Source organism: Elgaria multicarinata, chromosome 5, assembly GCF_023053635.1.
Source record: "Elgaria multicarinata webbii isolate HBS135686 ecotype San Diego chromosome 5, rElgMul1.1.pri, whole genome shotgun sequence".
NCBI classification, from domain to species: Eukaryota; Metazoa; Chordata; class Lepidosauria; order Squamata; family Anguidae; genus Elgaria; species Elgaria multicarinata.
The window spans coordinates 81084565-81372922 of NC_086175.1; the positions used below are offsets into that span (position 1 = coordinate 81084565).

Sequence of the window (288358 nt, forward strand, 5' to 3'; positions counted from 1 at the left end):
GAAATACTCCTGGGGAACTGCGGCCAGGATATGCAAGCAATGCAGTGCTAAATGGACCATTGGTTTGACTTGTTATAAGGCATGTTCTTACGTTGACAATGATTGAAACAAATGAGTTTCAATTGGGAGGGAGTTCTGTAAGTTTAAGGCCACCACTTACTATTATTAGGTGAGGAAACTGAAGCAGGTACAGAAAATAAGAAGATGGAGCTATCAATCATATGATTTAGGCATTATATAGTATAAAAATAGAAACATCGCAAATTTGACACAGCAGATAATTAGAGTGCATGGACTCAAATGGACTCAAATTTCAGACTGCCTGTTCAGTGCCTGAAAGCTGCCATTTATGCAACATCTGGAAAATCCAAAATGGCAGCTTGCTACGGGGATGGGCAGTTACCGGGTGCTCACAGATCATGCGCTGCTCGAAGAAAGGGATCCAGTAAGTGGCAGAGGCTCAGCAAAACAGGTCTGGGAGGCTGAGCAGGGGAAGGGAGTCAACCAGACTCCACCCCTCTCTCAGACTCCCACGACATCCCTAATCTCAGCCACCTCATTACAGTAAAGTAAGCACTGAAGGCTTGCACCCTGAGAAATGTCTAAGAATAAAAAAAATGTAGCATGGTGTGTATTTTCCTCTTGTGTTTTTTTTTAAGTTAATTATGTTGTGCTAAATGTAGGTGTGACTGTATGTAACATATCGTTTGGCCATCATTCTGCAATTCTATTGTTGAGCCATTTTTTAAATGATCTGAGGTATGAAACACAGGTGTTTAGTAGATATATGTGCAGTGCTTGCACAAATATCTTGATCAAGTATCACTGGCCTGACCTTGAAGTCCTAATTATGAAATTGTTTTATATTATTCCTTGCTCAGATGACACTGATTCATCAATCTCATTAAATCTCTAGTTCCCAAGGTATTTTTCAGCAAATGAATAGCAATTTTGTCTGCCTACAATTTCCACTGGTGTACATGGCTGGTTATATGGATTATAGACTGTCTGTGTTCAAAGCATTAAAATTCATCATTCAGATGTAGCAAATGGCTATCAGCATGTGGTCATTTATTTTGCTGTAAGTGGTTCTATTAGTCACTGCAGTTAGGCTTCACTAGAAAGAATAAAATCCCTGTGTGCTCTATGCTTCTCTGCAAAATGAGGTACTGAAACATTACTACCACCACTTCTCTGTGAAGAATTGAAAATAAATAATGCTAATTTTCTGTTGGGGTCTAAACTGGGAATGTTAAAGGTACTTCTTCTTTAAGATAGCAATTCAACAGGGATGGCATAGTCAACCAAGATTTGTTGTGCTACTGTACACCTTGGGGTTCTCCCAAACCTGTCAATACTTCCAACTTGTAATTTCATAAGAGAGAGCACTTACAGCCCAAACATCAGAAATAGAGGGATGATATTTCATTGTTTTGCAAAAACTATAAGAAAGCCATTCCACATACTCCAATTACCCCTCTACACCAGGGACAATCTTTGTTATTGGGCACCATTCCTGCTAAATCACTGTCTACATTTTGCTCCTGCTTTTTCAGGTATTAAAATTACTGTATTGAAATTAGTGTGAGTTGACAAAGTCATCACTCTTCACGGTTCAGGTACTTCCCCATAGCCTCTAGAACACGTCTGGGGGTAAAATCCAGCACTCACAGGCCTAATCTACACCAAGCAGGATATTGCATTATAAAAGGCAGGAGCCACAGTACTGCTTTATAGCGGTATTGAAGTGCACTGACAACTTTTGGGGCCCATTGACACATACCATATACTGCTTTCATAGTGCTTGGTGTAGCTCCTGCCTTTTATATACCACTTTCATAGTGCAATATCCTGCTTGGTGTAGATTAGGCCATAGATCCCAATCTAGCCCTCTGGGGTTATCATGATGTCACACACTCTTCTCTTGGCCACTTTCCTCAACTGCTGATAGTTTGGTGGTTTCCTGGGGTTTGGGCAGTTTCCCCCCCTCCCAACATACACACACATTCTAAAAGGTTAAAATGCCTCTCTGAAAGCTTAGTTACTAGCAATGACAGTTGCAATCTAAAATATGTGGGTGATTTTGCTTTTGGGACCCATCCACTTTTGACTTTGGCATCACCCCTTTTGAATTTGCCCCACCTCCTTTGGCATTGGTCCCACCTCCTTTAGATTTTGACCACACCCCTTTTGACTTTGGGTCCACCCACCACTGGACTGTCACTTTCCCCTCCCCCCCCCTCCACACGTGCTTCTCCTATGGTGAATTTTGCCTTCAGACTGAAAGACACTCCTTCACTAGAAATCGAAACTCAAGAGCAGATACACCATCAGATATTGTGTGTGAAGGATAGCTGCCACCTTAGCAAGCTGGTTGAATTTGTTTTCAGCATTTGCATTTAATAATATTGCCTCTGATGAAGGAGTCTAAGGCAAGATCTACACTACTGCTTTTTAGTGGTATTGAAGTGCACTGATAACTGTTGGGGCACAATCCACATTCCATATACTGCATTCATAGTGTTACATCCTGCTTTTTATTCCACATTTGTAATGAATTGACTCAAGGTGCAGATCTTGCTTCAGTCTCTGAAATGTGTTGGGCTTAAATAAACAAGTTTCACTTTGGCACCTCTAACAACTTGTTCTCTTTTGGCTTTCCGTTCATTGACAATAAGAAACAGTGCAGTGCCATTTCACCTGCTAAAGCTGTTTTGAACTGTTGAAAATCTGTTCTAGGACAAGTATGTTTTTTCTAGCACATTGCTAATCAAAGAAACAAATTCTCTCCTGTTTTTTAAGCCAAGAAGTTGCAGAGCACATTTAGACAGCAGGCAGAAGAAGGAGATCCTGACTTTATGTTCTCTCCAGTGTTTTCTGCACTGACTTCTCTTTGCTCTCTCTATTTGTGACAGGATCAAATAATTTCTCTGTCAATGTTATTTCTTGCTTGCTTTCGTTTTCCATTTTGCTAGATTGCTGATATAGTTTATTGAAAAACTAAAATGAAAAACCTTGACCTTCTTCAAGAAAGCAAAGATCAAAGTCTGATGGATTTATTCTAATTCAGGTTGCTTCTCTGAATATTTCTCATATGGTACCACTTTTCATCTTTCAAGCTCTTCACTTTCATGAAAATGCATCAATGAATATATCTCAGAGTCCAAAAATTGGAATGTAAGTTTCACATTCTGGCTCTCTGAGTCATTGTTCCTCATGGTGCACACACCACAAGGACTGGCATCATCTTACAGAAGACTGACAGATGCAGAACATCTTCTGTGCACATTTTATGTGCAAATAGGTGGACAGCCTATTTGAATGGATGACCATTTGAAAAGACACTTATTCTGTAGGTAAGAATGGAAAAGGGCACCCTGTAGATCAATAATATTGGATCACTGCCAAGAAAAGAATCCCGTGGAACTGTCCCAGGAGAACTGCTATGCGACCAGTGTGTGGTTTTTATCTGAATCTGACTCTCTGTCAGATATTAGATCTGTCACTTCCCTGATGCACTAAGGTGGTGAAGTCCTAGTCTCTTGTTCCATTCCTGTACATTGTGATCTAGTTATTAATGCTTCCCCACTGCTGCTTCTCTTGTAGATTTAAGCTTTCATCTATCAGATGAGCATTTGTTTCTGTTATACTTCCCCATGTTTACGTGACCAGGTTTAAAATTATACTTTAAAAAAAATCTTATCTGAGATTGATAACAAAACAAAACAAAAAGAAAAGAAAAATAGTTACAACCATTTTATGTTCTCCCACATGTACATATTGTGACCAAATCTGAATTTACTTTTAAAGATGCACCAAACAAACAGACTTTAAAATTTGCCAGTTCTTTCATGACAATCCAGTAGTGCCACCAACAGGGCACATTGCAGATTTTAAAGAATTTGTTAGCTGCTTTCAAACCTGTGCAAGAACGTCTTCTTTAAGAAATAAGGGAAGAAATGCAATTATAGGATTTGATTTTGAATTAACTGAATCAAGTGTGTGTGTGTGTGTTTGTGTGTGTACCACCTTCCTCATCTGTTGTCTGAATTTCTACTGCTAGTGACTAATGGATAAACAAGTTTGAAATGGATGTTTTGGAACTCCAAGCAACAGTTAATGAGTTTTTAAATATATCAAATTGTTTCTGAGCAGCTCAACTGCTGTGAAATCAAATCAGCAGTTTACACTGGATATTATTCTTCAGTATTATATAGTAATATTCATATTTTCATTCATTGGTAATTTTACTCTACAAAACAAGTGCAGCTGTTAGCCATTCCATTGCTAAATTTACCAGTCTATTAGTTTATGCATTTAAAAAAAATTAAATTGCAGCTGTGCTGTTAATCACAGCTAGGGACAGTTCTGATGTAAAGTTTTGTACCCATAGGCAGCTCCTTAATTAGAGATAATCCAATTAAAAGATACCCACTTTGTTTCTTTGTTAAGAAAAGCAACAGACATTGCAGGTAACTATCAGCCTAGCCATCTAACTTCTATTACATCATTTTGTAAAAGTCCCAGCCATTGGAAACCCCACTGCCCCAATTTAGAATAAATAATAAATGATAATTTTGATTCCTCTTCTAGAAGTCACCTTCTCTTTACTCTTGAACCAAGATATAAAACAATAAAGACAACTGAGGTAGATCATTTAAAATTTGCATACAATGGGATCCTATTGCAGGCAAGTGGAGGGAGGAAATAACAAGATGAGACGCAGGTATGGATTTAAATTTGGGCCACATTTGTTGAAAGATCTGCAATGGGGAAAGTAACCTAGGAGGGCATCCTGTCTGGGCTGGCATCCAGCTGTGCCATAAATTGGGTGAGATGGTCAATGCCAATTGAGTGGTGCTTGTGAACTTGTCACACACACACCCAAGCTTCCCCCATTTGGGGAAGGGAGACCTTCCCTTGTCTGCAATACTCTGAGTGGGTGAGGTGAGTTGGCCTCAAAGGTAACCCTTTTCTCCCAGCTGGGGCCACAAAACACTTAGATGGAAGCCTCAGGCATTACCAGTCACCACAATGTGCCTCTGAATGCTCACCAACCCTTTTCTCCCAAAAGATGCCCGCACATACCTAGAACAAGATCAACCAAATCCACCTAGTATATAATCCCTACTCCACTTACAATGTTAAGTAGGCAAAAAAGCACATAGCCCAGGCCAATCAGACTATTAGCCTAAAATTCCTACATGGCCCCCAAAAGGATGACCAGCAAAGCCCACAGTGCATAGAGAGGGAGGGAGGGAGCTGCATATCGAAGAGGAGAGAGGTGCTTGCAGTTAAGATCACTGCATAGGCACCACCCTCCACCAGTGGCACCATGCCAAGGCAGCCAACAGCGAGCCTCCCCATCATGTCCACCTCCCCCACCTGCAACGGCTTCCCCACTCCCAAGCAAGCCAGGCATGGAGAAAGGCACATCTTGAAATACATGCAAAGAGTAAAGTCATCAAGGCTGCAATCCCACAGGCCCTCAGTAGGCATCCAAGGGACCATAGGCTATATTGGTTATCCTTCTCCAAGGGCTGCAGAGGGAAATCTGAGCTCTAACCCTGCTCCCAGCCCCCATGGAGACTTCCATGGCCCTTTCCTCCCTGAAGTTGGAGTGTGGAATGCTGTCGCATCACCACCCTCTGTGATGCCAACCTCTGTTACTGCCACCACACCCTTCCTTTTTAAGAAGGAACTTTAAAGTGCTCTCTCTCTCGCTCTCTCTTCCCTTGTGTGTGTGTGTATCACAAACTTTTGGCAACAAATAAAACAGAGAAAGGGGCATGGTTTTAAAATACAAAACAATATTGAAAACTTTATTAACAAGAATGAGGATGCTTTACTACAACTTAAGTTTCAGGATGTTAAAATAAATATTCCTCTTTCCACCTCCCAGGGAAAACTAACCACCCGACAAATCTATAGCCCAGATTCCCTAATTCTATGCATTCTCTCTCACTCTCAACTGAAAATGAAACAGCCAATCAGACGACACCATTCAAATAGCTCAGCATTTTCTAACTTGTCTCTCCCTCTACTTACCATTGCCTGTAAAAGAAAAGATTTGTTAAAGTAAATTAAACCCAAACCCAAGCATTAAAATATATCTATATCTATTGATCTATCGATCTCTAAATAAAATACCATTTCATCACAGAGATGTAAAGGTGTGTGTGTGGATTGGGGTTATGGCATTTAGGGAGGCTATAGATCTGAAGTATCCAAAGCTCTCCCAGGGCTTTGCTAGACCTGCCGGCTTATCCTGGCAGGGAGGTGGGGCGGCAGCGCGCTGACGTTAGCGTGCACCGCCGCAGCTTCCAGACGCCGGACGTGCAGGAACGTCGGATCCCTGCAGCATCCGCCATTTTTTGGTTTTTGTTTAAAGGGGCCGCGTGCGGCCCGAAGACTCTGAAGAAGATAAGGTTTTTTTAAAAAACGGGGGGAAGGATGGCAAGGGGGGATGGCAAGGGGGGAGGGCGGGTGAGAGAGCACCGCCCACCGCCGCCCGAGCAAGCAGGTGAGCGGAGCTTGCCCAGGCAGGCCTGGCATGGGGCGGCATTGCCCGGGCAAGCGCCGCCCGCCTGCTTGCTCGGGCGGCGGTGCTTGCCCGGGCAATGCCGCCCCATGCCAGGCCTTGGCGGCGCGTGGCGCTCACTCACCCGCCCTCCCCCCTTGCCATCCCCCCTTGCCATCCTTCCCCCTGCCCCTCTCTCCCCCCCCAGGCCAATGGGCACAGCACTCGTATGCGCGCTGTGCCAGGTCCACGGCTTTTTGCGGCTACTTGCGAGTAGCCGCAAAAAGCCGCGGACCTTTCTAGACGTTTCGCAGCTCCGGCCTGAGGCCAGGGCTGCGAAAAAGACGCGCCATAAGCGACTTTGCTTATGGCGCGTTGGAGGAGGCCTCAGTGCAGCCTGGGCCCGGATTCCCCTGTGCGTCATGTGGACGCACAGCAGGGAAACCGGGTCTCAAGGCGTGCTAAGACCTTGTCTAGCAAGGCCCCCAGTCTCCAACTATGCTCCCAAACATGGAAGAAAATTTATGCTAGCCCTGGAGGGATATAGCCAAAACACTACACACACTGAACTGGAAGGAAGAGAAGAAAACTCTGCTCTTCCCTTTCTTCCACCCTGCTGACAAGAGACCAGCAGGGCTTTGGATATGTTGGAGCAGTCTGACATTGGAGTACTCCAACTCTTTAGGTAAACCTGTCCGATGGTTAAACTTCAGCCAAAAAAGTGGTTTAAGACTTCTACGGTGTTCATTCTGTGCTAGGTATTTCCTACAATATATCTGGAGCCTGGTTCTCCACAGGTGAAATCTGGAGCAATTCAATCTGTTACCAAGTCCTACTGGGAATTAGGCAAGATTTATGTGTTGCATGACATATGGAAATTGAACTGGTGCAGCTTTTCCCAGCTTAGAGATGTGGAAAGTGTAAACTGCTTAATTCCACCCTCCCATGGCACAGGAGACTTACCAGGGAAAAGGTGGCAATTCCCACCCACCCCTTGGCATGTTAAACAAGTTAAAAACTGTGAAACAGAAGTGATTTCAGTGGTTTTGAATACAGCCTTTCTGAATAGTATGCATGCAGCTATTAGGAAGTGGGGATCAGTTGGTATAGCTCAGTCTTGTATGCATGCAGGGATGAGGCCTGCTGTTAGTCCGGGGTGTGTATTTGTGTTTTTAGATTGTTGGTTGTTTTATTATGTTCTTCATGGTTTTATTTTTTGTGAACCACCCAGAGAGCTTCGGCTATTGGGCGGTATAAAAATGTAATAAATAAATAAATAAAACTTGTTTGAGCCTGTTGCACCATTATAGCTCACAGCCAAGCAGGGGGCCAAGCTGGTTAATGAGATCTTGCAAAATGGCCACAGAGGCCTTAGTTAGACCTAAGGTTTATCCCGGGATTGTCCCAGGATCATCCCTGTTCCTGTAAATGACACACAGGATATCCCAGGAGCAGGCAGGGATGATCCCAGGATAAACCCTAGGTCTAGCTAAGGCCTCAGACTCTGCTTCATCACTTGTATCATTTTTTGTGCATAGTTGATCAGTTCCTGGACAGCTCCAAATGATTTCCCCACACAGTTGGCCAATCCAGCTTTGTATAGGCATGCTGGATAGAGTATTGTGTGCACAAACAGTGTTGTGTGTACAATTCTCTTTTTGATACAACTGCACAGGCTGCTCAAATTTAGTCCTTTAAAAAAATGAAATCCCACTGACAGGCTATTTGAGAGGGGAAGAAGAAGCCTTGATTCAGGCTCTCACACATCCTCTTTCTCATCAAAGAGCTGATCGTCGAAATATAAACTTCTTAAATGCTTATGCAGTTCCATTTGCTCCATGTACACTCTGTTTGATCAGACCTAGTACATTTAAGGGTGATCCTGTGAGCTAGATCTAACATGGAAACCAACCATTCGATTTGTATGAATCCAGAAGAATCATTCTTAGCATCATTCTACAGCCAGTGTATTGAACTTCTCCATCTGAAGGCTAAATTCCATCTTGGGGAAGGTCTTGGGGACAACATTCCAGTGATGGGCAGGACTGAAAGCAAAATGGTGAGGCCAAAATAACAGCATATTTTAGGCTAAAGCTCTTACTGCCAAAACCTAAGCTTTAGGAGAGGCACGTCAACCTTTTTAGAATGGAGAAAAACTGCACAAAACTGGGAAGTCACCAGAGATTGCTGGTTGGGGAAAGGGGCTGGGACTAGGGTAAGGAGGCACAACCAAATGGCCTCATCCTGGGTTTCTGTATCCCTCTTCTATAGGGCTAAATTGTGCATTGGAACTTGTCATTAGACTATTAACGTAAGAGTTGCCTAGAGTTTGACATCAGGAATGAAATTGGACTTACATTGCTTTAATATGAACTCTTTGATTGCTTATTTCATCTAGGCAGTCTTCTTGCAATGCTATGTTGTCCCTGTTTGAATGCCAAAGCTCTTCTGAAAAATCAAGAGATGAAAGCTTGGTTTAATGAGACAGGAAATAGAAGAGAGAATTTCTAGAATGAATGTAGACCCCATGTCTGAAAGACTGATTTTTCTCAAAGAAAAGAACCACCTAGACACTATAAATCATTTCATAAATGTCACAAATGTCTTTCTTTGAGCTACTGTCTCCCTTTCTTTTGATGTACTGAGAATCAATCAGATTCTCCAAATGATGCCCTGTAGGTACAGTTCTATTTGATTGGCTTCTTTCAATGAATAGTAACTCCTGAGGGGATGCCACAACTTTCCCCTATCCTTTAATTCTTTCCCCCTGTTCTTTGATATGGTAAGAGGGGAGGGGTATGTAGATTATCTTTTTCTGGGGTAGGTGGAATTGGCTTATTTACTAAGTAAGAATTTTGGTAAACTACTTTGGTTGGTTCTGGAAAGGCAAGAAGGAACACTCCATGCAGTCTTAGATGTTTCAGTGGAAGGAGTCAGCATATAATTTTATGTGTAATGTTACTGAACCATAGAAGAGATCCTTATTACTTCTGAATTTCTACAGTAGCACAGCCTTTCCCCAACCTGGTGCCCTCCAGATGTGTTGGACTGCATCACACATCATTCCCAGATAGCATCATCAAGAGACATGGTCTAGCAGATATGAGCTGAGCTGAGAAGTTACCTGCCCTTAGACCCATTGTGCCTTTAGTAGGAGTATCTCTCTCTGTGTGTGTGTGTGTGTGTGTGTGTGTGTGTGACCATGGCTAGACCAGGCTTATATCCCAGGATTGTCCCGGGATCATCCCTGTGCATTCAAATGACACACAGGGGATCCTGGGAGCAGGCAAGGAAGATTCCTCCATTTGCCTGGGATAATCCTTAGGTCTAGCTAAGGCCTGTGGGTGTGGGGTGTGTGGGTGTGAGGTACAGTTTCTTCCATCACACTGCTCTTAAAAAGATGTGCACCCAAATGCGCAGTTCTCCTGTTCTAACAATAACAAAAACAAAAGTTCTCATTTGGGAATGGGAGCAAGGTGAACCAAATTTCCAGGTGGAAACAAGCTCAAGTCTGGCTGTTCCTCCCATCCCTAGACCATTTCTATCGGACCATGTGCCTACATCTAGCCATTTAAATGTACACTTGCCACATTGGAATTGACTTATGGTTGCTGTGGACACATTATTTGCCTCTGTTCCCACTGGACCATGAGAGGTACCTTATAGAAAGGGTGAATACACCAGGCGGATCCAATAAGAACTTAAGATCATGCTCTTTGGCTCGGCTCCAGAGAAGTTACATTGATGGCCAATTCGTATGTAATGTTTCATTGAATATTCTTTCTGAGGATCGCTCCATCAAAGGACTTTTAAAAACAATCCAAATATGTGTGGGAATTACTGAAAGTTTTTTGTTATATTTTCAGCATTAGTAAAAATGTTACTCTTATATAAGCTCCAACAATTGCCTTTTCCAGATTTCTAAGTCTTTTTCTTCCCCTCAGTACATGATAGATGAGCAGAAGTACATAATAATAGATATGTACCAGTTACATCTGCCCAAGGAGGAATCCACGATCAAAAATAGCTCCTGAAATACAGTCAGTCACCTTTGGCAGACTTTGACTTTTAATCGTTGTGATGTTATTTTGTGTCATTACTTTAATCTCTTAAAGCATCTCAGTCAATTCAGAGATGCTTTTATCTTAATCACCCCACTCTTGTCATAAGTAAGACAGTCCCAGAATAAGTGTAGATGTTAAATTTTCTACTAAAATGCTTAGCAAAAATGGAATATAGTCAACTAGAACTTGATATGAGAGAGGGAGAGGGAGGGAGAGAGAGAGAGACAGAGAAATGATTGCCATATTATCATGAATTTAAAAATTTATATTATTGCGCCTAGGAGGATTTGTTTTCCCATATTTTTCTAAAAGGTATTTTACCAACAAATTGATAAAACAAACTGTCCCTCGTGGTACAATTATATGTCCCTTATGACATAGAAAGGCCTTAGCTAGACCTAAGGATTATCCCAGGCAAATGGAGGAGTCGTCCCTGCCTTCACCCAGGATCCCCTGTGTGTCATTTGGATGCACAGGGATGATCCCGGTCTAGCCATGGCCAAAGTCTTCTGTTAAAGTTATGGCTTCATTTCATGGATTTCATTCCATGAAATTCAGCAAAGGGTCCTAGTGCTGTGCAAGGACCACAGTACCTTTGTTCCATCAGGAAGTATCCTGCAAGCCTTTTTGTCCCATAAGAGCTATAACTAGGGATGGTGTGAATTTCATTTCAGTATGTTTTTGATAAAAATTTACCAGCATTCACAGATTTATCACATTTGAGTTGTTTGTTGTTGTTGTTTGTTTAATCCAATTTTGGAGAACGTGACTGAATCGCTGTATGTTCAGCCATGTTAGTGTTGAATTTTGGTTACACCTTCTTCTTTTTTGACAGGATCCTCACCTTTAAAACAGTTGGCATAAGGCAGACAGATACTCTACAATATAAGGTTCTTGCCATGTTACCTGCTTGGCTGGTGCAGATATGTGAAAATTTCATTTTCCTTGGTTTTTCATAAGAATCCACAGCTCTCTCCATATTCTAGAGTCAAATTTAAAAAATGGAATCCAGGAACGAGCAGAAACTGACAGATTCACCGATACCAATCTATGACACAAAGTTGTGTTTATAGAGCTGGTTTCATGTAAAACCTCTCACAGATACTCAGCTACACCACATTTCCAGAACTGGGCCTGGGTGATATAAGAAAAGAAAAGCTGTGGAAATTGCAAAACTGTTCCTGGGCTCTATAGATACGATTGGAGGTGTCCCTGAAACATACTCATTTTATATAGCACAGTATCTGTTTATTCAACATGTCAACAATGGTAGTCTCTCAAATTTTCCAACCATATATTCATCAATCCTATGGGAATGAATTATTGGGCTGGTCCTCATGCCAACTGTATCCCATATTCCAGTCATCCTACATTCTGTGCTTCTATTTCTGTTTAAATAGATGATAGTTCAACTGTATTTTAATTGTGACTTTTTTGTTTATATTAATATGTTTTTAAACAATAATAATGACTATTTCTACTAAGGCAGTAATCCTACCTGGGCATAAATACCACTGGACTCAGTGGGGCTTCCATCTTAATAGACTGCATTGTAGATGTCAGAAGACTTTAGCCAATCCTTCTTCCTGACATTCCAGTTTTCCAGGGGTAAAAAATCAATTTTGCAAAATAGAGATCCATAAAGCAAATTGCAGGTATCCCCCCCCACACACACTGATCTCAATTGGAACTATGAGGAGGGAGTATTAAAAACCCATACCAACACCCTGTGCCTACTCTAGAGTAAACACTATAACTTTAAAATAATGTCTGTTTTGACCCCTAGTCTTTATTTTGCAGTTTTGAGCTGATGCATTAACTTTCTAATGGCTATGTGCCTCTCTGTTTGATACCAAAGTTCAACAGTGAGTACCAAAGTTCAACAGTCTTTACAACTTTGGGCTATTTCCAGCGCTGCCACTAACAAAAATATAGCAAGCTCTTTATGAAGACTATCCATATACTAGCCATCATATAATAATAGTAGAGCAAATTTTGGTTCAGGAGGCAAAGGTCTGTTTCTCCTTTTTGATATGTGAAGAAAAGTCTATTACAATTTTACATCCCTGCTAGATATGGAAATATGAATCCTTTTCTTGACATCTCCTCCGGCACTCCAATCTTATAAAGCAATTAATACAATTCAGCCTCGGGGGCAAGAGGTAACAAGGGTGCAAGATTTTAAACATGTTTTTCCTGATCTGCTTTCATACAGATTTTAGTGGCTTTTTCTGCCACAAGAAACACCATGTGGAAGGTTCTTGAAAAAGAGTGAGCATATTTTTTTTCACACAGCGATGAGAAGAAAGGAGGGCTGTGTGTGTGTGTGTGTGTATGTATGTATATATGCATTCAAGCATGCATGCATGATGGATACAAGGGGGTGGTTGTAAATAGGTGAAGGATAGATGGCTATAACAGTTTTGACAACTGTGTGGGCCCAGGACACATTCCATATACTATTTTCAAACCGTTTTCAAAGTGTCATATCCTGCTTGGTGTAGATTTGGCCCAGGCCTTCCACACTTAGGCCTTAGCTAGACCTACCTGATAGTCCACAACGGAGGAGGGAAGATCTCGCATTGTGATTAATGAAAGATCCCTCCTCCATATACACGTGAGCTGTGACAACCTCGGGAAGAGAGGCGTCGCACCCACCATTTTTTATTTTTAAAGGAAGAGGGGCGCATGAATGCTTGTGCGCTAAAGGGAGGTACTTTTTAATATATATCCCCACTCCCCCCAACCTACTTCTGAGGAGTGCTGCACCCCATGCACGGCTCCCGGCTCTGCGTGAGGAATTGTGCGGAGCTGGGTCAAGCTGCAACAACGGGTCACACGTTCCGCGGTCTCGGGCTCAGCCTGGGACCGCGGAAAAATCAGGCCCAAAGTGGAGGGCGAGATCCCAGGGCAAGGGAGGAATGATCCCTCCCTGATTCCAGGATCCCCTGTGCATCATGTCGATGCACAGGGATGATCCCGAGGTTCGCCTTGGGATTTCGCCCGGTCTACCTAAGGCCTCAAAGTGTGTTGTATAAGAATGGCTTTTGCAATGTCTCTGTATTCCTAAGCGTCATGGACAGAATGGGAAGCCTTGAAGGGAGGGCTTAATAAACAGGAAAAAAGCTGTAGAGGCCTAGGTTTGTCCTGGGCTCCATACACATAGACAATAGTACAGTTCTGACAGGTTGTTGGTTTTTTTTAAACATTCAGTCAAGTGAACGCTATCTGCAGTCTCCAGGAAAGGTTTTACCTCCTCCTCCTCCATGGTTTGTATAGGCCAAGCCTCACACTCCAGCTGTAGTGGCACAAATTCATTATTAAGACGATCCATCAGATTTAGGTGACAGTTTTGCTTTAGGCAACAATGGCATTAAAGCATTCTTGTAACTATATATTTCCATTTGCCTTTGTAATGTGCTGCTTCTTGTGTGTGTCCCCCTTCTTCTTTTTATTCTCATTGATATCTGCTGAACATAATGATAGCAATGCTTCAAAAATCAGGTCCTGGTAGAATAGAACACCCTTTCATAGTTGCATGAAGTGACAGTACCATGTTTTAAATAACATACAAGTGATTTTGCTGTGTTTAGGGTTCAGTCTGTCTTATTATTATTATTATTATTATTATTATTATTATTATTATTATTATTACGTTTATGCATAATTCGTGTTATATTATATATTGTATTATATTGAATGTACATATAAATGTATTATATGTACATTTATTATTACATTATTATGTGTTATCATAAATGGGATTTTGACCATGCCTTTCAATGGGATTTGTCAATCAGATGACAGATTTACAGATGAAACCTGGCCACGTTGATAGTCAGAAAATGTTAATTACTTATTTTCTATTATTATTATTATTATTATTATTATTATTATTTATTTATTTATAAAGCGCCATCAATTTTCATGGAATTCCTATAGTCATAATGGTAAATTGGGAAGGTTTGTAAGATACATCAGGCTCAAACTGATTTAGGTGTGCATGAACATTCTGTAATGTTATATCAATTGTAGGCTTACCACTTGGTGACTAGCAGCTAAATGTGTGAACTGCCTCAATTGGAAAGCATTGTGCTTGAGATGATTGATTTATTACATTTATATCACACCTTTCTTTCAATGTGGAACTCAAGATGGCTACGTGAGGTTCCCAAGTGGTCTCCCCTCCAAACACAGATCAGACCCAGACCAGCTTAGCTTCAGCAAGGCCTATGTGCCTTCATGCCATGACTTGGGAAGTCCAATGATCTAACAGTTCTGTCTGTGATGCTTGAGCTGTAATGGCTGCTTTATACAAGCCATCATAACATTGCCATCACTGAACAGTGTACAGGGCAGGATCTACACTATTGCTTTAAAGCACTTTAAAGCGCTTTATAACAGTTTTGACAACTGTTGGGGTCAGGACACACTCCATATATCATTTTTAAAAATGTTATAAAGCGCTTTAGGTGAACTGGCTCAAATTTTTGAATGAATCCAGTTATGTGGTATTTATAATGTTGTGACATTATCCTCAGCAGTATCTGCAATTAATACCTTTTTAAGATGTGTTCGTTCCTAGTATACCTCCCCCACCCTTGCCCCACATCAGAGGTCTGAAGAATTCGCTGTTCAAGAAGGCTGAAGTGCCCTTTTCTCTCAGAAGCCCTGTTTGGAAACAGGCTAGATATCTAGGGGAATCATCAGATGAGCGTTTTATAGCACACTCATTACTGGACCCTCAAGGATTTTCACGGGTCCTATTCACAACACCATCTGCCTCCCATTCATCTCCCGCTTTTTCTGGTCTTCTTCGCATGACAAAAAAGACCCCGGTAAGTCTGATTTATTTTTAGAAATGGAACTTGCTGCAATCTCCTGCTATGTACAGAAGAAGCAGCGTGATAAAAATGCCCACTTAATGGGCCATGTGGTCATTGTTTACTTCCTCTTTCTTCCCAGTTGAGAAAGAGGAAGTGTTGTTTGACAGAAGCAGGGGTGATGGTAGAGAACCATGATTTCCCCCGTCTGATGAAGCCCTAGGATTACTGAGAATTACAGGTGTTGTGAGGATGTAAATTAGATGTAAATATTCATAGTATACATTAAAAGACACACACATCATGTGTGTGTGTGTGTGAGAGAGAGAGAGACTATACAGGCTTATCATCCTGAACCACCAGAATGTGGCACAATAATTACTGTCAATTTAACAGAGAGAACATCACCATGGAGAATTCTGTCAGCCTTGAGCTTCTGAGCAAGTCATGTTTATTGCCTGATTAAATATTAATATGATGAGAGGTCATGCTCTTTTGTGAAATCCCATTAGTAGACTCTGCACACCAGTAGGAAAAACACACACATGTCTACATTCGGAGCTCTTTGTAATATACTCTGTTTAGAACTGCATGAATAACAGTCAGCAAATAAAATAGCCTGAGTTCTCTGTCATCTAAAAGGTACTGTCTAGAGCCTGCCTCACACAAATTGTTTTAGGTCCTAGCTAGGTGGATTTAGGAAAGCCTAGTATAAGACACAGTTGCTAACTAGCCTTTTTTTACTGGTCCAACTAATAAAAATATATTCTAGGCTAATAAACAAGTATCAGAGTTTGAAAATTTCATAGCTAGTCTAATAATTATTCCTTTCCTCTTGCCCCTTGCCACTTCCACAGCTGTCCCTGGGTTGAGTACAGACCTGAATTTATATCCCCTTGCCATGCTTCCATATTATATTTCATACTGAAGGCTGCTGAACTCCTGACTTAGCATCCAGTTTGGCATAAAGACAGAAGTTTCTAGCTGAAAAGCATAACAGGATACTGGAAGCTAGAATACCATCAGATGAGATGTTATTGTCTCTTTAATAAAAGTTTGCTGAAGAGAGGTTATTCTAGCTGTTTCAAAGGCTATGGTCCCTCCCGTTTCAGGCTGTGAAACTAGGTCATTTCCTGGAAAAACCACTGAAGTTGCCATTTGTAGAATTAAGCAACAACTGGGATGACCAAAGGTCCAGAGCCTCATATGATCATCATAATATCGCTGAAGGCTAAAGCATGACTGTCTCACCTCCTTCATCACTCCAACACCCTTTCTGAAATATCCAGAACATACACTGTTGTTGATTGTCTACCACACTCACACCACTTCTTGCCATATCCCCATTCCAATTGCAGCCAGGGATCCCCTATAACCCCAGGGATGTGCTCTCTCTCGCTCTCAAGTAGGGATGGATGAAAATTGTGTTCCATTGGTTTTTGAGTAAGAAGAACTTACAGAAATTTACAAATCTCTTCCTAAATAGGATGGAAAGAACTCAAGATTTAAAAAAGTCAGAAAGTGGGAGAAACCAAATCTGACAGATTCATCCACCCAAGGCTTTGAGTCCTTCACTCCTAAAAGTCTGAGTTTGAATCCCTGTGTATTCAACCATGTTTGTGTTGCTGGTTTAAAGTTATCAAATCTCTCTTTCCTTTTTAACTGACTCCTCAACATTAATAACTACATGGCAGGTAAGTGGTCTTCTCCATGTTGGGAATGGGCCTGGTCAGAAGGGTGAGAATTTCATTAGGTTTGCTTTTGATAATTAAACAAAATTCTCATTTTTTTATAAATGGGACAGAAAGATTTTGATTTTGATATGTGTGTGTAGAATTCACAGGTTTGTCCATTCCTAATGTTGAGGCTCTACATATTCTACTCCTCCCAAGGACTTGATCTTTGCCTGTTTTTGAAGCTGGCAGAGGACAGGATACCCAAGAATCTCTTCTTTCTTGAATTGCCCATTTAAACTATCCATCAACCCCAGATAGGCAGTTTCCATAGACTGAACTGTATCCGGTATTTCTATGTGTCAATTTTTAAGGTTAGCTCGTAAATCAACATGCCTCTAAGCAATGTAGTCCCCTGAAGGATGATTGGAGCACAGCCCTTATTAATCCTTAGAAGCTATCCTAAGGGAACCAAGGAGTTCTGACTGAGGAGATTGAGGAAGAAGTCCCAGAGATTCTGAGAAGAGTTTGTTGAAAGATGGAGAGGTGAAGATTTTAAGAGAGGAAAGCAAGACTAAGGAGATGATACTGATTGTCAAGAAAAGGAACCATACTGGGAAGACAGTGACCGGGAGAGCAGCCTTCTGCCCTCACACATCATTTGATTAGGAGAAATTCCATACCGGAGAGGACAGAAACAGAGGCCTACAGCTGCATCCCAGTCCAGCACTGTGTAGCCAGAAAGAGACCTGAGATACTTTCATCACTGTGATGAAAGATCAGTATTTTATTGGACACCATCTCCTCATATAAGGTATACCTCATTTAAGGTATACAAACCTACCTTAAACTGCATATTGTCTTAGTTGCCCTTTTTGTTCCCTTCTGCCAACAACCATAGTTGTCATTGTTTTTGTTGTTTCTTATGCTATTTAGTTGTCCACAATTTCCCTCCTACATCCTTGCAAGAAATGTAGGCATTACAGTGCCTGAGGTACGACAGGCTATTCTGGGATCACTCATCACTTTACAGTTTATACCAGGTACCATAGTTTCTTCCACAGAAAGGAGCTGGTAGTTACTAGGAGTGTGCATCAGATTCGGATGAAGTCTGCAATTCAAGCAGAATTATAACCCTTCAAACCATTTCTGGTGCTTCCTGAGGCAAAGCGAGCTGCCCTCTGAGATCACCAAAATCAAAGCCAGGTCAGAAGGAGGCATTGTTACTGATTCATGCTCAAAGATGCAAATATTTTATATCTCCCACAAATAATGTCTTTTGGTTTCATTTCTCTAAAATGCTTATGAACAGAGGGAGGGAGGGAGGGAGGGAGTGTAGTTGAATGACTAGCAGGTCTAACTTGTAATCCTAGGGCCCATTTTACCATTGGCTCCAATCACTTTGCTTGGAGAGAGGGCAAGGATGGGACCATGAAATTGTCATTGTTCCAATGCCACCATGCTTAATTATGAAAAAAGAGGCTTACACTGGCTTTTACTCTTCATAACTCCCTAGCCTCTGCACCTATTCTTCTGAAACTGCAGGTTTCTTGCCTGGGGACACCTCTGTGATAGGTATGTGAAATTTCATACAAATTACTCCAAAAGCCAAGGGGAAGGAGAAAATGGGAAGGAAATCACTTCCTTCTCTCCCCCACCCCCCAAAAAAAACAAAAACCCTAGAGACATCCCTTCCACATGAACTGCTGCACCTCTCCTTCCCAAACTTGGTTAGGGACACCTCCAGTCTATCAGTCATTTTTAGAACAATGGTCCACAAGTAACATTGCGAGGACAATGACATGTCCTCTCTGGGATACCTTCAGAATGTCACTATTCATCTGGGACCTGGCAGGCTTGATTTCCCTCCCCACAGAAATGACATTAAATTCTTCCCCAAAATATGAACAATTATCAGCTTTTAAAAAAGAAGTAAAACATAAAGCCACATAGCACAAAAGCCCCCACACCTCCCCACCTGACATTTGGCAGGTGTAATCCCTTTCCTAATGGGCTACTGCCATTTATTTAAATTTCTCATGACAGTTAGTGGAAGGAACAAAATCTTGGATTTCTGAATCTCAATTTGGTTTTGGTATCCTTGTCAAAGTGGACAGCCTCTGAATCTGTCCAAGCAGAATCAGGTCATTTCCCAAAGCAATGAACCATGGTCTTCACTGAATGTGTGGTGCACACATCTACATGTTACAGATAGGTCTCTGTTGCTGTCATATATTTTCAGTATTAATACTTATGCTGAAGAGCTGCTGCACAGTGTGTTATAAATGACTGTGCATTTGTGGATTTAGAGATCACAGTACCAAGGGGTTAATGCTTTGACTCTTGAATGCTTTGGGGTGAAAGTAGATGTGGATTTTCATTCTTCTTATTAAAACTAATTTATTTCCATGGAGAACATTTTTCAGTGCAGAAAAGCTGAAGCCTAAGTAATTTTTAAGCTCATTTCTTTGTTCCATATGTCTTACTATGGTGTATTTTAGAATTGCAGGATGTACTCAAGTAGAAATGTACAGAATATTGAAAATGTGACTGCCTATGTGATATAGGAAGTGGATTAATCCACCCTGATCAGCAACTGTAACAGGAGAATATGCAGTCTATGTATCAGTTTCCCCACTCTTTTTGTTTTTTTAACTGAGAAGTATAGAAACTTTTTTAATGGCACTTGACTGAAGATATGAGGGTAAAACTTTCTTGATCAAGATTTGCTGCTGAATGTGTTTACCAAATTTCCTGATACCTTAGCATCAGGGTATGCCATGTGGTTCTCACAGGCCCCAGTGCACTTCAAGACACCTTTCTTGGCACCCATGGAGGTACACAATCCCTTCTACTTTTTTAACTGATACTTTTTCTTTCTGACAGCTGAGATCACTTCAGAGCAAAGTGAGGGTCTCCAGCCACTGCGTCTTCATTTCCCATGAATGCCTCTGAGGGGCTCAGAGACATCCTTAGGAAATGAAGGCTGTGGGCTGCTGCAGGCCGATGCTGTCCCCTGTGGCACATTCATCCACTGAGAAAAAGAAGAGGGAGGGAAAGAAAAGGAGCCTTTCTGGGGGCTAGAGAGAACAGCATGGTGATTGGGGAAGCTAGCGCGAAGCCACCTTTTGGAGGAGGGAGGGAAGAGACCAGCTTCAAAACATAAGGTGTGTCATGCCGCCTCTGGAGGAATCCTGCTCAGAGGAAGAGCCAGAGCTCTCAGAAACTCACTAGAGCAGTCACTGTCGCTAGAGTAGGAGGAGCCTAGGCCTTTGGTCTGCCCCTGTCAGGGGGAAGGGACTCTGCCTCTGAGGCAGAGGCTGAGCAACCCCCCTGCCCCCAGGAACACTGGCACCTCAGGTGATATGCTACTAGGGCTCCGGTGAGAAGGAGTGCTCACTTGCAAGGAAGGACTCTTAGGAAGAAAGCAATTTCTAAGGTACTGCTACTGAGCCCTGTGTGGGGTAACAGGCTTTGGTGTTAAAAGCCTTCAGTGTCTGCCTAGCCAGTGTTGGAAACAACACCATTCTTCTAGCTCCTGTGCCTTCTACCTTGCCTCCTGGACCTTGCTCTGCGATTGATGCTCTGAGCTACTGATGCTTGGATTCCTTCTTGAGTCTGCTTCTGCACTGTGTAAAGTATCTGACTGCTTAATTGTGTATTGATCTCTGCCTGCTATCCCAACCTCTCGTGCCTCATCCCGACCCCACTCATCTGACTGTTTGCCTGTGCTTTGGCCTTTGCCTGCTGTCTTGACCACTCACACCTCACCCGCACCCACTTTGTACTGAAACCGGTGTGCTTGAACATTTGCTAGCGTTGTTGCCTGCACTTAGAGTCTGCTGCAGTCAATGCAGGACAAGGTGCACTGGGAGCTATGTTCTTCAAAAGATGGTTTGAGGTGCAATCCTAAGCATGTTTAGACAGAAAGAAGTCTTACAACTCCCAGCATTCCCAGCTAGCATGGCTGGTTGGGGAGCTGTAAGGCCATGATTCATAGGATCATAGCCTTAGATTTGTTTGAGAACTTGATTTGAAACAGACCAGGGCTAACTGAAATTTAGCTAATAAAATCTACTATTTTAGGAAGCGGTGGTTTTAATAATAAAGCTCTTAATCCTCAGCAATTCTGAAGCTCAGGCACAATTTGTCTTAACCTGGACACTCAGAAATAATGAGCTCATCTGAAAACTGAACAGTCCAGTCCCTTTTTACATTTCTTGCTACCAATATTTCTCCAAATACAATACAGCCGATGCTACTTGTTAACTGTAAGTGCTGGTCTAAGCTTTTCTAAATTGTGAATTGTCTGAAAAATAATATTTCTAGCACTGTATATTATCTTCCGTCATAAACAAAAAACAAAAAGCAGAAACCTCAAATCCAGACTCTCAGAACTGTGTCTTGGTCATAAGACAGCTGTGAAAAGAAACCTATTGGCAAAGAGCAGCAGTGCCCCCCAGTGGTGAGAGGTCTTCTTTATGGTAGTGATTTTAAATCTTCCTTCCTTCCTTCCTTCCTTCCTTCCTTCCTTCCTTCCTTCCTTCCTTCCTTGGCTATTGTTTTGATCTGTTTGTTTTTAATACATATAATCTAACCATTCAGCATACAAGACAATCATCTGTGATGTTTCTTGTACAAATGAACAATATTTTTCCATATCAATGGCACAATAATCATAACCTAACAATCACTTTATCAAACTGGACAGTTAGCTGCTGATTATTGCAAAATGCCTACAGAAATTTATTTTATGAGGAATTCAATGCATTAATAATGCTACTCAAAGAGCCTTCTTGTCATACATTGTCTTGACAACTGTTCTGCAAAGATACCCCAGTTCTTTTTGGGTTTTGTTTGTTTTCCCCAACAGCTTTCTCTGAGTTGGAGGCTGCACCCAAAGTTCCCTCAAGTTTCATAGGATCAAAGGGTGAGAAGAGAATTGCGCTTCAATTGCGCTTCACTTACCCAGGAGTAAGCCCCATTGAACCTGATGGGACTTACTTCTGAGTAGACATTATAGGATTGCACTATTACAGTATGTTCCTATGTGAACTTACTCAGTAGTAGTTCCCATAACATTCAGTAGGACATATCCTTAGAGAAATAGAGTGGCTGTAGTCTCAGTGACCTATTTCAACCTTCTGCTCATAACTCTGATATTCCTGATTGGGATTGGGGACCCTCCAGATATTGAGGATCATCAGATGGAGGAAAATCGTGGTTCCCTACCATTGCTTCCCCCCCTCCCTGCTTCTGTCACACAATACTTCCTGTTTCTTCATGGAGAAGAAAGAGGAAGTAAACAATGACCACATGTCCCATTCACTGGGTGTTTTTTTATGGTGCTGCTTTTCCTGAACACAGCAGGAGGTTGTGGCAAGTTTCACTTCTAAAAATAAATCAGACTTACTGGGGTCTTATTTTGTGACAGAAAGGTCATAGGCAGACGACGTCACCAAAAGGACCTGCGAAAAACCCATAAGCGGGCAGTAACGAACGTGCGATAAAATGCTCATCTGATGACATTCATTGTTTCCCTCCAGATATCATTGGATTCCATCAATGCAGTGAAATACTCCAATGCTGATTTCAGTGCAAACACAAATGTATGACATTCATTTACTTACATGGTTTGGGATGAGCATGGAGATGCTGGCAGCATGACGTTACTTTGGATACCCTGGTCCCAAACCATGTAAGGTAATGGCTATCATACATTGTGTAGGGAAAATACATATGATGTACTTGGAAAACAATGAGGTAGGGTGCTGCTCACCCATGATACTAATTAGCCCAACCACTGCAAATATGGGGGAAATAATCACCTTTCCCTTCACCAGAAGGCCACTCTAAGGCCAAAATGTTTCGGACGCAACCCTTGTCCTAAACCAGCAACCAAATTTTGGAGGGGAGAAAAAAGAAGAAACTCTGACTCCAAAGCCATGATCCACAACTTTGTCGCAAACTTGAATTAAAAGGTATTTTGGTCTATCACCGTGACATGCAGCCCCAGTTCCAGAATTTTCCACCAGTGTCTTTCATTAAAAATATACAGAGCCTCAAAGTTCACAGAACCTGCAGGCTCAAAAATGTACTGTGGCTTTATTTTTATGATGTTCCAGGGAACCAGTCATGAAGTCTCGGGTGTAGAGACAGATTCTGGACTTACTCAGTATACTCAACTTTGGCCCTCCCAATATTTTAGGATTGCATGGCATGTCTTTGAAGTGTATAATCTCTCTATCCCATTTCTGCTGCAGACCTTTTTAATTTTATTTTTGAGTCACATGGATTCTGTGGACTTGTGGACGTGTTTTTTTTTTTAAAAAAAAAACTTTTGTGGGGAATAATACAAGTATGCTTTAGCACTAACACATATGTTGGCCACTGTGTGAACAGAGTGCTGGACTAGATGGACCCTTGGTCTGATCCAGCAGGGCTCTTCTTATGTCCTTATGTTTGTGCAAATGGAACAAAAATCCCATACATTTCTAAAAAATCTGATTCCATCAATAAGTGGATGACAGAATACAAAGACGTTTGATAATCTCGAAACACAGACAGAATGGATTTACCAAATTCCGTATATCCCTAATCCACTTAATATATCTTACGGCATCTTATTCACTGCTGTCAAACTTTCCAAACTGGGGCACAACCATATGTGGAAATAAGCCTCATTCATTGCAACAGGGCTCCTACATAATGTGCTTAGGATTTTGGCGTTAGTGCCAGTGTCCAAAATAGAGAAATGATGAAGCTCTAACCAGTTCCAGTAAAAGCATTTAAGTTTAGTTCCTCTCCAGAACTACAGGAGGCTCTGTACAGTCTGTGAAAGATTTCTAAATGGATCAGACTCACTGTGTTTTCCCCTTGTAGCCTGATTTCAAAGCAAAACATTTTCAGTCTCCATAAGTATCTGCTCTCATTGCTCCCAGGCTTATTTTACTTCAGGGACAGGATCAGCACTTATCTGCTTTTAAGGCTCATTTCCTGAGGAAGGTAGTAGCTTTTAAATCCTTTCCCATTCACTAGCATTTAAAGGATATGAGGGGCTGAGTAAAATAAAAACCTCATGGTTTTTTTTCTCTTTTGGAATGAGGATGTAGAATGTAAAATTTGTCCAATTAGCCCGGATAAGAGCTATTATTAGGACCTGGCAAATAATAAAAAAATCCATACTTTCTCATCTGTTCTGTAGAGGTTCTGCTGTTCCTCTATAGGTAGAAAATTGGGATTCATCTCAATAGAGGGGGGGGAGGGAATAATCCCAGAAACAAATATGAATTCGCCATCATAATTATTTCTATACTATGCTAGAGTGAAGTCTGTTGCAACTAGAGCTGAGCCAATTTTTCTCGGAATCTATTTTTCTTAGAACATTCCTGAGATTTTCCTTTTCTCCGCCCCTGCAAATCTTGTTTTGAATGGTCCCTTTTGGAGTGGGAGAAGCTACTTTTTCTCCACACCAAGTCTATTATCATCTATCACCAGCAACTCTGATCACTTATCCTACTTACTATCTGGATCCTCATGCAATGATTGTGATACTTAACCAGCTTCCAGAAACTTGCTTTCTGGTTTCTTTACCAGTTATACACTGGTCTGTTTTAAAGTATCATCCCAAGCTTTATAAACAAGCTTCAAATGATCATCCAAATATAGAAAAAAATATTTTCTGTGTTCCCGGAGCCCACAAGGAGAATTCATGTAAAGATTCATATATCTGAAATTGAAGCAGCCACTACTCTCCTGTTCGCATATACCAAATGAGCCAGCCAATGGGCATCATCAGAGAACTTCCTTAGGGTGAGAGGTTCTGTACATTTTGCCCAATTTGCCAATGGAAGAAGCATTGGGTTTTAGGAAGATGCTCTAACAGCACCCAGTAACACTGGCGCAGAACTTCTTTCAACCTGAGGGTTGAATTCCATTTTTTAGACACCCTTGGGAGCACATTTCATTTCATTTTTCAATTTCTATACTGCCCAATAGACAAAGCTCTCTGGGCGGTTCACAAAAATTGCAACTTAAAAATACAACATTTTAAAAACATAATATAAAAAACAGCATAGAAAATTTAAAAGCAATTTAAAACAGATAAAAAAACATTTACAATAAAATACTGGGACCTGATAAAAACAACTGACATTTTTATTAAAAAAAAAAAGCTATCAAAGGCCTGGGAGTAGACGAAAGTCTTAACCAGGCACCAAAAAGTTGGCAATGTTGGCAGCAAGCTGGCCTCACTGCGGAGAGAGTTCCGCAAACAGGGACCACCATGGAGAAGGCCTCCTTTGTTGCCACCCTCTAAGCCTCACTCAGAGGAGGGCCTCAGATGTTGACTGTATTACATGTGGTGGGTGGGACTGAAGGAAAAGGAGGCAGAGCCATGGCAAAAAAGGTGGAACAACCCCCCCCCCCAAAAAAGATCAGCATATTGTTTAGTTTAAAGCTTTTGCTGACGGTACCTACCGTATTTCTTCGATTCTAAGACGCCATCGATTCTAAGACGCAGCCCATTTTTAGAGATGTTACGAAGAAATACGGTAAGCCTTAGGAAAAGCATTTTAACCTTTTAGAATGGGGGGGGGACTACACAAAACTTGAGATACCACCAAAGAGTCAGTTGTTGTAGGAAAGAGCATGGGACCAAAGGAAGTGGAAGGGAGGCTGCCCATCTTGGAATCCCAGGGGCAGAATGGGCCCCCCAAAAGGGATGGATTTACACACACACACGCACGACTATGGCCCTTTCTACACCATTGTTTCCCCCCAGGGTCACCCAGAGTTGTCCCTGTGCATCCAAATGATACACAGGGGATCCCAGGGTCAAACAGTGATGACCCCAGGGAAACCACGGGAAAACGGAAACCAAGGATTTCCCATGGGAGAAGTGTGGGCACCTGCCCCTGCTTCGTCCCACCTCCTCGCGAGTAAATGCAAGGAGGCAGGAAATGGGCCTGGGGCATGGAGCAGTTTGGGTGCTCCATACCCATTGGGGGTGGGGGGTAGTGGGGGTGGGCTTTTTTTTAAAAAAAACCAACGTACATTATTGCTGGGAGTGCAATTGCACTCATCTCTCCTATTATTAACATTTTTTAAATGGCAGGCGCGACATGCCTCTTTCCTCCTGAGATCCCCCTGAGATCCAGGGGGAGGATCTCACAAGCAGAATGTTGCGAGATCTTCCCCCCTTCCTCCCCAAAGGCCAGGAAGTGTAGAAAGGGCCTACATTTTCCCTTCCTGCAGCATTAACCTGTATATTGATGTTCAGAACTCATCAGGTTTCAGAAGCCAGGCTTCCTCTGCTTTCCCACCTACCAATCCAAAATCATTCTGGGCACTGTGATAAATGGCTTGTGCTTGCGTTTCTTATTGCATGTCAGTATAATTAAAAATTACAATGTAGTGACATAGATAAAAGCCATATCTTTATGTAGGAGGAAATCAATTCTGCACAAAGTCCACAAATCTTGTTCTTAAGAGTCAAACAGTAAGTAGTAGTAGGTATAATTGCTTTTATCCAGGTTTATGATATGTGAGTTTAGCTGTGGATTATTGTTAATTGAAAGTATACTAAAAATGAATGAGACTGCCATTAAACTTGTAATTCAAAATAGAAATGATTATGTACATATAATATAGAGAGAAATAAAAAGAACTACCTAACAGTCACATACACAAGCAATACCTCATTTGGGACTACGGCCTTAGCTAGACCTAAGGTTTATCCCGGGATCGTCCCAGGGTCATCCATGTTCATGTAAATGATACACAGGATATCCTGGGAGCAGGCAGGGACGACCCCGGGATGATCCCAGGATAAACCTTAGGTCTAGCGAAGGCCTACATGTATGGCTTTCATATAATGTGTGATTAAAGGGCTGTGTTAAAAATAATTGTAATCAGTGGATAAATATTTAATTTATTATTTTATTTTTTCTTTCATACCACTTACATAGTGGAATATCCTGCTTGGTGTAGATGAGTCCAGAGACTAGGAAGCCAGAGAGATAAGGCTGGCTTGGAGAAGCAGTTTTAGCTAGGCCACATCAGTTAGGAGCAGTGAGCCCTGGAGTAATAGAGCCATATTGAGGCTCTGGGGAAGGAAATGATCCCTTTTCCTTGTTCTTTATGGGACAAGGAAATGCCACAGTGGCACCACGGAATAGACCTGGGCAGGATCTACACTAATGCTTATAATGGTTTATAATGGTTATGACAACTGTTCAGGCCCAGGACACATTACAAATACCGTTTTCATAACGTTTTTAAAGTGTTATATCCTGTTTGGTAGCGAGTAAAGTCCCAATTTGAAAAGTCCCTGAGATAGTTCTCAGGTAGAACAATTGGATTGGCCGGTTCAGAATGATGTTGCAGGGGAGGTACTAATCCTCTTACCTTTAGCAGCAAAAGTAGAGAGGATTTTGATTGTTTTAGACACAACGGCCTGACTTCACATTATTTAGAAATAAAAATAGGTGCCCTGTTAAACTCAAGTTCAGAGTGCCTCAATAACTTCCCAATAATCAGCATTTCATCATTAATCTTCTGAATAATTCCATCCATGTTCAATTTCTTACAAATGGGAAAGTATGCAAAGCTCATAGATCATGTTTTATTTGGATCATGCGTTTTCTAATTTTGCTGCTCAAACTCTACATTTATAATGTAATAAGCATTAGTAGCTATAAGAGAATGATATGAAGATTGATGCAGACAACTTACAAGGGGAGGGGTGGGGTGGGGGATAAATGCATATGGAATTCTGGTTCCATCAGAAAATCTGTGCCAATTTTTGCTTGTGATTTGTGGGAAACAACATTACAAAGCAACAACTGGCATTTTGCTCATGGAGTGCTTGGGATAGTCTGAAACTATTCTAGAGGAAACACCACATTTGCTGCGTTATGTAGAAGCATGGGGCTCATCTACATAGGTGCTTTTTCCCGCAGTAGCTTCGGAGTGGCGGCAGGTGATCTACATGACGCAGCCGCCACTCTGAAGCGATCCAGGGGCAAAACCCCAAAGCTGCGCACTAAAAAAACTCAGGTACTTACCCTGACTTTTTTTTAGCTTGGAACGAGGCTCCCAGCCTCTGCAGAGCCTTGTTAAGACTTTTTTTTATTAAAAAAAAAAAGGTGGGGGGGGGAGTTGGAAATCCCACCAGGGAGGGAGCACCCTGTTCCTCCCCCCTTGTTCCCCCCATTTAGCTGTAAATATATATAAGTGAGAAGTGTAAATGGATGAAGTAGTGTCCACTGCCCACAACACCCACCCTAACATTAGAGTAGAGAAACTTGTGAGAATCATTTCACTAAAAAAAATGAAATTCAAAAATAAAAAAGCCAGCCGGCAGCAAGCCCTGTGAACAGCAGCAGCATCTTGCAGTGAAGTGAGGATACAGTCAGAAAAGATATTTGAGGGAAGGGTAGACTGTATCACACAGAGTATAGCAAAAGCTTCAGAGTACAGCAAAAGCTACAAAAGTAGGAGTAAGTGAAGTTAATTTCAGATACATTGAATGTCTCACTTGTTCCTTATTTCAGCGATTTTAACATTAAGATGTTATGTAGAACAGATTTGTCTTAATTGTGTGCTGTAAAGTCAGATATGTGACCAAGGCTATGTTCGGGTGGGCACGTCCCCTTGGTGCTAGACATGCCCCCTGGGGCTGGACGTGTTGGTGGGCAAGCCCCCTTGGGGGCCGACCATGTTGTCCTCCATTTTTGGTTTCAAAAATATGGTCACCCTAAGCTTGATAATGAAACTGGAAATTTCCATTGAAATTGGTAACAACAGATCACACTTCAATATGGAACTCTCTGCCATACTTTCTTGCCTGTTCTACCGTTTGTGCATGAGCATACTGTTTTTCATGTGAAACATCCATGTGGAATGCTAAATGTTAATGATTCAACATGCATACCTAAAGATGGACTGACCAAGTCCAAGACTTAAAGCTTCATCCCACGTACCTGCTTCTCTCAGATTATCCCCGTAGCGCTAAGCTTTCGCGATTGTTGTTGTTTTTGCTACCGGGCAACAGCGATCCTTTGCATACCAGGACGTGAGTTTAAGGGGGGAAATGTAAAAAATCTTTAAAAAATCAATGGATGATCCAATTCAATTCAAATTTGGTATGCTTAAAGCTCTCCCTAAAATCTATTACTGTGCCAATTTTGGTGTCTTTGAATGAATATATTTTATTATGGTCATTGACCAATACCAACAGTACATTTAACAAACACTCTATACAAAATACGTTAACACATTAAATCTACCAACATGGAAGTACTTCATAATCAAAGTAGATTATAAGGTGGAAAACTTCTGAGTCCTTTGCATGTGATTTGCAGTGACTGCACAGTATAACGCTGGTGTGATAAAGCTCTTAAAGCTCCATCACACCAGCGATTTATCGCACACTCACCAAGCCTGGTATGTGGATTTGCAGTGTGGTACTCACATAACGCCATCCCTGTCCTGCACTCATCGTACTCCTTACCTCCTTGTTGTACTTTATTTTGGTGCAGGGAAAGTCTGGATTATTTTCCTCTCTTGTTTTTTCCTTTGTTGGGTGTGTGTGCTAATGGAGCCTTGCTGACAAAAGGAGAGGGTGGGACAGTTCTCCTCCTCCAGCACATCATCGTAGGGAGTTGCTAGTCAGTTGAATGGACTTTTTAGTGCTCCAACACCCCCTCTCATTGCCTGTAGAAATGGAGCCCAGATTAAACAAATCAGTAATCGCTAGATAACAAAGCCAGAGCGAGGGGGGGCAGAGCCCATGCCCATCAGAGTACCACAGCCAATGAAGTGGAAGGGGAAGGGGTGGAGTGGAGTGGAAGAACAAACAAGCAAAAAACCCATGTGGAAGGGACCATGTGTGATAGAGCTCTTGACATGCTTATGAAACGGAGGTAAAAAAATCTCAGAGGTAAACCAGAGGAAAGGAGAGGAGAGGAAATAGATGTGATGGAACCCTTACTCAGATGACTGTTTTAAGACAATGGAATCTATGGATTTTAGTCAATGCTAACTTTTCTCATTTCAGCCATCTTGCTATGGGCTGAGAAGTTTGTATGAAAACCACCCACCATGAACTAAGACCATAAACTTTTCACATGCACACCATCACACCTTGAAGTGCATGGGGGAAAAAACATTCTGAGATCTGGTCATACCAGATGGTACCAGGTGACTTTCATATGATTGAGTCAATCCTTGAGCAGCAAAGGGTAAAGGTCGGTGTAAGCTGATTAAATGGTCTTGCTGTTGCTCAAATGGCCATGTGAATGAGACTTTAGTTAGGGTGTCCATATGAAAACAAGGACAGGGCTCCTGTACCTTTAACAGTTGTATTAAAAAGGGAATTTCAGCAGGGGTCATTTGTATATATGGAGAACCTGGTGAAATTCCCTCTTCATCACAACCGTTAAAGCTGCAGGTGCCCTGCCCTCTTTTAAATTTGTTCACTCTAGTATAACTCCTGCACTTTAACTGTTGGGATGAAGAGGGAATTTCACCAGGAGCCCTGTCCTCCTTTTCATATGGTCACCCTACTTTAGTTGTGTTGTATCTTCAGGAAGACAGATGATGACAGAAAACCATTACATGTTGGTAGAGATAGGTGAAATAACAGAGGTGATATCTGGGGAAAATACAGACCATCACCGGTGCTGCTGCTTGGGGAAGACGTGTACCACACAGTACTTTGCATCGGGACCGCACAGAAGAAAACCCCTATAGCTGTAGTATAAAGGGTACACATTCCTTAGAAGATTAAAGATTAAAGGGGGGAAAGATGTGACATGAGACAAGGATCTCAAATTTCTCTGCTTACAGAAGTAGATAAAGATGGCCCAAGCAATTCTCCCACCATAACCACATCAAAGCGAAATGGACAGAAAATCAGGGAGGTTGTGTGCATTGCAAAAGATCTGCACATTTCTTTTTCCACTAAATAAATTGAAATGCTTGCTCCCTTTCCCCCAAAGAACACTGCAGTGGAATAAAGTATATTCATTTGTATGCAATAAAGCTCTGCCACCCAGGAATTCGAGTAAAAGAGTAGGCCACAAGAGCAGAGACATTCAAACAACACAGCTGCAATTGCTTTTATCTTTTACTTTTTTATTAAATGAGCTTAGGGACATGATTCTTCCCTAGGTGCATGCACATAATTCTCATTAGCACTAATGGGAATTATGCATTCAAAGGAGAATATAACCCTAAATTGAGAGTTTATAATGCCACTGCTTCTCTCCCTCCCCCTACATTATATTTGAAAATGAGCCATAAAACTAGGGCAGCCACAATGAAACAATGCTGGAAATCAGCTGGAAATGAAAACTTTCTTTCTAAAGGGAAAGTTCATTGTTCTACTACTACGCTGCTGCCTACTACATGCTTATTTATAGCCTGCAGTGTGCTAAATGCTGTTTCATTGACCCGACATAGGGATAGGGCAGAAATTCATTCCATGTTTATTTTAACTGTGCAGACCAAACTCAGTAATAAATTCTCAAAGTTTGAAACAAACTGAATTTAAAGATTGGAAAAATGGGAAATGGAGAGAAAATGAAATTGAAAGATGTGTCCATCCCTATTATGTTAACAAATGCCCTACCCTGCATTCACAGGGGAGTTATTGCAGTTTGGGGGGTGGATGAGGAGATGTTCCTTTAAGCCTCAGCATTGGTAGGGCTCCGTGGTGCTACTGACTGGAGGCTTACAGAGTGATATTAGCTCCTTGGGCCCCTCCCCTCAGCCTCTTTGAAGTGCAGCTCCCCCCTCCCTACCTGTATGCAGTGTGGGGGTTCAGTTGGTCACTCTTTTGAGGGCCGAGCAGGAATTTTTGGTACACAGTCTGATTGACTCACTGCACAACTTTTTGCCTGTTTCACACTTAAGTGGGTTGGGAGAGTTTTAGGTTGATTTGGAGGGTTTTCTTTTGGTTCAGTTGGTCACATTCCCCTTGGTAGGTTGGTTTGGGTGGGCTATGTTTGTCTGGACAGGGATGGTGATCATTCTGAGGCTTAAATGTTCTTAAAACATTTTAAGGATATTTTTAGAATGTTTTTTAGATGTTTTAACAATGTATATTATGTTTTAATTCAGTTTTATGTATTTTACCGTTTACTGTTCCCCGCCTCAATCAAAATGGAGAGGAGGGTAAGAAATAAAATTATTATTATTATTATTATCATCATCATTATTATCATCATCATTGGGGGTGAAAGGTAATGCCTGAGAGCCTCCCACTGAGTGTTTTGCGGTCCCAGTGGAGGGAGAGGATTACCTGTGTGGCCATTTCCCATTGCACACCTGGTGTTTCACAGACCAAGGGGATGTGGTAGGGAATGTCCCCTCTTTTCCCAAATGTGGAAATTCTGAGGAGAGCCAATTCTATACATCCAGCAGGTAAAGAATGTTTCAGCTGATTACATTGATCAACTAGTGCTGGTATAGTGGTGCAGCCACCCAGGGACCCCACTTTGTGAATCAGATTTAATGTGGCCTGATTTGCAATCCATGCAGTTATGTTTTCTTGCTATTGTCTTGCCTTCTTTACTTGTAAATGTTTGTGCCCTAAAAATTCATCGAAACAATCTTCCACACAGACATATTGTGTGTGGCAGATTTATGGCAGTTTCTTGGTAGAGAAAAAAGCATGGGGGCGGGGGAGGTGGAAGAAAGGTAATCTTGAAGACCTTTGATATAGGTAAATAGGCACATTGACTCAGCTGAGTTGAGAACTGATGATCTTCTCTTCACAAACCAGATGTTAATCCACTAACGAAATATAATGATGTTTAAAATATATAATATATACCAGCTAGAATGGCTACAGGTAGTATTAATTAAGATATTTGAAAGGGTTCTGTATTGCATACATCAAAAGCTCTGTGAGGCAGTTCAGAATTTTGCAAAGAATATTATTTATGTCTAATAGCTGTGTTGCATTGGTTGCAGCACAAACGTTAGAGTAGACCTTTTAAACTTAAAAGCAGAAAGTCAAAGTTTCTCTACTCTCCAAGAGGCAAGTACTTACAAACTGCAAAGGAGTGTTTGATCTGAAGCTTTGAAAAGCCCTGAGGGTATAGAAGTAAAATGGCCAGTAAAATATTTATAGAACTCTGTGGATTGTAGGTTCTCTTTTCTAGGATATTTCCCAGTTAAACAGCAGCTGTGTCCTACAATGAAACGGGAACATTTGTTCTAAAATGAAACGGGAGCATCTGATTTGATTTCTATTTTTTGGTGAACTAATATTCAAGCTAATGACATATCTATTCAGAATTATTGACCATAACATATTATAATAAAAATAGCAATATTCATCTAAAAGAATAAATTACTTACACATCCTCAGTGTAGTTGTTTAAAAGAACTTTATTTTATGAAAGGAAAATTTGCCCTTTTTATTTTATGTTTGGATTCTGAAAACTGTGATTAATATATGCAAGTAAAATTTGCATCAGAAGCAGCTCAAAGTCATATTGGCCCACTACTACTGTGTTTGTAGAGACACTCAAGTTTCCTTTCAAGTCATGTCTACAGTGAGCCTTGGGCTTGTATGCCCACCTTCCCCTCTTCTCTTCTAGTATGTGTCTGAGGAGGAGGTCAGAAGCATCCACTTTCCATTTTAAAGTAACCAGAGTTCTCCATCCTAACTTGGAGAACTCGAGATAGTGAACAAACCAAGATAATAAATGACAGTTTGATCCTGGTCTGTTTGAATTACCGAAAGACTAATCTAACCAGCTCCAGCAAAGGAGATCGTTACCTTGTCATGGTGTTGGAGCTTGAGCACCTCAAGGATGCCATGAGCTAAACTGTGAAGGGACACCCAAGACGGGAAAGTCATGGTAGAGAAGTCAGACTAAGTACGATCCCTGGGGAAGGTAATGGCAACCCACCCCAGCATTCTTGCCGCGAAAACTAAATGGATCAGTACAACCAGAGATATGTCGATATACCATCGGAAGATGGGACCCCCAGGTCGGAAGATGGTCAAAATGCTACTGGGGAGGAACAGAGGATAAGTTCAACTAGCCCCAGATGTGATGACGCAGCTAGCTCAAAGCCGAAAGGACGGCTAGCAGCCGATGGTGCTGGTGCTGAGCGACGAATCTGATGTTCTAAAGATAAACACACCATAGGAACCTGGAATGTAAGATCTATGAGCCAGGGCAAATTGGATGTGGTTATTGGTGAGATGTCAAGATTAAATATAGATATATTGGGTATCAGTGAACTGAAATGGACTGGAATGGGCCACTTCACATCAGATCACCACCAGATCTACTACTGCGGACAAGAGGATCACAGAAGAAATGGAGTAGCCTTCATAATTAATAATAAAGTGGCTAAAGCAGTGCTTGGATACAATCCAAAAAATGATAGAATGATCTCAATCTGAATTCAGGGTAAGCCATTTAACATCACAGTGATCCAAATATATGCCCCAACCACAGATGCTGAAGAAGCAGCAGTAGATCAGTTCTATGAGGATCTGCAGCACCTACTGGATAATACACCAAAAAGAGATATTATTTTCATTACAGGAGACTGGAACGCCAAGGTGGGTAGTCAAATGACATCTGGAATTACAGGTAAGCATGGTTTAGGAGAACAAAATGAAGCGGGACATAGGCTGATAGAATTTTGCCAGGACAACTCACTGTGCATAACAAACACTCTCTTCCAACAACCTAAAAGACGGCTTTATACATGGACTTCACCAGATGGCCAACACCGAAATCAGATTGACTACATCCTTTGCAGCTGAAGGTGGTGGACATCTATACAGACAGTAAAAACAAGACCTGGAGCTGACTGTAGTTCAGATCACAAACTTCTTATTGCACAATTTAGAATCAAACTAAAGAGAATAGGGAAGACCCACAGATCAGTTAGATATGAGCTCACTAATATTCCTAATGAATATGCAGTGGAAGTGAAGAATAGATTTAAGGGACTAGATTTAGTAGATAGGGTCCCAGAAGAACTATGGACAGAAGTTCGCAACATTGTCCAAGAGGTGGCAACAAAAAACGTCCCAAAGAAAAAGAAAACCAAGAAGGCAAAATGGCTGTCTGCTGAGACACTGGAAGTAGCCCAAGAAAGAAGGAAAGCAAAAGGCAACAGTGATAGGGGGAGATATGCCCAATTAAATGCAAGATTCCAGAGGTTAGCCAGAAGAGATAAGGAATTATTTTTAAACAAGCAATGCGCGGAAGTGGAAGAAGACAATAGAACAGGAAAGACAAGAGACCTCTTCCAGAAAATCAGAAACATTGGAGGTAAATTCCAGGCAAAAATGGGTATGATCAAAAACAAAGATGGCAAGGACCTAACAGAAACCGAAGAGATCAAGAAAAGGTGGCAAGAATATACGGAAGAACTGTATAGGAAGGATAATAATATTGGGGATAGCTCAGACGTTGTGGTCAGTGAGTTAGAGCCAGACATCCTGAAGAGTGAGGTTGAATGGGCCTTAAGAAGCATTGCTAATAACAAGGCAGCAGGAGACGACGGTATCCCAGCTGAACTGTTTAAAATATTGCAAGATGATGCTGTCAAGGTGATGCATGCCATATGCCAGCAAATTTGGAAAACACAAGAATGGCCTTTCCATCAGACTGGAAAAAATCAACTTATATCCCCATACCAAAAAAGGGAAACACTAAAGAATGTTCCAACTATCGTACAGTGGCACTTATTTCACATGCCAGCAAGGTAATGCTCAAGATCCTGCAAGGTAGACTCCAGCAATTCATGGAGCGAGAATTGCCAGATGTACAAGCTGGGTTTAGAAAAGGCAGAGGAACTAGAGACCAAATTGCCAATATCCGCTGGATAATGGAGAAAGCCAAGGAGTTCCAGAAAAACATTTATTTCTGTTTTATTGACTATTCTAAAGCCTTTGACTGTGTGGATCATAACAAACTGTGGCAAGTTCTTGGTGGTATGGGGATACCAAGTCCTCTTGTCTGCCTCCTGAGGAATCTGTATAACGAACAAGTAGCAACGGTAAGAACAGACCACGGAACAACGGACTGGTTTAAGATTGGGAAAGGAGTACGGCAGGGTTGTATACTTTCACATTACCTATTCAACTTGTATGCAGAACACATCATATGATGTGCTGGGCTTGATGAATCCAAGGCTGGAGTTAAAATCGCAGGAAGAAACATTAACAATCTCAGATATGCAAATGACACCACATTGTTGGCTGAAAGCGAGGAGGAGCTGAGGAGCCTTATGACAAAGGTGAAAGAAGAAAGTGCAAAAGCTGGGTTGCAGTTAAACCTAAAAAAAAACAAGATTATGGCAACCAGCTTGATTGATAACTGGCAAATAGAGGGAGAAAACATGGAGGCAGTGACAGACTTTGTATTTCTGGGTGCAAAGATTACTGCAGACGCTGACTGCAGCCAGGAAATCAGAAGACGTTTACTTCTTGGGAGGAGAGCAATGACAAATCTGGATAAAATAGTTAAGAGCAGAGACACCACACTGACAACAAAGGTCCGCATAGTTAAAGCAATGGTATTCCCTGTAGTAACCTATGGCTGCGAGAGCTGGACCATAAGGAAAGCTGAGTGAAGGAAGATAGATGCTTTTGAACTGTGGTGTTGGAGGAAAATTCTGAGAGTGCCTTGGACTGCAAGAAGATCAAACCAGTCCATACTCCAGGAAATAAAGCCAGACTGCTCACTTGAGGGAATGGTATTAAAGGCAAAAGTAAAGTACTTTGGTGACATAATGGGAAGACAGGATACCCTGGAGAAGAGGCTGATGCTAGGGAAAGTGGAAAGCAAAAGGAAGAGGGGCCGACCAAGGGCAAGATGGATGGATGTGATTCTGGAGGTGACAGACTTGACCTTGGGGGAGCTAGGGGTGGCGACAGCCGACAGAAAGCTCTGGCGTGGGCTGGTCCATGAAGTCACGAAGAGTCAGAAGCGACTGAACGAATAAACAACAACAATCTAACCATTGTTCCTTCAGTTTGGATGTAACAGAGAACTCTGGTAAGTTTAAAATTGTGAAAGAGAAGAGGGGAAAGAGTGTGTGCGAGAAATGAAAGAGAAATTTGCTTGGTTTATTTATTATTTATTTGTTTTAGTATATGTATAGCCCACTGCCATTTTTTAAAAAATATATATCTCAAAGTGGTTCATGGCATATTACTTAGATACATTAATGGTTTGGAAAAGCCAGTTTTTAATAATCATTGAAAGCACATCGTTGTGAATGCCTGACGTATCAAAGAGAGGAGGTAATTCCAGAGTGAGGGCTCTGCCCCAGAGAAGTCCCATTGCTGTGTTACTGCCAGATGGGATTCTCCAAGGTGTGTCAGAGACAGGAAAGCCTCCCCTGAAGATGGTAGTGATCTAATGGGTCTCTATAAGGGGAAATGATATTTTAGGTAATCTGATTCTATGTTGTTTAGGGCATAATTTGCATTTCCCAGACTTATACATGATCCAGAGCACAATCATCCTTCAGTTTTGCACTTAGCATTGTATTCAAAAAGGCATATATTAGGAGAAACGCATATGAAAATACACACAGATTTTCATGCAACCTCTTTACAAAACAATTCATAAACTGATGTGGAAACTAAAGGTAGTAAAACAAAACATCCCAAAGTTGTAGAAAGCAAAGCAGACATATTTGTCTATACTGAGTGCAAGACCAAGGCTTGTGGTGCCTCATAAGAACATTGATTGATTGATTGATTGATTGATTGCATATTTACTGCCCAACAGCCAAGGCTCTCTGGGCAGTTCACAATTACAACCATAGTATACAAAGGTAATTTAAAACTTATGTTTTTTAAAAATATATCATATAAAACCAGAAAAAGTTATACATAAGAAGAGCCATGCTGGATCAGACCAAGGGTCCATCTAGTCCAGCACTCTGTTCAAACAGTGACCAACTAGCTGACAACCAGAAACCAACAAGCAAGCCACAGGTGCAGCAGCATCTTCCCACCCATGTTCCCCAGCAACTGGTGTATATGTTCTTATTATGTTATATCTTTTCCCATTATCCTTCCATGTGTGAAGCAAAGGCATGGAAGAGAAGCAGGAATCATATCCACTGGTCAGAGCCCTGCATTCACTGTAAGGTTCATAGGCATATACGATTCTCAGGCTCCACAGGCATATAACTGTACATATGAAAGGTCTGTACTTTCACACCAGGGTTCCTGACTGTGTGTACAGTCATACAGTGGTTCATCTTGCCTGAAAACACTAAACCATTCTTTATAGTGGTATATTAAAAAAAATGTTCTAGATATTAGCTGTTTTTATGTTTTGATGGTTGTAATTTTTGTGTATTGATTTTTAATGTTCAGTCTTTTAATCTTTGTAAACTGCCCAGAGAACTTCAGCTATAAATGTAATAAATAAATAAAGCCTAAAATGCCTGCCAGAGTCCCTAATTTTAAATTCCCTGAACTTTTACAACATCAAACTAGAGAGATCGCAGATTTCAGGCAAAGTTTAGCTTCCTTTAGATGTTCAAATGGGTAAAAAGAACAGGCATGGAGGCACTTGCATTGCATGTTCTGCATTTTATTAACATTATATACTGCCTTAGTTGGCAAAAAGTCATTCCCCTCAGAGGAGAAGCTAGAGCTCCCAGTGATGAAGAACACCCCAGAACAGCCCATGTCAGAAGACCAGGAGGTGCATTGGTTTGGGGAACATGGTACCAGGGGACTCTACCTCTGAGGCAGGGGCTGTGACCCACCCCTGACCCCAAGAGCATTGCCACTTCAAGAGGCAAGCCAGTAGGGCTCCTTTGCAAAGGACTGCTTGATTAGAAAGGAGGACTCCTCAAGAGGAAGCTCCTCATGAAGAAGACCCTCATGAGTAGGACTTTTGTCAGAGGGCTACAATAAACTGCAGCTGAGAAGCTCTGGGTGTATACGCCTTCAAGTTCAGCCTAGCCAGTGCTGAAACAACATTGTTCTACCAGATCAAGTGCCTCGTATCTTTCTAACTGACTGTGCCTTGTGACTGAACCTCTGTGCTACTGACCCTTGGACTCCTGTTTGAATTTGTATTGTAGTGAATGCTTATCTGTGTATCCCTGTTCTGGAAACCACCTTCTTGCCAGGTAGTACTGTGCTGTTTAAGTGCTTTGCCTATTAGATTTTCCCCTAGTACAGAGACTTAAGTAGCCAAAGCAGGACAAAGGTCTGCTGACTTGTGTGCTGACCTACCTTGATCCAATAAAATGTGTGTACAAAGTTGCTGCATGCATCCCTGTAAGCCTTTGCAAATTTGCTGGTTTTATGAGTGTAGCATTAAAATACATGGGAGGTATGCATCTCTGGTTAGCTCTTTTGAATATCTGAAAAGGCCGTTTTTTATCATATGGGGACACATCCATTGATTGATGACTATTGACTTCTTTTTCTGTTCTCCTTATAGTTTTCTTTATAGTGCAATGAACAGATGGCCTGCCAACTGAGCTTGAAGATTTGAAATGCTCCTATAATATGAACACAGATAATGTCTGGACTCGTTCTGTTTGGCCAGATCCTTAGAGGAGCATGCTGTACTTCTGTTGGCTTCCTGCTGCTGTTTGATAGTGCTATAAAACTTTATTTTTAATACATGATTTACAGAAATACTTCTTTTTTGTCAGGTGCAGATGTGATAGATCTCCCTCTTCTTCCCAAAATAAAAATCAACCAATGCAAATGCGACTGATTACCAAGCATGACCTGCATTTAAAGCAGAGTCTTCGGAATACAAATGTGAAAGTCAGTTTTCCATTCTACTTCTATTTGCATTGTAGCCTGTTTTATGTATACCAAAGCTATTTTGAGAAATTCCTATATGTTAGATTCCAGAGGGACCCGTGATTGCTATTAGGGGATATTCCAAATAGCAGGCAATATTATTTATTGATGTGCTAGAGCACAGTCAGTCAGTACAAACATGTGTTATAATTTTTACCAGTGTGCCCACATGCAGCCTCAAGGATCTAAAATCATCCATCATCCTGGCACTTTAGTCCCTTTAGATTAGGATCTGCCTATCATGTGATGTATAGTGATATTTGTTTCGTTTTTTGTGGGGGGTTTTAAAAAAAAATCCTGCCAAAATAAAGATCTACTCAGCCACTGCTTGTTTTTATATTGGTCAGACAATAGGGAATCCCTATTCCCTGATCTTCCTTTTGACTGAACAAGAGCACTTCTGCCTTGTTTGAATTAAGCTTCAGTTTGTTGTAGTGAAGATGGCAGTGAAGCTGGAACTTCACAGCATAAGATACCATAACATAGCCATATTGCCTAAATAAGGGTGAGGCCCTTAACAACTGCATTTTTGGAGCTTCAGTGAACATGGAAAACCCTCAATTCAACATGATGAACCATTTTTTAATTAATTAAATATACACTAAACTAGGAATAAGTTTCATTGAACTCAATGGGGCTTACTGCTGAAAATGTATAGGATTTCACTGTTCGTCCATCTTTTAGAGCTTATCCACTCTCTGATCTTTGACTTGTCAGACTCGGTACTTAGGATAGAATTAAACCCATGGGGTGGCCATTGAGAGTGACAGCTTCGTGTTGAGCTTTCCCTCCATAACATCTAGTACAACATATTCGATGCCCTGATATCATGACACTGTTTCTCTGCCCCTCCTCTACATCATTGATTGCTCCTAGCAAGAGCAGAGAAACACACCATTAGGCAATATTAAAGTAAACTTTAGTAGACATTACTAGGAAACCTGACATGTAGCTGCCCGTATTTCTTGCAAGACATAGTTCCATCTTTTTCTTTTAGTTTTATTTATTTTACAATATTTCTTTATATATATACACACACCCTTTCTGGACCTAATAAAATATTATTATTATTATTATTATTATTATTATTATTATTATTTATTTATATAGCACCATCGATGTACATGGTGCTGTACAGATAACACAGTAAATAGCAAGACCCTGCCGCATAGGCTTACAATCTAATAAAGTTGTAGTAAACAATAAGAAGGGAAGGAGAATGCAAACAGGCACAGGGAAGTGTAAACAGGCACCGGGAAGGGTGAAGCTAACAGTATAGAGTCAGAACAAACTCAAAGTTTAAAAGCTATAGGGAAAAGAAAAGTTTTTAGCTGTGTTTTAAAAGCTGTGATTGAGTTGGTAGTTCTCAGGTGTTCTGGAAGAGCATTCCAGGCATGAGGGGCAGCAGAGGAAAATGGACGAAGCCGAGCAAGGGAAGTAGAGACCCTTGGGCAGGCAAGAAGCATGGCATCAGAGGAGCGAAGAGCACGAGCGGGGCAATAGTGTGAGATGAGAGAGGAGAGATAGGCAGGAGCTAGACCGTGAAAAGCTTTGAAGGTCAACAGGAGAAGTTTATATTGGATTCTGGAATGAATTGGGAGCCAATGAAGAGATTTCAGAAGCGGAGTGACATGGTCAGAGCGGCGGGCCAGGAAGATGATCTTAGCGGCAGAGTGGTGGACAGAGACCAGCGGACTGATGTGAGATGAGGGGAGGACAGAGAGGAGGAGGTTGCAGTAGTCCAACCGAGAGATAACCAGTGCGTGAACGAGAGTCTTGGCAGAAGAGACAGACAAAAATGGTCGAATCCTGGCAATATTATACAGGAAGAAACGACAAGATTTAGCTACTGCCTCGATATGAGGAATAAAGGAGAGCGAGGAATCAAATATAAAGCCAAGGCTACGAGTTTCCTTGACCGGAGTAAGCGTGACATCGTTGACAGTAAGAGAGAATGAGAGGTGAGGAGAAGGTTTAGGAGGAAAAACAAGCAGTTCAGTTTTTGCCATATTGAGTTTCAAATGGCGATGAAGCAGCCAGGCTGAGATATCTGAAAGACATGCTGAGATACGATCGTGGACATCAGGAGAAAGTTCCGGAGATGAGAGGTATAGTTGTGTGTCATCGGCATACAGGTGATATTGGAGGCCATGAGATTGAATAAGTTTACCCAAGGGCAGCATGTATAGAGAAAACAGCAGCGGGCCAAGCACCGAGCCTTGCGGAACCCCTACTGAAAGGGGAAAGGAGGAGGACGAGCTGCCGTTAGCCGACACGCTGAAAGAGCGACCCTCTAGATAGGAGGCGAACCAGTTATAGACAGAGCCACAGAGTCCAAGGTCATGGAGGGAATCTAAGAGAAGATCGTGATCAACCGTGTCAAAGGCTGCAGTTAGATCAAGGAGAATAAGGACGGAATAATGGCCCTTAGACTTGGCAGTGAGAAGATCATTGGTGATCTTGGTAAGGGCTGTTTCAGTGGAATGCAAAGGACGGAATCCAGATTGAAAGGGATCCAGAGCAGAGTTACTAGAGAGAAAGTCAAGACAGCGAGAGTAGACCACACGTTCCAGAATCTTTGAGACAAGGGGCAACAGAGAGACAGGTCGGTAGTTAGACAGAGAAAGTTGATCAAGAGTGGGTTTTTTGAGAATGGGAGAGACAGTAGCATGTTTAAAAGCAGAGGGAAATGAGCCAGAGGACAGAGAAGAATTAATGATGTGAAGCAAGGACGGGAGGATAGCGGGGATAAGATTAATAAAGACGCGAGAGGGAATTGGATCACGGGAACAAGTGGAAGGCTTCGACGAGCGCAGTATTTTAGACAGTTCATCAGCTGAGACTGAGGGGAACGCCGAGAGAGTTGCAGGAGGAACTGACAGGTGAGGCACAGGAGCTGGGAGCGGAGCAGAGCTGGCCAGATCGGAGCGAATAGTTTGGATTTTAGCATTGAAGAAAGAGGCAAAGTCATTGGCAGACAGAGAGGCGGGGAGAGATGGTGGATTAGGTTTCAGGAGAGAATTGAAGGACTTGAAGAGCCGCTGAGGGTGTCTAGCATTTGACTGGATCAGCGTTGAGTAGTGCTGCTGTTTGGCCAGTGAAATGGCAGAAGAGAAAGAGGAGAGAACAAATTTGTAGTGGACAAAGTCCGCCAAGTCCCTGGTCTTATGCCACAGGCGTTCGGCTGCCCGGGAGCAAGAGCGAAGGTAGCGGAGGAAAGAGGTGAGCCACGGTTGGGGTGGAGAGGGGCGAATTATCCGAGTTGTAGATGGAGCAAGATTATCAAGAGTTGAAGACAATGTGGAGTTAAAGGAGGAGACGGCTGAGTCCAAGGAGACGGCTGTGAAGACAGAAGGAAGAGAGGAGGCTAGAGACTGAGAGAAAGCCTCATAGTTGATAGAATGCAGGTCACGACAAGGGCGTGAAGCAGGACGTGAAGGAGGGGGATTGTGAGTAATATTGAAAGAGACTAGATGATGATCTGACAGAGGAAAGTCAACAATAGAAAAGTCCAGGACAGAGCAGTTCCGAGTGAGGGCAAGATCCAGACAGTGTCCAAGGGAATGTGTGGGTGCTTCAGAGCAGAGCTTGAGATCGTAAGAGGAAGATAAGGAGCAAAATCGTAGAGCTGCAGCATCGTGAGGGTCATCCACATGGATATTGAAGTCACCCAAGATCAGAGTAGGAGAGTTGTCAGAGAGGAGAAAGGACAGCCATGAGTCCAGATCAGAGAGAAATTTAGAGGATGAGCCAGGGGGGCGGTAGAGAACTGCAACCCGCAGTCGCAGCGGAGCGAAGAGTCTCACCACATGTGCCTCAAAGGAGGAGAAACAGTGTGAAGGTGGAATTGGAAGAGGCTGGAACTGGCACAAACTCGATAATAAAAGACCCACACCACCACCTCAACCCTCTGGGCGACTCGAGTGAGAGAAAGAGAGTCCTCCAAGAGAGAGGGCAGCTGAGGTGGAGGTATCATGGGCAGGGAGCCAGGTTTCAGTTAGAGCAAGGAGGTGAAGGGGTCTGGAGAAAAACAAGTCCTGGATGACAGGGGCCTTGGAAGCAATAGAGCAACAGTTCCATAATGAACACGAGAAAGGCAGCTGGGAAGGGGGGAGACACCGAATAGGAACTAAGTTGGGAGAGATGAAATTGGAGCGAGCCATAGGGACAGGTATGGGGAGAAAGGAATTAAAGGAAGAAATGAGGAGAGAGAAGGCAGGTAGGCAGGGAAGTAAGATAGGCGTGGGACGGGATTAACCAGAGCTGGTCTGGTCAAGAGCAGTAGCAGCAAGCAAGAAGGTAGGCACAGAGAAGTGCAGACAGATAGGGTGGGTTAAGGTAGTTGCATTGCCAAAGTAATAGCCCGACAGTGCAGGAGAACATGTCCTGAGCCGAGGTAGTGCAGACTGGTCCGGGGTTGGGGTTCTTCCTCTGAGGTGTTGTGCCTGATGGCTTCGTGCCCACGGCTGAGAGCCACAGGCCGAGAGCCCTTGTGCTCTCGCCCTTCGGCTTGCGCCTCCAGCTGGCTGGAGTCTTAATTTACCTGCAAGGAGAGGCAGCTGATGCAATTCAAATGGCCCAATCAGAGTCCTGTTCAGTTCCCCTTTACAGCTCCCTAGTAGAATTGCCCAATGCTTAGTAGCTGGCTGGAGTCTTAATTTACCTGCAAGGAGAGGTAGCTGATGCAATTCAAATGGCCCAATCAGAGTCCTGTTCAGTTCCCCTTTACAGCTCCCTAGTAGAATTGGTAAAATAGTTTGCAAAACCATTATGAAATATATAATTATGGGACTCTTTTCAAAATGCATGTGCATTTCTAAATAATCTGACAGAATGAAATCAAAAAGCCCACCACATTAGTTCTTTGATAGTTTTGTTTCTCAATCATCTTGTCAAGCGTCCACTGTGAAGTGCTAATTAGGAGCAAGAAGTTAATTGGATTACCACAGAGGTCTAACCTGAATGCCTTCTCTCACGAGGTAGTTAAAAGTGCATAAATTATCTCTCATTCAGCATTCAGTTCCCCCGTTGCAGGGAAGAGAAAGTAAATGCACTTGAGTGGCTCCAGAAATTTACCTCCATAATCTTATTCCTTCAAGTACCAAGGGACGGCCTATAGATCCCCCAAGCAGTCCTATCCAAATCAATCTTCTAGTGATAAAATGAAAATATATGATAGACACATGACCAAAGGCAAGAACATAGTATCATTGGGTTGAATGGGGAGGGGCATTCCTTGTTGGTTATGTAATGAGTTTTTTTTTTCTGACTCCAGTGATAGCAATGCTATGTTATGAGAGCAGCTCTAACACTGTTAAGCTGCAAATCTATACCTACCTACCTACCTTGGAGTAAGTCCAGTTGAACTCAGTGAGGGATTTTTCAGAGTAAACCTGTATAATCACCCAGCCCTTGGCCCAGCAATTTCTTCCATGCCACTGGAGCACATGGGTGTGTGTGTTATATTAATGATCCAATCTGCACTCATTATTTGCATGCCTTATTATTATTTATTGCATTTGTATACCGCCCCATAGCTGAAGCTCTCTGGGCTGCTTACATAAGATAAAACCAATATACAAAATTTTAAAACCACAAAAACATACAATATACACATACATTTAAAACCACTCTAACAGCTTTAAAAAACTATAAGCCTAAAAAACAAACCCAGGCTCATTACATATTGATATTGCTAAGAGTTGGTGGCAATGTTGGGCTGAGGGTAGTATCCTGGGCCACAGCATATTGCAATAAATAAAGGGTACATATTGTACAGTACGTTGGGCACTTCCAGGATATAGGAAGTTATTTTCTGATATGGACTGATCTTTCAGGTTGTGTGCTTTATAAAAATGTCATTCGGTTCAAAGGATTTACATCACATCACATATTACATTGCATTAAGTTACTTGCATTAGCATCTGGGTATACTGGAAGTGAAACAATTGCTTTCTAAGGTACCTACACTTTTATTTACTCTTATTCCCAGGTTTCTGGAGATGGGCTTCCATAAACTTTGATGAGAATTTCTTTTGGCCTTTGTTGCTGTCTTGGCTATTGGCAGAAATCTAATATATATTAACTTATGCCTGGCTTCTGGTTAGCTCCTTTTGATAGAAGAAGTAGAACTTTGCCCATCACCAAGCTTTTATTAACTCATTGTTCTTTCCCCTTACAATAAAAAAAGACATTTTGGCACCAGTGCTACTGTAGTGTTGTTGTTGTTTTTAATTTATCTTCCTGCTGCACCTTTCTCTTCTGCTATTAGCATTATCGATGGAGATAAGAAACTGATTCTGTCCTGTTTATGTCACAAAGCCCTTACCTTTGCCAAAGAGGACTTTGGCTCATCTGAATGTTTATTTCCACAAGACAAAATTCTTTTTTTCTTTTTCTTTTTACCTTTTTAACACAAGTCTTTTCATGGTGTCAGTACTTCTATGTTTTTCTTTTTAAAAATGTTGCTGACATCAATTGAGCCTAGCAGTTACAATCAGTGAAATGGATATCTATGCCCATTGAGTGGGCTCCAGTAGTTGTGCTGTTAGTTATACATTCTGTATCACTTACTGCCATCTATTCTGATATTAATTCCATTAAAGTACATCCAGCATCTCAAGGGATCTCACATTCACAACCATGGTATGAGTTCTATTCACTTCTGGTACTTAAAATAAATCACTGGGTTCAGAATTATTTAATTCTAAGTGTATGTCTTTTGCACCAGGCTGTGATAGGTGGACCTCTGAACTACATGTGAGATGTTATTGTTTTTATCATTGCTTTTATCATTGCTTTTACTGTATTTCATCATGATTTGATTTTGTAAGCTGCATTTGGATTTTTAAAAGGAAAAGGAAAGCAGTATAGAAATTCTCTGAAATAAATGAATGAATGGTTTTGAGGTTCTAGATAATAATAATAATAATAATAATAATAATAATAATAATAATAATAATAATTCCTACAAGCCTTGCATTTCAGGGTCTGGCACACTGTGGATAAAATGTGTAGCTTTTCTGCTAATTAATTCTTATGAGTAGTATCTACAGACATAGCTTGATCATGACAATTAGGGAGTATCATGGCCCAGATTGGTTATTCTAGAGCAGAGGCAGTCTTGGGTTGTGGGCACTTCAGGTAATTAGAGAAATGGTTTTGGGTACCACCACAAAATGGCTGCCATAAGAGGATGCCAAAGGACACATAACCTGCCCAAAAGACTGGATACAATGCAGTGGTGGGGGCTGGGAGGGTTACACATTTATTTATTTTATTACATATTTATACTGCCCAACAGCCTAAGCTCTCTGGGCGGTTTACAAGCAAAACCATGAAATCCAGTTTAAAACTTTAAAATCACATAAAACCAGAATAAATTACAGTCCAGGGAAGGCTTGTTTAAAAAGATATGTTTTTAGAAGGTGTTTAAAGTTACATTTTTTGCCTCCCGGACCACACGAGGGAGGGTTTTCCAATGGGTGGGTGCCACTACAGAGAAGGGCCCCCACCAAGCTCCTTCATGGGGACATTCCGTTCATGCTGGAATGGCCAGCAGGACCTCCTCTGAGGATTGTAACTTATCTGGGTGCATATAAGGGAAGGCAATCTGCTAGGTACTCTGGTCCCAATTTGTTTAGGGCTTTGTAACAGCATAACCTTGTACATGGCTCGGTAGCTAACAGGCAGCCAGTGCAGTTCTTTTAACACTGGTTTTATGTGGGCAGAGCTTGGTGTCCCAGTGAGCACCCTATCTGCTTCGTTCTGCACAAGCTGCAGCTTCTGAACCACATACATGGGTAGCCCCACTTAGAGCACATTACAATAGTCTAATCATGAGGTTATCAGTGCATGACTGACCATGACTAGGCTATCCCTGTCCAGGAATGGACATAGCTGGCATACTAACTGAAGTTGATAATGGGTGCTCCGAGCCACCGAGGCCACCTGGGACTCCAGTGTCAAACATGGGTCCAAGAGAACTCCCAAACTATGGACCTGCTCCTTTAGAGGGAGTACAACCCCATCCAGGACAGGCAAACACCCCAATTCCTGGACTTGGGAACCACCAACCCACAAGGTCTCTGTCTTATCAGGATTCAGACTCAGTTTATTGGCCCTCATCCAAGCCATAACTGCATCCAGGCACTGGTTAAGAATGTGCACAGCCTCTCCCAATTCAGATATTACAGAGAAACAGAGCTGGGTGTCATCAGCGTTCTGGTGACACTTTGCCCCAAATCTCCTGATGACTGCTCCCTGTGGCTTCATATAAATGTTGAATATCATTGGGGACAGGATGGTGCCCTGTGGGATGCCACAGTTCAGCTGCCATGCAGCTGAAGTACAGTCATCCAATGCTATTCACTGGAGCCGACCCTACAAGTAGGAGTCGAACCACTGTAGAACAGTGCCTCCAACTCCCAACTTGCAAAGGCGGTCCAGGAGAATACCATGGTCAATGGTATCAAAAGCTGCTGAGAGATCCAGAAGAAGGAACAGGGTCACATTCCCTTCGTCTCTCTATGAAGGTCATCCATCAGGGCAACCAAGGCTGATTCTGTCCCAAAGTCAGGCCTGAATCCAGCCTGGATTGGTCCAGAGAATCAGTTTCATCCAAGAGCACATGCAGTTGAGTCGCCACCACTCTCTCGAGCACCTTGCTCAAAAATGGGGTATTTGCAACCGGATGGTAGTTGGCATAAATCTCTCGGTCAAGAGAGTTTTTTTTTCAGGAGTGGCAGGCACCAAGAAGGATGCTGGGGTGCATTGGTGCCCATAAGCACCATGTTCTGTACCTTGTTCTAGAGTTTGGGGAACAAGTTAACAAAGATGAAAGTCCTCTGGCAGCTTAAGCACCAACTATTATTTCATAGTATGAACTTACATAAACATGAAACAAATTCAGATTCATGAAATGCATATTTTTGTTGTGGAAAAGACTAACATGGTTTCTTTGAGAATTACACAGGGAAACCAGATATGTCAAAACGTTTAGCAGAAGTGTGGCACCAAAATCACAATGTTATATAATTAGCCATTTGTTAATACTCCTTTATAATATGACATTTTAACAAGCCGTTGTGCTCATTTGGATTTATGTCAAATGCCATGTGTGCTTATATTTCAAAAATGTTACATTTCCTCAGCATGCAAAAACATCCAAGTGCTCCCTTAAGTATGGGAAGTCTCTAAGTGTCAGCAAAAATAAGCAAACACTCTTTTCCCAGGTTTTCATCACAGATCAGTCGATGTGGTTTATCCGCCTTCTTTCACAGCAGCCAGCACTGCAAAATGGATCAAATCATTTAACTCACCTGCCACAGTGAAGCTGAAGCTGACTACATCTTGCTAATGGAGGGCAACCCCTGTGCATGTAACCAAATCATTTTCCCACAGATAGATTAACAAACTGTCCAGCACTGCCCCCCCCCCGCCCCGCCCCGATATAGATTTGGAATTAAGTGTTGTTGTTTTTAATAAACTAAAAAGAATCCACAAAACACTTCTTCGCATTCTATGTCATTAACCTCTTTGCCTTGTGCATTCATGATTAAAAGGGGAAAATAAGAACACCACAATGAGACTGTAAATCTCACAGGAACTACACATACTGCTGACCCAACAAAAACTTCATTGTGACATGAGTATGCAAGAATGTCTAATCCAGAAATGTAGAACTGTGTTGTTGTTGTTGTTGTTGTTGTTGTTGTTGTTTTAACAAGTCAACAAAGTCCTGACCAGTTTGACATCTATAGGTTTATGAAAATCACAGAGCTAAACAGTGGTTAAGGTGAGGTAGACTTTCTGTCCGTGACACAGTTCTATGGTAGGTTGAGTAGAGGTTGGGTACAGAGGTGCTATAATTTCTCTTAACAAAAACTCAAATCATATCACTCAGCGTTGCAGATCAGAAATTATTGGAGAAAGCCAGTGATTGGCAAATCTTGTTCCAGGAACCCTAGAATTCTTCAGGAGCTTATCAGGAGCCCTTAATGAAAAGAACACTAATGATGGATAAACGTCCCTGAAAGAAAACCTATTGGCCTCTTATTATGGATCAAGGCAAAACCCCTTTTTCTTAAAAGATCCCCTCCCCAAAAGGAATGGTTAGATGCTGCCATAATAAGATTAAGCTTCTTTCACATACTAGCCTGTTCAGCTGCTTGGGGAGTTTCTGGGTAGAATTCAATTAGGCTCCTACTTAGAGTCCTACTTAGTTATACCCATTGAGATGAATGGAACTTAAATTAGTCATGACTCACTTATGTTCCATTTATTTCACTTGGTCTACTCTAAATAGGAGTTTAGTTGGATTCTACCCCATGAGCCCATCTGCCAAGGACTACTTCCTTCAGCTCACCTGGAGGGGTGGGGGGAGAAGGCACTTTGTTTTTTATTGCCCAAAGCCCTGGAGATGCAGAACTTAACAAAACCTTGTGAAGTATCCTAAGAACACAAGAGGTAGCTTTGCAACTTGCAGTCTTGCATATGTAGAAGGCTTCAATGACAAATTCCCATTTATTTCAATTTATTGCACACTCATGATTGGCCACTCATGGAAGTTTGCTGGACTTTTACATGACACTGTCAACTTCCAAGATGTTTCCTGCACCTTCCCCTGGTAATCTCACTTTTAAAAAAAGATCAGAGGTAATGTACTTTTTAAAATTATCATGGGATATCTCCAGTGTGTAAAGTTGGCATTGTGCTATAACACAGCCACTAGATTGTGCTGTATCATTGGACTTAATGGAGCATTACCAGGATGGGAACTTTTCAATTACAAATCACGTAGTTGCCATTGATCACTAAACTAAAGAAGCCCATAGTAAACATGGAAAGACCCCAGAAGAAGAAAGACTGGTAAGGATACAGGCTTTTTCCTTAATGTAGAAATACCCTAATTTAGCTAGTACCTGATGGGGAACAGGGATGCATGCTCTGCACCACAACCCATCCACTGAAGACTTTCCAGTGTTTACAGAGGGTCTGGATAACAACACATTTGTGTTGCAAGCCCCCAAAACCTCGAGCATGCACTCCTGTGAGGTTGTCCCCACTCTAAGGAGTGAGCACGGGGTTTCCATCAGGAGGAGGAGCTTCCCCTGCCCCATGCACAACTGCTCCGTGCACCACTGCATGTTGCCACTCATCCGCCTGTCTCTCCACTCTTTTTTCACCTTGGCTTTCCCTGCCAAATGTTTCCTTCTCCCCGTGCTGGAGAAGTGTGGAGGCTTTCCAGCGGCCATTCAGCTCACTGGCCCACCCCACCCCCACCCCCACCCCCCTGACAGATGGCGACCAATCAGGGGTCACTACCTGCCCAGCCACAACTCTGCTGTGACTCTGGAGCAGTGACAGACAGCAGATGCACAGTCATCACCTCGCTCCAGACTTTTTATATTTTGGAGCTTCTGGGGAAAGACCTAGGATGGCTCCGAAGTGGCTTCTACGTAATATAAACAGCCCAGTGCCACTGCGGAGCCACCCCAGGGCTTTCCTCATGTATAGACATCCCCTGGGAAGATCTGAAGAGGAAATGTAATTTCAAATCCAATTGTATGGAGTTCTGTAACCACATTAAACACATTTCCCCTTCAGACCTTCTTGGTAAACCCAGAAAGTTTATGGATGGAGTGGTCAGGGCCACAATGCACATCCCCATTTCACTTCATGGATACAAGTTTTGAATGCTTGAATAGGGCTCTTCTTGAGTAGAATATAGGGTTTCAGAGCATGCAAAATATTCCTTTTAGGAAAAAGGACTCCTCAGTAAGGGTTACAAGGAAGACAGAGACTGACAGCAAAGTCTCACATATTTAGGGAGTTTGAGATCAGTAAAAGCCAGCCCTTTAATGGATAGAATATATATATATATATATATATATATATATATATATATATATATATATATATATATTACACACACACACACACACACACACACAGAGAGAGACAATATACTTCCTTCAAAACCATTAGCACAATCCTATACATGTCTAACCAGAAGTACGTATGTCACATTGTGTTCGCATGGAGTCACATTGAGGCCAACAAGGTATGTGGGTAAATGATTGTAGTCCCATTGAAATCAGTAGGGCATGGAGTAGTTATGAGTAGTTTAAGTCCCATTGATTTCATTGCCTACTCTCTGGGAGCTTCGGCTATTGGACAGTATAAAAATGCAATAAATAAATATGGCAATGTCTGGATAGCTACCCATGATGTTGTGGTTCTGAAAAACACATTTAGCTGAACCCTACTCCTGAATTTCTCTTATGTAAATAACTGCAGATATTGCTTGTATAATTCTACAGAAGTATCCTATTGCATACAACATTTAGCAGTTTGGGGAGTTTTCTATAGCAAAAAGATTTTGGCTTCTCAGCTTCCCTTAAAAGATTAATGTATGTGCTTGGCAACGTTTCCCATGGTTTCCAACTTGGCTCTTTATTTGATTGCAGGAGCTCAAGAGCTTCAGAAAAGGAAAAGCTGATGCAGTTGTTGCTACCGTTCTTTCCTTGAGAAAGAACAGTGAACCCAGAGAAAAGACAGTGCACCCTGAGTTTTCTTTACGAATAATAAAATTGTGAAATCAATAACAATTATATATATAAAAAAGAATAATAAAATTATACAACATGAGCTTTCCCTCTGAAATGTTATTTCTCTATAGGATAAATAGATATTTCAGGGATGGTTCATACAAAGAAATTGACCTTATTTTTCCCCTTTAACATTTATTGAGTATAAATTTCCTTCTGGGACGTTCTTGAGTTAACTTATGTTAGGATCCAAACCATAATAAATTGGGCTCTGCACTGCTTCTACTCCGGATCCAAATTCCAAGCCAAAGTGGGCTGACTTGGACCAAATTGGGCCAGATCTGGAGTGGCTTGGGATCAGCCCAATTTGGTCTGAAGTGAGTCTGATCAGTCTGAAGCACTTCAGACTGATCAGGACAGTCACCTGCCCAGCTGTGTGAGCCCCCTGCTCCTTAGCTGGAGTCCTGGACCCATCAGAGGAGCACTTTCAGCCATCTTCAAGGGAGTTACCATTGTGTAAAAAAACTGGTGACTCCTTTTCCTCTGGAAATTAAATATTGTGTAGATGATGGTGATATGGCCATCATGTATGCAACCTTACAGGCATAAATGGGCTTACTAAAGTTCACCTGGTGTGGAGGAAGTCCTTCTCCATTGTGGCAGATGTGTATTTATCTTTCCATTGAGATTCTTATTTATTCTACTTGTAACCCACCTTTCTATTAAAAAAAATGCCTCTCAAGGTGGCTAACAATCATAGGATCTTGAAAAATGGATAGAAAAAACTTTGTTAAAAATATGGGATCCAGGCCAACAGCCTAGCTTACATCCAAAGGCCTCCTTTAGCAGAAACATCTTTGCCTGTTGGCAGAAGGAGAGCAGAAAGAGTGAGCCAACCTAGCCACCTCCTGCAGGGAATTCCATTTATAAATAAATTCATTTAACAAAAAAAACCCCTACAGTTTACAAAGGCTCTAGAACATTCAACCAAGCACCAAAAAAACAGGGAAATTGGGAGTTAAGGCTCACAAACCTAAACACCACATCTTCCTTAAGGAGGCAGAAAGTGCCAGTGAAATTCTCATTCTCCCAAAGCAGATAAACCATGAGGACAGGATGGACAATAGGATATGCAAAGGTGACTGTGGGGTTGTGGAAAACTGATGATGAACAACTTAGGGCCAACTATTTCTCTGTCTCTCTCTTATTCTTTTTTTAGAGTATCATCAGGATTTTAATTAGGTAAGCTCTCCTATGATTAAAAAGGGTTGACAAAAAATTGATTAAGGCCTTGAAAATCAGGGTTGTAATTCATGTAGGGGGCTTGCTCACAAAAGTCTCCTCACCACCACTGCAGAAGTTTGCCACTAACTTGTGGAGAATGGCAAGAATGGCGATGGAGGGGGAGTGTAGCTGTCATGCTCATCCATGCTTGCATGTTGATCCTACACAGAAGAAGAGAGTCTAAATCGAGCTAATGAGTTTTTCGAAACTGACTTCTGCTGTTTTCAACAGCTTTCTCAATACCGAGGATGGCACATGCCTTCTTGTACCTCCAAGAAACTATAAGCCCAGCAGTTGTAAGTAGCAACATGCAATGTCATTTCAATTTCACTGGTGGCAGATAAATGGGGAAATAATAATAATAGTTCAAAGTTGACAATTAACATTTACAACTTGGGCGTATCAGACGTATGTACACTATCTTGAAAAATATTATCTTTTTAAAAAGGTAGTTGTGTTTTCCTACCTTGAATATGTTCTTTGAGGCACAGTGTTACACCAGATGACACAGAAACTAGGTCTGAAATCACTAAATGTAAATTAAGATTGTAATTTAACTTTAGTTGTAATTAATTTCCAGCCATCTTCAATATATAACTTTCTGTCCAGGTTGATAATTGTTCCTGTCATTCTCATCTACACATCTGGTGACAATTCTTAATTAGTCATATTTTCCAGCCTGAAATGGATCTGAAAAAGTCATCAAAGAAGAAAGGCATTCCTCTTAATAACTATGAAATCTTGCTCACTGCTCTGTTTACAATGTCAATATGTATTTGCATTGGATTATTAACACTTTTGTGGCTCTTAAGCAAAACGACTGAACAAGGTAAGGAGTTGGGACTTGATACTTCGGCTCTCTGGTAAATCTTCAAACTCTGAAGTCAGCTGTTCATGTTACTTTAGTTATTTCTCATGTTTGATGCTAAGCTAAAGTGTTGCCACTTTGAAAAAAAGAATCATTACACATAAAAATTAACAAAACAGAAGCCCCAGTAGTAACCTTTGGACCATAATTTGAATGGTAAAGCATATGCTCTCTGATTTAATGGCAGCATGGAACAGGGTGGCTTTAAAGTTGATATGAAAGTTGCTTTTGTACTAATGCCTTTGTGTGAATTCCTTTCATTTACAAGTTTGAGAATTGATTTTAGGAGCTATAGAGCACTCACTTAAATCAATGGAACGTTACAGTTGCATGGAATGAAAAGACAGATGAAAGAAAAATAACTCCCCTGGCTGAATCCTGTTTAATACTCCAGTTTGTGAAGTGCTATGTGTTTCCATGGTTATGGATTGGGGTCTTACATTCTACTAGGAAACAATTCAAGTCTTTGACATCAAAATAGCATTTTGACCAAAGCATGTATTATATTTGGAGCTCATGTTCAATTTGACACAGGCATGCAGAGAGAGAGAGAGAGAGAGAGAGAGAGAGATCTTTTCCTGGAGGCCACCATCATGTAGTTGGTTCACATGTTTCTTCTAGTGGTCATTTATTTATTTATTTATTTATTTATTTATTTATTTATTTATTGCATTTCTACACTACCCAATAGCCAAAGCTCTCTGAGCGGTTCACAAAAATTAAAACTATAAAACAATTCAAAGTAGAAATGCAATAAATAAATAAACAACAGTATAAAAACACAGTATAAAAGTACAATATAAAAGCACAACCAGGATAAAACCAAGCAGCAATGCAGAGATTAATACAAAAACTAAGAAACCACCAAAGGACTGATGTTCAGTGAAAGGGGTGGAGCCAGGAGGGGGTGTGGCCAACTGGGATACTCCAGAGGGCTGGGTTTGGTCCTCAAGTGGGCTGAATTTGGCCCCTGGACCTAAGGTTCTGCACACTGATTTTGAGGGGCAATGTGAGGGCCAGGTGTTTTATTGAGGAAATTGCTTTTCAATTCTTGATGTTTTTCAGAATTGAAAAAAATCTAATTTTTCAGGCTAGATTAGATCATTTGATTAATGTGAATGCCACTTTTAGATCAAAACTGATTGAAACAAGCTGTATGTTTTAAGGGTATCAACCTGAGAGATCAAAATGACTGTAAGAAGGTATTCTCTACATTCACTAAAGCAATACATGAATTCTGAAGAAAAGGTCAGCTATATAATGTGTCAAATCAAAGCTGTCTCTTTTCAAAGCTGCACATCAGAGAAATGTATCTCTTTCATGCCCAAAGGAAACAACGTTAATCCTTAGTTCTTACAATACTCTAAAAGTATTCTATTTCCTAGCATGATTTCTTGTATATGATAAAACCTGGCTGCCTAACCATTATGCTTCTCTGAGTCGTGTCTCAGCAATATGATCCTGATCCTTCAGTGGCATTGCCAAAATTAGTGACTTCCATGGCTGAGGCCAACTGCCTTTGCTTTTTGCAACTCCTATATTTCTTACTATTGGAAAGTGCCGGCATCTGGTGCCTGTGAGTCAAAAATGCCAATTACAAGATGTTGTGCAAGAAAGCATGATCAATTCTTCCTGTGTTGCTTAGGTGCTTAGGAAACACTGGTGCTGCTACACCAAAGGAAGCACTATAGCCAGGTCAAGGTTGAGTGTTAACACCAGATCCATTGTGAGGTAGGGGAATGGGTGTGGTGGGGGGAGAGAGAGGCCCTTTCTACACCTAAGGATTATCCCAAGAAAATGGAGGGATTGTCCCTGCCTGCTCCTGGGATCACCTGCATGTCATTTACATGCACAGGGGTGACCCTAGGATGATCCCTGGGGGGAAAAAAGGCAGGTGTAGACATGCCCAGAGAGAGAGGAAGGAGGAGGAGGAAGAGGCTGGAAAAAAATCTACTAAAACATGTAAAATGTTTTGCTCCTTGCTCCTTGATGCTGTGCATCTGTTTTCAAAGGCAGTAAAATGCAAAGAACAGGTCTAAGCCAACAGCAAAATGAGGGAAATATCATTTTGATATCCTTCCATGTATCCCCTTTATCAGGTGCAAGCAGTCGCGAAGCAGAGGGAACATTCACATTACTGTCTGGAACATCTTTCAGCCCTGCTTTGCAAGAGCAATCATCAACAGCTTTCAAAGTGCTTGCCTTTGATGTTCAGCAAATGGTAAGACTCAACTGATACCTGTTTACCAAATTATTACTGACTGGCATTCCCCGGCTTCGCTAGATTGTCTTTTAATTTTTAATCTAGCAAAATTCTTCAGTATGTGTGCAGCTGTGTGTGCATGCATGCGTGTGCACATGTGTTAGAGAACTTGGATAGATTCAAAATTAAAAGACAATATAAAGAACCAGTCAATAATAATAATAATAATTTTCCAGCATTCCAGATCATCTTGAGAACCTCTATAGATACAGGAGGATGCCTTCTTCATAAAGTCATCTTCCACGAGTAGAGCATGATGACAACAATGATGGAAGGGCTGGAGTTAGTGTGCTCACACTGCCTGGCTGAATTCGGACAACACGCTAATCAGCTGGGTGGGTGGGTGTGAAATAGAAACATTATTATTATTATTATTATTTATATAGCACCATTAATGTACATGGTGCTGTACAGAGCAGTTGTGTTCCAAGGTAGGGCATTGTTCATAAGGAAAAGGCAGCTCAGATGTTGTTGCTTTTTCAATTGGACCAATACCTTTCTGGGTGGAGTGGGGTGGAAGGAATGGTTCTATAAACTTCATAGACACTGACTTGACCATTTCAAGAAAGGTTTTGTCACTGTTGCTTTGCCTCTACCAACTTTTCCCATCCAGGTAGATGACATATTTCAATCAAGTGAACTTCAAAATGACTACAAGAACTGTAAAGTTTTGGAGTTCAGGTGAGTTGTTGTTGTTAGTCATTATTAGGACTGCAGTTATGTATAGTTATACATAAAATACTACAGAAATCATAGGGGCTCAAAAGTATGCAACTGTGACAATGGTTTAATAGTGCATTATGATCCGTTTCGTCTCTCTATAATAATGCAATCTTATGTATGTTGAGACAGAAGAAAAATCTTAAAATTGCCAGTATTGCTGTCAGTTGTAGGACATTTTTTCTGTCTAAACATGCAGTCTTATGGTCCCTGGTAGGTTGTCCCAAGGGACATTATGTAGATCAGCTCTCCCCCTCAGAGGGCAGAGATAACAGAAATCTGCCCAGAGAGGGGGGAGAGGGAGAGAATGCACCATTCCCAGCCCCTGTGTAAAACTCTTGCCTCTCCAACATCAAAGCTCCAATATTGGTAGAGACAAAAAAAGAAAAGAAGAAAGAAAGCAGGCATCGAAGGCATGTCGTGGGCTGATTGGGGGAGGCCCCTTTGGTCCACAGACATGCTTCTGACATGGGAGGAAATTTGCATCAGCTGTGGAACTGGCATGCATAACACACACCCCAATTGTTTCAAATGGGATGGAAATCATTAAAGGGGGATGGAAATCATTAAAGGGGGATGGAAAGCGGAGAAATAGCTCCCTCCCTCTCTTTTGCCTTGCCAGCATGAGCATGGCAAGGCTTTGAATAAGGCAGTTCCTCTGCCTTCAGATCTTCCCACTCCCAGCAGTAGGATTGCTCTGTATATTTTTTAATCGTGACTCGCATAATAAGCTGCAGTTGAATAACACTTCCTGTAGGTAAGTAGGGAATGCTGCCATTCAAGGTTTATTGTCTATTTCGTCTGATAATTTACTTGATTTTCCCAAGCTTTTTGACATTCTGCATGCACTTCCATTATAGTATAGTTGCCTTTCTAATCAGTTCTCAAATAGTTCTGTCAAGAAATAAGATGTAGTTTCCCATTGTTAAATTCAACAGCTAGTAGATGCATTTGAGAATGTTAATGAAACACAGGATCACCATTCCCAAGCTTAATAACATTTGCTGTCAAGTTGTACCAAATATACTGTACATGAAGTAAAACCAGAACCTTTTGGCTTGCATTATGAGAAATAAAATCAAACACCACACACACACTAAATGTTTTAAGTCATCACAGCAATATCAGTTTACATATTCAGACACACCACAAAGTTAAATTATGGAATTTGCTACCACAAGGTGTAGAGATGGCTACAAATTTTGTTGGCTTTAATACAGGACTGGACAAGTTCATGGAGGATATGATTATCAATGGTTGCTAGTCCTGGTGGCTATATGCTTCCTCCAGTAGCAGAGTCAGTATGTATATGTGCCCCAGTTGCTGGGGAAGATGAGAAGGAGGGTGCTATTACACTCATCTCTTGCTTGTAAGTTTCCCATGGGCAGCTGGTTGACCACTGTGTGAACAGAATGCTGGACTAGATGGCCCCTTGGTCTGATCCCACATGGCTCTTCTTATGTTCTTAGATCTTCAGGAAATCTGGTCCACTGTGATTCAGATGTACCTTTAGGCAAAGTTGTGAATTGATGCACTGAGTGGGGGTGGAATTTCAGGTGACATTAACAATGTGATCAGCAATCATATCATGCCATTTTTTTTAAATTAAATACCAGGTGTGGTGAGGAGATTGTTATCAAGATCGCAGTATTCAGAAAGGGGAGGTTTGAGCCTTCCTTCCCTCAGCCACAATCTCCATGATATCCTCCCAGCTTGGAAAATAATATTAGGAATGGGAGGTCTCCCCCCACCCCAATATGAATGAGTGTGGTAGGAGAAGACAAATTTCATAGAGATTACAGCTAGGCAGGGATGGTTTAAGCTATTATGTTTGATCATCATCCCCCTTTGCAATTAACAAAACAGAGACCCAAAGCTCCAAGCTTTTATGGCTTTATTGTGCCATTGTGTGGGAAACCTTTCCACAATGTGTATTCAAGGAAGTTCTCAAACTGCCCGAGGCTCTAAATGACTATTCTAAGATCTCTGTTAGGGAAGAGAGTCATAGTGAATTGTCTCACAAACTGCCTCACAGTGACCCCTCTCCTTTAGGACAGCGCCTTTCTACATTGGCTTCTAGGAGTGGCTATAGTGGCAGAGCATCTTAGCCCCTTCTCAAGTCATACCCCTCTTCCTCTTCCTTGGAAACTTGGGTTCCCATGGTGTGGGGGGCAGTATTTGTCAAGGTCTTGGGAAGAATATTTCCCAATGCGTGGGGGCTCTGGGGAGAGGTTCCTCCTCCATTGTTTGATCTAGCTGTTCCAGCTCTGAATTGGAAATCATGGTTTTCTCCAACTACTGTGAGTATTGCACCTAAGTACCTAAGGGACTTGTGTTGGGGGAAGTGAGTAGCAGATGATGTCAACATCCTTACTAATAAAAAAGGACCAATACTGCATCTCTGTGAGCTCTGGTTCAACTCCACAATTGTATGTACAGTTAGGCCCTGAGACAATGGGCCAGTTAGCATGACATGACAGTCTATTGTGGGTTAATTCACTCTTGAGATGCTGTGGCTACATGCTAGCTGTCATTATGAACATGCAACTGATGACCAGGGGTTGTTGAGTCATGTGAAGCTGACTGGCAGGGGTTATTTGAGGGCTAAACAGCTCTCACAAGCCCTACAACAGACCACAGGTTATGCAAAGCTTGTTTAGCTCTCATATAACCACTGTTGGACAGGTTCACATGACACAACAACACCCAGTCAGTGGTTGTATATTTGTAACTGTGGACAGCACATGCCACAGCTCCTCTGGGGGTAAATGAATTCATGATGGGCTCCCGTGTCATGCAAACTGGGTCAATGATTGCCCAAATAAGCACTGAGCAAGAGTGCCTTGGACTGAGAGTGCCTTGGACTGCAAGAAGATCTAGGAAGATCAAACCAGTCCATACTCCAGGAAATAAAGCCAGACTGCTGGATGATATTCTGGAGGTGATGGACTCGACCTTGGGGGAGCTAGGTGAGACAACGGCTGACAGAAAGCTCTGGCGTGGGCTGGTCTATGAAGTCACGAAGAATTGGAAGCGACTGAACGAATAATCAACAAAGTGACACCTAAGTAGGACTTGCTGAATGCTGATTAAACCCTCTCCAGTTAGCCCATAGGCCGCAAACATGCTCAACCAGTGGCCCTTTGATTTTCTCTGCTTTTTTACAAGGACAGGGTGCATTGTTTGAATGCAGACTGATTTTCATTGTTACTTTGCTGCAATGAATGTATCCTTGTGCTATTTTTATAAGCCAAGTGTTTGCTCTATCCTTTGGGGCAATTTGACTTCTTATTTCATCCTTGAAACTCAGATGAGTCACAGAGATAGCATCAAAAGTTTTTGTTTACTTTGCTTAGCCTAGAGGTTATCAGAAACATTTAAGAAATTAAAGGGAAGGATCTTTCAATATATTGCAGCCTCTGCTTTGTGCAGTGCTAGGATTAATCACCACTTTCTCAAGAGCACAGCTGTATCAGTGACAGTCTGCTGGCAGGGATTGTTTCAAATAAAAAAGGTCACTGCTGATTTTTAACAAAAAGAAAACTTTCTTCACTTCAATAAGCATAATTATATGGTCACGCATCATCTTCAATCCAGATCTTGCTGCAAGTTGAGAAATCAATACTGAGCGTAGCTGAAATCAATGAAACCAAGCAGAAACCCCCACTGGGTAAAACAAATGTTTTGAAAACCCCAAGGCTCAGATTAAAAGACAGAGGATAGAGGCATCTTAGGCTATGTTCACTCTAAGAGTGTGCCAAGAAGAGAAGCTTGGATTTGGAACTCAAATTTGCGTTTCAAATAGATCCACTTCACCCACAATTTAGAGTATGTAGTGCTGTTCACACCATCTAATTCAGTGAAGGGGATCCTTTAAAGTTGGGGATTCATTTATTTTTTTAAAAAAGCAGACTCTTTCTCCTCTTTGGTGCATCCTTGTCCGGAGGGGGGGGGGGGAAATAGAGTTCAGCACATTGGGTAGCTACATTAGAGTTCTGACTGACAGCCAGAATGGAATCAGTAGGCTCATCTACACCAAGCAGGACATTCCACTATGAAAGTGGTACGAAAGCAGTATGTGAAAGGCAGGAGCCACACTACTGCTTTCTGGTAGCACTGAAGTGCACTGACAACTGTTGGGGCCCATTGACACATCTACACTAAGCAGGATATAGCACTCTGAAAGTGGTATATGGTATGTGTCAAGGGGCCCCAACAGTTGTCAGTGCACTTCAATACCGCTATAAAGCAGTAGTGTGGCTCCTGCCTTTTATATACTGCTTTCGTACTGCTTTCGTAGTGGAACATCCTGCTTGGTGTAGATGAGCCCACAGCCCTACTGAAATCAGAGCCACCAATCTTCACTGATCCTTGTGTTGTGTATTTAAAAAAAAATGAGTGTGTGTGGGGGGGAATCATGCTTTGCTGCCAAAATTCAGTGACACACTGCTACAGAGGCTTATAATGGACAAATGTAGCTTGTTTACCCCATTCTCTTCTATTGGGGGGGCAGGAGGAGTATGGTTTGTAGCTGGTTCAAGGGGAGGGAATCAGCCCCCAAACTGCCCAAAGGTGTTACACACTCAGGCCATTTCTACACCTTTTTTCCTGAGATTGTCCCGGGATCATCCCTGTGCATTTAAATGACACACAGGGTATCCTGGGAGCAGGCAGGGACGATCCCTCAATTTTCCTGGGATAATCCTTAGGTGTAGAAAGGGCTTCACTCACATGATCCCTTGAACATGGGATGGATGAAACTCTCAATTTCAGTTTATCTTTCAATTTCCAGCCTTAAGTTCAGCTCATCTAGAACTTTTGGATCCTTTTCTAAAGTCTGCAATCAGACACATTTTTTATGTGCGTGCCCAATACAAACATTATATTTTTGCTAATAAACATTTTTTGTCTGCATGTTCCCCCAATGCATACATTTATGTTTGCATTTCCACTGCAAAATTCGGAGGAGTGCAAATGTTGAATAACTGGCTTGCATATTAGTTTCAAAATGTGAAAGTAGGTAAGTTCACATTAAATCAAATGGGTTTCTTCTAGGGCTGTGCACGCACCCCCGATCCACGACTTCCAGATCGGGCCCACTCTGCGTCGATCTGCCTGTGGTGAGCTCCGCTTCACTGCGGAGCTCCGGATCCAAATCAGAGCTCCATTTCCCCCCATAGACTTGCATTGAAATCCAAATGCCTATAACTTTTTTTCTGTTAAGGTTACAAACCTCAATATCAGCACCATGAGAGATTATCCATGTATCCACATTCATGCTCAGTTGGAAGTCAATCCAAGCCTCCACTGATTTTAGGGGAATATTTGAAAATCCTACACCCCATTTTCAGAAATCGGATTTACTTTGACATCTTTACAGATACAAAGTTGAAAGTGGGCACCCTCACAGATGCCATCCATCTAGATTCACATTCATGGCAAGTTTCAAGCCAATCTGAGCATGCCCTGATTTTTGGTGATTTTTTTTCATTTTAAGCATCACCCCCTAACCCCCATTCACACCCCTTTCGAGAACTCCATCAGCTTTCATGTTAGAAACCTCAAAATCACCACCATGAGAACTTATCCATGTATCCACCTTCATGCCCAGTTGGAAGAAAATCCGAGCCTCCACTGATTTTTGGGGAATTTTTGAAAATCCTACACCCCATTTTCAGAAACAGGATTTACAATGACATCTTTCCATACCTGCCCATAAGGATCCATTGCAAAGCGCGTGCCCATAGCAATCAATAATAGCATAGAATTCTCCATAGAGAAACCATAGGGATCCATTGCAAAGCGCTTGTCCATATTAGCAATCAATAGGACAGATGATTTGGGGGAATAAAGATTTTTTTCTAAATAAGGATCTTCATCTCAGGTGAAACACTTAAAATGCACACAAACACACACCAAGAAATATTAAACAGGGTGAGCACGCAATGCAGCTGCCTTTTATCACAAGGAAGGATACCCTGAGTCAAAGCAAGGCTGGAGCTGAAGGGAGGCGCTGCTTCAGGGGGAGAAACGCTGTTCCACCAAGGGTGAGCTATTCCACCTGCTCCCCTCCCCACCACCACCTGGAGGCTTTAAAAGCAAGGCTGGACCTGAAAGGAGGCACTGCTTCAGGGGGAGAAACGCTGTTCCAACCAAGCTTTCTTTTCTTTTTATCTGGTTTGTTTTGCTGTGAACTTGTATTTAGTATATTTTTGAGTATTATTGTGATGTTGTTGATTAGTATATTGTTAAATATTGTTGTAGTTCTAATTTTTGTAAACCGCCCAGAGAGTGTCGGCTATTGGGCGGTATAAAAATGCAATAAATGAAATGAATGAATGAAATGAAGCAAGAAACGCACAAACCATCCCTGTGGGGTGGGCACAAAGGAGGACAGGCAGCATGCTCCTGTAACACTGGGAGCAAGCATACCAGAGGCTTGTGGGGTTGAACCACAAAGCCCATCATCTGGTACATCTCCCAGGCACCAGGAGGGCAGAGAGGCAGGCAGAGATGTACGACTATGCCATAGATTTGTAAACCGCCCAGAGAGCTTCGTGCAATAAATAAATAAATAGATCTATAGGGGAGTCAGTCCCAGCAGATACTCCACAACAACAGCACCCTGGCAGAGGTGGGAAGGCAGGCATGCAGCAGACATTTCTGGGGGCACAAGTAAGTGAGCCAAGGATTGCTTCAAACCGTCCCTGTGAGACAGGAACAGCACAGAGAGATGCCTTTACTTTTGCATCCCATAACTAATAGGGGGCTGGGAGGATAAGAGTAAAGCTTTGTGATTCTTGCTCCAGAGTTGATTGACTGCACTGTGATCACTCAGCCATTAGTAAACAATAATAATAACAATAATAATAATAATATTTATTTATTACATTTTTATACTGCCCAATAGCCGAAGCTCTCTAATAATAATAATAATGTTAATAATAGCAGTACTAGTAATATTAATATTAATAATCACAACAACAATAAGAACTTGAACCACAGTGAAAGCCTGCCTGACTTCACTGGAGAGGGAAAACCAGGAGAGCTTTGGCTATGGGGTGGTATATAAATTTAATAAATAAATAAATAAACACAGGAGGGGTGGAATTAAAGCAGCAGTGTTGCTGAGTCACAACAACAAGAAGATTTTTTTTTTTAAAAAAAGGCTATGTCTGTCTTTTACCAGTAAGAGGAAAGTGGACGTGCCCAGGAGGAGGGGGAACTATTGTGCCAATTTGACTGATCCTGACTAGGTACCAATCTGTGATGCAGCTTCTCATCGCTGGAAAGCCCATCTCTCGTTTACTGTCAGCTAAACTACATGTTAAATTAATTGTAAAGCTGAGGATTAGCTTTTCTTTTCTTCCACCCGCGCTGCTGTTTGTTTCCCAAAAATGCTTCCTCCTTCCCCCCAACTTTTAGGGAGGGTGGAGTGTATATATATATGTGTGTGTGTCCGTCCTTCTGGTCCTTGTTTCAGCTCATCACTGTGACTTTACATTTAGAGTGTGTGTGCAAAACCTCTCTGCATGCAAAGACCTCATTATAAGTTGTAGGTAAGCACCACGCTTAGCAATGTGTGTCATACTGCCACTCCCTGGCATGTCCTGCCAGGGTGTGTCCTACCTTCTCTGTAAGGGCAGCTGGAAAGAAAGTGCTGGGGGAGCTTGATTCAGGTTGTGGGGACTCCATAGAAATCCCTGCACCTACTTGAGGACTTGGGGCATGTCTACACCTGCCTTTTTCCCCGGGATCATCCGGGAAAATACAGCCATAGGTAGATGACATATATTGGTATAATTATAGACCTGTACCTATAAATAGAACCATACATAGGTCCAAGTTAACTTACATGTTGATACTAGACCTTTTAAAAGTTCAGAGATACATTAGCTTATGTTCTCACGAACCACTGGGCCTCCAAGCAATAAAAGAAAAAGCTTATTTAGTAGTTCTGGTAGCAGAAAATTTAAAAACGTATATCTGGAGGGTTTGCCAATAAAAGAGGTTTGAATTACTGACCAATTAGCCATTTCTATGTTAAGACTCCCCACATTAAAAGGATCTCCATCAGCACTGGCAATTATGATAATCTCAGTCCAGCTAATTGAAACAGAATTCAATTTAATCTTTTAAATTTCAATTGGAAACTTTTCTGGTTATTTAGCTTCAGACTCTGCACTCCCACTCACTGGTTGCTCATATAGCCTTTCTCATCTTAGATCCTTTCCTTCCTTTGATTATTAAGCTCATTTCCTCATTTTGAGTTATCACAGTCATTTTCTGTATTTACCTAAGATTGGCTAAAGTCTGTAAGATGTATCATCTTGCAAGTTTTTGTTATTAGACATTATCCTATAATTCACTAACTTCTTGTTGCTGGCATGCTTTTGCAATTTAATTGAATTCTAAAGCAAGACAATGTGTCTGATTTATTTACTTATATTACTAATAACATGGTAAGTAGGTATAGAGAAACTGGGAACTTACACCAGATCAAACTATTGGTTCACTCAGTTTTGTCAGCACTGACTGTCAACGGGTCTCCAAGGTTTCAGAAGGAGTCTTTTCCAGCCTTACCAGTGATAAACGTTTCACATGTAAAGTGTGTGTTCTTCCACTGGGCTATGGCCCAAGCCAAATATTTTGAGAGTCTAGGCCAGAGACACTTTAGCTAGAAAACAAGCAACCCACCACAGATCCTATGTAGCCACTCAACACCCTTTATTCATCCCTCCCTTTGATGGTCCTTTAGGTAATCCTGTTTAGATAATCCAGAGTAGGTAACCTAGTGCCTAGCAGATGTTTTGGAGTAATTCCCATAATCCCTGACCACTGGCTATACTTTCTGGGGCATATGGGAGTTGTAGTCCAAAATACCTGGAGAACAAGAGGTTGCCTACCGCTACTTTAGAAAATAATCACATTGCTAGGGCAATTGTGAAATCATGTTTGCCTCTCTCAGTTTTCTGGTGAGGTCAGACTTTCAAATGCAGAGCTACTGGGTTGACATTCTTTCGAATGAAAGACTTGTTTAATATCTTTGTAAATTTTACAAATATACTTCCAAGCACATTGGAAGCGGGAACACTCCCAAAGCTGTAACATGACTGCTAGGCCTCCCTTGAACCCCAAAGAGCATCAGCACCCTTCTACTTAGCCAACTCCGGTTAAAACTGCTCAGTTCTTTCCCCTGTCTCTATATTTTCAGTTGCATTTCTTTGTCCCTCCCATAAACTGAAAGTTGTCATCTTGTAAAAACAGGGGGCAGATTTCTGGCCATTAAGGAACACCAATGTTCTTTTGTTAAGTCCCTGGTCATCCATTTGTTACCTGGTAACAGGCCCATTCCCAGTAATAAAGACAGCCAAACTCATTACACTCTATTTTGTTGACTAATTTAGCTTTCTTGTCATTATTTTTCTTGGGGAGTACTTGTCAGAAATGGCAGCGTTATTGCATTGTTCCACCTTTTCTTTCTACAATGGGTACCTGATGAAAAGATAAAGAATGAACTGGCTTTGGGTATTAAAGGAAATAAAAGTGACCTTTTGCAGACTTTCATCATCGATGTGAACAGCATAGAAATAACAGGTAAATTGTTACTTTAAAACATTGAAATGAGCTATTTGCTTTGCTACTCCTGTTGTCTTCATTGATATACATCTTCTACTCATACCAGCAAGTTTTTCTGAAGTTATCAGGCTCACTGCCACTTCCCATCTTAAAATGTTGATATACAACCTCAACTATTCTTCAAATAAGGCTTTTACTGAATTTGTTATATGAAGAAAGATGAGTCTAAAAAGTTAAAAATCAGATACTGGCCATAGCTAGATGGGGCTTTATCCTGGGGCAATCCCCAGGGTTGTCCCTGTGCATTCACATGATGCACAGGGGATCCCAAGATCAGGGAGGGATGATCCCTCCCTTGCCCTGAGATCTCGCCCTCTCCTTTAGGCCCGGTTTTTCCGTGGTCTCAGGCTGAGCCCGAGACCACGGAACGTGTGGCTGGGTGCCACAGTTTGTCCCGGCTCCTCTCAATTCCTTGCGAGGAGCCGTGACCCTCACATGGGGCACAGAGCTCCTCAGGAGCACTGTGCCCATCGGGGGGGAAGAGGGGAAAGTACTTACTTAAAAAAAATACTTACCTTTTGCGCACGAGCGTTCGTCTACTGCTGTACCCTTAAGAAAAAAGGGAAAAAATGGCAGGCATGATGCCTCTCCCTCTGAGGTCATCACGCGCCGCATGTGTACTGATGGGGAGATCACGCAATAAAATTATTGCGGATCTTCACCCCTCCACCCCACTAGACCACTAGTCTAGCTAAGGTCACTGTGTAACATAAAGTGAGAGGGGAAGATGGGAAAGTTTTCAAAGGGATGACTCTCAGTAGGACATTACAACGGGGGTATTTCATTGCCTCCCCCATCCTCAAAGAAACAACTCCAAAAAAATGACCTCCGTGCTTCGAATTTTCAAATCTGAGGCCCAAGGCTCGCACAGCCCTATCCTATACATAATTCAACATAATATTACTTCATTCTTAGTAGGCATGCACAGCACTGAGCTGTAAACATCTTTAGCAACATTGTCCGACACAGGACTACTGATGTAAAAACATGATTCCAGTTTTAGAAGATAGAAATTATAGCAGCTAACTTATAAGGGAAACCTGAACAAAATAATTGGTGATCTCTGACAGCCAAAGCAATATACCCATATACTTTTTCACACTGTTGTATAAAGCTTCTAAAATAAATAAAGGGAATGCTTGCTTTAAAAACAATTTTGAGTTTTCTGATTTTTTATTTTTATTTTTTGCTTTACAGGTTTGGGAACATTTAGTACAAGCAGTCCTTTGACATCTTCAGGTTTGTAAATAGAATGTGACATGATAAAGTGGGTCTTAGTAGGCATGCACAGCACTGAGCTGTAAACATCTTTAGCAACATTGTCCGACACAGGACTACTGACGTAAAAACATGATTCCAGTTTTAGAAGATAGAAATTATAGCAGCTAACTTATAAGGGAAACCTGAACAAAATAATTGGTGATCTCTGACAGCCAAAGCAATATACCCATATACTTTTTCACACTGTTGTATAAAGCTTCTAAAATAAATAAAGGGAATGCTTGCTTTAAAAACAATTTTGAGTTTTCTGATTTTTTATTTTTATTTTTTGCTTTACAGGTTTGGGAACATTTAGTACAAGCAGTCCTTTGACATCTTCAGGTTTGTAAATAGAATGTGACATGATAAAGTGGGTCTTCTTTGTATCAGAGGTTCCATGTGTATTTGTACTCAGATTATATGCTTTGTTCACTATCTTTTCCACCCATAACATTCATAGTGAACTTGTATAGAATAGGATTCAATAGACTGTGTGAGTGGTGAACAGTATTGGCTGTTACATCACACAAATATATACCTATTTTAATAACCAGAGCCTATACCACTTAGGGAATCTTAAGATAATTAAGCATAAGTTCTTAAAGTTTATGCTTTGAAAAGTTTGATGGGTAGATATATTTTTGTTGTTCTATCTTTCCAAGGTAATGGAAGAAAACATTTTAAGATGGATTCATTTTCTTTCTCCAGTAGATGGCATTGTGGTTTAGTTTTTTGAAGTACAATAATAAAACAAGGCATCCAAAATGTCTTTTATAAGCACTGTTATTCATATCAGTAATACTGGTGGTTCTTATTGGTAGGCCACTACTGATTTTGTCACTGGATTTTCCAGGGTTCCAATGCTTATGGAAAGGTATGAAGGCACATGGTCCTATTAACGGCATTTAACAGCGTTTAACAACATGAGCTGAGTTTGTTTGTTTTTAATGGAACCCAGAATAGCTGTTTTTATACGATACTGTTGTTTTCATGCTTTTTATGTTATTAAACTTTGTATATTAGTTTTTAATGTTTACTTTTTTAAAACTTTTGTAAACCACCCAGAGAGCTTCGGCTATGGGGCGGTATAGAAATGCAATAAAGAAATATAAATAAATAAATAAATAAAGCAGGGATGGGCAACTTGTGGCCCTTTAGATGTTTTGGCCCACAACTCCCATCAGCCCTAGCCTGCATAGACAATGGTGAAGGATAATCCCAAAGCATCTGGAGGGCCACAAATTGCCCACCCTTATGTTAAAGGAAGAAGCCATAGTTCAGGAGGGGATCTACACAGAGTCGTCGGGGCGCCCTGAAGCCGCTTGGGTGCAACTCCAGGGTGCCCCGAAACTCCTAGTGTAGATACATGTAGATACCTGTCCAGAAGAGACGGAGGAGGAGGAGGAGGCGGTGGCGGCGGCAAAAAGTTCCCAGGGCTCCTGTCAGATGCGAGGATGCCTAGAGCGTCCTTGCCACCACCGCTCACCTCCCCGCCGGCCTCGGCAAGGACGCTCTAGGCACCCTCGCATCTGACAGGAGCCCTGGGAACTTTTCACCACCGCCGCCCCCTCCTCCTCCGAGGCGGCTGGGGAATCCGGCCGCATCCTTGCTGCTGCCGCTGCTGCCGCCACCTCCCCGCCGGCCGGGTCAGAGAGCTTGGCAGAAGAAGGCGGGGGGGGAAAGCGGAAGAAGCTCTCCGACCCGGCTGGCTCTTTCGACGGCAGCAGGAGGCCGGTGGGGAGGTGGGCAGTGGCGGGCCCAGGACACATTACTTATACTGTTTTCAAACTGTTTTTAAAGTGTTGTATCCTGCCTAGTGTAGATCTGGCTGGCCCCAGTGGTGAGCAGGACCAAAGACAAAGGTGTTGGGGCCAAATCTTAAAAATGCCAGCATACTGTAGCTTTAAGCTTCTTCTGTCAGTAACTAAGCTTTAGGAGAGGCAATTCAACCATTTAGAATGGAGAGGCGACATGCAAAAGCTGGGAAGCCATAACAACTGGCAGTTGGGGGAAAGGGGCTTGGCCATTTGAGGACCTGCAAGTCTGTGATTCTGCACCCCTGTTTATAAAACCATGGGGGTAGTGGTGATGTCTGAACCATGTTAATATGGTTGCCTAAGGGGATTACCATGCACTCAGTTCAAGACAAGAGTAATACTTTAATTATTTAAATGAGCAATTTAATAATTGTGACTGGCCACTTACAGAAGTTTGCAGGTCATTTTGATGATGTCGTGAGTCTCCTGCACATCTCCCACTCTTTTCCCCAGTTATGCCTCTAAAAAATAAACCTTGGAAACCCCAATTTTTATGAAATGTCTCGGGATTTCCTGCCATGTGTAGTTGAAGTTATGCTACAAAACAACCACTAGAGGGCTTTATCCCATTTATCTATATGAGCTGGGAAGTTTAAAATTACAGGCCACATAATCACTGCTCTCCTCCTGTGTAATTCAACTCACTTCAATGCAAAGTGACGGTAAGCAAATGTGATTTTCCTTTAATCTAAAGGGCTTCATAGTGTTGTGTTTTCTACTGCCTTATAATCAGAAACTACAGATGAAGGTTATTTATTTATTTATTTAAATATATTTCAAGTCATTTTTAAAGCTATATCTTTTCAAAGTGATGTAGAAAAAGGAGTAAGACAGGATTAAAAGATATAGTAGCCACATAAGACATACATCCAGATTTCTTTAAGAAAGCCACTCTGACTCACAAGCCATTTATGGTATGTGGGGTGACCATATGAATTTCAGCAGGAGCCCTGCCCTCTTTTGTATCTGCTCAAGAGGGCAGGGCTCCTACAGATTTAACTGTTATGATGAAGAGGGAATTTCACCAGGTGCTGCATGCATACAAATTACACCTGCTTGAATTCCCTTTCCTATACAACTGTTAAAGATACAGGAGCCCTGTCCTCCTTTCCATATGGTCACCCTAATGGTGCCAGTTAAATCAAGGAGTGAAGAGGATGTATGAAGGCTAAAACAGAGATAAGTTTAAGTCTGTATTTAGTGATTAAATAGTCATTTTTAATCTAGAAGAGGTGCAAGGAGATCAGTCCAGATTTTAAAAGCCCCCCCCCTTGCTCTAGGGTCCCAATCCAGATTGGAGAACCTACACCTACTGTTAGAATAAAAAATGGAAACAAATGTTGTTTTTGCCCTGAATGCCTGGACTGAAAACATGTCTGTACTCTGTAGAGAAAAATTTGTGGGAAGATTTGGGTCCTTTTTCATACAGTAGGTATATCCTGCTGTTCTGAAGTTTCAAGAAATCAAAAGCAAGCAGGTTTTCTGAATAATGCCATTTTCCTTTTACAAATGTATTTTAGTGAAATGTTTACCTCCTGATGAACTGTGTGCTGATGGTATAAGCTGCATAAGAAAAGAATTATTTTGTGATGGAGTATCAAACTGCCCAGATGGTTCTGATGAATATGAAAAAACATGTGGTAAGAATTTGAGCTTCTGCAATTAGCCTTTGAACCTCCCTGAATCTCTCAACATCATGAACTATTAAAAAAAATATTTAACCCATCAGGAATGTGTGTGTGTGTGTGTTTGTGCAAGACAGAGATTTTACCTATAGTTTTCCCCCTATATAATGATAAATAATGTATTGTAGGTGAATTTGTACTATGGAAAAGTAATATTCTGTCTATAACAGAATTTTATGTAGTTCATCATTGCTATCCTTTATATGCTATCCAAAGCTTTCCATGTGGTAATGCTTTGAAACAGAAGAACCAACTTTCATTGCTCTGAATTAATGCTGGATATATGTGCTATGTATAGGGTGAGCATATGGAAAGGAGGCCAGGGCTCCTGGCTCTTTAACAGTTGCATAGAAAAGGGGATTTCAGCAGGTGTCCTTTGTAGTCATGCAGCACCTGGTGAAATTCCCTCCTCGTCACAACAGTTCAAGCTGCAGGAGCTATACTAGCATGACCAGATACAAAAGGGGGCAGGGCTCCTGCTACGTTAACTAAACCCGTTGTATGATGCACAGAGAACATGAAGAAGAAGCCATCTGTACTGTTAGAAAGCATGCCAAATTCTCCAGTTCTATTTTTCACTAATGTCCCATTCCCAAAGTGACAATACCTCTTTCATAAATGATCTGGTGTCTGAGAAGTTCTGTAAAATTTTACAATAGCATCTATAGTAGTTTTACAACTACTCTTGACCACAAAAGAACCTATTCACTTTCAAAGAACTATGCCAACACCATCCCCATTATAATTCCACTACTGAGTTCAGGTTATACTAGAGGTATAAAATCATAGCACAGGAAGGGTGTAATTCTAACAGTTTCTTCCTGTTGCTGTCAGAGGTCAGTGAAATCAATTAACTTCTCAGCTGAAATGCAGACAACAGGTGACACTGCAAACCTTCATTTCCTAGTTTTAATGATAAAGATAAAAATCACCATGAAATGGACTGACTCTACCTCAGCCCCATGACTAAATTCAGCTTTAGAAAGTGGGAACCATAGCCTGTATTGAAATGCCGCTAGTAGTAGTAGTAAGATAGAAAGATCTAGAGGCATGTAGAAAAACTGAACTGTTTTTACTAAGCTAGTATGTTATATAAAAGAAGCTGTGGTGCATATAATGTAAGAGAGAGATGTTAACTCAGTGTAAGGGTAGACTCTAGGGATATCCTTCCATTTAAAAAGGCTAGCAAATATATACTGTTCGTAACAATATTGTGTCTGAAACTGCTTATCACCATAATTGCCTTGGTTGTATCCAGGCTTGGTCTTGCTTAGTGAAGACCAACTGAAATTAACAGAATTTAAATTAGTCATGACTAACTTGTCCCATTGATTTCCATGGATCCATTCTAAACATGTTGGCATTAGTTGGTTCTGAAGAAATTAACCACTTTTCTTATTATCGTAATGACAAATCAAGAAAATCTCCTTATATTATTGTAATGAGTCAGCACTGGCAAACAAACAAACATAAACAAATATGTGGTGCCTTTCCTTGAAAAATGCATACAAATTTGTGTTGCTCCAGAATCAGAATACAAGATTTACCTCATGAATTGGAGGGTGGTCAATAGGTATGAGATTCGTGTCTCTTGTATAAAGGGTTCATTCTACTTGAAGAGACTTTTCGGGGATCATCAAGATATTATTTCTGACATATTGGCTGAAGGGGGCAGGGGATATAGTTCCTGCAGAAAAGTGCATCAAAATAGGAATTGGGAATTACCATTCCCCCTTTGGAATGATGGTTGCAGTTGATCTGTAAGGTAATCTACCTAACCATTTTCTCTTGGTCCTGCTACAGAAAATAAATTTAAATGTTGCACAGTAGAAGATAGACACCTAAAAACAAGAAATCGTGCTTCTCTAGACATTAAAAATGTATTTAAAAATCCTGAATCAACATGGCTGCTAATATAATGAAGCTTGTCTCAAAACTGGGAGGGTGTTCTTTTCCTCTCATAATGTGATACTGAGGCAAAATACTTTTAAAACATTTTTTTTCATTTTTATCTATTTCTAGCTTTCAATGAATTGAAAAGATAATGATTATTTATTTACAGCTACACCCTGTGATGGAAAATTTATTCTGACTGGCTCCTCTGGGTCTTTCCATTCCATTCATTACCCAGAACCCTATATTTCAAACACTTTTTGCCGATGGATTATACAGTAAGTCACTTCACAATGTTTTGTATTAACTAGACTCTTATCTGCAGATAAAATGCAACCATTTTTGTATAATGAATTCTTAACAATTTTGCTTATTCACTTAATATGAATAATTATTAAATGTTCATGCTTTCCAACTAGAGCAGTGCCTCTCAGGGCTTGGGACAAAGCAGAGACAATTTATTTATTTATTTATTTATTTATTACATTTTTATACTGCCCAATAGCCGAAGCTCTCTGGGCGGTTCACAAAAATTAAAACCATAATAAAACAACCAACAAGTTAAAAGCACAAATACAAAATACAGTATAAAAAGCACAACCAGGATAAAACCACGCAGTAAAATTGATATAAGATTAAAATACAGAGTTAGAACAGTAAAGTTTAAATTTAAGTTAAAATTAAGTGTTAAAATATTGAGAGAATAAAAAGGTCTTCAGCTGGCGACGAAAGGAGTACAGTGTAGGCGCCAGGCGGACCTCTCTGGGGAGCTCATTCCACAACCGGGGTGCCACAGCAGAGAAAGCCTTCCTCCTAGTAGCCACCTGCCTCACTTCCTTTGGCAGGGGCTCACGGAAAAGGGCCCCTGTAGATGAACTTACGGTCCGGGCAGGTACATATGGGAAGAGACGTTTCTTCAAATAACCTGGCCCCAAACCGTTTAGGGCTTTAAATGTCAATACTAGCACTTTGAATCGTGCCCGGACCTGGACTGGCAGCCAATGAAGTTGTAAAAGGACTGCCGTAATGTGATCTCGCTGGCCAGTCCCTGTTAGTAAACGGGCTGCCCTGTTTTGTACAAGGTGAAGCTTCCGGACCGTTTTCAAAGGCAGCCCCACGTATAACGCATTGCAGTAATCCAAACGAGAGGTTATCAGAGCATGGATAACTGTAGCTAGGCTATCTGTAGCTACACAACATATGGACACCATTTTAAATCCCTACCCTGGCAGGTGTCTCTAGCAGATACCAGCTCACCATACACATGGAACCATTTTCTCTATTTTATAAACTTCTGGAATGGAGAATGTGATCAAATGTGGTGCACATAAAATGATTGATAGGGACTTCCATTTAACACCTTTTAAAATCACAGAGCTTACTATTTACATTTAATTTTGTAGAACTGAATACTAAAACTTGTAGTGTAACAAAACAGCTCCAGTTCAGGTAATTCTAGAAACAGTGGCCTTAGCTAGACCTAAGGTTTATCACGGGATCGTCCCTGTTCATGTAAATGAGACACAGGATATCCCAGGAGCAGGGAGGGACGACCCTGGGACAATCCCGGGATAAACCTTAGATCTAGCTAAGGCCTGTGTCAATTTTGAGGGGGTGCCCAGGAGTGTGTGTTAGTTCTGGAAGCATTCAGCAAATTACATGCAGTCTGACACTTCCTGTCCTCTCATGATGACATAAACATGCTGGGCACCTGCACATGCTATTGTCATCTTCTGCCTATGAACAAATTCATCTAAGGCAGAAGCATTACTTCAAACAGTAATCCAAAGCAGGTCTGAACTTATCAGTTGGTTCCCCCACCCCACTTCCTTCCTATTTAACTGAGCTCTGCTTTGATGAAGATACTTCCATTTCCTCAGTCAATTTTGTGCTTCTTTCCTGAGCAAATATATAATATCATTATTCTTTTTGTGGTTGCAGTTAAATTACCCCATCATATTAAATTAACCAAATATGCCTTACTGAGTTACTTTTCCCAGCATTTGTCCTGAGTTCTTTTATTGTCAGATATAATTTTCCATGCTTCTTCCATCTACACAAGTGCTAACAAAAGAATAAATAGAAAGGGTTACAGGTTGCGTAAAGAATGTGTTCCACTGTACCTTCCAAACTGACTCTGACAAGCATGTTGAAATGGTTGTGGTAAAACATATATTTTGATCGCATTCGGGAACTGCAACCAGAAAGGAAAATAAATTAGTAAATTCAAAGCAGTTTGCGGTTTTTAAGTTCATATTTACAATAATAATAATAATAATAATAATAATAATAATAATAATAATAATAATAATAATCAGATTTTCATGTTTATAGAAGAAGGAGGAAGACATACCAATGGAAATGAAGTCTGTTTTTGATATGGTGCTACTATTTATTAAATAATTACTGTGATATCCATGTAAGCACCACTTTCATATGGTCAGATACATGCCAATCTCATATAAATTGTACACCTGATGCCCATGTTCAGTCCACAATCTTCCATGCCAATGTTTTCTAAATTTGGATTCTCTGGAATAATCTGTATTAAAAAACAAAACAAAGAACAGCCTGACAAATCTCTAGCCCTTCTAAACTGAAGCAACTTCATATTACTTAATTAGTGGATATTCTGTCACTTCATAGATGCAACCATAAAATCTAGCATGTTTTAGGATTTTTTTATGCAGCACATATGTGATGAGGACTCTCAAAAAGTCAGTGTCATGAATTGAATGCATGCATTACTGAAATATAGTTGCAGTCTTCTCCCATATTAGAGAAACCACCAACAGTACATATAGTACACTCCTAAATTTGTAATGTGTGTGGTGGCCATGATATTAACATGTACATCCTAAGTATTCCAGATGTTCATGTTTATAGAAGGAAAAGGAAGACATAACAATGGAAATGCTGACTCTTTATTTTCAAGTAGACAATGTAATGCAAAAGCAACAGAGTCTTGTGGCACCTTAAAGACTAACACATGTAGTCTGACATGAGCTTTTGTGGACACTTCATCAAATGCATGAACTATTAAATTTGTCAGTTTTATATTCACATCCTGGAAGTGGGGAGGGAGATTGTAAAATGGGTTGTGAGAGGAAATTCAATGAAAAAGAAAAGACACTGATGAGTACCTTAACAGTTAACAGTTACCACTTAAGTTAAACTGTTAAGGTAATTACCACTGTCTGTACTTTTTGAATTTCAATTCCCTCTAACAACATGACATTGTGGCTCCCACGGGCTTGGGTGTTGTCCTGTTGTGTGAACCTGTAGAGCTTCATTTAACCCTCACATAACCCTATAACAGACAATGGATTATGTGAGTGTTGTTCAACCCTCACATAACCCATGCTTGCCAGGTTCATGACAACCCCTGAGTGAGGGTTGCATATTCACAAAGGTGGCTGCACGCACCCCACATGCACCACAGCCTCACCATGGATTAATAAACCATGATGGGCTGTTGCATTGTGCAAAGCGCCCTAATGTGTTGACTATTAATATCAAGTGGGGATGCCCTCTTATCCGTGCTGCATTGCCTGGAGTTGACATGTGGCAATTTGAGAGAGGATAGCCTTGATCTAGGCACCTGACTGTGGAACTCCTCCTTCCTCATATATGATCAGCACCAACACTTCCAAGCTTCAGTAACAACTAAGGAGCTATCTGCTTACACAAACTTTTGATTGAATTGTTTATTTATTTATTTTATTACTGCATTGTGTAAATTGTTATTTCTTTGTGTTCCTGTTCTCCCTTGTTTGATTGGTTTTGGGTTTTGGTTGTGTTTTATTCTTGTGTTTTATTCGTTGTACCCTGCTTTTGTAATGAAAAGTGAGTAATAAATTTTATAAATAAATAAAGATCTGTGTTCATATTTCTATGGATCATGTAAATTGCAATACGATTATCACAGAATAGCTATGAAATAACATATTTTGTCCTCTTTTTTTTAGTGTGAATCAAGACCTGTCCATTAAATTGAACTTTAGTGCTTTTGATACACAAAATTATGTGGATACTCTAAGCATTTATGAAGGTGTAGGCCCAACAAAGATTTTAAGAGGTAATATGTATTTTCAGTGTGTGTGCATAATATAATTTTAACAGAATTCAATGTTACATAGTGCCATGTGGTAAGCACAAAACTCTTCATTCACAGCTTTGTAGATGTTCCAAACAGAACACGGAGTTCCTGCATGAGCAGAGGACCCATCCAACTTAATGGAGGAGATAGCACCTCATGTATAATACTTTCAAAAAATTCCATTGTTTTTATTTTACCCTGTGGCACTTGCAAGTGTACTTTTCAACCCTATAGGCTTTTATCTGATCACTTTTATTATCTGTCATTTCCATCTTCTTGTCATTATGATACTTAATGAAACAAACAGCTTGTCTTTTCTCTGCAGTTGAAAACAGATAACCATGTACACCAGTGGGAATAAGAGTGCTCAGCTCTTCATGTGACAGCGTCATAGAAATGATTATTTTGTTTCCCGAGAAGTTAGAGTAACACATGAAGTGTATTTAAGCAGCAGCCTCATTAAAAGTTGCTATTTTCATTTTAAGATTTTGAAGAATAACAATGCATGCTAGGATATTACTTCAAACTCTTGTGAGGGCAGAAACTGTTTCAGTAGCAAATTGCTGGCTGCTTAAATACCATTGGCTTCCATTGATTTTAAACAGCCTGTGACATTTGCTAGGAAAATTCAATTTCATTTATTACATATAAAATAACTATATGTAGAATAAACAAGGGAGATTTGCCTTAATTTTCCCACAAAGTAAACCCTATTTATTCCTGATTATTTGAATGTATGTAGTATTATCCACTTCTGACATCTTTTATGTCTCTTTTTTTTATTCCTAGCTTTCCTCTGGGGTTCTTCTAATCCTGGTACGATTCATATTTTTTCTAATAAAGCCACTGTGGAATTTGCTACAGACTATACTGGAAATAATAATGGGTTTAATGCAATGTATACTGCATGTAATACGAGTGAACTAACCAGTAAGTAATTTTTGTAGCTTCCATTTAAATTTCATAGTAAATACCATAGTGGCCACTGCAACAACAACAACAAAATCATAACATTGCTCGGGTACAAATATAGATACATCTGAAATTTGTGTTTTGCTTGGTATCAGTTTGGAATCCACTTTTTCATATAGTGTGTTTTGAATCCAGGTGATATCTCTTTGATTGTAAACACATTGGGCTGGTTCACATAATCACAGCAGCCAACCATGGTTCATTTAAGCCATGGTGGGCTGTGGCATATTCCAGCAGCCATTTTGAATATTCATTCCCAGTGGGGGTTTATAATAACAACAACAATAATAATAGTAATTTCTTACCCACCTCTCCTTTTTGATCGAGGCAGGGAACAACATTAGTACAATACAATATGAATGAAATACATAAAATTAATTAAAAGAACCATGCCCTCTTCCAGGACATTCCATTTAACCCACCCACCCCGGTTTTCTGTCCCCTCCCCTTAGGCACTTACTGTTCTATGCCAGTGAGCATGTTCATTCCCCATTGAGCTGTTTTGAGGATTTCCCTCCCTCCCCACGGCTTTCTTTTTTTTCTCTGAAGTTTGTTTTTATTTTGTTTTTGTTATTTCTGCAATACAAGTATAGCACTGATACTTCACTCTTGTTTGTGGGTATCGCTGTTCTAGCTACATAAGGACCGGCACTCAGAACTGAGATTACCATTAGTATATATTTACTGTAACTGTTCAGTTCTTTCTTTGGTTAAAAACATGACCATTCATTGTGTTCTATCTTCAACACACAGTGGGCCTCTTTACATGATTGCCACAGCCCATAGTGGCTTATTTAATATTAAGACCATGGCAGGCTTATCATGATGTCTGAATCTGGCATGGGCTGAGTTGTTGCCATGGTTAATAAACTATCCACAACCCAAAACAGCCCACAGTGGGCTACCGTGATGATGTGAACCAGGCCATTAGGTTGCATGTCTAGCTAGTCAGTTAAATTCTCATCGGATCACTTTCATATACACTTTCATTTAAATCAATCTTCAAATTTACTGAGAACACAACTTGAACAGCTGACAACTAGTAAAGAGGATCAAATATGTATGTATGTATGCATGTATGTATGTATTGCATTTATATACTGCCCCATAGCCGAAGCTCTCTGGGTGGTTTACAAGAGTTAAAAACAGTAAACATTAAAAACAAATATAAAAAGTTTAAAAACATAAGAAGCATAAAATCAACAGTATCCTTGTAAAAACAGCTATTCTGGGGTCAGTTAGAAACAAACAAACTCAGCCCATGTTGTTAACTGCCTAGGAGAAGAGAAAGGTCTTAACCTGGTGCCGAAAAGATAACAATGTTGGTCCCAGGCAAGCCTTGACAGGGAGATTTATTCCATAATGGGGGGGGGCACCACTGAAGAGGCCCTCTCCCTTGTTGCCATCTTCTGAGCTTCCCTTGTAGAAGAAATAGTAAGGGAAGTCTGAATCAAATTGAGGTTAACTGCATGGGATGAATGAGGTGAAAAATAGTCAATGAAAAGCTAGGCCTTTGAGGATGCATCTCAGAATGGCAAATAGGGTGGCCAATTCAGCAGCACCAATAAAGAGGACACAGATTTGCATAATAAGAAATGCACTAATTTATTTGGATAAATACCAATTTAGAAATCATTATTATTATTTAAATAGAAATACATTTCACCACTGCGAGGAAGACTGAACAAGGGACCAGCCTGTGTGTTCAGTCTTCTGTCCAGGTGTTAATGGTGAGCAAACTTCAAGGGTCCTGCACTCTATCTTAGTGTTATTTATCTTTCAACCTTGAACTTTGACTGGACAGTCCTCTGGAAGCCCTTCAAATTGAGGACTGTCCTCTGTAAAAAAAATAATAATAATAACATTTGACCACTCTAACAAAGAACAAGTCTGGTGTACATTGACCTAAGCAGGAATAGGAATTCTACCGAAGAACAACCAGTCAATGCATGATAAAAGGCAAGAAGGCCCGATCAGATGCTGGAAATTAAACCAGTTCTAAATGCAAAGACTAGGGGATAATATAACATAACACAATGCCCAGTTGGGTCTAAACAAATTGATGGGTGGCTTGCTAAATCTGCTCCATCAGTGTTTATTTATTGATGCATACCAGGTCAGAGACTGGGCATTGCCTTGACAATATAGGCAGACGTAGCAGTGCAAATCTGGGTGTCAAATAATGTAGGCCTAAAAAAACTGTTGGAATGGAAGTGTGTTATCAACTCTTATAGATGCTTCACTTAGATTGTGTCTGTACTTTTGCTAAATGTGTCTTCAGCCTACTGCATTCTTTATCAAATCCATTCTGCAGTGCTAACGTAACAATCTGTTATGCACCTATCTTGCTCAAATGCCCCATGATGGACTGTGCCTTACTAAGCAGCCCAATGCCAAGTCACCTTTTTGTTTGCTTATAGTTATTCATTAAACAAAAAACCTACAGTTTACAAAATAGTGTTAAGGCTCTACAATTTTCAACCAAGCACCAAAAAGCAGGGAAATTGGACATTAAGGCGTACAAGCCTTTACACCACATCCTCCCAAAGGAGGCAGAAAGTGCCAGTGAAATTCTCATTCTCCCAAAGCAGATAAACCATGAGGACCGGATGGAGAATATGATGTGCAGAGGTGACTGTGGGGTTGTGGAAAACTGATGATAAACAACTTAGGGCCACCTACTTCTCTCTCTTTTTTTTAGAGCAGCCTTTCTCCAACCTGGTGCCCCCCCAAAGGTGTTGTACTACAACTCCCATCATTGCAAGTCAGAATCTCCCATGGTCAGGAATGCTGAGACTTGTAATCTCAAACATCTGGGTTCTTAATCAGAGATGTTGTAACTCAAGGCTGCTTGCTTGCATTTCAGCTTTGGAGCCTCCCAAATTATTTCCAATATTGGTGGGGAAATGTTCCATACATTTACCCAGGAACTCACATCATTAGCAGGGTTTGCAAGATCAGTAAAGACCCAACCACCACACTCTTCTCCATCTCATTGCCATCTAATATCCATTCCGTTTCACCACCAGGGCTAATGTCAAGGCTAGGCATGGTTGGGCACCTATTGACAAGAGTCCCCTAAAGTTCCTTCTGGTTGTTCATCTGCTTCTTGTGCTGGACCACACAATAGTGGTGGTGAGAAGGATGAGGAGCTGATGTCACTGCCACTGGTTCATTGGCTCTCTGCCAGTCAAGCAAGCAAGTGGTAGCAATGATGAGAAAGAGGATGTGAATCTGGCCATCAAGGGTTATTTGAGAGTTAAACAACCCTTTTGTAACCAGTGGAGCTGGTAGTTCCTATATCAGTGGGGCAATAAAACCACTCTGGGTTTCAGTCAGAGCCAGTCAGATCTCTAAAGGAGCTATCCAAGATTCTGAACCCATTTTGGGCACTTTGGACAACTTGGAATTCTATCTGAAACCTTGAGTGGATCCACTGTCTCACTGATATAGGAACCTCCACTGCCTACAACAAACTGAGGGTTATGTGAGATGTTTTTTAACTCTCCAATAATGCTCAGTGGCCAGATTCACATAACACGACAATCCCCAAGCAGGGGTTACATATGCAAAATGTTGGATATATGCAACCAGCATGTGCCACGGGTCATCATGGGTTAAACAACCCCTAATGAGCCCACTGTACCATACGAACCAGTTCTTTGTGTTTTTGTGAAGTCCAATGGAGCCTAGCTGAGCATTATAATGCAGATGGAAGACATAAAGGATGAGGATTTGCATTTGCATTGAAGGCCGCTTGAGTATGTGTTACATTATATATCCAGAGAATCATGTCTTTCAGAGGAGACCTAGGCTTTTGCTAGACCAGGCTATATCCCGGGCTGATACCCAGGATCACCCCTGAGCATCCGGATGACGCACAGGGGATCCCGGGCTCAGAGAGGGATCAACCCTGGCCCCGGGATATAGCCTACCCCTTTGGGTCCAGTATTTTCTGCTGAGCCCGAGACCGTGGAGTGTGTGGCCCATTTTCACAGCTTGACCCCTGCTATGCCCTATTACTCACGCATAGCTGGAAGCCGCACAAGGGGTGCAGCACTCCCCAGGAGCAGGGTGGGGGGAGTGGGGAAAACAACTTTTTTAAAAAACCTTACCTGGGTGCACGAGCGTTTGTGCGCATCTGGCCCTTTAAGAACAAAAAATGGTGGGCACAACAGCTCTCTTCATGAGCTCATCACGCCTGACATATAGACTAGCACGACAGCCCGCGATAGTTGCATCACGGGCTCTCTCCTCCTCCGTCGCGCTTTTTAAGGTAGGTATAGCAAAGGCCCTAGAAATTTACTTCTGGGTAGTGTCTTTTCGGGCTGGGAAGGAGGGGGTGTACTCTCAGTTAAGTCACTTTGGCTTGTGTTACAAAAAGGATTATAGATACATAGTAGAATTTCATTGTTCATAGACTGTGACATTATTGTTCTAATTTTATTTCAAGTCAGTCAGAAAATTGACTGTACTTTTGAAGATGGCTTTTGTTACTGGATTCAAGATTTGGATGACGACGATGAATGGGCAAGAATTAAGGGCCCCACCTTTCCTATGACATCTGGCCCCAATTTTGATCATACATTTGGCAATCTATCAGGTAAGAATTAAGATCTGAGCAAAATTCACATTATCTGTTGATTTACATATTATTATTATTATTATTATTATTATTATTATTATTATTATTAAGGTACTATTGGAATATTAAACAAAATAAACTATTTCCTGTACTAAAACCTGAAAATGTTAGTTTGAGGCTACAGAAAGGCAGCTCCTTGGGCGTTTTCCCAAGGCCCCTTGACCCACTACGTAGGACTGTCTGTAGGAGTTCAAGTTTTATATTATGTGCTGTTGTCAATATTCATTTTATCCTTGGATTTAAAAACCTGATTATTTTTCTACAGTAAGGTAGGCTACTGTTACAATAATGAAAAACAACACTGCTGTGATATGCTTTACATTGCTATCCCATTGCCTTATTTACTTTGACACCTGTCACTGCATGCTAGCCAAACATATTTACTGACCTAAGCAGGGTAACTCTTTTCACAGAGCTTCAGCATAGTCACTTCTGCAGTGTAACCCTGTGCATGTATACTCAGAAGAAAGCCCACTGAATTTGATGTGACTTACTTCCTGGTAGTGGAGGCTGATGGCTCCAACCTCCATTCGAGGTTTCAGTCAGAACCAGCAAGAACTCTAAAGGAGCTATCCAAGGTGCTGGACCTATTTTGGGATTGTGTTTCAACACCATGGATACCTCCTTTAGAGTTCTGGCTAGTTCTAATTAAACAGGCAGGTGTCTATAGGATTGCAGCCTTAAACTCGCTTGGCTAGGTTTCTTCTTCTACTACTCCCACCCCACTTTTCTTTTCTTTTTTAAATGTGACCCAATATTTTTTACCCTGCATTAACCTAGGTCCATGGGTTTATTGCACATCAGTTATATTCTAATCCATGTCCATCCCAAGTGATCTGGTATCAGTTCTGTAGGATAGTTGGCATCCTGGTTTCCCATCAGCACATTGCTGAGATGTGAAAAACCATTAAGTCAGCTTGAGGGGGAAAGGGGCTTGTTGAGTCCAGATGGCGAAGGGACAAGAAGGGAAATTATAGACACACAGACTTAGATGGGTTAAAAACATAGGCCACAACTTTTATTGCTTCTGTCTAGAGACATGAAGGACTGGGAAAAAACCCAGAAAAATTCAGGAAAAAACTGTCCCCCCCCCCATTTTTTTCCAAAGCCTTTTTTGTTTTTTTCCCAAAAAATTGGAAAAAATGAAAAAAAATGAAGAAAAAATGGATTACGGGATTGTTTTATTTTTAGCATGATGAATAAAATGTTTAAGACAAGGTGTTCAGATATTTACTTCTCCAAATGATTTCTAAAAACTGTACAGTATCAGATTATTACAACGTCTGTGCACCAAGGACAAGTAAGTCCTAGGTTGCCATCTGAGACTACAACTCTCAAATGCAAGAGGAAGATGCATTTCTGCCTCTAGGGGGCACTTCCATGGAAGCAGAGACTGAAACTAATAGTGATAGCTATAGGTCAGAAAATGAGTCTGATTAAATTTCATGAATATTCATTGAATCTTGGTCCCTCCCCCATTTGTCTCAGTTCTTTTTATGGGAATGGGGACTTTATGTCTTGACACTGGAGGACTAGCAGAGACATAAATAATTTTCTTTGTTACTAATGTTGGTGGTTTCTTCAGTTGTTGTTTTTTTTAAATTGTTTTTTGCCTGCTCCTCATAAACTGGCAGAACCAAAGAGGTTCCTTACAGTTCAGGTGTTCCTAACAGTTCAGGAGCTTGTAGCTCCATTTGTTACCCAAAAAAAGTATAAAAAGTAAATTAAATTTGTAATAATTGATTGAAAACACTACTTTTAATATATCAAATGTAATAATTTTATGCCAAACCAACTTGGACATAATTACATTTTATGTTCCTAAAGTAACAAAGTGACTTTCAATCTGTAAAAAGTGCTAATATTGCACTATTTAAATTTTTCTGGAAATTACCGTTTTTTTCGGGGGGAAACGGGAAAAAAACGTTTTTCCATGGCTTCAAAATTTCTGGAAATTTTACATCTCTACTTCTGTCTTGAATAGAATTGGCAGAGGCATGGCTGAAATCAAAGGTTCATGATAGCACAGACCACTATTATTATTATTATTATTATTATTATTATTATTATTATTATTTATTCATTTATTTATTTATATAGCACCATCAGTGTACATGGTGCTGTACAGAGTAAAACAGTAAATAGCAAGACCCTGCCGCATAGGCTTACATTCTAATAAAATCATAGTAAAGCAATAAGGAGGGGAAGAGAATGCAAACAGGCACAGGGTAGGGTAAAACTAACAGTATAGAGTCCAAACAACATCAGGTTTTAAAAGCTTTAGGAAAAAGAAAATTTTTAGCTGAGCTTTAAAAGCTGCGATTGAACTTGTAACATGAGTGTCTTTCCACCACCCTGGATTTGGCAAGGTTGCATCTTGCACACTGCACTGGTCTGGGTGCAATATCCCTATGTTCCCTTAGGAGGATCTCCTCCATGGAGAGCAGGGAGCCCAATGGGGAGCAGGGAGCTCCCCATCACAAATGGATCCAGCCCAGTACCTGACATGTCTCCATAGTTGTGACATGAAATATTCTCAACTGAAGCATCCCCAAAGAGTTTATGTATAGTACAGCTCAATTTATTTAAAACAAACATAATCTTGTAATGGGGAAAACGACAACCCTACTCTGTATTTCAAATTAGGATGCACGTAGAATTCCTTTCCAGCTCCATTAAACAACAACTAACGTCTGTCCATTGCAAGGCCTATTGCTACCAGAAGTAGCTAAGTGGGGAAATTGGTGATGGCAATGCCCAAGCTGCAGTGGAAGCCTATTTGTATAGGCCTCAGATGGCCCAAAGTTCTCCCTTGGGTCCACTCTGTATTCTTGCCCCAATAAAACCAATCAGAGCCCCAATTGGCTCAGTGGGCCTCCCAACCACCTTGGAAGGCTCTGGCGCCATAGCTGCACAGCTGTTTCTTCCTGTCCCCTCTTCCTCCCCCAGCTACCTGACCCATGTACCCACCCAAATTTCAACCTCCAGGTAATTGGGGAGTTCTGCTTACCCAACAAATATGTTGCTTATTCCAACATGCATTTTCTTACTGGTAAAGTTGTATATACTGGCATGCATCTAGCTTTCCTGGGTGTTAGTTATAACAAGCAGCTGCTTCTTCTTCTTCTTCTTCTTCTTCTTCTTCTTCTTCTTCTTCTTCTTCTTCTTCTTCTTCTTCTTCTTCTTCTTCTTCCCCCTTTCTACACCTCCCAGCCTTCTGGGAGGGAGACAGGAGGATCTCGCAATATTCTGCTCACAACATCCTCCCCCTGGATTCATACTGCACACAATGTCCTGATGTCCTGGGAGGAAGGAGGGATGTTGTACCTGCCATTTTAATAAATAAATAAATTGGGGAGATGAGCGCAATTGCGCTTCCAACAAAAATGGAAGTTTTTTAAAAATAAACTGACCCCGCTCCCACCCAACCCTGATGGGCACAGAGCGCCTGAAGAGCTCCATGCCCATTTCCCGCCTCCTCGTGTTTACTCATGAGGAGGTGGTATGAAGCAGGGGCAGGCACCCAGACATCACCCACAGTCCCGGGATGGTCCCAGGACCGCATAAAAACTGGGAAATCCTCACTTTCTGTTTTCCTGGGGTTTCCCCAGGGTCATCCCCAGTTTACTCTGGGATCCCCAAGGTAACCCCGGGGGGAAACAACATTGTAGAAAGGGCCTTTTTTATAGGTTGACCAAAATAAAATATCTCATTGAAACCAATGAAATAAATTAGCAAATATTTCTTCTTAAGTCGTTTGTGGAGCAAGAAGTTAAGAACTAATACCTCACCAATAATATATTGTTGTACATTTATTTTTTGCAGGTTATTATATTTCAACACCTATGCTGCCTGGAGGCATACCGATGAGAGTCCGACTTATTAGCTTATCTTTAGTCCCTGCTTCAGATGCGTTTTGCCTAAGTTTCTGGTATATGACATATATACTAACTGATATATCAGAGTGCCAACCCTTATATAGTAAAAATAATGCCATACATATACAACAGGGAGGTATCAGCAGGTTGGGGAAACCCCAAACTTTGCAGCAGTAGAAACAACATTATAAAAATGAAAGGAGGAGCCTAAAACAACTCCATGAGGACTGAGCGTTTTCATTGGACATGGAACGCTGGCTAAATGTTAGAGGGAGGGAAATTTGGAAAACCAGGGTGGAGTGGGAATGGAGTTGAGTGTCCTGGGAGGGGTCTTAGCTGGATGGCTGGAAGCATTCATTCCACACTGCAATATCTTATTGCAAGTCCCACTTATTTACTTTTATGTCGTCCCTAAATACATTATATGAACCTTTTTTCCTGATGGAATTTAGATCCATGAGTGGCCACAGTCCAAAGCTCTGAGGGCCTTTGAAGTGCACATAGGGATTTACATGAGCAGAAATACCTTGCTGGGGGCAATGTAGATGATGATGATGATGATGATGATGATGATGATGATGATGATGATCCCACCTTTTGCCCAATACTGGGCCTCAAGACGACCAAATAAGGACTTTCCTAAGAGGCAAATGACACCTGAACCTACATCTGGGTATAATGAAGTCCCAATGGAGCCAGCTCTCCATCGCAAGGCAATCTCAGGAGATTGGATTTACTTCTGAGTAAACATGCAAAGGATAATGCTTTAAGATGGGTGGAGTTCAATTTAACTGAATAGAATATTCAGTAGAATATCCAATTGGACAGAATACATCATTACCTCTTTTTTCCCATTCAGGTATCACATGTATGGTGTTAATGTATATCGTTTGAGCATTAAAATCACCTATGATCATAACATGGAAAAGACCATTTTTGAGAAAGAAGGAAATTATGGAAACAGCTGGAATTATGGCCAAATAACATTAAATGAATCATCGAATTTTAAAGTATGTCAAGCTATTCATCTTCAGTATATTTTTGGTTACTTTATTTTCTGACGATTTCTCTGGCCTTCTATCAAAATATTCACATCTGCAAAAATAATTCTTTTTAGTCCTCCTTATTACAGTCTGTCAAAAATGATTATAGTATACAAAACTAGATTCTATGAGCAGATTGTATGTTTTTTGGCAACTAAAATTATTATGATTACATTGGAACATTGAAGCATTGCTTTGTCTTGGACCAGCCAGCTTTGTCACCAGTTAAAACCCTCAGCTATAGTAATGAAATATATCTACAAATGAAATTCATTTGAAATGCCTTAGATATGAATTCCCCCCACTCCTGCACAGCCTCCTCTTGGGGCTCAAATTACATGCCTTTAAATTCTAAGACAGCAGTTCAAATACTTGGTTGTGCACTGAGGCTGTAGAACTTGACTTCCAAAGGGAATTCATAGATCTAGTTTAAAAATTATTGGCCAAACATGTCTGATAAATCATCAGAAACCTTCTATGGAAGAAGTGTTTCTTCAGCTTTGCTGTACTGAAAAAATGGACTTGGCCCATATATTTTACAGAACTCATATGTCATCTTCAATTGTTATATTGGAATCCTTCCACTAACAATATTGTTAACAAAAAAACCCACTAAACTTCTACTAAGAATCTGAATTTGTAATAATTCATTTCAGTTGAGGTAGAATTCTTTGTAAAGCCAATAAAATTATTGCATATGTTTCTGTTCACATTTCTACTTACTAAATTTTGATGTTTAGAAAGCAATCCTGTTTTAAGACTGCAATGGGAGTAAGCCCCATTAAACTCAGTGAGACTTACTTCCAAGTAAACATGTATAGGATTGCACTGTTACTATACGTATCTACTTGGATGTAAGTTCCTTAACATCAGTGGATCTTTCCCCCAAGTATATAGAACTGCAGCCAGAGTTATTGATAAAAAATAGTCCTGTATTCTCTACTGATGTGCATCATCACCATTTTTCCTCACAGTTTTATAGTTTGTTAGAAAACTATTGACAAGTTAATCAACTTGTCAATTATTTTCATGCATCAAACAATTATCCAAAAAAAGGCAATGAAAGCCAGATTGTGAGGTATTGCTTAATGGAGGGAATGGAAACCTAACAATGCAAAGTCCGACTTCAGGTGGTGGAAAAACTTCTGGTGGTAGATTCTGTCCTGAATAGCTAAATACAATATTCTCCAAGGCACATAAAAAACAAAGATAACCACTCTGTTCCACAACAGGAAAAAAAAATCCAAAACACACAGTTGGGCAATACCACCCAAAATGCCACAAAAAATGTGCAAACTTTTGTGTTCTCCAGGATTCTTTATCAGGTTAAATGGTACCAGGCCCAACTACAGACTTCTTTTGACTATATGGTTCTTACGAAGAATTATTTCTTGTCACTAGTAGTTCATTTGAAATGTTACAGCAAAATAAACAGAAAGGCACAAAAATAAGGTAACTACGCCTTACCCAGGTGAAATTCTTTCAGATTTCAATGAGCTGGGATTGAGGGAGAGTTTCAGCAAGGCCCAAACATCCAGTTTTGGAAACCAAGTGAAATGTGCAAAAGCAATGCATCAGTTATGACTATCTTCCCCCACCCCTTTTTATAAAAACTATAGCAATGTTATCATCACAACAAATAATCACCCCGTTTTGAAGCAATCTGATTGGGTCAGCGTAACATTTTCTGTGATATTTCCTTCCAGGTTGCTTTTGATGCCTTTAAAAGACAAGGATGGGACAACATTGCCGTTGATGATATAGAACTGGCAAATGGAGGCTGCATGGAAAATGTTTATCCAGAACCTACCTTGGTCCCTACAATCCCTACAACCCCTCTGCTACCCAGTGAGTGTGATGATTGTTTTTTGTTTGTTAGTTTTGGTCACAAAAGCACTGCACTGTCCATTGAAATACTCCCGGAGTATTCTTTGGGCATCTTGGATGTTATCATCATGCTTCCATGGTAGAAAAGCACATCAAAACTAGATGCATAGATTCTGAAGAAGGAATTGCAGTCCCTCACATGACATTCCTATATTGTCCTGTCCGAACCTTTCCCAGTGTCTCTTCTGCTTGCTACATCTAGCAATGGCAGGGAATTTGATGAATCAGCGCCGGAGGGACAGGAATATTTCCAGGATTGCTGCACTATAACTCTACCCATATCTCCTGTGTTATACTGTGCAAAGAGTTAAGTGTACCATTCCCTCCTTGTAAGTTGAGTATTTAACCAACACACTCCAAATAGCAAGCTAGCCCTGTGTTAGTCTTTCAACCCCTTGCACGGCCGATGATGGGGAGAGGAAGAAGCAGGAACAGTTAATCAGGACCCCCTACAAGCTACTTTTGAGCAGGGAAAGATGTCTCATCAAACTATGGTGCTAAAGCACTAAACTGAAAGTGACTTGCATGCCTATGTATATGAAACCTTAAGACAAAATCATAACTTTTCTAATGTACCAAAATTCATTGTAACCTTTTTTAAATCCAGATTACCTACTAACGTCATGAACTGATGCAAATCCATAGATGGCACCACTTTGCAGGTCATCACTGATGTAAAACCCCAATGAGCTTCCATTAATTGTATTACAGGAAGATCTGAGTGAGAGCATTGTTAGGATCTGACTTATGCAATAAACTGAGGATGCCTTAATTAAATTCATCAATTTTCCTGTTTGCTGCCATTGCTGTATTTGATGCCGAAAGACATAGAGCTGATGAGGCACATCAGTAATTTCCATCAATTTTAGGGAGAAATGCTAAGCTGTATCTAATAAATGTCCAATAAATTCGCAAATAGCAGAAGCCTAGAAAGGATAAAAGGTCAGCAGCATATGCTCATAGAACTGCTAATGAGGTTCAGAGGCAGGATCAGATTGCTTTGAATAACAAAATAATAGCATATACTATACTAACTCTGGCTGGGGAAAGATGGCTAATATGTCTAGTTTTATTATCTTCCTTCCGTAGCTAAAGCATGCTGAAAATTGTTTTCCCTGTAGACCTATCAAAAACCTTGAATACCATCAAATTCAATCATTCAACTTGTCACATTTTTATAATGCTACTGATATTATTAAATCTCTCCTGCCAGAAACAACAGACAAAAGAACCTGAACTCAACTCAGCCTACCCCAACAGACATTGGCTGTAATCCAGCATTCACTGAACACAATGACAAAACCTCCAGTGATTTTAATGGAGTTGGATTACTCATACTGAGGCCCTGTAAAACTTGCCATCTTTAACAATATCACTAATATCCATCAAAATTCTGCCCTTGGGTGCTTCCAGGCAGAGGGCTCTTAGTCCCACCAATGAGAAGGCATTTTGCAGCAATTGCATCTTTTTTCCTGTGGTAAGAAAAAAGATGGAAGAAGTGGTAGGAAAACACTCCTTATGAGTGGCAGTTGCGTGGTGGCATGTGGACCTCTGCCCTCCTAAAATTCTGCCAGTAGTCAAAAACCTTCATAGCTGACTACCCTTTCCATGGGTGGACTTCCTTTATCTCTTATGGTTCCTGGATCACCCTTCTAGGAACCATACTGTTGCACCATTAATGTCTTATATCAGGATGGGCAGAAAGTAGATCTCCAGATGTTTTAGACTTCAACTCACAGAATTCCTGACCATTGGCCATGCTGTCAGGAGCTTTTGAAGTTGAAGTCCAAAAAACTACCTTCTGTCTTACCTCATAAGGTTGTTACCTGTCTTACCTGTCTTACCTCATAAGGTTGTTCCAAGGGGCAATATTATGGTGACTATAATGCACTTTGTGAATTAAAAAGGACCATCTGACATTTAACTTCTTGAGCTGACTCTTATCATGATGTAACATATTGTGGACATATCACCAATAGATGGAAATTTAGGAATTAGCAGCAGCTGTTTAAATGAAAATTATAAAAGTGTTCACAACATTTTATTGCATTTTATGGTTGCAGTTAATAGTTACAAACGGCACTATTTCTTGTTGTTATCATTTCTAATGACATCATAACAATATGTACTGTAGTAATCTCTATAGCTGTTCCCCCTCCCTCTGGTACCCAAGCACTCATTAGTTATGTTTAAGCTAAGATATAGGAAGAAAGTCAGGTATGGAGTTGTAGAGAATCATTGATAAAGCTGTTCCCTGTTGTAAGTGAACATGAAATCCCAGGGGATAAGTAATAGCAAAAAGGGCCATGAAAATTTGCATTTTACCATGGGTTATCTTGGGTTATTTATATTGTTCAGGGCATATTCATATAATCATCGCACAGAGGCCTAAGCTAGACCTAAGGATTATCCCAGGCAAATGGAGGGGCTGTCCCTGCCTGCTCCCGGGATCCCCTGTGTGTCATTTGGATGCACAGGGATGATCCCAGGACGATCCCGGGACATAGGCCTGGTCTAGCCATGGCCAGAGTCTTGTGCTGAAGTGTTTGTTTGAAAAAGAAAATCTATGACAAAAAACTAGAGATAGATCAAATGCTCTCAGGTTGTGAAGTTTTTTTTTCTCATATGTTCTAACTCCCCTCCCCAATGGCTTACTTCATGTGAGCACTTTGTCGTGGGGAAATGACATGGTAAATGTCACCATGTCATGTCTCTTGTCACATTAAAATATATATCTTATTCTGAGGGCTAAACTATACACGACATTAAATACATTGGCACCAATGGAGTTTTCTCTCTGTTTTTATTTAACACATGTGTGGAGGGGAAATTTAAAGGAAAAAGCAGCTGGGTGAGAAGTTTTAAAGTTCCCCATTGCTTACACATTGGTCCCAAGTGAAGACCTGTGTGCTTACACAGTAGTAAATAAAAAAGCAAGGATCAGCTGCACGCTACGTATTTATGCTGTGTGTGCAGTTTAGCCCTCAGACTCATGACGTAAATGTATGGCTGCTGAATGGTTGTTCTCTATATTGCTAAAGTATGTAGCTTTGCATTGTACTTTGGTCAGTTCACACACTGAATAAGTATTCAGTGCAGCTTCTCCTTGAGAAAAGCAAACTCTAGGAAGGCTGGTCAGTACGCCAAGTTGTATGGCATGAAGCAGCTCCTTCTGTAGTTTCTGCAAGCTCAACTCTGGCAATGAAACATTTGCACTGGCACGGTTGATGTCAGCTGAATTGCATGGAGAGCTGTTTCACACCAATAGTTGCTCTATGGAGTGACTCCCATGCTGTTTTTATTTTAGATTGAAACCACACCACTTGCTGCCTGTGTGAATCACATATTTGTTTCTTCCAGGAGGGTGTCCTCCAGTCTTTTAGATTTGAAATGAATGTTGCAAGCGGAGAAGTAAGCAGAGAATAGAGACACAAACTCCAGAACTTGGGTTAAACTAGGATATCTTTATTTGAATAACATGGGTGGTTCTCCTCTCCTTGGATCAGCATGTGAAAGTGTGGGAATCGATGTGTCCTTTCTCAGGCCACTTGCCTGGCTTTATAGGCAAGCACTCTCCAAATCCAGGAGTCAGGTAAAACCTGGCTCCTTTCTTATATGCCACTCTGCCTGTGCCTCACAGCTCAGGGTAGGTGAGACAGGAGGGTCTCCAAAGGCATACCATAATATCCTGACACGGGAGCCTCACAGTTCCCTAGAAGCAGGTCTTCCAGATATGCCAATGTTTGATCCATTGTTTGGCATAAATTAAATATTGTTAGATGTCTGATCAAACACCATATCCTTCATTTTCCACCCAAACACAAGAATTTACTTGCTAAATCAGTCCAAGATCCATCACTTAATCTCCAACAACGGCCTGTTTCAGACTATTCTACCTCAGCTTAAAAAGCTATCAACAAGTCTTTTGCCCATACACACAGCCCCTTTGCTCTTACCTTCATAGTGTCAAATCAGAAAGCATCTGATTAACCATAGTTTCCTGATTTGTCTGAACCAGGAAGCTATGGTAACCAGTTTAAGAACAAGTCAAGATATTACACCAGAGTTTGAAGTTTGGTTAATATCCTGGCTTGTTCTGAAGCAGGTCACCAGCAGGTTCTTGGTTCAGATGAAGCAAAAAACTGTGGTTAATTAGAGGCTTCCTGGACTGATTGCTCCTGCTGCAAAGGAAGGAGTGGATGATTTCTATGCATGTGCAAAAGGCATGTTTATACATATATCAACTTATGATTGTCGTAACACAGCCAGTGGTAATTCAGATACCCCTGAAAGCTCACAAGCTTTGTTTTGTTTTTGTTTAAAATGTACTGCTTCTGTACACAGATGTTCTGCTTGGCTATCATGGTAGCTAAAAAACATGAACAGACCAGTCTTTTAAAGCATTTAAAAAAAAAAAAACCAAAAAAACAAACCTCTAAGAAGCTAGTGGCTCTATCACCACTTTTTGTGGTAATGAATTCCACAGATCAATTGTGGATATTGTAAAGAAGTACTTTCTCCTGTCTATCTTGAGCCAACCACAAATGCACTGTGTGTCCCTGAACTTGTAGTCCTATGAGAGGAGGAAAAATGACTCTGCATTCACTCTTAGCCTACTTTTAATAATTATTTGTTGTTACTGTTGTTGTTAATTGATTGTATTTGTATCCCACTTTTCTACCCAAAAATGATGCTCAAGGTGGCAGTTCCATAAACACACCATTTCCCTCCTTACCCATCTTGTTTCCAGACTAAACATTCTTGAACGCTTTTGCCTTTCCTCATTAGGATGCTGCTCCACCTTCTCAATAGTTTCAGTTGCCCTTTTCTGTGCCAGCTCTGTGGTACCCATTTTGAGATAGGTTAACTAGAATTATACACAGTATTCTAAATATGACCATATTAAAGTTTTATAAATGACTTTATTATTCTTGCTGTTCTATTTTCAGAGCCTTTTATAATTATTATTATTATTATTATTATTATTATTATTATTATTATTATTTATTTATATAGCACCATCAATGTACATGGTGCTGTACAGAGTAAAACAGTAAATAGCAAGACTCTGCCGCATAGGCTTACACTAAGGGCCAACTCAACCTCATGAGGTGGGGTAGGGGTTAAAAAAGAAAAGAAAAACATTAATCCCAATTGAGAAGTATTTTTTTTATCCCTCCCCCTTCGTGTGGGGGCTGAAAATTCAGGACGGATATGGGTAGGGGAAAAGCTTAAACCATCCTTTCCCAAAGCGCTATAGCCCATATCCAAATTGGGCCATGCATGCTTGCAGCAGAGTAAATAATACTTTTTAAAATGAAAATAATTTTTAGTTTGGCTCCAAACTGAGTTTATAATCAGCGAATTGGATTCTAAAGATCCAAGATCTATTTTTGGGTAGTCAAAGACAATGAAGACCCAGACAGTATATATCTGTTTACCAATTGCCTTTTCTGCATTGCTTCGCACATACATTGAATCTTACCTTACTCCATCATTTACTTTTGGATCTCTTCATTGCAATCCTATTACAAAAATATAAAACTGATATGTCTGCCAGTCTGATGGCTTGGAAGAGACTATGGGCAATCTTTAAAGTACATTTCATGATACACACAAAAGCATTTTTCCTACATTATTTTCTTTCCAGAGGAAGAATAAGAAGATCAGATCTTGGCCAAAGTAATCTCAGGTTGTACAATTTTCACTTTGTGTCAATGATTCTGTTTAAACCATCATATCTCTCTCTCTCTCTCTCTCTCACACACACACACACACACACAAACACACAAACCTTTTTCTTCCATCTAGTCTCCCAAAATAGCTTTGAAATTTGCTCCAAAACAAAATGTCACTGATACATATCTATAGAAAATGGACTTCACTGGAGCTTTTCCCATGGCTCTAATTCTATCAATGTCTTCATTAAATTTATATCACTTGGTGTGCAGTTTCTTTCTGTCGCACATCTTTTGACATTTTTGGACACAGCAGTTCAGTCAACTAGAAAGCCATCACAGATTGGCCATCACTGAAAAGTGAAAACAGTTCCATTTTTTCTTGTAGCACCTGACAGTTCATAGATTAAAAGATCTGACAGAAAACCAAAGCATAACAATTCACAGGCCTTTGCTCCAAATTTTGTCTATAGTTTCAGTAAAAACAAAATACCATTCTGCTGGAACAAACTGGTGGTGCTTACATGACTACCATTTCCTTAATGCTTTTTGTCGCAGTACAACAATCCCTGTTTGGAAATAGATTTCAAGAAACAGATCAGCTGGGCCAGATCCAGATGATCCTCTGTGGTTTAGGGTGCATACTCTAACACTATAACTATTCAATACCCATCATGGTGTAATAGCTAGAATGTTCACTTTGGACTGAGCTTCAAGGGGGTTCAATGTCCATTTAACAATAAAGTACACTAGCTGACTGATCAGTCAGTCAGTGGGCTCAACCTAACCTACCTTAGACTATTGTAGAAAATGGGGAGAAACAATGTATACTGCCATAGGCTCCTTAGAGTCAGGGTGAGATGCAAATATAATACAAGAGGTGAATAAAACTGCCAGTATCATACCGCCTTTATACAAATCTATGGTGCAACCACACTTAGAATACTGTGTACAGTTATGGTCACCATACCTAAAAATATATATTATAGAGCCGGAAAAAGTGCAGAAAAGGGCAACTAAATGATTAAGGGGCTGGAGCATCTCCCCTATGAGGGAAGATTACAACAGCTGGGATTGTTTAGCTTGGAAAAAGGAGGCTAAGGGGAGATATTATAGAGGTGTACAAAATTATGCATTGTGTGAAGAATGTGGATAGGGAGACACTTTTTTCCCTCTCTCAAAATACTAGAACCCAAGGTCATTCCATAAAGCTGATTGGTGGGAGATCCAGGACAAACAAAAGGAAGTATTTCTTCACACAGCACATAGTTAAATTATGGAACTCACTACCACAAGATGTAGTGATGGCCACCAATTTGGAAGGCTTTAAAAGGGGTTTGGATAAATTCCTGGGGGAGAAGGCTGTCAATGGCTACTAGCCCTGATGGTTATGTGCTACCTCCAGTATCCAAAGCAGTAAGCCTGCATGCATCAGTTGCTGGTGGATATAGGTGGGAGGGTGCTATTGCACCATGTCCTGCTTTGTTGATCCCTGGTCGACAGCTTGCTGGCCACTGTATGAACAGAGTGTTGGATTAGATGGACCCTCGGTCTGATCCAGCATGGGACTTCTTATGCTCTTAAGCACACACAGAAATACAAGGAGAAACTTGGTCTATGATTCACCTCATTTGGATTTTTTTTTCTTATTAGATAAATGTAGCAACACTCAGTAGTAAGGCACAAACTGTAATGAAGACAGTTTGTCTTCTTGAGAAAGACAAAATTATTAATACACAAAGAAAATAACTACAGTTCTGGCATTCATCTTTTTAATGTATTGAATTGATCCTATAACATTGTCTCTATGGTCTATCCATAGTGGACTCTGAACAAGAACCCCTTAAATTATGCTTGATGTCAAGTTTCTTGAAGGTTTTCAATGTAGTTTACATGTCCAGTTATTTCAGTTTGGTTTTAAAGGGAAACCATGGCTGCAGGGGTGGGTGGGGTTCACGGCTATGCTGCCAAATTTTGACAGCAAAATTGGTGATGCATCAGCAGCAATTGTCATGGCAATGGTGGGGTGGATGGTCCCTGGCGGGTTCCATGGGAAAAATTGACCCCCATAAAAGTTGCCTACCCCTGTGTTACAGTCTAGAGAATGTGGTGTTACAAAGAGCATCCAAACATCTGTCACAAACTGGCAGTGTAATGGTGAAGCTTATTACGAAATGGCAGTACAAGGATTTTTCATCTGCTTTTTTTCTGCACTTCAGCGCACCTTTTCTCTTCCCAGTAAAAAAAACCCAATGATAATAAATAACTCAATGACAATCAATTTAACAACCAAAAATGGCTGCTCTTTAACTAGTTGAAGTGGCCACTTCACTCTGCCTAAGGATGTCCAGATTTTGTGAAATCTGTCCCATGTGTGTTTCATGGATTGTGCAGTGTCACTTATTCTAGCATCTGTTCACAGCTGTATTCCATGATGCCAGAAATGGTGACATGGTGCTGAATTTTTTTTTAAATAAATAAATAAAAAAATTTTAAAAAATGCATTATGCAGAAAACTGCACAAATAATTCCATAAGAGGCTCACAAAAATTTGTGTAATTTATGTTAGTACATAAAATTTAGCGTATTATCCCCCATTCCATCCAACTTTTCCCCGCATATATTTTCCAGGATTCCATATGTCTCTGCTAGAAATTTATGCATTTTCCTTTGAATAAATTTGCATAAATTTCTATGCTGGCTACTGTACTGGGACTGCTGCTACTGGTGATATCCATCTTCCATCTAGGCCAGCAGAGGGAAGAGGAAGAAATGGTTAAAGCTGGTGGGCACTCCATGATCAGTTAGATGATGGTATATCTCCAGCTACTTGCTCCAACTTATTCCTCCACCTCCATCTCCTCTTTCCCTTCCTCTTGCTCAATGCTCTCTATCCCCTTCCATCTCCATCTCTGTCTTTGCATCTCCTACAGCTCTGGTGACAAGAGGAGAGAGGAGAAAGTTAGCTGGTGCGTGGCAACACACCCAGCTTTCTGGGAGGAAGAGGGACAATATGACCTACCTGAAACAATGCATTTACCCACAGTTTGAGAAATCCTGCCCTAAAGAACAGAGCAATCAAAAATAGAGTCAATAGGAATAGTTAAACAAAGCAATGGAAAAGCAAGTGATTTTTAAAAAAAATCTGCAAGAAATATTCAGAAACTAAATAAATCTTAATTTCTGGCTGAGAGGGTATTAAATTACAAATGCTAGTCCGGAAAAAGAGCTCTTCATCAACAAAATCCTTTCTTTCTTTCTTTCTTTCTTTCTTTCTTTCTTTCTTTCTTTCTTTCTTTCTGACAAACACAATGGAAGACTTATTTGGAATTGGAAGACGTACCAATTCACCTTATCCTGATTTCAGTTTCTCTTTAAAAAAGCAGACTTTGAAACAGACAGATACATGAAGTATCCTTTGTTCACTCTGGTCTTTAGCAACAGCCACTTGAAGCATCAAAACCCAAAAGTTGCTCCAGCATCTTGTGTTTTGCCACTGGAGGGCTATTAGAACAGACACTCCAAAGTTGGGTTTCTTTCTACAAATGAATATGCAGCTCTCAACCTTTCTCCATTATATGCATGTTCTGCAGCTGTGACTACTATGTCTAATAAAACAGTATAACAAGGATGCATGGAGCAATATTATAATTGAAGATCTTTTCCACGCAGTCTAGTCAAATTATCATTAGATTTAATGGTATCATTATAATTGTAATGGAAGATCTTGTAAGTGCTTCTTTCAGGCCATCTGCACCTAGACAGCTGCTAATATATCTTGTTAGACCAAGAATAAAAGATACCTTACCTAGTGAGCTGTTCAACATAAAATTATAGTTTAAATTATTCTAAAACTTAGCTCTTCATTATTTAAAAGTGACTCTTCTACTTAGTATTTAGATATTAGGGAGGCTAGTAATTTTGCCGGGCTCATTACTGTCCATGACATTGGTTTCTTTTTCTTCATTTTTCTTTAGGGCCATAGGAATCCTTAAGAAAAAAAGACTACTTTTTAAGCTTCCTAGATTCTACCTGAATATTATTAAATGTCCCCTTTGTGCACACTTTGAATTATGAAGTGCTAATAAATAAGCTTCCAACTTATAAATAGCAGCTGTTACATAGTTAGTTGATTCAGTTCCTCCAATCCTTTAAAAAGCATGGAAGCTCTCACATCTATTTCCCCAAAATATCTATAATTTGCTGAGATTTTAACTTGATGTCTGTCTTCTATTGTCTTTCCTTACTCCCATTCCTTTCCTTTTCCTTATGTGACTATTTATTTAGATTACATTTTTGTTGATGATGATTTTATTCTATACTGCAATGCTTTCTTTTTAATCTCTTAAGAAACTTTTTTTAAATTTAATTGTTTTTATTATTATTGATTAGACTTGACTTGTTTAGTCAAAGAGGCTACTTGAGAATAAATAATGTGTTACCACACCTGCTCAGCCCACACACCTGTAGACACAATGTCTTCCTTATAAAGATTCCCATGGGAAAAAAAATATTTCTCTGAGTTTAGGCTCAGGAATAATTTTGTTACACCTAGTCAATTTGTTTGTTTTGTTTGAAAATGAAAAATATGTTACCTTGTGTGTTTCCTTGTTTTCTCTGGTTGCCAGGAAATTGAGAGCTAAATTTGTTGCTCGACTCTGAATATCCCTTCTGTTTTATGGCTTATAGCTGAACAATAAAACTATTACTATGAAATTACTACTACACATCTGAAACCTACTCTTCAATGTTTGGGAATAAGCCCCTCTTCAGCGTGGATGAATGAGGGGATTTTATCTCTAGGGCTAGTGGGGTGTGGGGGCATCTGGTAGAAACAGGAAACAAGTTAGTATGTTTAAGGGTGAGATGAGGACAAATCCAAAGGGCACTGTGGTGGGATCAGGACTGAAACACAGTTTCTAAATTTTCAATACAAGTAAGAAACTATGTTGTTCAAAATTAAATGGATTATCTTTTCTGAACCATTTTTTTTCCTTTTAGGTGACTGTGGAGGGCCATTTGATCTGTGGGAACCAAACACTACATTTAGTTCAATGAACTATCCCAACAACTACCCCAACATAGCCTCTTGTAAGTAATATGTCTCAAATGTATATGACGGATGTGTTAGACTGGGAAATGTGGCATTTGTAGCCCTGATTAGTGCTTCTAAGTGAAGTGCATGTTGTGATTCTACCAGGATTTTGAATCTACAAAGTCACATTTGACTTCAAGTGAAGATATTTCTCAAGAACAGGGAGATGGATAAAAAAGAAGTCAAAGAGAAGCAAGAATACCTGGGGGCTACTCAAAACCACAATAAGAGAAGCTCAGCTAGAATATATCCCACAGGTCAGGAAACGTACAACTAAGTCCAAGAAGTCAGCAGCATAGTTAATAAGCAGTTTCAGGGAAAATATGCTTTCATTCAGAAAATGGAAGTTTTCCCCAAATAAGGAGGACAAATAGGAACACAAGCATGCACAAAGGAAAAGCAAGCAGGCAATAAGGGATGTAGTAAAGAGTTTTGAGAGGTATGTCACTAGTAACTTTAAGAACAATAAATACATCAGAAGCAAGAAACTGCCTAGGGAGGCAAATGGTACACTGGGTGACAAGGGAGTTAAAGGGTTAGGGTTAGGGATGATAAGGATAATAAGGAGATTGCAGAGAAGCTGAATGAATTCTTTGCATCTGTGTTCACTATAGTGGATATATGACAGATACTTACTGGTGCATGAAATGATATTTTAAGGAAGAGAATCTGAGGATTTGAGACAAAGATGAAGTTTTAGACCTTTTTGAAAATTTAAAATGAACAAAACTAGGTCTAAATGGTATCCATCTGAGAGTTCTTAAAGAACTCAGTGTGACGCAGTGGAGTCCTCCAAAGAGTTGTATTGGGGCTGGTGCTTTTAACTTATTCATAAATGAACAAGGGGTGAGCAGTGAAGTGACCAAGTTTGTTGATGACACCAAATTATTTAATGTGATTAGAACAAAAAGGGACAGCAAAGCATTCCAAGAGGATCTCTCCAAACTGGGAGAATGGGCATTAAAATGGTAAATGCAAGTCAATGTAAGCAAGCATAAAGTGAAACACATTAGGGGAAAACATTGTATCTTCCCATACAGTATATGCCAATGGAATCTGAGCTGGTGTTGACTATGCAGGAAAGGATCTTAGGCCTGTGGTGACTATTCTCTTATGAGTAGCCACCATGGTTTACAGTGTTTGGGGCTTTTTAGCTTAAGAAAGAGGTGTGTAAGAGGAGACTTGATAGAGATGTATAAAATCATGCACAGCATGGAGAAAGTGGAAACTTCTCCCTCTCTCATAATACTATTGCCCAGGCTTTTCCAATGATGCTGAATTGTGGGAGGAAGTACTTTTTCATATAGCACTGTCCAAGATAAAAATCCACTTTGGTTGTAAGGCAACTCTATTTTATTGAACATAATACAGCTGTATGGAGAAAGTCCTACAGACAAGGACTTCTCAACTGGCAGTGTGAAAAGCAGATATATTTAGTAGGATCTTAACAAATTAGCAGTAATCAAAGTTCTAAAGCAAAACAAAGACAGATCAAAGAAAAACTTTCATTATACTTTATCCCATAACTCTTCTGGCAATGTCAAATTGACCTGGATAGTCAGTCCTCCTTATCAAGCTATCTCATTTGTCTTTTAGTATATCAAGAGGTCTTGACAGTTAGAAATTCTAATTAAGCATTTCCTTGCTGATATAACACTTTTAGCATTTCAATACATTCAGGCACATACGTTATTCCAATCATTTTTTTTTTTATATAATAATTTTTATTCATTTTCAACACTATATAAACATAGATAAACATTTCCAAAATATAACTGAAACTAACACAATAAGAAAAAAAATACATCAAATATCTGCTGCATACATATTGAATAATTGTTGAGTACAAATATCAAAAACTATTACATATGCCTTATCACACTACAACATCTTCATTCTTAACATAAATGTGCACCCCCCACCTCGGGATCATTCTTGAGTCCAAAATCTAATCATTTCTTCTGCTGGTGGTTTCCCACTTCCCTTAGTAAACACAAACACTAGGAACTGTTTCCAGATTCCTTCGAACTCATTTATTTTAGTTACGCCTTTTCTCCACTTAATATTGCATGTCAGTTTATCATTAATGGCTATGTCCCATACTTCTTTGTACCATTCTTCAATAGAATATTCCCCTTGAATCTTCCAGTTCCTAGCTATCATCAATCGTGCTGCAACCAACAAACTCGATATCAGCTCTATAGTTCCTTTTCCACACTTTATATCTTCAAATAGTGACAGCAATGCTATTTTTGGTGTTTGTTCTATTTTCATTCCCACTATTTCTTCAATTTCTGAAAACACCATCTTCCATAATCTTTGTACATATTTGCATTGCCACCACATATGTAAATACGTTCCTTTTTCCCCACATCCTCTCCAACAATTTGCTGAATGTTGATCACTTATCTTATTCAATCTAACCGGGGTTAGGTACCACCTCCATAAAATTTTAAAATAATTCTCCTTTATTCTTACTGATAAACTTCTCAACACTCTTTGTTTCCATAGTCCCTCCCAGCTCTGTCGCCCTATTTGTATCTTCAAATCTGATTCCCAAATCATTTTCTCTGTATTCTCTCTAAACTCCTTCTCTAACAATATTTTATATATTTCACTCATTAATCCTTTTGAAACTATACTACTTCCTTTTCCTTTCTCCTTACTTACTACTAATTCTTCAAACCTCGTCATCTTTCTGCACATTCTATTATCTTTAATCCACTTTTTATTCCATTGTTCTAATTGACCATATTCTAGCCAAGATAGCTTCTTCTCCTTTAACAAATTTTCCATATCTTCTCTTGTTTTAATATCTCTTACCCAATCCTTTAATTTTATTTTATTTTTCTCTTTTAATATTTTACATAATCTACCCTTTAGATCCTCTGGGAAATTCTTTAACATTATTATCGGTGCTAAGGGAGAGTTGCTCGGAAGCAGCTTCCCTTTAAATTTACTCCAAATTTCCCATTGAGTCCTCAGGAGTGGATTATCTATACTTCCAACCCACTTTCTTCCTCCATCTTTAAAAAAAACATTCTCCAGATTCATCTCTACCTTACTTATGATTTTTTCTTCCATCCAATATAAATCTCCTACTCCCATAATTGCTTCTACAACATGTCTTAATCTATTTGCTACGTAGTATAATTTTATGTTTGGGAGACCCATTCCCCCCTTTTTTTGGCTTAGGTACCAATTATTTTTATTCACTCTTGCTCTCTTTTCTCCATTACAATATTTATTAATAATATTTTGCCAACTTTTTATCTCGGTTTCTGATATTTTTATAGGTAACATCCTAAATACAAAATTAATTTTAGCTAATATCTTCATTTTTATCAAAGCTATTCTCCCAAACCAAGATAAATTTAATCTTTTATATTTTTCCAATTTCTCTAGTACCTCTTTCTTTAACCTCGTTAAATTTTCCCTTTCTAAATTCTCTAGATTTTTTGTAATTTTAATTCCCAAATATTTAATCTCGTTCTTAACTTTCAATTCCATTCCCTTAAATTCCCAATCCTTTTCTTCCTTCTTAGTATAGTTAAACAACATCATCTCTGATTTAGACCAATTTATTTTTAACCCTGTAATTTCCTCAAATTCCCTCAACTGATATTTAATTCTTTCTAATTTTCTTAATGGATTCTTAATGGTCAATAAAGTATCATCCGCAAACATGTTTAGCTTTATTTCCCTTACCTCTCCAATTCCTTCTAATTCTTTATCCTCCCTTAGTGCCTTCGCCAAAACTTCCATAACCATTACAAAAAGGACCGGCGAGAGCGGACATCCTTGTCTTGTTCCTCTGGCTAGTCGTATCTTTTCAGTAAGTCCGTCATTTACCACCACTACCGCCGTATTTTGGGAATATAGCTGTTCTATTACATTTTTAAATTTATTTCCAAATCCCAATTTATCTATAATACTCTTTAGTGCCTGCCAGCTCACACAATCAAAAGCTTTAAAAATATCTAATGCCATAATACCTGCCTTAATATTTGCTTTTTTTATTACATTTATTACATTTAAAACTCTACCCACTAAATTATGCATATGTCTTCCTACCACAAACCCACATTGATCTGCTCCTATATATTCTGCCAAAAATTTATTTAGTCGTTTGGCCATAATAGATGTAAAAATTTTAGCATCCTGATTTATTAAAGAAATAGGTCTATAAGAATCGGGATTAGTCAAATCTTTATCTGGTTTTGGGATCAGAATTATCACTGAATGTTCCCATGATTCGGGTATCTTCTCTCCTGATAATATCCTATTATAAAGTTCCATTAATTTTGGAACTAAACAATCTTTGAAGACCTTATAATATTCTGGACCCAAACCATCTGCTCCTGGTGATTTACCCACTTTTAACTTATCAATAACCTCTTCAACTTCTCTTTGAGTTATTACTGACTCCATTAACTCCTTATATTCTGATTTTATTTCCTTCTTTATAAACCTTCCAATATACTCCTCCACCTTTTCTTGTTGAATTTCTTTACCCTTGTACAATTCCTGATAAAATTCCTGAAAATTTTTTATTTTAGCTTTCATTGCATGACAATAATTCCCTCGGCTATCTTTCAACGTTTCTATCCCATTCCTCCCTTTTTCTTTTTGTGTGAGCTTGGCAAGCAACCTCGAGTTCTTATCACTGTTTTCAAAATATTCCCTTTTCATATACATTAAATTCTTTTGAATCTCTTCTATATTTAAATTTTCTAATTGTTTCTTCTTAGCTTGTATTTCCACTAATTTATATTTATCTTTACTTCGCCAATATCTTTCCTCCAAGTTTTTAATTTCTATCTCTAACTTTTCCTGTTCTGCACGTTGTTGTCTTTTTAAACTACATGTTTCTCTAATACAGATTCCTCTTGCTACAGCCTTCATGGTGTCCCAAATGACTGACCCAGCTGTTCCTCCTTTTTCATTAATTTCCCATGACTCCGACAGTTCCTTCTGAATTTTATCTACTATTTTATTGTATTTCAATATCTTTGTGTTCAACTTCCATCTATATGCCTCTTTATAATCTTTCTTAACTGTAAATTCTAAACTTAACAAGGCATGATCAGTTACTTTTATTACCCCCATTTCCATTTTACAAATCCTCGTTGCAAAGTCTTTTGAAACAAATATATGATCTATCCTGGAGTATGTATGATGAACTGGGGAAAAGTATGAGAATCCAGGCCTATTCCCGTTAAGTAAGCGCCACGAATCTAAATAATCATTTTCTTTTACTAATTTATTCAATATAGTCATATTGTTCCTCTTTTCAGCATTAGTGGGATTTGACCTGTCTCTTTTATTATCCATAACCATATTAAAATCCCCAGCTAATATAGCATACCCCTCCTTAAATTCTTCTATTTCTTTAAACAACTTTATAAAAAACTCTCTATGCCTCTCATTTGGGGCATAAACATTAATCAAAGTATAGACCTTTCCCTCAATTTTACCTTTTAACATAAGATATCTACCCTTATCATCCTTTTTTACCTCTTCTAATGTAAACCCACTTTTTTTTGAAATCAAAGTGGCCACTCCATTTTTTTTTGATGTCCCTAATGACTTTTCATAATAGGCTAGCCACTTTAATTTTATCATATTCGAATTCTCGGAGCCTTGGTGTGTCTCTTGGATCATTATAATATCTGATCCCTCTTTATTAAGCATTTGTTCTATTCTCTTCCTTTTCACGACTGCCCCTAAACCTTTAACATTGAGTGTTGATACCTTTATCTTTTTATCCATAATCACCCTTTTGAAATCTCTTCCGATCCCTTGTGCTCAGCAGTTCAAACTTGCTTACATAAAAACACAAACTCCATACATAAAACCCCCACCCTCCTACCCCAATCCCTCCTCCCCTACCTTCCCCCCCTCCCCACCTCCCCACTCTAATCCCCCCCCATATCCCCGTGAGTCTAGTACTCCAGCCATCTACTTTAAAGGGGGAGGGGGGAGGCAGTGCTGTGCCTGGCCGGCAGGTTTCTATATTAGCATTTTTATTTGCAATTATCTCCAAACATAATTAACAATTCTCTTACTCTCCAGATGTCCCAGCCTCATTCCCTCCCCCACCCACTCCAGCCCCATCTGCTTCCCCATCCAGACCCAGCCTCTTCAGCAAATCTTTACCTTGATCCAATGAGGTTACTCTATGTTCCCTCCTCCCATATGTAAATCTTAAAAAAACCGGGTAACCCCATGCATAAGGAATTTTATTCTTCATTAATGTTTCCGTTATTGGTTTAAGACTACATCTCCAATCTAATGTACGTTGAGAAAGATCATTGTAAATTTGCACTGGTTTGCCTTTATATTATATCTGATTCTTAAATCTCAATTCTTTCATAATTTGCTCTTTTTTATAATAATTACCAAATTTCACCAAAATGTCTCTTGCCCCTTTGTGGTTTTGCCCCCCCACACGATGGACTCGATCCGGATCCAATCCGTCTATTGATATATCAGGCATCAGCTCCTTGAACCAGTTCACGATGATTTCTCTAAGATCTTCTCCCTGCGACTCCTTTAGCTGCTTTATTCAAAAAGTAGATCTACTAGATTAATCTTCCAAGGCAATCGATCACAGTACCCATTCTTTAAATTGTATATTAGTTGATTTCTCAAAAGCCTCTTATTTCTTCTGGTCCAAATCCGCTTTAGCCTCTATCTTTTTGATCTTATCCGAATTTTCCGCCTTTTTATCCGCTAAATACACAATTGATGTCTAAATTCACTCATATGCTGATCCATTTTTTTAAAATATAACAATGTTATTTTCAGCTATAATGGGCCTGATCTACATCAACGAGGGAGGGTTACTACCACTTTCTCCTCCTTCAGTCATATTTTTTTCTTTATTTGGTATTGTATCCAAAGGGACTGGGTCTTTATCTTCCTCCTCTTGCTCAACTCCAGGGGCTGTCCTTTCCAGGAGGGAGAGGTATGCCAAATTATGATTTGAAAGTTCCTTTTTTTATGATTTGAAGGTTTCTTATTTTTTTTTCTTCTTTTTTCTTTTTTTTTTCTTTTTCTTTTTTTGTATATTGAGCTTTGCCCAACTTTTGATCTTTCTTTTAACGTTAGGCATGGGACTCTTCTGGGTAGGGCATAAATCTTAGAGTGTAACTCACTTCCTTAGCAACTTATGCTGGCTTCTCTGTTATATATCAAACACTTTTTCCTTCTTCATGAGGGGGGGGGAATATCCAGTTCACAACAGCATTCACTAGAGGGGATCAGTTTAATCATTCGCAGCCTCTCAGCTTCCCACATCTCCCTCACCGAATGCCGAATGCAGCTTCTTCCACCTTCTCTCCCCCCCTTCTCACCACGCCAATAAATCCAATCAACAACTTCCACCTTACAAAGCCAGCATTTCAATCTTTCCCATGTGAGATAAGAATGAAAGGTTATAACACAAATCAATGTCCAGCAAGCATAAATTCCTTCTTTTTAAACTGCGTCAGTGTTACTTTCGGTTTCGATAGTGTTGCCGTTTACACAGACATTGTATTAAATATCAATCATCTCACCTCCCTTCTTCAAATCTCTCTGCTTTTCCAGCTCCTGTGACTTTTATAATCATTTTCTGTCGTTTGCTCAAAGATTTATGCCCATTAGAAGAGAGATAATTGCTTTTTCCGGCAAACGCCGCTTAGAGCCTCAGAAGAAACCCGCCATTGCTCAGGCGGCCAGCTCCGCCCCCCCACGTTATTCCAATCATACAGCTCATTTGCAAGAACCAAACTACGTACAGAGGCCTACATACAGAGCAGGTGTATCAAGGCTTCAGGCCTTGTTTTATCAGGGCATAGTTAAACTATGGAACTCACTACCACAAGAATTAGTAATGGCCACCAAGTTGATTAGACACATTCCTGGAGGATAAGGCAATCAATGGCCACTAGTCATGATGGCTAAACTTTGTCTCCGGTATCAGAGGTAGTATGCTACTCAATAGCAATTGCTGGGTACACAACTGTGATATTGATATTGCTCTCATGTCCTGCTTATGGGCTCCCTCATGCATCTAGTTAGTCATTGTGCATACAGGATGCTGGCATTTGGTGCTATCCAGCAAGACTCTTCTTATTTTGTATGTTCTTCTGTTATACAGTGCCTAAACCACAGTGGTACAGGCGTTAGTAACCTCAAGGCTGGATTAGTGCAATGTGCTCTATGTGGGCTTGCTCTTAAAGCCTCTCTGGAAGCTGGAGCTAGTGCAGAATACAGCAGCTCAGCTGTTGTCAGGAGCTGCTTCTTTTCAGCATGTATCTCCTTTGCTGAGAGAACTGCACTGGCTGTCAGTTCGCTAGGTTTAAGGTACTAGTACTAGTGTACAAAGCCCTAAACACTTGGAACCAGGATACCTGAGGGAGCACCTTCTCCCCTACTTACCTGTCCAGTCATTGAGGGCATGCTCCTGGTTATTCCACGTGGACCTATGGTCCAACTGGAGTCCACCAGGAGAAGAGCCTTCAGTGTGGTAGCCCCCTTCCTATGGAATTCCCTGCCTTTGGAGGTCAGGCAGGCGCCAATGTTGTATTCCTTCTGGCACCTCCTGAAAATGTTGTTGTTCCAGGCAGCTTTCCCAGAATGACCAGCCACAGTTTTATTTGCACTTTGTTTCTTCTAAAAATGTGTTTTAATGTGTTCTTATTCTGTTTTAGTCTTTATTCTGTTTGTTCACTGCTCCAAAATCCTTGGATGGGGAGTGGTATATAAATCTTGTAAATCAATAAGAAATAAATAAAATAAACAATCTACAAAGAGGATTACTTCTCTGCTTTTGTTTGAGGTGGAATTCCACAGGAATCTTGAGTTGTGGACCCTGCCTCCACACCCACCAGCAGTAAAAGTAGCAGTTAAAGCACACACAGACACACCACTGCTTGGATTTTTTTTTTTTCTGCATTACATCGAGCACTCTCAAATAATTCTGAGAAAACGATTGTGGGGTGCATTATTTTGAAAGATACTGACACTAAAGACTAAAGCATAAGTGTGAGAACTAATATGCAAGAGAGACTTGAGACAATAAAAATACAACTGACTATGTTTAAACTTTATTCATTCTCGGATTGGAAGAGAAAGCCATGAAAAATGGCTGCCTCTTTGTGTAAACTCCTGCTTCCATCTCTTTTTGAAAAGATACTGACAAATAAGCACCCCAATGAAGGACTGTTTCATGCAATCTTCCTTGAATTTTATTTTCTAGGTGTGTGGTATTTAAATGCAAAGAAAGGAAAAAATATTCAACTTCATTTCCAGTATTTTGATCTGGAAAATATTTATGATGTTGTGGAAATCCGAGATGGGAGAGGAGATGATTCTTTACTTTTGGGCAAGTGTAATTTACTGATTTATGTGATAAAACATATGGAATTAGAATAGTGAGCATTGCTATGCAGAATTTCATCTTCTCTGGAAAACATAAATTGTTTATGTATTTGAAAGATTTCCACAGTACATTTGTGATCATTCCAGGGAGCTGCAATTTCAGAGTAATGAGAGTATACTTACTTTGTGGTTTTTATCCTTCCCAGACATAACAATATATTTCACGTATCATAAGTATTTACAATAACAGTAGCATCGAGAGTACAAGTGAAACTAGAGATGGGCGCATTCCACTCCAGAAATGTTTTGGAGGACTTTTTCACAGATTCCACTGAAACTTCCAGATTGATTTTTGAAACGTAAATGGCTTTGAAGATCCAAAGGCATATGGTCAACTAAAGCTAAGCAAGTTTGGGTCTGGTTAGTGTTTAGGTCAGGGACACCTGGGACCTCTTCCATGATGGAAGAAAGGAGTGTTATAAATGGACTAAATGAATAAATAAGTTTGGAGATTCCTTTCTGGGTTCTGTTGTGTGATGTGGCTGAGGCTTCTGCACATACGAGCCAAGCTCTAGTCATGAACCCACATTTTGTTGGAATCAGATCTGCTGATAGATGGTAAAGCCTGGCTCCATTCCAGGTAAATTCCGTTACATTCTAATTATAAAACAAGTGGAAATTCAGCACCATTTGTAGATGAAACGTATCTAAAATTTAGCTCATCTCAAAATATTTAAAATATTCAGGAATATATTTTTTAGCCTTGGAAGACCATATTCACAAGGTTACGATGAAGGAAAATGGACCCCTTTTCGCAGCCATAAACTTGTGTTGTGTTTTTCTCTGTATTTTTGATAAGTAACAATACGATTTTCTAAGCAGAATTCATTTGGCTCATGTCTAAAATATGCCCCTGTTTTATCCTTATGAGTAGCTGTATATACTGGAAGATCCCCAGTGCCAGATACCTTCTCTACGACGCACCAGATGACTGTGCTCTTCGTTACGGACAAATCTGGAACTAGGAAAGGATTTGTAGCCAATTTTACTACAGGCTACCATCTAGGCATGCCGGGTGAGCTTCACACATAGTGAACGGTGAAGAAATATTCCTTGAATATTCACCATAGATGTCTCTCTCAGGGTCTGTCTTGGGGTAATTTATGTCTTACACTCTAGCTCTCAATTACTCTAACATTAGCTCAACACCAATTCTGTGCTTCAAAGCAGCCTTGTGAGGGGGTGATTTGCAGCAGAGAAGCAGCAGAGTATTCCTGCTGTGACTCCTGCTGCTGCTTTGTGAGACAACAGATTGTGTTTATCTCACAAGCATAGGTCCCAAATCCCAGAAGGGAAAATCACCTGAAAGGGGCCTTCAGAGGAGAAATAGCAGGGCCAGCATCAAAGATAGGCATGGCCAGGTACCTGCCAAAGGCCTGCATCCCAGCAGAGGCCTATTGACAAGATCCCCCTGGACTTGATCTTCCTCTTCACCATTGCACCCAGCTTATTCACCTGCCCCTCACTCTTGCTGAGGCAACAGTGGTGGTGAGAAGGAGCAATGGTAGACACCACTGCCTACTTGCTTGCTGGTACTCTACATATCAAGCATGTAAATGCTAGCAATGAGGAGAGAGGGAATGAAGACCAATAGTAGTTAGGGACAGTAGTGGTGATAAAACAGACTCACTGAAGGAATGGGATTGCCTTGCCCACGGGCCCCCCAAAACCTGGAGCCAGCACTTGGAAGTAGCATGATAGCATGAAGGAAAGGTTTAAGCATACCCACTGCTGTTTCTTTGCTGCAAATCACCACCTCCTGAAGGCAGAGGAATGAAGAGGTAGCTGTTGAGCTAACAGTAGATCTTGCTAAGGTGACATTTGGCCCTCAGAGTAACCTGGCACCTCTTAAGAAAAATGCACCATTAATTATAGTCAATGTTTAACTTTTAAGTCTTTATCAGATGAAATTACTTGCACTTGTATTAAAAATATATGAATGCCTTCATTTATGGGACACCAGAAAATCAGCACAGGTTCAAAATTTGTTCATTAAGAATACTTTGCCTGAGTAGAATATCAGTCCAGGGTAATAATATTTACATGTTTACATCCCTCATGGCCAATAGTGAAGATACAGACTTTTTATTGTATCTTACAGATCCCTGTGGACCCAATTATTATCAGTGTGGAAGTAGAGAATGCATACCACTGGTTTTCCTTTGTGACCAATCACAGCACTGTAAAGATAATTCTGATGAAGCAGACTGTGGTAAGTATTTTCCTCTTAAACCAAAAATCAGCAAGCTGCTTCTAATACATGTGACATTTCTGAATAAGCAAAAAACGTTCATGGAGAAACATCAAATACATGAGAACATATGAAGGCGAAAAGAGTCATGCTGGATCAGACCAAGGATCCATCTAGTCCAGCATTCAGTTCACCCAGAAGCCAACCTGCTGCCCATAGGAAATCCACAAGCAGGATATGAGTTCAATAGCCCCCTCCCACCCATGTTCCCCAGTAACTGGTGGGCTTAGGCATATTGCCTCTGATACTGGAGGTAGCATATACCCATTGATAGCCATTGATAGCCATCCTCCATGAATTTGTCCAATCCCCTTTTTAAACCATTCAATAGATTTATTTTGCGTAAGTGTGGGGAGGTGAAAGAACAATATGCCTGTCACTTTTCTGTAGCAGCTGGGTCATCTTGCTTGGTCATCTTGCTTGGGCCAGGGTAACGGAACATCTACCATCCCTCCAAAACTTAATGCAACACAGGAAGAAACCCTTCCTCCACTCTACTCCAGCCTAGAGATCACTGATTAGATGGCCAGGAGAAAATTGATAATCTTAATTCATTATGAAAGTTTAGAGTCCTCTGGCCAAGGTCTATATCAGTGGAGCATTATACAGGATCAGGCAAAGGTATTGCCACAACAAACCAAATGACAAAGGTTGGCAAGGATGCTGTTGCAAGGATGTTCTGCTCCACATTGGCACTGCCCTGCTTGCCAGTGATAGGCTTTTGTTCTGTCCGTATCCATATGAGCTACTCTGGGGTTGCGCTACATGGGATTGCGCTACCCATAGTTGTATATAGATTTGTTCCATTGACACAACAAACCTTTACACAGGCTAAGAATCTAGATCAAGGTGTATACAATGTTACTATACTGTATACAGCATATTTACAGCAGACTAAAGTATAAAGTGATGACTCAAAGGTTCACTGGGCCCTGTGTGCCTTCTATACATGTACGTGTGCTACTTGAAGTTTTACGCTCTGTTCCAGAGAGGGAACATAACCTTTTGAGTGGAGGCTGCTGTGTTCATTCTTCTGGGAACAGGAGGTCTGCATGTGGTTTTGTTTAGAATGCTTGTGCAGCTCTGTTTCCATTGGAATGAAAAAAACTGTTGAGGATGGAAGACTGACTATCCTGAACCTAAATATATTCATTCTGATGTGGGGCCTCCTTATGCGCATGGGAACTATGGAGTTCCTTCCTGTGTGGAGTTTTATTTATTCACTTCAACGTTTGCTCAAAAGGCGTGCTTAGGACTCAATTCTTAAGCTTACTTTCAAGGAAATGAGTTTAGGATCAAGAGTAAGCTTGATAAAAGTGTTTGACAGGAGCATAAAACAGCTGTGGAGAATAGCATTTCAACTGTTTCACAACACATATGCGGGTTACTTTGACAACAATGACAGCTGTTGTCATAGCACCATCTGTGGAGGTAGTTATTTCCAAAATTAAATGTTCCATACATAGCTCTGTTTCATATAAAACAGAAATAATGGTCTCTGTACAACCATTTATATGCAGAACTGATGTTAAAATGATGCTGGGGTCTGGTAAAAAAAAGAAAGAAAGAAAAGGAATTGCTTTGCAGACAAAGTGCTGTCTGACACAATTGTTTCTGTGGGTGGATGCTTAGATTTGGAGGCATATTTCCTTGGCTTATGTTAGATAAATCATAACTGTTCACAATGAAACCTTTAGAGATGTGCTGGCAGGGATCTTGAACTTCATCATTAGTAGTATAAGCATCCAGAAGCAAAATGTGCTTCCGAATAGATCTTATCCTTATTTCTGTAAACCGCCCAGAGAGCCCTGGCTATGGGAGCGGTATATAAGTGCAATAAATAAATAAATAAATCCTGCTATGTTTAGTGGAGATTATTTTTTTCTTTATTCCTGATTTTTATAACAGAAACTAAATTCCAGTTTACAAGGGGAAAGGCACGCATTCTGAAGCTTAATCCAGACAAGGCAAAAGTGGTCCTGCTCAGTTGAAAGGCAATTCAGGGAATAGGGACTCGACCTGTGTTGGATGGGCAGGATATAAATTACATATGTACAACAAATAATTTTAAAAGAAGCATCTGAAAATGTTTTGCAATAATTTCCACAAAAGGGTGAAAATCTGAACAAGGCAAGCAAAGTATATGATAATATTTGATCTTACAGGATTGTAATTGGTGCTATTCACTGCAATTCCTAGACCTAAATGGTAGTATAAGAGACCTCCTTTGTATGTACTCTGGCAGGTGTGCTGGGCTTTCTAGTTGCTGCCTTATTGTCCAATAAGGTGATTGTGTGAACTGGGTCAATGCGCTCATCAGACCATCTTCAGGTGGTGCATCAGAACCACCTGAGGAGCTGGAATGTCTCTTCTTAGTATCCCGAATATGCTGTTACAGGAACTTCATGATTGACAGCTTTTGCATGGATCCCAAACAATGCAGAAGCAAGAACAGAACAATGTCAACCACACTGGTGGGGTGCAGTTGAATGATACATGATAAAAATGGTGTTGGTTCAAGTCCTGCCCCCACCCCAAACGAATTTGGCTTCAGAATAGCTTTATAAAAAATGTGGGCAAAAGTACAAGTCATTCTCCCTTTTCCCGTTCTTGGTTAGTATGACGGAAGTTGAGTCTGTAGAGCTTCTCTGTGGATGGAAATGACCTACAGTCTATGTTGTACTCTTCACCTATGACTGTTGTTTTGCCAATAGTGCGCTTGGTCAAAGGTTCTCTCAGCTTCAACGGGTTGGTCCAGTTCAAGGTTGAGAAAAAATGGCATACAGCTTGTGCAAATGGCTGGACTGAACAATCATCAAGCAGAATCTGTCACTGGCTGGGACTAGGGTAAGTAAGGCTATTTAATAAGTCTGGTTTCTGGCCTAAATGGTATATTGTGTTGTGTATAGCAGTGGGTATAGCCAACTTTAAAAAGGCAGCGTACTGATGTGTGGTTATTCAATGCACACATTTGAAAGTGTCAGGAATCATTTTCATTCTTCCACTAAGACACTTTTCTTTGACTAAGGCACTTTAGGAGGAATAGCAGTGGTGCAGGAGGAGCATTAAGAGTGCATGTCTTGTAACATCCCATATTTATGCTTGAATGTGTTGCAGTGCTCAGGAGGTTAGGTTCCAAAAATTTCATCATGTATAACTGAAGTTTGCATAACAAATTCTGAATAGTTTTGAAAACCTGTTTCAGCCAAGGCACTGTATCTCCTTCCTCCTTCCTGTCCTTTTGGGAGCTGGTAATACTATTTTTAAGAACAGTACAGAATGATAACAGGCGCTCAGCGATACTATTACTGATTAGCAGCAGTAGTAATAATAATATAATTAAGAAAATATATCCCTTTGTATTCACAAAGGCAGCTGTGTCATTTGTCACTGGTAATGATGTAGGATTATCCAGTAGAAGCACATTCTAACTCTCTCACTTAAACCAATAAGACTGACAAATAGTCCAGTTTGTTTTTGTATCTCAGTAAGGACACTAAAAACAGGGGAAACTGAGCAGCAGCAGCTTTGGAAGTCACCAGATCTTTTAGAAATTCACTTTTTTCAGTCAAGATTTATGGGGGAATTTGCTTTCTACCTGCCCACCTACCCCTTTTCCTGAGGAAAAAGACTAACTGCTGATGAAATTTGAAATGTCTGATGTTCCTTCAGTGCCACGGAGAAGTAAATCAGAGGGGCTGTGTGTGCTCAGCATCCTCCTTCTCGGTAATGACTTGAGAAACAGTTTGTAAAACTGACCATCTGGAAAGAAGGAGAAACTAAGCCCAAGCGTAGCCCAGTGTGTGTGCATCAATTAACTGCCTCCAAAGTCCCCATTGCTTGAAATACTGGGGAAGATGGCTACATTGTGTTCTTCTATTAAGGGATGTATTGTGTTCAACCAGGTCCTTACATCCCCGCCACTCTCAAATCTCTGTGCACATCCTGCTGGTTCCATGCACTTCTCTAAAGAGGCAAGAGCAAAGACAATCATAAAATCAAAGAAACTGGAGGTAAAAAAAGAGACCTGTTAGGTCATTTAGTCCATCTTCCTGCCAAGTGTTGGATTATTCTCCAACAGTATTTCCACACTTGCTTTAGCTAGCCTTGTTTTAAACCTCCAGGATATTCTAACAATTTCTCAGTAACTTCTGCATGTTTTATTATACCTTGCAGTCTGGATTTCTGCTGATATTTGGCCTATATTTCTATTTCCTCAATATTTTATCCCAATAGGTAGGAGGAGACCTACTGAGAATTGCTACCATAGTGCACCAAAGCAAATCGTGTTTGAACATGCATGTGGAACTTCTAAAATTAGATTTGGCTTGTTAGTGGAAGGTAAAATTAAAGTATTAAAGGACACCAGGACTTATTTCTCAAATTAAAGTATGTCAGCATTTATAAATGAGAGTGGAGTTAGGAGGTAATTTCTACCATACACTTTCACCCTGGTCCAAAAAACTGAGCTATATACAGAAGCAGGTTTTATTATCACACAAATCCCTTTGCTCAATCACAAAGTATACTTGGCAGTAGGGCAATAGGTGAAGTTCCCATGGCTGGATGAAGCTATTCAAACCCTGGGTCTGCTTGCCTATGTTCAGTTTATAGACTGGGGGTGTGAGCACACTGCAGAAGAAATTATTGCTCTTGCCTCTTTTACCTGGATTTAGTAACTGGATTTATCCCCTTTATTTTTCCAACTGACCACTCTGACCATCTGTCTGGCAAGTTTGCTTGCAACCCCAGTCCAGAAAAGGCAACACATAGTAATCCCCAGCTGGGAGTTATAAGGAGTCATGGAACTTTTTTTCTGTCTAAACTTGCATACTGCTCAAAGTCACACACACACACACACACACACACACACACACACACACACACACACACATATATATATATATATATATATATATGTCTTCAGTGTAATTGTTTTTAGAATGTTTTAATTATTATTTAAAAGGATATCCCAAGCATTGTTTTCCCTTGTAGAAATGTGAATAGATCATTTCCGGTTTTGTATGATGGGATTGGTCCTTTTGTAGAAGTTAGAAAAGCAGTAAACAACAGCTTAATACTAACACCTAGGTAAGTATTCAAAGATGATGATGATGATGATGATGATGATGATGATGATGATGATGATGATCAATTGAAATTATGTTTAGCATGTATTTTCATTTTTTCTTTATATTTTGTACTTTATATTTTACATGATCCTTTCATAATGTACAGCTAAGAAATTGCCAATAGCTTGTGTCCAGCTCCATAAACACTGTCCAACTAAATTTCACAATGAGTTTAACAAATCATTCAAAGCAAAGAATGACTCTCCATTTGCCACCCTGACTCTTGGAAAAAGAACTTCAGCTGCCAATAGTGGGATGGGGCAGGGGAGTAAGGATTCCCCTCCGTTTGCTATTTCATCATAGTCATTCAACATTGTGACACCATCAGCTGCCAGGAGCAGAAAGAGATTCCAACCCTCAAATTTCTGTTTTCTATTGTTGATTTAGCATTTCATTTATGCACCTTTTGGGTTTGGTGAGGATGTCAGCTGCCTTGAGCATACTATTGGAATGTAGGATTTATTTAATTAATAAATTGAATAAAATCATATCCAGAATTCAAAGTTTCCTTACTAAATATTGAAAACATCTCAGTCTCTCTGGGTATGTGGAGGGGGGGGGGGATTGACTTATCTCTTACCTGGGAGTATCCCTGAGTTGTTCTTAGACATGTTTGTGATCCTGTAGATCAGGAATAGGCAATATATGGCCCTCCAGACATTTGGATCTACAGCTCCCATTAGTGCTAGCCAACATAGTTGTAGGCTAGAGCTGGGGGCCACAAGCTGCCCAACCCTAGTGTAGAGACATGTGTACATATACTAGATATACTTAGATAAAACTAGCATTAAATTTTACTTCCACAGCACTACATCTTTTCAGTCATTGTGTTCATAAGTATTTCTGCTGGCTGCATATGCGTACCACCAGTAGAGTGCCACAGTCTGGCACAGAACTGTACCGATTCATAAATTATGTGGGGGAATCACTCATTTGGAAGTGTCCAATGTTACCTGTACAAAACATGAACATCAGGGGAAAGGATTGATCAGTGGGCATGTTCCCTCGCTATTAAGTATTTAGGTGAAATGGCCAACATGAGATTCAGACCTATTCTAAGCAGGGAAGAAAAACTTTCTGTATAGAAATGGTATTTCCTTAGAATTCTTGGTTCTTCTTAGAATTCTTCTCTATTTATCTGTTTCTTTGATTTTGCAACCCAAAGGAATGCAAATTTCAGACAAACTGTATGGAGAGAAGCTCAGAAGATCCAGCTTTCTTGCAACTGAAGCAACATCTGAAGTAGACTTTAAGATAAAGTCATGATTCCCATACTATTATGAATTTCAGGAAAATAAAAAATATGTTCATTATTAATAAAGACATGACGATTTATAAAGAAGCAATGCTCCATTTCTCTTTTGCGTGCTAGATAGATAGATAGATATATATAGATATATATTTGTATTTATCCCCCATCTTTCAGCCATGATGTATTATTATACTTCACTGATCTATGATGTGTTAAGTTTTGGCACAAATACAGCTTCTAGAGCTTAGATGAATTATTTTTCTAGCCACAGGATCACAGAAATACCACTCATTTTTTATCTGTGGTCTTTTGCTGGTCTGGAATCTGTCTTCTTCTTTTTCTTTTTGGCCAGATATTTCTGAAGCTTCTGAACAAAGCTAAGATATACCTGGCAAAAGCAGAGTTATATCTATGAAAGTAGGTATTGCTTTCGATCAAGCTAAAATTTTGAAATCTTTGGGCACACTGATCTCTAGTGGCAAATAACTGTGTGAACATATAAGAAGGAAATGCTGCTCAGTTACTAGGTAGAGTGTTGAGCATCCTAAAATGCACTTCTTCCCTCGGATTCACGATTATGGAAGTGCAGGGGTTGGGAGAGGCTGCTTTGTTTTGCTTTTGTAGATTCTTCAGCAAAATCATTTAGGCACTAATGAATGCACAGCTTTGATCAAATGTGAAATGCATCCACTTAGCAGCTCTGTATCACTAACAGGTAAGGAAGGTCTATTTTGAATAAACTTCCTTGCCGTCCTAAATGTTCAAATTTCATGCGGCTCTCAGCCTATTTTCAAAAGCCTTCTGCAAGTGATCAGTTGAAACCTCTAGGAAAAGGAGAGGAAGGAGTAGGAGAGGGTGGGGAAAATGGGGATGACAGACAGCTGTATTCAATGCTGTTCACCACTAGTTCCAAAAGGATGCAACCCTCAATAGAAAAAAGGTTCCCTGCCCCTGTTCCATCAAACCATGAAATGTTGTTGTTGTTGTTGTTGTTGTTATTATTATTATTATTATTATTATTATTATTATTAATTTATTTATATAGCACCATCAATGTACATGGTGCTGTACAGATAACACAGTAAATAGCAAGACCCTGCCGCATAGGCTTACAATCTAATAAAGTTGTAGTAAACAATAACTGTACTCTCATTCTAGGGTTCAGTGTCTCAATAATATGGTAACTCACCTGCAATGCAACAATAAAGGTAAGTGTATGAAAAAATAATCAAAACGTCAACACAGAAGGCCTACCCACATATGCTTTCCATGATCACACAATATGTAACCATATAATTTTCACATTAAACATGAATAAGAAAGATATAACAGAAGCTAAAAGTGTTGTCTTGGCTGAATTTGAGGCACCAAAGGGCAGCCCATATAAGGTAATATTTCATTGCTTTTAGAAGGTATCTTGCCTCATACTATGTGGCTTTTCAAAGGAAAGGAGTTACAATATTATGGCCAGTTTCCAAGGCTGCCTGTCTTTGCCATCTGTAAACTCAAAGAAGATTGCTTTTGGAAATCTTAGAGATCATAGCTGTCCACAAATAATAATACTAATAAAATAATAATAAATTTATTTCTTACCCGCCTCTCCATTTTGATCGAGGCGTGGAACAACAATAAACAATAAAATACATAATACTCAATTAAAACATAATATACATTGGCCAGATCTACACTAAGCAGGATACAACACTTTAAAAACAGTTTGAAAATGGTATTTGTAATGTGTCCTGGGCCTGAACAGTTGTCAAAACCATTATAAACCATTATAAGCAGGAGTGTAGATCCTGCCACAGTTAAAAACATCCTAAAAAACTTCCTAGAAACATTTTAAAAACATCTTCAAATTCCACTGGTGATAATCCCATAGCTAGACCCATTTCAATCCAGTTTTTTGGCTTGTTTACAAGATTGAATCCCCTTTGCGCCCTGATAGTTAACCATTATTGAGCAAGGGACAGGGGGAGTGTGACCATGCTAATTCTGCTTAATCTCTCACTGGCTTTTGATATCATTGATCTCATGGCTGGAGGAGGATAGGTTGGGCATTGGAGGCACTGTGTTAATATCTACATGAAGCTCCTGGATTTGGAGCAAAGCACCATCAGTATGCTGATGACACACAGCTTTATTTCCCTGTGACATCTGAATCAGGTGATGCTGTGCAAGTCCTGGATCAGTGATTAATGATGGGCTGGGTGAAGGCCAATAAACTGAAACTGAATCCTCTGTGGGTGAGTGGTTCCCAAGTCCAGGAGATGAGTTTATGACCTGTTCTGGATAGGGTTGCACTCCTTCTGAAAGATCTGGTTTGAAATCTGGGAGTATTCCTTACCTGAACATGGATAGGTTGGCTACAGCATTTGCTATTAATGTCAAGCTCTGTATGGGGCTTTCCTTCAAGTTAGTCCAGAAGCTGTAGATAGTCCAGAATGCAGCAGTGCAGCTGATGCCGAGCGCTGTTATATTTCAACATGTAAGTCCTTCGTTGAGGGAACTGCACTGGCTGCCTCTCTGCTACTGAATCAGGTTTAAGGTTCTGTTACTGGTGTATAAAGCCCTAAACAACTTGAGTCCAGGATATTTGAGAGTGAACAGGCAGCTCAGACACTGAGGTCATCAAATGAGACAGTCCTGATGGCCCCCCATTGATCTGCAGTCTGTTTGGAGACCTCTTGGAGTAAAACCTTTGGTGTACTAGCTAGGCATGTGCTCCGCTCCGATTAGGAGCGTAGAAGCAGTAGCGGATTGGCCTGCTCCGCCTTACCCAGAGGCGGAGTAGGAGCGGACCGCGGACCCCTAGAAGCAAGGCGAAGAGAAGCGCCCATTTTTCGGAGCTCCTAGTTCAGGCGGAGCACTCCGGTCGCCATCTTGAAAACATTTCGCCCATAGGATTGCATTGTGGGAAATAATCACGCATAACTAGGTTGTTTTTGAAGCTATCGTTCTGGAAATTCTTGTGCACAGAGAGTCGTGGATGGGGGTCATTTTGAGACTACTCTCACCTCTCTGCGTCGTGCGGGTCACGTGCTAGAATTTTTTAAAAATCGGGTCAACAGCGCGGCTCAAACGGTGATTTTCGGCTTTTCGCCCATAGGATTGCATTGCGGGAAAGAATTGGGGATAACTGGGGGGGGTTTAAGCTATCATTCTGAAAATTCTTGTGCTTAGACAGTCGTGGATGGGGGTCATTTTGAGACTACTCTCAACTTTCTGCATCCTGTGGTTCACGTGCAATATTTTTTTGAAAATCGGGGTTTGGTTTTTTTTATTTTTTTTTAAGCAATGACAGGCACATTCAACTCCCAATCCTGATGAGAATTGATCACCTCATGAACCATCATCCTCCAATCCCAGCGTCGGAGGGGGGACTAAGGCAGACCCACCCTGAGAGCTTTCTGCTTTGTGTCTCTTTGTGGGTTGGCGTTCGTGGAGGGAAGACTTAGTTAGTTAGTGCTGCTGGCTGCTGTGTGTTTGTTTGGACTTTGGAGATAGATTAGGATTTTGCTTGGCGCGTGTGTGTGTGTTTGTTTGCTTCTTTCTGACTTATAGCTTAGTTTGCCCTGTGTTTTTCCCTTACTTTGACTTAATATAAACTTTATTTTTAAATTTTGGAGTGTGTGTTTGGTTGGTTGGGTTGGTTGTCCCCCCATTCCTCTATTAAAGCCTGACTGTGTTCCTTCTGCTTTTGTGAAAGCTTTCTTTTGAAAGCATACACACACTTCTTGTCCCATTTCCCTACATTTATTAGTAATATTCTTAAACATATTATTATATTCTTTTACATATTCTTAGTAGTATATATATTAGTATATTCTCATACATATTATTAGTAGTATTAATATTTTATTAGTCATCATGAGAAGAGGGAGCAGGCGTGCTGAAAGCAGCAAGGCTCAGGCTGGCACCAGTAAGCAGGCAGGTGGCAAGAGGCAGGTGGCAGCAAGAGGCAGGTTGCAAGAGGCAGGTGGCAGCAGTGCCATTAGAGGAGGAGGAGGAGTATCTCCTTCATTATCCTTTGAGCCCATGAGCCCGCTGATGGACCTAGACGAGGTCCTCAGCACAGAGGAGGGGGAGGAGGAGGAGGCGGTGGTCCTCCAGGATGTGGGGGCTGAGGAGGAGCAGCAGCAGGCCGAGGCTCTCTCCCCAGTCTCATCCCACACCTCTTCCGCTGCAACCCCTGTTTCTGTGGCAACACCAGAGAGCTCAGGCGGGCAATTGGTGGTGTCACCATGGAAGCGAAAGACAAGCATCGTGTGGGACCACTTTGAGTTGGGAGCGGATCCCCGCTTTGCTGTCTGTCGCCACTGCAAACTCAGCCTAAGCAGGGGTTCATCTACAGGGCATTATGGAACCAGCAGCATGAAGATGCATCTTCAGAGGAAGCACCAGTCGGTCCTGCTGGGGAAAGAGGCGGGCAAGGCGACTGGTTCCAGGGGAAAGCCGAAGACTGCTGCTGGCACTGCCACTCTAAGCTCTCCATCTCCCATCCCCACAAGGGTTAGGCAGGCAACCCTGCCGGAAATGGGGTGGGGGAAGTATGGACCCACAAGATGGCGTTTTCCAACGCCCACCCAGGGTGCTACTGTGGTGGGGCATCTGCCGGGACTGACTCCTCCCCAATACTAGATCTATGACATGTCACTCTGCCTGCCCCTCTGCTAGCCTGTCCTCCTCGGTGACCGACTCGCTGGGATGGTTTGCGTTTGCAATGCGTGACTAACTGCAGTGCTGGCTTAGAAACCAGCCATCCTTGCCTCACTTCCTTGTGCCCCAAGAAATGCCCGCAGCCTGCCTGCCTGCCTGCCTGCCTGTCTGCCCGCCTCCCCCGGGGTGCTGCTGTGGTGGGGCATCTGCTAGGACTGACTCCTCGCCTGCTCTGCCTGCCTCTCTGCCCGCCTGGCGCCTGGGAGATGGGCTTTGCGGTTCGTGCCCAGCACCCTCCGGCACGCTTGCTCCCAGTCGTTCTCCTCTGTGCCCCTCAATGCGTAACTGCTGACTTAGAAAGAAACAACCAGCCATCTTTGCCTCACTTGCTCCTTGCACCCGCTTATGGGTTGGTTTGCTATGCGTTAGTGCTCAAGCCATCCTTGCAGCACTACAATGCATGCTGCCTGCCTGCCTGCCTGCCTGCCTGCCTTCCCTCCCTTCTCCCCTTCCCGCCTTGCAGGGATGGTGTATGTGTCTTGCTTTGACTCAGGGGAGAAGTCCTTCCTGCACTCACTTAGACTTTATCAAGTTCAATAATCCATTTTTCAAGTGTTGAAGAAGATTTAGGGTTATCTCATGGCATGTTGGGATTTCCTTTGAACTGGCCCCATTGAGCTGTCTGCATTGCAACTTTAAATCCCTGACATAATGGAGTGCCCGATTTTCAAAACTTCCCCTAACATCAGGGGATGATGAGATTGCCTTGAAACTTGGTGTCCATGGGGACACATGGGTAAGCTGTCCTGGTGCCGAGTTTGAGGTTTCTAACGTGCAAATTGACGTAGTTGTAGAATGGGACTTGATTTGGGGTGCCAAAAATCAGGGGATGATGGGATTGCCTTGAGTCTGGGCGTCCATGTGGACACATAGATAAGCTGTCCTGGTGCCGAGTTTGAGGTTTCTAACATGCAAATTGACGGAGCTATCCCAAGGGGTGTGAATGGGGTGCCCGATTTTCAAAAATTTGCCAAAAATCAGGGGATGATGGGATTTACTTGAAACTTGGCGTCCATGTGTACACGTGGATAAGCTATCATGGTGCCAAGTTTGAGGTTTCTAACGTGCAAATTGACGGAGCTATCGAAAGGGGTGTGAATTAGGGTTATGGGTGGTGCGTTAGAGGTTAGAGCTGCGCCAAAAATCAGGGGATAATGGGACTGCCTTGAGTCTGGGCATCCATGTGGACACATGGATAAGCTTTCATGGTGCCGAGTTTGAGGTTTCTAACATCCAAATTGACAGAGCTATCCCAAGGGGTGTGAATGGGGTGCCCCATTTTCAAAAATTCCCCAAAAATCAGGGGATGATGGGATTTGCTTGAAACTTGGTGTGCGTATGTATACGTCCATGAGGTGTCATGGTGCCAAACGTGAGGTTTCTAACTTGAACAGAAAAAAAGTTGTATACTTTTTTAGCTTTCAATGCAACCCTATGGGGGGGGAAACGGAGCTCCGGATCCGGAGCTCCGAGCAGAGCGGAAGTGGGCGGAGCGGGGGCGGGGCGAAGCGGGCCGCTCCGAAAATGGCGGATCTCTAAGTGAAGCGGAGCGGGGGGTCCGTGCACACCCCTAGTACTAGCTCCCTCTCTGTGCAGCTTGCTGCATTTTGATACCAGGCAAGCACCAACATTGATTTTTTGGGGGGTGCCTTCCCTAACTGACCAGCCATGGCTGTAATGTTATAAGTTGATTTAAAATATTCCACTGCTGTATTTTGATTCCGTTTTCTTCTTTTATTGTTTACCACTCAGAAGAAATCCTTTTGGATCCAGTTTGGTACATAAACTTTGTAAATAAACAAATAAAATAAAATAATAGCTTTATTTAGCCCAAGGCATTGAAAGGCCTTCTAAGTAAAGGAAAATAATGACAAGTCAGTGATTGGAGGCAAACCAATCACCATCACTGGAAAAGATCAGCCACCTAATTCTATTCCAGACATGCTTTTAATTTTAACACTTTCTTTTATTTTACTCATAGCATGTGGCGAAAGACTGATTACTCAGAAGCACAATGCAAAAATTGTTGGTGGCTCTGATGCTCAAGAAGGTGCATGGCCGTGGGTGGCCTCACTACATTTCAATTCCAGGCCAATGTGTGGAGCCTCCCTTGTCAGCAATGAATGGCTGGTCTCAGCTGCACACTGTGTACATGGGTAATTTTCATCTTTTCCATAACACGACTTATAAGCATTTTGCTTTTTCCTCACAAAGTTTACTTGCAAATTTTTTTGTTACCACTGAACTTTCATGGAGAGCCATGAGTTAAAGTAGTTTTAGTATTTAGTCCATGTCACTCTGACTCTTTTTCATGGATGTGTTATGCCTCTGCTGAAGGGTTTGACATTGCAAAATCTTCAAAGTCAGCAATGTGGATGTTCAGGAATCCTATGGAACTTGTATTGCATTCAGTCAGCATTTACTTATACAACTGCAGCTGCTGTGTTTCTGGTAAAGAAACTTAAAACAGCTCTAATGGAAATGAACCATAAACATTCAGCTTATCTCTTTGATTCTGGTACTATCAGGCAATGCATCCTAAGAGTAACAGTCTTATTAGAAACAGACAATAAGGCACTAATTCACATAGAGATAAAGATGGTGTTTTTTCCACATATTAGACCATAAAAAGAAGTGAAGATTGAAAAAAGAAAAACTTAGCTATAGTCCTTTCTTCAAGGGCTGTGCACTAACTCCGGCCGGATCCCTGAATCTGAGGTGAGGTGGGCTGATTTGGGCAACCTTGGCCCAAATCTGGAGCAGCACTGGGTCAGGCAGAAACACACCAAGGCCAAAGCAGATCAGGGTGCATCTCGGGCTGATTCAGGGGCATCTCAGGCTGATTTGGGGAAGTGCAGGGGCACTCCTTGTAGTGAACCACCTACCTGGGAAAGCTGGCGCAAGGCCATCTGTGAATCCAGGTGAGTCCATTGGACTCACCTGGGCTCCCTCCTCCCTCCCCACTCTCCCCAGCCTCCTGAACCACCATGACTTACCTGCAAACGTGTTCACCTCCTGAGAGCCAGGCTGCAATTTAAAGTTATCATGGGGGCTCTTTACTTTTAGTATATCTATACCCACAAATTACAGTGGCTGTAAAGGAGAAATGGCCCATAATTGTAGCCATAGATATACTAAATCTAAAGAGCACCCACAATCTTTATAAATTGCAGCCTGGCTCTCAGTTTAAAAACACATTTCCAGGCAAGTCCCGGTGGTGATTCTTGAGTTGGGGGGGGGGATGGCAAAGGGCTGGTGTGGGGGTTAAGGAGGCAGCAAGAAGGGGAGTGGGGAGTTGGGAGTCCAATGTCTGACACCCAGAAAAGCCAGGAGCAAAACCGAAGTGAATCTCGCCTCTGAGGTGAGTCAGGGAGGCTGTGCACAGCCCTACTTTCTTCTATTTCTTTATTTTCCCATCTAGATTTATTAATGTTATGAAGATTTGGTGGGCAATTTTTAGGCACCCAGGCAATTCCATGTTAGCATACTGGAATGTTTTTTGGAAGCCAAATCTTATACATGGAGCATACATCCACAAGTTCCCAAGGATCTCACAATTTTAAAGCTATTTTTGTTGCCTCTGTCAAGTTTTGTTGTTGTTTTCTACTTCCTTTAACCAGACCCTAGCTTGTAATAGCTCTGTCTTCTGACAGTTGTTAATGGTTTTGCCAGAGATACAAATGGTTGCTGAAGTGGCATTAAAAGCAACTGCAGAAACACCTTAGTGCCCAGAGGAAGTGAGCTTGGATTGAAATAAGGTTCTTCTAACTCCTAAATTGCAAGGCTGGGAGGGGACACCACACCCTGACGTTGCACCCTGAAGTTATCTGACCCTTGACTTTCAAAATGCCTCAAGTCTCCAGTGATCTCTCTCCAAAAGGAAACAGCTGTTGATGAATCTAATGATATGCATGCAACAGAAGAAGCAATTCTATTTCTTTGAATACAAGCTGAGATTGGCAGGGTGTAGGTTGGGAGGCATGTTATATTTATGAAAGCAAAAGTAAAGCATTGGGCAGAAGTAAATTAGGATCTATGGTAGGCCACTGGATGAGTTGCAGTGGATCAGCGAGGATTTCTGACTTCCAATTGCTTAACAATATCAAAAACAAAAGGGCTTTATTTTTCTAAATTAGGCGGTTAGAGGCCCTGATCTACAGTAAACATATGTAACTATGTATTTGTATATGCAGATTGTCCTCGTATATGACTCATGCAGTCACTGGCTCCTTCTGTAAGCAGGGCTGGCCCAACCATGAGCCATGGTGAGCACCTTTGCTCAGGTGCCAGATTGTATATGTAGCCCTCCCCATGTGCCACTCACAAGGCTGCCCATTGCTGTGCTGCTGCCATCACACATGCCCGTAGCTGCCTCCACCACTTGCCCACCAGCCAGACCACCAGAGAATACTGCAGCCACCAGTTTATTCTAGAAAAGCAGCTAATAATGGTCCTACAGGGCTGTCTAAAGCACAGAGCCATATTTCACTCTGGGAAAGTGGTCTTTCATCAGAGCAAGGCATTGTGGGTGAGGTGAGGTGACCCCAGAGAGCACCTGAGGTACTAGGCATTGGGTTGTTTTTGACAGTGGTTGTTATTCATTAAACTATGAGTATTCGAGACAAAGTGGCCCCTTCTCCAGAGTGTGGCATTAAGCCCTGGAAACCATGGGAGCACCCACACTGTCACCACTTTGGAAGCAGCAAAAACTATTTATGGCTAGCCAGGAGAGCAGGCAGCAGCAGAGACTCACCTCAGGCAATGCAGTGTTTGCACCAGCCTTGCACGCGAGCCACCATTTTGACTCTATCACTCCCTAGCTCTAATTGGTGGCTATCGACGTCTAGTAAAAAGCAAAATAGATCCTGCTTGCAGTCTCCTTATGCCTTTTCTAATACGTAAGGCCTTGTTCCAATGAGTCCCTTATCCTATCCAGCTAAACATGGATCTAGATTAGAGGAACTTGGGGTAATTTATTGTGTGTATCTGCATTTGAGGATAGAACCAGATGTGTGAGAAGCAGTGTATATTTATTCATTCATTTCATTTCATTTCATTTCTATACTGCCCAAAAGAAGAACCACTCTGGGCAGATCTCTGGGTGTTTTGAGACTGCTGAGAAAAGGGTGCAGTGAACTCCCACATTCCTAGAGAGACCAACTCTACCCCACAATTCCTTGCAAATGACTTATGGACAGTAAGACAATGAGAGCAACCTGTGTTTGGATGCAGAGTGCACTACAGGTTTCTCATTCACTCAGTGTGCTGGGTCAAGATACACCCACGTACACAACTGAATTTTAGAATATTTATTCCTACATTAAATACATTGCACTGAAGCGATAAAAAGACATATTGCTTGAGATGCTACTAAACCCTTGCTTGGGTTTTTGCTTTCTGTATCCATTTATAAGATTATTCATCATCGCTAAAGTCTTCTACATAATATGATAATGTGAACTAATTTCTCGTAATGTACCTAATATATGTGAGGCTCTTTGCTACTAAAAATGGAATCCAACTTGGTGATTCTTCAGTTTACTTGAAGCTTCTTATTTCAACAGTTACAGTATAGGATGTAAGCAAATAAAGAGTGATTAATGTAAAGTTATCTGCATTAAATATGCTGTACCAGCCTAAGTGTTCCCACTTTATCTAGAATCAATTGAATATCCACATTACTCATCCAATGTGTTGCCATGGTGTGATTAAGGAATGACCTCATGTCTTATAAAGGTAGATGCAGCTTAATAGCCAATCTACAGCCCACATAATACAACATAAGACAAAAGCAGGGCTGAGCCATATTGTTCTACCTCTTTGGTCACTGACCAAGCTTTAATTTCTCCTCAATCATTAAAGAAACAGCAACAGGCAAACAATAACCTGCAGGTTTGCACTAAGAAATCCTAACCTGGGCTGATCCTGCCCCATTTCATTTTTCATTTCATTTGTTATATTTCTATATCACCCCATAACTAAAGCTCTCTGAGCGGTTCCCAACAATGAACTGCTCTGAAAGTGTGCGTTGACCCTCTTTCCTCAGAACTATTCGGTACTGGAGCAGGTTCACATGTCTGCGGTGGTGTGAGTACATCAGTAATGTCCTCCCTCCATTCCTGACATCCCACTGTCTGATTCTATGAGCCACTTTGCTAAGTAAGCTTAAATTCAAGTACTTTGGATAAACAGAATTGTTGAGAGGTCTCAACATGTCTTTTTGATTACTTTTTATTCTGAACAGCTACACAAGTATAAAAGCATTGTCCAAACATTTTGGTATATGTATTAATATTAAGATGGAACAAGATTAGTATTATTGTTTTTATTGATTAGTGTGTACTCATGTGTGTTGTCTATCTTATGTAAGTATGATGAAAATATTGTATATGTTTGTAAGGTGTGTATTTCTAACAAGAGAAAATTGTCTACATGCAGGGAATGCCCCGTGGTGGCTGTGGATCTGCACCCTGTTGGTTAGATGACACAGGCGCAGGATTGCAGCCGTTGTGGGGCTTCCCTGTGATGCACCATTTTGAAAAAGTCAGGGACTTTTTCAAAGGGAGCAATGCCAGCACAGGGCTTCTGCCATGTAATGTCGCTCCACATCAAATCTGTGGTCAACCCAGGGGCAGAACCTGGTGGAAAGAGACCAGCAATTAGTCGCCTTCCACCAGCAAGAGGGCAGGAATTGCTCCAGAGCCTGGATGGCCGCGCCCAAACCCTGAGCAACCTCCTCAGCGTTGGGATCACCCCATGCTGCCCTGAGAGAGGGAAAGCACAGAGTTGAAGAGAGAGGCTGCACCAACCCAGTGCCATGAAGATGCACTGTCATTCAGTGATGTAGTTCACATTGTAGCTGACAGGCATGAGGGAATTACTCAGAAACTATAGTCATAATACGAGCTGACTGGAGAAAGAGGAGGGTGAGATGCCAGGAGACAATATAAACAGACTGTTTCACAGTGGTAAGCCTACCCATTTTTCTGACAACTGATCAACACTATGTAAATGTATCTTTTTGAATGTGAAATGAATGTGCCTCTCCAATTGGACTGTAATAGTCAAAAAATTGGGGAACACTCATTTAGGCCAATATTATTGTCAACACTCCTTATATATTTCAAAGAACCATATGACAACAACACAGGTTATAATTTACTGGAAACCCAACCGTATTGGAATGAATGAGAGTTGCACATAGTCCACTGTGCCAATGTGGTTTAGGATGTAAACAGTGAGAAAAATTACATATCACAAATTGTTCAGGTCTGTTTAATTCTAGGTGATTCTGACTCAGAATATTCACTGTAATCCCCAGGAGGAATTTAGAACCATCTCGTTGGAAAGCAATTCTTGGCTTGCATACCCATCTGAATTTATCATATCCTCAAACAGTCATCCGAGAGATCGATCAAATTATCATAAATCCCCATTACAATAAGAGAACAAAAAACAGTGACATTGTTTTGATGCATCTGCAGTTCAGAGTGAATTACACAGGTAGGACAATTTTCTTCAATAGTTTTCCCATTGTATAGTGAATTTATGTCAGTCCAAACCTAAAAGGACTTTGGGAAATTAAGATATTTCACATTTCCAATAGAAGAATAAAACCATCTCAGGAATTGGCTCACTACTGTGGATGCTAGAAGAGCTGCTTGATTAATGCCATCATAAAAGACTGGACACTAGAACTGAAACTGATTGATCATTTCTTTTTTCACAGATTACATTCAGCCCATTTGCTTCCCAGACAAAAACAAACAATTTTTTCCAGGAACTATTTGCTCCATTGCTGGCTGGGGAAGAACCACAAATCACGGTGCGTCATCACACTGCTAAAAAGTCCCATTGAAATCATGAGCAGAGTTCTCCCCCTCTTCATGTTTTGGCATTTTCGTGATGCAATCACTATGAGAAAACTTGGAGTAAATGCATTTTCTGCTTAAACAAACATTTATCTTCAGTCGTCATAGCACCATAGCACAATTTACATGTTACGCTGGAGATCCACTTGAGCAACTTCCAGATGAGGTGCATGGTTAGCCCTTTCACCCACACCATTGTATACCCCTGTGGGCAAAACAGCAGGACGGGCAGGGAGAGTTTTTAAAAATGTATTTATTATTTTACAAATGTATATGCTGCCTTCCCCTTCTCTCCCAAAAATAACAGAACTCAAGGTGGCTTATGACAATAAAATATCAAATGAAATAAAAACAAAAACATACAATATATTAAATCACCATAATAATAAAACACAATTAATTTACTGTAAGGAGATTAAAAAAGCAAGCAGAAAAAGCAGCAATCCATAAGACCAAAACAAGATGAAGATAAATGACAACAGCTTTTACATTCCTACGGAAGAGACAATTTCTCAAATAAGCATGTGTCCTAAAGCAGGTAATGGGACTCATTGGATCTTAACTAGAAGGGCATTTAAAAGTGGGGAGCCACCACTGTAAAGGTCCTACGCTTAGTTGTTGCCCACTGCAGCTCAGATGGCAAAAGCATCCAGAACATGGTCTTAGATGATGAATGGAACATTCAGGAAGGAGATATGAAAGAAAGCAGTCTTTAAGGTACCCAGGTGTTAAGTCATTTATGGTCTTAAAGCCAGCACCTAGAAATGAACCCAGTAACAAATGAGCAACCAGTGTAGATCAAGCCACCCAATGGTGTAAGGTAATTTAAGCACCCAACTTGGTAGCTCACCATAGATGGTTTTCAGAAATGTGTTATTCTCCCACATAACATGCCACCACTTGGACCTGAAATATGATAGTGAGGTTACAACTGATACACAAAGATTTTTAACACTTGCAAAGAACACCATACAGACTAAAGTAGGATAAAACAACAACAGGATATGGTACAAATGCATTATACTTCATTTCTTATTGGTACTACCTATCAATCTATCATCATGAAGCATAGAGTAGAAAACTATTTTTCCATTCCATCATGTTACCTTTTTCAAAGGACATATTGTCCTATAATTCTTGACTACAGCCTTCAATGTGGAGCTGTAATTAAAGAGTTCAATAAATCAGAAGCAACAAAGTGTCTTGTGGCAGTTTTAAAACTAGCAGATGTATTGTGACATAAGCTTTCATGGACTTAAGCCCACTTCATCAGATGCATGAAGTATTATCCTCAGTTGGCAGATACGTACATGGGCACAGACAATACAATTTGTCAGCAGAGAAGCATCTCTGCAAAAGCTTGTGCCACAATCAATCGGTACATTTTTAAGGTGCCACAACACTCCGAGTTGTTTATACTTCAACAGAAACTGGGCTACCCTTCTTGAATTTTTCGCTAGATTATACTAGACTATATATTTGTAGCTTGCGGGAAGTTAAAGATGTTCTTCGTTATATGTATCTCCTACAGATAACTATTTTGTCTGAATTACTAAGCAAGATTGTATGGAATCACTATGGCAAACTATGTTATTTCTTATATAACTATGATAAATGTGTAGCTTTTAAGACTGCTTTGTTTGCAGTGAGAACAGACAAACTTAAATGTGAACTGCCCAGAGAGCTTCAGCTATTGGGTGGTATAGGCATGCAATAAATAAATAAATAAATGTGATTCCATGCCCGCCCGCCCCCCAGTCCAATATAATAAATTGGCAGGAAGAAATAATCCTAGGTTCGAAGTGAAGTTAATGTTTTATTCTTATGGTTGAATAGCATTTAAGATCTTATTTATTACATATATGCTACCTTTCTTCCATCATGGAATTCAATGTGAAATACTTGGGGCAATGTCCCATCCATACAGTCAGTGACCAGACCTAGACCTGCTTAGCTTTAGCAAGGTGGCAGCATCAAGTGCTCTCAGACCATGCTCTGGAACCTGTTGTGTATATGCCAGTAGTTTGTGATGACCTTTGGTTTTAACAAATAAAATGAAAGGAATGAATGGGAATACAACCATGACTATGTCAGTCCAGACTTCAAGCTAGTCTGTGCATTATCACACAGCTAGCACATCTATAAGTCATGGCTGTTACAAACCAATCTTTAGTTTATATAAATAACTTTTTAGTTTAATCAAGAGTAAATGGTTTGAGATCTGAACCTTACATACCTTTGAAATATTGGCCTTATTTTCTCCTGTGTTTCTCTATTTATAGCCACATTGCATGCTCAGTCAGATTTTCCATACGTGGGCACACAGTTATTTAAATTTGTATGCACATGTATATTGTACTTTCACGCTTCATATGTTTTCTGCAGAAAATACCAGACATTGGGCTATGTCTTATATGCCGTTGCACCTCTGAGAAAAAGTTTATTTCCAAAATAAAAAAAAGTCAGTGGAGTTCCTTTCTGGGAGCTCTGCTGATCTACCCCATTCCAGAAACAAGTGCTTCCACTCATTTCAGGAACTGCTAGTTCCAGTTGTGCTACCATTCCATTTCACTAGTGTGTGGAGAGTGTAGGAGACTACACATTGTTTCCTGCAACAATTGTAATGTGTAGCACTCTCCTTACTATGCGGAGCAAATATTCGAGTTTTCACTATTAAGAATACATGAATACTAGATGGTCACATAGAATATGGTAGTCAGACTTCTGCACGTGCCTGTAGAGATGTCACTGAATTTATTATCCCGGTAACATAGGCAGTTTAAGTCATCTATCGGAAATGAGTAATGCTTAAATGAATGAAAAACTCACTTGCAGAACTTGTTATGCATTATGCAACAGGCTCATTAAATGCACATGTTTTGGGGTAAACAGGTGCTGTTGCAAATATATTACAAGAAGCAGAAGTCCCTCTTATAGCACACAAGAAATGCCAGCAACAGATGCCAGAGTACAATATTACTGAAAATATGATGTGTGCTGGATACGACGAAGGAGGAATTGATTCTTGCCAGGTAAATGGAAACAATGTTTTCCTCTGGTACAACATAGCTAATCAAAAAGAGTTTCTTGTTGCTTAATTTTCTGTTCATTACTTATGATGCTAAATGTTTATACAGTAGTTTGATGATACTTGATAAAAAAAAGCATTACTTAATTTGCCAGCAGCCTCTTCTCTGGCTGCTTTATCATCATCATCAACACCATCATAACTGCTTTCATTTGTTGCTATTTGTGACCTTAACATCCTTGAATTTATTTAGAGAAAAATTACTGTGAGCAACATCTAGACCCCATCACCCCAGGAAATATGAAGCAACTACTAATATCATTATAGGCCATGGGCTGCTGTCAAAACTCAAGTGTATCAAAAGATGCTCTGCAGTCTAAGAAATGCAGCATCTATGCCTACAGTGCTTACAAAAGCCTTTGTGACACAACTTTCATGCCGGCTCAAATAATTTTAGCTTAAAGTAGAAATTCATACAGAGGGCTGCATTAATACTGCACATAACAGACAGGCATCTCAGCAAATGCTTAAGGCCATAGCAAATCTCATTTGAGCTTTACAAATAGTGCTGTTTCCAATAAAAATATTATACATAAGAACGTTCTAATTTCTATTTGTCATTCCAGGGAGATTCCGGTGGGCCACTGATGTGTCAAGAGAGTGAAAAGTGGATACTGGCTGGTGTGACATCCTTTGGCTATCAGTGTGCACTGCCACATCGTCCTGGCGTTTATGTGAATGTTTCAAAATTTGTTGACTGGATAAAAAGGATAATTCATTAGCAGCATTCAAAGAAAAAAACTGGGAAAAATGGCAATTCAAGGGCAAGACTATGTGTGTGGCATAAATTCCATAGCACCTGTCAGAATCAGACAAACACAAATAATTCAAAATATTGCAGAGGTTATCTTTCAGGGTGATCCAGGGAATTTATTGAAGTCCCACTGGCTGACAATTGAGCCCACCACTGCCATCTTTCCCCTCAAGCTGCTGTCCTAAGACTTGAATGGGAAAAGAGGGAAGGTCATCTGAGAAAGTAGCAGGGCTAATTAATGCTGCACTTTTGACTACTAGGTCAATTTCATTCAGCTTAACAAATGAAGGCAACACAAATGAAGTTCTTGTGGCTTTCACAAGCTAATTTGTCTTTCACAAGAGATCCTTAGCTGGTATGCAACCAAATCATTCAAATTGAAAGGCAGGTTTCTATAGTGTATTGAGGAAATAGCAATAATAATAATAATAATAATAATAATAATAATAATAATAATAATAATAATAATAATAATATAAATTTCACACTTTCCTGCATCATACTTATGCAATGTTCTAACATAAAATTAACACACGCAATTATATGCAAATCTGTGTACTATTTTGCTCTCTTGTTTTGGTGATGCATTTCCTCTTATGCATTCCAAAAAAAAATAGTAAATGCCTCACCAAAACAAGAGAGCAAAATAGAACACAGATTTGCATATAATTGCACGCATTAATTGTATGTATAGAACACTGCTGAAAAGGTCCCGTGTCAAGTCACTATACCACGGGCCCTGCCCACTGGTGGGATCATGAGCAGGACGTTCCTGACCAAAATTAAAACATGGACTAGTCAATACTGGGAAAGGCACTTTTTATTGTCCTTGAGTCCTAAGTGATTTAGGGCTGTGTACACAAGTATCAAGACCTTGAATTGGGCATCTGAGTTATTTTTGAGAAGTGTAAAATTAGGAAACGTGGTGTTCCAATGGGAGCAAGACAACTCATTATACTGAGGGTGTTAAATTGAATCCACTGGATGAAATGCACACACACTATGCCCTCACTTTAGACCAACTATATCATGAGAATGTACTCAGGACATCTCTTTTTAAAAAATATATGAAATAAACTGGTTGTGAACCACCTGGAGAGTTTCAGCTATTGAGCAGTATAGAAATGTAATAAATAAATAAACTCAACATGGAATTCAGATAAATGTTATTAGAAATTGTCAAAAAGTACAGTGATTAAAGGTATTAACATAAACAGAGGATTCTGTACCACATTGGTAATGTAGTACTAACATTAATTACTGTGCAATGCTTTTTCCTATCCTTATGTCATAAATATCCACATATCTTTGTGAGGTAGGCAATTATTCTCATGTTACAAATGAGGAACAAAGGTCCAAGGCTGACCTAACCACCCTGTGTCTAGGCATGAAAATCTATTATTTCCCAGAGTTTATTTGGTGCTTGTTTCTTAAGTTCACTCATGCCTTTTCAGTTCATCCCTTGATTGCTAATGCTACACCATCATGAAGATCCATCACATCGGAGATCAAATCCCACAGACTGTGCTTTCATAATGTGGCTTGAATACAATACTTTTTAATGAGTTCATCTCCACATCCATCTGCAAATCACTGAATGATGAGATATCAAATAATGTATATGTATGAGAATGTACCCAAGATATGAGGATGAGCCGTAAATTACTGTAAATCACAATCCTGCAAGTAGAGGTCTCTGCTGCTCAGGTATGTTCCCATGCCAGGCAAGATGGCCAGAACCATCCATTTCTGAATGTCAAACAGGCCTAATCTACACCGATGAGGATATTGCACTATGAAAGTGGTATATAAAAGGCAGGAGCCACAGTACTGCTTTATTGTGGCATTGAAGTGTACTGACAACTGTTGGGGCCCATGGGCACATACCATATACTGCTTTCATACCGCCCAGAGAGCTTCGGCTATTGGGCGGTATAGAAATGTAATAACTAAATAAATAAATTCATACCGCTATATTCTGTTTGGTGTAGATTCAGCCATAATCGCTTCACTTTCTTGCCTACTACAAGGATGTACTCAGTAGCATCCAATAGTGTTAGCCCACTGGAAGCCATTGCAGAAGTCGTGCGTGTGTGACGGGATGTATTATATATGGAACTGTTGGCAGCTGCTTCTCTGTTTCATTATCCCCCAACCCTGAGCTACCACAGTTCATGTACAGCCTATTTGTGCTGCTCAAGCTTTTGTAAGGATCAATGGCAAAACATCTATAATGCACAAAAGTGTCTTCTGCCTTCCAGTCTGGAAAACAAGTAAAGCACCAGATCAAGGAGGCAAGCTGTCCTCTTGTGCCAGTGGTTGTCCCCTTGAAACTAGACCCTGTGGATTTCTGCCTCATTAGTTGCAGCAAAACACAGGGCAGGACAGTCATTTCTTTTCATACAGTCAACATAATACTTAGAATGTAGTTATTAGAAACTAGCCTTCTTTACATTCCCCATCCCTCAGTTTGTCTTTAGTGAATTAGATGAAGGTTACATTAATTAATTTGTCATGAGCAGAATGATTCATTTTGACTCCAAATAAGCATATCCTCAAAATACACTCACTTGCTAGCAAAGTTACAGTGCATCACCTGTTTTTGATGCTTATCACTGCAGATGAATAGCACAACGTTGTCTGATGTCTTTACTAATGTGGACCAACGTTAGAGTAACAGTTAAATCATTTCCTATAGCAAAGAAATAACTTTACAATCAGTATTTTATCAATTTTTTTATGCAAAGATAAATTATTTTGTTACACTGCAAATTTATATTAACTGAATTTACAGTACATCCATTAATGAGAAACAGTACAATGTATGAGAAACTAACAAGAAAAAAAGGTAACAATTAAACTAGAAACAATTGTTTTAGAATTGACACATACAGTAGACATTTCCATATATATATATATTCCAAATGCTCTGTCCATCCCATTACTATCTGTAGCGGAGTCATTTTCCTTAGCAAAATAAATGCATTCTTTTTTTTTCTTTTAGAGTGCCATGTTTTGCTACTGAATTAAAAATCAAACATTGCATATAAAAATGATCTGAGCAATTGCCTCAAGGGGGAGCTTCCAGTTCATTTTCTTGATCCGATGCAACTTCAACTTCAAGCCATTCCAAGCTAATATCTGACATGACATTATAATAGATCCTGAATGTAAAAGTGTCATTCCTGGTTTCTTTTCAGTCATATCTCTATACCTCCATGCTACTGTCTTTCCTTGGGTTCTTCGAAATCCATAGTGTAGACTGGTCTGGACTGGTTTTTGTTCTTCCTTTACTGGAAAATTAAAAAACACAATTCTATATATGCATGTCTGTATACACCTATTTATAGCACATCTATTTTTTCAGACCTTCAGTTAAGGATTCAGTGAAAGATGGATGATGGAACATAACAAACAATTGTAAAGTTATTCAGGATTGCCTGATGTTTCCTCATTTGGCCTTCCATAAAAAGATTGTGCACGTAGTAGCAGAAAACAACATTGATAAGGAAGAGTACCAGATAAGCCAATCAGGGCTGTGTTGTCTCATAGAACGTGGTCCATATGCAGTATGTAATGTTCATGGTCTGTGCTCACCCTCAGCAACCAATGCTACGGGATGCTTCCAGATGGAGGGTTTTTGACTCTGCCAATCAAAACACAATAAGCAGCTATTCTGTCTTTTCTACCCAAATAACTTTTTGTGGAAAGAAAAAAAGATGGGAAAAGCAGTAGGAAAACATGGATAGAGGGGGGAGGGGTTACATGTTGAAAATTTTAAAAAATGTCTGTATCCCCCAGTAAAATTCCATGAATGAGGCAGGGCAATTGCATGATTAATGTCTCATCTAGAAAAACACTTAGACTCAGTGAGCTATCACACTAAGGCAGGGCAGGGTGGGCAACTTGTGGCCCTCCAGATGTTTAAACTACAACTCCCATCAGCCCTAGCAAGCATAGCCAATGATGGGAGTTGTAGGCCAAAACAAGACTTATGTGTGGGTTCTTCCCATCCAGGATGTTTGGGATGAACTTGGCAACAATCAGGTGATGAAGAATAACCCAACTAACCTCACCCACATTGTGCCAAACCTTTAAACATAACAGCAGCACCCCAGTGCAGTTTGAACTGTAACTCCAGAGCTTATACAGACTTTCACAACTTCAAGGCCTTCACATGGAATGAAACCTACTGAAAACAGGTGAGGAAATTCTGTCTCTGTGCAAAGTTTCTGGGAAGAGCACTGGGTAGTTTGCGGAAGTTAACCATCTCTGCACTAAGAGGTTAGATGTGATTCCTGTGAACTAGCCTATGGGGAAAAATAACCACCATGATCAATAATGGAGGACTCTGAGCAATGACTACATTTGGCATCTCGGTTCTACTTGCTTAATAAGGCTTACAAGGAACTGCTAACATCAGAACAGGGGGAGTAGGTTAAAAAGTCTTGAATAGTTGAATACATACTTGAGAGAACTGGAGATTTTGATAATTATACTATTTATATTGAATTATTGAGCAAAATTAAGTACATGCCTTATTGCCATTTTGGACTTAATAAAGTGTCTAAAACTGACTGGAATGCATCCGCTGTATTTAACTTACCTGTGAATCTACATTACATTTATTCATTCATAATATCATCGAATGCTTATTATAATTAATGCAAACGTCCCCAATAGTAAACTAATAGCTATTACATTTGGAGCACACTAAGTAAGACACCGCTCATGGCCTTAAAAAATTTCGTGGCTTTGACTCCTCATTCCAAAATTAACTGTACTATACCTGGAAACAAACTTTATAATGTAAATGTATTTCCCAGCTAACACAGTGGCCCTACTTCATTAATGTGGAGCTGCTTTTCCATGGCTTCATTCCAAGGCACTGTTATAGCATTTAAAATGTCAACATCGAACCACCAGACAAATGTGTGGGTTCTTCCAATGCAATTGCTACCCATCCAGATGTGTGGGGTGAATTTGGCGACAACTGGGTGATGAACAATAACCAAAAGCTAAAAGCAAAGGGGTAGATGAAAAGGATGTTTAATTCAACTTAAAATATTGGATTTTTAAAATCTACCCCTTTGCGTTTGGCTTTTTGGCATTCGTGGGTTTCCTTTTAGTTGGATTTTGATGAAGAATAGCCCAACTGACCTCACCCACATTGTGCCAAACTTTTAAACATTACAGCAGTACCATAGTGCACTTTGAACTGTATTTCCAGAGCTTATACAGACTTTTGTAACTTCATGTCCTTCACATGGAAAGAAACCAACTGACAACAGGTGAGGAGATTCTGTCTCTGCGCAAAGTTTCTAGGGAGAGCACTGGGTGGCTTGGGCAAGTTTTCAGGAACTGTAGCTCACAATCTTAGAAACTAAGAAATATACCAAGTTAGAATCTAAACGTTCTGCAAGGCATTCAGATGATAATGGAGATGAGTCACTGAAGCAGTTTCTCCTTGCTTCCCTAGAAGAAAGGAAAGGGAAAGCCACTAAGGATGAATGAGCTGCTGTTGGTTTGCCATAAAGCACAGGAGAAATGCAACACACTTCTCATGCCTTGTTTACCATCAGATGTTTTTACTCCGAACAGGAGCAAGAACAATACAGCATGAGAACTCCTCACTTAGAATAGCACTAGATGTTATGCTTGACTGCTGCTGAAATGGTAGCCCTTTGTCAACTTCTTCCCCTTCTTGTAACTTTGATTCAGCCATCCCTGTGTTTCTCCACCCCAGCTCCACATCAGGAGCTACTGCTGATCAGTCAAGGAAATGGGGAAATGGCACATGTATGTCTAATTGAGCATTATGGGGACAGGGTAGGAGGCAGAGGAACACAACATGGGATAACCTTTAGTTCTACCCTGTTGTTGTTCCTCCTGTGTGGATGGCAGTAGCTGCAATGCCTGCATGATCATCCCCACTTGCTGTACAGAGGAAGCAATGGCTACAATATTCCAAGAGTGAATATAAAGGAGAGTCAACAGATCCAGCTCTGGAAAAAAGCCTTTGCCAATGCTCCTTTTGATAACTAAACTAACCAAATCTTCAAAACTGGATAAGTCATTGACCCTGTTCAAATGTTATACTAAGTCATGGTGTTTAAGAATTTTGAGCTAAACGTTATGGTTTAGCATGTCATGCAAACCATGACTTAGTGTGCCATGTGAACCATGATGTAGTGTGTCATGTCAGCCATTCCTAACTATGGTTGGCTACATAACCACGGTTTAAACATGCTCATTAACCATCTGCTTCAAAAGGGTTAGCGGCCTAAACATGGCTTACCATTGTGTGCCTTAAATCTTGACTCCATTTTAAGCAGATGTTTGAAAGGAAAGTTTAGATGTGTTTGTGAAAGCAGGATAGAAAAGATAATGCATTCCTTTTTTATATTGTGGAGCCTTGCATTCCTTGTTAGTTATTAGGTTGAGGTGCCACTTTTCTAGTAGTGTTAATAAAGAGAAACAAGCATAAAAGGAACATTAATGGACAGGGGGCATGGCAAACACAGTGAACATGCCAAAACACCACATTATATATCTGATAGTGTGGGTGTATCATTAAATGTCTTCTTCTGTTAGTATAGTGTATGTCCTATGATAATGTTACAGTTCAAATATGAATGGCCTTCCATTGCACTTGGAATGGATCTGAATATGAATACGTGACTAATGTATGAATACACTCCAAAGTACATGAACATAAGATCCAAGGTTTCATGCCTGTGCAACCATAATATTTACCTTTTATGCAACATCTGGAAACAGCAAGTTCCAAAGGCCACTAATATCAACAACAGCAGTGGTATAGTTGGTATAACAACATAAATTAGATTGGGAATTAAACCTATGAGAGAGAGAAAAGATTACGTTAATGTCATTTGTTTGAAATAAGGGTTTCATTTCCATCACATTAAAATGATACACAACAATCCTCTCATCATGCCTGCAGTCAACCAGGAATAGGAAATGTGTGGCCCTCCATATGTTTTGGCCTACAATTTCCATCAGCCCTAGCCAGCATAGCCAATGGGGAAGGATGAAGGGAGTTGTAGGCCAAATGTTCTACAGGCCATATTTTTCTCAATTCTGCATTAAACATTGCCAAGCATAATCAGGACTGTCTTATGCCATTGTTCACACATGTGATCAGGTGTGCTGTAGTCCATGAAACTGTATGCCACAAAAGGTACCTAACCTTAAGGACCTTGTTGGTTTTGATTTTCAAACTATAGTTCAGGGGATCTTCAAAGCTTCAATGACAAGGTTGTTAATGGTAGAAAAGCTTTTTCTTGAAAAATGATCACTGCATGTCTACATGCTCTATGTTTTATGCTTAAATATTACTCAAATATTAGAATCATATGTATCAATTACCACCAGTCTCAGTAACAACCACCGGAAAATGATCTTCTGGCTTGCTTGAATCATGAGGCCTCCCTGCTGGCACAGTTGCTGGGACTTCTGAGAAAGCAATTACATATTTTAACAGAATGAAATCTATTTTCTGAGCTGTAGCATCTGCTCACATTATTGCACTTTGAAAGGACAACAAAGACTCCACACCTAATCAGTTTTAAAAGGGAATAAGAGTGGGTGATAAATTTGTCTACTGGACTTTACTGTAATGTTGGGACAACATCTGGAATAGGAGTTACAAACTGCAATATTTTGAAACATATCCATTCCATACACCTATAAAAACATACATTGTAAATATTACTCTCTACGGGATTCATCATTCAGCTGTTCCACCACTAGTCTGCTTTTCTAATCTATAAGATTGTTTTGGTTTGGAAATGATTAATCAGATTATATTGCTTTACAACTGCAACTCAATCCAAAAGTTTCTTACCATAATGTGCATCTGTTCTGTCTCCTAATTCTTTTTCTAGGATGTCATCTGTTAAATCAATCAGACAACAATGGAAAAAAGATCATTTACATTATTTTGTATATACACCATGGATAGAAATATAGACAATTCTTGGTTTTAATGAACAACTTTTCAGATACATTAAACTACAAGTGAACAGTTGATGGGATAGGATGTTGGACTTTAGATGAATAATGATCCTGCACCTAAAAGCTACCTGAATAGAGTCACAATTCTATTCCCCAATTATTTGGAAATAAGCCCCACTGATCCCAACGGGACTTACTTCTTTATCCCACCCTCTTTTATCCCACTGGCTGTCGTACTGATGAGAGTGTACATAAATGTGCCTACAACTCATCAGAAGATCTACCCAGGAAATCTGGGCTGCTAGATCATTTTGTAACTAGACTGCTAAAACATTTGTCATAGCAAATGTAATCACTATAGTTTCGCAGAGATGATAGGCGGACTAAGTCACTTTGAATCCCAAGAATTGTTAAGAATGGTTACCCCTCTAGAAAGAATTGTTAAATTGGCAACCCAAGTTTCTTTGAAAAATAAAACAGAAATCATGCATCACATATGAAACTTGGCTTCAGCATTCCCTACCTGGTTCAAACTTGCAGATAAAATTGTGCTTCATGTTGCATCTGTCATCATTCCATTGGTAAAGATAAGGCCCTCCCAAACCAGGATTTGCAGTTGGTTGATGATACATCACAACACAAGCTTCACTCCCACAGGATGGCTCATCTGTATACCAATTTCTATTGCAAAGTACAAATACAAAAAAAAAATTATTAGCAAACAGGATCGTTAATATGATTTTTTTCTGTTCTGCTGACTCCATCCTGAACATTTCCTTCAGTCACCCAATTCCTTCAGTTAATGGTCTTCTTGGTGGTGGTACCATGGCTTTGCTATGTTTCCCCTAAATATGCACACCCGGTGCCTACTTTACAATCTTTTCACTGGCAGGTTCAGTCGTTTTTATTTATCCATCCATTTGAATTAGTATAATCCCTCAGCAGGCCTCAAAATAAATTATTTGATACATTTTATTATGGCAGTTTGGTATTAGTGTTTCACTGTATTTGGTTTAAGTTATGATTTTGTATACTACCCTGGAATCTTATTTAATGAAGGGCAGTATGGAAATGTTTTAAATAAATAAAATTAAAATCCATGTAGCAACTTTAAAGACTTTTCTCTCTTCTTGCCAAAAATCACTCAACTGAAAGTCCTGCAAGGTAGTTTCAATCCTAGTAAAGTTAGCTGTAATTGCTCAGCAAAGGATCTACTGTTTTAAAGCTTCCAAGATAAGATTTTTCAAGAAATAGAAAAAATACAAGAGATTTGTAAAACACCAGAGTTAGCTTTATTGAATTTGTATGTTAAAGAAAATAGAGAGATAAAAGAGGCAGTGTGGTGTAGTGGCTAAAGTGTTGGACTGGGAGTTGGGAGATCTCGATTCTAGTCCCCACTCGGCCATGGAAACCCATGGGGTGACTTTGGGCCAGTCACAGACTCTCAGCCCAACCTACCTCACAGGGTTGCTGTTGTGAGGATAAAATGGAGAGGATGATTATTTATGCCACCTTGGGTTCCTTGGGGGAAAAAAGGTGGGATATAAATGCAAAAATAAATAGATGAATAAATAAATAAATAAATATAAATTAAAGAAGAAGTATTAATTGGATTTTTGTTGACAGCCACAAGGCAATTAATAGCAAGTAACTGGAAGACAGCTCGGAGGTTGACAGTATCTAAGTGGAAAAGGAAAATTTGAGATATAGCAATAAACAAAAAGATGACCCAGAAGTTAAGAGTACATAGAGGAATAAAGAAAAGAGATACTTTTAAGAAGGAATGGCAAAAAATACATAGACTATATGGGAAAAGAATCAAACAGAATAACTTTTTTAAAAAATTGTGGAACTCGTGAAAAGAAGAATTTAAATAAATAATCGATTAATATACCACCCTGGAATAGAAAAAAGAAAATGAAAGACGTAAGAAGAAAAACTTTGAAATGCACCAAGTGTGGGGAGGGAACAGGGAGAGTTTTTGAATTAGTATCAATGTGTTTCATTTTTTGTTTTCACTGTATTTTATTTTTGAAAACTCCATTAAAAAAAAGCCTTCCAAGAAACATGCCTTGATTCATCTGGAATAGCAACTCTAGAAGCCTTTAAACTAAGCTTCAATCATCCTGGCATTGTTTCTGAATAAAGCAGAAATGATGTTGAGCTTCATCATCCAGAGATGAAATTGTTGTGAGCCACCCTGGTATCCAAACAGTGTCCCATCCCCTGTAGATGCCTAGGCTTTTGATCAAAAATGAGTTTTGGGGCCCAGCAAAATAATGTCTTCCATACTGAACGTCTCAGGTGCAGTTCTTGCCAGCTTTGTTAAAAGACATCAGGCAGGATGGAGAAGACCTTTGCTTGAAATCTTGTATGCAGTCATTGAATTTAAGTTTGTATTGATTGTTGTGTTGTTCCGATTTACTTTAGTGTTACCTTTTTGTTTTGTTATTCCTATTTATTTTAGTTAATACCATGCAGAGGTGACAACAGCCAGTACAGGTACTTTTGGAAGTGATTGTGTGTGATAGCGCAGGATGTGGGGAAGCAGGGACACATTTGCCAAGGGTATTTGGGGAGTGAGGGGGTGGGGTGGACAAAGCAAATACAACTCATTATACAGTGGGTAAGTCATCCCGAGATCTTGTTTCCATGCTCATTGCTTCTCCCTCTCCAAAATATTTCCACCATTATATGGGCATCTCACTAACACAGAAACGAAGATGAGCTACAGATGAGTAGGACAGAAGGGAAAAGAGGAAGAATGCAGGGCTCTTTAGACAGGACCCCAAGAGAAAGAGAAAGATACTAATGAAGCTGAGTCCAAAGGTACAAAGGCAGGAGGGGAGAGAAGGTGCAGGCTCACATTTTTTCTAACCACTCAACTACAATCTGTCCCATTTCAGGCCATGGGTTCTGTCAATGCCCTGTGCTCCAGACTGAGTTACAGGGTTCTGCTATGGATCAAATCTAGAGCAGGGCTCAGGTAGGTCAGATTTCTCAGGGAAGCAAAATGGAAAGAGATCAGCACAATAGAAAGTTCTGACTGGTGCTGCCTGTATGCTTCAATAAGGAACAGAGTAAAAATCATATTTAAATAAGAGAGAGGTTGGTTGGCCCTGCCTTCATTCTGACTGAGGCTTTGTCTCTTAAAGGGCCGTGGCCTGTTTTAGCAATCTGAAGCTGTAATGACACAGGAAGAAAGTAATGCCAAACCCTCTCCTTGAACAATGAACTCTGGAGTTTCATATTCAGAAGTCAAGGGGTTGGAGATCCTCTGAGGATGAGCTTTCGGGGGGCCTTGGCCAATGACACAACATAGAAAACATTTACTAGTGGGCATCTTACTAGCAAATATTTATTTATTACACTTTTTTAATAAAATATTAATGTATTTATTATTAATACACAATGCATTTATTATTATTTTTGCACAAGTTCTGTTTTCTCCTGACGGATTTTGAGGCCCTTAAAATATCTGGCCTTAGACCACTCCCTAGGGGCCGTACATATGTCTTCTAAGCCCCACGGTGGCTGCGAATCGGCGCTGCATCAGTTATATGATGCAGCAGCCAATTTGCAACCACTGCAGGGCTTACCCGCAAGCTGCATATCTAAAAAGTCAGGCACTTAGCCTGACTTCTTCAGCCCATGGCCCTTCTGCTGTCTGATCTCGCTCGGGCATTGAGACAGAGGAATTCCAGAGCCAATGGCGACCCCTGATTGGTTGCTGGAAGCCAGGCAGAGGGCAGGGGCCGGGGGCGGTGAGTCAAATGGCTGCTGGAAAGCCCTCATTGCCTCCAGCCATCGGGATTACCCGCCACCACCCTGCAGCAGCGAAACTGCAGGGTTTAACGGAAAAGCAGCAGCAACGCAGCACCGTCAAGGCAGGGCCCTAATCCGCTTACTGCCAATTCTGCCACTGAATATCTTTTGGTCATTGTTTTCAGCAGAAGTCTTTAAGTAAAAGCTCACAAACATTTACCTGAAGAGTGAACTGCTTCCATCTATCCATTTGTAAAGGTCTGGGCAGGCACTTGATGCAGTCTGTCCCTCACCACTTCTCCATAGCCCAATCCAGAAATCCCCATCAGAAATTCTGGGGCCTGATTTTGTGAGGTTCTGCAACATACTTTCTATGAGCTTCTGCTCTGTCTCGCTTTCAAGGCTCAGGAGTACTCCATCATCCATTTCACAGGCATGGCGAGCCTCCTGGAAACCCACACGCCTCGACATGTCTTGGAAATAGGCTATTTTGTAGCAGGGATGTGTTGAATCACCATAGCATATCTTTTGACCTTAAGAAACAAAAACAAAAAAAACCATGAAGATACCAGTATTTACTTATTGCATTTTTAAACTGCCTTTCCAGAACCAACCAAGGCAGTTTAGAAAAATTGAGAAAACAGAAATCAAACAAATAAAGACATAGTAAGAGAACAATTTTTAAAAGCCAAATTAACAAGATGTGTCTTGACCCCCTTCCTAAGTGCAGAGAGATGTTTGTCATAGAGGCAGGATCTACACTACTGCTTTAAAATGTTTTATAACAGTAGTGACAACTGTTGGGGCCCAGGACACACTCCCGAGACAGTTTTCAAAATGTTTTCAAAGTGTCATATCATGCTTGGTGCAGCTCCGGCCAGAGACTTAATTCATGACCAACAGCATAAGTGTGATACCGGACTTCCCTTCCTCCTCCCTATTTATCTTTACTATTGTGCTATAATTCCATGCTAGTAACAATGAGAAAACTCATTATTAGAAAATTAAAGGCTTTGAAAACATTAGTGCTCAATTTGCCTGGCAAGAGTGTTAATAGCTGTTGTGGACACTGGATATTCTATGAAGACTACAAAACACAACAACAGGTACGCAGGGAGATGGAAAATGAGAATCATTTTCAAACAAGAGATACAGATGGATTTTCACCCAATTGCTACTTCTAGCATTAACATAGAAATACCTATACATCGTGTCCTTCTCTAGATGCCTCTAGTGTGTACATTTTTTATTGACTATCAAGTTCCATGACTGCTTATGGCTTATTTCTATCCCATCTTCATTTGGGCAATCAAAAACATCTTCAGCCTTAGGAATTATTCATCCTGAACCAGAAGCTCCTCAGTTCCTGTCAGTTGCCTTTGTAAAGTGTCCAGAAACATCAACTAGCAGCAGAAGCACTGAATGTGCTGGTCCTTTGAACACGTTACAGCTTTGTTGTACCAATTGCACTAGATACCTATATGTTACCAGATTCAGTTAAAAGTGCTAGCTATCACATTTATAGCCCCAAATAGCTTAAGACCCACCTTCATCTGGACAGGCTCACGCACATATCCTGCTTGTATCTGCGTGAAGTATATTTGGCAGAGAACACAAAAGAGCGCCAGCTAATAACAATTACTGTGGTGGTTTTAGGATTGTACATTTGCCACCTCTGCTTAATTTTAATCACTTGCCTTGGTTTTTGGGTAAGTTATATTGTTGTAGTCAGGGGTATTATACATATACTATACATATTATACTATATATGTATGGTATATGTATAATGTACTGATTATAGGTTAGAGCTGAGCATAGAAATAAGATAATCCAAACTATTTGAGAAAAAGAAAAGAAATGTATGGCAAACTCAGATGTGAACTCAATCCACACAAGATCACCAACTTTTTAATCCCCCTTATTTTCCCATGAAAACTTAATTTAGATCAGAAAGTTTTCCTTTTACCACATTATGTGTGAAATGTCAGCAAATACCATACCAGAGGCATGAAATAGTGAATGAAGGAGAGGCATGCATTTATTTCTTGCTTGGTTTCTTAAATGAATTATATAAAAAAATACATTCCAGCTCTGCAAAGAAAAAGTATCTGGCACCATATGAAATTAACACCCTGAACTAATGTTGGAAGTCTTCAAAGACTCTTTCCTAAGCTGTAACACAACCATCTGTGTTGTACCATTGTACCATTTTCTTCTTCTTCGTTAGTATTGTTTCTAGTGCCATTGAAGGAACAAGTGTGATCAAGTACTGTGCTGGGATGTAGTTCTGGGAGACACGTGAACCCTGTTCAGACCTTCCCCCTGAACACTTGGAGGAAGAGGAGGTAGTGGTGGTGTAGGGATTGCACCCAATTGCCTGTCCTTTGACTACCACATATTTAGTGGAAGCTATGAAAAGTGTTCTTACATCCATATAGCTATGTGTGTAAATGCTCTTCCAAATAACTAAATGTGATTAAAGAGGGTTTCCATTCCCATGGAAGAATCTACTTCTATACAGCAGTATGTGCATAGAAACCCTTTTCAGAACTTCTGTTGAACAAAAGACCGCCTACCCTATACTGTATATACAGCCAGTCACCCCCTGAGATCTTCAGAAGAGGCTTTAATTTGTTGTTCCATGTCCAATAGAAACTCCCCAGGTTATAGCATGTAAGCAGACATACTCAGTAGTGCCACCTACCCACTGGAACATTCTCCATGTGGTTCAAGAGGCAGAAACTGGCAAACTTCAAGTGGTTCTTGAAAACACATTTGCTTATATCGGCTCTCCCTGGCCTGTAAGAGACTATGGCCTAATCTACACCAAGCAGGATATTGCACTATGAAGTGATATGAAAGTGATATATAAAAGGCAGGAGCCACACTACTGCTTTATAGCAGTATTGAAGTGCACTGACTACTTTTGGGGCCCATTGACACATACCAAATACCGCTTTCATACCGCTATATACTGCTGGGTGCAGCTCCTGCCTTTTATATACTGCTTTCATACTGCTTTTAGAGTGCAATATCCTGCTTGGTGTAGATTAGGCCTTTGACACGCCCCTGTTTTATTGTTGTCTTTGCTATAATTGTTTAATTCTTTATTATTTTGTATTGTTTTAAATATTGTTTTATATATGCATTTCAATGTGAAGCATTTCATTATATTAAATGGTATAGATTTTTTTTTCTAAAAAAAGCAAACCAGAGTAGATCCTGTTCTCACTCCCGCCTCTATACATTCATTCTAAACATGGAGGTGACATCTGAAAAGAGCTATGCTCAATTCCCCTTAGTTCAAATCCCTACTACTCTGTACCAGTTACATTAATTTACATCACAGGATTTGAGCTAAGGTGTTTAAGGGTGCAATCCTATCGACTGTGCCTTCAGTAATTGGAAGCTCCTGAATTCAGAGGTGTCTGATCATCCAACACAGGGCAGGAGGAGCAGCCATCTTCAATTCCCCATCTTCCTATCCTGCAGATTTCACTAGACAGGCTTTTTAGTCCATCTAGCAAGGGTGCTTCAGAGGGAAAGGGAAGAACCCTGGAGGAGATTCTCCTATCTCCCCCCTTTCCCACCCACTAGAATGTCCCATTTCCTCCTTCTCCGAGGGAGCAGCGAAGTGGGTGGATCTCTGACTCCACCTTCCAAAGTCAGAGCACTGTGTCCAGCCTTGGAAGGGGGAATCCAAGCAATTTTATGCTCTCTCGGACGGTCGCCCAGGGACCATAGGATTGCTCTCTAAAATTCTGAAGCAGTTTGCTATATATACAAAGTGTCATATTATACTTAGCAACCTTCCCCATTTCCCCATTGAATGGCAGCAATTTTGGGGTTCTAATCTCTACTCAGCTAGGAAGATCACTTGCTGTCTGCCATCTGGATCGACCTCACAGGGTTGTTGCAAGGTTGAACAGAGCTAAACCTATATCTGATACCCTGAGCTGCTTGGAGGAAGCACTTGGATACAAATGTGGTAAAGTGAGAATAATCATATAAATATGTGATACTCACTACTGTCCCCTGCTGAGATTACAACCTTCATACTCCCCAAAAGCAATACTTCTCAGCATTATTTGCCTCCTTCAAATATTCACCAATGTGGATTCATCCAGTAATTTTGCCCACTGACAGCTATTTCGTTTTACTATTTTTACGTTAACAGATAATATAACTATGGCCACAATTCTAAACATTCTTCCTAAAGAGCACATTCCAATGAATTCAGAGGTATTTATTTTTGTGTAACCATGCACAGGATTGCACTGTTTGTCAATAATGATTTGACATGAGCATCACATAGTCATTCCAGGTCTCAACTCCCACAGCCAATGCACTCTATGTGGTGCTGCCCTTAAGGCTGTTCTTTAAACTAAAGCTAGTGCAGAACGCAGCAGCTTAGCTGCACTTGGGAGCTGCCCCTTTTCAGCTTGTAACTTCTCTGCTGAGGGAACTGCACTGGTTGCCTATTTGCTACTAGGCCAGGTTTAAGGTTTTGGTACTAGCATATAAAGCCCTAAGCAACTTGGGACCAGGATATCTGAGAGAGATCGAGATCTTCTCCCTTACCAACCTGCCCTGTCACTGAGGTCATCAGAGGACATGCTCCTTGTGTTTCCACTAGGGCTGTGCACGGACACCCCCCCTCCACTCCGTTCCCAATCCGCAAATTGTGGATCAGGCCTGCTCCGCCCTGCCTTGATCCGCCTAGGGTCTGCTCCGCTCCGCTGCGGAGCTCCGGCTCCAAATCGGAGCTCCGCAGCGGTGGGGTGCAGCACTAGGTAAGGCCCCCTCCCTCCTCCCCCTTACCTGCTTCCGGCCCGGCCCGCCGCCAGCTTCACTAGAGCCCATGGCTCAACCAGGAACTGTAGGCCTCGCTTGCGGCCTACACTTCCGGGTTGAGCTGCGGGCTCTAGTGAAGCTGGCGATGGGCCGTGACAGACGCAGGTAAGGCCCCTCTCCCCCTTGCCCCCTTACCTGGCTTTGCCACCGTTGCTGCACAGGTGGTGGCAGGGCCAGGTAAACCCCCCTCCCTCCCCCTTACCTGTGTCCATCCGTGGTCCCGCGGCTGCTTCAACTGAGCCCGAGGACTCAAACAGGAAGACCAGGCCGGATGTAGATAAGACCCCCCTCCTCCTTGCCCCCTTACCTGGCTCTGCCGCCGTCACCGCAGAGGTGGTGGCAGGGCCAGGTAACCACCCCCTCCTTCCTCCTCCACGTCCGTCCACGGCTGCTTCAAACAGGAAGACCAGACCTGGTTCTGAACTTACCTGGTTCTGCCGCTGTCGCTGCATGGGCAGCGGCAGCGGCAGCAGAGTCAAGTAAACCCCCCTTACCTTTTTTGCGGATCTCCGGATCAAGGCGAAGGATCCGCCTTCACCTCGATCTGCTCTGCGACGCTCCGCTGCTCCCCCGATCCTCTTCGCCTCCGCCTTAAGGGGAGGCGAAGCACCCCAATCCGCTTCTGCTTCTCTGGTCCGAGGAGAAGCAGAGCACAGCCCTAGTTTCCACATGGCTCTATGGCCCTACAGCAGTCCACCATGAGAAGACCCTTCAGCATTGTAGCCCCATTTCTGTGGAACTCCCTGACCCTGGAGGTCAGGCAGGCACCAATGCTGTGTTGTTTCCAGGGCCTCCTGACTGACAGCCACTCTGTTCACACAGTGGCGAACCAGCTGTCAAACTGGTTGGCCACTGGTTGGGTGTCATCAGTATGCAGATGATACTCAGCTCTACTTCTCCTTGTCATTAGAGGCAGCTGGGGCAGTGAAGGTGCTGGACCAGTGCCTGGAGGCAGGAATGGGCTGGATGAAGACTAATAAACTGAAGCTGAATCCTGATAAGATGGAAGCTCTATGGATTGGTGGTTCTCGAGTCTGGGAATTGGGTAAGTGACCTGTTCTGGATGGGGTTGCACTCCCTCTGAAGGAGCAGGTGCATAGTTTGGGAGTGCTCCTAGTTCCATCCTTGTCACTGGAAGCCCAGGTGGATTCGAAGGCCTGGAGTACTAGGGGTCAGCTTCGGCTGATCTGCCAGCTACAGTTTTTCTTGGACAGGGATAACCTAGCCACAGTAGTGCATGCACTCTAACCTTCCCAATTAGACTACTTCAATGCACTCTATGTGGGACCCTCTGCTGTTGCCATTCTCCAACAGAGGAATTCTAAAGGAAAACTCCAGCTAGCTGAATAAGAACTAAACAAAATGTTTGATTACATTCATTCATGCTTGATTTGAGAATACGTCTTTTTCTGTGCCATGACAGGTGTCAATTAACATAACAAAAGTGGAATTATTGTGTTATCGCCACTTACTGCTATTATGAATATTCGCTTTGCTTATCTTAAGCTTTGCATAGAAATTATTACACAGACGATAGTTTTTACATTTCATTGCTATTTGGCCACAATTCCATCCTCAATATTCATTCATTCATGCATGCAGGTAGGTAGATGTATGCATGGATGGATGAACGGATGAGTAGGTAGGTGGATAGATAGGTAGACTAACTAAGGATAATACTTCATGCATTTGATGGAGTGGACTCTAGTCCACGAAAGCTGTCACTACAAATTTGTCCAGTTTTAAGATGCCACAAGACTCATTCTGGTGACAATGTAATTCTCTCAGTTAATAGCTAATCAGAAGGTTCCTTCTGAATCTAGATATATGACATTGCCATTGTTTATAGGACAATGAGAGTGACAGAAATGACTCTAAGGAGAAGGAAGGGTCAGCAGCTGCTCTCTCAAACTATTTCCTACTCCCCCAGCTTTCAGTCATAATGGCTACATTCTCATGTAAAGCTTAGCCATGGTTTACGTTAACTATGGTTTGTTGCTTTCAGCATGAATTGTTTTTCAGACAAGCTAACAAACCCCACCTTGTTTTCCCTATTTCTGGCTTGTTTCCCTCCTACACAGTTTACTAGCCTTCTGAATGGTCTTGCTACATGTTTCTGTTTCAAAGCGGACAGAAGCAGCAATATGCCAGGGATAAACCCCAGTTCTGGGTTCAGACACCACGGCAAGCCAGATTTTGTAAACCTACAACAAACCATAGTTTCAATTTGTGGTTTGTAGGTATTTAAGAAACTGTTTTGGGGGGACAGGTTTGAACAGAATGACCTGGTTTGCATGACATGACAGCCCACGGACTGTCAGGGATGAGTGGAAGAGACTTTCCACTTCCACTTTTACTTAGCATCCCACGACCATCTCCTTCATAGCTTATTTGCATGCCAAGTGAACCCAGATCATGGTTTGTTGCTGGGTTAACTGTTGGGTTGTTTAACCCTTATACAACCCAGCAGTTCAGGTTCACACATCACACTAAGCAACTTATGAAGGAGCCGTTCGTGGATTGCTGAGTAAAAGCAGAAATGGCGGCCATGCTGCAGGCAGTGTGTCCGCTCTCTCCCACTTACCCCAAGAAGATAATGGGTTATTTAACTCATGGGCTGCCATGACATGTGAACCAACCCTCAGGCAAGGCTGATTTCATCAAAGATGGCTTAATGTGTTACGTGTGACCCAGCCAGTATATTATGACCTACATAGTATTCCTTGTATCCTTGCTCACCTAAAAATGGTCTTGACACTGCTTCATTCTCCTACCCACTAGCTTTTCTGGAATAACGATGTAAAGGATGATCTTGACAAATGCCTAGTAAAGGCCTTGATGAAAGCCAATGCATTTTGAAACAGAGTGAAGGAGGTTCAATGAGAATTACTGAGTGGTTAGGAGGAAAGAACAAAAGGAGAAAAAGAAAGGGGACTAATTGTGATTTTTAAAAATCACAGATGAACCCCAAATGCTAAATAACAGGCACTTTGTTTTCCAGTCTTACGGGTATTTCTCAGCTGCTGAAAATGGTAATAACAACTCCACTGTGTCTTTGGTGATGTACAAAATTACATCTGTTTCATTTCTCCAATAAGTGGTCCTGACTACCTGAATGTCACATATAATTTCAACATGAGTGCTAATAATATGCAACAGAAAATGCAGCAGTGACCTGATAAATAGAAAGAACAGATCTCTATAGTCACATTTCACCCATCTATGATGTATCATATGATTAGCAGTCATCCTATCCTATCATCTTGTCAGAACTTTGATCTGATTCAAAAGCCAAGCTTGTGATGAATTGCATTAAGTACTATTGATGTTTTACTGCAGCATAGTCTCTTTTGTTCCATTGATGGGATTAATCTGCATTTTAGGATGAATCACATTACATTATGTCTCTTCAAAAACTCCTGCCACAGCATAATTTCATAATTATATTCATTAGTAAGAGAAACATATAAAAATGAATAGCTTCTTCTCCGCCAAGTCACATCTTCCTCTTTTGCCATTAAGGACAGTTCTACACCAAGCAGGATATGACAGTCTGAAAACATTTTGAAAACCGTATATGGAGTGTGTCCTGAGCGCCAACAGTTGTCACTACTGTAGATCCTGCCTTAGTGTAGATCCTGCCTTAGACTACTCTTTCAGCCCTCTTGCTTTGGTTATCTTATGTTAGGCCTGTACAACATGGAACCCCCGAAGTTGAATACCAACCATGTGTAGTAGACAATAAAAATGAAGTTTATGAAGTTCCTTATGCCTAGTGGTCTGCTTTTCACTTGGTGGATCAGCGAATGAAGTATTTTTAAAAAGTATAAGCCTGTGGTGCAGTTATCTCCAGAGGTTCCTGCCAATTTGTTTTTCTTACAATGAAAATAGACTGCCCAAACATATTCAGGGCATTCCAGCATTTAAGAATAAGAATATCCTGTCCAAACATTAAGATTCCCTTAAGTCCATGAGCCATTAGTCTGATCGCTGGTGGTTCCTACCCCCACCCCTGGCCAGCTTTTCTGACCAATGCACCAATGTAAACTTCCCATTGGGTAACATTGAGCTAGTAATAAAGGCCACAAACTTTATATTGTAACAGACAAACATTCGTGGTTTACTGCAATGCAATGCTCAATAAAGGGACGATAAAGAAATAACTATGTTATTTATAAAGAAAAACTATAAATCCACACATGAACAAAAGGTAAAGAAATAATTAATAAAATAATAAAGAATTGGATATAAATAAAGATACAGAAAATAAGGGCCATGAAGAACTAAGCAGAGATGAAGCAAACGAAGTCATATTATATTACACACAGTATATCCCATCATCGTAAGCTCCCTCCAGCCCCAACTGCTTAAATCAATCTAAACCATTCTAAGTTCCATAGCATCCTAGAACCATATTTATTCTGAAGCCCCAATTGTCCAGGATCCCGTATCACATTGAAAGCTGCCACCAATGCAAAAGGCTTCCCAGAGCTGTGCAACCTTGGCAGCAGAGCTAAACACATGGCCCCACAGTGCAGCTATATCTGTCCTGGCTCTCCAGTAAGTAACTCCTAAATAGGGTTTAAGTTCATAGTGACCAATCCAAGGGTCTGGCAACCCTTTCTTCTTTTCTGTGTCCCTAATTTCCCGTACTGGATTTCTCATATTGATCAGAAGTGGAGCCAAACCTTTCTGGTGGACACAGAACTTTCCCACACTCCTCATTTACTCACATTCTATTAAAGGAAAAATTAAACACTGTCTTTGCAAGTTTCCCATTGCCTTCCCACTAACTCATAAACACATTCTGGGCTCATCTACACCTAAGGGTGTAGCGGGAGGGAGGGGGAGGACAATGGATTTACCTGTTTCCGTGATCCTCCCCCAGTGTCTATATGGCTGTGCAACATCCCGGAAGGTAAGAGGGAACTCGTGGGCACCATTTATTTATTATTTTTGAAAAGGAGCCACATGTGGCGAAAAACTAAGGGAACCCCCCGCCTAGCCATGCAAGGGATGGTGAAAATGCTACCCACACACACACACACCATGGGCACAGAGCCACCCCGTGCAGCTCAGTGCCCTTTTGAGGACCTGGGAGGCCGCACCATATCAGCCGCAGTACTTGGGGTTCTCTGAGGAACATATTGGACATCCCCGGTTTCAGTTATCCCTGGGAAAGTTTGTGGTCATCTCCGGTTGACCCCAGAATCCCCTGTGCATCATTTGGATGCACAGGGATGGCCTAGAGATGACCCTGGGATATATGCATGGTGTAGACATGTCCTCTGTCTCAGCATCTTCTCAAAATCAAAGCTATCTTCACAAAGTTTGTTACGGCTTCACCATCTGCTGCACTGTACTGACTTCCTTCTCAGTCCCTTTTTAAATAGCAGTGTTTTTCCCAGCCTTGTTATCATCCCAGGTGCCAAGGTCTCACAAAGGCCATTTCTTTGCCTCAGCAAAAGTCACATTGAACCATAAGTGGCTTGCAGAGAGGTTTTGCATGGAGGAGCATTAAAAAATGTATCTCTACTTATAGCATGCCAACATGCCATCCATTTTACCTCCTTGTTCTGCTGCACTAGTACACCAGGCCTCAAGCCTCCCTTCATCAAGGTGTAAAACAGCTCTGGACATTTGTCCATCTACCACTATAATCTAAAGTAGTCTTCCCCAAACTCATACTCTATATTGTGTTGGACTACAACTCCCAGCATGCTCTAATCAGCCAACACAGCTGGAGGACACCATGTTTGGGAGGGCTGATCTAAAGTGTCTAACTTCCAATGTGAATGAAATGGCCAACTACGGTGGCCACGTGTCCTACTTTACAAAGGACACTTCTCTATTTGAAGAGCTGAGAGAGGGCAGTTCTCTTTGCAGGCATCCTCAGTTTGAAGGGCCAAATCCAGTTTAAAGATAAAGAACCATGAGGAAGGAGAGCAGGGGCCTTGAAGTTGCCCACCAACCACAATCTAGGCAGCAGACTGAGCAGGTTCATATTTTAGGTCACCTGATCACAGTCTTCCACACTATGGTGAGATGTACTGTATTTCTCTTAAAATTACAGTAATTGTTTCTAAATGTACATCTATTCATATACATTAGAATGTGCAATTTTAATGCAAATCTGTGTCCTCTTTTGTCCTCTTTTTTAATGGCTTTTTGGTAATGAGAAAGAGGCCACCCTAAGGTAAACTCATCATTTATAACACTGAAAGAATTCTTACCAAAGGGTGTTCTTCAAATTGTAGTACACATTAGGATCAGCGTTCATTTGCACGTCTGACTACTGAACTGTCTCATCAGCATTTTTGAATTCACAGATTTCCACAAGAAATACACAAGCCTAATTGATGCACAGTAAAGGGTTTCTCAACCAGCAAATGGATATTATGCTGAACAAAACACTGTTTTATTTGTAGATTTAAGTGGTGTGCCGTTATCAAGTGGGGGGGACCTATACATTACAGTATTTCCTGATGGCAATTGTGCACCGAACTATTAAAATTCTGACAGCTTTACTTTTCCCTCTAAGTGGAATTTTTTGGCATTAGTTCTACTCCATATATTTCAGATGCTATAAAATGAAAGGTTGAGACCCATTTAGTTGCTTCTGTAATAGATGCCTCTTCCCACCCACCCCATTGATCCCATGGACTTTTTAAATGAATTTCGAGATTGGCATTGGCAGACAGCCAGAGCTCTGTCTAAGGAAAAATCTCTTGAGGGTGCTTTTGTGTCTCTTTGTCTTAAACTGGTGATATCTGTGGCTTCACAAACATCTAGATCAGCCTTCCTCAATCCAGTATCTTCCAGACCTGTTGGACTACAACTCCCAGAATGGCTGGCTGGGCATGCTGGGAGTTGTTGTTCAACACTTCCAAAGAGAATCAAGTTGAGGAAGGCTCACCTAGGGACATACCTTGCAATGTGGGGTGACGTTTCTCTCTGAACCTGGATCTCAATATAAACCCATGGCATTGCACCACATATTTATCTATAACCCTGCTCCTCAGGGAAGCTTGTACAGTGTTTTTTTTGGGGGGGGGAACCTTGGCTGAATTAAAAGCAAATTGGAAAGCAGTAGATTACACCCAGAATGGATCAGTGAGGCCTACCAATTACATTACAGGACTGGAGAGACTTGGGCCCTTTCTACAACATACATGTGTAGAGGGAGGGAGGGGGGAGGATCTCACAATATTCTGATCGTGAGATCCTCCCCTTAGTCCAAACGCATGCATGGCATCCCAGGAGGAAGGAGGGATGTCATGCTTGCCATTTTTAATTTTTTTTAACTGAAGATGAGTGCCTGTGTGCTCCAAAGGTAGGTAAGATATATTTTTAAAAAAACAAAACAAAAAACCCTCCCCCCTCCAACCCCAATGGGCACGGAGCACCTGAACAGCTCCATGCCTGGTTCCCATTTCCCGCCTTCTTGCGTTTACTCAAGAGGAGGCGGGATGAAGCTGGGTCAGGAGCCCGCACACCTCCTGCAGTGTAGGGATGATCCTGAGACTGCGGGAAGAATCGGGTTTTCCCGGGTATTATTGATCCCTGGAAAAACCTGTGCTCATTCCCGCTTGCCCCCGGGAGTCCCTGCGTGTCATTTGGACACACCAGGACTTGGCCATGACCAGCCTGGATTTGGGGGCTGGTGTAGAAATGACCTTGAATTCAAGTCAAGGCTTATTGGGTGGCTTTGGGAAAGTAACTGTCTTTCAGCCTAACTTTCTTCAGTGGTATGCTGAGAGACAGGCTGCCCCAAGTATATTGCTCTGAGCATCTTGAATGAAGGGCATGATACAACAATCTTTAAAAATGCCATAAGGAAATCTGCTTTAAAATGCTAAATGTTTTTCTTACAGTCCTGCCCTAATTAGAAGTTTGGGACTTCAAGAATGGGCAATATGTGATCCTCCAGATGTTTTGGCCTCAAACTCCCATCAACCCTAGCTAATGGCGAAGGATGATGGAAGTTGTAAAACATCTGGGGGCCGCAAGTTGCCCACTCCTTCCCTAATTCTTTAGCTAACCAGGGCTATTATAAATACCCCCAAGCATATGCATGGAGGCTAACCACATGGATGCCAGTTAGGCAATGCAAATTCCATGGGGAAAACTCATGTGATCAGCTGCAAAGTAGCCATCCATGGGAAAGTGTCTTTGACACAGCTAAATGAATGCTAAGGGGCACCATAGATGACAGCAATCAGATGAGTATGTAGTTCCATATGCGCTGCACATTGAAAAAGAGAATCCTTTTCCATATTCCTTGTGTTCCAGATTGATACATACATCCCCATTCACTATTTGGGCTACTATACAGTTATTGCTTACACATTATTAGTGGTACACAAAAACAGTCCCTGGAATTGTGCCATTCTTTAGTTCAGCTGCTGAATATTGTTTTCACTTTAGTAATTTATTTATTTATTTGAGTTGCACCCCACCATTTCATGGAGAAAAATGGCAGCCAAGGAGGCTTACATTCATAAATAAAACTTTATTAAAACAAGAATAAAACAAATACACTAAAATACAATTAAAACCACAATAGTAGCACAATAAAAACAGCATCCAACCCAATAGGCCTGCTTGAATAAAATAAAGATCTTTACTTGCTGGTAGATGGAGAGCAGAGAGGACACAAACCTAGCCTCCCTTGGAAAAACCACTGAGAAAGCCCTCCTTTGCATCATCACCAAATGGGCCACTGAAGGCAGCTGTCTTGAGAGAAGGGCCTCTCCCGAAGAGCAAGACCCAGTCAGCCTAATCGGGGAGAAGGTGGCCTTTCAGGTAGCCTGGTGCTAAGTCATATAGGGCTTTATAAGTCATAACAAGCACTTTGAATTGGGATGTAGCTAAGGCATATGTGACCATGGTCAAATACAACATCTCTAGGAATGGGCACAGTTGGTGCACTAGCTTCAGCTGCACAAACACACTCCTGGCCATCAGGAAGACCTGGGCATCCAGGTTCAAAACTCCAAGCCTGAGTCTTCAGTGGAAGTGTGCCCCATTCAGCACAGGTTGAATCTTCCCTGATCTGCTTTTCAACTAACTCTTATCTTATCTTATCTTAACTGGATTAAGCTTCAATTTGTTTGCCCTCATCCAGTCCATTACTGACACCAAACATGAATTTAGAGTTAGAACAGCTTCCTTGGATTTGGATGGAAAGGAACGATAGAGTTGAGTGTCATCAGCATATTGGTGGCACTGAACCCCAAAACTCCAGACAATTTCTCTTTTATGTATATGTTAAATAGCATGGAGGATAAGATGGAACCCTGAGGGACGTTATAGCCAACAACAATGGGGTCAAACAGGAATCCTCCAGCACCACCTTCTGAGATCACCCCTCCAAGAAGGATTGGAACTACCATTTAACAGTACTTCCTAGTCCTATCTCAGACAGATGCCTCAGAGGGAAACCATGGTCAAAGCTGCAAAGAGGTGCAGTGAAACCTACAGGGACACGCTCCCCTGTCTAGTTTGCAATGTAGATAATCCTTCCAGGTGACCAAACCAGTCTCTGTCCCATAACCAGACCTGAAGCTAGATTGAAATGGATCTAGATAATCTGCATCATCCAGAAATCCCTGGACCTTAGAAGCCACCACATGCTCCAGCACCTTGCCCAAGAATGGAACATCAAAGACCAGCTGAAAATTATCCAGTACAATGGGTTTCAGGGAGGTTTAAAAAAGAGCCATAACTCCCCCCACCCCACAGCCTCTTTCAGGTAAGATGGAATCACACCTTGCAGTAAAGAAGCATTCACCACTACCCTTACCCACTCAGTTAGTCTCCCACTGACTGCTTTTATAAGCCAGGAAGGACAAGTCTAGGCCTCACTTATCCAAAGAACCTGTCCACATTGTCAGGGTATACTAACTGAAAAGCATCCACTGTAACTGGACAAACAAGAACCAAAGTGACACCCACTTGACCTGTATCAACGATGGCATCCAAGATGGGATGGATACGATTGATTTTATCTGCAAAGTGTTGTGTAAATTGATCACAGTGGGATATTGAGTGGTCCACCATTTCTTTTTGTGGGCCAGAGTGTAATAGGCCTCTGACTACCTCCCAAAAAAAGCTCCACCAGGCAACTCTGTGTAGATTCAGTGGTGGTGGTGAAGTGCAGTTTCTTCACTGCCCTCACTGCCATGGAGTAGGATTTAAAATGAGCTCTACCTTGTGTTTGATTGGATTCATTCCGGGCTTTCTTCTAATATCACTCTAGTCAATGTCCCACTTGTTTCATCATCCACAGTGCCCTGGAAAACCAGGGGGCTCATTTGGCTCCATTGCATGGGAGAGGATACTCAGGAGCAATCATGTCATTTTTCCATTCCAGAGGTCAAACGGGGCTTCCTCAGAAAATTCCCAAGTGCCATAAGAACACAATCAGACTTCCTTAGGCAGACCATCTTAACTGGTCCCCTGCTGCTGCAGAAATTCTGAGTCCCAGCAAGTCTAAATCCCACTAGGTAGTGATCTGTTCATGACAATGGAAGAGTAGAAAGTTCCTTCAACCTCAGATCTCCAGCATCCCATCCTACTCAGAAGAACACTGGTGGGCAAGATACTAATTGGGACCTATAGATGATGTGGAGGTTATGAAGTCCTGAGCCATTCTCAACGAGGTGGCCTCAGCATGGACAGTGATGTACCCTAGCCCAAGAAACTGTGGAGACTCTAGAATCAAGCCCAAGATCACCTCAGCTAGCTCAAAAAGCGAGACTGTTGGGCACCCGGACAAGCGGTGCACCAACAAAATGCCTAATCTGTCCTTAACACCCACCTTCACAAACATACTGGAAATGAGAAGACTGCAGGATGGGGCACCAGAACAGGGGGGTAGAATCATGGCAGACCACGGTGACTCTGCCTTCCTGTTCCCCAGGTCTTGCCTGCTACGACAAAGAGAACCAGGGTGGGCAAAGCTGGGAGTGATTTACCCCCGTAGACTCTTTCAATGAAGTTGCCATGATACAAGCCAGGTTAGCACATTCAAGATGAAGTCTTGGATGGCTGTTGTTTTCCTATTCACGGCCCCGGCCCCCATCTTGACGGCAGTGTTTTGGCGCCACGAGGCCTCCTGCTCCTCCACTTGAATTCCTTCCCAGCAACTGCATGGGAAGGAATGCAGGTGACTTTCCACCGTAGCTACCACTGCGCTGAGCTCTAGGAGGGATGGGGGAGGATTGAGGCAGCAAGAGGAGGACAAGGAGAGGGATGCAGGGTGCCCGAACCACCTCTCCTCCCTCTGACCTCCCTCTGTTTGCCTGTTCCTCCCCCCCATTTTTTTATTATTATCTGTATCTGTGCAGCTTCGCAGATACAGATAAAAAAATAAAAATGGGGGGAGGATTGGGCCCGTTCCTCTCCTCACCCCGCCCCCCCCCATTTTTATTTATTTTTTATTTACCACAGGCCTCTCCTGAGCTCCTGGAGGTCTGCCTCCTTTCCTGTCCAGCCGATGGCAACCAATCAGAGGATGCCATCGGTTGTGACACGCCTCCACAGACAAAAAAGTCGAGGTAAGTGCCCAACTTTTTTTCAGCGGAGTTTCTGGGGTTTGCCCCTGGATGGCTTCGCAATGACAGCTGCATCATGTAGATGACCTGCCACTACTGTGAATCCAGCGCAGGACAAACCCATAACCTAGACAAGCCCCTGGTATATATATCTACTGAATTATTTTCAATCTTCAGATAACTTACCTTGAGCATTGTAGTGTAAATATTGGAAGTTACATAGACATAATCAAGAAAAATGTCACCAATAAAAAGGCAAAAATAAACTAACAGCAAACAGCAGTCATTAAGGCATAATGGCTTTGATTAATACATTGGTTGTTAAGTGGCTAGTAATAAGATTAGCTTCCCACATTCCTGCCCAGCAGATACTTAAAGTAATTGCATTTTTGCAAGCTGCATTATCATCACTTTATGTGCTTTATGATGTCATGGGGACAGCAATGCGGGTTATGTAATAATCAGCAGTTTTTCTTGACCCTTCTTTCGCAGTTTTTTTTTAAAAAGCACTATTCTCCTGCAGCTCAAGGCATTCATACCTACTGCAGTATAAACACTGATTCACGCAGAGTAACTCAATATGATGGCATAAACCTTAGTCCATGCCACGCATAATGTCCCCATTTTCAAATCATTGCTCACAGTACCATCGCAATGTGGGAAATACTTATAGGACACTTAGGAAGAAGTGAAGCAAGACAGGGAATAATGTAAAAAATATTGCAAGCTAACCTGAACCATCATGAAAAGGTGAAGATAGAATAGAATATTTTGCAGTGCCCAAAACTCATTTATGGAGACCACAGATCTGATCTCTTTCATCTTCACTATTCAGGGCTTGCTCCACAACATGGCACAGTATGGCATTTGCCGGGGCCCATCACCCAAACAGTTTTATTGTTTCCACTTTGCATGTGAACTCTTATTACTGATGTGGGAGCATTCATTTAGACCCCATAATGAAGACTGTATTCATTGTGAACTATCTACACTACTGCTTATAATGGTTTATAATGGTTATGACAACTGTTCAGGTCCAGGACACATTACATATATCATTTTCATACTGTTTTTAAAGTGTTATAACCTGCTTGGTGTAGATCAGCCCCAGGGGGGATATGAAGAAATGTGGAACTAGTTTCTTGAGCCCAAAGGGACTTTAGACGTTTGTGTGGGGAGGGGTGGCGGAGGATTCCAAACAGCAATCTCCCCTCCCCTCCATGCTCTATAACAAACTGCTTTTGAAACAAAAGGAAGTTTCCAAAATAGGCTGTGATTCCGCATTGGGGAAGGAGTCACCTGCTTAAGGTCAAAAATAAATTCCATGGTTGCACATAAAGCAAGGGTGACAAATCTAGTGTTGCCGGATTTTAGCTCCCATCATCCCCCAGCTAGCATGGCTAATGGTCAGGCATGATAGGATTGGTTGCCCATTGATATCTGGAGGACCACAGCTTCCTCATCCTTGATACAAGTCCTTGAGTGAACCTTAAATAACTCCTTGGATCCTAGCCACAGTTTTCAATGGGCTTTGGAAATTCATGTCTACTGAAGATGAATAAATAAACTTAAAATGAACAACTTCCCAGTTTATTTTCTTTGATACGAGTGAAAAGTTTACTTAGGTGATAATCCTAAACACAAGGAGTCTTGTGGCACCTGAAAAACTAACAAATTTATTCTGGCATAAACTTTCATGGACTATAGTCGACTTTATCTGATGCACGGAGTATTATGGAAAGTTTCAGATTTTTTTATACTGTACATGGGGTGAGTGGGAAGAATGGCAAACCGTAAGGTCAGAAGGCAATTCAATGCAGAAGTTACTGAGGACTTATGCCAGAAGAAATTTGTTAAGGTACAGCAAGACTCTTTGTTGTTTTTGCTACAATAGACTAACATGGCAACCCTCTGGAAATCCTAAACACACTTTCTGGAACCAAAGTCCCACTGGACTTAGATAAACCTACTTCTGAATCACTGTGCTTAGGATTTTGCTGCTAAAAATAATGCTGCATAGAGGTGATGTGGAGCAAACCTATATCAGTCTGATCCTATGCAGAGTTAAGTGTACCAAAGCTCATTGAAATGAAAAGGCTCAGAGAAATTCACCCTGCACAGAATCCGGCAGCATCCAGTAGTTTTGAGAACCTGCCTTTCTCTGTTGTGTGTGTTATTGTTACATGCCACAGCTCTGTACATACTTGTGGTTGGTTGTGCTGCTGGTTTAGGTTTACTTCAAAGAGAGGCCTCAGAAGCAGAAAAACTAATCATTGCACATTTGCATGTGATGGGTCATATAAATATATTTAAATTTGAGATGTCCCATTAAGCAACATGTATGAATTTTCTCAGATCAGCTGACAATAAAAATAAGAGGAAACAATCCAGAATAAAATAATAAATAATGCAGATTTAAAAGCAGAGCTTATAAAATCTATTTCAACTAATGTTTTAGAAATGTGTGGGAAAATAAATCCAGAGTTGAGCAATAGCTTTATTAGGACCAACCAAAGTTCCACAAAATTGTGCAGGCTTTCAAGTTCTCCAGAATTTTTCATCAGGCTAGGTGGCATGATAGAGTTCTGGAGAACTCAAAAGCTTATGCACTTTTGTGGTATTGGATTATTTTTTTCTCACGGACCAGCATGGTTATGTTTGGTTTTTTATGGGATTTTCTTTTTAAAAAATATCACTGCCTGGTGCCAAAAAAAAATCAGAGGTGGCTGAATTGCCCTGAGGAGACCTTTCCATGAGTGAGGCACTACAGCTGAAAGGTGACACCCAAAGAAACTCTGACAGCTATGGCACTGGGAGAAGGACCCCTGATAAAGATCCCAGCAGATAACCAGGGGAGGGTAAGAGGAGGTGGTACTTGAGGTACCCAATTCTTTAGCCATATAGGTTTTAAACCAGAGGTGGGCAAATGTGGCCCATGGGCCACATGTACCCCTCTAGTGTGCCCCCTCAACCCCCGTGGAATTCACTGGCAAAGAAACCAAAAACGTTTCTAAATATTTATATATATATGGCGAGTTTAGCACAGCGGAGCGCCAGACTCCCCAAAATTGCCCACTCCTGCTTTAAACAAAAGCACCAGCACTTTGAATTGTGCGTGGAAATGGAATTGCAGCCAAAGATCATTTTCAGAACTCCCTAGGGCTGCTCCCAGTTGGTAGTCTAGCAGGACAGAAGTATAAGCACATTTCCAGGAGCAGACACACATATAACAAAGCTGGATGTCACCAGGGCATGGATAACTGTGGGTCATCTCTGTTCAGGAGGGCCTGCTGCTGGCATGCTAGCCTTAGCTGGTGGAAGACACCACAGTATGTGCTACTTGGGCCTTTAGTGACAAAGCTACATCAACCAACAGAACCCCCAAACACTCCCCCTGATCATCGAGGAGAGTGGATCTTGATAAAGAATTAGCTGGACATCACCATCCTGAGTAGCCAAATCAACCAACAGGAGCACTTCCAATTTATCTGATTTGAGCTTCAGTTTATTGGCTTTTATACACAACATTAATTATCTCAGGCACCATTTTGACCTGAATCAAACTTCTAATGTGTCACCTGAATTAGATGGAGACAAGAAGTCTAGTTGGATGTTTTCATCATACTGGTGGCACCTTTGAATGACCACCAGAAAATCTCAGTGTGAGTTTAATCTGGCTTGTTATAGGCAGAGCGCCAGCTTCCATAATTGCCCTGTTCCCTTGAAATGCAATTCAGCTCCTACACTTCTTGCACCTCCTGTAGAACTACTCCAGGAAATTTCATGGCTTCTTCCCCAACCTCCACAAAATAAAAACACCCTATAGAAGACAAGAGAGTCGGTGAACAAATGTACCAGTGTAATAGTACAGCAGGAAGGGCAGCCATTTTCTAGTGTAGGGGAACACTACCTGGCTCTGTCTAATTGTTTTGGATTACAACTTCCTTCAAAGAATTATGGGAGTTGCAATTCAAAATTTCAGGAGGATACCAGGTTGGATACCCCTGGTCTAGTGTCTCAGTAGTGCAAAGCCTTTATGAAATGGACACCATCTCCAGGTGAAGACTTGGCAACTTGCATTTGCAAAAGAGGACATGGAATGCAACTGGACTATGTAACCACCTGTCTCTTGATGAATGTCCCATTCACATGATGGTTTCCTGGCTGGAAGATCAGCAGGGAGGAGATGCATGTATTTTCTGTTTCTTGCATGATCCTTCTCTTTTGTCACTCCTTCCATATTAAGAGAAGGCAGAAACAGCAAATGAGAGCAAAACCAGGAGGTTCTAGGGATCAACAGGGGAGTTCCTGGTTGTTGGCAGGTATCCAATAATGCTAACCCATAGCACCATTCCTGGCTGTTATACAAATATATTGGACTTTGTGTTCTATGTGACCAATAGCTGACAAGGGCCAGAATTCATTCCAGATCACTTGAGTCAATTGTGTCATTCCTCACACTCCCTGGAAGGGTTTTCCAGTGTGTGTGTGTGTGTTTTCAAAAAAAATGGCATAACCTGTTCCTAGTGGACTGAAAGTTTCTGGTTCTTGTGCTGTTGTTCTGGGACACCAATAAGTATAGAAAATTGAAACATAGTAGAAATTTTCTTACCAATTCTCAGTGTAGCCTGTGAAAGGTCATGCCACAAATATATTTGTCAGCTTTTAAGGTATTGCTGGATTCTATGTTGTTGACGTGCACCAGCGGTGTTGTACTGAATTCCACTTCAGAGAAGCTCTACGGGCCACATTCCAGTGGTGGGAGGGGCCAAAGATAAAGGGGGAGGGGTCAAATGCAAAAAGAAAGGAGCCAAAAAACCAAAAGAAAAAAATACCAGCAAATTTTAGCTTGAAGCTCTTGCTGTCAGTAATTCAGCCTTAGGAGATTAATTACAATCTTTTAAATGGAGAAGAAATTGCACAAAAGCTAGGAAACACCAAATGATAAGTGAATGGCGGTAGAGCAATAACTATCTGATGTGTGGGGAAGAGTGTGGCCATCTGTTGAATCTGAAGGAACGTCTCCTTTCATATGTGCCTGCTGGACACTAAGATCATCTTCAGGGGTCCTTTTCCATGAGCCCCTGCTAAAGAAAGGGAGGCAAGTGGCTACCAGGAGAAGGGCCTTTTCTGCTGTGGCACCCCGGTTGTGGAATGAGCTCCCTAGCAGGGCCGGTGCTACCATAGAGGCCACTCAGGCGGCCGCCTAGAGCACCAAGCTAAGAGGGGCGCCGTGCAGTGCAGCACTCACGCACGTTGTTGGCTGTGAGCCTGGGTGGGCAAGATGGCGTCCCGCGCCTACCCGGCCGAAGTGAAGCCAGGGATGCTGGGGTGGGGTGGGGCTCCATGTTCGGACTTCCGCCCGGAAGCTGCCCTCCCAAAGCTGCTCTAGCTACCTGGAAGCCACCCTCCCAGTGCGCCAGAAGAAAAAGAAAAAGCACGTGGTGAGCTTGACACTGGCTCAAGCCAGCCTCTGCCTTACTCCCGAGGAAAGGGCACCAGGTCGCCTTGCCTCTCTCCTGAAACAGGCCGCGATGTCCAGGCAGGTGGGCAAGTGGGACTCCCTCTCCCTTCCCCCAGGAAAGCTAGGGACTTGTGGACTCCTCGCAAGGCAAACTCTCCTGCTTCCCGATCCTGCGCGCGTGGATCAATGGGACTTGCATCCGAGAAAACGTTGCAGCAGGATGCACCAGTGTGGCCCGATCCACCTATGTCTCCTTACTCGGAAGCCGTATTCCCCCAAGTAAACATGCGGAGGGGATTGGGATGCCAGGATGCATAGTGGGTTGCGTTCGCACAGAAGTAAGTCCTGGTGAATTCCAGACAGCTCGGTCCCAAATCGAAGTGAGCCAGTCCCAGCTCGGCGCACACATTCGGACTTCTGCACAATTTGGGGGGGGGGGTGCAAGTAGCCCGCCTTGCCTAGGGCGCAAAATAGTCTGGCACCAGCCCTGCTCCCTAGGGAGGTTAACCTGGCACCTACATTATACTCTTTTCGACACCTGGCACCTACATTATACTCTTTTATTTTCCCATTATTTTAAAATTTTACCATCTTAGTCTTTTAACTTTGCTGTTTTAAATCTTATTTTAAATCTCTGCATTGCTGCTCAGTTTTATTCTGGTTGTACTTTTATATGGTGTTTTCTATTGTGGTTTTAAACTGTAATTTATGGTTTTAATTTTTGTGAACTGCCGAGAGATTCAGCTATTGGACGGTATAGAAATACAATAACTAAATAAATCCTGGAATGTTGGATTTGGGCCCCAGGCCTGAGGTTCAATGCCCCGGATGTACACGATACGTTCAGCATATATAACGTATGGGGTTTTCATCTTAAGTACACTGAATGAGGAGCAGTTATACACCAGTTGCCTGGAAAAATAAATAAGCAGCAAACCTTGTATTGCATTTCAAATAAGTGCTCATATTTTCATAGAAAAGCTTTTCCTGACAGGAAAAATGTAATGCATAAAGCAACACTAATTGTGAAGCATTCCCGTCCATCTAGAAAGAGACAGATATTATTTTCACCACCAGGATCCATCCCTATGATGAACTCCTGTTCCTTCCCAGGGACTGCCATGTAATTCCTCAGCATGGATGGAGAAACCCACCCTATAACAGCTCCAACCCATGCAGTGGATTCACCATGGGGGAAAAGATTCGACATGGTAATTGTGTTGCTAGACTACCACCCTGCAAAAGGCCATTTTCTTAGCTGGCTTCCATTCAATCTAACATGCCATTCCTAGTCATGGCAAGCAATCATGCTCCAAAAGAGAGGTGGACGAAGACCTCTTCCTGATACCCATGGGACATCCTTTTCTGATACCCATAGGAGTGGAGTCCAATTAGGGGACCAGAGTAAAATGAGACAATATGCTTCACAAAAATATTCTATTGTCTTTTGAAACCAAGGAGATTTCCTGCTTCCACAACTGTCTTGGTTAGGTGGCTCACAGCTCTAATAGTTTGATATCATAGTCTGAATTCCAGCCAACAAGAAGGCAAAATCAGGTTAAATGTGCAGTGTGTGAGGACAGGATAGATCTTCCTAAATCTGAGTTGTATCTTATGTTAGTATAACTTAAGTCTCACTCATTTTAACAAGCTTTCTCTAAGTAGGACTAACACTGGATACAACCTTAAAAGCAATTGAGGAGGTCAAAAAGCTTCTCTGGGAAGTGCCAGCATCTCTTCCCATGGAAACAAATTTTCAAAACTAGACTAGATTGGAATTAGCTAAACAAACTGTAAGTGTTGGATATTCAGAAGACCCAAACTTCCTTCTAGCACTGGATTCCCTAGCAGTCTACCAAAACTATTTAGTTGGAGATAAAAAGTTTTTTAAAAATACCGAAATTTATAGAAAAGATAGGATGGGGATGGGTTGGATTTCATCCCTTTCTGTTGATACACTCCATAACCCAGAGATCTGGTACACTTGACATATAATGCTAGATGCTAGAGAAAATTCTTCCGTTATGCCTTAGCTGCTAGATTTCACGTTTGGATACTCACTGGACAAAAAGACATGTTCTGCTTACTCAGAATAAAACTCCATTTAGCCCACTACAGTGATACTCCTCCCCCTCCTGCTGTCATCAGTTGTCTCAAGACTTGCTCTTCAGTCACTATTTTTTCTCACCCCCACTACTATTACTTAGTTACTCAGAAATGGATAATCATATTGGAAGGCCAACTCATGCAATGGATGCATTTTGCTTCTGAGCTATAATTCCATTCCATGGTGAAGGAAGAGAGAGAAAGAGAGAGAGAGAGAGAAATGTTGCTCTGTCTGTGTGTGTGTGTGTGTGTGTGTGTGTGTGTGTGTTAAAAAAAATGAACAGATTTGCCAATACCTGAAGCTGAAGCGCAGTGGAAGTTCAAGCCAAGAACATTGTGCTACTACTGCACACTGCTCAGAAGATATTCTGCACCCGATAGCACATCTTTTGTAAGAAGTTTCTGCAGTGGTATTCCTGCAGTGATATCATTCCCATGAAAGATGGGACTAACACAATTCCTTCTTGCACAAAGCGCCAATGAGGAATATAATAAGGACATAGAAGCATTCCTTCCTTCCTTTCACCATTCTGTACCTATCACCAAATGTATGTGAGGTTAAAGATATTCAGCTCACTCTAACACACTTAACCTGATCGTATTGAGTATTTACCTCCCTTTACTGGCAGGGATCATACTTCTTAACCTCTGAACTTTAAAATGAAAGATTAAAGCCCTCTAAATGGGGAACATTTTGACATGCAAGACATAATACGGGAGAAATAAATTTTTCAGTGAAACAAACAAAACAAAACTTCTAAGACAGTAACGGGGAGAGATGGGTTGTGTGAGTTGGGTGGGTGGGTGTCCCCTTTTGGAAGAACCTGGCTGCAAGTTTTTGCAGGCTTACTGGGCAGTCAGATTGACCTGTGGTTAACGTTTGAGCCGCCGGAACGGCTCTCTGAAACTTGTCTGGAATGCCACAACTCATCTGGAGCACGTGTTAAGTAATAAAGAGGAAGGCAGTACTCCTGGGTATGCACAGAGTGCATTTCCCCTCAACACTGAATAAACACAGCCCATTAAGGGAGAATTCCCGTTGGAAGGGTTCTCCTTTGTGTTTAGAAATTAGCGTCCAACAATTGCTAAGAGCTGCAGGAGGCGACAAGCGGGGAAACAGGGACAACGCGAGGTAGTAAGGAACAATTTGGATTCCCTAAATAAAATAAAATGAAATAGACATGTCCAGGAAAATCGGGAACACTTGACTAAAGTTGGACTAAAGTTCGCGCCTCTTCCCCTTACTCACCACTGAGGACTCGCTGGGAGACGCAACTCTGCGCCCACAGCACCCAGGCGCCCAGCAGCAGCGGCAGGGGGGACCCTCTGCACGGAGGTGGAGGAGGATGCATCGCCGCACCAGATGCCGGGAGCGTCTCACAAAGTCCCAAGAAAAGCAGAAGGTGGCGGTGGCGGTGGCAGCAGCAGCAGCAGGAGGGACCCCCGCTCCTCCTCCTCCTCCTTCCCCAGCGCCTGCGCGACGGCCAGTCCTCGGCGGACGCGGCTCCCAGGCGCCTCGGGCCACGAGCCGGGGGTGTCCTCAAAGCGCCGAGCAGCGGCCGCGGCAGCCGCCCCGTGGTCCCCGAGAGCCCGCCTTTGCCCTGACCGCAGCCGCTGCACGCATCTCCCCGAGCGAGGGGCAGAGGCGGAAGGAGGGCGCGCTCGTCTTGCGGAGCTGCCCAGCTCTGGGGGCGAGAAGGAGCGGGGTCTCGGCTTCGAGGGAGGGGGAGGAGGAGGCGGCGGCACTGCCGCTGCGGGGACGGTCTCGGCTCGCCTTGCCCTGCCTGCGCCTAGCGATGATGCTGGAAGCGAGAAGGACCCAGCTGCCCGCTGCCGGTGGTTTTATAGGCTCACACCCCCCCCCCCCCTCCCAGAGACTCGGCTTGGGAAGAGCCAGCCCCACTCGATCGATTCCTAGGCTGAAACGCCGCGCTGCAGCTTTTTGAGAGGGGTGGGATGGGATGGGGGTCTGGAGAGCAGCAGCTCCCCCACCAAGAGAGCTTTCCTTTCCAGAGCTGCTGCAGAGGCTATTAAAAGGGGGCAGCGTTGCCAAAGCAGATCTGGCAGAAGAAGGCAGCCTGGAGCGCTTTCTCCCACCACTCCACATTAACGCGGATGCCCCCACCCCACCCAGACCAGCTCTCTTCTCGTTTTACTGTACGCGTTTATTCTGCTAGCTTGGTCGGCTCCCGTGGCTTTCGCTGGAACCAAAGTTCACATTGAAATCCAGAGTGCCACCTGTAACATTTGGTAGTAATAACGAAGCATATTTCCGAGCATACACAGAGTGCCTAGGCACATGAAACACCTACCTATGTGAGATTAGGGCGAAGAGCAGGCAAGCTTTGGCCAGTCTTTTAAGAAGATAAAAACATAAGAATAACCATGTTGGATCTGGCCAAGGGTCCATCTAACTTTCTGTTCACACAGTGGCTAACCAGCTACCCATGGGAAACCCACAAGCAGGACAGAGTGCCACAGCACTCTCCCACCCATGTTACCCCGCAACTGATGTACATATGCATACTGCCTTTGATACTAGAGGTAGCTTATAGCCATCAGGACTAGTAGCCACTGTTAGCCTTCTTCAGGAATTTGTCTAACACCCTTTTAAAGTAATCCAAATTGGTGGCCATCACTTAGGCCTTTCTATACCTAAGGGTTATCCCAGGAAAATGGAGGGATCGTCCCTGCCTGCACCTAGGATCCCCTGTGTGGCATTTGGATGCACAGGAATGATCCCAGGATGATCCCGGGATATAGGGCCGGTGTAGACATGCCCTAAGTCTATTAGGGATGTGCTCCACTTCTCCTCGGACCAGAGAAGCAGGAGCGGATCAGGGGGCTTCGCCTCCGCTTAAGGCAGAGGCAAAGAGGATCGGGGGAGCTGCGGAGCAGATCAAGGTGAAGGCGGATCCTTTGCCTCGATCCGGAGCTCCACAAAAAAAGGTAAGGGGGGTTTACTTGGCCCTGCCGCTGTTGCCCATGCGGCGACGGCGGCAGAGCCAGGTAAGGGGGAGGGGGATCTTACCTGCATCCGTCCACGTTCCCGTGGCTGCTTCAACGGAGCCCGAGGACTCAAACAGGAAGACTAGGCCGCAACTGCGGCCTGGTCTTCCTGGTTGAGTCCTCGGGCTCCGTTGAAGCAGCCACAGGTCCGCGGACTGACGCAGGTAAGGGGGAGGAGGGAGGGGGGTTTACTTGGCCCTGCAGCCATCATTGCCCATACTGCGATAGTTGCAGAGCCAGGGAGGGGGTCTTACTTGCATCCGTCACGGTCTGTCGCCACCTTCACTAGAGCCCGCGGCTCAACCAGAAAGTGTAGGCCGCAATTGGTGCCTACAGTTCCTGGTTGAACCGCGGGCTCTAGTGAAGCTGGGATGGGCCGGGATGGACACAGGTAAGGGGGAGGAGGGAGGGGGCCTTACCTGGTGCCACTCCTTGCCACTGCGGAGCTCCAATTTGGAGATGGAGCTCCGCAGCGGAGTGGAGCAGCCCCTAGGCAGATCGAGGCAGGGCGGAGTGGGCCCAATCCGCAATTTGCGGATCGGGCGTGAAGAGGATTGGGTGTCCATGCACATCCCTACTAACTATGCACTTTGTGAAGAAGTACTTCCTTTCATCTGTCCTGAATCTCACACCAATCCGCTTGTTCTCCTGTATTTGGCACTGGTTACACTTCATCTAGAGTATTGCGTCCAGTTCTGGGCTCCACACTTCAAGAAGGAGGCAGACAAGCTGGAGCGTGTTCAGAGGAGGGCAACCAGGATGATCAGGGGTCTGGAAATAAAGCCCTATGAAGAGAGACTGAAAGAACTGGGCCTGTTTAGCCTGGAGAAGAGAAGACTGAGGGGAGACATGATAGCACTCTTCAAATACTTGAAAGGTTGTCACACAGAGGACGGCCAGGATCTCTTCTTGATCATCCCAGAGTGCAGGACATGGAATAATGGGCTCAAGTTAAAGGAAACTAGATTCTGGCTGGACATCAGAAAAAACTTCCTGACCTTTAGAGCAGTATGACAATGGAACCAATTACCTAGGGAGGTCGTGGGCTCTCCCATATTAGAAGTATTCAAGAGGCAGCTGGACAGCCATCTGTCAAGTATGCTTTAAGGTAGATTCCTGCAATGAGCAGGGGGTTGGACTTGATGGCCTTATAGGCCCCTTCCAATTCTACTATTCTATGACTCTTGACTCTATCCTCGGTTCTAGTATTATGAGAAAGGGAGAAAAATATCTGCCATTTCACATTCTCCATACTATACATAATTTTGTACACCTTTATCAAGTGTCTCCTTACTTGCCTTTTTCCCCAGCTGTGGTAATCTTCCCATCTAGAGGGGCTGCTCTAGCCCCTTGGTTCTTGCCATTGGACTTATTTATTTATTTATTACATTTGTATCCTGCCTTTTTTCCTCCAAGAAGCCTAAGGTGGTGTACATAATCCTCCTCCTCTCCATTTTATCCTCACAGCAACAGTCCTATGTGGTATAGAAACAAAAAACCTGGAGAGCATAAGGGTGGAAAAGGCTGTCCTATATGAGCCTTAAGCATTTATAAAGTGTAAGTATTCACATCTATTACAACAGTAATAGATGTGAACACTCTTACTACTGTAAGATTGGTCAGTGCAGAAGAAAGGCTGTGGTGTGTGTGTGTGTGGCTTGACTAATACCACTCAGCTTAATCCATCATATAAAGATTATATAAAAAAACACAACTCTGCTGGATCAAAGGCGCATCTAGCCCAACATCCTATTTCCCAGAGTGGGCCAGCCAGATGTCTATGTGAAGCCCACCAGCAGGACATGACTTCAGCAGCACCCACCTGTTCCTTATGTACATTAAAAAATAAATAAACAGGCAAAAGAGATGCATACACAGCATGCAGTAGAAAGGACTTCAAGTTCTCAGCAATGGAATTGGGGGGCTGGGGAGAGTGTGAGCTCTAGTTGGGTGAACTTTGGCTGGCTGGCAGGACAACATCACCTCTTCACGCTTAATGAAAAATGCTGCTTCACCCGGCTGCATAGCAGCACTGACCCTGCATCCTTCCACTGTGTATTGAGTGCTCACAACAGCTAAAAAACAGTATAAAAGACCTATAAAACCCAACAAAAATTAAATAATAAAGAACAAAAAATAAACAGCAGTAACAACATTAAATTCAATTGGATAGTTTATGAACATTAAAAGAGAAAATCAATCACCTGAATTTTCCATCATCCAAGGAATCTGTAATTGTGACTCATTTAAACTTCAGATGCATTTTCTATTTCAGCTGCATATTAACATATCTTCCTAGACTTTGAAAAAAATGGATGAAATGCTAGCTTGCTCTTTATAGTTCCATGGGTAGATTGAGATAATACAACAGCTGGCTTTTATGAACAGCCACAAGAGAATCAAGAGGACTAATCGAATCGTTGGGGAGCTGAAATCTTTATTAACCTCATCACCATGTCTGAATTTCTCACCAATACACAGGATGGTGCTTTCAAGATAAACCAAGAAGCCAACCAAGTAATTACATAGAAGCTGCTGTGTCCCTGACTGGCAATCGTTGCATGATTAACAATCTAAAAACAAAGTAAAAAGTTTAGAGCTTATTTTTCAACTTATTTTCCATGTGTGACGATCCCACAATAGTATTTTTTCATGAGAACAACATTCCACATGGGGATTGTAGCACAAGCAGCACAAGCTTATGTATGTTTACACAGAAATAATTCTGTGATCAGTGGGGTTTACTCTCAAGTAAATGTGCACATGAATGCAGCCTTAACCAATACTTACACTGCACCTTATGGGACAGTTCATAGGATCACTGCAGCCCACCATGGTTTATTTAAGCCATGGTAGGTTGTGGTGCTTGCCGGTGCCTGTTCTGAATTTTCAAGCCACTAGGCTGACCATAGGAAAAGGAGGATAGGACTTCTGTATCTTTAATAGTTGTATTGAAAAGGAATTTCAGCAGGTATCAGGTGTATACATGCAGCACCTGGTGAATTCCCTCTTCATCACAACAGTTACAGCTGCAGGAGCTATACTAGAGTGACCAGATACAAACGAGGGCAGGACTCCGGCAGATTTAACTGTTGTGCTGAAGAGGAAATTTCACCAGGGGCTTGTTGTGCCTGGATTGCTTTGGAGTGGTGGCAGGTGATCTACATGATGCAACCACCACTCCAAAGCAATCCAGGGGCAAAGTCCCAAAGCTCCGCACTAAAGAAGTCGGAGACTTACCTTGACTTTTTTAGATTGGAGCAAGGCTCTGCACCTCTGCAGAGCCTTGTTTAGAAAGAAAAAAATTAAAGTGGGGGCTGGAAATCCCACCAGGCAGGGATCACCCCATTCCTCCCCCCTTAAATGTGATCCTTTGCATTTACAGCTAAAGAAACAACAAAAACCACATCAGCCCCATTTCCCCCTTAAAAAAACCCACTAAACAGAAAAGGGGGGGCGGATGCTCCCAGGCTCCCCTGGACCGGCCTCGTGGGTGCTTGGGTGGGCGGTGGCACGGTGGCGATGGCAGCACTGGAAAGCCCTCAACTGTGCTCCTTCCCATGTAGATGCTGGGAAGGAGCATCAATACGGCTGCGCCCCAGCTCGCACCACCAGGCGCAGCATTACCAAAGTCATATAGATGAGGGCTTGGTGCTGCATGCATACAAATAACACCCACCAAAATTCCTCTTTAACAACTGTTAAAGATACAGGAGCCTTGTCCTTCTTTCCATATGGTCACCCTCTATTTGGAACAAATTATGAAAGACCATATCAGTGTATTTAATGAAACTGGTGAGGGTAGCTTATACAAAGGTTAAACAGTATGATATGATCCTAAAACAGCCCATGAGGGTTGCTTAACCCTTGCATAAGCCACCCTCACTGGGTTTACACACCTCATGATAAGCTATGGTGACTGTTTGAATATTCGGAAGGGAGGATGCCATGCACCACACTTTCCTGATTGTGTAAAGCCAATCATAATGTAGCAGCAGCCCACTGGCACTTGGATTACTAGGAGTCTGCAACTCTTTCAGGCAGAGGATAAGAACATAAGAAAAGCCCTATTGGATCAAAATTAAGATCCATCAAGTTCAGGGGTGGGCAACCTGCAGCTCAAGGGCCACATGCAGCCCACAACTTAATTTCAAAAGCCCTGCATGTGCAAGCAGTCCAGATCTCTGCTGAGATTGATCTTTCCCTTTCCTGGAAGCCTGCTGGGCTGGGCAGAAGAGGGAGAAAAGAGAAGAGAATGGCTGAATGAGACAGAAGAGGAGGGGGTGGAAAGAGAAAAGAGAAAAGAGCTGCTATCCCAATTTTGGCTCTGGCCCTGCCCATCACTGATGTGCCCTTGGCACCTGCCACTCTCTGGATGGCCACTGAAGGATTCATCAGACTAATGTCTCTGTGTATATCAGCACCACTCTAGGAGGGAAACCTGATTGTCCCAAGATCACACACACACAAACACGGCTAGGGATGTCAGAGAAATCCACAATGGAACTAAATGGGTTTGGATTTCTTTAAATCTGACCTGCAGAATCTGCAGCAAACTGGCTTTCCTGAGTTGCACAGATTTCATAAATTGCAAACCAGTTTGTTTTGTGAGTTTTTTTACTATCTGGACTGTTACACAAATTTAGCCATACAAAAATACGTAAAATAATTTTTAAAACGGCTGAAAATGGGCATTTCTCGGAAAGGCTAAAGTGTGAAAATGGCTATTTAGGGGTGGGAATTCACACATGTAGTAGTGTTTGTAGAATCAGAGGCCAGCAGAAAGGGGGGACGTTGCAAAAGGAAACCGTCATTATTATTTCACCATACTGAAATAATTTACTTTGTGGTACAGCTACAAACCAATAGGAGGTGACCCTTTTGAGCAGGGCATACTGGATAAAGGCATAACACCATAGCTGTTCCCTCTAGCTTAGGTTTAGTTTGGGAAGATTTTCCAGAGTTGTATTGACACAAGGTTTCAGGCATTTGTACCTAGATATATGTGTCATTGGATTTTTATTTTTATTTAAATCTTCTTCTACTAATAAACAAGGGACCAGGTTTAAAAAGAGGGGGGTTATGTCTTTGTCTTATAGACATTGCTGCCTCCATATCTGCGTTGGCTCTTTAATATTTCCTGTCATCTTTGCTAATTGAGTCCTGCCCTCTTTCCCATCACCATCATGAAGTGTTGCTAAGTGATTCCTATTAGGAATTCCTGTTATATTGCATTGTTGAGGCCTGAGTTTGATTTTTATGCTTTAACCCCTCTGAAACGTCTCCTTTACAGACCCACTGACTCTTCTTTATTCCTCCCTCCCAGAGTTTGCCTTACAATAGGAGAGAAATGCAAGATTCTGACCATATAGTTTCAGATGAAGAGGTAAGAACTCTTTTTTCCCCCTCTGAACCATGGATGGATAGGTCTGTTAACGTTTTAACATGGAAGGGTGTGTGTGTTCTCTCTAGTGGATGGAGAAGAGGTGCTTTCAAGCTTGCATTGGTTCATGCTGCTGAAAGACAAAATCAGAAATGCAGCTGGCAAAACCTGCATGTGCAGTGGTGGGAAAAGCTAAACCTGCTCTATTTCTACCTGAAGTACAAAGGCACCCCAAAGGGAAGAAAGGATTATGAAGTCATACTACTGTTAAAATTTAATCTCAGATATGAAGTAAAGTGTAGTCCTAAACCTCTGCCTTGCACCCTTGCAGCCAAAATAGCGCATGTGCTTCCTACTAAATACATGATGAAATGTGAAAATGTTGCTTGAGAAGGAATTAAACACAGAACTTGGTGGCTCCCAAAATGGGTGGATTAGCCATCTAAACATGCTGGTGCTCTCAGGCCACACTGGATAAATTACTACTTCCCTGAGCAACCTTGCCACTTCTCTGCTGGCACATCCCTTGGGCTTTTTCATAGCAGCGTTTTGTAATGAAATTAATCAGGCAAAGCCATTATCATTTCATTTCCACCATGCTGCTATTGAAGGCATAGGAACAGAGCGAGAAAGAAGTAGTACTTCAACTGTGGAAGGAGCAGCTGTACCCGCAGTTCGCTTGCTCCTCATGTTAACTCTTGCTTGAAGGTAGAGTGCCAAAGTGTTCCTCTGTAATCTAATCCACTCAATACCCCTTAAAAGCTATAGGGCCATGTAACTATGCAGCAACTGGTAGTCACAATGCCACACCTTTAAGCAGAAGCTACTTGATCCAGCCTTGGAAGATGTAAAGCTTTAACAGAGTAGAAGCATGACTTGCCTTTGAGGAAGGTAAAAAGTTAGATTCAAAACACTTAGATTTGCCTCTTGAAATATTACTTCTGTGTTAGGAGTAACTCCCACTTAGAATAGACCCACTGTCCTACTTGGAGTAGATCCTTTGAAATAAAGTCCTACTCAGGGTCAATCAATTTAAATAAATGGGATTTAAATTAGTTGTGACTAACTGAAGTCACTTTCATTTCAGTGGGTCAACTCTAAGTAGGATTTACTTTGGTTTTATCCTAGGATTCCAGGTCCAGACCTGGCTTCTATGTCTTCAAACAGTTTCGCTGAATGGGATAATCAATCACAGCCTTCCCCCAACCAGGTCAAAAAGATGCAGCTTCTTCAACACTGCAGGACTAGCTGGTAGTACTAGTAGTACTGTATGGCTGAGTTCAGACAACACAGTAATCAATGGAGGGAGGCAAACTAGAAATCAACCACTGATAAGCATGTCGTCTGAACTCAGCCTGTGTGTGTGTGTGGGGGGGGAGTTTCCTTGGTGTAACACTTAAAGGTGCAAAAGCCATCTAAGTCTAGGCTTGGCAATTAGTGTGTCTGATGCACACTCTATGCATGAGTATATTAAAATAAAAAAGGCACTTGAATGATAATATTGAGTATTTTTAGCTACCGTAAATAATTTTAGGGCTCTTTCATAGGCGTACACAGCACATTTCATAAGGTGGTTCAGCCAGGGATTTTTTTTTAAAGTAAACATTGATTGAATATACAGTAATAAAGGACTTTTTTCATTCATCAAACAAACAAAATAAACGAATACTGAAACTATTTTTTTTAATTAACAAGTAATCTGTACTGCACTGTTGTAATTATTTGATTGGGACTGAAGTAGAAAAGCACTAATTTTACTGTCCTTCTTGTCCTTAAATATGGTTAAATATCCCACAGTTACCTTGTTATTCTATTTCTACAATTCTTTTTCTCCTGTCTTTTTTTCATCCTCTCTTCGTTTTCAGGCTGCATCCTATGCACATTTACCACAGAGTAAATTTGATTGATCTCAGTGGGGCTTACTTCTGAGTAGACATACATAGGATTGTGCTGCAGCTCTGTTTTAAAGTGACACAAGATACACACATACCATGTTTACCAAAAGAATGGCTTGAAAAAAGGGGGATGGACACCCTAAAATAAGCAAGGGCAGATAGGAATGGTTTTAGCAAGCATTCTGAAAAAGGTGCTGCTGAATGACACCTCCTTAGCCAGGAGGTCCTGGGGGCATTGGAGTTCTCCCCCCTTCCCCCTTTCTTTTCTCTTGCTGGAGTCCAGACTGGGGTGGGCAGTGGGGCAGCGATGAGGAGAGAAGGCACGTAAACATACAGCTTCTCTCTCCCTCTTTCTCCCAAACATCACAGTACCTGCAGGTCTGATGACGAGAGGAGGGCAGAAGCTCCGAAGGGGGGAGGGCCCCAATCCACAACTCTGGGCAATCTTACTACTTACAGAAACAGTCCCCTCCTGGGCTCCACCACATGCTGCTTCCTGGTCCCAGCATGGCTGCTGCTCCCACCTTGTTCAGCAACTGTCGCGAGAGGTCAGGCAGAGCAGCTGGGAGCAGGGAGCGGCTGAGTGAGTGAGTGAGCTGGGGGGGGGGGCAGCGGCTGCACCGGTGAAAAAAGCCTTCTGGAGGTGGAGCGGTGTGGGAAGCAGCTGAATTGGTTGCCCTTTCCTACAGCTAGCACTGGCCTTGCTACTGCAACATGGTGACGGCAGCTTAGGGTGTTCAGCTGAACCCTTTGAACCTGTTGTCTGCACGCCAATGGGCTCTTTCCATCCTATATCTTGATTTTGACTTCTATGGGGGGGAACAGTTGGAAATTGTTCCAATGTGAAACTTATAGAACTTGTTATACCAATGAAGGTATGATAATTAGCCTACTAACATGACAAAGTTTCCAATCAAGCCCTCCCTATCAAACTTGAGTGGTACTGTCTGCTTCTTTTGTTTAAAATGAAAACCCGCTTCATCCCAAGTACCTTTTCCCCTCAAATTATCCCCTACAACACTAAGCTGTTGCTGTTGTTGCTACCAGGCGGCTACATCCTTTGCATACCAGGAAATGGTTTTAAGGGGGAAATGTAAAAAAAATCATTAAAAATCATCAGATGACCCAATCTGATTCAAATTTGGTATGCTAAAAGCTCTCCTTAATATCTATTACTGTGCCAATTTTGATGTCTTTATCTTTAAAGCTTACACAGATCTAAGCATTTGTTTATTTTTTTCTTCAAATCCTGCTCCTGCGCCACAATGGCCACTCGGAAAACAACAAATGATACGCTTGAAAACTAGTAGCAAAATATTGTACTTCTTTTGGTTAAGAAGTGCAATTAAAGCAGGATGCATGGGAGTACTTCACAATAAAAGCAGATTATAAGCTGGAAAACTTCGGAGTCCTTTGCACACAATTCGCAGTGATTGCACAGTATAACACTGGTGTGATAAAGCTCTAAGAGTGCAATCCTATACATTTCTACTCAAATGTAAGTCCTATTGAATTCAATGGGACTTCCTCCCAGGTAGATGCATGCCCTGGGCAAGGAGTTGGGTGGAGGGAGTGCAACCCCACTGATTTTCCTGGATCTCTTTTTTTTGATACCATCAAGATGGTATATGTCTGGATTACCTCATCCATTCATTCCATTTCTATACCGCCCAATGGTCAAAGCTCTCTGGAATGGGTTTATAAGGCATTGTTTTATCTGTGGCTCTGGTACTTCCTGGAGGGACTGTCACAGAAGGTGGTGCAGCAATTTGGTTTGCTAGGTGTGTCATGGTTCATCTTCTCTCCTGCATTTTTAACATCTACAAGAAACTGTGGATGCAGTTGTCTGTAGGTTTGGGTTTGAGTGGCATCAGTATGCTGATGAGTCATCTTCAGATCGCACGGAGGTGATAAATCTGTCATGAGCTTAGGAGGGAAGGGGTGAACAGGTTAAAACTCAATTCCAAAAAGGCAGCGATACTGTTAGTCAAGGATTTGGGGGATGTGGAAGGAAATGTATGACCTGTTCTGGATCAGGTTGAGCTCCTCTTAAAGGAGCTGGTATGCAGCTCGACATATTTCTGGATTTGGCACTTTCTCTGGGCATATATAATAATGGTGGCCAGGAGTGCTTTTGACCAGCTTTTGCTGTTCTGCCAATGGACCAAGGATCAGTCATCCATGCCCTGGTTACTCCATGCTAGATTACTGCAACACTCTCTTTGCTGGGCTGCCTTTTTGTTTGCTGTTCCAAAATTGAGCCATCTTCGGTCTGACAATTAGATTACTACACACACATACACACACCTATCTCATTCCAGCTGCATGCATCATTGTTTCCTGTTTTATTATAAGGTCGTGGCATTTAAAGCCATTAGTGCTCTAGATGCAGACAGCCTCAAGGACCACCTTTTTCCATTTTATTTTATTTAAAACATATCTACCACCTCTCTGAAACAACCAAAGTGGTTTTAAAAAAATAATTAAAAAATTGCATACAAAAAGCCCCATAGTAATACCTTAAAAACCATTTGAGCCTTATGAAGCTTTGAGATGAGTATCCAAGGCCTTGCTCTTCATCCTGTCCTTGCACAAGGTCAGATGGGCATATACAAGAGTGAGGACTTTTTCAGCGATGGCACCAAATTTCTGGAATGCCCTTCCTATGGAAACCTGCTGGCCTCCCTCTCTATATATTTTGATTTAAATATTTTTATTTTGATAATCTTTTAATGTTCTCCATTAAAAACAAACAGACAATCAAAATATTATGAACAGCAAATGTCTTTTTTTGGGGGGGAGAGGGAAGAATTGCACAAATTAGGGCTCTGTGTAATCAGTGGTTTGTGTGAAGTGTTCTGTTCCCATATCATGCTCTCTCCTTGGAAGAAGACAAGGTTCTCCATCCTGTTTCAGTACATGAGGACCTCATGATGTCTGTCCTATATGCATACACACACACACACACACACACACGAGAGAGAGGGGGAACTAGAGAAAAACTAACTGCTGAACTACTGTTGTTTCCAGGTTTCCACAAACAAAGAGAGACATTCCCGTCTTGGCGAGGATAACCTGGATGATACACTGGAATACGATTTCTCTGGCCAGTCTTTGAGAGTGGAAGAGACTGAGGAATTGCAAACAAAGGATAGTGGCTTCCTGGCTGATCAGAATGCTGCTCATGAGGTTGAAGTCAAAGCCGGGAAGGGCCCAGATCCATTGCTGATGACAGAGTCTGTCCCTTTGACTCCTGTCCCAAAGACTCCAACATGTCTTCTATACATTAGCAATCCCAATCCCTGTGTCATTTACCAAGTTGTCCCTGCAATGAAGGACAGTGTTCAAGATTCAGAGGATAAACCATAATGACAATTCACATGACATTTGGGGTGGGGGGGGGAGTTATTGGACCCAGTGCATTCTTTTCTCATCTATACCTTTTAAGCCTCTTCTTTCTCATTCATGCTTCTCATGTCTCATGTTTTCAGTGAATTGCAGAATTTGGGGTTTAAGAGGCATAGTTTGAAAGGCAGTGATATATTTATGAATGCATCAATTATAAATATTGAAGCCTTATGAAGAGCAAATGAGAGAAGTTGGGACCCAGAGTGCTAAGGAATATTAATATCAGAATGCTCAAAAGTAAAGCAAATAAAGCCTCTAGAACTTTGCTTTTCTCTAGAACTTTTCAATCAGCAGAACTCAATCAGCTACAGGCATAGGATGTTTCAGAAGGGATCTAGGTGCTAACTCGCCCATTTTATTGCCTTGTAAATAACAGCGTCAATGTCACTTCTGTGAATCTAGTTGAGACAGGGCTATAGTTTAAATTTATTAAGATTGGGTCTTCTTTGCACACTGATTTGGCTATAAATTGTGTTTGAACTCAAGGAGAACTCACTTATCTGCAAAGAATGTTTAGGACTCCCTAAAGTTTATGATAAAGTTATTGCCCTGACAAGTGACCAGCATAATATTGATAGATTGACTTGAACTCTTTAATGACAGTGGACAAAGATTATTAATTTAGGCTTTAGCAGTTTATTTTTAATTATTTCCAGTGATTCATTTATTTCTTGGTTGGCAGCATTAGAATGCCTTTAGAAGCTGAACTGCTCACCGCCTCCAATAGCTTAAGTACTTTATGCTCTGTATATTGGCCATTCCATTACAATACCATAACAGAATGAATGTGACATTCCTAAAACAAGAGCGGTTGCTAAGCTTGGGCAGAATTCTTTTCTATCCCTAGTTCCCATGAGGACATATGTAGAGTGTCTCTCCCTCCTTGTTGAATAACCTCAGCCAGTCCTTGGCCCCGACTTCTGTCTGGGAAGACTTCAGCTGCTTAATTTTTACAAATTAAGGATATGATGATGAAGAACTATGATGAAGAAATGGTGCCTCTGGGTCATTGCAGACAGAGTGACTCTTTCCCCTGCCCTCTCCCTGTGTCTGATCTGGGCTGTGCTACTTCCCTGCAGATGGCAAAAATGCACCCTAGAGTCCTCTGTAATGGCTATAGCCACTTCCCTCCCTCAAACAGGACTGAGAGCAATTGCGTGATTGGCTTTAAAAAAAATAGGTGTAAGGGGCCCTGATCCACATTAGGGTGTGGGCGCAGTTGGGCTTTTAACCCTGTGCGTCACTACTGTGTCTTGGATTCAGCCTCCTGTGCCTGCTATTTACATTGGAAGAAAATCTTCTATTGGCATGAATGGGAACGTTTCTTCCAGTACAACTCTGATCCAGACTGCACCAGGGAACAAAGGGTTAATGTCCCCCTCCCCATGCCAGAGTATCCAATGGTAGTCCTATGTAAACTAGACCCATTCACTTCAATGGGTCTACTCTGTGTAGCAGTACCATTGGATACTTCCCCCCCCCCGTGCCCTACTGTTTACTTTTATAAAGCATGAGTGAGTTTGCCATTCAGGGTACCATTTTATTCTCTCCTTGCCAGTTAGGCTGAGTGAACGTGGACAGCCCCCCTCCCCCCACATTCACCCAGGGATCTTCCTAGCTAAGCAGGCAATTTTCTACTTTGCTTTCTCAGTCCCAATTCTAACATGAGTTGCAGTGTCCTGTTGAAATTGATCAATTGGACCCTGGAATGTTGCAGTTCAATCCACCTGAGGGCTTAGGGAAAGCTGCAAAAGATGATATTGCTGCCCTTCCATTCTGCAGTTAGTTCAGATCTCAGCATCCATACCTGCCATGCCCACTGAACATAAAGGGCAATCTTTACATCCTGAACTATGAAGCTGCAGCCTTTCTTGCTTTAACTGGGGGTGCCCTCCATTTTACCCTAACCACAAACCTGCACTGAATTTACAATTATATTTCTTGCTGCAGCTATTTCAGATTGCACCTTTCAAGGAGTGGATAGCCAAACTGTATTAGTTAGTAGAGGCACTGTGTAGAGTTTCTAACCTGTGGCATTAAGAAAGAAGTGGTGCATAGCCTTCTCTGCCCTGCAGGTAATCATCACAATTTGCCTATAATTCCCAGTATAAATAGTATGATATGCATTGCATTTTACAGCCTGTAGGTTGAAATACCTACCACAAAAAGAGCATGCAGAGCTACCCACAATGCATTGCAGTGTTAACATACCACAATGCACCAAAAACCAGATGGAAAGGGCCAAGCAATTAGATTGTCAACCAGACTGGAATTGCTGCTATTAGATGGGTGGCAAGATTTTGGTGGGAAATTACTTTTTTTAGTTGCTTGGTGCATGAAGCACCCTATGGCTGCCCCATGTGTTGAACCATTAATACATCTTCCTTGGCACAATAGGACCAGCCCTGCCCACTTAAGCCAGCCATTTGACTCTTTTAGATAAGAAGAGTTATACAAAGCTTCCCATTTGGGTTTGTATATTGCCTGGGCAACATCTCCTGGCTTCCCTTTGATAGCTGCTTGTAGCTCAACCTTGATATGTGGATTGGGTGGTGGTGGTGGGGACATAACAAGAATATAATTTGTGGTGTCCTCTTATTTATAGCTGTTTATAATTGTAGCTCAAGTAGAACTTGCTATGACTGTAGTGTGGAAGACAGGTATTCTTATTGGAATTGTATTTTACAGGGCAATCCTGTAGACATTTTCCACTCCAAGGGCCAATTTCCAATCTGACAATGGTCTCGAGGGCTATTTACCATCCAAGGTTGGGTCCAAAGCAAAGTGATTGTGGTGAAAGGCAGCATGGGTGGGCCCAAAATGTGATTCTTACTGATTTTAAGTCTACTCAGAAGTAAGTAGAATTATCTGCATGTTTACTCTGAAGTAAGCATGTCTGAATCATTTAGCAGCTTCTTCCCCAGTCCCTGCCCCCCTCTATAGCAGGGAAAGCTTTAATCTCAGATTAGCTGCTGATCAGAGAGTGGGCATGACACAGGGGAGAATCTAACAGGCAGACGGGGAAACTCTGTGGGCTATATCAAGTCCATGTGCCAGGGATTCCCCATGCCTGCTATATAGGTTACTCAGAAGTCCATTAAGTTCAATGGATCTTACTCCCAGGAAAGTGAGTATAGCATTGCAGCCTTAATCATTTCAATGATTCAAAAGTTGGATTTAAACCACCCAGACAATGTTAAATCTATTACGATGCACAGAACCCTTTTGTTCTTAAAGCTTTTAATTCTAGTGGGTTGATTCTATGAACAATTATTTCTTTCCTTGACATTTTCTCTAAATATATACATAAAAATCCATAAAAGCATCCTTAATAGAATGGAAGCTTTCAAAACCACAGAATGGGCAGCACTTCTCCTTACGTTGCAGATTATAAAATTGTATTTTACAGTCTGTTAACCATTCAAGTACAAACATGCATTGCAGAATAAGAGCATAGGAAGCTGCCTTATAGGGAGTCAGATTATTGGTCCATTTAGCCCACTACTGTTGACACTGACTGGCAGCAGGTCTTCACGTTTTCAGGCAGGGTTTTTTCCACCCCAGGCTGGAGATACTGTGGGTTGAACCCGGGACCTTCTGCACGCAGAGCATGTGCTTTACATTTGAGCTACAGCCCCTTCCTGTCTCATAACATGAATCCTTCCTTTCTCATATATTCATTAAATGATACCTGTTTTAAATCCTCACTTGCTGACCGCTCCTATAGGCAGCTGCCAATGTGATTTTCAGTATATAATTTTGCACATGTCATTCTCTACACGCCACAGCAGTTATTCACAAGGTTTGGTCGATAGGTGCACCAGAAGATGGTTTCAGTGTGACTTAACCTGGAAACACTCTAATGTGTGACACAATCCCCATTGACTTTAACAAGACTTGTGCAAATGGGATAGGGGGAGGGGGAGGAGAAGGAGAAGAGAAGGGATAGTAACAATCCAAACTAAGTGCAAAGTAACAGACATGGAGTGGAGGGAGATAATCCTAAACCTCATGGGGGTTGATCTATAGTTGCTTTCACGACCCAAGAAAGAAATATTAAAGTCATGATCATTCATTGAAAATGGAGTGTTCCATAGCAATGAAAAAGGCTAAGATGCAGTACAGAACTTGCTTCTAGTAAAGCAGGCACAGGATTGGCATCTTAATGGAATTATTAGGAAGGAGACTGAAATTAAGTATTCTTTAGATCTAGGGTGGGAAATCTGCAGCCTGAAGGCTACATGCAGCTCTCAGCCTAATGTCATGTGGTCTTCAACATCATGCAGTTCTCCAGATGTTGTAGGCCCCCTCTTGCTCCTCCTACAACCCCTCTGGGAATCTCTTCCACTGTGTGTATGTGTGCAAGCTCATGAGAGATCAAGAAAGAGAAAGAGGGAGAGAAACGATGAGGTGGCAGAAAGAGAGAAAGAGCTGTGCAGTCTACAACGCTGCTAGCTCCATCCACTGATGCCTGTGCCTTTCCTCCATTGACTTTGCCCGTGGGTCAAGGGCCCTTCATAGGAACATGTTTTCCCACTGCTACTTCAGATAAATCTACAATGTAGCCAAATTTGTTCTGATGACCCAGTTTCAAAAAGGATATTGGTAAGTATTAACATGGCCAAGGAGTGCCTTTCTTTGATAGTGGAAGCAAATGATTTACTGTGAAAGAGCAAATCTGCCATGATCTTTTCCATTACAGACAGGATCTTGATGTTATCAGTATCCAGGGCAATAAGAATTCTGAGTGTCTCTCAGAAGCAATAAATGCATGAGCTGTCACATCAGGAATCCAAGGAAATGTAGCAAGAAGAAAAGATGACCAACAAGGTTGGATCCAAAATGTCCTTAAGTTATTAAACATATTGAATTGTTGAGGTCTGCTCATTAAAAAGATTTCATCAAAGAATGTTCAGAAACAAATTTGTCTAATTTTCCATATTTCATGGGATCATTCTTATGTCCTTATGTTAACCAAACTAGAAAGCTAAACTGAAGGTCGTGTGTACAAAAATAGAAATTGTACCAAGGCCACTAGAAGAAGTCCTGTGAGTTCTTTATTTTTCTTTTATTACTTATTGTTAAAAACATATAACCCCAAGTATTTAAAAAAGGACTCAAAGCAGCTTTCAAGAATAAAACAGCCAAACAATATATAAAATAAAACGTATAGACCAACAGTACATATAACAGTAATCATGGGAAACAGTGGGCAACATAACAAGTACATAAGTCAATAAAGTAACAAAAAAAGCAGTTCACAAAGCAGGTAATAAAAAAGGGGCGGTAGCAGTAATCGTAACAGGCAAAAGAAAACGAAATAGAATACACACCCAAAAGCCATCTTAAAAAATCAAGTTGTGTATTTTTAAAGCAAACTTCTGAAGACATACAATGTCAGGGTTGACATTGGCCTGCAGGCTTGAGGTCCTGCTCCCCTGCCCATTGATCCTTCCTTCAGAAGCTGATCTAGTGGGTGCTGCTCATGAAAATCATATGATGACGCTGTTGTAAAAGTGGGTCTTAAATGTAGTTAGGGATGTCAGAGGAATCTTTGGGGGTGGGGGCTTGGAACTCACTGAAAGAAAACTTTCAGAAAATTGGAGGGCAGATTTTGGCCAAACAGTAGTTCCACCTCTTCCCTGTAACGAGACACAACACTCCCCCCCCCACATCTGCATTGTCATAGATACAAATGGAGTGTGGTGGTGGTGTGGGGAAACTGCCAACACAGTTGATGCTGCTGTCCAAAAATAACCTGTATATATAAAAAAGAAAGCAGCTGCCAATGGGTAGGACAACTGAATTCCCATCACCTTTAGCAGCAAGATCACCTAACCTTATCTTCAAAGCTCAAGTAATTGTGTATGAACAAATCAAATGTATATAAATCATCTCAATTTCTCTATGTTCTTCAGTAAAGTAAGTACCTTGATGAAAGAAGAAAATATTACGAAAGAAAGTATTACTAAAGAAGGAAGTTATTACTGCATTTGCCTTTTTCAAAGTGACATGAGATTGAGATGAGTACATCACGAAATAAAAACAGGTTTGTTTCCAAGTGGGAAATATAAGAAAAATCTAAAGTGAAGATTGACTTCAGGGCCGGATCTTAGAACTTTCACCTATGTCATAAGCCTCAAACTTCAAAGACTCTCTCAAGCTTCAATGAAGCTACTAAGAAGAGCTGGAGGGAAAAGGTTCCGTATAATATCTCGTCTTTGATATTAAGTAGCAAACCTTCCATTTTTTAAAGTCAGTGTCAAGATTTCTATCAGCATATGAAAGAGAAAGATTGTACACTCCTTTGATTATTATTATTATTGCAGGGAGGGGAAGCAGATTATAGTTTTGAAAATAAATGGATTTATTTCTTCATCATTTGGATAATCCATCAGCATACATCTGAAGTTAAGTGCACACACAAAGATGGGGTCTGGAGAACTGGCACTGACTAATCAGGAAAGATATCATGGAGCGTTCCTCAATGAAAATGTTGACCCAGCATGAGTGAAAGGCTGGCAACTCTGAAAAAGGTGGTTCCCTTGCCAGGGGATATGAGGGAAAGAATTAAAAAAAAAACTGCAAATATTACAGCGACTTTACACAAATCCGCAACATGTCCACACCTGGAATACTGAATACACTTTTCAAAATGGGCTTTTAGCAAATAAGGCCATATATAAATGTTAATAGGTAAGTAAATAAGATATCAGAGTGCTAGAAAAGTCAGGAAAAGACAATATAAAAGATCAGTTGGTACCAAAAGGAGTTGCTCAGAACAAGTAGCAGCTTTGTGGGGGTGGTGTGTGTGATTTCTTTTCAGTCCTACAGTGCAGGTTGTGATCCTATTCCTGATCATTTCCCTACCACCTCCCCCAGCATGGTGTGTGTGTGTGTGTGTATCCACACACACACATGTGATCATGCATTTAATGTAAGTGTAGCTTGTGCAGAGTCAGTGACAGGTTGGATGAGGGTGCTGTTATGTCATTGCAAGCTCTGTTTTACAACCTCAGAGACACCCATTAGAACCCAGTAGCCAAGCACCAATGATTTTCCTCCGTGGCTATGGCTGAAGGAAGAGGAGATGGAGCAAGAGTGATATGATGACCCCTTTCCATCCAGCTAAGGCCCACACAGACAGCTTGAGCACAGGCTATGGTGCCTGATAACTCCCTACCCAGCTACCTAATTCTTTGCACTCTAAGCAAAGTTTCAGTCCTCTTAAACCACTGTCCATTCACCCCATCATCCATCCTTCTCCCACACATACAATTTCATTCCCAGGAAGGGAACTGCTAGCATAAACCTTTATCTTCTCCATGGATTATATTGCAATATTCACCATGGCAGTTTCTGTGCTCAAAGCCCTTATATAAGGGACTTGAGTCATAAGTGAAACATCTTACAGTGGCTGATGTGACAGAACCTCATCATAACAGCCTGTCCCTCAACATCTCATCCCATCTAATGGTGTACTATTAATGTTGCATCACTCCCTGCTAAGTAAAATCAATATGGCAGATGCCTTCTATTTCATTGACATTCTTCAATATTTTAGCAGCATACAATTGAACATTGTTATGGTGTCAATGAGGAAGTGAAAGCTTCTCGAATAGTCAGAAGCAGATGATGAAACTATCAAGCACTTACAAGCAATAAAGTTGGTATGAAGCAGTGGAGTCAGTATAATCTGTCTTTCATAGTCAGGAAATATGCTAGCAGTTGACAAATTGTCAAAAAGTTTTATCCAAGTCAGGGGCAATCCACTGGAAATGTCTCCTGCACAAGAACCATTCAGATGAATGGAAGTTTCTCATGAGCAATTACAGTATTTGCCATTGTTTTGACCTCCAGGGTTTATCTTGGATTAACTCAGAAATTACCAGGAACCATCCAAAAACCCTAGAAGGCCTCAGGCCGGATCTACACTATTGCTTTAAAGCACTTTATAACAGTTTTATAGCGCTTTAAAGCAGTCAAAGCGCTTTATAACTGTTATAAAGTGCTTTAAAGCAGTAGTGTAGATCCGGCCTCAGGTAATTTTTCCAAGAAAATTCAAGGGGCTTTGAAAAATTATCTGCCTGTCTCTATTGCCCTCTCCTGCCCCACAAACCTGTCTCCCATCACCTCACCTCTCCAAACATATTCTCCACTTCCATATTCTTATCTTAAGTTAGTGGCAGCATGAGCAGCCATGAAGTCTCAAAGGGTGAAGGGAGGATATTTTCTACATTTTCCTCCACTCTATTCCCTTGGTTATCAGCATGTGTGGAACTATGGAAGATGTAATTCTCCCAAGGGCTTCTGTATTTTAATCCAAAAGAATTTTGGAGTGGTTTTTAAAGTCCACTGCTTATTTTTAGCCTGGCTTTATGAGCCCCCAAATTCATTTCTGAGCCTTGGAGAACTTTGCTGGCATCTGTTATTTATTTATTGCATTTGTATACCACCTCTGGGCAGTTCACATTATTAAAACCATGAAGTCAATAAACCATAAAACAAATAACAATATAAAAACACAATTAGGATAAACCCGAGCAGCAATGCAGAGATTAAAACAGAATTAAAATACGGATTTAAAATAGCAAAGTTAAAGAAACTAAGATGATAAACTGTTAAAATACTGGGAAAATAAAAATGTTTTCATCTGGTGTCGAAAAGAGTATAATGTAGGTGCCATGCAAACCTCTCTAGCGAGCGCATTCCACAGCCGGGGTACCACAGCAGAGAAGGCCCTCCTCCTGTTAGCCACCTGCTTCACTTTCTTTGGCAGAGGCTTACAGAGAGGGACCCCTGAGGATGATCTTAGGGTCCAGGCAGGCACCTATTGGAGAAGGCGTTCCTTCAGATATGGCTGCAAGCCGTTTAGGGGTTTGAATGTTAATACTAGCACTGTTGATGCATTTGGATCATTCTCTGGATTTTTCTCTCCTCCTGCTGATCATACTAAAAACTGTTTGTGTCTCCCACTTACAGAGTTCTTTGATGTTTCCTCTCCCCACTAATAGGTTGGAGCTGGGAATTAGAGGCAGAAATACTAAGTTGTGAGGAAGGCTGGAATATGGGGGGAAACAGGATTTGCTATTTTTTACTGGGGGGGGTATTTTCAGGAGGGAGTTTCTGGCTCTCCACATCTGTAGACTGGAACAGAGACTAAAGCTAGCTTTATGTTGTCATTTGCCAAGTCAAGTCTGAATCAGGAACCTGGAATTGGGATGCAAGATGGGCACAGTAACCACACCAGAAAAGCTCAGTAGAAACTCAACTTATTGGGAAAGGAAGGAGCTCTAGTTTCTCCCTTCTGATCCTGAATTGGGCAGCACTTAATTGGCTCTTGATTCTTTAAGTGAATTAGTGAGAGGTTAGGATGTGCCTGATGGAACCTGCCACTCTTCCTTGATCAAAAAGCAAGTTCTTTTTGGACTTGCTGAGAGATAGGTGGTGGAAGTTGTGGAAGACCAGTTAACTTTGTAAAGTAGAGGGTCCATCCGTAACATTTCATCATGCAGTAGCAATGGGGGAGGTATATCCTGTCTTCAGAGTAAACACAGGCAAAATATTAGGGTTTTCTGCAATCCTTATTTATTTTTATTATTTATTTATTTATTTATTTATTTATTTATTTATTTATTACATTTTTATACTGCCAAATAGCCGAAGCTCTCTGGGCGGTTCACAAAAATTAAAAACATAATAAAACAACCAACAGATTAAAAACACAAATACAAAATACAGTATAAAAAGCACAACCAGGATAAAGCCACGCAGCAAAAATTGCTATAAGATTAAAATACAGAGTTAGAACAGTAAAATTTAAATTTAAGTTAAAATTAAGTGTTAAAATACTGAGAGAATTGAATTGATGTACCGCAAACACTAGGTGTTTGGATCATATTACACTGATTATTATGTACTGATTATTATATTGTCTGTCTATTTGTTCCTGGCTGCTTCTGGTTTAGAGTCTCAGAAGGGCCAGCCTGGAGTTTATAGCTTGTTTCTTATTCAGTATCTGACATTCAGTGGAACTAGTGCTTTATATTTTTCATTGTTATGCATATCTACTGCTGTGCTCAGTTAATTCCATGAATTACAGAGGGCAGATTATTAGCCATGTTTGAGGGAATCTAATGGAACTAATGTGTCATCAGCTCTAACCTTCTGGGGGATCACATTATTAAAATATACTTGGCAGTTCTGGTCTAATCTCTTTTTTGGGGGGGTGGGGGCTGCATGGTTGGAGATTGTAAAAGCTTCCTAAGTATATGTTTAGCTGTCCATATTGCATTGTATACTCATATCGTAAAATTCCATACATTGGGAAGGTAGGAAAATAAAATAAAAGAATGTAATATACATGTTGTATGTTTGTGGACTTAGCTCTGTAGTGAGCTACTGAGACTATTGAAATAAAATGGTGGTTACCTGGAAATGTGGTATTGTTTATAATATATGATACCCCATTCCTTTTATATTCCTTAAGCACTATCCACAAGCTGTAGTGTTGGCCGCCAAGTCTAAAGGAGATATCCAAGGTGCTGAACCTATTTTGGGGGTAGAGTTCAGTGCCTTGGATAGCTTCTTTGGAATTCTGGCTAACTCTGATTGAAACACAGAATGGATTCACAGCCCCACTGAAAATGGGGCCACCAGCCTCCACTGCCAACACGTTGGATGGCTTCAAAAGGGAATTAGAAAAAATCATGGAGATTAAGTTCAATGGCTACTATTCATTCTGGCTATAAATTACCTCCGGGATCAGAAACAGTACACCTTTAAATACCAGTCACTAGGGAACATGAGCCTAAATTGACTTGATCCAGTAGGGCTCTTCTAACGTTCTTAGTTCATTTCTTTCTCTTTCATCCCTTTCTTTCTCTATGGCTATGCAGATAACTCTTAGACTTAATTTACTGTAAGCTAGATCTATGCTACTGCTTTAAAGCACACTGATGTTGAGGCACAATCCACATTCCATATACCACTTTCATAGTCTTATTATATCCTACTTTTTATTCCACATTCATAATGATTTGACACAATGTGTAGATCTGGCCTAAATCAGAGCATGACAAGAAGAAATGTGCACGTGATGGTTTAGAAAGATTGCCAAGATGTTTTCAGGGCTTCTGTCTTACATTTGGCAAGCTACATGTCTCACTCTGACCCTTCAGTGTGGGGGAAAAATAGCAGCCAAGATGGTTTGCCCCATGCAGGCTTGAGACTGACTACTCTGAAGTTAGTCATTTGTGGATCAAATAGAGATTCTTCGGCCATTATAGCTCATCTCATTGGACCAGTGCTTGAAACTAGCCCCAGCTCTGATGTTGTCTCTGCCCACAAAGAGGTCCCAGGCTTCTGTTCTACTGAAGCCACATAAGTGGGCAAAGATTGTGCCAGCTTTAAGTGGTGGTGGTGATGGTGATGGTGATGATTTCTATATTGCCTTTCTTGAACCCATCAAGCAGTTTACAAAAATTCAGAAAACAAAAAACATAAACAAATACAGCTGTAAAATGTTAAAACAACAACAACCTCAGAAACTTATATCTATCAGCTGTTGATACATCCTGAGAAGTGGGATAGAACCAGCCAACTCCACACCTGCTTCCTTGACATAAGGTTTTTATTATTATTATTATTTATTTATATAGCACCATCAATGTACATGGAGCTGCCAGCATAGTGCCCTCTGGTGGCCCCAGTATCTCAGTGCCCCCCATGAGCCTATGTGGGCTTACCTGGCAACAGATGGCCACCACTTAAATGTCCCACAATGCTCCCGAACAATGCTACACTGAAAGCACTCCTGGCCCTTGTAGGGAATTAAAACAGTGGCTCCCAGATATCTGAGCATTCAAAAAGCGGAGCCCATTTTAGGCATTAGCAGCAGGTCCTGTCAGGGTGTTGTCACCCCAGCAGCTGCCTGAGGACACTATGTGTTGATGCTGATCCTGCTAAAGCAATAGATCACACTTCATCCATAGGAGCACATCTCACTACTTGTACTGGAGTGGTTTAAGCTGATGCATGGGATTTGTGGTGACAGGCTGAAGTTCATTTCTGCCATATCACTTGAATATCATTTGACAGAAGCCTATTCATTTGAGCCCCAGATGTTGTGGTGAAAGGAAACTAAACCCCAAAGGCTTAAAAAAACAAAACAAAACAAAAACCTAACCAATAGCTCATGTAAATTCTATTGTATTTATTTATTTATTACATTTTTATACCGCCCAATAGCCGAAGCTCTCTGGGCGGTTCACAAAAATTAAAAGTTCAGAGTGTTCCATATGTTGCTGCAGTAGCACATATCTTTACATAATTATGTTTGCACTCCAAACACAACTGCCTACTTCAACTGGTGCCCTCCAGATGTTTTGGACTACAACTCCAGTCATCCCTGACTATTGGTCATGTGTACTAAAGCTAATGTAAGGAGGGCCAAATGGGAAGGCTGTCCTTTTCTAGTTTGTCATGTATTATGCTGACTTCCTTATGCTTTTACTACTGGTCTTTACTATATGAACTGCTACATTGGAGGATTAATTCATACATTTTAGCATTCCTACATCTGTATAGATAGTAAAGAAACAAGAGAAGAAAAGATACTAAGAACCCCTTCCCAACCTGGTCTCCTCCAGAGGTTTTAAACAACAACTCCCAGAATTCCTGCCCATTGGCCATGCTGGCTGTGGCTTATGAGAGTGGAAGTCCAAAACATCTGGAGGGCATCAGATTGGGAAAGGCAGCCCTAAGAGATGCTTTTAAAAAGTTAGCCTAAAGTGTTTTAGATGTAAATTCCTTCTTTGGGGCAACTGTTATAATTAATAGTATAGGCATATTTCGTTCTGACAATGCACCCAGTGGCTGACTTTTAATATATATATAATTATTTATTGAGTTCCATTAAAGATGTATGTCAAGACATACAGTTAACACAAGGGGAAAATAACAGTGGAACAAAAACCGCCCCTCTGGGCGGTTTTTGTGAACCGCCCAGAGAGCTCTGGCTATTGGGCGGTAGAGAAATGTAATAAATAAATAAATAAATAAATAAAAACAAAATGCAAATAACTCAACTCAAACAACTGTAACCCAGTTTATAGGCATGTAGCCTATAACAGAGGTTGATATCAGGGGACAAACTTATCAACAAGAAAGATAGTAAAAGATACCTTCCACCCTTTCTTATGATGGGAGTGTTCTATGAGCAGAACCCCACTCAGGCGATGCTTGCATCGTGGAGTTCAAATCAGGCCTACTCCCCATTAAGTCTGCATAGAATTGCAGCCTTCATCAATTAAAACACAAATGATTCAACATGTGAGATGCCTTTTATTGGGTGATAGCTTTAGGGGGGGGGACTCCTCAGATGAGCAATATGACAAAGAGCAGGGGGCATGAACTTATGCAAGTTCATGTTTGCAGTATTAGAGGCAGTACACCTTAGGGGGATATTGATGGAAGGATGCTATTGCACTCATGACCTGCTCATGGGTCCCTGGTCAACAGCTGATTGGCCACTGTGTGAACAGAATGCTGGACTAGATGGACCCATGGTCTGATCCAGAAGGGCTCTTCTTTTGTTCTTATATTCTGCTCCCTTTCTGTAAAATGAAAAGCCACCGCTTGGCTTTTTCTTTTTCACGAGAGTGTAGACATGATTTTGCAAGAGTTTGTGCACCCCACATCACACTATTTAGACAAATAGACCACTGACATGAACAGGATTGTTTGCTTTTTAAATCAGCCTCAGCTCATCATCAGAAAGGATTCTCAGCAATATGGTCTTGAAGGCATATCAACTAGGGATGTGCTCCGCTTCTAATCGGACCGGAGAAGCAGGAGCGGAGCGTGGCGAAGAGGATTGGGGGGCCAGCGGAGCGTGGCGAAGAGGATCGAGGTGAAGGCGGATCCTTCGCCTCGATCCGGAGCTCCGCCGGAAAGGTAAGTGGGGTTTACCGGGCCCTGCCACTGTCGCCCATGCGGCGACGGCGGCAGGGCCCGGTAACCCCCCTCCCCGCCCTCCTCTCCCTTACCTGCCTCCATCCGCGGTCCATCGGCGTCTTCAATTGAGCCCTCGGTTCCACCAGGAAGCCTGGGCCGCTTGCAGCCCAGACTTCCTGGTGGAACCGCGGGCTCAATTGAAGACGGCGACGGACCACGGACGGAGGCAGGTAAGGTCCCCCTCTCCCTTGGTCCTTTACCGGGCTCTGCTGTTGGGACTGCCTTGAGTCTTGGCGTGCGTATGTATCCCTGGACAAGCTATCATGGTGGCGAGTTTGAGGTTTCTAAAGTGCAAATTATTATTATTATTATTATTATTATTATTATTATTATTATTATTATTTATTTATTTATTTATATAGCACCATCAGTGTACATGGTGCTGTACAGAGTAAAACAGTAAATAGCAAGACCCTGCCGCATAGGCTTACAATCTAATAAAATCATAGTAAAACAATAAGGAGGGGAAGAGAATGCAAACAGGCACAGGGTAGGGTAAGCAGGCACAGGGTAGGGTAAAACTAACAGTAGAAAGTAACAGTAGAAGTCTGCACAGCATCAAGTTTTAAAAGCTTTAGGAAAAAGAAAAGTTTTTAGTTGAGCTTTAAAAGCTGCGGTTGAACTTGTAGTTCTCAAATGTTCTGGAAGAGCGTTCCAGGGGTAAGGGGCAGCAGAAGAGAATGGACGAAGCCGAGCAAGGGAAGTAGAGGCCCTTGGGCAGGCGAGAAACATGGCATCAGAGGAGCGAAGAGCACGAGCGGGGCAATAGTGTGAGATGAGAGAGGAGAGATAGGAAGGAGCTAGACCGTGAAAAGCTTTGAAGGTTTACAGGAGAAGTTTATATTGGATTCTGAAGTGAATTGGAAGCCAATGAAGAGATTTCAGAAGCGGAGTAACATGGTCGGAGCGGCGAGCCAAGAAGATGATCTTTGCGACGGAGCTATGGAAAGAGGTGTTTTCATAAATTCCCCCAAAATCAGGGGATGATGGGACTGCCTTGAGTCTCGGCGTGCGTGTGCACCCCTGGACAAGCTATCATGGTGGCAAGTTTGAGATTTTTAGCGTGCAAATTGACGGAGCTATGGAAAGGGGTGTGAATGGGGTGCCCGGTTTTCATAAATTCCCTAAAAATCAGGGGATGATGGGACTGCCTTGAGACTTGGCGTGCGTGTGCACCCCTGGATAAGCTTTCATGGTGGCGAGTTTGAGATTTTTAACGTGCAAATTGACGGAGCTATGGAAAGGGGTGTGAATGGCGTGCCCGGTTTTCATAAATTCCCCAAAACTCAGGGGATGATGGGACTGCCTTGAGGCTTGGCATGCATGTGCACCCCTGGATAAGCTTTCATGGTGGTGAGTTTGAGATTTTTAACATGCAAATTGACGGAGCTATGGAAAGGGGTGTGAATGGGGTGTCCGGTTTTCATAAATTCCCCAAAAATCAGGGGATGATGGGACTGCCTTGAGTCTCAGCATGCTTATGTATCCCTGGACAAGCTATCATGGTGGTGAGTTTGAGATTTCTGAAGTGCAAATTGACGGAGCTATGGAAAGGGGTGTGAATGGGGTGCCCGATTTTCATAAATTCCCAAAAAATCAGGGGATGATGGGACTGCCTTGAGGCTTGGCGTGCGTGTGCACCCCTGGATAAGCTTTCATGGTGGCGAGTTTGAGATTTTTAACATGCAAATTGACGGAGCTATGGAAAGGGGTGTGAATGGGGTGCCCGGTTTTCATAAATTCCCCAAAAATCAGGGGATGATGGGATTGGATTGAAACTTGGCGTGCGTGTGTATACTCCCATGAGGTGTCATGGTGCCAAACTTGAGGTTTCTAACTTCCACAGAAAAAAAGTTGTATACTTTTTTAGCTTAATGCAAGCCTATGGGGGGGAAAACGGAGCTCCGATCCGGATCCGGAGCTCCGAGCGGAGCGGAGTGGACATAGGCGGAGCGGGGGTGGGGCGGAGCAGGGGTGGGGCGGAGCGGCCCAATCCGCAAATTGCAGATCTGGAAGTGAAGCGGAGCGAGGGGTCCGTGCACACCCCTAATATCAACCGACATTGGTTTTGTTTTGGAATTAAGTACTGATCCTGGTGGACAGCAATCTTTTCGGGAGCCCTAAAATCTGTAAATGGCCTTCCTCCCATTCTTCACAGGTATTACAAAGATCTCACACTGTGTGTGCAAACTTTCTTCATGTACTACCTTCCCGTTTCTGATCAGAAGGCCTTACAAACTATCTGCTCCCATTTAGGCGTCTCAAGAAGTAATGTGCAGTTTACTTTGCCACAGTCTGGAATAAATCACCCAATGGAAAAGTCAGAAATGTATATTTATGGAATCAGATTAAGCTGCACAAGTGCCAGATTCTAGAAGCCCATGGAAATTGGCAGGCAGCCATAGACACTGAATTTCTGCTGAGTACAGCCTTAAGCGAACAGTGCTATAGAAGCAAACTTGCCCACAATTACAGTATATCATACTTTAGACTGTCAAATTTGTTTCTTTGCACACTCCTCACAAAAGCTTATGTTCCTTACATCAAATACCCATTTCTTTTTAAAACAGTCGACATCTGATTAAGTCTGGTTCATATTTTCTAAGAGGACACCAAAGATCACTTCTTTGCATGTCAGCAATGACAGTGTGTCGCTAAGGTTGAGGCACCTGGAGATCAATGAATGAAGTGCATCAACATATGAATGACTTTATTATCACAGCAAGAAAAATGCATCTTTCCTTTCTTTCCTTACATTTGTATACTTCTTCCCCTTCTAGTATAATCTGTTGAGAAAATAATTTCCATAAAGAGAAGGAAGCTTGATAAGCAGTTCTGACATTTGTAATTACAGTGTTCTTTCAGGATAATTCATGTCTTCTCTCCCTCGTGCTTATGATTATTTTGACGTACTTTCGTCAGCTGTAACAGCAGTTAATTAAGCACTTTAGCTGGAAGTAATCTCCTTGTAACCAAAATATGTTTTCTATGCTTCGGGGGTGGGGATTGAAAGATGGGTTTCCTTTGATCCACCCCTGGAATGCCCTTTTTTCCCTGTCCTCGGAACTTGGAGATGGGAGGAGCAATGGCAGTAGAACTTCCCACCTAAGTGCATTGGCGGGACATTTTGCTGCCATTGCTCTTCTAATTTCTGAATTCTGAGTAAGGGGAAGACAAAAGAGAACAGTCCAGGTGTTGATCAGAAGAGGGTGGACCTCCTTCCCTATCTGTGGACCTCCCTTTCTGCAAGTCATACACAGAGAAAGTAGTCCCCATGGTAGGGGTAGGAGCTTTTGGTACCAAAGTACCATGACATGATTCTTGGTGCCTGCCAAGGTGCTCAACCCCTCCCACTCATTATTATTATTATTATTATTATTATTATTATTATTATTATTATTATTATTAAAAAAAATACATGTTTCCTTACATTTGGATTTTTGTGTAATAGGTGCTGTGGGGGGTTGGTGCTCAGTCCCACCTCTGCCTTGCATTCAGTTATTTGGACCGGCTTCACTTGGCAGCCATTTTGTGGTGGTGCCCAGGTCAGCTTCTCAAATTGCCAAGTGTGCCCATGGCCCAAGATGGTTTATTTATTTATTTATTTATTTAAGGATTTTTATGCCGCCATTCAGCCAAAAAGGCTCTCACAGCAGCTTACAAAAGTATTTCTTGACAGTCCCTGCCCACAGGCTTACAATCTAAAAGACATGACACAAAAGGAAAGGGGATTGGGAGGGAGGAGGAGGGGGGGAAAGGAAAGCAAATTCAGGCACTACAATCTTAGTTGGAAAGTTCAGCAGTTACAGTTGACAGCAGGAGGGAGGGGGCTCTGAGCTGGAGCTGGACCCAGGCACGGTGGAGAGGTGCCTGGCTGCTGCTTCCTCCCTCACTGGTGGCCTCTGCAGAGACAGTTGGTAGCAGGAGGGAGGGGGCTCTCAGCTGGAGCTGGACCCAGGCACGGTGGAGAGGTGCCTGGCTGCTGCTTCCTCCCTCTCTGGTGGCCTCTGCAGAGACCATGGTTGCTTACCCTTGTCCTGTAGCCTCCAAGGGGTTATAGGGTCGCAGCCTTAAACTATGAAAACCACACAAGAATGTAATTTATTTATGTGCAGCTTTTATATACCACTATTTGAACATTGTTTCCAAAGGGCATAACATGGAGCTAACACCAAGAACAACACAAATCAATCCATGGCTGATATCAGGGCTGGCATGGTGGGGCATCTGCTCATGCCTTGCAGTGCCCATCTGCTGCTCCTCTGGCTGGCTTGCTTATCTTGCCCTCTCCCTCTGATTCACAAAGAGTAGCCAGCAATAACAGGCTAGAGAAGCATAAGCAGCTGCGTGACACTGCCTGCCTCCTCCCTGGCAGGCTTAGTGGGTGGCATCAACAGTAAGGAGCAGCAACTGAGGACAATGGCTAAAACAGAGCTGAAGGGGAAAATGGGGCAACTAGGGACTACGTACATTCTTCTGCTATTTGAAAGATGTGCTTAAAGTGGCCACTTTTATTTTGAAGACAAACAAGCTGTGAGACATGGATCAGAGCACCAAGCCAGTATTATGTTGAAAAAATCCCTCCTCCTGGCTTCTATTTACTCCTTAAGGTGCTGTTTACTGCAAACAGTACTGTTGTGAGCAAATAACAGCCAAAGAGGGGACAAGAGGCCAATCTAGATTGAGAGACCATTCCGGATAAAGACCCTACAACTGCTTTTTCTTCAGAAGGAAAGTTCCATGAGATGGAACCAGTAAGCATCCAATTGTGCATTTAAGGATCTTTCGTATGAAATGTGTGCATATTTTGCATTTTCACATATACTTTCATGCAAGTGTTCTTACTGGAGGAAAAATATTACAGTAGTGGAACCACCAGGTGGGGAGGCTGATTACTCCATTTTTGTGATTGCCACTTCCAGCCAGTGGGAAAATGCAGAGTGATCTTCTTGACCCCCCAAAAAAAGCCCTTAATGTTTTTCAGCTAGAATTTCTGCCAGAAAACCTTACTGACATTGTTTAAAAATAGATGGAAGTAGGATTGTGTAAAATTTGTTCCGTCTGCATTTCACAGATTGTCAAGTGCCTTTTGTTCCATCATCTGTTCATCAATGGAATCAAGTTTTGTTTTTGTTTCAAAATTTGTGCAAATTTATGCTTGTGCAAATGTGCATATTCCCCCCCAAAAATGTGCAACTCCCCCCCCCCCCCAAAATGCACATTTTCCCACATTAACCAATGGGGGAGATAGACATTTTCTGCCTCTTTTAAAGATTTTGAGTATTTTTCTATTACTAAATTTGCACAAAATTTTGGAAAGTTAGAAGAATGGTCTGCAAGTCTGTGCACTCTGCTCAACCCTGGAAAAGGCAGTCTGTTGCGGAATCCTCAGGTCAGAATCATAAAACCTGATTCTGTTGAGGATTTCTCCAACAGCCTTAGCTGGAAGCTTCCTTTTCCCAATACTATCAATAATCAAAGCAGTACTGCTTAACCATTTATGAATGGGTGGATGCCAAAAAGTATCTATAAATGATTTGACCAATGGCTTTTCATAAATAACGCTCGTTATTTGGAATTACTATTCCACTGATCCAGTTTAAAATCAATGCTGCTTTGCTTGAACACTTAAAGAATTAATTAAGATCTCAATAAATAATAAAGAAACATGGATAAGAGAAAATGATAGGGACTTTAAGATGTGGTCAGTTAAGAAATTGTTATTGCTAAGAGCTGCTGAGATACGGTTTTGGAAATCTTTCACCTCTATCATCTGTTTTGAAGCCTGCCCACTAAGACTTGTAGAAAGTAGTGCAGCTGAATTTGAATGTTATGTTTCTTTCAAATATCCTTTAAAACTGGTGCTACTATATTATATATCTAAAATATTTGGTGCTTTCTAAAGGATTTTGTTTCGTTTTTGTAAATGGTTAAGCAGTACTGCTTTGATCAGGGGTGTTAAATCTCTTTTCCTCACTCCACACCCATCTTGTTCAGCCTCCACTGCAGTCCACATTATCCAAGGGCAATATCCCATATTGGCATGCCTTTTTGCATCAGCAGGAGCAACAATTGTGCAATGGGGATTTTGTGCTTTAGTAATTACCCTGGAAATTAGTGGAAGGGCTCATTTTTGGATTGGGACCAGTCAACATAGCTCCCTTCTACAAGCCTTGTGACCTGCCTTGTACTTGGAAACAAACATTTCTGGTAATTTTGGCTTGCTAATAGAACGACAAAATCCCCATTGTGCAAGCATTCACTCCCAATGGTGAATAGGCCCAATATGATGTTATTTCATCATCCTGTTCTGTGCTAGGGAGACAGGGATGCATGTTCCCATTTTATACTCACAACAACCCTGTGAGGTAGATCAGTCTGAGAGGAAAGCCTTATTCAGAAATACAAAACATGGGCAGGAGATGGGGACATGTGCTCTGACCATGCCCCCTCCAGTCCCATCATCCCTGTATTAATGGAAAGACCTGAAGAGGAGCTGTAATCATGTTCAGCATATTGTCATTACAGTTCCCTATACAAATAATTAGGGTCCTTTCCTGCACCGAGCACAGTAACCGCATTCAGCCAAACGCAGTTCCAGTTCCTCTTCAAACCTTCCCCATCAACACAGGGAGGATGTCACATGTTCCTGTCTCCTCTCCATGTTTGGTATTACTGAACACCTGAATAGGGCTTCCCTCTCCCCCTGATCTACGTCACAGGGTCATTGTGAGTATAAAATGGGGCTGGGGTATGTACACTGCTTTGAAGTCCTTGATAGAAACGTGGATTTAAATGCCACCTATTGATTGACAATACTAAGAGCCCTCATTATATTTCTGACCTTCAACATAGCACCAATATATAACAACCCAGCCCATACTCTCCCCTTTCCCCTAGAAACCCCCTTTCAGTAAGACACCCTCAATTTTGTTTTCTAATACTCTCACTACTTTTGGAACCCAGGACTAACTGTCCTTTTTAAGAACAGTCACTCACTCTGACTTGCTTTTGAAACTCTCAGCCGGATGTGCATCTTGTGTGTCATAGTCCCATTTCCAGTGGAGCCATCTTCTGTGACCTCGAAACACGTAACCCCCTCTGACATTTGAATTTAATCTACCACTGAGGATTCCCTTTTCCTTCATCAGTTTGGCTCATCAGACCAATGACAGGGGAAACCTCTCAGCCCTCCCTCTTTTCCTCCCTTCTTAATATTTTCTTCCATCTCATTCTCCTCCTCACTCTGCCTTCTTTCTACCTACCTCCCATCTAAATGCAACAATAGGGTTATCTTGAGGGGCTTCTACTCTTAAAAACAGACTAAAAATAATCCTTGGCCCACTGCTGCTGCCCCACACTTCCTCCTTCTCTTCTGGGGGCCTTCAGACAGTAAGCCTCCTCCTATATGTACAGTACCTGCCCGGACCCTAAGGTCATCCTCAGGGGTCCTTCCCCATGAGCCCCTGCCAAAGGAAGTGAATCAGGTGGCTACCAGGAGGAGGACCTTCTCTGCTGTGGCACCCCAGCTGTGGCATGAGCTCCCTAAGGAGGTTCGCTTGGCACCTACACTATACTCCTTTAGATGCCAGGTGAAGACCTTTATTCTCCCAGCATTTTAACAGTCAATTAATTTTAACTTTGCTGTTTTAAATCTGTATTTTAAATCTGTATTAAGTTCTGGATTGCTGCTTGATTTTATCCTGGTTGTGTTTTTATGCTGTGTTTTATATTATGCTTTTACACTGGTTGTTTTATATTTTGAATGGTTTTTGTGATTTAAATTTTTGTAAATCACCCAGACAGCTTCAGCTATTGGGTGATATAAAAATGCAATAATTAAATAAATAAGTTAATGTTGCTGTATTGGAGGGGACATCCTGCTCACTCTGCTGAGTGGGGTCCTGGACATCTGCCCCAAAGTCCTGAATTGACATTGATTGGAGGTTGGTGGCTCTGGTGTCAGTGGGACTGTGAATCCACTGTGGGTTTCAGTCAAAACAAGTCATAACTCTAAAAGGTTCTGAACCCATTTTGGGTTCTGACCAGTTCTGGCTGAAACCCATAGCAGGTTTCCCTAACATCAGAGCCACCAGCCTCCACTGCAGACATCATCACTGACTGATTCACACCCACACACACCCACACACACCTATTTCCCCCCTTTTAATTAAAGCCACCATTCTGAGTTAAGTCTCAACCTCCCAGCTCTCTCTTCCTTTCTACAGAACACTGTGAGGATGCTCCACTACTAAAGACATTAAGGCTGCAATGCTATTTAGACTAGAAAAAAACTCCTACAACTCCCACCATTCCCCAAATAACACGGCAGCCTGGGGAAAACTGGAAGTTGTTTTCTGTCTAAATGTGCATTGCATTGTGCCCTAAGTTATCTGCACTGTGCTCTAGTGAATTTAGCAATCACACCAGTTTCTGGGCCAGCTCTAACAACAACAGCAGCAGCAGCAGCAGCCACCGCTGCCACAAAAGCACCCATTGCTTCCATGGGGCTTACTCCCAAACATGGCAAATAAGCTCTGGCACCTGTAGGGATACATGACCCAAGCAAGCGTGAAAACAACACATTGACCAGATTGAGACTCGCTTAGCTTCAGCAAAGGTGCAGAATCTGAAATTACCCAGAATTAACTGCTGAGACTGTAAGTGCTATTTTTATGTATAGGTGGTAGGGATCATAATTTTTAATGAATTTGGACTACAGCATTAAGTATCACTTATGTAATAACAGGAAAGTGTTATTTATGTAATAATAGGGAATGCATGTAATGAAAGGGAATAAAAGTATTTCAATCTTTTGTAATATTGATCATTTTTTAAAAAAACTTCCATGGGTAATCGTAAGTGTCTAGTACAAGTCTTTTAAAAACTGTAAAAAAAATGTCATTGCAAAGCATTGGGGGAATTGATTTTTGGCAGAATAGCCAAGGAAAGATTTGTCAGTAGTAGAAATGAACCTGATACAGCTCCAGAAGGGGTGAGGGTGGGAAGAACTGTAATAAATTGTTTCAGTATGAGTCCCTTTTGTTGCTTACTGGAAAAAATGTTGTGAATACCCCTAGTTCAAGGAACAGATCTGTTCACTTTGAGATATAGATATAGATATATTCTTGTATTGTATTTCTCTAATGCTTTTGTGAAGCCATGCAAGGTGATTTATAAAGAGGGGGGGGACAAACATCAAATAAAATCATAATAAAATGTGTTTAACAAAAACAAAAACCTTAAGCCAAATTAAAAAGATGTATCTCCTGAATTCAGAGAGGGTGGGGACCAGTTGCAACTCCAAATAAAGTGCATTCCAAAGATTGGGAGTAGCACAAGAGATAAGAAACCAACAAAAAAGAATATGCTCTCAAATTCCTTAACTTATCAGGGGCAAGATGTCACCTTCTTCCCTAGCTTCCAAAGTGTCCCCAGTGTGAACCGGCCCAGTAACTTGTCTTCTTTCCTTAGTTGCAGGAGTGCTAGCTGTGGTACTGAATCGTAGACACCAGTCTCTGAATCAGCACTTGCAGCCCTGTCCAGGGTCCTGACCTTGCTCTCACTTCAGGTCAGCACCACCTCCCAGACTTGCTTCTTGTCATCATGCCCACGGCCATGGAATTCATGCTGGAGCTGGACATTAACCTAGTTAATGAGAAATCAGCTATAAATCAGTTCTGTGGCACTTTATGACTAACAAATGTATTATGACATACAATTTTAAGGGCTAAAGTTCACTTAATCTTATACATTTTATCCTAAATTAACAGTTATAAATACAGAATGTTGGGGGTGGGGATTGTACGCAGTGATGTTAGAGGGAAATGAAGTGCAAAAAGCACAAGACTGTGACAGTTACATTAAATCAAGCACAGTGAGCATTCACAAAGCAGTGTTGATGATGACACAAACTTGCTGGCACTGTTAATCTAATTAATACCTGTAGTGGGACAAAAATGCATTATCTCAAGTTAGGCCAGAAGTGATAGAACTTAATATCTTTAAAAGTTGTAGTTCAGTGGTTTCATGTTGGAATCCCTTTGAACTTCAGTCTATGATTTTAGCACCCTATACCGTATTTCAGACATTACTGCTGTAGTGATGTGCATACATGCACCCATGTATGTCCCTACAATTGAGTGCTGGGTCGAATCCTGCCTCCTGTTTTCAGGAACTTTCTCTCTCCCTGCAAAAGAGGCATTGTATTTTCTGCCCCTTTCTTGGGGAAGGGGCAAATTCAGAGAATTTTCTTCTTGTGGAGGGGGACAGGAGTAGTATGATAGGGTTTCCGCATACCAATTGCTGATGGGGGCCTTCTTCCTGTTTGTTTGTTTTTTTAATTAAAAAACACACACACCCTCCCTCTGCATTTGGAGGAGCCCAGTATTTCTTAGTGAATCCCTTTTGGAGACTATGTGACCTTGACCTCACCAATAAGCATTCAGGAAGATCTCCTGGGCTCCTGAAAATGCCAGGGGTGTTTTAAAAAGAAAAAGAAAGAAAGAAAGAAAGAAAGAAAGAAAGAAAGAAAGAAAGAAAGAAAGAAAGAAAGAAAGAAAGAATACCCCTCAACAACTTTCCCCATCCCAAGGAGAAAATTCTTGCCTCTTTCACCTGAGTTTTTGTTTCTTCCCCACCCCCTATGAAATGCCAAAAATGGAATGGTTGAAAATTTTGGCACAACGCTACTACAATCATTCACATTTTTCTAAATTTCATGTTACCTGAATAAACAAACCTTTCTAAATGCATGGTTTTTTTCCAACTATTCTATCTGCGTCAGAAATGGACACTTATTGATTTTTGTGGAAAGCAATTATTGTGGTAGCAGGACACTATGATTGCTAATAACTATGATATTGTATGGGCAATGACATCGTTGGTGCTATTAGTTAATGTGCAAGCTAATATCGACCATCTAGTTTCAACAATAAATATAACTATGCTAGACACAGGTGTTTGTTCAGCATTTTCTTTGACAATTGCATGACATGCGTCAACTAGAGAGTTGAAGTCCACTTAACCATAGGTATTAGGATTTATAGTTATGACCTTTATCAATCTCTAGCTCAAATTTGAATTGACATTGCATTTTTATATCTGTAGTTTAGAAAAACAAAATAGTAATCTTATAAAATCATCAAAGGCAGGAGAGAATTGTGGAGGTGGTTTTCCTATTAAACTCAGTCATGTTTCTCAATGGATAAGTAAATATTACCTACAAAGGAAATGCTATAGTTCAAATGGAAATTATCTACTGCCTGTTCCTCTGAATACAACATAATCAGTGACCATTAAGCATTTACTTTTTTGTTAATTCTTGCTCTCTGCTTGAAAGGAAGGTAACAGGTATGTATTAGGTTCCTGTGCATCTCTTCTGTAATATTTGGATGTAATGCTATATTTATATATGTAACACATACTTGATGTCAGTTGTTGATATGCATACAAATGGTGCTTTATATTTTACCAGTAGAATGGTACTTTATATTTTCTTTTTCATTTTTCAATGGGGAGCTTAACTTTTCTTTTTAGCCTGGCTTTTTTGGTGGTACTTGAAAGTGCAATAGGATGTCTGAGTGCACAAGCTTGCACAAAGAATATGCAAGCAGACAAAAAGAGATGCAAAAAAGCATTTTGAAGAGCATATCAGTAAAATTGAGGTCAACAGTAAAATAATCATCATTATCATTAACTATATCAAAAGCAAGAAACCAAGTAGGGAGGCAGGACAATGGAGTTAAAAGAATATTAAGGGAGACTAGGGAGATTGCAGAGAAGCTGAATGAATTCTCTTTCTCTGTTTTCATTGCAAAAGATATAGGACATCTGTGTCTGTTGATATCTGTGTCTGTTGTTTTCAGGAAGGGAGTCTGAGCTACTGAGGCAAATAGTGGTGGCAAAAGGTGAAGTTCTTAGCCTCATTGACAAACTGAAAGTAAATAAATCACCAAGCCCAGATGGTACCCATCCTAGAGTTCTTAAAGAACTCAAATATGAAATTGCTGAACTTCTAACAAAAATATCCAACATGTTCCTGAGATCAGCCTGTGTACCAGAGGACAGGAAGATTGCCAATCTAACACCTTAAAAAAAAAAAAAGGAATCCAGGAGGGAACCAGGAAATTACATGCTGGTTAGCTTAATGCCTGTTCTGGGTAAATTGTTTGGAAGCATGATTAAAGATAAAAGTAGTGAACATATAGAAGAACAAGCCCTTCTGAAAAAAGAATCAACATGGCTTCTGCAAAGGATGTCATGTCCCACTAACCTTTTAGAGCTCTGAGTGGTAATGGGGTTTACTTGGATGTGTATGTTATACTATGCTTTTCCTCAGTTGTAAGTGATAAATCAGTATATCACATTTTGCTCCCAGCCATGACCACCACTGGAATGCATCTGCTAAGATTTTTCCAAGACAAGAGTGAGGTGGATTAATCCCTGTTTTTGCCAAGACTTTTTAATCTGTTTTAAACTTGTTTCTACCTCCAAAGAGTGGTTTAAACATAACTCTCACCATGTAAGAACTGTTCCTAAATGCCTGGCCTCTGTAAACACACGGTACACCATTTGTGTGCAGTGACTTACCATGTGAATTGGGAAATTTTCACAATGCTGTACAAGTCTTTCTTGTTTCTTAGAAACAATGCAAAAATGTAGTTGTGTGCTGAAAGTAACTTGATTCACATAGTGAAAGGCCCCAAATAGCTCACCTTTTAACAACAGTTGACACTATGAACAACCTTGGTAGGCCTCCATGTGATGGCTGTACTGTTAGCTCCAACCATTTGAATATGCAAATGATCAGAGAATGGGTGTGGTGTAGTAAACACAGCAGTGGACTAGGAATAGAATGCCTAGCTAGAAATCCTTGCTTAGCTATAAACCTTACTGGAAGCTTAGGGAAAGTCACCCAGTCTTTCAGCCTAACCTACCTCATAGAGTTATTGCAAGCTAAAATGAGATACACAGAGAAAGACTAAGATAAAAAAAAAAATGGTAGGAAAGAGACTAAAGCAAGTTCAGGAATTGTTATGTCATGACCTTCTTAGAGACAACCTTCTTCAAGTGTGTTAAACCTAATGATAGCTGCCAGATGTTCCTGTATTCAGTGCTGTTTTCCCTCAAATCAAATGTTTCCTTCCTCCTTCCTCCACCATAATCAATCTGCAATTTGTGTAGCCCCTGTGGTGTCTGAAAGGGAGGCGAGAGCGAAGAGAGGGATGTTGAGCTTGTCTCATAAAAATATTCCCTGCTCCAGCCATAACCTCCCACTTGGAACCTTACAGAGCTCTAACAGCCATCAAGAGGAATGGCTTAAGAGCCAAGTGCCTCATGAGTCTTCCACAACATAGTTCAAGGCCTAAAACAATGCTACGATGCTGAAATGTTTGGGAAGTATTGCAAAAAGTAAACCACATACACAATTCTGCACATACAGAACTAATGATTTTATTTCCTTGAAATGCTAGTAAGAAATATTGTCCATATATTTGAGGGGGGAATAGCAATTAATTCACCCTGATGTTCTATGTATTTGCAGTAATTTTCTGGCCATTGGATTTTACAATGTTTAAAACCTACCCAAATGGTTTCTTGAGTAATAGTGTGCTTACTCTATTTTGAGAGAAATACTTCTTATGAGTCATAAGAATCCAAAGCAGGAGGGTGGTCAGGCATTGAGAGATGAAACCTAGCAAAGTTTTTTCAGCTTTGCACCAGCATTTAATGCCTATTCAAAGCCACTTGACAGACAGGTCCTCTGACTTGTAAACCATGTCCATGTGCCAACAGGGTGGGATGGCACAACCCAATCTGATGATGCTACAATCTGAGTAACACTCCCAAGCAGTGCCCCCCACCTTTCCACCATACATAGGTTCCTAGGGAAACCTTTTCCAGCTGCAAGGCCATGACAGGGAGTGAAAGCTACTCCTGTGTGAACTTCTGACAGAGATAAGCTTGCAGAGACATTTGACATTCTCAAACTATTCCTAATAAATCTACCTACATTGTACAAGGCCTCCGGCCTTGTACCTATACCTGACACCTGGTAGTCCAGCCACCAACCTATTCCTGGTGATTCCCCATTCCCAGCCAAAATGTTTTCAAACTGTTGTTTGTTAGTCTAGCATTTAGGGCAGGAATGCAAAAAGAGTAGGAACAGACTCTATGGGTCTTGCCATGGAAGCCTCATTCTTAAAGTATCCCCAGAGAGTCATGGGAAGCAGCGCTCACAAGTTCCTGCCTGTTTCCTAGGATGCTCTAGGAATACAGGTTCTAGGGCAGGAACCATAAAACTTGTTCCTAGAGTGATTTTTTAATTTTATTTTTCCTGACAGTTTTCAGAAAATGTTCAAAGCCAAAGAGTGTTGAATGTCACGATCTTTCAGCAAGAGAGTGGATTAGAAGAGGGAGAAGGGCTAGGAGCCGGGAATCCCAGATGGCCAGGTGGTTTGAGAATGGAGGCTTCTGGGAGGAGTGTTGGCTTTATCTGATGAAAAAGCTGGCAAGTCACAGAAATGCTCTTGAGCAGGAGTTGGATTTGAGTGACTGAGTTGTGTGTGCGTCTGAGGTGTGTGAAAGTATGGTACATGTGCACACATGTGTGGGCTCCAGTACCTGAATAGACACTGGATGTGGCCCTCAGGGCTCAAAAGTTTGTGCACCCCTGAACTAGACCTCCACAAACATCAAATGCAAAGGAGATGGAAAACCCCTTCATGTGCTACTTCTGTGAAAGAGATCTATGCATAGAAATGGGCAGTGGGGCTCCACTCACAATGTTACCCCTGCTGTCAATGCATTAGGCCTCAAGCATGTGCTTACTAATCATTTGTGACATGGAATATTTTCTAGAACAATAGGTCCACATCTACAATATAAAATATTCTGTGGTAAAAACTGATATTGAGGATTTAAGAGATGATGAACTGTTTAGCCACGTAAATTCTTAATTTTGATGAAGTTGAATTCAGGTGAAGGAACATAAATTTCAAGATTGGTTCTCCATGCAATGACAGAGAGTGATGGCTCAAGCTAAAGCTCTGATGACAAAGAAATAATATATACTACCTACTTTGTACTTTTGGGGATATTGTTTCTTAGAGTAGATGAAGTAGAGCTAACCTCACATTATTGAAAACTAAATTATTTTTCCATTGATATTAGCTTGTACTACTAAAAGCCAGAAGATTTATTAGCAATTTACTAGGAAACAGAAAGCACTCAATTAAGCCTTGACACTGGTGGTCATGTGTTTTTAATTCTTCTTCACATACAGATCACTTAACTTTTAATTTATGGAATATATTATGAGAAAAAAGCTTGACATGAGGATTTTCCAAAAAGGGATTAGAAGGGAGTCAATTATTTGGACAGATTTTATGTTACTTAAAAATGATTACCCCTAAGAATTTGATAAACATGCTGTCATGAAATTAAGTAAGCAAAAATTGTTATGAACTATGTAGCATTTTTTTACACACTGTTATTTGAGTGTTATTTTCTGACTTGATATTACTATATGAGTGAGATTTGACATGTGCTCTTTCAAAAAATATATGAAACATAGCCAGAATACACCAGCTTAACTTCCATTTTCAGGGTACATAACTCTAATATACTTAGACTTCTTAGTCAATGTAGAGAATAAGGATGACCACATTAAAGAATACAATGGGTTGGATCCAGACTTTGTCATGTTTGGAGTAGGCCCACTGAAATCAATGGGAGTTAACTCTAAGCATGGCTAAGTCTGGATGCAACACAATGAAAAAAGACTGTCCAAATAAATTATCAAAACCAAATTTGAGTGCTTCCAAATGACAGTTCTATTGACTTTTGATTGGTAGCATCATCTGCCTGGAAGCAGCTGAAATCAACAAATCAAGATATATGCTTCACCACAGGCAGAGCAAAGAACTCCATAGACCTTTTGATTTCAGAATCCTTATCACTTGGCAGATGCACGTTTTGACTATGGTAAAGATATCTTTATTTTATCCAGAATAAGTAATGGTATTGACTTTTATCAAATGACAACAATATAATAGGAAATGAGATACCTTCTCCTATGTTACCCCTGAGTTAAATACAAAAAGACAATGCTCATAACCATCCAATATTCATAACTGTTGAAGACATTTTTTAAAGGCCAATACATAGCTTCTGCATGCACTGGGAAATTATCAAATAGTGCATGAAGGAGCATTCTGCTTGGGAAAAGGGCCACATCATAGATTACATCTATGGCCACATCAAAGCCTCCCAAAGTGCACAAAAACTTCTGGATTATGGTAGACTGTTAAATATGACTGTATATGGCACTAGAGTTACAGAATGAGAATCATTGCAATAGAAAAATATAACAACTTTTGTGTATTCCTGGAAAATCAATCAAATAATGAAATCTGTTGAAACATGTGTATCAACCAAATGTTTTCATTTAATTTTGAAAACAGTTGAATAGAATGTGATATTACACATGATATATTACAGTAGCAGATCATGGTTCTTATGAGAAAGTTTATTAACCTAATAATATGACTTTGGAAAAAACCCACCTTCAATTAATTAAGCAAAAGATATTTTCTCAGAGGAATCGTTGAAGACTGGAAGTGAGCTGGAAAGTATTCAGATGTTGCAAAGGTTATATTAAATGTTTGGTCATATTCCCAGTGTCATATATTTCAAACAGTACACTTACTCCACAGTTTGAATACTTTAAATTCCTCATGCTAAAAGAATTAAGATAAGTGGTAATTTGCAAAAAAAATATACAATTGCTTTCTTTATTTTCTTTCATAAATAGAAGTGTTGTTGTTGTTTTTTAAAAAATAGCTTAGTAAAATTAATAGAATTTACAAGGCATGCTGGGAATTGTAGGTGTAAACCTAGGTTTCTTTTTTAATAAATTCTTTAAAAATACTTAAACCCCTAAAATTCATGTTTTAGATTTTTTTCTGATCCATGTACACAAAGTCTTGTCTGGGTGAACAGCATTAAGGCAGCACCATATGTGGAAGTGGGTAAACATTTCCAGACATACGTGACACACACACACTTTCCACTTTATAGGTAGAGATTGGAGTAATTAATAAAAGGAGGCCATTTCTTTTGAAAATGTGATATCGACTATCTCCTTTCGCTGTCACATATATCATAGGCTAACTAAATGATTCCAGCAATCCACCATTCCTTTGAAAGCATTGGGCATCAGGAAAAACTTCCTGACTGTTAGAGCAGTATGACAATGGAACCAGTTACCTAGGGAAGTTGTAGTCTCTCCCACACTAGAGGCATTCAAAAAACAGCTGGTCAACCAGGTATGCTTTAGGATGGATTCCTACACTGAGCAGGGGGTTGGGCTCAATGGCTTTATAGGCCCCTTCCAACTCTACTATGAACCGCCCAGAGACCTCTGGCTATTGGGCGGTATAGAAATGTAATAAATAAATAAATACTATTCTATGATTCTATGAGTGAATGCAAGATTTCATTAATTTAAAGGCAAGTATATTTGCTGAAATCAGTAGTTTCAGAAGCCTAATACTGCTATTTTCATCAAGAGAACATCAATAAATAATTATCTTGCTTTAAATTAGGTGCAGTATTCAGGTGGGCTGTTCTGCAAACATGGTCTGCCATTCATTCTGTTCCACAATTAGGGGCTGCTACTGATTCCATCCCACGAGTGATGCCCACCACTTGTGCAACTGAGATTTAATGCTCCTTTAAGGTGCTCTGAAATGAGTTAAATCACCTGTTTCTGGATTAGCACAAGTTGCCGCAACTCTCTTATTTGAGCTCTGCTGACCTACCCCATTCTAAAAATGCACATTTATGCCCATTTCTGGTTCCCAAAGGAAGTGCTAAACACCCGTTGTGCAAGCCACTTGTGAAATGAAATCAGTGCTGGTCCCTGTTTGCTTGCTGGTCTGCTTGTACCAATGTACCTTTCCCTCCTCAAACACATGGCCAGGATGGGATTTTGAACTTTATTACATTTATAACTCACCTTTCCTCCAATAGCTCAGGTACTTCACCCATTTTATTTTATCCTCACAGGAACAATGTAAGGTAGGATAGGCTGAGGGAGAGTGACCAGGCAAAGGTCACCAGTGGTGCACCAGTAGGGCACTTCAGAGTTGCCTGTGTCTCTTCAGACTTGGTCCAACATGCTAACCACTACACAAGGTTCTGAACTGGGAATTGGCTACCAAGAAAGAACTTGATCTCCACCTTTATCTTTAGCAGCAGCCTGATCTGGGGACATCAGCAGGTGAGGTTTTTCATGGCCTGCAGATATGCATAATTGCCTGCTACTAGTTCCTGCCACTTGTTACATGTATGGGGGGTTGGGGGGGTTGGCTTCAAACACAGAGCAAGAAGCTGATCCGCCTTGCTAGCCCCACCCCGGTGTCCATCTTGCAGCTTGCTCCAATGTCCATCAGTTGAGTGTGGACATCTGAAGAGGAATCCCTATGCAAGTGCAGCTCCTGGAAAGTAAGAAGTCCCTATAGCATTGGGCCCTTACAGATGAATAGGTCTTCAGACTTCCCTACCAATGTGAGAACATCAGGAGGATGAGCTAGACTCAGCTGCACAACATCATAGGGAGGGTTGGCAGGGTGACACTGCTCTTTGCTCTGTGTGGACCCCCTATGTGTACACAAGGGAGTTAGTATGCAGTTCAAGGTGCTGTAGAGGCAGTGTAGAAAAGGGCTGGATAAAACATAGTGATGTTGTTGTTGCACAACAATATCACTATGGCAATGTGCACCCATTTTGCTGGTATAACATTTTGTTCTGCCAGGACGAGGGAATTTAGTAGTGATCCTATTTTCCTCCAGCAGGTGTAACCTGAAGAAATTTTGCATGCTAAGTTTAGTATCCGAAAACTGCTTGTTCAAATGCTATTAAAATAAAATTTGATTTCTCTTTCTCACTGGGATACATTTGCATATTATTTTCATTATCTTTCTCCTTTTCCATTTTTGAGATCATTTAATCAGTTTTAGCCTTTGAACTTTTGGCTTGCAAGGTGAAATTCTAGCTGAAAAATATAAGTATGATGAGTTTGAAATATGTATAACATCTCAGGTATGGTATTTCAAATTCTCTGGCAGAGACTGTTCAAAGCCCTGACTATAGCTTAAATTTCATGCAATTCCTCCCCTCCACACCCCCTTTCTTTTTTTCTTTTTTTTGACCAGGACGGCCTTTTCTCTAACGTGAAAATGGACCAAAAATTAAAATGCACATGTAAAACATAAAGATTCCAGCACCTTTATTAAGAGAACGTTCTATCAAGCATTACCCTGCATTGATTTTAGTTGATCTTCCATGACAATGTTTTGCTGTGCTTTAAACCCCCCCTTAACTGAATGTATTTAAAATAAATAAATTATCCATTTAAAAAGACATTTAGATTGATTAACCTCTAATAATTTCAGTTACTTTATTCATATCAGGGGCAGCCTTACCACACATAACCCTAAGCAGATCTATGCTGAACTTAGATCTCTCAAACAAGTGACCTGTAACATGGTATGAATTGTGCATCTCAGCTGAACGCTGGCACACAGTTAAATGCAACACTCAAACCCAACCTGTGTCTGATGACAGTGTAATAAAAGCTAGGAAATCAAATGTTTTCTTTTCCCCAGCTTTCTCCTCAACATTTTACTGCTCTTCTAAACAGATCTGTGCAAACGCTGTTATATGAGATCAATAAACTATGCTCAAAACAGGCCACAAATTTTACTGACGTTTTCATCTTGGCAATTATAAAGATGTTGTTTAATAGCCGTCACAATGATTGGCATTAAACAAAGAACTGGAAACAAAGTTGTGTGTGGTTTGTTGTCTGTGTACCTGGCATTGCTTGGGGCCCCTAAAATATATGTCTGCGAAGCTGAATCCTGATAACACAGAGGCCTTGTAGGATGGTGGTTCCCAGGTGCAGGAATTGGGTTGTTTGCCTGTTCCAGGTGGGGTTGCACTCCCTCTGAAGGAGCAGGTCTGTAGTTTGGGGGTGCTCCTGGATCCATCTTTGTCACTGGAGGCCCAGGTGACCTCTGTGGCCCAAAGGCCCATTATCAACGTTCCGTTGGTACACCAACTATGCCCATTCCTGGATAGGGATAGCCTAGCCACGATCATTCATGCATTGCTAACCTCATGATTAGACTACTGTGGGGAGTCTAATCTATGTGGGGCAACCCATGTGTGTGGTTTGGAAGCTGCAGCTTGTGCAGAATGCAGCAACTAAAATGCTCATGGGGACACCTAGCTCTGCTCATATAAAACCTGTGTTAAAAGAACTGCACTGGCTGCCTGTTAGCTATCGAGCCACATACAAGGTTATGCTGTTATCCTATAAAGCCCTAAACAACTTGGGATCAGCATACGTAGCAGACTGCCTTCCCTTATATACACCCAGACAACAACTACAATCCTCAGAGGAGGTCCTACTGGCCGTTCTGAATTAAACAGAATATTGCCATGAAGAACCTTGGTGGCGGGCCTTCTCTGTAGTGGCACCCACCATCTGGAAAACCCTCCCTCGTGCGATTGGGAGGCAGAACATGTAACATCTTTTCAAGACCTCCTGAAAACATACCTTTTCACACTGGTTTTTATATTGCCTTTTAAACTTATCTATTCTTGTTATATTTTATGGTTTTTCATTGTGCACTGCCCAGAGAGCTTCAGCTGATGGGCAATATAAAAATGTAATTAAAAAAATCCAATAGAATAAATCTTGAAGTAGTAAGCTTTTGTTTCTTTTCTCTCTCTCTCTCTCTCTCTCTCTCTCTCTCTCTCTCTCTCTCTCTCCCCCACCCACCCAATGCAGGCCAGGGCTGCCTTGAACTAGCAGCTCTCCATGGCCTGCTTGACTATCTTCTACTTGGGGCTCTTGGCAGCGATCTGTATCATGACATAACATCTTATCTAAACCAGTCCACTTATTTGCCTCCTGCTTTACACTTGCATGTTTGAATGTTTCAGAGATGTACAAGGTGACAGTTGACCGATGCCCAATGATTTCTTTTAACAAGCTGAGGAAAACAGACCTCATTGTTCACCTTTTCCACATCAGCACCTCATTAGGAGACACTATGATGTACAAGAAGTTTTACAATAGGGAAAGGAGAGGCTTCAGCTGCTGCCTGCTGAACAGATCCCAGCAGAATATTTTTTTCAAATAAGTAATTACTTTGAACAGGGTCAATGAAAGGGTAAAAGAAGCCCAGGTGTACTATAATTCTAACTTCTTCCTTTTCTCTGACAAGACATCTACATCCAGATGGAATTGCACCATATTGTAATTGACAAGACCACCCCATTCCTGCCTCCTCTGTTTTTACCTCTCCCAAAGGTAATACTTCAACTCCTACCCATCAGCACCACAATCCCAGGGCATCATGCATAAAACATGCTGGGATTCCAAACCAACTTCCTGCAATGCAGAATGCTTCCAGACAGAGGGATCCTAGCACTACCAATTAGAAGGCACTGTGAAGCTGTTCCTTCTTTTTCTCCTTAACAGATTTTCTGTGGTAAGAAAAATACAAAAGTGATAGGAAAACAAGGGCCTTTTCTACACCTGCCTTTTGCCCCAGGATCGTCCCGGGACCACCCCTGTGCATCCAAATGACACACAGGGGATCCCGGGAGCAGGCAGGGATGATTCCTCCATTTTCCTGGGATAATCCTTAGGTGTAGAAAGGGCCAAGGGGGGGGGGTTGCAAGAGGAAGGCATCATCATCATCTGGACTTGGGATTAGGGAGAAATTCATTCATTCATTTGGAGAAATTCACCTAATTTCATCAAACCACTATGTCAAACCATGATGTGAACCAAAACTCAGTTATCTTTTGAAATCCACACTTCTACGATCAAAACTTCCATAGATAAATGTGCATAATAGGGAAAATGGTGCATTGTATTAGGAAAGTTGAGTGCCAAAAATCCTAGACCATTGTGCCTAAAACATGCTGGGATTCCAAACCACCTTCCTGCAATCCAAGAAGTACAAACAAATGCATGCATTAGGAGAAATGTGCATTTAACTGCTTATGAATTTCCATGCAAACATTAAACAAATAAATCTCAAAGTTTGGGATGAACCAAATTTAAGACTGTAGAAATGCTCAAAGTTTGAGAGAAACGGAACTTAAAATTTGAAAAATGAAAAACTGAAAGAAACCAAAACAGGAAAAAAATCATCCATTCCTAGTTTGGAACCTCATAAATTTCCATGAAGAGGCATGCCAACAGCTTGTCTGGAAGCAACCCCAGGCATCTAGGACATCAGGATCATCTCTGTGCCTTTTCTTTTTCTCTCTTCCTGCCTGTCAGACTGCAACCAAAGGGTGAAAACAGACAGTCACTGCAGTACATGTCCAGCGCTTAAAAGCCAAAAACCTGACAGACATTTTGCTGACTGAAATGGAGTAGCACCCACCGACCCATGCCAGTGCCAACAATTGCTGCACCATTCAGATGTTATGGGATTTAGGTAGCTCACAAATGACACGCATGGGGAGGAAAACTAAGCCACAATGATTGTGCGAACCCAACTGCTGCATTGTTGACTTTAAGAGAAAATGTTTTCCCCTAATGCTGGGCAAAGAAACTCCCAGAGAATTTTGAGCTGCTGGTCTTATGCTGTTTGGCGACATGTTGTGTTACTCTTTCCCTTTCTCATGCCATGCTAGGTCCTCTTCCTTCCCCCAAAGCAGGATGGGGACGATGGCTCTCATGTGTCTGCCTGCCTGTCGGTCTCTCTCACACACGCCCTTCCAAAGATGGATTGTTCTGCTCTCCACCACAGCCTCCTGCAAGATCTTTTACTGGAAACTGGCCAAGTAGTGAAATACTGCTCCCTTAGGATGAGAATTACTCTCAAAGTGGTACACAACCAAGCATGACAAAAAGAACAATAACAATATAAATGCAACATTCACCACATCTCCATATAAAGTCAACATATATCTAGTCAAATGGAAATGCCAGTTTGGTCAGTCAGGCTTACTCCTAGGAAAATGTGCATAGGATTGAAGTCTTTACAAATAATAATTAGCCTTTAATTTACTTGTAAAGATGAAATTTCTGCCAGACATCCATGGTTAAAACTGGAAGGGATGGTAGATAGACACACTTTTTTTCTTTGGGGGGAAAAAAGTATATATTGTATATATATTTTTTAAAAAAACGTAGCAGTATTAGAAGAGATTTGTAAGCTCATACCTTTTGATTTATTGACCTGCTTGAAATGAAGAATTCACACTAAATGGATGATATACAGTGTTTAAAGCAGCTTCAGCATTTTGAAGAGGGATTAGCAAAGCAACTTGAAGAAAGAAAATGTTCCCCCCCCCAATATAATGCATAATGTGGTATTTAGATTTCTCTTAACATATTTATATGTATATATTATATTTTGTGTGTATACACTTTGCCTGTACCCCCAACCCCACAAAAAATCATTCCAGATGCCCATTGGTGTGCGTGCGCATGAACTCTCCTCAGGAGAATGGCTATGGGCACTGTCATGGTGAACACCTGCCCTCCCTAATTTACCGCTACACCACTTCCCTCAAGTAAGACAGCATGCCATTTTAAATGTTGGCCGTCTTCATGTAGTGCTGAGTAGTTTGTGTGTAGCAGCTATCTGTGGTATTTTGGGAGGGGTTTTTCTATTATACTATATTGATTTTCACATCTGCCATAAAAACATCTAAGAGGGAGAGGAAGAAAGACAAAGGGAAAGAAGGAAAAGTGGGGGGAAGAGTAGGGCTGTGTTCTGCTTCTCCTCGGACCGGAGAAGCAGAAGCAGATTGGGGTGCTTCGCCTCCACTTAAGGCGGAGGCGAAGAGGATTGGGGGAGCAGCAGAGCATCACAGATCGGATCGAGGTGAAGGCGGATCCTTTGCCTCGATCCGGAGCTCCGCAAAAAAGGTAAGGGGGGGTTACTTGGCCCTGCTGCAGCAGCAGAGCCAGGGAAGGGGGCAAGGGGAAGGGGGCTCTTACCTGCATCCGTCCACAGCCCCATAGCTGCTTCAACTGAGCCCGAGGACTCAAACAAGAAGACCAGGCCACAACTGCGGCCTGGTTTTCCTGTTTGAGTCCTCAGGCTCAGCTGAAGCAGCTGCAGGGCCACGGACGGACGCAGGTAAGGGGAAGGAAGGAGGGAGTGGTTACTTGGCCCTGCCACCGCCACCTGTGCAGCGACGGCAGCAAAGCCAGGTAAGGGGGCAAGGGGGAGGGTGGTCTTACCTGCATCCATCGCGGTCCGTCGCCACCTTCACTAGAGCCCGCAGCTCAACCCAGAAGTGTAGGCTGCAAGTGGGGCCTACAGTTCCTGGTTGAGCCGCAGGCTTTAGTGAAGCTGGCAGCGGCCAGGACAGAAGCAGGTAAGTGGGAGGAGGGAAGGGGCCTCACCTGGCACACACACCCCGCCGCTGTGGAACTCCAATTCAGAGCCGGAGCTCCACAGCAGAGCAGAGTGGACCCTAGGCAGATTAAGGCGGGGCAGATCGGGAGCGGGGCGGAGCACGGGGGCTGTGCACAGCCCTAGAAAAGAGTAATTTGATGTGTGTGTTACTATGCACACCAGGTAGTGGTTACATTTAAAATGGCCTCCAAGACATAAACTGTGCCTGATGTAACATTGTGAAATGACAGACTTTGTGGTTGCCACTGAACGCTCTCCATGGTCACACACACACACACACCACTGATAAAGCCATGAACTTGAAAAATACTGTTGGATAATTGCAGATGTATATCTGATTAATCTCATTCAGTGTGAGAGTAAGGCCCTTTCTACACTTCCCAGCCATCTGGGAGGGAGGGAGGAGGATCTCACAATATTCTGCTTGCGAGATCCTCCCCCTTGATTTACACACAGAGTATGACATCCCAGGAGGAAAGAGGGATGTTGCATCCGCCATTTTCTTTTTTTTAAAAAAAAAAAAGTGGAGATGAGCCCACTTGTGCTCCAACAAAACTGAAGGGTGTTTTTTAATATAAAAACAAAAGAAAAACAACACCCTGCTCCTGCTCCCCCAATGGGCACAGAGTGCCTGAAGAGCTCCATGCCCCATTCCTGTTTCCTGCCTCCTCACGTTTACTCACGAGGAGGCAGGATGAAGCAGAGGCAGGTGGCCACACACCTCCCTTGGTCCCAGGATGATCCCGAGACAGTGGGGGAAATTGGGTTTTTCCAAGGTTTATTTATCCCTGAGAAAACCTGTGCCCATCCCCCCTGCCCCCGGGCGTCCCTTTGCAATGTTTGGATGGACAGGGACTTGGCCTGACTATCAGGCTGGTATAGAAATGGCCTGAGTCTCTTTTGGCTGGAGGGACCTGAAAAACTATGAAACCGAAGATCTAAAAGCCCAGGCAGAAAATGCACGCGGGAGTTTTGTTGTTATTGCTTTTAATTCGTTGACAAATCTGACCCCAACAATGAGTTGAGTTGGGCAGACTCCGTATGCTCTGATGGGAAATATGCTTCCCGCCCAACCTGAAAGTTTGGGCGGGAAAGCAACGGTTGTGGGTTGGGAGGGGCTGGAAAGGAGCAAGAGCTCACATGGCTCAGTGTGCGAGCCTCGTGTGCTGGGGGCGGGGCCGCGGCTATAAAAGCCGCACCGCCCGAGGCTCGGCCTCTTTCGGTTTTTTGGCTGTCAGCACGGACAAAGAGACCAGTCTCTGCAGCAGCAGCAGCAAGAATCGGCAGCAGATTCCGCAGCCCAGAGGCTTGACTACGGCGGCCGAGTCTCTCGCAGCTACGTGGCAGCCTCGGCGAGCGTCGTCGTCGGCCTCTTTCTTCTATTTCAGCTGGTTTGGAGTGAATAGGGTGGATGCTTGAAAGAGCCTGGGGGTTGTTGGGGGGGCTGCCTTCGGGTAGGCTTTTGCCTGGCCCCGGTCACTTTGGGAGTGGGCAGACCTTTATAATACACCTGCAGTGGGGAATACTTAGGGGGGGGGGAAATCACCCCCTTTTCTAGAGCCCATCTCTTCCCAGTTCCAGCCCCATTCTTAGCCAGCCCCCTCCTCACCTTCATAGTTTATTCTTCATATTCCCGTTCATTCTATTGTCCCTGTTCTACCCTTCTGCTTTGTGTGTGGCTCTCAGGGCCCATATTATTGATCTTTAGTGTGTTTGCCTGCAGTATTGGGCTTGGTCTCAAAAGCCTTGTGCCAGCCAGTTTGCTGAAGCTAAAGTGGGCTCCGGCTAACATTGGTTTAAAGGGATAATTTGAAAAGTTTAGTTTCACTTTTGATTCCCAATCGTATTTTAGTTGATTCCTTCAGCGTTTTGTTTAGTTTCAATTTTTCTGGCCTAATTCTTGGTTTGTTTCTCCCAAACTGCAAGTTTTATTGCCCAGAATTATTTTAGGTGTAGCTGAATTGTGAATTTTACTTGATTCTATTCTATTTTATTTTATTTTATTTACTTACTTGAAGTTGGCAATTTTATTTTTATTTATTAATCTAATCTGGTTATTATTAGCTAATTGATTTAAATTCCAGTTTAATTGTAATTGAATTTAATTAATAAATTTTATTTTTAATTTTAATTTTAATTGTGTTTGCCCTGCAGTATTGGGCTGGGTCTCAAAAGCCTTTGAGCCAGCCAGTTTGCTGAAGCTAAGGTTGGCACCAGCTAGCATTGGTTTAAGTGATAATTTTGAAAAGTTTAGTTTCGCTTTTGGTTCTCCTCTTCATCTGACGATGAAGAATCTTCTATTATTATTATTATTATTTATTTATTTATTTATTTATATAGCACCATCAATGTACATGGTGCTGTACAGAGTAGAACGGTTGGTTTCAAGACCCTGCCGCATAGGCTTACATTCTTGGTCCTTGGTTTTACAACGCATTGCTGTTTTGGAGCGAGACAATGCAGCCCTCAAACAACAACTGAAAGCAAGGGATACGAAATACAGGGATTAATAAGCAGAAGAGTAAAGAGCTAGTGATTTATCTGTAGTTACTTTTTCAGAACAATCTTCTGTAGTGCAAGCAGCAGACGTCACACAAGACGAGTCAACTTCAGTGCAAGCTTCTGAGGCTTCCCAAGTTACAGAACCTGCAGCGGTGGCTATGTCCACGTTGGCATCATCTGCAAGTTCCTCACGTAGTGAGTATCAGTGCACCACAGCAGGTCATACACCTTCACCAGTTGCACTTGGGGGAACGCCTCTGTGGGCCATGAGCCCATTCTGGCCTTTTCTAGTCCTAGTGAGCTAGGAGATACACAGGAAATAGAAACCCCTTTACAGGTAACCCCAGAAGCATGTATGTCTGTTTGGCAACCCAGACTCTCTTCTACCAGGCAAGCAGTTTCTGAGACCCAGACATCTGCAGCTCCTATTATTGAATGCACTGCTCCTGTGCCTATTAGAGCGTCGCAAACTATACAAACTGAATGGGAAACCAATAAAGAGGAGCCAAAGTGTGATCCTCATTCCTCTGTTAAAGGGTGTAATACCCCTTATAGAGCAATTTCTACGCCTATCGGATGTCATTTATTACATGCCACCAAAGGAAGATTAAGAAAGGTGAGTTTCTTGATCTGTCTCTCTCTTATTTAGAGAGGAAGAACAGAAAGACAAGGATAATAACAATGAAAGAAATCAGGAGCGCAGTAAGAAGAGAAAGGTTGAGAGAACCTGGGCCAACTGGTTGGCCGGATATATAATATTCATAAGAGTGGCTTTATTGAAGCACCCCGAAAAGGCAACAGTGTTAATTAAATATTTAGATATAATTTAGATGTTATACTGAATATGTAGGCCCAGCATGGCTTGGGTATGATGAGGCTTTTCAGATTGAAGGCCCAGTTTAACCCAGAAGTTAAATGGGACGTGAAAGAGCCAGATTTATGGCTATAATTTATGACCCCAGCTAAACCAATCTCTGGCGAAAGCTGATAGCGGGCATATTCTATCATGCCCGGATGGGCCCTTTCAGCATAAAGGGCATGACGAGCAATCGGTTCAACCCCGATTATTGTGCTGGGAGTTTAGCTCCAAGGGCACGTGTGCGCGGACACAGTGCAAGTTTAAGCACGAATGCTCTATTTGTGGTGGGGATCACCCATACTCTGGATGTCCCAAGATCAAAGACTCCAAGGGTGGAAGAGAATTCTGCCCTGGTAACAAGCCCAATGTATCCAGCCCTGTTATAAAGGGCCCCAGCCCAATTAAGATCCAGGAATTATCCTTAGCTTTACGCGATTATATACATCAGGATGTCGCGTCATTTCTTTTCGAGAGGTCTAGGTTTGGCCTTAGAATTTCTTTTCAGGGTCCTCCGATCCCAGTTTTTTCCAAGAATCAGGCTTCCATTAATGCAATGGAAGATCTGGTTCAGGGGGGTGGAATTCTAAAGGAAGTGATTGCAGGTAGGGTTTTAGACCCGTTTGTGCAACCTCCCCTGCCTCGTTCGAGGCTTTCTCACCTGGGCATTGTGCCAAGAAATCCCCGAGAGAATATCGATTGATTTGCTGGAATTCAGTAAGCAGTCTTGCAGTCTGCCCAGAGATAAGCTAAAATCTCTCAAAGACCTCTTAGAAACCATATCCAAGGCCCATAAGATCACTATGAGGCAACTTCAGGAGCTGGTAGGCTACATGAATTTTGCCTACAGAGTGATAGCACCTTGTAAGGCATCGTCCAGGCGATTATACGATGCGATGAAAGGGGTCAAGTGACCCCTTCATCGCATACGGGTATTGGCCGAAATGAGAGCTGACCTGGAGGTATAGGCTTCTTTTTTGAACCAATTCAATGGCATTCCTTTTTGAGTGCTAACTTTCTTTTAGAAGTTCAGTTATAGGTGCACTCAGATGCTTCGGGGTCATATGGCTTTGGGGTGATCCTTAAGGAACGCTGGTGTGCTCAACAATGGCTAATAGGTTGGAGAGAGGAAGGCATCTGCCATGACTTGACCTTGCTGGAATTTTTTCCTATTGTCATAGCAGTCTGGCAGTGGGCTGACCTCCTTTCCAATTCATCCATACACTTTCTGTGTGATAACCAAGCCACAGTGCAGGTTGTCAATTCTATCTTCCAAAACAAGCGAGTAATGAGACTAGTCAGAGCTTGATGCTCCTTTGCCTCCAGTTTAATATCATATTTTATGCAAGGCATGTTCCCGGGCTGGATAATGGAATCGCTGATGCCTTGTCGCGCAACCAGATTTCCAGGTTCCAGGAATTGGCCCCTGCAGATAGATAGTTTCCAGATCCCATGCCCAAACACTTGTGGGATCTTGGAGGGACGAAGCATTTGAAGCCATGAATAGGTCTGGGTCACAGGTACCTGAGCGCTATAAGAGCACGCAAGTAGGGAATTCCACGCATTTCTGATCTCCTCAGATTTAGCAGCTCAATGGCATATTCCCATGGACCACATAATGCAGTTCCGCGTGGCTTCGCACAGTAGAGGCGTAGCCATCAGGACTTTGAAAGGGAAATTAGCAGGTTTGTCATTTGAGGCTAAGACTATGGGGTTCGACGGCACACACCTTGGACATTAGAATCAAGCGTATGCTGGAGGGCTGGGGCTAGAATTGATCCAGCCCCTTCCGACAAACACAAGCCAATTACCCCGGATATACGGTTGGGACTACGTCAACAGTAGATAGCAATATGTTCATCACCTTATGAGCAGGATTTATTTCATGCCAGTGCCTTGATAATGTTTTTTGGTGTGTTCCGAGTTAGCGAGGTACTGGCATTCTCTATGAAAGACGTGTCTAACAAAGCTTTCAAATTAAGGACATTCAATTCTTGGGGACAAGATTAGGATTGCCCTTAGGCTATCTAAGACAGATCAGAGAGCTAGAGGCACTAGTATAATAGCGTCTGCTAGATGTTCTGAAATTTGCCCAGTAGCAGCAATGAGAGCCTTGTTTACTAGAAGACTCGGCAGGGCTACCATTCCGACATGTGGACAAGTCCCCAGTGACCAAGTTCCAGTTTTGGTCTGTAGCCAAGAAGGCGTTACTGGCTATGGGACTAGATAATTGCCAATTTGGAACACACTCCTCCCAAATTGGAGCGGCATCTACAGCGGTAGTAGCCTGGGATGCCTGAAACAAAGATTCGGGCCATAGGTAGATGGCGTTCTAGAGCCTTCAAGACCTATGTGCGTTACTAATTGGATGTGGAATTAATAGTTTTTCATTTCCACCAGATTTTGAGTCAAGATGGGAACCTCCCCTGATTCTAATGTGAACACAGTGTGGTGTTCTGGGCCAGTCACAGAGCGTCTCAGACAGACATGGGTTCTTTGCTGAGGCTTGGACTGGCAGCCGCCGTTCACTGGGTTGGACGGCGAGGTTTGAGATGGAGAGGTCTATTTCACACTCTATCACAGTTTGAGTTTAAGTTTGGCCCTCCACAGGTGTTGGCGATTCACTCAAGATTGGAACCTCCCCTGATTCTAATGTGAACACAGTATGGTGTTCTGGGCCAGTCGCAGAGCGTCTCAGACAGGCATGGGTTCTTTGCTGAGGCTTGGACTGGCAGCCGCCGTTCACTGGGTTGGACGGCGAGGTTTGAGATGGGGAGGTCTATTTCATACTATCACAGTTTGAGGTTAAGTTTGGCCATCCACAGGTGTTGGTGATTCACCTGGGAGGCAATGATTTAGGCCTTCTAAAAGGAAAGGCCCTGATTATACAGGCTGAAGAGGATTTCAAATAGACTTGGAGACGATGGCCACTGTCGTGGATCGTCTGGTCTTGCATGTTGCCTCTGCGCCATTGGCGTGAGGGACATAATACCAAAGGTTTAAATAGGGCGGTTCACAAGGTGAACAGTGAAATTAGAATGTTTTGTGGGGAAAGTGGGGATGAGACATCCCGCACCCCGATATTGCACCGGACAGAACAGAGCTTTATAGGGCAGATGGGGTCCACCTTCCCGATGCAGGAAATGATATTTTCCTGCAGGATCTGAGTGTGGGACTGCGGGATTTTTTCCCTGGTCGGTGGGGGAAAGAGGACCTAAGCTGAGGCTTGGTCCCCTTTTGTGGCAGGAAGGTGCGGGAATCTAAACCCAGGACAGGGACGGTGAGCCCACTGGCACCCTGGGCGGTGAGCTGCATAGCCAGAGGACCTGCTCCTCGGGGTTGTGCGGCTTGCGAGTCAGGCTATGGCGTGCAGTTGGAGACCATACTGACTGCATCTACCCACTGTCCCTTATGGCAGTGGGCGGGGGGTGCAGTGGGATGGTCTCTCCACACTCTCAGAGTGTCGTACAGGCAGGGAGCCGGTGAAACGGCTTCTTGCCTGGAGAGTGGCTCGCCCTTTGGCAGGCAGTAGGCCTGAGTAGATGTGAGATTCCCGCACTGTCACACTCAGATCCGGGGAGGGTTGGATTAACAGAATTATTCAATAAAGAGGCCCTAGTTATACCCAATGCTCTGGTGTCTGTGTCTTCTTTCATGCGTCCTCCCTCACCCACAAATATGCTTCCCGCCCAACCTGAAAGTTTGGGCGGGAAAGCAACGGTTGTGGGTTGGGAGGGGCTGGAAAGGAGCAAGAGCTCACATGGCTCAGTGTGCGAGCCTCGTGTGCTGGGGGCGGGGCCGCGGCTATAAAAGCCGCACCGCCCGAGGCTCGGCCTCTTTCGGTTTTTTGGCTCCCTCCCTCCCGCCCGTTCCTAGTTTGGGATTAGCCAGCTGCTCCTTTTGGAAGGAGGGTTAAGTAGGAATTTTTCCCACAATGTGGTTTTCGCCTACTTCATACTAGGAGCGTTAGGGCGATCTGGGTTATAAGTAGGTTAATTTGTGAGCAGGAAGGTGCGGGAATCTAAACCCAGGACAGGGACGGTGAGCCCACTGGCACCCTGGGCGGTGAGCTGCATAGCCAGAGGACCTGCTCCTCGGGGTTGTGCGGCTTGCGAGTCAGGCTATGGCGTGCAGTTGGAGACCATACTGACTGCATCTACCCACTGTCCATTATGGCAGTGGGCGGGGGGTGCAGTGGGATGGTCTCTCCACACTCTCAGAGTGTCGTACAGGCAGGGAGCCGGTGAAACGGCTTCTTGCCTGGAGAGTGGCTCGCCCTTTGGCAGGCAGTAGGCCTGAGTAGATGTGAGATTCCCGCACTGTCACACTCAGATCCGGGGAGGGTTGGATTAACAGAATTATTCAATAAAGAGGCCCTAGTTATACCCAATGCTCTGGTGTCTGTGTCTTCTTTCATGCGTCCTCCCTCACCCACAATGCTCAGCCTCCAAGTGAATCTCTACTAAAGGTTTTTTATAAAGAGCTGATATTAATCTTGCACTTGCAAGAGTCTCAAGTGTGAATCTAAAAGACTTTATTGCGGTGTATAAAGGCAGCAACCAATCTGCCTGAATCATTGTTCTGTAAAATCCCAGAAGACAAACTTTCTGTAACTAAAGATGGACACATTTAACTCACTTTAAAGAATTGACTTTACCACACCATGCATTCATGACAGGATTTTACTTAAAGAAAGTTTTGTTTAAATGTTTCCTCAAATCAGTTTGGTATAAATGGAGAAAATTAGTGAACCTAAGGGGAGAGGGAAAACATTTGTTTGGTAATAACTGTACAATCATGATTCTGTTTGACAAGCTATTTAGGGCAGACACTTAGCTGCTCCTAGTGTTTTCCATTATTGTTCCACACACGGTATTCTCAGTAAATGGACAGCACCGAAATGCGGAGACTGGATATTTCTCCAAATTGCTCCCCTTTCTCAAATGAATTTATATTGATTTTTACAAATGCATCTTCCAAAACAAATGATCTCTTTCTGCCAGTTTGACCTGTCAGTCACCACTTACATTTAATTGCCTTACAGAAAATGTCAAAGGCGATAGAAAAGAATGGCGTGGCAAGACGAGACTAGAGGGAAATTCTTAGCACCTTTTTCAGATATGACCGGCCAACGCCCAACAAAAGTTTGGGCAGGAGCCAGCAGTTGTGTTTGGGGAGGAGCATAATGAACGCTCCCCCATTGGATCCGGGGTCACGTGGGGGCCTGGCAAGGGGCTGCTCTAAATAAGCAGCCCTTACCACCATTCGGCCTCTTTCGGGTCGCTGACCGTGCTGGGCGCAACAGTCAGTCGACCTGAGGGAGAGTTGGGCCTTACCTTTTTTGCAAGGCCCCTTTTTCGGCGGCGAGATCTCGGCGGTGGCAGGGAGGCTTTTCAGCGACGGAGAGGCTTTTTTCGGTGGCGGTGGGGAATTTGGCAGCAACGCAGACGCGGCTACAGGGAGTGACAGCGCCATAGAGGCCTGGTTTGGGGGACCCTTAGTGAGCGGCATTGTATTTGGCACTGGTTTGGGGGTTTAGGGGGTAGTGAAGGGGGGGCCCTTTTCACTGGGCCGGGTCGGGGCCTGCATTCCTCCTGAGTTTGGGTGGGATTGTTCACCCAGTTGGGGAGTTTGGGGCCCAAGCAGTGGGGAATACTATTATTATTATTAGCATCATTATTATTATTGCCCTCTCTCTCTCTTCTTTCCCTCTCTCCTTGTTTGGATTAGCTTTGGGGAAACAAGGGATTCCCCTTCAGCATTCACCACACTCTTATTTTTTTCCAGCATTGAGGCCTATTGAATAGTGGGACAGTGGGAGTCTGAAGTTGTTGGCTTATAGTTAATTTCCCCCCCTCTCTTTTTCATTTGATATTGTATAGTCATTGCAGGCTCCTGTGGTTCTTAACTACATTTGGCACTCATTGAATATTGCATTTAGAAATATTTCATCCTAACGCTATAATGCCACACAAAAAAGGGATGGGGGGCAAGAAGGGGAAGGGCAAGGTCACGCCTTCAGCAGCCAAGCAACTGTTACCACGACCCCATTCATCATCTGAAGGAGGGGAGGAGGAATCTGATTTAAGTCAAGTCCTTAGACGCATAGCTGCCTTAGAGAAGGATAATGCATCCTTGCGTCAACAGTTGCAGGCAAACAAGGATAAAGGTCAAAAAAGCAAATTGCCTAGAACAGAATTTACAACTCAATCTTTTCCTTCTAGACAACGTTCAGTAGCAGATGACAATAAAATGAAGCAAGGTGCGCAGCATGGGCTCGAAGCTGATACACGCATGCGTTCTCCTGTGCCATTTTCTGTGGACCCAATCTTACCATCTTCAGCTACCACTAGCACCCCTCACAGTGAGTGTTGCTCGCACAACACATCTAACACACAACTTTGGCCATCATTTGGACCCTGGGGAGTTCCTCCCTGGGCCAAATGTGGCCATTTTCACAGCCCTTGGAACAGGAGGAGGAGAAGACACAAGTGGCTCACAGAAGTCTGCCGCAGACGTATGTACACAAGTTTGGCTTGATGTAAACAAAACCAATAATAGAGGGTCAGCATCGACTAGCCAGGGCACACAAGTGAATAGTAGTGCTTCATGCAGCACCCCGGTTGCCACAGTGGTCATTTCACAAACAACACAGACGGAATCAGATGCTGTGGCCACAATGGGCCATAACCCCTATGCTTCAGCCAAGGGATCTCCAGTTCCTTACGGAGCCATACACTCCAGTCGGTTATCATCTTCTCCCTGCAACCAGGGAGAAGATATGGAAAGGTGAATATGTTAATATATTCTCACTAGTATTTAGAGAGGAAGAGAAAGTGGATAAGGATAAAGAGAAAGACAGAGATCAAGAAGGGATCAAGAAAAAGAAGGCTGAGAGGACCTGGGCAAATTGGCTTGCAGGCCATATCATTTTTATGGGTGTAGCCTTGCAAAAGCACCCTGATAAGGCTGCAGTGCTAGTCAAATATCTGGATATCATCTTCCATTGCTATTCAGAATACCTTGGCCCGGCATGGTTAGCTTATGATGAGGCTTTTTGCCTCAAGGCAGTTTACACTCCCGAATTGAAGTGGGATGTTAAGGAGCCTGAGTTGTGTCTACAGTTTATGACCCCAGCAAGACCAATTGTTGGGGATAGGGCTGATAGGAGACATATTCTGTCACATCCAGTGGGTTCCACCTCAGGACAGAATTCTGCCGGTCAGACGGTTCAACCCCGTCTCTTCTGCTGGGAGTTCAGCTCAAAAGGAGCATGTGCTAGATCTCAATGCAGGTATAGGCATGAGTGTTCCCTATGCGGGGCTGCACACTCATATTCAGCATGCCCATGCATTAAAGGCCCCAAGGGCAGTAAAGATTTCACAGGAAAGAAAGCCAACAATGTCGGAACTCCATTCAAAGGGCCCCAGCCTGGTCAGGGTGGAGGTGTTGGCTAAATCGCTGCGAAATTACCCAAGGAGGGAAGATGCTCACTTCTTGTTTAATGGTTTTAAGTTAGGTTTTAGGATACCTTTTCAGGGACCAAGATCCCCATTTTTTTTCCAGAAACCAATCTTCTATCATTGGTATGGAGGATATCGTTCTGGAAAAAATTCGGAAGGAAGTGCTGGTATTGACATTTAAAGCCCTAAATGGTTTGGGGCCAGGTTATTTGAAGGAACACCTCCTCCCATATGTACCTACCCAGACCTTAAGATCATCTACAGGGGCCCTTCTCCATGAGCCCCTGCCAAAGGAAGTGAGGCAGGTGGCTACTAGGAGGAGGGCTTTCTCCGCTGTGGCACCCCGGTTGTGGAATGAGCTCCCCAGAGAGGTCCGCCTGGCGCCTACACTGTACTCCTTTCGTCGCCAGCTGAAGACCTTTTTATTCACTCAGTATTTTAACACTTAATTTTAACTTAAATTTAAATTATACTGTTTTAACTCTGTATTTTAACCTTACATCAATTTTGCTGCGTGGTTTTATCCTGGTTGTGCTTTTTATATTGTGTTTTGTATTTGTGTTTTTAACTTGTTGGTTGTTTTATGATGGTTTTAATTTTTGTGAACCGCCCAGAGAGCTTCGGCTATTGGGCGGTATAAAAATGTAATAAATAAATAAATAAATAAATAAATAAATAAAATACGAGCTGGCCGAGTGTTAGGGCCATTGGCAGACGTTCCTCTGCCACTCCTGAGAGTATCTCCTCTTGGCAAAGTTCCTAAGAAAGTGTCAGGTGAATTTCGTTTGATTCACAATCTGTCGCATCGGATAGGGGGTTCAGTTAATGCCATCCCAGCAGAATTATGTTGTGTACATTATGCTTCTTTTGACAGTGTCATACATATGGTACAGTGCTGTGGAAAAGGAGCCTTAATGGGGAAGAGCGATATTAAATCTGCCTTCCGCCTTTTGCCCGTGTATCCTGACAATTTTGAGTTGTTAGGATTTTCCTTTCAGGGAATGTTTTATGTAGATAGGGCCCTGCCAATGGGCTGTTCTATTTCCTGTTCCACTTTTGAGAGGTTCAGTACCTTTCTTGAGTGGACTTGGAGGCGCAGAACCGGGTCAGGAAATTCAGTGCATTATTTAGATTAGGGATGTGGGTCTGCGGGAATGCCTCCCTGGGTGGGAGAAGGGAACATAAGCTGAGGCTTGGTTCCCTTCATTGGCAGGAATGTGTTGGTATTATATGTTTAGTTAGGGCGGTAAGCACACTGGCACCCGTTTTGGGTGATTGGCATATCCAGATGGCCTGCTTCGCGGGGGCTCCGTGGCTCACGTGTCAGGATATAGTGTGCCTTTGGTGACCCTCCAGTTTCATCTACTTGCTGTCGTTATGGCAGCAAGTGGGGGTGAGACAGGGCGGTCTCCCCACACTTACATAGGTGACAGATAAGCAGGGAGCCAGGTTAACCGGCTTCTGGCTTGGAGTGTGGCTTGCCCTTAATGAGAGGCAATGTAGCCTGAGTCAGAATTAATTCCCGCACTGTCACATGAAGATCATGGGAGGGATGTAGTTATGTAAATATAAATAAAGAGGCCCAAGTTTTATCCAAGCTCTGTGTCTGCATCTTATTTACTGCTTCCTTCTACAAACACAACAGCTTCCAGCAGAAGAAGAAACCCCAAGAGTAGAGCTCTTTTGACAGTTTTACTTCTGCACTTGTATCTCTTTGTTTCATGTCTTGACACCTAAGGCCATAGCTAGGCCTAAGGTTTATCCCTGGATCATCCAGGGGTTCATCTAGGTGACACACAGGGTATCCAGTGCTCAGGCAGGGGTGAACCCTGGATGATCCCAGGATAAACTTTAGGTCTAGCTGTGGCCTAAGACTGCAGTCTCCAACACGATGCCTGCAGGCACCCCTCTTGGTGCCCATGTGGCTTCTTGCCTCTCCTGATTTTTAATTTCTTTCTAAAGATTTTTTAAAAAGTTATACTGGGAAGCTAACATGCTACAAAGTGAAATGCTGCCCTTCAGTGCCATATATATTGGGGTACAAATAGTGGTTTTGTGGTTTTGGGCTCAAACTCTACCTCTGCTTTGTATTTGAGTTCTTGGGAAAGTTACATTTCCTTTAGTCTCACAGTTTGCCATCTGGGAAAAGAATGTTTGGGGCAAGCCATGCCTACCATGACAGCCATCTTATGAAAGAGCAAGCCCTCTGTGGCAGAGTGCCCACAACATCCTCTCAAAATTGCAACAGTGAACACAAAAGCTTTGAAGACCCTTAATCTAAAACAATACTTCAAGACCCTGTTCAGATGACACGCTGAACCACTGTGGTTAAACGTTTTGAGCTAAACATATGGTTTAGTGTGTCATGTGAACCTTGACTTACCCTGTCATGGAACCATTCCTAACCATGGCGGCTACGTAACCATGGTTTAAACATGCTCACTAACCATTTACTGCAAATAAATAAATAAATAAATAAACGGGTTAGTGGCCTAAGCACGGCTTAGCGTGTTGTCTGAACAGGTCCCAAGTAAACTTAAATCAGCTTTTTGAGTTATTCACATATGATCATGCTAATGAGAGAACATGTATATTTGAGTTCCCCTCTGCAGGTTTGAGAATGCCCAATAAGAGAGCACATTCCCTTTTCACCAGTGGCAACAAGAGGCAGATAGCCATGGAGAGGCTCCCAGAATTAGCCCCTGCTTTCCTCCATGTGTCGAAGTGGAGGAGCTGCCACATACCAGCTATTGTTAAACAGCAGCATCTACTGTGCTTTCTCTGAGAACAGGAACCACATTAACCTAATGTGTCCTGCAACTGATGAAGTGGGCTCACTGCTTCTGCCATTAAAAGAAGAAGATGTGTTTGGAGTGCCACAAGACCCCTTGTGGCTTCTAATGTGGAGAGCAAGTGCTCTGAAGAAAGGTGCTGCTGCTCCCCAGGTGTCTAGATACGTTTCAGGTCTTCTTCATCCTACTCACTTCTTCTATCCTGGGTAGACAGTAAGCATACTTACAGTGCAATGACTTCATTACCAGTCATGCAACTAAGCAATTTTAAACCCTGGTCTTATGGGAGAGGGCCTTAGACTTCAGCGGTCCTTCCCTGGGAGCCCCTGCAAAAGGAAGTGATGTGGGAAACTACCACGAAGTTTGCCTTTGCTGCTGTGGCACCCCAGTTGTGTAATGAGCATCCCAGAGAGGTTCACCTGGTGCTTACATTGTGCTCTTTCCAGCACCAGGTGAACACATTTTTATTTTACCAGGCATTTTAGTCCTTTAGCTCTGTTGTTTTAAAATCTGTATTCTGAAACCTTTCATTGGTGCTAGATTTTATTTTGGTTTGTACTTTATTTTATACTTTAGTTGTATACATTTTTATAATGTGTCTTATACTGTAATTTATGGTTTTAATTGTCGTGAACCACCCAGAGAGCTATGGCTACAGGGCAGTATAGAAATGTAATAAATAAAAAGCCATGTGTATTAATTCATTCGTGAAACACACAACGAATATTATCTTCTCTCCCTCGGCCTGCCATTCCATAATTTATAGTTACTCCTACATTCCTGATATGTTTGAGCAAATAAAAAGAACTGTTTGCTAGACCTGATTTTAAAAGAAGGTGAAATATTCCAAGAATGTGCATTTTCACATTTTAATCTCACTTCATCATAGAACTATCATCACTACAGGAATGGCATGAGGTTCATGTGCTTCTCCTTCCCTGATGCTAAATATATTTAGTTGGGAATAGGCACCATTTCTTTGGTAAAAAGAAAAGAAAAGAGGATAATATAAATATTAAAAAATTAAATGAGCATCTGTAACCCTGGACATGCCATCTGACTGTAACATTCTTTTAAAAATAAGAAGGAAGAAGACTGAAGCGCAGGAATCTGGGTCGCAGCAGGGCCAGATGCTGATGTTAGGCATGATTGCAAATGCCCCATGACCTGTCACTCTCGGAGGGGGGGTCATTTGGGAGCCCCCTGGTCTGCTGGGCCCTGGATCTTGGCCCCAAGGTCTGGCTCTAGCTGTACCACTGATCTTTTTTTTTTAACTCATGGATGGAAGATGCATTTTACTTTTGTTTCAGTTGGATCCTTGGGTCTCTACTGTTTTTCACAGTTACTGATTTCAAAACTGGTGCACATTTTGTGCTTTTGCAAAACATTTGACCAAGTGGTGAGCCAGACAGTAACTGAAACAAAACAACTGCTATGCCTCTTTAGGCATGACTAAATTCTTTTTAGACAGGCCATTCAGACTGAGTAATCCGAGGCCTGGGCTGCATCCCTGGCATCTGCGGACAAGAGCAAGACAGTAAGAAAGATTTCTTGTGGCAGAGGGGTGCAAAGCACACTTAACTCTCCAAGGCCATCAGACACTCTGCCCCTTTCCATGCTCTGATACCATTAAGGAGCTGGCAGTATATATCATGTAAAAAGCCAAACGCCAGCAGGTTTGTCATATTTGATTTCACACAGTCGATGATCAGCATTTATTTCAGCAGATCTACTAAGATTATTTCAGTAAACCTGATGGCAATAGCCCTGTTCTGAACTTCACCCCCACCCAGCCACTAGAATCACATGAGGAAAGTGAGAAAGGATTCTCTCCCTCAGTCACATTCTCAGTGCCCAACCCCACAGCCTTCCACACTTTACAGGGATAATTTCTACAGTGGGAAACCTCTCCTACTCAAGTAGGCTCCCTGCACAAACCAGAACCCTGATTTTCCATTGTTCTAAATAACAGTGGGAGATTACGAGAGTACACTCAGCACCCCAGTACAGCTATCCAACCCCTTGCATGTGAAGGCTGGCAACGACCAGAGGGATTCCCACTCTCCTTCTCATGAAATTCTGGTTGTGGGGCAGAAGGGAGGTGAGCTTCTGAATAGGGCTGCTGCTTTGGGAAATGTTGTGAAAGGCATGCTGATCCTGGGAGCTTCTCATCTTGGCTGCTAGTGGGACGGAGGGATTCTCTTTTTGGAACTCCTAAAACAGTCTGATGCTATTAAAAGATTTCAGATTTTAATTTGACCATTCATTAACATTGAATTGAGGCTGATAGAGAGAGAAATCCAGCAAGATGGCAAGAAAAAAGCTAGACCAGCCAGTTAGCAAATTCATCTCACTCAGTTGGCCCCAGTTTAATCTCAAAACCAGCCAATCAACCAATGAGCTCTTGCCCAGATGCCATCTTTGATTTGGCACTGGGCATTTTGCCTACATAGCTCTTACTTCATGTTGACTGTCTCTGAAGAAACAAGTCTCTAGCTGATTACAGACCTTTGGGGCCTCAGGTATGATGTTCCAAACCCTTAATTAAAAACTCTACCACAGAAACCACTTTACTTTGCTTTCTGGATAGTCAAGAAGCAATTGCAGGCTTGACTTTTAACATAATTGGTAAGAAGCCCGAGTCTTTAACATCGACAAAATTTGTTGGCTGCTTTTCCTGGCTGGCTGCTTTGAATGTTTGCAGTGCCTATGCTAAGCCTGAAAGCACATTACTGCCTGCAGTCAGCAAAATGCAAGAGCAAGCAAAAGTGCTGATGCCTTATTTGCTATGAGTAGCAACCACTTAATTAATACCAAGATTTTAATGCATTTAGTAATTAAACTTTAATTCCTTTTCTTTTCTTACAAGTATATAGTGGGGGATGCTTCTTTGGCAACCATTATAATAATAATTTGTTACACTTGTGGGAGAGAAGAAAGAAAGAAAGAAAGAAAGAAAGAAAGAAAGAAAGAAAGAAAGGGTCTAAAACATTAATATGCCTGCAGAAGCAGACATGATTTTAATTTTCTTAAGCCATGGATAAAAATAAAAAAAAGATGAATCAGTGAAAATGCTTAGATATGAATATTCCCAACAGCTTCTAGACTAAGGGAAGATGCAGTGCTGGCATTCTTAAGATCAATAAGATTGTCTTCAATGGACCCAACACTGAAGACAGGACCATTCAATTTCAGTCTACTCCATTTTTGAGTACTGTACCTGATTATTGTGGTCAAAATCAACTCTTGGTAAAAGAGCCACACACCAAGGCGCCCAAAATAAAACAATTACTCTTAGAAGGTGGGTTTAAATGCCATCACATTTAAAAACACAATATCAAATTTGCAGCTAAACCCTCTCATTCAAACAAAACAACATTTGGATCTGAACAAAAATGATAGCATCTTTAATACTAAATAACTATAGCAAATGCCTTACTTCCATGCCCGGCACAGCCTGGGCGAGGGGAGGCTATTGCAGGTGGGGCGGAAGACAAGGCATGGAGGCATGCCATAGGCAGCTTCCCTATGGCACCACCAGAGGGGGAAGGGAATCAGAGCCCATTTATTGGGTCTCACCCCTTCCCTCCTCCATTCTCTTTGAAACACAGATCCACCCATCCCTTCCCTGTAGGCAGTGTGGGCTCGCTGGTCATCCTTTGAGAAGCCAAGTAGGATTTTTTTGCTCATAATCTTCATTGTTTATGAGTTTTTTTCACCTACTTCACACTGTAAGGCAAGCTGGGAGAAATAATTAGGTTGATTTCATGTTCTTAACTATTTAGTCACATTTGCTGATAGGCAGGTATGTGCTGGCATCTTGAGTGGGTTAGGGTCGGTGAGCATTCAAAGGCACTGTTGCAGTGATCAGTAATGCCTGAGTCTTGCAGCCCAGCTGGCAATGAGAAAGGTTACCTTTCAAGGCCAACCTTTCTCACCCACTTGGAGCCTTCAGTTCGGAGAAGCAATAGCGGAGCAGCCTGATTCGCCTCTGACGAAGGTGGAGACTAATTGGGTTTGGGGAGCTGCGGATCGAGGTGAAGCGGTTTGCCTCAATCCGGAGCTCTGGATTGCAGGTAAGTGGTGGGGAGGGGGACTCACCTGGCGCCGTGATCAGGCCACAAAGTTCCGGATCAGGCCACTAAGCGGTTCGGGGGATACGTGCACAGCCCTATTACAGAGTATATTGCCTCTGGTACTAGAATTAGCATATAACCATCAGGAGTAGTCCTCCACGAATTTGTCTAATCTCTTATAAAACACTTAGAGATATTATTAAATATGGACAGCAGTATGTAAATTGAATGAATAAATTAAATTATCTTTTAAAGTCACCCAACTTGGTTGCCATTACTGCATTTTCTTGTAGTGAATTCTTTTTTATCAGTCCTGACTCTCCCACCATTCAATTTTATGGAATGACTCCAGGTTCTAGTATTTGGGGAGAGGGAGAAAAACCTCTCCTTATCCACTGTCTCCACACCATGCAAAACCTTGTAAACCTCTCTCATATCTCCCCATACTCACCTTTTCCCTAAGCTAAACAGTTCCAGATGTTAGCCAAAAATGCTCCCACAGTGGCTTATAAAGATAAGTAGTATGACAGACAGTGAAATCAGACTCATAGTCTAAATTTAAGAGATGACACACAAGGAATAAGGATTAGGGTTGGAGGGGAAATATATTAAAATAGTGCGTTTATCAATTTGAAAACATGGTGATCATGCCAGCTTAATACCTCCTCTCCTGCTCCCAGGGTAGTTGGTTGCGATGGCTTCTGTGAAGGGAGGAAGGGCCCAGCACCTGGATCATGAAGCAACAGCAGACAGAGGAAACATTTCCTCTTAGAGAAGTTTATCCAGCCCCTTGATTATTTTGGTTACACTTCTCTGCACCTTTCCCAACTCTGCAATATCCTTTTTAAGCTGCAGTGAAGAGAGCTGTACACAGTATTCCAAGTGTAGTTGCACCATAGATTCATATAAGGGCAACATGATATTCATAGTTTTCATATCAATTGCTTTTCTAATTAGGAATTAATAGGAAATATGAAGTGGGCTCAACCTCTGTGGCTTTCTTAAAGCAGAATTGTGTGAGTACACCTCAAACTGAATGAAGATTTTCCTCTAACCGAAAGCCTGCAAGTGGTTTATGTTGAAGAAATACTCCCCACTGATGGGCACATTCATGGTGAGGATGATTATTTAGTAACACTCAGAATGAGTACGTGCATGATCGGTGACTCTTTAGAGCTCTTGCAAAGGGTAGATCTTAAGCATAGACTTTGCCAGTTGCTGTTTACAGCGCTGCATAACACTATCAACCTACCCAATTATGGGAAAGCAAGGTCTTCTTGAGAAACAGGTGTTGCCATCTTAATTCCATTTCATGATGGGTTACATCATTTTCTTCTAGTGGGTAAATAATTATTGCTTTCCATTTCTTGGAAAACCTTTGTAGAAGGCATCCTTTCATCCACAGATATGAAATGAGAGAGAATGTTGAAAACAAACAAACAGGTGCAGAATAAAATAGTGAAATTTGCATATTAGTTAACCTATTTAAATGAATTCATCTTTACGAATTTGTTGCACAAAGTGCCACAATTAGAACCCTTGAATGCATCCTATACATCCATTTTGCAGTTTCCTGAAACTTAACAATCAATCTTAAAAGGAGGGCTATTATAACTTGCTCGCTGCGAGTGGATGGCATACGTTGGCAGTGAGGAGAAAGAAGTTACAAATTCTTGCATTCCATTATCGTGGAGATTATTTGAGTTGCCTCCACTTCCAATAAATTTAAAGTTGTTGTCTTCCCACAAATTGCTGCTTGTAACGCTAAGAGCCTGGGCTTGCTCACAGCTAGTAATTCTACAGTTTACAAGGTTGTTCTTTTTTTAAGAAGAAAAGCTCAAAAGCCTAATGGAAGAAGCTGGTCTTTTAATTCTCTTCAGCTTAATACAAACAAAAAACAAAAAAATCTTATCCATCACACTTGTTCTTTCTCATACACATTGGCAGAAGGCAGGAGAGCCCCCCACCCCCTAAATCATGTTACAGGGCTCTTCTAGCAAATCATTGCTATGAAATGAACATAGGAATTTAAATGTAGTCTTTCTTCGTTGAGGAGGAAAAACACTTTGGTGAGTTGATGTAAAAATGTTGTTTTCAAAAGTATGAATGTTAATATATTGCTTTCATTTCTCAGTCGAGCGTAGCACTACTGAAATTAATGCACATTATTCCCTAGCCTCGATGGAAGATGGTGGCTCCAATGTCAGTGGGGTAATGAATCCATTCCAGGTTTTAGTCATAACCAGCCAAAACTCTAAATGAGCACCTTGGATAACTCCTTTAGAGTTCTGACTGAAACCCAGAGTGGATTTATTACCCCACTGACATGGAGCCACCAGCTTCCACTTCCTATCCTCCTACCTAGCTTCCATTTCCCACCTCTTCCTCGTCCTCTCTTGTCTCGGACACTGAATTTTAGATTGCCAGCTCTTCAGGGCAGGGACTTCTTGTACTTTGTAAAGTGTCATGCACAGTTATGACACTATAAATACATACATACAAACGTAAAATAAAACTAATCATAACATCGACAATATGAGAGGCACAATTCTTAGGTCCTTTTGAAATCAGTGGGCCATAAATCATTTTTGGGCTATGCAAAGTGTTTGTGAGGAATAAATTCCTCATCTTTAGACATGCTGAAGGACAGATCTCTATTTATTTATTTAAAACATTTGTATCCCACACTAAATCACTAGGATCTCAGGGTGGTGTACAGATAAAATTATACAATATAAAATGACAAAAAGCTAAAAACATATTAAACCATTAATCAAGTTAAAACCAGGATATAATTTAAAAGCAGTAAAAACAATTAAAACAGTTAAAACAATGTGCAAACTTGGTGAATTTAACTATTAAAGGCTTTGTTAAAAAGCCATGGCGCTGGAATAAAGTCAGCGTTGGCACCAGCCAGGCCTCCAAGGGGAGGGCATTCCACAGTTGAGGTGCCACAACAGAGAAAGCCCTCTCCCATGTCCCATAATAGCATATGTGTTGTATTGGTAGGATGTGGAGGAGATGTCTAACAAAAACAACAACAACAACAACAACAACAACAATTTATTTCTTACCCACCTCTCCACTTGGATCGAGGAAGTGAATAACAGTGAATATAAAACACATTAAAAACTGATTAAAATCATAGCATACATGATTAAAACATCTGTATGCTAAGCATTACCCCACAAAAAATTATTGTGATGAAATGTATATGCAGGATTATATTGACCACACAGACAACAACAACAACAAAAACAATTTATTACCCACTTCTCCCTCTGGATTGAGGCAGGGGGAATAAAATACACAAAACTGAATTAAAACATATTGAACTAATACAATATTAAAATAACACTCAAATATCTTAAAATTTGACTGGGTAGGCCTGCCAGAAGAGATCAGTTTTTATAGCCTTCTTGAATTCAATGGACCCAAAGCACATATTAATTTAAAGACTTAGCTAGCCAATATATCTTTTTTCTTTCTTTTTTGCTCTTGAGGTAGTGCAGGGCCCACAATCTGGATCAGGACTCTAGCTTGGGGGTAGAGTGACATTAACCTTACCCTCCCCCAACTACTGCAGTCCCACTCTGCATTGTGGGCCCCACACCTGCAGTTCATTTTGCCTAATATAGATTGATTTGCTTTAATTTGCAAGTGTATTGTACAAAATACCAAACATAATTTTATTCCTAGATTGATTGTGAATGGCATACATAAGTTCCTTCAGGCATCTTTTAGCTCAGTAAGCACTAGCTTGAAATCCATTGGCTGAATTAAATTCCTTACAATTAACACTAATAATAATAATAATAACAACAATAACAACAATAATATATTTATTTCTTACCTGCCTCTCCCTTTGGATCAAGGCGGGGAACAACATTAGTACAGGAATCAACACATCTTAAAAATTCTTGATTTTACATTTATCTGGGTAGGCCTGCCAGAAAAAGCTAGTCTTCAAAGCTGCCTTAAAATCACAGAGAGAGTTAATATTATGAATCTCCTCCGGTAGGCCGTTCCACAATCCGGGGGCAACAGAAGAAAAGGTCCTCTGGGAAACTAATGTCAGCCTAGTCTTGGCTGACTGAAGTAAGTTCTCCCCAGAGGACCTGAGTGTGTGGTGTGGACTGTATGGGAGAAGGCGATCCCGCAGGTAACCTGGACCCAAACCATTTAGGGCTTTAAAGGCTTTGCCCGTAAACTAAAGTGTTGGTCACACACGGCCCCAGCATGTCATTTTATACACCATGGGTTGTGGGAGTGAGCCTCCAATTGATTTAGCCTCCAATCCATTTACTCACTTCAAACATGCATAGCAGAGCATGGGCAGGGAAACACACAATGTGATCCGGTCACAAATAGTGACCTGGTTTCATGACACAGAGAATTATTGTGGGTCAATTAACCTACTATTAGCCACACTGCATACGGGGTGCACACAGTCACCATTTTCAATATGCAACCTCTAACTGGGGCAATCGGAGGTTTTGGTGTGCCATGTGAATCCAGCCATCTAAGATTAATCAAGGCTTAATTAACCTATAATCATTATTTTGGTTAAATGTGGGTTATTTAACCCTTAATTAACCCATGATGACCTGATTCACATGACACGTTGCAACCCCTGATCATTCCAATTAGCAGCCACATATTCAAAATGGTGGCCACACACACACCGTACATGCTGGGAATAATTAACCCATGATAAGCCACCATGTCATATGTGTTAAGTATAAGAAAGTAAAAGGCTTGCGTAGTCATTAAAAATTGTGTGTGGCTATCTCAAGGCTAAACAGAGAAAGACTATCTGTAAGCAATTACCTTGAGATGGAAGCTGTACTGGGAACCTTGCCAGGATTCTGTAAGATATCATGGTGTTAATGATATGAATATACTAAAGATCCTTGAGGCTGGGTTAGCCTAATCACAGCTGTATGTAATATAGATAAGAACTGTGTATATATGTACATGTGTATAGCTTGTCTTGCTTTTGTCACTCTGCACAATGACACGGAACTGTTAAGAAGTCTGAAGCTAATAAACTTACTCTGCTAAGTAAGACCTGCATTGTGAGCTGCGTTTCTGAGCACAAACGAATTCCCAAGGAAAAGTTCTGGCCCCAACCTGCCCATTGTCACTATATGGGGAGAGTTTAAGGTGGGGCTGCCAGTTTGGCCAGCAGCTCCAAGACTCCTACCCTAAAATAATGCAACTGTGAAGTATTTTCAACACCAAGAAAACCTGTATAAAATTTAAATGTTGGCTGTTGAGATATGATTTAAGAATATGGGATTAGCTGCATTATTGCTTTGAGCCTCAAAATCAAATTTATTAATTGCAGAAGTGGAAATGGTGGCAGCAATTCTCGGAAATTATGAGGTTAACTTTTTTCCCAATAGCAGAGAGAACACACTATTTTAATATACAACAGAACCTGACCAAGCATATTAAAACAGACCAGTTTCATAGCTCAAGAATTTTCAATGGAAGTAATGCTTTGCACTGAGTGTCTTTGTTTTCTCTAATGTGATCATATAACAAGTTATTTCTGGGTAAGTCAATATTTTCAGAATGAGCTCTAAACTCATCTTACCCACCCTCTACTGATCACATTACGAACATTAATTGGAAAAGAGGAGTCCCACCCCCCGCTTTGCAAACATAAATATGCATAAGGATGCAATCCTATATTCACTTGCCTGGGAGTAAGCCCCATTAAAACCAATGAGGCTTATTTCTAAATACATATATTTATGTATTTAGAGAGCTCCGGCTATTGGGCGGTATAGAAATGTAATAAATAAAATAAATAAATAAATAATATATAGGATTGCATGCTAAAGCATAATGTGTTGGAACCAAAAGTTCCCTTCCTCCAATGAAAGAAGCTTTGTCTGTGAGGAAGAGTCCTTCTATCAGTAGAAGCAGTTTTTCTGTCCATCAAAGATTCCTTCTTTGGAACCTTTGGATCCAATCCAGCGTATTTACCAAAATTAATCAGCTGTTTCTCTAAATGATAATAGAGGGGAATAACATACATAAAATCCATATGAAAATGAATAATTTACCCATTCAGCAAAGCTTGAGCCTTAGCTACCAGGATGACTGTGCATCTGATTTAATGATGAAAGGAACATTTTACAGTGCAGTTCTAGACAAGAATATTTCACTGGAGACATGCACCATATTGTATCGTCAGCAAAAATTAAAGCAGCTGAAACGTGTATATGCGCTGCCAAAATTGTGCTTGATTGTTCACTTCTTCTTACTAGCCTTTTCCGGAAAGTAGGTAACTAGTACTAAGTGGCTGGCTGCTGCTGCAAGTGCAGCCAGAATAATTTGCTGAGCTCTGTAAATTTGTCCACTTTATACCATCCATGAAATTCACACTGATTGATCTACAAGAAAAAGTAACTACCCTTTCCATTACTGTGCCTTCCAAGGGCCTTTTAGGAACTGGCAAAATCAATAAGATTCTGTAAATAAAGTGGAGCTGTATCAATGTGGCTATAAATTTCATATAAGGTTGGCGTATTTAAACTAATCATTCTTTATTTAAGTTATCTGTATATTGGCAATCATTTTCTATAGGAAATAAAGAGAGGTGCCTATAATAATGTCAAGATTGCAAGAGCTATATGTATGACATCTGTAACGTACTTTTCTTATTCTGTCTCCATTTTCATTTTATTGAATCCTGCCAGGTAAGTTAAACTTCAGCTTAATCTCACAGTTCTCACAGTAGCAAGTGAGATGGTAAACCTGTGTATAACTTCAAACATCAGGTGTGGAGCTCACATGATTGTTCCACCTTGTAAATAAATAAATAAATAAATAAATAAAATCTGCCTGCCTGCTCTTAGAAAACTAAATATCAGAGACCAGAATTCTTGCCAAGCCTCACATGCTAGCATTCTATTGTGTAGGAATACTTTTCAGAGAATCGTAGAATCATAGAATCATAGAATTGCAGAGTTGGAAGGGGCCTACAAGGCCATCGAGTCCAACCCCCTGCTCAATGTAGATCAATCCACCCTAAAGCATCCCTGACAGATGATTGTCCAACTGCCTCTTGAATGCCTCTAGTGTAGGAGAGCCCACAACCTCCCTAGGTAACTGATTCCATTGTCGTACTGCTCTAACAGTCAGGAAGTTTTCCTGATGTCCAGCTGGAATCTGGCTTCCTTTAACTTTAGCCCGTTATTCTGTGTCATGCACTTTGGGAGGATAAAGAAGAGATCCTAGCCCTCCTTTGTGTGACAACCTTTTAAATATTTAAAGAGTGCTATCATGTCTCCCCTCAATCTTCTCTTCTCCAGGCTAAACATGCCCAGTTCTTTCAGTTTCTCTTCATAGGGCTTTGTTTCCAGACCCCTGATCATCCTGGTTGCCCTCCTCTGAACACACTCCAGCTTGTCTGCATCCTTCTTGAATTGTGGAGCCTAGAACTGGATGCAATATTCTAGATGAGGCCTAACCAGGGTCAAATAGAGAGGAACCAGTACCTCACATGATTTGGAAGCTATACTTCTATTAATGCAATCCAAAATAGCATTTGCCTTTCTTGCAGCCATATCACACTGTTGGCTCATATTTAGCTTGTGATCTACAACAATTCCAAGATCCTTCTCATTTGTAGTATTGCTGAGCCAAGTATCCCCCATCTTGTAACTGTGCCTTTGGTTTCTATTTCCTAAATGTAGAACTTGGCATTTATCCCTATTAAATTTCATTCTGTTGTTTTCAGCCCAGCACTCCAGCCTATCAAGATCACTTTGAAGTTTGTTTCTGTCTTCCAGGGTATTAGCTATCCCACCCAATTTTGTGTCTTCTGCAAATTTGGTAAGCGTTCCCTGCACCTCCTTGTCCAAATCATTAATAAAAATGTTGAAGAGCACTGGGCCCAGGACTGAGCCCTGCGGTACCCCACTCGTTGCCCCTCACAGATGCCATCTAGATCCACATTCATGGCAAGTTTCAAGCAAATCCCATAATCCCCTGATTTTTGGCAGTTTTTTTCCCTTTTAACTCACCCCAATTCAAGTCCCATGCTAGAACTCTGTCAATTTTCACATTAGAAACCTCAAATTAGGCACCATGATAGCTGATCCATGTATACACATGCATCCCAAGCCTCAAGCAAATCCAAGCATCCCCTGATTTTGGGGGGATTTTTGAAAATCTGACACCCCAGTATCTCAGGGATTTTTAAAGCTGCAGACAGCTCAATGGGCTTTCTTTATTTATGGCCTTTTCAAAGGAAATCCCAACATGCCATGAATTGGGGAGTAGGTAAACCTAAATATGAATCTTCTTCCACACTTAAAAAAATTATTTGGAACTTCAAAAAGTCTAAGTGAGCATAGGAAGGATTTATCCCCTGAGTCAAAGCAAGACACACAAAAACCATCCCTGCAAGACGGGCACAGAGGAGGACAGGTAGCACTGGGAGCAAGCATGCCAGAGGCTTATGGGGTTGAACCACAAAGCCCATCATGTAGTACAGCTCCCAGGCACCAGGTGGGCAGAGAGGCAGGCAGAGATATGCCATAGATCTATGGGGAAGTCAGTCCCAGCAGATACCCCAAAACAACAGCACCCAGGTGGAGGCGGGAAGGCAGGCATGCAGCAGACATTTCTGGGGGCACAAGGAAGTGAGCCAAGGATTGTTTCAAAGCCAGTAATGCAAACCATCCCTGTGAGGCAGGAGCAGCACAGAGAGATGCCTTTTCTTTTGCATCCCATAACTAGGAGGCTAGGAGGATAAGAGTAAAGCTTTGTGATCCTTGCTTCAGAGTTGATTGACTGCATTGTGATCACAGCCATTATTAAACAACAACAAAATAATAACGTTAATAGAATCATAGAATCATAGAATCATAGAATAGCAGAGTTGGAAGGGGCCTACAAGGCCATCGAGTCCAACCCCCTGCTCAATGCAGGAATCCACCCTAAAGCATCCCTGACAGATGGTTGTCCAGCTGCCTCTTGAATGCCTCTAGTGTGGGAGAGCCCACAACCTCCCTAGGTAGCTGATTCCATTGTCGCACTGCTCTAACAGTCAGGAAGTTTTTCCTGATGTCCAGCCGGAATCTGGCTTCCTTTAACTTGAGCCCGTTATTTCGTGTCCTGCACTCTGGGAGGATCAAGAAGAGATCCTGGCCCTCCTCTGTGTAATATCAGTACAAATTAATATTAGTAGCAACAACAACAACAACAAGGAGTTTAACCACAATGAAAGCCTGCCTGACTTCACTGAAGAGGTGAAGCCAGGAGAGCTTGGGCTATGTAATAAATAAATAAATATACAAAGGAGGGGTGGAATTAAAAGCAGCAGTGTTGCTGAATAAACAACAACAAGAAGATTTTTTTTAAAAAAGGCTATGTCTGTCTTTTACAAGTAAATGGAAAGTGGACATGCCCAGGGGGAGGGGGAACTGTGCCAATTTGACTGGCCCTAAGTACCAGTCATTAAGAAGCTACCTGACACTTCAACTCATGACAGGCATAGCTTCTCCACTGGTTAATCTTTGGAGGGTTCTGATGACCCTCCAAGGACAGGAATGTGTGCACTGGGCATGTCCACATGCCCTAGGGGACCTCATCCCCTTGCACCACATCTATTCAGTTGTTCACCAAGGTTGGGGTGGGTAGCAGTGCTGTGTTTCCTATCTGTTATTTATTTGCTTAGTATATGATTTCAGCTTGTGTTTGTGCGTTTGGTGGGGCTACTGTTTAAAAAAAACACTGGGAAAAGTCCATTCAGAGACTAAGAAAGAAAAGTTTCCCAGTATCCCAAGTTACTAAGTATCCCATTTTGCTTATCCCCCCTCCAACTTTGGGATTGGAGGATGCTTCATCAGGTGATCATGATTGGGAGTGGAATCTGCCGCTCAGCACTTCAAAAAAGTACCTCTCCTGCTTTTTTACCCTATTTTTTAAAAAATTATAGCAAGCAACCCGCAGCATGCAAAGTGCTGAAAATAGGCTCAAAATGACCCCCACCCACGACTCTCTAAGCACAGTGAGTTTCAAATAGATAGCTTGAAAAACAAAAAAGTTATCCACTAATCTTTTCTGCAATGCAATCCTATGGGCAAAAAATCCAAAATGGTGGGCGGAGCGCTCCGCGAAAAGAGGAGCGATCCACTTATGGTTGCTTCTCTTCGCCATGCTTCTCCAGCCCCCTGATCTGCTTCTCCTCTGCCTGTAGCGAAGGCGGATTACCCCGATCCGCTTCTGCTTCTCCGATCCGAGGAGAAGCAGATCACACCCCTACTAAGGATGATGACAGTTTTTGCTGGAGCACCCCTGCACTCATTTTTATTTAAAAAAAATAAAGTGAGATCCTCCCCCTCCACTCCTGGGTGTAGACATGCCCCTAGATTCTTGAATGAGAGCTTTGCAGAATCTGGACCTTTAAACATGCTGCTGTTGCTGAATGGCAAAGGAGTGGACATGGAGGAGAAGTAAGCCAGATGAAGTAGCATGGATGATGTAGGGTGGACCATGCAGCATGTAGTATCCTTCAATACTTAGCATAGCCTACTGACATCATTGGTTGATGACCATACTAATGGTTGGAAGCTAGTGGGCCCAGGGTCCCCAATTTGGGTCATGGAGCACGTTTCAAATTTGTAGAAAGTGTTATGGTAACACGGCCAAACAGAGTACAGGCAGAGATGGGATCTGAGCCTCAAATGCCAAACCCCATATTTGCCAACAGAAAGCACAACAAAATGCTCACTTCACTGAAGGCAAACTAGTGGTGTTCAAAGAAACATACACACACACACACACACACACACCAAAAAAACAAACAAGCTGACACACACAGAGTTGAAGCACAAAGGTGACATGCTCCATCTACAACCTCCCTTTCCCCAAACCCACATCCATTTCCCTTCAGGGACAGCAATCTCATAGCATTCCCTTACCAGTATAAGGCCTGTGTATGGCTACGTGCTTGTACTTTCTCATTCCCATGAGGAAGGAAGGCTAATGGTCATTATTTACATCTGACATCTCTGTCCCAAACACACTGACAGTAATCCATAAGAGTATAACTCGTGCCAGAGACAAAAGCTGTGCTCACTCAGCATCTTCTGGCAAATTTTTCTTCTTCACTGCCAAATCTTCTCTGCTGAATGAGCTATAGCTTTTTGAGGGAAGAAGTGCACTGTGGGTTTTGATTGGTGTGGTCAGGGAGGGAGAAAAGCTGATGATATATAATAATAGAAGTCATTTCTGGGCAGAAACTACACTACTGCTTTAAAACGGTTTATAACTGTAGTGACAACTGTTGGGGCACAGGACACATTGTATAGACAGTTTTCAGACTATTTTCAAAGTGTCATATTCTGCTTAGTGTAGCTCTGGCCCAGGGTTCATCCTTAGGGCCTTGAAACTTTGGTAGGAATTTTCACAAAGGCCTACACTCACACACTTCCAAACAGAACAGCTTAGGACCCAGAAGATACCTGGCTTCCCTATTATTGGAGAATGAGCACTTCCCATAATGGCTTCAAGACAAACCCAGGTATACTTCAAAGACCTTTTTGAAGTAAAGTCTTCATATCTGAGACTGAAACTAAAGCTGTTCTAAGTAGCTAAAAACCAGAAGCTACAAAAATAAACTCTAAATCTGGTTTCCTTCACAAGCAGTAGAGCTCAAAATCTTTTGAATGGAATTTCCTTCTGCCAATGGGCTTTGCAAATCTTTCTGCCATGACACTGCTCTCTTGGTATCCAAGACTTTTTTTCTTTTCTTTTTCTTTTTCTTTTGCAATATGCAGTCAGAACTACTGGTACAGATTTCCTTCATGTCAGGTTCTAAATCATGCAGGGAGCCAAAGGCTCCCTACTTCACACCTTCTTCCTCCAACACAGGAAAGGTGTCCGTGCTGGGAAATGGGGAGGTGATAGAGGCAGTCAAGGCTGGTAGCTCCGATTTTGGTGGGCTGTGAATCCATTCTGAATTTCAATTAGAACCATCCAGGAGTCATCCAAGGTGCTGAACCCTATCACCAACCTAGGTTCAGGACTTTGGATAGCTCCTTTAGAGTTCTGTCTGTTCCAGCTGAAACCTAGAGTGGATTCACAGCCCCACTGAAATTGGAGCCACTAGCCTCTATGAGACAGAGGAGATGGGGACTAATGAATGTGGCTTCATCATGATACTGTAAACATGTGAGAGTATATACTAGAAAAGGTATAGATAATGGACTTAGTGTCAAATGAAGTGTTGGTTTTCAGTGTATATTTTATCTAATCCCATTGCCAGTTTCTTTGCTTTTGAATTCCCTAAATATTTCAGTTTTCCCCACACTAGGCCACTTATGGCCAAAACAGATGTTACTTTAAATATTTATTTATTTATTTATTTATTTATTTATTTACAATATTTATATACTGCTCCCCATTCAAAATTTCAGAGCAGTGTACAAGATAAAATAAAATAAAAACACCGTAAAATTGATTTTTAAAAGAAGCAAAATGAAAAGTGAACCGTGAAGGAAAAGCTTCCTGGAACAATGGTCATTAAGGAAAAGCTTCCTGGAACAATGGTCATTAAGGAAAAGCTTCCTGGAACAATTACATTTCCAGGAGGCACTGAAAGAAACACAAAGTTGGCGCCTGCCTGACCACCAGAGGCAGGGAATTCCATAGGAGGGGGGCTGCCATGCTGAAGGTTCTTCGCTTGGTGGACTCCAATCAGAGGATGGGTCTATGTGGAACTACCAGGAGTGCCTAGCAGTTATGTCTTTTTCATTTTTTATCAAAAGTAGGCACAGGGGGGTTATCTAAATCTTAAAAGACCCCCTACCCTTAATGCTAGGGTCTGATTGGCCTACTGTAGAGTAAAATGGGGAGTGGGAAAGACATCACTCCCCATTTGTCTGTCTTGGTCCTAAGTGGCCTGGTGTGGGGGGAAAAGGAAATATTTATGGAATTCAAAAACAGGGTAAGTGGCCATGGGATGCTAGCAGGGGTGGGTAACTTGTTGCCCTCGAGATGGCTTGCCTTTCAATTCTTAGCATAGCCCAGAGGGCTGCTAGTTACCCACCCCAATATTATAGTGCTAAATGAACAGCATACAGTGAATTAGTATAGTTTGTGATCACTTATATTTTGCTTATGAATATTCAAGTACTTTGACTACCCATAAATGATGTAGACACACAGTAGTCATACTGCCTGTGAATATATGCTCCTTACTGCTCCCACATTAGGTGTCCAGGGACAACAGTGAAGGGTTTTATTTCCTTTTGATGAGTGCCAGAGACATATGGTGTCCTCGCAATATCTATTTTATTTATAAGTATGCAGTCAGAGCATAGTGGAAACAACCTGGATTCAGCAACAAGTAGCACAGCTGCTGATCCTGCCTTAGGAACTGTTATACCCAACAAAGCTGCACCAAAGTTTTAGGTAACTTCAGCAAAAATCTGTCTTTTCCCAGTTAGGCCCCTCTTGTGCTCATCTGGTTTCTATCAACCTCCTATCTCCCTATTGGGTATCAGCCTCTGCTTCCTCATCTTCCCATAGCTCTCACATGATTACTCCATCTCTTAGTGTAATCCCAAAGATGGCTGAACCCAGGGGACACTGGTCACCCCACTCCAGGGAGCATCTTCAGTAACACCCAGAAACCAAGGACTCAGCTCTCCTGTCAACCTCAGCCTCTAAGAATGTCTCCCAAAGCTTCTCAGGTCCTTCAGCCATAGGAGGGCTACAGAAGTGAGTACAGGTCCTTTGAGGTTGTAATCAGTGTGTAGTGGGAGGTAGAACTCCTGAGAGACCTGAACTGACTGGCCTACTGAAAGCCTCACTTGTTGTTAGCCCCTTGTTGGAACAAGAGACTTGCTCACTGGGCACAACTACCAACCGAATGTGACCCTTGCCTTGCCAGTCAGAGCTTTCATGAGGAACTACCCCCAACCCAGCAGCTCCTGCAGAGCACTATCCAAGGTCCTAGTAGACTCTGCCTTGTTGTACGCTTGTTCACTGGGCGTAACTACCAATCAAACGTACCCTTGCCTTGTCAGTCAGAGCTTCCTGTTTTCAGGCCCCCCTCGAATGCCTGATTGACTGACCACTTCCCCTGCAGCCCAACTCCAACCAGGTCACATACACACTTACATACGCATCCACTTACTTACCTTTTATCTCTCAGTCATTTCCTGTCATCCACAAACCTCTCTGTACTATTACCAAAGAGCTGCTAGTTCCCCATGAATACTACTCACTTACATCCTTCTACTTTTGCAATGAACTGCTTATTTGTTTACTCAAAATTCTGTCTCTTTATCAATTGCCTTTCCTTGCCTGGTTTTCCTAATTACTGCAACATGGCTTTTGGTTAACAATCCTAACATGTTTGGATACATGTGCTGAGGATATATGTTAACATTATCTTACTATGGTTTGGATAATTTAGGAGATTGTCACTGAAAGTTACAAGCCCAGGCAGTTAGCCACTGGTGATTACTTCTCAAGCACATTCATATTCTAAAATACTGTATTTACAAGAGCAATATGTTAATATTTAAAGAGCATGATATGCATTGTATTGGAGATTTTATTATCCATGCCCATATGCTAAAATGATATTTCAATATCTTATTATGTTATATGGAGAGTTGTATCCCACTTACCACAAATTTGTTCCCACTACTTTCTCCAGTTTCAGTTACTCCTTATTGAATTTTACCTTATTCTAGTATGTTCAGAACTAGTTACACCAGTTCCTTTCTTAACTTTCAGCTCAGACAATATAATGAAATATTGTGATTACTAAACACACACACACACACACACACACACACCACCTGATATGATTTGGAATCCATCAGAGGATTCGTTCAGTTCAATATTCTTCTTCAGATTTCCCAGAGTGAAGCACACTGTGAAATACAAGTGAGATTTACTGCAGACGGTAATTTAGATTGATTGAGTAAATCATTCCTTCTAGCCTGGCGATAATAAATAAAAGCCCAAAATGCATAAGTCTTTAAAGAAAAGATTGATGCCTTGTCCTGAGCTACTTGGATCTGTTTTCTTTTATTGTTTTGGATTGTACCACTTGTTCAGATTTTTGCTAAAAATCGATTCCCAAGTTTGTCTTTATAGTTTGTTCAAAAACTCAGTGAAAAAACACAGGGAATATAATGCATTTTGCTGCAATGCAATACTCGAAAGAGTGCCTGTATACAGACACAGCTCCACACAAACAAGGACTTCCCCAGCCATCAGAATTTGGAGTGGTCAGTGTTGCATATGCAGAGTATGCCCTGCATATGTCAGAGCTTTAAGTGCATATGAAGACATGCACCTGCACACTCTAGCAGGACTATAGACACTGATTTTTCAGAAGACTTATTGATACACATGTAAGATCTTTAACTGTCTCTCTTCCTATGCATACCTAACTTACACTCTCTAGATAAATATTTAAGTGGTGGCTCTGTAACATTGATACTAATATCAGACATTATGAGTCAGTCTATTTGTTGCTCCTTTCTACAACCCAGTTCAATGTTTTTCCTTTGTGGAGAAAATATTATGTTCTGGGAGTCTTCTACAGGAGGTCTCTTGGCAATGTAGTGCAGCTTGGCAGTTCTTTGATGCAACATACATAGATACACAAACACAGGCCCAATTCAGGTATGGATAACAAGCCCATATATACATGATTCCTGTGGCTACATGTTCTGTCTTTGCACCACATCTTCTCTCCTTGATCCACCACAATAAGGCAGGAAGCTTTCAGTTAAGTGGCTTCCCATTACAACAGAACCACGAAGCTATAGTTTCCAGTTTCAGAACAAGCCAGAATCTCAAGCCTCAGCTAGACCTATGGGTCTAAATAGAGGAGTGAGGATCTCGCAACATTGTTATCACGAGATCTCCCCCTCTGTTTACACCTGGCGCGCGAACACCTTGGGGGAACAGGACGTCACACCTGTCATTTTGTTTGTTTGTTTCTTAAAGAAGAGCCCAGGAGTGCTCGTATGCAAATTGTAAGGGTTTTTTTAATTTAAAACATTTTTCCCGCTCCCCCCACCCCACCCCCGATGGGCGCAGAGCTCCGCCCCATGCACTGTTCCCAGCTCCTCACGAGTAACCACAAGGAGCCGGGACAAACCGTGATGCCCACCCACACATTCCGCGGTCCCGGGTTCATCCTGAGACCATGGAAAAAGTGGGCTACACCTGTAGGGCCATATCCCTAGGAAAGGAAGGGATCATCCCTCCCTGCTCCCAGGATCCCCTGTGCATCATATGGACGCACAGGGACGCTCCCAGGGCGATCCCTCGGATATTGCCCCATCTACCTATGGCCTTAAACCATGGTTTGAAGTTAGATTAAGATCCTGGCTTATTCCAAACATGGTACTCATAGTTTCCCATTTTGGATGTAACAAGAAACTCTGGTTAACTGAAGATTTGCAGGATTAATCACTTTGTGCCAAGAAAGGAGGAGAAAATAGCAGCTTGCACAGCTACAACACTTGTTCATGTTTCAGTTTATTCCTCTGAGGTATCTACGCCCAAACTGGACCACTGTGATTTTAAAGCACTGGGAAAGTAGCTAAAACTAACAGGTTATTGGCTCCCTCATGGATGAGTGGGGAGTATGTTCGTTCTGTTGAGGTGCATGCTGTGCAGACCTTTTCTAAAGAGTAGACTGGTTTAGGACCCAGAAATAGGCGGACAAATCAAATAACCCCCACCACAGTAGTATACCATCTCAAATAGCCATGCATTGATGTACTCTCGGACAACCTCTGAGTATGTCAAAGAGTGAGCAGGGGATTTTCCAACCAGTAGGCAGAGTTTTAGGTGAGGATATTACAAAAAAACCAAACAGAATGCATAACTTTGGTTGAATATTGAGACTGATGGCACAGATCTTCATAGAATTGACTGAATGAATGGTAAGTGAATTTGAGAGAGAGAAACCTTTAAGAAGTATTAACAACTGAGATTGCTAGGATATTTATAACTGTAAGATTCTACTATAATTTATTTTCAGCAACTGAATACTTCAGGAGGGATGACAACTTCAAGCTGGCTGACAAAAACTACTGTTAATAAAGAAGAGCTGTGAAGATTCCCCTGCTTAGTCATTTGATGTGGAAGTTGTGTTGTAGCTTTCACATTTAAAGGTATCAGGGGAGACTAAAATCTTTTGCAGAAATCTACAAACAACTTGTAGATTAAGCTCCTCTCGACTACGTGGTGACGTCCTGGCTCTAGACTTAGGGCCTTGCTAGACCCTGCCGGATAAGCTGGCAGGGAGGCGGGGCGACGGCGCGTTAACTTTAGCGTGTGCCGCCCCGCCTCTGAAACGGCCGACGTGCAGGGATGACGGAAGCCCTGCAGCGTCGGCCATTTTTTTTTTTTTTTTTTTTGGTTAAAGGGGCCACGTGCGCTCCGAAGACTGCGGACAAGGTAAGGTTTTTTAAAAAAATTAAGCCCCCTGCCCCCTCTTTCCCCGCCCTCCCTCCCCCTTTCCCGTGTCACCCTGTGCCAGCTCTCCCTCCCCCTCATCGCCTTGTGCCAGCCCTCCCTCCCCCTCATCTCCTTGTGCCAGCCCTCCCTCCCCCTCATTGCCCTATGCCAGCCCTCCCTCCCCCTCTCCCATGTCGCCCCCCGGGATCCCCCCCCCTGGCCTGATGGGCACAGCGCTCAGCGCTATGCCCAGTCCATGGCTTTTTGTGGAAGTCGCTAGAGCTGCGGAAAAGGCGCGCCATAAGCGACTTCGCTTATGGCGCGTTAAGGGAGGCTTTAGTGCGGCCTGGGGCCGGATTTCCCTGTGCGTCATGTGGACGCACAGCAGGGAAACTGGCCCTCAAAGCGCACTAAGGCCTCGTCTAGCAAGGCCCTTAGATGTAGATTTCCTTTCCCACCCCATTACAGTACTCAAACAATTTAAATTCTAGGCTAATGGCATATGAAATTGAATGTGCCCTTCTCTTTGTTCCATGATGCTAAATGAAAATTGTGTTTGCATTTTTTTTTACTTCAGTAACGTTAAAGGCTTTTTTTTTTAACTCATCCTTCTCCATGTTCTATAATTACTCTTGGCTCTCTCCTTATGCCTATATTACAGATTTCCATTACATTTTTTATATTATATGGATAGTTTCCAAGTGAGTGATAGAGTGGTTCATTCCACACAAGAAAATGCAAACTCAGATCATTTTTCATTAAAAATACTTTGCTTCAGTGAAATTCATTAATGCACTTTGCCCTACAAATAAGTATGGATCGCGTATATCCACGCCTACTGTGGGGAATCTCCTTAATAAATTATATCATCAGCAGAAATGGGCTCCTTCTGCACTATGTGAAAAGACATTGGAGCAAATACTTTACTTCTATTCCATGTCACTACAAAATATATTAAAGAAAAGATTCATGCAGGCAGTGGACACTTGAGTCTCTAGTGTGGGTATCAAATTACATGCCACACCTCCAGGAACCGGGGTCTTTTCAGGTGGAGGATATAGTGCAGAGCTGCCATGCCTTGTTCACTTGTGTTTTACAGGGGGTCTAGGCAATGAATCAAAAGCCTCCCATTTTCCTCTGTTGCACTCTGTTGCAGCTTTTATCAGATATATCATTTTTAATTATTTTAAGCTTATGTAAGCTGCCAGAGAGCTTCAGGAATTGGGCAGTATGAGAAGAAGAAGAAGAAGAAGAAGAAGAAGAAGAAGAAGAAGAAGAAGGAGGAGGAGGAGGAGGATCTGACTTTTGTGCGGTAAGGAACAACAATGTATGAGAAATTAATTTAATTTCATTTTTTTTACTACACTTTATTTATTTATTTATTTATTACATTTTTATACCGCCCAACAGCCGAAGCTCTCTGGGCGAGTCACAAAAATTAAAACCACAATAAAACAACCAACAGGTTAAAAGCACAATTACAAAATACAGTATAAAAAGCACAACCAGGATAAAACCACGCAGCAAAATTGATATAAGATTAAAATACAGAGTTAAAACAGTAAAATTTAAATTTAAGTTAAAATTAAGTGTTAAGATACTGAGAGAATAAAAAGGTCTTCAGCTGGCGACGAAAGCAGTACAGTTTACCCACTTTACCCAGTTCACTCCTCCAAACAGAATGCGGATCTTCACACAATCTGCAGCCGATGTCCATACAATTCAAAACTTGAGATGCAATTTCTGGAACAAAACAAATGCATTAAAAATGTATGTATCTGAAATATGTAAATGGACGAAGATGCACCTTTGAAATATGCATACAGATTTTTATCAATGGGAGAAAAAAATCTTGCATTTAAAAAAATGTTTATGTTTAGGAAGATGTGCAAAAAAAAGAAACATGTATTTTCATGTGAAAAGAAAAAAACAAATAAAGAAACCTCATAATCTCAGATGGACACAAGGCAGAACAAGCTTCAAGGTGGAATTCAGAGAGAACCTCAACACATTTGCTGATTCTCACATCTCTAGTAAATAATGGAACAGAAGTGCGGTCTTTCCAGGTATGGATAAGAAAAAGTGAAACTGAGGCAGGAGGAGAAGTGGGTTACTGACAATGTAGCTGTGGATGCCCCTTCGTTTCCTCTTTGCAGTGCCAGTGCACGTGTCCTGTCTTCCATTACTTTTCAATGAAAGGTTGCCAACTCTGAGGTGCTGCTAAGAGGAGGAGCAGCTGGAAACCATTTCAGCAGCTCTGTGTGTGTGCGTGTGTTTGAAAATGCTCCTTTGGCAATTACTCTCCACCTGTTTGCCTCTCCAGAAGAAGCCTCTGTGGGCCCATAAATTATAAACAAAATAAAACAAAAAGTCCCCCAAAACAAGTGTAGCCATACTGGGCCATAGGGAGGAGGGGAATCCAAAATTAGATTTTTAGACAATAGTTGGATAATACTTTTATTAGGACCAAACAAACACCACAGAACTGTGCAAGCTTTTGAGTTCTCCAGAACTCTTCATTATGGTAGGTGGTACAAAAAGCAGAGGATGGAGGAAGACATTAAACCAAATCCAAAACTTTGGCCAGGTCTTCTGACTGTGAGGTCTGCAGTTTAAACCCAGGCTGAGTTCGGATGACACGCTAATCAATGGTTGATTTCCAGTTTGCTCCTATTAACCCCCCCCCTTGATTAGCATGTCATCCGAACTTAGCCCCAGTCCCAAAATGGAGATTTGCACTGCAGACTGAATGAATTAGCCATTGGTAGGTGTTGCAGGTAGCAATTGCTTTCTGGGACAGAGAAGCAATGGCTGATCTCTCCATTTCTGAAAACATAAAGGCTAGTTATAACTCAGATCAATAAAACAGTGGTTGTGATCTCCTCCATCCATTTATATCTGATTAGGTGGCCAGCATTCCTGTTTGTGTTAACAGCCTAATCCTATGTGTGCTCATTTGGAAGGGGAGGAATGTGGCTATTCCCCTATCTCAAAATGGTCTTTTGCTCTGCCCAACAATCTGCAGAAGAGCAGGGAATCTTTCTGACTTGCCCTCTGTCCCTGCTCTCCTCTGAAAAGAGCCTGCTTCAAGCTGTGTTCCCCTTACCCATTGTTGAAATATTGGTATTCCAACTGATAGCTGTTCCGCTTTCAGCTGGAAGCAAAATTAAAACAGGAATTCTGCATGACACTGAACAGAAGTTTATTTTCTCCATTAAATGTGCAATGTCCTGACTACACAGCAAAAGAGCTTCATTAATTTTATCTCTACATGCCTGAACATTATTTATTTATTTATTTATTTATTTGTTATTTATTTATTTATTATTTATTTAAAAAACATGCTGGACTTGGTAGTAGCTTTGGAGGTTTTCAGAATTGCAAGAGGAAAAGTGTGTGGATAATATTACACGTTCTTACAAACTACTTTGACTTGTTATAGATGATTGAGATGAACAATTCACTTTTGAAATCTTTCAAATATTTGTGAAGTTTGTAGACAGTGGTGTAAAGTGTCTTTGCATAATTGTCTAGTGTTAATACTTTTTCAAGCCATATTCTGTGCTCCTGGGAAATCTGCCTAGCAAATTAATTTAATACTGTCTTTAGCTCTCCTTTGAATGTTGTGGTCTACCTTGAGTAGCCCTGGTTTTACTATTATCAGTTTTATTATTATCAGTCTGCATAATCTTTTAATAGCCTCTTCATGGGTTCCTGCCTAATTCTTCTTCATATGGCCTTTCTTATCTGGTTTTTAGATGAAGAAAATTCCATACTTCCTTCATTTCAATATTGATTTGGTAGATAGAGATTATATTTCCCTTATCTTTGGTATAGAATTCATGCCTTGTTAATAGGATTTTTACGATCCTCATCTCAATATTTGTAAAAATATAGTTTTGCTGAAATATGGTGAACTTTTAATAGTGTACATCTGCATTACCTTATAGTGTAACTTCCTGAAACACATCTATTTATTCAGCTCTAGGCTGAACTGACCTGCTGAATATAGAGGGAATTCGATTCACAGCTCCTTGTGAACAGAATTACTGGTAAATACAACATGTTCATAAATGTAAAGTTAGAACACAGGAACTATTGTATGGTGTTACCAAACCTGTGTTACAATCAGCATAGTGCCAGAAGTTTCTCTTTAAATTCCTCAGACACTAGCAGCAATTGTAATTATTCCTAAGCACAATGCTGAAGGAAGATGTCCCAGAGGATATAGTGAGGAAGGGTCATCCTGATTTGCCAGCATACACAGAGCAATTCCTATGAAAAGTCCCTGTGCCTTCCTGGAGCCATGGATGAAATGACTAGTCCTTATTTATTTATTTATTTATTTATTTATTTAAAATATTTATATCCCGCCCTATATCACTAAGATCTCAGGGCAGCGTACAGATAAAAACATACAGTATAAAACAATAAATATACACAGTTAAAAACAAATTAAACCATAATCCAAGTTAAAACAATATATAATTTAAAAGCAATAGATGTAGTTAAAACAATGTGCCAGTGAGTTTAACCATCAAAGGCTTTGTTAAAAAGCCATGTTTTTACTTGGCGTCGAAATGCAATCACTGTTGGCACCAATCGGGCCTCCAACGGGAGGGCATTCCACAGTCGGGGTGCCACCACAGAGAAAGCCCTCTGTGTCCTTGGATTTGCCCTTGGATTTGGCCAAAGTCCTTGGATTTGCCCCATGTCAGTTGATTGTTTCCCAGAGGACTGGTGGCTGAGGACCTGGCTTGTGGTCACCCACCTAACTGCTCTCACAGGTGAGCAACTGAGATGGGCCTCTCTTGCTGATCTTAAATCATTACAGGTGGATAAACAAAGGGAAAGTAAATGTGAAGGCAGCCCAGCATGAAGGTTAACAGAGCAAGAGCTGTGCAGGATCAGATTTTCTTTTGGATTACAACTCCCATTAGCCCCAGCCAGCATGGCCAAGGGTCTGCAATGCTGGGAGTTGTCAAAAACATCTGGAGGGAGGCAGACAGATTTTGGGAATGGCTGAATGGTTGTTCTAAAGCAACACTCCACTGAGTTGGAGATAGGAAAGGCACCCAAAAGTAAAAAAAAAAGAAGCAGTGAGTTAACAGTAACTCTTTTCCTAATCCAAGCAATATTTTATTGTAGGTCCCAACTTGTTTCAAGTATCAATGACCTCTCTAGCAACTCCAGGTAGTAAGTGTCTTTATCTTGTCCAGTCTCAAACAGCCCCATGATTTACGTCATTAATATGTCTCAGAAGAAGAGCCAAAGTTATTCTATGACTAAGGACCTACTCACACAACCATTGTGTGTATGTATGGAGACTACAGGAAAAGAAAGAGGTAACTCAGCCCATAGTGTGTCTGCTGTCATGGACAGAATTTGGCTTTCCACAAATGTTGAGAAAGCCCAAAATACAAAATGTGGCTGGGGCCATGCTGTCCCAAGTGTCTCCAGATCACCCTATGACAAAGCAAGCCTTGAACAAATGAGCATGGCTATTTTGGTCTCCACTCAAGTGCTATTTTGAAAGGCTGAATATAAATAAATAAGTTGCTGAGACTAAGGAACCAGGCCAAAGTCTGAGGCATTATAAGGGGCAGGTGGAATGCTATCTCTTTCCTCCCCACCCCTTGTCACCTGACCACTGATGAACTAGAAGCTTCAGTTGCGCCCTCTGGACAACTCTCTTAGCACTTCAGCACAGAGCAGACTAGTAACACCTTCTTCTGGAAATCTGTAACAGTATCAATCCCTGTAATGGGAAGAAGGCACCATGGCTTGATTGCCAGTAGTCCTCAGGTTAAGAACTTTGGCACCTTACAGGTGCCATCTCTATATCCATATCCATTTGTCTAGATGTGAATAAACACAGATGATGAAGTCAGTCCATCTGAATATCTAGCACTGGACCATGGTAGCTTTCAACAGAGAAGCAGGCACATATATGTAATAGTTCAGTTAAGGTGTACATACCTTCATGCACAGAGGTGGCACCCAAGGGAGGGGTGCCAGTGGTAGATTGCCCGTTTTGGATACAGAAGGTCCCAGGTTCAATCCCCAGCATCTCCAGGCAGGGCAAGGAAATAATCCTGCCTGAAACCCTGGAGAGCTGCTGCCAGTCAGTGCTGGCAATACTAGGGTAGATGGAGCAAGGTTCTGACTCATCAGAAGGCAGCTTCCTATGCTGCTGTGGCACTAAGCATATGTCTTTAAAAAGTAACGTGAGAATCTGCCAACTGACACCCTTCCCTCATTCTTTGCCTGTTAACAGAGTCGTCCATGCACTTTAGACTTCTTTAATGTGAAGCAACAGCTCCCTAGGCAAATGCTAAGACATCACTCTTCAGTAAAGGTGTCAAGATTAAGCAAACAATACATACAAGTTTGTTTGGGCTTTTTATTAAGTTTGTTATCAATTGATATACCTTATTTTCTTTGCTGAAATTTACAACAGGTTATTTTCAAATCTGCCCTTCAGAGTGTGTGAGCAGCAGGATCTAATTATATTGCACATATTAAATAGCATTGTATCTTTATCAGTCGCTGACTTAAATCTCTTTAAAACTGCTACCACTGCAGTCTTCTTTAAAAAATTACTTTCCTATATGCTTTCAGACAATTAACCAATATCCAACAAGGGTTTTTCCAACTAGCAAATCTGAGGACATGATTGCTCATGGTTCCTGCATGAAATAAAATTAATCGTCCACAGTCAGTTTAAACAGCTCATAGAATAAGCATGTGTCCAAGTGATACGTGTCTTCTTGCTCTGCAAAAATTCTGCATGTGCATGGAATGAAAAGGGATAGTAGTTCAATGGATCTCAAGGAGTTCTTTCAGGCATTTGCTTTAATCTGATTGAAAGTTATCTGATTGACAGCTTCAGCTAATGGGTGGTATAAATGAAATAAAGAGAATGGGGACATTCTAGCTGGCACCACCTCTGCTTTTGCATCCCCACAGACCTTGCCAACTGGCACCTGTGCAATGGGGTGGGGGATGCCTGCCAAATGTGTATAAGCCCTTCTTGAGATCTAGAACCCTGCATGATCATGGCAGATTCTTCCCCAGTGTATGGAGGATAGAGAGCGGGGGTTGTGAGGACACAATTGCAGAGGTGCCCTTGTGAATTAATGGCTGCGAATTCAGTGAAGAGGAATGTCTAAAGGGGGCTAGCAAAGCCATTCTTTGTATTCTGAGGAACTCTTATCTTCCCTAAAGCAGGTATGGGAACCTTAGGCCTATGGGCCATGCCCCCCTCTTTTCCCTGGCTGCTCCCTCTTTTCCCCAACCATCAATCATGGCATGCCGGAGGAATTGTACACTTTCTGGAGGCCCCGGAAAGAGTGCTTTGCCTTACCACTCCCACACACCAATCAGGGCATTAAAGGGCCTCATAATGAACGATTGAGGTCCTTTAAAGCCTTGACTGGCACCTGGGGAGGGGGGAGAATGCACGTGGGGGGCTAACATTGCCATTAGAGTGTGGGGGGGGATATCCCTAGCCTTGGAGAAATCGGGTTTCTCCACGCACCCACCCCACACCAATGGGCACCTTAAAGGCCATGTTAATAGGGCCTTTAAGGCCCCCATCATTACAGGATAGCCACCATGAACGCAATGGGAAAAGGACAAAGGGGCGCAGGTCATGGTGAAACTGTGGCTTGTTCTGGCACTGGGTGCATCCATCTGGGCCCAAGAGGGTCAGAAGCAGGGGCATCTGCTGCCCTTGCGAGCCCAGGCGGATTTTTGCACCATTGCTACTCTTGAATACCCATAGAACGTGCAGCTTGACACCTGCAATATCTCCCTCAGTCTAGTTATGCATATCATGTGTTGTACATTGCCCCAGAAAGGCCTTCAGAATTTAGTCCATCTTTTAAACTCACGCATGCACCAGACATTCCATCATTTCAATTTTGGAATTGAAAGTTAAACTCACAGTTTAATGTTTCTATTGGCTTGTATTTTGCTGTTGAGCTGGCTGTTTCTTCAGCTTTGTCTCCCTCTCTCATTCACTCAGCACGAAAGAGCTTTGTCTACTGACAGTCTGCTTTGTCGCCTCCTTCCAATCCCATCTCTTGTCTTCAGCTATGCTGCTCCCCATGTCTGGATCTCAAGACCATTTTCTGTTGTATTTCAAGGCCAATCTCCATTAGCAAGTGTTTCCTAAACAAACTTAACATCACCTGATGTTACTCTATGTAGAACCATAGAATCATAGAATAGTTGAGTTGAAAGGGGCCTATAAGGCCAGCGAGTCCAACCCCCTGCTCAATGGAGAAATCCACAGTATAGCACATGTGACAGATGGCTGTCCAGCTGCATCTTGAATGCCACCAAGGTGGGAGAACCCACGACCTCCCTAAGTAATTGGTTCCATTGTCGTACTGCTCTAACAGTCAGGAAGTTTTTCCTGATGTCCAGCTGGAATCTGGCTTCCTGTAACTTGTCTTGCTCTCTGGGATAAAACAATAATTTTTATTTTTTATTATTATTGTTATTATGTAACATTAATAATTAATGATAATTATTATTAATAATAATTAATAATAAAAGAAAGAACTTTATTCATTTGTCTACTTCCAGGCCACTGCTTCCCTACTCTGCCGCCACATTTCCTTGTCAATTCCTAACCTCAGTCTTCTTCACCATTTGTTTGATGTATAGTTCTAGAGTGAACAAGTTTGTGGCAACTTTGATATATGAACATTTTGGAAATAATTATTGCTACACTTTAGAACATCTGAGAAACACATGATCTTTCTTAAAAATAATAATAATAAAAATAGCTGATTCTCCAGCAGTGGTGCAAATTGGAAGAAGAAATAGACAAGAAATAGAGAAGGAATACTAAAAATAAAAAATAAATTTTAAAGATGTGGAATTTCAGGGAAATGCTTCAGCCACCTTTGTCACTTAGAATACGTGGAAATCATTTTGGGAGTTTAAATTGTACACAAAGAACCACATTTCCTATGGCCCAGTTGTGCCAACTTCTGGTTAGAGCGCAGTGTCATCCAAAGTTCAGGGACTCATAAACTCCTCCTTGCTTTCCCAGGAGTGTATTAGTTGCGGTTGTGTGTACATCCAATTCCTGGGTAGTGGGGGAAATGAAAGAACAATTTGATAGGTTATGCCTCTGTTCTGCATCATTTCAGAGGAAAATTCTGTCTGAACAATTGATAGTGGAAGCTGCTGGTTCTAAACAAAGCAAAAGGAGGTATTTTCCCAATAAATTATAAGGTGTGGGGGTGGACAGGCATTAATTGCCATAAAACCCACAAACAACCATAAAACCCACAACATTGCAAACTGTATTTTATTCACATGAATCCATTTATTTATTTAATTTATATCTAGTTTTAATTATTTAACTGAATAACTTGACAATTTCCTAACATCATGGTGTTCAAATGATTACATGCTTCAGTCACAAATCCCTGGGTACTTCTACTCAATAGATGCACTGATATTAAGGTTTCATGGGTTTAATCTGAGATAGATACACAGATACGACTACTTGCTAGGGCATCCATTTATACATCAGCAAAAAAAGGACAAAGAGGACACAGATTTGCATAAAATCAGCAGGCCCGAATTTATATGTATAGATGCAAATGTAAAAATATTTACTATAATTTAAAGAGAAATACAGCACAATCATGGGGAAGACTGCAACAATGTGACTTCTTTGACTGTTTAGTCTGCTGGGATTGGAGGATACACAGTTAGTTACAATTTTCAGTTCCGTTCCTTCCCTTTTAAGCCACATTTGTCCTTGCGTGTATTGATAAAACACTGCAAAAAAAGCAATCTTATGATCTATGAGTTATTGCATTGGCTTTGTTTCAGTAGTCTTTGTTTTTACTGATGTGCACAGGCACTGCTGCACATTGATCAATTGCCACACAAAAATACAAACATACATACAATTGACATGCTTTTGCAGTGTGTCATCATTGCACACAAGTGCACATGTCCATTGGTAAAACTATACAATGTGATCAGGCATAAGGTCACATCAATTCAGGTGGGGGGGGGCTGTATAAGAGCAGCAACATCAGGGTTTGAAAGAAAATGACTAAGCATGTCAGGCCCTGATTGTGCTTTTATATTTACCCTGGTTGTGCTTTTATATTGTATTTTATATCATGTTTTTATACTGTTTGTTTTATACTTTGAATGGTTTTAATTTCTGTGAACCGCCCAGAGAGCTTTGGCTATTGGGTGGTATAAAAAAAGCAATAAAGAAATAATAAATAAATAAATTGGGAGAGGAAGATGTTTGGGAGGGGTTTATTTAAACCTTTCCTCCCCAGCTATGGTCCCAACAATATATATATATATATATATATATATATATATATTATATATACTGCCCCATATCCAAAGCTTTCTGGGCTGTTTACAGAGATTGAAAACAGTGAACATTAAAAACAATATACAAAATTTAAAAGCATAAAACACAAAAAAACCCCAGACAATATCCATTTAAAACAACTATTCTGGGGTCAGTTAAAAATAGCATATGCTGTTAAATGCCTGGGAGAAGAGAAAAGTCTTGACCTGGTGCTGAAAAGATAACAATGTTGGTGCCAGGTGGGCCTCATCAGGGAGATCATTCCATAATTGGGGGGCCACCACTGAAAAGGCCCTCGCCCTTGTTGCCATCCTCTGAGCTCCCCTCAGAGTAAGCATCTGGAGGAGGACCTTAGATGTTGAGTGTAGTGTACAGGTAGGTTCATGCTGGGAGAGGCATTCTATCAGGTATTTATAGAATCATAGAATAGCAGAGTTGGAAGGGGCCTACAAGGCCATCGAGTCCAACCCCCTGCTCAATGCAGGAATCCATGGCTTGTGGAATTACATGGCTTGTGGTCCCAAGCCATGTAAGGCTTTATAGGTTAAAACTAGCACCTTGAATTGGGCTCGGAAATGTACAGGCAGCCAATACAAGCGGGCCAGAGTTGGTCTTATATGCTTGAACCTTCTGGTTCGGTTATCAATCTGGCCGCTGCATTTTGCACAAGCTGCAGCTTCTGAACCGTCTTCAGAATCAGCCTCATGTAGAACACATTGCAGTAATTTAATTTGTAGGTTACCAGAGCATAGACATTTGAAACTACTTTATCTCTGTCCAGATAGGGACGTAGCTCAGCCACCAACCGAAGTTGGTAGAAGGCACTCCGTGCCACTGAGGCCACCTGAGCTTCAAGTGGTAGAGATGGTTCTAGAAGAACCCCCAAGCTATGAACCGGCTCCTTCAGAAGGAGTGCAACCCCATCCAGAACAGGTTGAACACCCACTATCCAGTCAGAAGAACTACCCACTAACAGCATTTCAGTCTTGTCTGGATTGAGCTTCAGTTTATTAACCCTCATCCAGTCCATTGTCACAGCCAGGCACCAGTCCAGCACATCCACAGCCTCACCTGTTGAAGATTAAAAGGAGAAATAGGGCTGTGTGTCATCAGCATACTGATGACAACACACTCCAAAACTCTGAATGACCGCACCCAACAGTTTCATGTAAATGTTAAACAGCATGGGGGATAAGAGTGACCCCTGCGGAATCCTATACTGGAGAATCCACGGGGCCAAGCAATGCCCCAAAGCACCACCTTCTCGAGCCGACCAGCAAAGTAGGAGCAGAACCACTGCAATTCAGTGCCTCCCATTCCTAACTCAGTCAGTCGCTCCAGAAGGATACCATGGTCGATGAGAGATCAATGAGAATCAACAGAGTTGCTGAGAGATCAACGGGAATCAACAGAGTCACACTCCCTCTGTCTTTCTCCCAACATAGGTCATCATACAGGGTGACCAAGGCTGTTTCCATGCCAAAAACAGGCTTGAAATCCAACTGAAATGGATCCAGATAATCAGTCTCATCCAAGAGTGTCTGAAGCTGACCCACAACTGCCCACTCAAGGACCTTGCTCAGGAATGGAACATTTGCCACCAGCCTGTAGTTATTAAGATTTTCCAGGTCCAGGGAAGATTTCTTCAGGAGTGGTCTCACTACCGCCTCTTTCAGATGACCCAGGACCACTCCCTCTCACAGAGAGGCATTAATCACTTCCCTGGCCTAGCCAGCTGTTCATCCCTGCTATGTTTTACTAGCCAAGGGGGACAAGGATCCAATACAGAGGTGGTTGCACAAAGCTGTCCAAGCACCTTGCAAACATCCTCAAGCTGTACCAACTGAAACTCATCCAAGAAAACAATCTTCTTGTGCTGCAAATAGCAATAGGAAAAAAAAGCTACAATCCCTGTCAAACCCCATTTCCAGTGCAGTGGGGCATCTTTAGTAAAGATTGTAGGGAAGGCTTAAACCTTGCTTCCCTATACATTGCACAACTGAGTACAAATCAACCTACACTAAGGTGTGTGGTGTGTGTTTTTAAAAGACACCCCCACCCCCAGGAATCTGATATTGCTGCAAGATATGCATTTAAAGTACTGTGTAGTAGGTATGCATACTTCCCTAGAAGAAAGCCCTACTGGGTGGGTGTTTTATGTTGCAAGTTTCAATGATGACATTTCAGGAACATTCTAAGCTTTTGTATATATAAACCTGTCTCTGCATAGGTACTGTTCTTGGTATGTACTGTTCTTGGTAAATAAGGGATTTCTCTGCCAGAATCAATTGTAATCTGCCTTTTATTTGGGAGAATATGGCTCTGAATCAAACATGCAATTCCCATTTTTAAAAGCACATCTTAACTGCTGTTGGTCCTGATGTGCATTTTAATTTGCACCTAGTGTGTCAAGCCAAAGAATCATTCTGCAAACGCCTGTGTGAACAGACTCAAAAATGGTTGCTTTCCTGAAGAGTTTCTAAATTTAGGACATTGTAAATCCAAGTGACCTATTTGGTCATACAGCTCTTGTAAAGAAAACTATACATAAATGATGCATTTATAAATCTGGGATGATCTTTTCATCGCACAATAATTTTTTGTCTACCATTGCACACTTAATATAATGCTAAACATTGTAAAGGAAATAATGTGCATGGGCTGTTAAGTATATGAAAAGGCACTGCCATAATTATAAAAATGCAAAATGGTTTGGCTCTCGGGAACATTTTTATAAAGAAGTAATAACATGTCATTTATGAGAACTAATGTAAAATATACCTGCAACCGAGTAAGCTCCCTTTTGTTCAGAAGCTCTGAAGTGCTGGTATAGTCCTGATATCAGCAAATCTGCCATTTTATTGCAGTTATTCATGGCCCGCAGCAATTCAACAGAAAATTAATTATCATCACCCTACCATAAATCTCCACAGTATTAGCTAAAATGCCAATTCTGTAATCACTTTTCGTTAAAGCCAAAAATACTAATTAAAATTGATTTCTCTCCCTCCCTCCCTGCCCCCATCTCCCTCTGTGCATTGGTAAATTGCTGCCAGATTTAAGGTCCCCTCAGAAGTTAGCCAGAATAACACAGACCTTTACCTAAGTGGATTTTGTATGAAGTCTCATCCTCTCTATAAAGATAACAATACATGAAAGGAAAGGGGGCTTTGGAGAAAGAAGATTGACAGGAAGTATCCCTGCAAGGGTGGGGGGAGCGCACAGGTACGGAAATAGCAAGGAAATAGATCATTAAAACTAGGCATGTGCTCCGCTCCGATTAGAAGGGCAGAAGCAGGAGCGAATTGGCCTGCTCCGCCTTGCCCAGAGGCGGAGTAGAAGCAGACCGTGGACCCCTAGAAGTAAGGCGAAGAGAAGCACCCATTTTTCAGAGCTCCTCTTTCAGGCGGACCGCTCCGATCGCCATCTTGAAACATTTCGCCCATAGGATTGCATTGCAGAAAAGAAAGGGGGATAACTGTGTTGTTTTTGAAGCTATCGTTCTGAAAATTCTTGTGCTCAGAGAGTCGTGGATGGGGGTCATTTTGAGACTACTCTTAGCTCTCTGCATGGTACAGGTCGCACGCTAGAATTTTTTAAAAAACCGGCGGGAAATACCTTTTTCGAAGGGCTGAGGGGCAGAGTCAACTCCCGGTCATGATCACATGATCCCAAAGTTGGAGGAGGGGATAGGCAAAATGGGTAACTTGGGATTCTGGGAAATTTCTCTTTCTTAGTCTGAACGGACTTTTCCCAGTGTTTTTTAAAACAGTAGCCCCACCAAATGCACAAACACAACCTGAAATCATATACTAAGCCAATAATAAGAGAGCACTGCTACCCACCCTAACTTTGGGGAACAACTGAAAAGATGTGGTGCAAGGGAATGAGCTCCCCTAGGGCATGCCATGTGGACGTGCCCCCACTCTCTCCTGTACTTGGAGGGCTATCACAGCCCTCCAAAGAGAGTAACCCGGTGGAGCAATGCCTATCATGAGTTGAAGTGAGAGTTTACTTCTTAGTGGTGGAGCAATGTCTTTCATGAGTTGAACTGACAGCGTTGCTTCTTAAAAGACTGGTCACTAGGACCAGTCAAATTGGCAGCTGCTTCCCCCTCCCCCGGGCACGTCCGCCTATTACTGGTAAAAGACAGATATAGCCTTTTAAAAAAAGTTCTTCTTGTTGTTTATTCAGCAACACTGCTGCTTTTAATTCCACCCCTCCTTTATTTATTTATTTATTCCATTTTATATGCATTACTGGCTTATCCTTGGCTCACTTCCTTATGCCCCCATAAATGTCTGCTGCCTGCCTGCCTTCCCTCCCTCCTCCCCTGCCCGCCTCGCAGGGATGTTGTGTGTGTGTGGCTTTGACTCAGGGGAGAAGTCCTTCCTGCGCTCAAGTTAGACTTTTGGAAGTTCCAAATCCATTTTTCAAGTGTGGAAGAAGATTTCATAGGTTTATCTGTACTCCCGAATTCATGGCATGTTGGGATTTCCTTTGAAATGGCCCCATTGAGATGTCTGCAGGTTTAAGCCCCGCCAAAAATCAGGGGATGATGGGACTGCCTTGAGTCTTGGCGTGCATGTATCCCTGGATAAGCTTTCGTGGTGGTGAGTTTGAGATTTTTAATGTGCAAATTGACGGAGCTATGGAAAGGGGTGTGAATGGGGTGTTGGATTTTCATAAATTCCCCAAAAATCAGGGGATGATGGGACTGCCTTGAGTCTTGGTGTGCATATGTATTCCTGGACAAGCTATCATGGTGGTGAGTTTGAGATTTTTAACGTGCAAATTGACGGAGCTATGGAAATGGGTGTGAATGGGGTGCCCGATTTTCATAAATTCCCCAAACATCAGGGGATGATGGGACTGCCTTGAGTCTTGGCATGTGTATGTATCCCTGGATAAGCTTTCATGGTGGTGAGTTTGAGATTTTTAACGTGCAAATTGACGGAGCTATGGAAAGGGGTGTGAATGGGGTGTTGGATTTTCATAAATTCCCCAAAAATCAGGGGATGATGGGACTGCCTTGAGTCTTGGCATACATATGTATCCCTTGACAAGCTATCATGGTGGCAAGTTTGAGATTTTTAACGTGCAAATTGACGGAGCTATGGAAAGGGGTGTGAATGGGGTGCCTGATTTTCATAAATTCCCCCAAAATCAGGGGATGATGGGATTGCCTTGAGTCTTGGCGTGCATGTGTATACCCCCATAAGGTGTCATGGTGCCAACCTTGAGGTTTCTAACTTTCACAGAAAAAAAGTTGTATACTTTTTTAGCTTAATGCAAGGCTATGGGGGGGAAAACGGAGCTCCGATCCGGATCCAGAGCTCCGAGCAGAGCGGAGCGGACATAGGCGGAGCGGGGGCGGGGTGAGCTGGGGCAGAGGAGCCGATCCGCAAATCGCGGATCTGGAAGAGAAGCTGAGCGGGGGGTCCGTGCACACCCCTAATTAAAACCACAATAATTGTAGAGCCAGTGTGGTGTAGTGGCTAAGGTGTTGGACTGGGAGTTGAGAGATCCGGGTTCTAGTCCCCACTCAGCCATGGAAGCTCACTGGGTGACTTTGGGCCAGTCACAGACTCTCAGCCCAACCTACCTCACAGGGTTGTTGTTGTGAGGATAAAATAGAGAGGAGGATTATGTACACCGCCTTGGGTTCCTTGGAGGAAAAAAAGTGGGATATAAATTAGGGGTGTGCACAGACCCCCCGCTCCGCTTCACTTGCAGATCCGCCATTTTCCGGATCGGGCCGCTCCGCCCCGCCCCCGCTCCGCCCACTTCCGCTCCGCTCCGCCCGGAGCTCCGGATCCGGATCCGGAGCTCCGTTTCCCCCCCCCCATAGGCTTGCATTGAAAGCTAAAAAATTATACAACTTTTTTTCTGTTCAAGTTAGAAACCTCATGTTTGGCACCATGACACCTCATGGGGATATACACACGCATGCCAAGTTTCAAAGCAATCCCATCATCCCCTGATTTTTGGCGAATTTTTGAAAATCGGGCACCCCACACACACCATCCCTGCGAGGTGGGCAGGGGAGGAGGGAGGGAAGGCAGGCAGGCATGCAGCTGGCATTTCTGGGGGCATAAGGAAGTGAGCCAAGGATAAGCCAGTAATGCATATAAAATGGAATAAATCAATCAATAAACAAAGGAGGGGTGGAATTAAAAGCAGCAGTGTTGCTCAATAAACAACAAGAAGAACTTTTTTTAAAAGGCTATATCTGTCTTTTACCAGCAATAGGGGGACGTGCCCGGGGGAGGGGAAGTAGCTGCCAGTTCAAGACACTGACAGCCACAGCTCTGAGAAGAAGTAAAACGCTCACTTCGACTCAGAACAGGCATTGCTCCACCACTGAAAAGTGACCATTCACTTCAACTCATGATAGGCATTGCTCCACCGTTTTACTCTCTTTGGAAGGCTCTAATGGCCTTCCAGTGCAGGAGAGAGTGGGGGCACGTCCACGATGAGATGCCCTAGGGGAGCTCATCCCCTTGCACCACATCGATTCAGTTGTTCCCCAAGGTTAGGGTGGGGAGCAGTGCTGTGTTTCTATCTCTTATTCTTGGCTTAGTATATGATTTCAGGTTGTGTTTGTGCATTTGGTGGGGCTACTGTGTTAAAAAACACGGGGAAAAGCCCGTTCAGATGAAGAAAGAGAAGTTTCCCAGAATCCCAAGTTACCTGTTTTGCCTATGCCCTCCTCCAACTTTGGGATCATCATGACCGGGAGCTGACTCTGCCCCTCAGCCCTTTGAAAAAGGTATTTTTCCCGCCGATTTTTTAAAAACGTCTAGCCCGCGACCCGTACGATGCAGAAAGTTGAGAGTGGTCTCAAAATGACCCCCATCCACGACTCTCTGTGCACAAGAATTTTCAGAACGATAGCTTAAACCCCCCCCCAGTTATCCCCGATTCTTTCCCTCAATGCAATCCTATGGGCGAAAAGCCGAAAACGCAGTTTGAGCCGCGCGGTTGACCCGATTTTCACAAAAATATAGCCCGCGACCCGTACGATGCAGAAAGTTGAGAGTGGTCTCAAAATGACCCCCATCCACGACTCTCTGTGCACAAGAATTTCCAGAACGATAGCTTAACCCCCCCCCCAGTTATCCCCGATTCTTTCCCTCAATGCAATCCTATGGGCGAAAAGCCGAAAACGCAGTTTGAGCCGCGCGGTTGACCCGATTTTCACAAAAATATAGCCCGCGACCCAGACAACGCAGAAAGTTGAGAGTGGTCTCAAAATGACCCCCATCCACGACTCTCTGTGCACAAGAATTTCCAGAACGATAGCTTCAAAAACAACGTAGTTATGCGCGATTATTTGCCGCAATGCAATCCTATGGCGAAATGTTTTCAAGATGGTGACCGGAGCGCTCCGCCTGAACTCGGAGCTCCGAAAAATGGGCGCTTCTCTTCGCCTTGCTTCTAGGGGGTCCGCGGTCCGCTCCTACTCCGCCTCTGGGTAAGGCGGAGCAGGCCAATCTGCTACTGCTTCTACGCTCCTAATCGGAGCGGAGCACATCCCTAATATAAATCCAATAATGAATAAATAACTGATGTGCTCTGCAGTGCCTCATTATTGGCATCAGGCTATTAATATGCTGCAAGCAACAAGCTGGAAATGATTTCATTAACGAATCAATTCAAACAGTTTTGAGATGTTAATTAAAATTGCCAAATTCGTCTTGCTAAGGTTAGCTTTCCAGATAGACTCAGCCAAATGTTTTCTACAGCAAGACTTGTCCAGCCTACACGAATCCATTACCGCGACTTTGCCAAATGTGTTTTCAAAAAGTTACACCTATTTTTAGACTAACGGCAGATATGACCCTTACCTTTTTGTGTTTCCTCCAGCAGAACCACCCATCCAGCACATTCTGATCAGGCTTCCATTCTAGCGATTACTATTTATGGGTTGGAGCCACACTTGGTCATATCTGAAGTTAATCCATTGAAATCTCATTGGGTCTACTCTAAAAATTACTAAGTCAGGATTGAACCCAAGGTGTTTGATTAATTTGTGTCTCATCTTCTGGCCTAAACCAGATCAAAATGCCACACACATCCCTCACCAAGATGGCTCAGCAACATAGAAGAGTCAGTACAGGTTTTGCAATTGGGAGGCATTGATTGATGTATTTGTTATTGTTGGGAAATGCTTTATAAACGAGAGAGAGAGAGAGAGTTTGAATACCAGACTAAGGGCTTCTCCACACTAGGCTTTTCATCATGCAACTTTACCAGGTCTTCTGCTTTAGGATTCTTTGCAGAATTAAAATCGACCATTTAAACACACTTTTGTTGTTATTTTTTCCAGAGAGTTCCTTTATTTGCAAGTTCTATATGTTTCATTGTACAGCCACTAGATAGTGCTGTGCTTATACCGCAACTTCATCATTACATGTGAAATTCAAATGATATTTGTTAAATACCTCATTATCCCTATTACAAATAAAGCCACAGAAATAGTAACAAAGCACAGGAGAGGTCCTGGAGAGTGACAACGTCATGTAAAGAACCTGCAAACTTCCATGAGTGACCAATCTCAATTGCAGGATAAAAGCCCCATGTAGAAAATCCCTAGGACTGGGAATAACTCTATTCAAGTCTTCATTCAGCCACAGCACTCACTATTTTTATTTTTCATTTTGCTAGTTGCTGAATTGCCTTATTGTTTGCTACTGCTCTCGCTGCCTTATCCAGCTGGAAATAAAGCACGCCACAGCTGGATTTCTGATATAGAGAAGAAGACAAGAAGCACAATAGAGTGAGAATTGGGAAGAGCAAGAATCACAATACAATTCACTGGTGCATTAGGGACAGACTTAATATAAAAAGAGAGCTGACAGAGGATTTTTCAGCTGGGGTCTCTAACGTGGTGCCAGTGAGCATCAATGTGCCTACTGTTCCCTCTCTTGGTGCCCACCAGGCTACCTGCCTCCTGATGATTATGTTATTTCTTAAACTTGTATTTATTTATTTATTTCAAATTTAACTATGAGGCTGGCATTCTGCAGAGTGAAGTGCTGCCCTCCAGTACCATCTTTATTTGGGTTCAAAAGAGTGTTTTGGAGCTGATCCCCCACCTCTGCCTTGGACTTAGGTTCTTGGGCAGGTTACTTTTCTTTTCCAGGAAATGTGTTTTTGTTCATAGCCGTGCCCACTATGGCAGCCTTTTTATGAACAGGCAAGGCACCAATGGAAGCCATTTTATGAGAGTGCTCACAACACTCCAAATGTGCCCAGTGACCAAAAGATGTTGGGGACCCCTGATTTACCGTGTTGTGATCTTTCTTCTTATATCAAATTATATGTCTTCATCCTTGGTCAATGAAAGCTAGGCTAACATGTTCCTTTTGCTATGCAGCAAGTATAAATCAATGATGAAAGGAGAAATTCCAAGATACCAAACATACTAGCCTTACTACTAGCAGCTATGGTCAGCTGAAGAGTGCTCAGGTTGCAGCAATGAAACACTGCCAAGACTCATTTTTCATATATCAGCTACTTCTGCAGCAACATTTAGCTAGTAACATTTTTTTACAGTGGGAAAAACACAGTTTCTCTAGTTCTCACTTAAATCACAAACAGCTGGAGGAGTGTATACTGACTGTTGGCCATTTAAGGAAAAATATCAAGCATGGAAAATTATTTTCCAAGAACAAATGTGTCAGAAACCTCTAAGAAAAATGATAATACACTCATTTAATTATTATTTAACATATTTCTTAGCCACTTTTCAAGGCTATAGTTTTCCCAAGGCAGTTTATACTATAAAATAGTAGTGTTCAATATAACAAATAGATTAGTTTTAATATGTATCAGCAGCAAATCATTAAAACCTTACAAATTATAAATAAAAATAAACTGAAATAAAATTAAAAATCATAGAAAGCAGTATGTTTTTAAAGCCCCTTTAAAAGCAGCCCAAGAAAGTGTCTACTGTTTGTCTCTTGGGAGGGAATGCTATAAAATAGGGGCCACCACTGAGAAGGCCCTCTCTCTAGTTTCCACCAGTCTTATCAAATGCTAAGAGTATATAAAGAGTATATACTATCAGCACTGTCTAACCTGACTCATCATGGAGGCCCTGATCACTGGCCTGACACAGCACTGCTGCTGTGACTTGCAGTTTAGAGGGGACTTCTTAAGGACCTGCTGGTTCCCACAATCCATGGTGGTTTTGGACCACCACAGTGTTTTATCATATTACAAATGAAACCATGAAGCTGCCTTATCATGAGTCAGGCTATTGGTCTATCTAGCTCTATACTGTCTATTTTGGGTGGCAGCAGTTATCCAAGGAATCTGTCTCTGTGCAGATGTGCATATAGGCAGATTTTTTAATGCCCACCACATATCAAATGGCAACACCACTGCAAGCAGAATGGGCATAATCCTCAGGGAGGGAAATGTGGATTAGGATACTATTGTAAAGCACTAGACGGGTAGATGATGGCCCTCGGGTAGCCAGTCATGGATTGGCATTGGCCCACCAACAATTTAACTGGACAACTTTTTCCCCCTTGGTGGTATGTAATTTTGGTGATGTAGGCTTGGGAAGGAACAATGGTGGATCTACACTACTGCTTTATAATGGTTTATAAGGTATTGACAACTGTTGGGGTCCAGGACACATCCTTTATACCATTTTCAAACAGCTTTCGAAGTGTAGATCTTGGAGTAGATCTGGCCAATGTGTTCACTTGATACAATATGAAATATGCATTCCTTTGGAAACTGGTGAGACACCACCCCTTCAAACAAGGGCAAGCTCAGACCTGGGGACCTCCTGGAGTCCCACTCTGGCTCTCTAGGGTTCTCTGGTTGGCAACGTTATCTTCTCCTCACCCCACCCCCTTTCCCCAACCACTGGTTATCTGGTGGTTTTCTGAAAGGCTGAAATGCCTCTTCTAAGACTTAGTTCCTGGTAGTAAAAGTACTTGATGTTAAAATATGCTGGGTTTGTCAGAGAGCGAGTGGAGTTGTATTTTTGGCCCCTCCCTCTTTGCCTTTGGCCCCTCCCATCACTGGAATGTGCCCTCCCCCCAAGAGCTTCTCCGAAATTGAATTCTGCCCTTGTGCTGAAAGAAGTTCCCCACCCCTGTGCTGGATCTACACCTCATGTCATATCGATATGATCCCATCACAGTAATGCTATATCCCCTCTGCACATTTATACCTCGTAGCACACACAATGACATCTGCAGCAGTATTTTGGGTAATACGGAATAAAAAGTGGGAAGTAACACTAGAAAAGCAGTGTCCGGAATGCAGAACGTGACCCAACAGTTATAAGCGCACTTCAATACTGATAAAAAAGCACAAGTGTAGATCTAGCCTGACTCACACTACTAGATGTCATGAGGGCAACCACAATAAGGAATGTGGTAACATACATTGGGCCAGTTCAGACAACTCACTAAACTGTGGTTAGGCCACTGACCCTTTTGCAGCAAATGGTTAGTGATCTCATTTAAACTGTGGTTATGTAGCCACCAGGGTTAGGAATGGTTGACATGACACGCTAAGACATAATGTTTCGCTCAAAACACTTAACCATCATGGTTTAGCATGTTGTCTGAACAGGGCCACCATGTGATTCACCTGAAGTAACCTCACAACCAACAGTGTCTTAAGCCTTCCGCATTCCAGTCTTAAAGGTTTACACAACATGCAAAGTCGTGTTCACATGACACGCCAAGCCATAAAGCTTAGCTCAAAGTGCTTAACCACTGTGGCTTAGCATGTTGATTGAACAGGGTCATCAAATTATAGAGAGGCTACGTTAACATGCAATGCAGATTTATTTGGGAGATTTTGAGTGGGAGTTGGTGTCGTTGCTGATACACGAGAGAATTACGGCACTATTCCAGTGCAATAACAAGTGTGCTTCCTGCTCAGCCTATTGAAGCTACAGACAGCTGCTTTCAAGATTTTGCCAGAGAACAGCTGTCTGGGTGTCTGCATACCTCACTTAAGAAACCAAAAAAAAATAAAAAAAAATAAAAATGAAAGCCCTGTAACTATTCTCATTGTGAGGAGAATGAACAGATTGCATAGAAACAACACTGATATTCACTTGTTTAGAGTATCTGCAAACAATGCCTCATTTTTGTAGCCAAGAGCCAACTTTTTGGCTTCTAGGGTTTGAGGATTTGTTGAACATTTGTTGACCTGAATAGCTAGTAAAATTCCCATCATTAATTCAGATAACCAGTTTAAAAATCCAAGTAGAAGAACCCTTGGAAGGGGGAGCCCAGGGCCCTCAACATTGCACATCAACTTTAAAAGTTCAAGTTGCATGTTCCAAGTTCCAAACCCATGTCCAAGTTGTCCAAGTTCAAGGCCAAAATTGTCATTTCAAATGTGGAATAAAAAGCAGAAAGTAACCCTATGAAAGCAGTATATGGAATGTGGATTGTTCCCCAACAGTTATCAGTGCACTTCTATACCGCTATAAAGCAGTAGGGTAGATCTAGCCCTGGTTGCACATCAAAGTCCTAGAACCCTAAGAAGGGGGCGCTCAGGGGCCATAAAGTTGCACATCAACAGTTAGCACCTGGATAGCAGACTAATCAGCAGGTATGTACACTGGTTACTTGGTCAGTCTTCCCCACTATGGTGAGCTGTATTGTATTTCTATTTAAGTAATGGCCATTCTTTCTCAATATGCATCTATAGATATCTTTAATAAATGTGGCCCTGTTTAAACCCAAAGTTCTGTGTGCCGTCTATTTACTGACCTCCGTCTCACAATGGCCATTCTTTCTCAATAAGCATCTATAGATATACATGAGCCAAAACAGATTTTATAAAAAATATGTGTCCCCTTTTTTGGTGATGCTTTTCCTCTCTATTTCTCTCTCTGGGCCTGTTCAGACAACATGCTAAGCCATGGTTAGGCCACTAACCCCTTTTCAGCAAATAGTGAGTATGTTTAAACTGTGGTTATGTAGCCACCATGGTTACAAATGGTTCACACGACATGCTAGGTCATGATGTTTAGCTCGAAATGCTTGACCACCATGGGTTAGCATGTCATTTTAACAGGGTCTCTGTCTCTGTCTCTCTCTCCCTGGGGTGATATATAAGTGGTCACCCTGTTTCCAGCTCTGTCATTCTATGTGGATGTTACTGATTGAGAATTGGGTACTTGCAATGTGGAATAGTAGCTTCCAAGATCGCTCTGGTTGCATAGACTCCATGAGTCCATTCCAGTGAAAAACAAATCTGTTACTTATGTCTGCCACTGAAAGCCATCCAACTCCAAGGTAGTAGTGAAGTTGGAACTAGCCACAGCATAGGCACCATACCACATCCAAACAACCTAAAAACACACCTGTTAATGGTATGGTCCTTAACATCAGTAATTTGCAGGGATCTTGAGTCAACATGGAACACCCTTAACAAAACATGCTAAACTGAAAAGACTTTTGTTAATTTCTCTCTCTCTCTCTCCTAGTCCTTAAAGCATTTTTCCAGTACACATTTCACTGATGTGAATGTGTGTTTTTACAGGAGCTATGAAGATCTCTATCCTAGACTTAGGGGAATCATTGAAGAAAAAAGAAAGAAAGGCCGTTTCTACACCTGCCTTTTTTTCCAGGATTGTCCCGGGATCATCCCTATGCATCCAAACAGGGGATCCTGGGGCCTGTCTACACAGTCTTCGGGGCACCTGGAGTGCATCTGCAGTGCGCCCCGAAATCGATGATGTAGACAGTACCTTAAGCGTTCCAAGAAGAGGAGGAGGAGGAGGAGGAGGAGGAGGCCCCGCATTGCTGGGCCCGGCGGCTTTGCCGGGGAATCGGCTGCGTCCTTGGCACCGCCCACCTGCCCGCCGGCCTCCTGTTGCCAGTGAAAGAGCCACCCGGGCCCACCCGGGTCGGAGAGCTCGGCGGAAGAAGCCGCCGCCGGCTTCTTCTGCCGAGCTCTATGACCCGGGTGGCTCTTTCGCCGGCAACAGGAGGCCGGCGGGCAGGTGGGTGGCACCAAGGACACAGCCGATTCCCTGGCAAAGCAGCCGGGCCCAGCAACTCTTCACCCCGTCCCCGCGAGGGGTGATGCGGGGCCTCCTCCTCCTCCTCCTCCTCCTCCGCCTCTTCTTGGAACGCTTAAGGTACTGTCTACATCATCGATTTCAGGGTGCACTGCAGACGCACTCCAGGCGCCCCGAAGACTCTGTGTAGACAGGCCCCTGGAAACAGGCAGGGACGATCCCTCCATTTTCCCGGGATAATCCTTAGGTGTAGAAGGGCCACTGATCCAATTTAGTTTTTTTGTTTTTTAATGTAGTTAAACCTTGCCAATTATTCTTTTATTCCTATCACATAATTTTTTTAAAAAAACAGCAGTGTAAATAAGTAGGTTTTACAAGCTGTAGTAATACCCCAACTTAATATTAAAACAGCTTTATCTAGCCTTAGATGCGTACACCTTTCATTTCAAACAGTATGCCGAGCAGTTCTGCAGTTAAACATATTCCAGTCATATTTATATTAATTTGTATTGTAAAGGTAGAAGGGTTGCTTTAGTTGCCTGCAAGCCAATGCCACTCAGACCTGGGAAGCATGCTTTCTGGGTTGGTGCCACAGTGTCAGAAAAATCTCTTGCTAAGCAGAAAAAGTTCTGCCAAAACCTTAAGTACCTGCTATTAACTCCCTATCAGGTTTGAAGGCGCTCGTTATTTTGCAAAAAGTGACACCTCCCAAAGGATTGGGCTAAATTCATCTTTGTTTGGCCCAGTATGTCAATTAACTTAATAGCTTTGTAAGTTAAGCCAACTTTTACTTTTTCTTTACACTTCAAATAATGCTGCAGTGGTTTTTAACTCCTGCTTGGAAAATTTCCTCCTAACTGTAATAATATTGCAAAGTAATCAAAGCTGATAAAAGATGGGTACAAGGAAAAGCAATATGAGGACTGGCTGGAAATCTCTTGGGAGGATGAAATATTAAAGGTGTATTTTAATAAACTTCACACACTTGAGCTGATATTGATCAAAAAGCTGAAAACCACCTTTAGATCCAAATTTTGTGGAAAGCTTGGATTGAAGTGTATTAAGGGTGCAATCCTGTGCAAGTTTAGATGGGGTGGGGAGAACCCTACAACTCTCAGCCTTCCCCAGCCAGCCATAGGATTGCACCCTTAATGTGTAAATCAGAAGTTTAAAATACACATCTGATAAATTATGACCAAAGTTGGTGTGAAGTTGTTGGCAAGAAGCATGATCTTTCGTGGAGTCCAGAAATTCAGTAGCTTTGAATGCTGGCTTCACTTCTGGGAGCAAACTTCAGCAATGGATAGGCAAGGGTGTACAATAGGCAAAGTGAGGCTCCTGTCATCTCAGGCAGCTGATTTCGGTTTGTTTGTTTATTTATTTATTTATCTATTACATATTTATACTGCCCAACAGCCTAAGCTCTCTGGGCAGTTTACAACTAAAACCATAAAATCCAGGTTAAAACTTTAAAATCACATAAAACCAGAATAAATTAAAGTCCAGGGAAGGCTTGTTTAAAAAGATATGTTTTTAGGAGGCGTTTAAAAGTTATTACATTTTCCACCTCCTGAACTGCTCGAGGGAGATTTTTCCAGAGGGTGGGTGCCACTACAGAGAAGGCCCGCCATCAAGGTTCCTCATGGTGACATTTTCTTCATGTTGGGATGACGAGTGGTTGCCATCAAAGTGTTGCAGATTATTTATTTATTTATTTAAGGTCCCAAGCCTATGCATGTTACACTGAAAGAAGCCAGCCATGCTGGGAGTTGTACACTTTTTTCCTGTCTAAATATTCATAGGATTGGGCCTTTATTTGTTCTTACTTTACTTTCACTGGGGAAGGAAAAGTCACTTGTGGAATTTTCTGCCTCAGATGCCAAAATAACTTGGGCCAGATCTGCACTGAGCAGGATGCGACACTTTGAAAATGGTTTGAAAACTGTATATGGAGCCCCAGCAGTGGTGTAGATCCTGACTTGGCTGGTCTTGGGTACTATCCACCTTGACGTGTGTGTGTTGGGGAAGGGGCTACTTACTGCTCCATCTTAGACAGCACAATTTCTTGGGGAGGAGGAGGGAACAGGATTATGTCTGCACCCAATCCTCCTACCATGGAGGTATGTGAATAGGAACGAAAGTGATTTAGGGTGCAATCCAATCTGGATGCTCATCAGCCTCAAAATTTGGAGGCCGGTGTGCATTCTATGCATAGCAGGAGGAGCGCAGAGGTGATTGTCACCTCACACTCACCCCCCACCCCCCACTCTACATTTTAGCTAGATAGCTGTTTTTGCCCGTCTGGCTGAGGCATCAGGGACTGGCGGGGGGGGGGGGAGGAAGTAGGGAGGGGCGGCAGGAAGATTGTACATCAGCTGGCCTCCCCAGTCTCCTCCCCTCCCTGCCTACAGGACTGCCCCCTTTCCTTCCTCTCCCATCTTTCATTTGCGAGGCTATAGAGGCAGACAGTGTGGTTCTCTAGGCACTGGCTGAGAAGGGGAGGCAGAGGGGAGCTCGGACACCTGGGAATCCAAACTAATCTGTGGCTCCCCGGACACTGCCGAGGGGGCATAGGATTGCTCTCCCCAAAACGGCTGTAAGCAAGGAATCAGTTCTGGGTGAGACTAGCAAAGAAAGGAAGCTAAGGAATATCTGACTACTTTCACAGTTTTGTATATAGTTTGATAGCAGCACACTGCTAAGTAAAGTTTATCCCTTTAATTCAGAATCTGCGGTTCATTTTACAATCTTGCAAATGCTACGTTGCAAGGTTCCATGAGAGTGAGGGAGATGTGGAGATTCATTAAATCATGGCATTTCACAATGCAGAGGTTCTATCACTGCTGCATTGCAGGATGTGGAAGAAACAGCTGCAAGTGCAAATCAGCCTGCCTAAAAATTTCAGCCTCTTATTTCAGTTCTCTCTCACACACACACGCAAACCACATTTTGTGAAATCAGGTTCTTTGGAACCTCTGAAACGTATCAAAAATTTGGCTCAAACCTTCTCTTCAAGCTGCTGAGTCCCAAAAGACTTTTTGAAATGTTGTTTTGACAATTTAATTTATTGCATAATATCCTGCCGTTCTGCCAAGGAGCTCTAAGAAGCATATTAGCCTCAGAACAATTCTCTGAGGTCAGTTAGGCTGACAAACAATGACTTGCCTATGACCACCTGAAGAGCTTCAAAGGGAACATCTCCCACCTCTAAGCAATACTCTTGACACTTACAAGAGCAGTTTTTCTATAAACATACCAGACACCTGTTATTATTTAAAACTGACAGTCATTGTGAGTCAATATGCATCTTTGAATTTGCACACAACACATACGTCTTCAGGTTTTGTTTTATTATTATTATTATTGGGTTAGGTGGCTATGGATACTAGCTGGGATGCAAAGACTATCACAGCTATGCCTGGATGGTGGAGCTGGGGATGGTGGGAGAGAGACTTTGGCCTTGTGATTTTCAAATGGCAAACTGCTTTTGAAACAGTAGTGACTGTCAGAAACATATGACAAGGGAATCTGTGTTCAAGGGAGTCGGAATCAAGTCCCATAGAGCTTACCTAAGGTAGTTTGTTTGAACCCATTGTGCTTTGCAGTTGGGTATGACCACAATAATACATATTATGTACCCTCATCAAATATAAAGAGTATACACATGTAAAATTTGGTGCATGCCCATACCCCAAAAAAAGGGTGAGAAAAGAACTGGTTTCCAAGCATTTTGAAGTGATACACTACCACTCTTCCCTTTACCCTTCACACAACATAGGCCCTTTCTACACCTAAGAGATATCCCAGGAAAATGGAGGGATCGTCCCTGCCTACTCCCGGGATCCCCTGTGTGGCATTTAAATGCACAGGAACGACCCAGAGACGATCCTGGGGGAAAAGGCAAGTGCAGAAATGGCCATAGGGTATGTAGCTCCCTTGAGGCACTCAGGCACACACAGCTGTGTAGGACAGAACTGGAATGGAGTGTGCGTGGAGGGGCCATAGTTCAAAAGTAGAGCACATGCTTAGCATGAAGAAGGTCCCATGTTCAATCTGTGGAATCACCAGATAGGACTGAAAAGAGTCCTGCCTGAAACCCTGGAGAACCACTGCCAGTCAGTGTTGACAATACTAAACTAAGGACATCTCTACATGAAGGTTTTATTTTGTGGTTGTGATTAGTCACTCACAGAAGTTTACAGGTCCTGTACATGACATCATCCTGAGCTTCTCCCATGTTTTCTGACCAATATCACAGCCTTTTTCTTAACAGCGGAAATCCAGCATTTTGATTTATATCTCCATAGAGGTCTAGTGTATTTTCGCAATCCCACTATACTGTGATGCCATCTAGTGACTGTATTATGAAACACAGAGAAAGTCAGAATATGGAAATCTCCCAGAAAACAACACATGTAAAGGAGCTGATCTTAATCCCACAAAGAATCTGGAAGCAGAAGCCCCATGAAAGGATAAAAGACTTATGTATAGAAGCCTTAAATGGACCAATTTAAGTATAAGGCAGTTTTCTATGTTCATCAGATTTTTTAGAAGTTTTCTGCCCCACTTTTTTGTGGTTTTGAGGAGGACTAATTAGTGTGTTTGTTTGTTTTTGCATGGGGATGCTGCAGATGAAGATATCCCCATGGCCTGGCATTCATTCAAGCTTCCCACCCCCCAAATAAATTCAGGGCAACTTGCGCTTCCTATACTGCCATTCAGGCAGCAACTCTATTAGGAGCTTCTGCAACTTCAACTGATTGAATCTATAGTGCCATTTTCTCTCTCTTCAAATTCTCTCTCTTCAATTCTGTTGTTGTGTTGCTAAGGAGACATGGCTAAGTGATGACATTACCAAGGAAAAATAAAGCTAATTCAGAATGAAGGCATGGCTTTATGAATAGGCGTTGTCCTCAGTCTGAATTAGCTTTGTATGTCCTCAGGTATATCATCACAAAGCCAACTGTTACTAGGGGAAAATACAAGTGATTTAAAAAGATTAGTATTATTTTTTTAAATTATACTGGAATGAGGAAGGGGAAAACTAAGGAAACTTAGGGGTGTCTTTTGGAAAACTCTGAAGAGTAGCAAAGATAATTTGCTATACTGCGTAAACCACTCTTATCTGCTTTACATAGTCATTAAATGCCAACTATTACTGGCAATAAACCTACATCACTAAAGTAATGGTTAAAAAAATTGGTAAGAAGGCAACAATG

At 41.7% G+C, this 288358-nt stretch overlaps 2 protein-coding genes across 2 annotated transcripts; one reads left to right on the forward strand and one right to left on the reverse strand.

The window, feature by feature from the left end:
* Positions 1 to 53948: 53948 nt before the first annotated feature.
* Positions 53949 to 135661, forward strand: TMPRSS15 (transmembrane serine protease 15). The gene is made up of 27 exons (XM_063127700.1): positions 53949 to 54051; positions 56723 to 56844; positions 57500 to 57567; positions 67052 to 67203; positions 68443 to 68484; positions 68806 to 68847; positions 71843 to 71962; positions 74070 to 74178; positions 77869 to 77978; positions 78789 to 78933; positions 83429 to 83574; positions 87442 to 87547; positions 88354 to 88504; positions 90244 to 90385; positions 101104 to 101193; positions 110445 to 110570; positions 111501 to 111641; positions 112728 to 112838; positions 115592 to 115724; positions 117873 to 117968; positions 120420 to 120469; positions 125962 to 126136; positions 131302 to 131483; positions 131710 to 131805; positions 132387 to 132389; positions 134744 to 134883; positions 135506 to 135661. The coding sequence occupies exons 1-27, from the start codon at positions 53949 to 53951 to the stop codon at positions 135659 to 135661; spliced, it is 3057 nt and encodes a 1018-aa protein (XP_062983770.1).
* A 3259-nt stretch (positions 135662 to 138920) lies between these two features.
* Positions 138921 to 172741, reverse strand: CHODL (chondrolectin). The gene is made up of 8 exons (XM_063127592.1): positions 172667 to 172741; positions 147656 to 147968; positions 144194 to 144351; positions 143561 to 143608; positions 143083 to 143169; positions 142450 to 142552; positions 141090 to 141168; positions 138921 to 138986 (listed from the first exon to the last, which is right to left on the reverse strand). The coding sequence occupies exons 2-8, from the start codon at positions 147904 to 147906 to the stop codon at positions 138984 to 138986; spliced, it is 729 nt and encodes a 242-aa protein (XP_062983662.1). The 5' UTR covers positions 147907 to 147968; positions 172667 to 172741; the 3' UTR covers positions 138921 to 138983.
* Positions 172742 to 288358: the final 115617 nt, after the last annotated feature.

Excerpts from the sequence above, each read along its gene's own strand:
- CHODL (XM_063127592.1), bottom strand. The coding sequence starts at position 147,906 with ATGTCGAGGCGTGTGGGTTTCCAGGAGGCTCGCCATGCCTGTGAAATG. Across the intron at positions 143,170-143,560 it reads CAGAACAGATGCACATTATG|AAGTCCCAGCAACTGTGCCA; the intron begins GTAAGAAACTTT and ends TTGCTTTCTCAG. Across the intron at positions 141,169-142,449 it reads TTCCAGATGTTGCATAAAAG|GGAAGCAAGGAGAAACTGCT; the intron begins GTAAATATTATG and ends CCTTTCTTCTAG.
- TMPRSS15 (XM_063127700.1), top strand. The coding sequence starts at position 53,949 with ATGAGTTTTTCGAAACTGACTTCTGCTGTTTTCAACAGCTTTCTCAAT. Across the intron at positions 56,845-57,499 it reads CCTTTGATGTTCAGCAAATG|GTAGATGACATATTTCAATC; the intron begins GTAAGACTCAAC and ends TTTCCCATCCAG. Across the intron at positions 115,725-117,872 it reads TGTCACTGGCTGGGACTAGG|AAATGTGAATAGATCATTTC; the intron begins GTAAGTAAGGCT and ends TTTCCCTTGTAG.